This window comes from Anopheles stephensi, chromosome 3, assembly GCF_013141755.1.
Source record: "Anopheles stephensi strain Indian chromosome 3, UCI_ANSTEP_V1.0, whole genome shotgun sequence".
Taxonomy (NCBI): domain Eukaryota; kingdom Metazoa; phylum Arthropoda; class Insecta; order Diptera; family Culicidae; genus Anopheles; species Anopheles stephensi.
Window position 1 is genome coordinate 63062470 of NC_050203.1, and position 246988 is coordinate 63309457.

The following is a 246988-nucleotide window of genomic DNA, read 5'->3' on the forward strand; positions in this document are numbered from 1 at the left end:
GGACAATCTCACCATCATTAGGAATATTTCGTGCAAAAGGAAAATAACTTAATGCATAAGGTACTTGTTACACAGGGTGGTTCTTAAAGAAAAATTACACACTGACGACCTCTTAGGTGATTTGCCTGCCATTTCTGGCTTACAAAAAATTACAAAATGTACATACATGTTGAATCCAGTTGTGTTGTTATTAACTACATTACACACACATAATAACTACATCTTCGCTAGTCGTGCCGATCACATGCACAATCAGTGAGCCAAAGTCGCAACAGATTCAATGGCGGTTACATTGTGGACGTCAGATATTTTTTATGGCATGACTGGAAACATTTTTTTTTATTCCATGTTTTTCCCCCTTTCGTGCGTAATGTTTAGCACCACAAGAAGCGCAACTGACCAAGAGGGCTTTTAAAATCAATCAAACGCGCCACAATAGCCAAAAATTTATGGCACTTTTCAACACTCAAAACAAAACTGATTTTATTGAGCCAGATTGTTTGATTGCTGCTAGCCGAATGTGATAATCTCGGTTGCGATGAATGTGCAACAATGGTTTGCCATGGTACTAGTATTCATTACCTCTAATCATTACATACCATCCCAACCATCGGACCATCCGGGTTGGTTTGGTTGGGCACTGTAGTAGAAAACAACTGGGCGATTAGATAAGGGATATGGGTAGAAAATTTTGAACGTTATCAAGCGATGCACGGGGTTGATTTTTGTAGCAAAAATTACCCTTTCTTTCTGATTGAGATTTATGAAAATAGCGAGTAATTTTTCTTTTCTTTCTAATTTTGAATTTAAGTTTGAACTTAACTTAGTATATCTTAAATTCTCATAAGAGGCACTTTCTCAATGCTTTGTTCTGAATAAAGAGTCCCACTTCACTACAGCTGGATTATTTCCTTCTAATTCAATCAACAAGGCATGGTAGTCTGTTACCCACTGATCGGCACATCATCAAAGGCCATCGATCAATCGCGTCCAAGTGATTCTGGGTGTCAAATGATCGAGTTGGGCAAAATCTTCTCTCACAATCCAGCCGTTTTCTGCACATCCCGATTTTGCAAATGTAGCATCGAACCATTTTGCACAATATCAAATTACAGCCCAATCAATCACTCAACAGTAGGAGCCAATAAAAATGTAGGTCGGCATCGGCGTTGTTTATAGGGCCGTTTTGCTTACGATCGTCAGACCGTTAGGGATCACATGTGTCACACATATGGAGCATTAAAAAGCATAACACAGCCGAAACCATCAGCTCTGGAAATTTAAATCGAATAACATAAACAAAAAAACGGAATCTTGATTATGCTGTTCCTGTCAAGTTGATATTTTACTATATCAAAAAGGGTGTAAACTCGAGCTAAGAAATTGTTCCCATTTGATGAGTATTCATATGAACGTGAAACTCTTCTATCACCACGTTTAACGAACAAATTGAATATCCAATCCCTAAAAAATCTTTTCACTCGAATTTATAGCAATATCAATCGTAAAAGAAACAATAGCTACATAATTTCAATCCATAACAGTACAGCTTCATCCTGACAAAACCTCTCCCAAATGTAGGCTTTAGGAAATTAGGATCGTTTCCACAAATAATATCATCTCTGCATCTACGAACGAGTAATAATTGAACATGAATTTATTCTATTTTAAAGAGATATTTTTAAGCCAATTAATAGCTCTCGCACATCATTTTCTCCCATCAACTCGCGCCACCATCATCAATCTTTATTAATTGTTCGAGAATTAAGGGCAACACAGCCAACAGGGTCATGAATAAAATCTTTCGCCAAAGACACGCCAAAGATATGGTGCAATCTACCCGCAACTATAACAGCAAGTGATTCGAGCAGCGCAGGAACCATGAACGATTGCGGTTTTAAAAGAAATTAGCTTTGCTCAACTCGATTAAATCGATCACGCAACCGCGCGGACGTGACCTTAGCTTATGTGGGTGTAAAACAGACTGGAAATGGCAACCGCCCTCCATCATTTTCCCGTTTTTGTTGTTGAAAATGGTCAGTGCACTCTGTGCATTGTTGATTCATTTGTTGCGGCAGCCCATACCCGCACAATGCAATCTGACAGAGCTGTAGAATTGTGTTTGTTACACAGCGAGCAGTCCCTAGTATGGGTTAAGTTAGTTATTCTGTTGTTTTTGCCTCGCTCTACTTACGATCTAACCTCGCTAGACATGTTATACGCTGAAGTAGGCGTAAGTAAAGCCGGCAATATTAATCGTGGATCCATTAGCACGGTGTCAAAGATCACTAGCTTCAATCTAACTCACAATTGTCTGGAGCTAAGATTACAACAGTTTTTCTCCCTTCGCTGGTTCGAAGGACAATCGTCGGTTTTTGAAATGTGACTCCGACAGTCACCCACCCGATTGCTGGTTATGGCAGTGATGGGGCAGCGTCTGTTGATGATATCAGCGCGATCTTCACCACAATTCTGCTCGTGATGGACAGCATTTGATCACTGATCCAGCACCGAGAGTGACAATTTTGCAAGTTGGCAACCAGCAACTGGAATGTGTGACTCAGCGTGCCGGAACTTGCGTGTATCTGGTAGCGTATGACCGATGCGGAATTGAAACTTTCGAAATAAATCTCAATTGGTTATGTCACTTTGCATCCTCATAGTAAAACACATAGGTTCTCATGCTTTCGATCAAGGGGCTTTGCTATTTACACTTGGCATGATCGGTTGTGGATCAGTTTCACAGCAAACAGTTTCCCGCGTTGATGTGATGCACCCAGAATTGAAACAATTAAAACAACCAATTAATCAATTTAGCAAATGAATCAAAATTAGTCGTCTGTGAATCAGTGAAGCACCGTGGAGCACCGAACTAATGGTGTGTGGTGAGATTGTTTCGAAACGGGTCGCATGGGGCAGAGATATCCTCAATGCAACCAGAAACATCACAATCCATGACACCGACGCGGTGGCTGGGCAGGCCGTTAGCCATTTGACGCCATGAGCACTAATCGAGAGCGTTATAAATTTTGCAGGGCAATGTTACACATCCATGATCGCGTTGATGTTGTGGATGAGAGTGCACATGGCGAGGCCGAGTGTTGGTGAATGCATCCGCACAAACTTTCTCACGCCTCGAATTGGCGTGTTGACAATGAGACAGATGACTGGTTGGCTATGTGAGAGACCTCTGGATGACCCGTAGGCAAAGGATCGAATCAATTGTATCATTTTAAACACTGTCATGATCATGACAGATGAGCAAATCCATACCAGAGATGAGTTATTTGGATCCATTCTTATCATATCTGACAAAGAAAATAGGAGCCACACGCTTGATTTACGATTCTGTCAAGTATAAGTAAATTAGAAATTGATAAAAAATAATTATTTGTTGAAGTTTACCAAGTAAAATTTATTGATCTTCAAACCTGACATCATGGCACTGTTTAAAAGTATTCATGTCTATGTGTAACATTCACCTAAAAAACCGCTTAGAGTTTTATCAACACAACCTACACAGACACTCATCAGCTTTCGTTTAATTTTGGCGCCATTCTAATTAAGCGTTTGGACACAACTCCATCTCCATCTTCATCATGTCTCCCAATTTCTTGAGAAGCTGTGACGTCGTTTGAAACCCGAGCATGAACACACAGCTCGCAGCGAGCTTGGATTGCTCAAAAGATTGAATTAATCTCGCTACCCTACCAATTAACGGTCCAACCATAAGTTGTCCCGCGCTTCGGCTGTGGTTTGGGGATTTTTTTTATCAACTCTCCAAGTGGCTATCGCTGGGCAGATGCACAGCATGAAGCAGCGAGTGGAACCACGAAAATTACGGTCAAAGTTGAGGATCAAAATGTTCCAAGAAAATTGATGCCATTTAGCAGAATCCAGGCAGAGTGAGCGTTGATTACGCCGTAGGTTTCTTGTGGCGGTGGAAAGATGCTGAAGGTTAATTCCTCGCGCGAGAGTGATTCAATTCGGATTTCGGAGTCTTGCCTTGAAGAAAGTACCCGATGGATCACATCGTCCATCTCAACTCGACTGACTAACGCTTGGGTGACAAACTCTTGAGAAGAATGATACTGTGATGTTCGGGAGAGGAAGTCAAGGTAGCGCTTGAGGGTTCAGCATTTACATTTCAAAGAACATCTATCTTTTAACAAGAATCGTCCTACCCTCTATGTTGCTGTACCATTGTGGTTAAAGTCTGCTTCGATCCCTGTCTGAAGTAAGGTTCGGATCTGCGTAAGGGAAGCTGCAGGCAAATATCTGTAGTGCAGTTATTTCAAAATGTTTTTGCAATCCTTCTCGTTCGCACGAGTTTATTTTGACAGTCGAAAAAAGTCGAGAAGGGTTGACTGGGGTTAAGAGTTTTCTCTTTCATGCTTTAAATGGTCGACTCATTGAATAAGTAAAAAAAGAAAATTTTAATCGAAGCAATAACTTTGAGCTTATGATTGATTTTACTTTCTATGAATCAAAATCGTGGTGTCTACTTGTGGTGCCTTTTGAATGTTAAATGTTTTTCAGTCAGTTTCACGCAATATTGATATTTTTTTACTTAATGCTTTAACTAACTCCCTCTGGTGGATGCAAACTATTCCAACATAAACGAGGTCACGCTATGTCATATGTCATAGTGTTTCGTGACAAGCACATTTGAAACCCCTTTTCACGCCCCGCCAAAGGGTAGCTCAATGTCCGGTTAATTATTCATAGATTTAATCATAGATAGGAATCTTTACGTTGGCGATGCGTCCAGGGGGACACTGGCAAGGATTTGTATCTTTCGTAGCATATGTAGCCGGCAATTAAAGTGACCGAACCGAGCATTTCATCCCCAGGTGAGCTCCCCGTGCATTGAGCGTCCCGTTTAAATGACAGCTCTTTGTCGGTTGTTGGCCGATACGAACATGTGCATTATTCACTCCATCGTATTAATTAAATACTAATTCTCTTGCTATTAGCGTGATACTACTGTGACATGAATCAACGCAAAAATCCATTAGATAATCAGGTATGGATGTGCACGTTAACCACAGATGATTTGGGTTACGAGCTGAAGGGCATATAGCCAAGGTCACTAACGACATTTTTTGTTATTTTTGTTGGTTGATTTATCAAAGCATCTGCGTGATAATGACATTTGAGGCTCGTTTTCATATACATAATATTCACGTAGTATTTTCAACTTAAAATAATATTTCACACATTTCAATAATTTAAACATTAGCAGAGTAGCTAAGAAGTAACCAATAAATTTATTATAACCACGAAAATAATACCGATAGAATATATTGATTTACCCGAAGATCCATTCTACTCCAATACAAATGACACACCATGGAGCGGCATTCAACAATCGCGTGCTAATGCCCGCTTTGGTCTAAAATTGATGGCCCTTTGCCCAGCAAATAAGAATTTCTATTAATTGTATCCCTGTGATGACAAGCTCCAAAACACTAGGTATCAGGACACCAGTTCTTAAAAGGCACTGAAAGATATTATATGTCCTGGGGGACATAAAGAGTACGCATGCCCTAGGTGAACGGTTTGTTAAGTGGCACGAGCTCTGGCGGTGATGCTTACCAAAATTAATGTCCTTCTTCCTGATGTCAAACCCAATCTTCTGGCAAAGAAACTACGATTTGATGACACGTATTGCACCAAACATCGACTGCAATTTATTGAGTTGCCTCAACGTTCTTATAAATTCGCAATGTTAATCGAGAGAGGATTAACGATTTGTAATCCAACTCCTGCGGGACACCATCTTTTTATATTGATCCACACGAGCTCGTCCAGCATGTCGGAATGATTTTTTCCGACGAAGCCACCAAACCGACCACAACGAACGAGTTTTGAGGTTTTATAGCGTGGTAACGCTCACTTACAATCCCATTCCCATACCATACAAGCAACACCGGTGGATTGATATTGGATCACAATCCCTAAGGTATCATTTGTATTCCGAAGGACCGCTCCAGTACCAACGCACGCTGGGAGACCTCTCAAAGCTTCAGCATCCCGCAATGGTCGAATGGAGACGATCCACTGGGGACGGATTGAAATGTCATGCGCTTGGTTGGGGTAACGGAAGAGTGACCCAGGGTGAGGATAAAAACTGTCGAAATAACTAAATGTCGCTATTTGATATTGTTTTACCGCTCGTTTAGGTTTCAAACCGTTCAACATCATTAAAGCCCAGGAAATGTAAGTGTGGTTTGAGGTGTTAAGGTGAGTCTGACCAAGGATAAAACAAAGATACAGCTTATAAGAATCAGCAATATGTAAGACTTTTAAACATGGTTTGCAAAGAAAATCGATTTATTTGTTTTATCCCAACCAATCTGATAAATGTAGCATTGGCTTCCCGATGCAAGGATATGTGTGGTCTCTTAAACTTCAATCCTCACTGAGAAGGCAAAGAATAAGCATCTTTAGACTAATGATGAGATGGTTAACCTCCAAGTAGGGTTTGTCATCCTTACTTTCGTATTACCAACTGTTACTGCTACCATGACACCACCGTTGCACTCATGCAATTATTACGATGCATTTTTAAATGTTGTACGTATCTATTCCGCCTATGAAGAAAGACGAGTTTTAATCAACTGCTTCATCAGTAAACATAACCGCCACGTTTATTGATGGCATGTTATGCATTTGCGAGTGCATGCAACTGTACGCGTGGCCACCAAAGAAGCGAATAAAAATGGATAGAATGATCAATTTTAATTATTCATCAATATGAGCTTGGCAAATAGCCACGCTGCGCTTCCGGCAAACTCCACTCAGTCCCATTCGCATGGGAACTGTTTGTTATTGCAACCTTTAGCAAACATAGAAACGGCCCAGGTTCGATGCAGAGAATGTTTTAATTTGTGGTCGTAATGAAACACACTCGTCCGGTTTCCTGACCCGATTTCCCCGCGATAATTTGCGGCTGCTAGGAGCGATTGTGGTGCTCATGGCTCTATATAGTCAATAAAGCTACACCCAAACGGTAACGATGTTCAATATAGTGTGGGTTTCGGAGGTGATGGGTATTGTTTTTGGATTATAAATAAAGTACTTTTGAATGTTGCGAGGCTCTAAATATGGAACGGAGAACAGTGGTTTGTTTAAGTGCAGTTGTAGATATTTCTCAAGGGAACGAAAGATCAACTATGGACAACAAGCATTATTGAAAAAACAAACATTTATAAGCAATATTAGTCGCTTTTTATGAACTATAACATCTATGTAGATGTTTAGTAGAGAACGAGTGCCAGTAGACCGCTTGTCAACTTTCCTGGCCTATAGGTACATACTAAACACATTCTTTAAGGGCTAGAAAGCAGACCTCCAAATATCAAAAGCGATTTTGGTAGTCTGTTTTCAATATTGTAAATTCTTAAATATTAACAGCTTTCATTCTTGTCGGTAGTATTTTGTTAACACGTGATTTGAATGAGGACAATTTGCAATTCTGGTATGCTCGTGGGTTCGGAAACGGTTTGTGTGTTTTTTCTCCTATGGCGCGTTATATTGTTCTTCCTGGAATGCAGCTCGTGCTGCTCGGAATTTAAAAAAAAATCCCTTCCAATCTTTTGCCAACCCCTGGTATACCTAGCATTGCGTGCAGTCTGTGGATAAATGATTTATAGCTGGCAGAAAGGAGAGCAAAAAACAATATTCCTAAACAGGTCACAGGAGAAAGAGTTCGTTGAACGCTGCATGGTGTTAGCAAAAGTGTTAGCTTCACTTTTCGATTAAACGCATGATTGTGAAAATCATTGATTTATGACCATTTTTTCATAGATGGAACCTACCCTTCCATCACCACCTAAAACAATTGTAAAAACAGATCCCTTACGAACGCAGTGTTTCTTGTATATAACTTGTACATGTTGTCAAGGGCCTGTGATAAATAGCTGAGAAGAGCTACTTCTAATAATATTCGACAATACGACGTCATAGGCAAGTAAGGAGAAAAACAGAAATAAAACAATTACCCATCCAAGCTGGAAGCTATTCATAAGCGTCCGTTCCTTTAATTCTATTGATTTAGTGCCACTTAGGACAAGAAATTAGTCAGCTTACCTTAATTAAGCGGCAAATACGCGATCAAGCACATAAGTGACTGTTGCGTGCTTGGAACTTATCCATTCCAGTTCTAGCCAACTTATGCCATAGATGATGTGACGTACGTATCGTCATGTTCCTTCATTCGCACAATGTTTTACTACTTCCACAGATACATATTCTCTAAGTAGCATTTTTTCCCTATTCAAGGATTAATATCTTTTATTTTATACACCTTTTCATTTCTGAACATACTACGATGAAAGGAATAATGAAAAAAATAGAAGAACTAAAACGGGGGTTTAAATTTCATACATCTAGGTAATATTCTAGTAGAAGATCGTAAAATATTCGTCGAACATCTGAAAATCCTTCGAAGTGTCGTTCATATCATCATAACATCGGTGGCTTTCAGGACTGAACAGAACAATACGAATACGAGACTGAAAGAATTTCCATCTGCAAAGCATTCCAATGTATTTCACACAAGCTATAAAGGCTCTTGTTGCTTTTGTAATGGACGTAAGTATATGCCATTATTATTGCCCATTTCAACGTCAGCTCAATCCATCATCTGGTGCAAATAGGATCCTGAGTGATGTAAACCACCATTTACATAGTTGATTGTGTATAATATTTTGAGTAATGGTCATTCATATCAGAAAACATAATCAAAAACAGAGTTTTTGAAAGGAAGAAAGAGTTTTTTAAATAGTATCTAAATAGTATCGAGGTATCTTCGATGCCTCGACCTCTAACGTTTAGAAGATAATTCTTGGACCATTTACATTATTTGTCTTATAAAAGCATACAGCTAAATTTGAACTAAGACGTCAGAACTGCTATGGAGCAAGGACATTGAAAAATGAGTTTGCCAATATATTCAATAACTCGACATTTAGCATTCATCAACGAGGTAGGAAAAAAATTTATGAGGTTCTGGGTGTTCAAATCCGTGAAAATGTATAAATATTATTATCGCCTTTAAAGGTTGGGTATCTTCCCGATTCGATCAGATAATGAACAAAATACGATAAGTTGTTCCATAATAAACCTTAGACGCTATCCCTGCCGACTATAGCTTCCAGAATGCATAGTTGTTTTTAATATTTCCCTTGTTAGCATAATACACGATTCCTTTATTTTTCTCCTAACCATCCTCGTCTAAATGTTCCCTAGAGCTGTTGTAAAAGGCCACATAGTCTTGTTCAACTAATTTAGAGCCTTCTCCACACCTCTAAAGTTGTGTGTGTGTTATTTATAATGCAAATGCCATACCTACCATACAGCAAGCCACACAGCATGGATCATTGGACTCGTCGGTCGGGTGGTCCTCTGTTGACTTAACTCGGTCACGGGTCATCGGAAACCCATTGGCTAGTAGAAAATTCACAAATTATCCATCCCACGACTGAACTATGAAACCTGACGCGTGTGTTTCATTACGACCACAAATTAAAACATTCTTCGCGTTCGACCCGCACGGCCGGGCAGTTGGAGTGGATCGAATAGCATGCACCGGAAATAGACTGAATGGGTCCGGAAGCGAAGCGTCGCTATTTGCCAAGCTCATATTGATGAATAATTAAAATTGATCATTCAATCCATTTTTCATACACTTCCCCGGTGGCCTCGTGAAGAGCCGCATGTACCAACAATGAATACGGAACATGTCATCAATAAAAGCGGCGGCTATATTTGCTGATGGGATGGTTGGTTGATTGAAATTAGTCTTTCCGAGTAAATGGCGAAAGGACGAAGGAACCACAGGACTGTTTGATAGTGCATTGATATAATTGGACGAATGCAAATGTTTACCACCGCGTTAAAAATGGCATTGGTGTATCACTAAAGTTGAGAATGTTACGAGAATGTTTACCACAACATCGTACACATTTTTCATTACAAATGAATTTGTTTCGTTGTTTGTGTTCAATCTCGGTACTTCCAATTATCATGGAGCTTGATATACCAAAAGCAACATAGTCAAATCTAAGCACTCGATGTTGATCAATTGAAATAGCTCTATCCGACTTTTTAGTTAAGGATTTTAAATACTTTCGATAAAAAAGGAATGATTTTTTCATAAATAAAAATATCAACTTATATCGACTCTATCCGCATTCAGTACAAAGCTCTTTTCAGCTGTTGGGTAATCTATTCACCTATTCATCAGATTCGTATGAAGCTGGCAGAGTTCGATTTTGTTTCGAACTTTTTCGTTGATTCTTTTAAGCTGTATCTTAGTTTCATTTTGCTCCATGTTCAGACTCACCTTAACACCTCAAACCACACTTACATTTCCTGGGCTTTAATGACGGTGAACGGTTTGAAACCTAAACGAGCGGTAAAACAATATCAAATAGCGACATTTAGTTATTTCGACAGTTTTTATCCTCACCCTGGGTCACTCTTCCGTTACCCCAACCAAGCGCATGACATTTCAATCCGTCCCCAGTGGATCGTCTCCATTCGACCATTGCGGGATGCTGAAGGTTTGTGGGGTCTCTCAGCGTGCGTTGGTACTGGAGCGGTCCTTCGGAATACAAATGATACCTTAGGGATTGTGATCCAATATCAATCCACCGGTGTTGCTTGTATGGTATGGGAATGGGATTGTAAGTGAGCGTTACCACGCTATAAAACCTCAAAACTCGTTGGTTGTGGTCGGTTTGGTGGCTTCGTCGGAAAAATCATTCCGACATGCTGGACGAGCTCGTGTGGATCAATATATAAAGATGGTGTCCCGCAGGAGTTGGATTACAAATCGTTAATCCTCTCTCGATTAACATTGCGAATTTATAAGAACGTTGAGGCAACTCAATAAATTGCAGTCGATGTTTGGTGCAATACGTGTCATCAAATCGTAGTTTCTTTGACAGAAGATTGGGTTTGACATCAGGAAGAAGGACATTAATTTTGGTAAGCATCACTTCCAGAGCTCGTGCCACTTACCTATCTTCCAGATATCACTTATAGCATGCATGTTTTTCGTTGGTCTCCTTAGACGTATAATAGCTGTCACCACATTTTACGAACTGTGCTGGCATGTGGATATTTCAAGGCATCAATGTTTCTTTTCGTTCCAGCCCAGACCAGTGAAGGAATTTATGGCTTTTATCTCAGTTTTTGTTCATCTAAAACAAACAGGACATCGTGATTCGATCTTCACACGCAGGTTTAATGGTGTTATCACATCGTTGATAATCGTTATTCAATTTGTCTAATATCGATACGAAGATAAGAAAAAAGGTCGGATAGAGTGGTTAGACTGGTTTGTTTCAGATCATGTTATCCATCATATACTTTTTACCCGTCAAGACTAATAAATCCAGACCGAATTCCTTCCACTCAAAAACATTCTTTAGCGCCCACCAAGCGATTCCAGCATCGTAGTGAAGAATTATAACAAACTCTCTCCCATTCAAGTGCTGTGGTAAATGATACCATTTTGTTTGGAACATTTCATCGGTGTGTTTGATCCTCGATTGTAGCCATTATTTTAGAGGTTGAACTAATCGGGAGTGCGAGACACCTCAGAGTTAGCGGTTAACCGTTCAATGGACTGATTCAATTGAAGATTGATTCAACCTTCTGAGTAATCCTGGCTCAGGAAGAGCGTTTCATTTTGTTATACTATGCAAAAGACTGTATGGACACTTCCCAGATATTTGGAAGCCGATGAAAATGTGTATGAAGTTAGTTCAAAACGCTTAATTAGAATGATACCGATGCAGAACGATTCAAAGCTGATGATCGTAAATCTGGAAGTAATTTCAATAAGTTTCAATAAACCAGTTTTCGATAACTCATCTTCATGTTGTAATTAACTCAAAAGCTTAAATTCTTCCGATGTAATACCGCTGAGAAATTTGCTTTATCAGCCCTTCATATATTTCCAATGCCTGAAATATTTATTCCTTTCCATCTGATCGACTAAAACCATCATGAAACAGAAGATCATTTCGCTACGCCAGTATCGCACCAAATTCAAATAATCCTTTTCTGGAGTTATTGTTAACCCGTTGGCAATGATGACGGCATCTAAAGTAACACAACCGATTTGATCCGTTGCTCTCACCGCGACCCTGTCATTGGCGTTCAGCTGCCTACGTTATTGTCAACACGCCAATTCGAGGCGTGAGAAAGTTTGTGCGGATGCATTCACCAACACTCAGCCTCGCCATGTGCACTCTCCATCCACAATATCAACGCGATCATGGATGTGTAACATTGCCCTGCAAAATTTATAACGCTCTCGATTAGTGCTCATGGCGTCAAATGGCTTACGGCCTGCCCAGCCACCGCGTCGGTGTCATGGATTGTGATGTTTCTGGTTGCATTGAGGATATCTCTGCCCCATGCGACCCGTTTCGAAACAATCTCACCACACACCATTAGTTCGGTGCTCCACGGTGCTTCACTGATTCACAGACGACTAATTTTGATTCATTTGCTAAATTGATTAATTGGTTGTTTTAATTGTTTCAATTCTGGGTGCATCACATCAACGCGGGAAACTGTTTGCTGTGAAACTGATCCACAAACGATCGTGCCAAGTGGAAATAGTAAAGCCCCTTGATCGAAAGCATGAGAACCTATGTGTAGAATTTTTGTTTTACAATTGTGAGGAAACAACGTAGCACAACTAATTGAGATTTATTCCGATAGTTTCCGTTCCTATTCCAGGCGAACACGAGATACAGACGAGCCAAAGCACGGATCCACTCATTCCAATTGCTGATCCAACTTGTGAAACTGTCACCCACGATGGTGGAGGCGGCGATCCATCCGCCAACACCATTATGCCGATGATATCATCAACCAACACTTCCTCATCACTGTCATAACCGCCAATCGGATGGCTGTGGGAGTCACATTTCAAAAACCGACGATTGTCCTTCAAACCGTTTCTGACCGGCAGGGAGAAAAACTGTTTGTAATCTTAGTTGCTGACAATTGTGAGATAGATTGAAGCTAGTGATCTTTGACACCGTGCTAATGAGTCCACGATTTATACGCCCGCTTTTAATTGAGCTTCCGTCTGACGATACTTCTGGTCAATGGTGTGGATTTCGTATGATTTAGACGTTGAAAGACAGTATATTGCTATGTTACAATCTTTAATAATGTCACATCTTTAAATAAAAATAATTTAACAATTGAATTATTAACATCGTTTAGGTCTTTCAAAAACTATTCCAAAGAATCTTTGTCTGAACAAACAGCTAATTTCAGGCGGTCAAACAACACAGTAAGGTTCCCACATATGAACAAAACCAGTGACAATGTTTTCCCAATACAATGTTTTCCTAGTTTAACAGCATTAGTTAATTATTTGTATATTTCATCCAGCAATTCGATTCGTTGTTAATGTTTCAATCATTTGTGAAGAAAAAAGCTAACAGCCCATATTGTATCAAAATCGCTTTTAAAAATCCTCATAATTAGACCATCCCCTTTGTGGCATTGACCTAAGCCTGCCATGTTTTCCGCAGCATTAATACGACCACCTAATACCATGCATCCAATGATCATTCTCGCCCGCATCGATTCCCGTGACGTAGCAATAAATTCGAATTAAAAGAAACTTTTCTGTGAATGTTATTTTATGACACCCTGATTAAACACTCCGAAGCAACACCGCAGGAGAGTGCATAAAACCACTTGGAACACTGCTCGCCAGAGACAGACCGAACTCTGGAATAAAGATAGCGAGTTGCATTGCAGGGAGAAAATCAAGACGTAGCCACGATGCACCGCTTGGTGATGTCAGTGGAAGTCAGTTCATCGCATCAGATGACTTCTAAATGATGACATGAATAAGACAAAAAGCGCATTGCAAGAATACATGATGGATGTGTGTTTGAGCAGTTTGATGTTAATTACAAATCTAAATTGAACTCATCAACATTGAATAAAATAAGTTTTTAACTAAGAGTGTGCAACTTTTATAAATAAAAACGTAACACTAATCAGCCTGCAACAGGCGTGCAGGCGTGAGACTTTTCATTATGATTACCCGTCATTATCCCGCTGATACTGCTCGTGGCTGCCAGGCCACCCCAGAATGTACATAAAAACGTCATAAAAAAGTGGCGGGAAGCACGTGGCGCGAACGCCGCTCACTAGTTTAACAGCACCAGGTCCGATTCGTTCCATAGTTAAAAAGGTGACAGTACCAGCAATAGTGGCAGTGTTCCGGTCATTGGTCACAACGTTTGTTTGCCGTTTCCCATCGGTATCTACTTATCAATCGATCAACGAGAATTGGGAGGGGGTCAAGACTTCCATTTTATCCCACTGTGCGTTCAATACGCCTTATTGAATAAACAAAACCATCATCGTCAATGCAAACAACACGCTAGCGCTGTTGGTCGACCGGTTTTATGACAATATTTGGTCACATCTCATTAAGGAGTTATGTCTTTTTAAATGAATACTCAATAAATCGTAAACAAGACATCGTATGTGACATCGATTCCAGGCGAAGAAAAGCGTCAACCTATCTGGATTTGGTAGCCGACATCAATTGGCCTTGATTCGTGTCGGCTTCTGATGCGGGATCAGTGAATAGATACCGGAGGGTGTCATACGATGTTCCACATCGCAAAGAAGCTTAGACAGCAGGAAAAGTTGTTTTGGGCCGTGGTATACATTTGTGTGGTCTGTAATTAGCATGATTTTTAATACTAATACCCGATGAAAGGGGAACGAAAACCGGAATCAGACAGACTCATTGATATTGAAATAAGGCCGTATTCAGTCAACCCGTTCCTTACCCTGCTCGATAAGATCTGGAAGGTTTGGTATTGCTGACATGAACAGAACGGAGGGCGTATCGCCAACTGGTGGACGAAAAGGGGATGAAACCGATAAGATAAAGGATTAAATCGCATTCTACGTAAAGGTTGACTAGCACTAAATTACACCGTACAAATATGTCACTACCGTGCACAGTAAAGCTGATAATGGCCGCAAATTACTCGATACAGATTCGCTAAAACTAGCGACAGCATACTTTACTCGTACATGCTGATTTGAGATTCGGTTGTGTTTCCAGAAAATTTGAGAGATAATATTGACTTCTTCTTCTTCCTTGGCATTACAACCTCGAGAGGTCTCGGCCTGCCATTTCTGGCTTTCTGTGACTTGATTTTACCCGTAGCAAGATAGTTAGCCCTGCGTACGGGAAGGCGGTCTGGATGGGATTTAACCCCGGTCCTACCGTGTGAAGACCGGCGCCGTTATCGCCTCGGCCACCGGACCGCCCCCGTGATAATATTGACTATCTTTTATAAATATTTGTATCCGTTTATAATGTGACTGTGAATATCATATGTGATTTTTTCTTCATATGGATTTTTTTGATTCATATGGATGACACATGTGGTCGCGAATCGGACAGCAAGTTACCAGGAAAAGAAGGATAAACAACGTGCGTTACAACATAAAACATACATTTTTTATTGTATTCAAGAGTTGAGTGATTGATTGGTTTTGAAATTTAATATAGCGCAAACAGTGTAATATTTGCAAAATCGGGCATGGCGGAAACCGGGTAGATTATGCGAAGATTTTCGCACAACTGAAATGTATTGAAACACTTGGAGAACATTTGATCGATTGCCTTTGATGATGCGCCGATGAATGTGTGGAAGTGTGCTGATTGGATTAAGATTAAATTATTACATTACTGAGATATTAGATTTTTTCTAATGGTTTTCGCTACTAGCTGCGTTCTTTCCAGTTTATGGCTGCAATATTTGTTTATGTATATTTATTGTGATTATCAAATATTGTCACCAGTTGCATTAGTTGATTTGAATTTATTTGATTGTGTTAATTTCCCGATGGTAATATTTTTACAATCACCCTGTGTAGAAATACTCCAAGAAGGTCATATTCTGTGGATTATTTGAAAAATCATTGCATTTATAAACGATAACACCCATATTTTCATTAAACTCTCGCAGTTTTCCACCAACCGTCTCCCGTCATCACTTGTAATTAGTGTATCGAGCGACGGCTCAGCTTGTTCCTTGACACTTGTAAGAATGTTGTTACGACCGTAAAGCTCACCATTTAGCTCACCCAAGTGAGACGAAATGTGAGGAGTGTCTGGAGAAATTAAATATGGGTTTCTCACTTTAAAAAGCTGGTAATTTTCTACTCCTCATCTTCTAGCCGTAAGTTGGAGGCAAACTTTCACCAGCTTCTCACCATACAGCAAGGAAAGCTGGAGAGTGTGTACAATATCCGAGCTATGTTTCGTTGGAAGGCGTGGCTACAACATTGAATCTGTTTATCTTGTTGACGCTTAGAGTCCGTTTATCAGTGTTCGATTTTCTCAGTGCGCGTTTACAGCGGTTCTAGGATTACTGAAGGATGTTTTCGACACTGTAACCCGAACATTGCTGGCTTGTGACATTGGCGGCAACTAGGGATTGATAGGTAAGGATTAGTAAGAGAGTGAACATGGGCTAGAGACGATAAAGTGATTCGAATGTAACCATGATCAATCACGAAACGTGTTCGGAAGGCTTCAGAGCGTGGATCGAATTATACATCAAGAGAAAGAGAGAGAGAGAGAGCCCGTTACCAGTCAGTTAATAAGCAGAGGGTGTTATAAGAAAATTGAAAGGAAAGCCATCGACAACAGCACTTGTTCCTCACAGTGTTCATTAAACTAGTAACATTCATCGAATCTCTACCAAACACAAGTGAGTGCGAATGCATGGCAAAAGAAACAATAGAAGCGAACTAAACTTATGTGACGAAATCGGGTGTGATATGAATATGAGCACAGGTTTGAAGCATATTGGAAGCATTCGTCTTGGAACGTATTGTCTTGAGCTGGTTGCAAATATTGTAAGGCTCGTTTGATCCCGCTTGTATAAAAAAATAGTTAGTGAGCAAAACGTAACTATCACATTTTTTAAACAAACAATTAAGTAAACAAACCGCCAATAAGCCATCAATGCATAGCCAAACGGTATTGGGTATTGCTTTGCTGATAGGGAGTAACGTCTCTGCTGAGAGCCGACGGCAAGTTGTAAACGTTGTAAAGCAGCGTAAACAAGAAAGTTAGAAATAGAGTGTCGAACTATAAACATAAAAAAAGGAAAAATTATTGAAATAATTTTTTTTAATACTTTACATTTATGATTTTATGTAGTTAAAGTAAAAATTTAAAAGATTTATTTACTTATTTATTTACGCTATTTAGGCGTTTTAATGCTGATCGTTTTAATCGTCTCTTCGTCTCTTCTTTCTTTGTCCCGAACCCTTCCTTCAGTTTGATAAGCTTACAGTTTTCGTTACGATCGGTAACTAGTACATGTAAATTTTATATTTGAAGTTTATATTATTTTAATATTATTAAAAATATAAAAGTTCATATTAAAAACCAATGTTGAAATGTCTTTGCTGGTAAAAATGCATCTCGAATGTATAGATTCTTGAATTAAACAAAAATATCACCATAATATTTATTAAAATTGCTTAGTTTAATAAAAGTTTGAAATAGAAAACGGCGATGAGTGTTACGGCTGGCTACATACGAAAGCTTTTCAGTTTTCGACATTCATTCTTTCTGCTTCACTGTAGCAACAAACATTGTTTACTAAGTCATTAGACACATCCCCGTTTTGTAGCCTCTTTGTGCTCGGATTTATACCACATGGTCATACTGCAGAGAGCATGGAGGAATAAATTAAAAGCTTCTATTGAGACACCTCAACAATCCAGAGCTGATGGATGTCCGATGCTAGTCCATGTAAATGAGACGACCATCATAGCATGTCTGTCAGCACGAGTATCCAACAAAGGAAGGAGGTTCGAAACACAACACTTTAACGCCCTGGATGTCTTTGTCCAGACTATCTCAAAGCAGTTAGATACACTAGCACTTACCACTATGGCATGGGCTTGTTCGAAACATAGGCATAACTGATGCCCAAAATGGATCACCGTTTGGTTGAGATAAGATTAGATGACCAGAGCCTCCGACCGAAATGTGTCGGTTTCGTCCTTGACCAGCACTTCATTGCCTCAAATTTTCTCACTAACTTCACTGTGCACTACGATTGTTTATTATCTAGGGAATGAGGCATGGGAATGTTTGGACAGCTTAAGAAGTGAATCATTTGTCCTTCGGTTGGAAAATTGAGTGATGTCTCACCTCATTTCACCTAAGCTAGCGGACGGAGTTTAGATACTGTTGCTTCTCGAGCAATGAATATGCAACAGATGGGTATTTTGGAACAAGTGTTAATTGCAATTTGAATGCAGTGGCATTTCAATACACCTTCAGAGGATTTTCATTATTCATGGACCTATTGTGCAATGTAGGATTCATGGATCCCAACGCAATGTAACAACAATGCAACCGGTGTGATTTTATTGGATTTAATAATCACTAACTGATCTATGTTCATGATAAACAGTGTTTAAAAAGTACATAAGTTTATAAACAAACGAGACCAAACTCACTTGACCAGGTTTTAGTCATTTTTAACATTAAATTGAACATAAAAATCATTTGGTTGAAAGCAGGTTATGCTTCCAAAGAGCAACATACTTTTTGGCTGTATCGACGCATGAATTAACTCGCAAACCATATGTTCTTATACGGCTAAAATTAGCCTTGGACTTGCTCGATGTGGTATGCTCCCAGTTCAGGCGCCAGTGAATGGTTTTTGTCACCGCTTTCTTCTGTGCTCCACAGTCAGTAGTCTTTTTATGGGTAGGAAATGATATGTCACCATTTGCATTAAAGTCACACACAGTATTTTTACACCGGATGCAGATTTTGCTCGTTGGTGATATGTAGGATGATATGTGATAGGATGGGCATGTGTTTTTAGAACGAATTGCGCGCCTATGTTAGCAAATCTCATTGGCTGTACATGAGTTCTGTGTTGCCTGTTTACTACTTATTTTAAAGTTTTAGGCAGTCTAGCAGTATGCATTTCTGGCTTTCTGTGACTTGGTTGACCGACCCTAACCAACATTTACAACCAAGATTTAGACACATTAGCAGTATTATAGAAGTATATAGTATTACTTCCATCATGTCCTCAGCTGGTCGGACAACAATGAATCACAAAACAAGAGCAATTCAATTGATTTGCCTTTGTTGGATAGGCGATGGGATGTTGTGGATAAAAGTCAAGAGTCGGTTAGGAGTGCTACTTCCTTTCGTCCAGACGGTCTGATCATAAAGACTTCACACAAGGGGCTTGTCGAATGCGAACTGCTGATTGATCCTGGAATCTTTTGCACCGTGGAAATCCTAATGCAGTGCAGACGAACATCACTTGTTGTAGCTGGCAAAAGGATGGAAGCATGCGGCGTTAAGCATGCGCTTTCATAAAGCTGTCGCCATGATTGTCAATTTGGTTCCTGTTGCACGCTATCCAACGACTCAGGGCCACAGTTCGTTTGTAGTGAGAAAATGCAGAACGCTGCTTGTAGTTTGACAAAGTGCTGCAAAGGCAAGGGCCTAGTAATGGAAGCGTTCCAAGAGTAGAGTTTTAGAAATTGTGCTATAATCAGAAAAGACCTCTCTTCTCTGTATGGAAATCATATGTTATAAACATACACCAAATGGAAGATATTGTTAAAATACAGCACAAAAATCATGTCCTCAGGCCTAAGCGAGCATATCTCGATCATGAATGATTAAATTGTGCTTCTGAACCTCCCTATCATCACCCAATCCAAGCACAATAAATCAATGTAGGCTTTAAATAGCTTTTTATTTGCACTCAACTTTCCAAACGCACTCTAGAATGAGCAAGGAGCGCTTGTACAATCTGGCCAAGGGATGCGGTTATCGTTTTATCAATATTTAAAGAATTTATAGCATCATTAAATAGGCTGACAACTGCTCAACCAGACGAATTCAATCGTCAGCAGTCTCGTTTGTAGGAAACTGATTATTTTAGTTCATAACATAACGCATAAGCATTCGATAAAAGAGTTGCTACCAATAAGACTTTTCTACAATAGATGTGTAAAACTTCAACTAATTCATACCATGAAAGGGGTAAATTTTAAAAACACCTATCGCTGTGTATTATCGTAAGCTAATCCAGATAAAAAAGGCGAATCAATCGAGCAAATTTCTACTGACAAGATAGTGCAACCATTCGAAAATGCGTTCGATACAACTGACACTTCGGAGAATGAAAAACGAAGAGCATGATGAGGCCATTTCGGTTTTGCCTTCCCAACCCAGTTTCGTGCTGCGTTGACTTCTGAAGGCGTAAAACTGATTTGTCATCAACCAGCGTAAAAGTCAACCACCCTACCGATCTTAATTAAATTCCTGTCGTTATCGTTTTCCTCGTTGCGAGTGAAATACTGTCGTTGGATCACAACTTCAAGCATCACTCCTGCCTGCTGGTATTTTCACCTAAACAGATATAATTCGTTGGGAATGCTTCGGTGTTAATCTGTGAGCAAAATCAGACAACATTCTCGGCACGCAATCTTTCGCTGATTCGAAGCCGGGAATGGGTTACGGTGACTAGTCCTGCGTCATGTGAACAGATGACCTGAAACCATAAGGTATCCGGGTATTTCACGCTACGCGCCCTATTCTAATGTTCGTTACCCCAGGGAATGCAACACGGCACGGGTGTCCAACGCGGCGATTAGAGTTCGCTCAACCGAATAACCGTGTGGTGTGCGTGTGCCATCACCCTGCATTTAGGTACACTACCCACCAGATAGGTGGCATGCAATGGATCACGGTAGGAAAATAAATATTATCCAAATATATTCCGCCCCGTTGTTGAACGAATGTTACGGTCCGCAGGGTGCAACAATAAGGGGTTGAAACGAGTCCAGCTCCTTTTGCTCTAATATGGGTATCAAATGAACATCATCACCGGAATTCTGACGGTCCTTGAAAAGGATGCACATTTACGATTGAAGTTGAAGCCATGCTGTGTTTAAAGTGTGATACGGTACGGCTTATGCAGGGAAATCATGGTGCGTATGCAAAAAAGTTCTATGAGCTTTTACTCCTATGCCAACTCTCAATATAATTACTATAATACTTTTTGAATGCAAAGGTTTGGCTTTTTTTTGAATTTTTGAATACAGTCATTTTGGCAAGTTTGTGTAGACGTGCCTCCCAGTTTAAAATAGCTATTTGTTACTGCCTTATATCATAACTTTTATAACTCAATAATACATGCTATACTCATAGTCTCTCAACATGATTATTATAAAAGACAAGTTATTACAAAAGTTGAGTTGCAAGCAAATCGATCTTTATTATAATATAAAGAGTTCACTGGTGAACCGTATAATCTGCTGTAAATAAAACATCTGTTTTCGTAAATACTGTGTCACCCCTTGCCAATGTTTCGGCAAATCTTTTCAATTCTTCACACTGGCAATAACCGTGATCAATGTAAAGTGTACTGTCGAACACAACCAATGACAAAGCTATTCGTAGTTTGGATGAGGGTTTTGGAGATTTTTTAATTCGTTCCAGACCCATATAACATTGCGCTACAGATGTTGCGAATATTGCCTGGGTACTCAGTACACAAAGCACTAAGAACATTTACAATTGTTCTGATAAAAACATTTATAGCTAATATTTTGAAAAGAAAGTCAATACACCACTCATTTGATAGTTGGCCACTTCAAATAAAACCTGTGATAGTTAAGACATTCAGGCATCAATAAGTTTACAATACTCGCATACATGTTAGGGGATGTTTTTGAATAACGTAAAAATAAATCTCTCTCAATCATCAGTCATAGTCATAGTCATTTAATTCTCGTGTTGGAGAAAAAAACAAATAAAATGAAAGGAAAAGCTTGTGACAAATAATTAAAAGATCAAAATAGCTATGCTATTGACTCGTTACACAGACCATCCTTATTACACTAAGCAGAACACAAAGCTTATCAGGTAGGATCGTCTGGGGATCCATGTCTAGGGAAGAAAGAAAAATTAAGTCATCATTGCCTGAAACCGAAAATGCGTACGGATTTTAAAGCCAGTCAACCAGTCTTGAAGATGCGCCGGTTGAGATGGCATGTTTGAAATATATCTTTAGGATGTAATGATAAATTACAAGCTTTTCTAATTTATTTCCGGAGCAATGCAAGGTCAGCTGCGCTAAAAAAAAACTTTTAAAAATTTACAAGGTATTCAACGTTACAAATGTTATGCTGTTTAACATGTAGCTAGTAGTAAGAAGCGTAAAAGCTCAATTGTCCGACCGGATTTTCTGTGAAACGCAATCAAAGAAATGTTCTGCATTGTGCTTTTAAACGTATCATCCAAGCGTTTATGTATCATCGGCTTGGAATCATTGCAGAAAAGCACTTTTTCGGTTTCCCATTTTGCTATGTACATTACCAGCGGAAAATGCGATAAATAGCGAGAATAAAACGTAAACACAGATACTAACTCATATGACGAGATTCATTCCGGAAATCACATCACAAAGGAAAAGCCAAACAAAACTAAGGAATAAAAAATCCCAGTTGAACAAAATTCAATCGCCATCGCGATTGTTCCTCGAATTGATGATTGCTGTCGTTGCGTCTGTGGCCTGTGTTATCAAAGTTGCTGATGGCGATGAATATGACACGGAGCCGTCACTCACATTCTGCGATACTTTCACAGTCCAACTTTTTTTCGATATTCGTTATCATAATCGTTCTCATCATTGATATCCTTTGAAGGGAGTATAGAGAGAGTTTCATTTGCAGCGTCTTTTCACCATATCCCATCACGCTATCAGAAACACACGTGCTCGGATGTGCACATAAAATGTGATCTGATTCTTGACCGAGAGTTCAGTTCCAGTTCAGTTCAGGACCCAAGGATTCCGATAACCCCATTCCTACCAACCTTTGAGCCTAGTTCAAATACAATGTCCCGTTCGCATTACTAAATTGGACGTAGGACACGCATTTGTACGTTGGGAGTTAAAATGAAACGCTCTCTTTTCACTACGTAGCCTTGAGTATTGATTTAGTAACCACATGGTTCTGGCAGTCTGGAAATGAAATGATCTACGTTGTGATTGTTAAGCTCATTCACTTCGGCGTGTTGCTTATTTGGAGGGATCGAAGCTTTATTTCCAGACGCTATAGAAAGTCCTCAATATTCAATATTCAATTTGAATTCTAAATAAATGCTCTGTCATATAAAATTAAAATACACGATTTGAGAGAAAAAATCTCTTTTAGTTATTATACAAGTTGGATCCCTCTTAGTCTTCCTTTATATTCAAGTGAGTGCGAATGAGTCAGTCCAGCGTGCGAAGAGCTTGTTATTTGAAAATTTGATATAACGTCTAAAATGTTCTCGTTTTCTTCATTTCGATTTCGAATACATAAGGTGCAATTGATTTAAGATCAGATAAATATTTTAAAAGGCCTTCATCTTTCCATCTTGTAAACCTGATTTCATCCTTGCCAACTCAGCGACTTAGATTATTATTTACAAGATTGCAGATGATTTACAAGCTGCATTTTTCGTCAATAAATAAATTTCATTCATACAAATTCGTGTATTATATTTTATTGTTTATGATTTTCAATTATCTGCTTTTGAATGAATCCGAAATTTGTGAAACGTGAAAGGTAATTAAGATCATTGATTTATTGCTTGATTTACACCAACTCCTCAATATGCTTCAAACTTCCAAACGGAGGAGTTTAATCCACATGACAATGTTCTGGTGGTTCCATTAAACTTAACTTATACTCTTCCCATCCACTAACTCTGCGATAAAGTCAGATTCAGCCTAAAGAACAGTACACATCAAGCAAGACTTTTCTGCTTATTTATCTTGCTAATTTATAGAAAACCTGGACAATTTACAGCACAATAATAAAGTTATGGTTAGTTCCCTATTGCAATAATTGGCCTTAATGGCTATGCTTTTTAAATTCCCTTCCTTTCTTTCCTTATGCAACGCATTGTAACTGGATCAGTGGAAAAATTATAATCATCGTCTCGTAAGGCAGTGATGAACTTGCTTGCAAGTGTGTAAAACATCTTTTTTCAAGTTTCATTTAGCACAAGATTTTTTCTGTTTGTACTTAAAAATCAACGAAAAAGTTGTTATGCATTTTGTCCTAATGGATAACTTTATTCGTTAATTTTCAACAATCAGTTTGCTTAAAATGATCATGCTTTAACTGCTGCCTGTGATAGTTAAGGTATTCGAGTATTTATTCTTCAGAACAGTAGCTCATCTATTCTTCTCCATCCCTCCAATGCAATCTCTAATGTCTGCTGGCTTCATTGATGAAATATGCTCGTAGTTCAGCTCGAAATTCGTACGGTTCATTCAAATGTAAAGAATGTGTTACAACTCATTACTAATTCGCCCTGAGTACTGTATCATAGACAAATTAGATTCACTGTCATGAGATAAAAACCTGCTCCATGTCACCCAAGCGAAAAGATTTTCACTGCAAGGCAGTAACCGTTCTGTGTCAGTTTCTCTTGTCACTGACACCAGCTGTTCAGTGGAACATTGTACTGCATTGCCGAGCAAGATCTTAAATTGAATTTAGCTCACTCTAGCTGAGTTCTGCAAAAACGTTCCATTAGATAAAGTTATTATGCAAATAACTTCAAGAACAGCAACAACTCTCGATGCAAATCGGTATGTGTTTTGAATTTATTTAGGGCTATCGAATGGCAACACGATTCTTCACCAGATGCGTAAAACCATAACGAATCACTGGAATGACCTGGTACGTGATGCAGAAAATGGTTGTCACAAGTGTCGTAATGGTGTGAAATACGATGTGAAAAAGTATTGATGTCACTATAAATTTCATTCGAGATACTTCACGTAACCTGCGCCCCATAAATGTATCAGTTCTATCAAGTTTGTCCTAACCCATAAAAAGAATGGAATCGTAGTGCGGTGACAAAATACTTAAGAAAAGACCTAAGAAATAAAGTAAAAACCTTTAACATGTTATAAGTTGAACGATGCTCTCTATTATGCAAATAAAGTTGCTTTGAAATGCATTCAGGATATTTGATTAAGCCCAATCTCTCTCACGCCGAGACGTTTTCAGAAGAAGGAAAGAGTCGTGTTGTACAGTGAACTAAAATTCTTCATTCTGCTGCTACGCTGCTCCGAATGATCCTAACTTTTTCACGTCACACGTCAGCACGCGACACGTGCTCAAGGATTGTTAGGCAACGAATATGTCCTAATCACGCAACCGTTAGCACAGTGGTCGATCGAATGACTACCGTTTAATGAAAATTAATTGATCAATTTCGTGTCCTAATTGAGGCTAAACAAATGTAGCTCACCGTCAGGAATAATACCGGAGAACAGTTAACGATTTATAGTTGTTCTGCCTTACCATCCCTTTGACGTCACATTGCTAAGTCCTGTTGGACTGGGCTATTCCTTGGACGGCGTTAGACATTATTTACGAAAAGGTTACCAGCTTCCTGTATATAACTATCTTATCATGCTTTCTTCAGTTCAAACATTCGAAACTATGCTAGGTTTCATGTACTTCCATCATTTCATCATCAACACGTTTACCATATTATTGTGTCAAAAGTACGCAAAGGAATTATAATCAAAACCACTAGAGTTCCACAATCGAATAGTATTGAATTTCAGTTTTATATTAGATGTTAGTTCTTAATCAATTACATTTAATAAAACACATCAGTCTTAACTTGATTTCGAACAGCATAATTACCAGACAGACCAGGTTCTGCCTAAGCTTGTGGAGTATTGAATAGATGTGGCGTGAGAAATTCCAGAGTTTCATCACCATAGACCACATGACATACTTTGAACTAGTTGACATTTCCCTGACACTTGCCAGACGTATTATACTGTTTGGGGAATTTCGTGACACGATCGTGTTAAAAAGCACACATTATTTCAGTTCATAAAAACCGATTTGGAGTTCGAAAATAAAACTAACGAAGTGAATCTTTTTTTTTGATTTCGTCTCCAAAAGGTATGCTGCTCAAAGGAAAATGATGCAAATCACACTACACAGCTCAAGCTGCTGAACAAAAAATCAAAAATCAATCAATTTCATCTTTGTCTCTTTGTAGTGCTTTGTACCCATTACGAGAACGACAACGAAAACAAGGCTATGTTGACAAGGGCGTAAAGTGTGTTGAGGTGAACAAAGGACAAAGGTTTTGCGGCTGCAGATCGGATAAGTTATTTATCTACCGAGTTCCTTCGCTATGGTTCAAGTGAGCTTGAGATAAGTAATCTGTAAAACTTTCGTTTTTTGTGGCTTCAGGCAATTTTTACCGAATGTTGACTTTCACACAAAGCAGGCCCGTGAGAACGAGCAAGGTTTGAAAAACTTATTTAAATAACAGCTCCAACGTTATTTTCGTACGCCCTTGCACCCTCCGCTTCGCTTCCTTTTCTTAGCAATCCTTTGTAACCTTTCGTCGTAAAACAGATTGGAACGGGTTGAAACAATCCTTCGATTACAAACATGAGAAGAACACGATTTCTACCAAAAAGGTTTGAATCCTTTGAAATGGAAATGTTGTGCCTTCAAGCGTTATTTTGACTTTGCTCGATTACTCGCTCTCCGTCACCGCAACATAGTCGTTGTCGTATCAAACCACCCGAAGATCAGTCATCGGCGAGGCGTCCCGTTCGCTATGCATAGTAGAGCGATCCGTCCTATAGTTTACTCAGGACAAGACTAAGAAATCCAAACTGAATCACTCTCACACCCTGATGGAAACAACCTTTAACAACCGTTCACTGCCCGTAGACGCCCAAGGCATTATGAAGAATTGTGTAATCCCGTCTCTTATGCTTTGAAGCATCGCTGAATACTGCTAAATGGTATAAATTTTCTTAGAACAATTTATCCGGACTTGGACTTCATCTTGTTGTTGGGAGCTACTCAGTCCTACTTAGGCCATTACTTCTTGGAGCGTTGACAATATCAATCCTGAACACTCCAAGTAGAATGAATCGAGATTAATTCAATTTTTTGAGCAATCTATGCTCTTGATGAGTGGGCCAATCAAACACTGATGGAAAAACAGGAGCATTTAGATAACTTTCGATAAATTCAGCAAAAGTGATGATGAACACAACTGAGCTCAATTTTGATCGATTGCTGATCGACTTATGACGGTTCTGATCAAATCGATAGATTTTCATAATTTCAACCAAAAGGCGTACAAATGATGTGTCATAAAATCATAGAATTGAAGATACGAGAATAAATGATAAGAAAATAAAATAAAAAAATGCTTAAAAGAGAAAGTATAGTAGCTACCCAATACCTCTGTTATGAAGTTGTAGAGCTTAAAAAGAAGGAGAAAGAAACCTAATGGTGTAATAAATTTATAAGGAATATACGGTACAAAAATGTACCAACGGCATTCTCGTTAATATAACTAAAAAAATTTTTATTTGACATAATAAAAAATAACTGAAAAGCAATTTATTTTACTAACTTGCAGTTAGGATAGATGGAAAGCTGCTTCGGGCACGATGGTTGTGTAACAAATATTCTCTCTTCTCGCAGTGTAGCTGTCAACGTGGGCATAATTCATACGAAACGATTCACACGAGCACGGCATAACCTATTCCACCACCCCAACAGTCGCCAGTCGCTTCAGTCCACAAACTCCAAACACCCGAACGGTGAAACAATGTCGGTGATATGTATTAAACAATCTGAATTGAAAAGGGAAAATCGAAAACGACGGCATGGGAAAGCCGAAAACAGGCTTAATCCATAAATTTTTCAGCTGTAATCCATTGGATGGATATTTTTGTTTGTTTGTTTTGTTTTCCAATCTCACGCTGGATTGCATCCATTCGTCTGCCAACACTTTGAAGTATATTTTATTGCTTTTCTCGTTTCAACGTTAGCTAAAGTCAAAAAAAAAATATTGAAAAAATAATTTTGCATTCGGCATGCTGGGGAGCAATTCTAGCTACCATTGTTGTACAATGTGTGTTGAAAAAAGTTCAGAGACATACTGATATTCGACTTTATACTCTGTGCGACATTTACTACATTTGAGCTTCATTGCAATTTGAGATGTACTATAATAATTTAAAAAAGTAGTTGAAGAATTCGCGGAGCTTCGTATCGATGTCTGTTGCAATAGTTTCCAAGCGTCGTATTCAGATTCCAAATTCAAAGAGAAGTTATTATGTTAAATTCTACATACTATAAACAATGAAATAAAAAGTACTTCATTTTTTAATTACTTGTTTTATTAAGCCATTAAAATAATGTTGTTATCTTCAACATTTTCAGAAAATCAGTCTTTAAGTTTCTTTCCGTCATACGAAGTTCAGAGCATTTATCCCGTTTTCAACAGAATCCATCTTCCAGAGGCATAGCAATGATGATTTTCGTTCAAGAATGATTGTGAACCTGCTCTGTTAATTACCAGTTTGTGTAAAGTGCAATACAAGAAGTAATCAATAAACGGAAATAGAAAACATTATTCTTGAAATTTGCTATCGATTACAACGCGTTATTTATTTGCTAAGCTTATCGCTTCATACATATCAACAAACAGAAAAAAAAACTCATTTACCGATGTACAAGTTTGAAACCCGTAACAACTTTAGGCATTATGCACACAGGAAACAAGTTCAACCTACACCTAGAAAACGTAATTTATCGCATGTTCACCAATCCGTAAAGCGTTACTAAAGCCAGTGGTTATGAAACGCAAAGGCAGATAAGTGCAACAGTATGTTTAAAGCATAGCATGGGCAATCAGAAAAGAATTTTCAGGTCAACGACTTCGCTGAAATATGTGCGCCGAATAAAAAAATGTTTTGTAGTGCATTAGCACGATAGTGACGATTAATTTGCTCATATTAGTTTAATCATTCAAATGAAATGTTTCATACTTAGTGTTCGTCTCATGTTATATTAACAGACTGGAAAGAGGTAATCAGAGATGAGCAACAGTATACCACAGTCACCAAAATGATAATTGAACTTACATTTCATCTGCATTCTGATGACGGTTTTCAGGATTATAATTATGCATAAACTTGTCGCGTTATGTTGACGCAGGTAATTTGCATTACTAATAAAAACATAAATTAATAAGTTATGTTTTTGCTATGCACTCCATAGCTTCAGTCGACACTATCATTACAACTCAGCCATCGTCCATGTCACTCAGCTTTTAATCTGTTTCGCCTTTAATTGCTGTCGGTAAACACGATTGGGTTTCCCATCGTGAAACAAAAGCACACTCACTGTTGCAAAATCCATCAGCAATACATTATTTAAACGTTGCTATCCACGCAATGAAAACCCATCATAATTAATAGCTCATTAGCAGTGTACGTTCCCATAAATCACGGCTAGAGCGGCGGCTGATGGAAATTTGTAAACAAACTGTCAGCGATTACGACAGCCATTACAAGTCACAAGACGTTTAAAGTTAACAAGCGTTAAGAGCCGGGAATGTGAGGAAATGTTTTCCTGGAACAGCACCATTGATGCGTGTGGAAAATCTGTGAACGAAGAGATTTTCCACAATATGTTACAGAGACCAACAAAAAAAACATGTGTATTGCCTCATTACGGGGCTCGTGAACAAGCCCGCGCTAGACATTTTATGAATGAGAGTTGAGGAAGAATTTTCGCTTTACCATTTATGAATGGAACGATCGCGGATGAAGACATCAGCAAACTTGACATAATTATAGACAGCGTGAATAGGCAACGGCAAACAGACTGCGGAATGCAGGAACCCCCAGCAAAGAGATTTGGATTAATAACAGGCCACATTAACACTGCGACGCTGCTGCCGGGTCGGTTGACTAATTTCAGAAGTGTTGTGGCAGAAACGCAGCTACCGTTTTGCTTAACCATCTTTCACACATGTGATCGTCTTCCCAATAGATTGGGGCATGTGACAACATTTGGTCTTGTTTTTTTTTGTCTCCGAGTCCCAACGCGTCTCATTATGTGCGAGTTTTTTCTTCCAATCTGACCGAATTTGAATGGCTTAGCGGAGTGAGCTTAAACATACGCGCCTGGACAGAGAACGGCGTCAACATGTGCGACAGGCTGTGTAATTGAGTGCGCAACCGAACAGTCTTGTCTGGTGATGGCGAATTTGGAATGAAAAGCAAGATAAGATATGATTATTTATAGCAATTCGTTTGATTATGTTTCCTCACTGGGATTCCTATTTAGAACCCGCCGTTCGAGAGGCGAAGGTATAAATCTTAGCCGAAACATATTTAAACCGAAGCAAAAGAACAAATGTATCACATCATTCATGTGGATAATTTTTCGAATGAATGCGTCGACAATGCGATTCGAATAGTTTCTGTTTTCCTCAACACAAACACTGCAATTTTGAGGGGCCAAAAAGGATTATGCTTTTGGGATGGGAATTTGGTACGGATGGAATGAATCAGTTTATTTTTTGCTGCAGCATTACCAAGCCTGCACACCACACATGTGGTTTTGAGTGGTTTACGTTTAGCCCGTTAGCCAAAACCATGCTCCAATTCACAGGCGTCGGTTAATGTTTTTTGCCTGCCCTATGCCTCTTCTGCTCGCATCAGTGAGTGTGAAGTGATTCTCCTTTATTTGTGACTAGGAAACGATATGTCACCAGAAACATTAAACTCACAAGAAGCAAACAAAAACAAGCACGCAACATGTTTTGCATACCGGATGCAGATTTCACCCTTTTCTTATGTGCTATGCTATTTGTGTTGATTTCGCTATGTTATGCCATTCGGTATTAGACGGCTGGGTGTGGTATTTCTTCCTACAAAAAGTTGATCAGCGATCATAATCATAGTCAAAACACGCTTCATTCTCAACTGGTGATCAGAAATTTTATAATAAAAGAAAGCGACAATTTTACTTAAATTATCTATGATTTCAGACTTTTCCTACATGTTTACAGAACAAATAAAATTTAAGTACGTTCTTAGCCATAAACAACCGACTCTCAGCAGCGGTTAACAAAAGTAGGGATGGAAAAAATGCCGCATAATCACGCGTGAATGGAGGCTTGAAAATGTTATATTTACGCCCAGTATTTAACCATCCTCAGTTCCGTGACCTAACCTCCATTTTTTTTTTTGAAAATTTCTCCGAGTGCAGTCTATTGCTGGCCGAAGTTTGTACACCATCAACCATGGACGATTTTGTTCTAATTTGTGCTCTGATCTCAGCTTCCACCAGGACCTCTCCACTGCTTTCGGTTGTGCAGCATACAGACATTAAAGTAAAAGCAGATAGTGGATAATTAAGGTTAAGTGAATTAGGGGCTGGCCCCAGTACAGCACTGATGGAATTTCGAGTATACACTCCAGCGGCAACAAATCTGCATCGGCGAAAGATAGTGTAAAAGCAAAATAGCTATAAAATGCGAGATAATTTGCTCGTGAATCTTCTACGAACATTGAACCGATTTCGTTACCGTTGAGTGGTAAGATTTTCCCCCTAGACACTTCCCCTAACTGGTTACAAAAAAAGCCAACTCCAATATGGTGTGTGCGAAGGGAATATAAATGAAGCTTTTTTCCTCCGCTTTTTCTTTGCCCTGTTTTTGGTTTGCATGTTAAGCTAGATTTTTGTCTGGCGTAATATTCATAGCCTTTCAAGAACATCGTAAGCATCGTTTCGCTAACAGTTTAATTAACTGCTACAAATTCCACACCTTGGTCTTGAGTTGATCAATTTGCTAGTTATGCTATTACTTTACTGTCAAAAAATGTTTGTTTTATTGAGTGGTACAAGTCATGGGTTGGTCTTATACAGTGGTGGATCAACCTAGGAGCAAAAGATGCGGTCGCGCGGGGCCTCATCGGTTAGGGGGGCCACGTCGGCCAGGGAAATCCTGTTGTATCCCACTAATATCACAATTAGAGGAGCCTCAACCGCTATTTCACTCGGGGCCTCCAAATATCTTGATCCACCGCTGGTCTTATAGGCGCTAGACCTAGTCGGTTCATGCCAGTATAGGTTATAAATCCAACTAGGAGACCAGTTCTATCATGACTGAAGTAATCAGCGCAAATAGAATTATCCACAATTAAGAGTACGTGCGTGATGATCTAGCGTAGACTGCAGAAACACATCCACACACATCTGTATCTTGTCTCGTTAATGGTCACAGGAGCCGCCTTGTGGGTTTGTGTTAATCTTCTGGACCATTTTATCTCAACGTTCTTGCTCTCTTTTTCGCTCATGTCTTTATTTATTATACTTAACATTTATTGTTTTGAATTGTTTCTGTAAGAAATTAAAATGAAATAATGGGATTATCAAATTTACCTGTAGCTAAATAATCACCATTTCTTTTGGACTAACGGTCTGAATCACGATCCTGCTCTCGAATTAATTCGTATTTTATTAAGAAAAAATTTGTGAAGCTTCTTCGCCAATTTTTAAACCAATTTTTAGTTGCATCTTTATTTTTTGCATCACTTTAAAGTAAAAGTTACGGCTCATGTTTACGTGACCCATTTACAGTTTTTTTTTCTCTTCTGTACGGCGACTTCTCCAAGCATAACAGGTTCTTTTCTACGCTACCAGTTTCCTATATGGGTGGCCCTTTTGAACGAAAGTGTGCAACGCATAGTCTTTCCTCATTTGTTTTTCAAAAATATACTCGAAGCAGTTTTTTTGTTCTGACCAAAAGTAGAATATAGAAAAACATGTCGCGTCTAGTGTCGCGACACCATTGAGAACCCGTTTGAGGTGCATTTCAGTTTGAAAGGATATCTGTTTTGTTAGTTAAACTGGTTTTCCATCCATCGTGTGTGGGCTTCGAGGTGTGTGGGAATTTCGTTGGTGAGCTCAAAGCAGCGGGAAAACTTTCCCGTCAACATTTTTTTTTACGACGAATGGAACATTTTAGGGGAAACAATCGCATGACCTAGAAAGCTGCTTGATGCAGAAACAGGGCAGACGTGTGGCTTTTTGTAAAGATAGATACGTACAACAAGATAGCAAATGTATTGCTAGCAAAATTTTTACAATTTAGAAAAGATTTGTCAAAACAATTTCAAAACAAAATTTCAGACAGATAGGGAGCTAAATGGTTTAGACCAATCAGACATAATTCACATTACACACAAATCCAACCGTAAGCTTCGAATCGCATTTTTTATTCCTCGGCGCGTCATGCAAATAGCATATGGTGATTTTTTTACCTCTATCATTCACAATGCAAACAGAAATAAACAGTCGCAGTTCAACGATTTACCGTGCTCATTTTGTACCACGACCTAAGAACATATTCCAGACGATCGATCCAGCAAGACACGCCAAACAAATCAAGACATTTTGAAGTAAATTGTTCTGCGTGGCTTGTTCCGCTACGCTACGTTGACGATGGATTGTACACGGTACGGTAAATCCATGCTAATTGAACTTAATTCGATGTCATTCAGCTTCATCAATATTACAGATTGAATTGATTCGTTTTGGTGGCGCTCTTCTTCTGGGAAGGTCTGACATGGTGGCTTAGCGACAGGAATGATAGGAAAAGAATTCGTTGACCCGTCTGTTTCATGATCGTTGGAGAAATTCTGAAGAAGGTTAAAGGTTGTCTTATACTGAATTGTTTATCTAAATTATTTTTACTGCTGGTCAATTGATATCAATTGTTATTCGATTAAGAGCGAAAAGGTCCTAATAGGTACACAGTTTTAAAACACCTTTGGCCTAAACTTTAATATACTATGACAATAATCATTATAACAGTTGACGTGCTATCCGGATTTTAAATATTACAACCACATCTCAAAAGGCAATAGCAATGTGCCGCAATCTTCTATCATCAAATCTTGTACCATTCAAATAAGAAATAAAACAGCATTGGAAGTGCTTTGGATTCCCTATTTTATCAATTTCATTGCTCAATTCATACTCAAATAAGACATAATAATTAGAAGTATTTTCCAAAAATCGCTCGGTGCCGCTTGAGATTCCAACCATTACCTAAAGAGCTACGCAGTGCTGATTCCTGGAAAAATGGGAAACTGTAAATAATCAAAATAAACCTCCCCCTAGATGATTGTCATTATTTATTTATTGTTATTGTTGCATTCAAACTGCTCAGCTCCTCGCGCCGACTGGATCCGCTACGCCTATTCCTATCACACGTGGCTTTGGTTTAGGTCTCTCTCCCTCACATCCAACAGCAGTTGGGAAACATTGCAGATCCTTTCCCAGCATCCGGACTCGTTTGTTGTGTGGTTTTTCCCGAAAACGGGAACAAAATAGGAAATTATAGCACATCATCAACTCGATAGATTTAGCAAGAGGGTGGCGCGCCCTCGTTTTATTTTCCCCCTTGCATTTGATTCGCAGCCCGTGGGGAAGGCATGCCCTGGCTCTGCACGTATCACACCCTTGAGAGACAAATTTCTGTCCAGGCTAGTGTTATGATGGTTAGGATACTGCCGAACGCGAGATGACTTGCCTGATATTCTACCCAGGGAAACGATTGTAGTCAATCGATGTGATGATAAAAGGTTAGCGTGAAAAATATGCGTGAACAAGCGAGTGCGAGAGAGAGAGAGAGAGAGAGAGAGAGAGAGAAAATCAGAATCACGTACAGCCTTCCTCGAACCTATGCCCAAACACCCTAAACGAAAGTCCGACTATGGTTCCTTCCGCACAATGCACCTCCGGTGGCTGTTTGCTTTGTGGGGTTAATGCCAGTGGATTATCATGCTCATTTGTTTCTCGTTTCACCCCGTAGCGTGACGGTGCGGACAAGCCTCCTGATTCGCCTGATCCCTTTATTTTTTACTGCGGCTGCTGCCAGTTTTCTTCTTCTACACACTTGTCGTTTGACTGTTGAAGAGAAAACCCCTATCCGGCCACAGGTTTGGGTTATTCGCGGAGCGCAGCGAAAATGAACAATCACAGACTCATGGGGTGTTCGACATAGGGCAGACGCCCGTTCCGTCAACAACAGACAAATGTGAGAAGGAGAACGTTTGTTACGGTGCAGGAAGTGTGAAGAATCATACGTAAAGAATCATTATTTATTTAGCCCCTGCACCTGTTAATCGTCTCATTGTTTGTAGATTGTTTCACTGTTGCCCATAAAAGGTTTGTGTTTTTTTCTCATTCGACCTTGAATAAAATCATATCAAGATGAAATTAAACAAGATGGTGAACAACTTACTCGTTTCATGACAGCTTTCCGCAGAAGTAAATCGATCATTATACAGACTCAAGGCGCTTAAGCGCACCGGATAAGCTGGTGTAGAAAAACATCTGTTTTCGTAAATAGCGCATCACCCCTAGTCAGTGCTGTGTTGCCGACACTTTCCATTTTTCACACAGGCAACAACCGTGTCCAAAGTGAAGGACGACTGTACGAACAATCCAGATTGACAAAGCTGTTGGTTTTGGGTGAGATTTTGGTTAGGGATTGCGACAATTCTGCGATTCGTTCCACGACACTCCTGCGTCATACATTATTTAAAGGCTTGTGTAATCGAACCCACATGGGCTTTAGGTTTGATATTTTGTGTTGGTTGTAGTGAGAACAATGGTCAACAATCAATGGTGTAAATTTTATAAGGTGGAATACTCATTCAGAATGTGTTTTAATATGTAATACACTATGCATCTTCAGTAGTACAGTCGTTTAAAGTAATTAAAATCAAAACAATATTTTCCACTCCGAGGTCTAAGCATGGGCAAAGAAAAAACTTTTTTTTCCGGCAGGTGGAATACTTCATTGGTCCTTGCAGACACGTGCCAGCAAAAAAAAAAAGACATCGACCACTAACCACAATGGCCAAAGCCCTGACCAAATCATAACAAGTAAATTATCCACCAACTAGGTAGGTCACGTGCCGTATGTTTCAAGGGTCATACGAAGAGGGAAAACATCCTGCGCATTGACAACAAGTGCAACGCACTATGTTTGCAGCCCGACACGCAAGCCGGTAACGACGACATATGTTGTATCCAAGCTGAAAGCTGGAATATTTTACGATGTATCATAATACGTAGAGTTTGTTTATGTTTTGGCTAGTTCTTCGCAGCTAAAATTTGTGGTTTGCAAATAATTGATAAGGCCAAATGTGCACTTACAGGCCGGTGCAAGGTAGCGTGTATGATATGGTTTAGCAAAGAATCAACTAACCACCTAGACACGTGGTCTCAGTGTGATGACGGCTTGGTAGATTGTGTTGGGTGCTCTGCGAATTGTTTGTTTTATCACAGATGTCCGTTATTTTGGTTTTATTCCGGTCGGCGCGGTCAGTCCGACTGACATTTGCAGGCAAGGGTATCGTAATAATTTTTGGGGATTTTTTTAAAGACTGTCTCCCTATGAAAAAAATCACTTCTATTCCTGAACTAAAGCAAAAGATATAGAACAATGAATCTAAATAGCCTCAGCAAACGCTCATCTATGAGACAGCATAGTAAAAAAATACCTTGAACTCTAAGGAAATAATGACATAGGTTCGTTACGTGCCATTTTGTAAACGTTATCCTACAGGTCAGTACTGCTGTTCACATTTTTATTAACATATATATATATTTCAAACTGACATATCTGACAGGTATCAATATTTGTGTGCAATAATTTGCTTTTGAGATTACTTTTTAAATATTTAAACAATGTAGCTTTCAAAACGCTCACCTTCTGGACGGTCGTTAGCGCGCCAGGACACAGTAGTCCTCACTCATGTCATCAAACATACGCCCTAGCCCAAAACACGAGCCTTTGGAGAAGCAGGTTTTCTCTTGACATGCACGCAATATGTCACCAAGCGAAGTCAAGCAGCCGCCTGGTCAATAAGGGAAACGTTCAATTTTTGGATTTAAAAATCATTGATTGTACAACTATTCCTCGCATTAGATGCCTGTCGATCATTGAAATAACTATAGGTATTATTAAATGCAGCTTTATTTTCCCTTTCTCATCAGAAGGCTCGTTAACTACTTTCCATTTGCTACTATATCTAAGATAATATGATTGTTACCAGCAAATAAAAAACCACACAGAAATTTAGTAGAAAAAAATGGATGCCTATAATGCGATCTAACAAAGGATGTAACACAATGGAATCAAATATTAAACTTAGGTCTTCTGTATTTAAAATTGCAAACCAAAATAGCTTAAATTTGATCAGGAATACACTTCGCTAAAGTCTTCCGAAACCCTTTTTTGCAACGCAATAGAACCGAACTCATGACGACTTCCAAAAAGTAAAATGTCACATTATTTCAACACCGCATTTCAGAAGCCATATTCCGTGCGCTTTAAACCAACTCTGCCGAACAGATTTGAAGGCGTGAATTTCATCAGCTCCGAACTGCATTCGTTCAAACCCACTACCATCTTATTTAACTCGGAGACAGAAACTCATCAGTTATTTAGATGGGGTTTCTCCGACTTTTCTTGACGACTTTACCTCATCCTTACGTGCTGTGGTTTGCTGATTTCCTCAGCGTGGATTCGTTACACATACTCATATCGAACGTTGAATGTAAGCCGGGAAAAGGGTTGCCTTCTTTGACTTTGTGACTGTGAGCGTTTAAAGTTCCCATTCTCCATCTTCGAGAAGGGTTGAACATTGTGCTGGTGGAGATTCAAATCAGTACCGAGGCGGAACAAAATGTCGACAATTAAAATAGAATTCGTTCCTGCCCACCGACGTCAACGTTTGATTTATGTTTATTAATTGCAGTAACTTTTCTTCCTTACAGAGTAGGGATCATAGGGAAACCAGGATAAGACATTTATCTCATCTCGTTTGTTGAGAAAAGACTGACACACAGGGAGGAGGTATACATTTATTAACGAGTCTTGATTAATTGCAGTTTGCGGATTTATATTAAAATTCCTATTCATTTAGAAGAGAGAGATTTATTTTATGGAAGGAAATCAGACTTATGATCCGGTAAGGCTTGCGCATCTGAGGTAAAAAATGTTAAAGAGAGAGTAAGTAAAACTTTTCCGATGCAAAACTAAAGGAAATCTCAATATATAATTAAAGCCGTTACCAGGATCGATAATTTAATTTTCCCCTATCGTATCCCTGTGGGACTCATCGGGCTAGGGATGCATCATTAGGGGAGGAACCCTCATGAGCCGTTTTGGAAAAGGGTCGTAAAGCTGCCTGGACCTATCATTGTTTCCTACCATCAACAGTGCTAAAATCAATAAACGCCCTCAAGACCGACCTTTGCGCTTTGGTTGAATTGTTTTCACTTGTCTATGAAGCAACTGACAATTTGGTCATGTCGTCCAAATAGTGTCATGAAGGACTTCTTGTGAGATATCTCAAGATAAGGCGTGCTTTTTCTATTTAATATTGAACTCCATAAGATATTTTTAATTTTCTTATCATAATTTTCCATGAGATTCTACACTTATCAGCCTACTATATTTGTAACCTATTTCATGAATATCCTTCACCAGCAATAACGCTTGCTGCACTTGAATTATGTAAATAAATGAACATCCATTCACCACCGTGGCAAGTGAGCAATCACAGCACATGGTGACGATGGGCACATCCGTCCTCCTAGCGACCTTCCTGCTGCCACTTGACACCTGCTGACTATTACCAAACTACCAGAGGCGCTTCCAGCTGGAAACCCAAGCCCACCGCAATGAAACCTAATTGATATCCTGCTGAGCGCCAAGTGACGATAATCATTTAGCGCTTCTTTTCGCCGTCCCCTCGGACGGTTGAGTTGCGCAACTAGCAGGCGCGTCGCATCATCCGCCAAATGCCTCAAAAGATGTTGGAAAGGGAGTATTATTGCAAAGGGGAATAAGTGATTCTTCCCTCTATGGAAACCCCTAATCGTGCAAACGCGCTGCCATCATGCCCTTTCCGATTCAGTTGGCAGCGATCTTTTGCCAACTTTTAGGCTTGAATTTTATACTGTCTTTTGAAGGTACAGAGTGTGTTGTTTTGGGACAAATGTTTCAAAAAAGTACGTAGCGTTCAGTAAACAAATATTATCATTTGAAGCACACAGGCCTAGTGCAATGTGTAATAACTGCTCTCTTTTTCGTTGCGCTTTTAAGAGAGATGCAATAATTTGAAATAAAAGACATTTAAACAATAGTTTTATTCACATGGCAGCAAGACACTTTTTCCAGCCAAAAATGTAACACACATGTTCAAAAAGAACCACTATCTAAGTACTGTCTAGTTTTATTAAATAAAAGCATGTCGAAAATTGTTATAGATACGATACTTATAGATACTTCAAAAAGCGAAGAAGAGCACAGTTTACAACATTGTAGCGTAAAAGAACTTAGCCTTCATTTCAAACTGATTGAAGGCTTAATGACATGTCGAGACGAAACAAACGTCACCCAGTCAAGTTTAAAAAAACAACTTTCGCTAATAAAACTTTGCTCATAAACATTCCTGTGACCATAAGAAAAGAACAGGGCGTTAACACTGTTTGCAGAGCAAAAACGAACCGAATCAAAAGAGTGACGCGTGTCGAGCGAGGAAATCGGACCCACGAAACATGATACTCCTGAGTAAGTTTGGGTGGCGGGAAAATCATGCCCACTTAATCGCCGCTCTTTTAGGGGATGGTCACTCAAAACGTCGACCGGCCGAGGGGCTACGGCTGTCTGGTTGGTAAATATTTAACATTTGCATTACATCGACTATAGCTGGTTTACTGTTTCTGTCTGGTCGAGCCTCCTTAACTTCATCATTGCTTTACACGGGAAACATAAATGCAATCCATTAATTTTATATGCTCAATGCAACCTTGATATTACTTTCAGGCCTCATATTATGCGTCGCGGAAGGAGAAAAAGACTTTTTACAGCTCCCCATTTCCCAACTGATCACTCTTACATCACAATGCCTCCAACATCACTCATCCTGGCAAAGGGCGTGGGGTGTAAAATTTATTATCTTCCATAATTAGTACAGGCTCCGAGCTTAAGATTCAGATTAGGAAATAAAATCCCTTTCTCGCTGAATAGTCTATGTATTCCAGAGATATTCATTTTGATTTCACAGCTTTCACCGTAGGCTCGGAGGTCGTAAAATATTAGCGGCAATCAATTAACAATTATCTAATTAAACAAGCTTAAGCGTCGAGAAAAAAGCGAGCGCGAAGTAGATGGGGAATGTAAATCATTTCTCGATTAATGGCATGTTAAACATGTTTTACATTTTATCGTGCTAAAATGACTAATCGACAGTGATGTGTTTAGCGAATCTTGAAATCAATTTCTCGGACAGAAAGGCCTTGTTATTTTAACATTATATAAAACAAAATAAAATATTTCTTATGAAAGTAATGAAACAAAATTATAGAATATAAAAGGCAGGTTTCTGTTAAAATGATAATACAACTATCAGATGGTTTTACCTTGTTTTTTTTTTGTTCGGCAAGGTGGGATCTAAAATCAAACCGAGTACCTCAGCCGTCTAAAGAAGCAACCAAGAAGTATATTGTTTTCGCTTAAAGCAAGAGGGCTGCTGCTGAGCGTTTGGTCAACAGTCCTTTCTGTTCAGCTCACTTTTCAACGAGCATCGCAACAAGAAGCATCCTGTTGTTATGGTTCGAAATTGTTTGTTTTGTACTTCGCCTAACGTAGAGCACCACACCCTAGAAACAATGATAAAATTTGGTTCGGAATAAATTATATTGAACTATAGTCAAATTGGGAATTTTTTTAAGTTTACGCATATCTCTTCACGCTTGTAAGTGAGCTTGCGCTTTACGATATCCAATATGATGTATACTCCAGAATGAAGAAATAAAATTGATATGCTATTTGCCCCCTGAATCTAAAACGTATTACCATCAGAGAAGAAAAGAGTTTAAGGAAAATCTCTTCTAAGCTTTCCCTGCACGTTGGAAATCTGCTTTTTGCACACCTTGAAGAATCCATACGTGTACGTGTCTATGTTTCACATTCAAGGGTGGTGTGATACGAAATGACTCAAGGGACTTAGAAAAGGAGTTTCTATTTCACGAATAAATCTAGCACATTCACGAGCTGAATATTTTATCATCAACCAAACCCTGCCTCCTCCAATCCAGGGCTGTGTAATCAACCATTCCAAGTTACTTCAAGGTTTTACCATGGTTTCATGCTTTTGCCAGGATTTGATAAATATCATCAACACCAGCGCCACTGTATGCCACAGTATTTCGGCACACTGTCATCCATCTACGCATCCCCATCGTCTGTGCTCCGCCAAAACCTGTGTGAAATGCTTTTTCTTCGACACAGAAAACGTATTGGATGTTAAGTAACCGAGGAAAAGATTTGTCTCAACAACTTACTCCAGTGCTTCGGATGTACATGGAAACATGGGAAGCCTTAGACAGCTTGAGGATAAGATGGACGACTTCAGATATTAAGATCCAGGTCTTGATTCTTAATCTGCTGACAGATTGCTCTTGCAAGCGAATACGAAAAGCGCAACGCAGAGTCGAGTAATTGAAAGATCAGAACATCTATGCTTTGGACTCATTGAAATATGACATACTATAGCGAGAACCAGGTTATCTTTATATTCAGTTCATAAATTATTTTAGAGTAAACGTAATGCATTAATTTGAAATATTTCTCCATAACAAATAAAAACAGAATGCTGTATATATTGTGGGAAATGTAATTGTTATGTTTGTTTGCGTTACGTTTCCTTCCATTGATCCTACTCCATCTAAACCCCCTGCAACACCTTTAAACATTCACTTTAACACATCGTAACAACGCCAATCAACAACCAACGTGCAAATGTAGCTAAACTTGTTTGACCACTCCACGACGATTTTAATTCATTAGCCACCCTATTGGGGACACAACAAACTTGCAGCATAAGCCTTTCGATGTAATGTTTACACTAAGTTGTTGCGACTCCCATCCCCAGTCGGAGGATGAACTCATAAATTTCTCATTATACTAATGTAATCTGGTCCCTTCCAGCTACCAGCAGTGGTAGTAGCACCAGTCTGCGTTGTTGGCAGAATGTGAACGTAAGATGGCTCCGTCGCTTTTATGACTTTTTAAAACGGATTTTCTCCTTCTCAGCAAAAAAGCGGAAACGGTGTAGAGTGCGCGGTTTTATCTTAGGACGGTACACAAAGCGCAATGTTAGGCAGACACCTTTGCGACCTCGATATTGTTCATTTATGCTTGTGACAGTTTTTATATATTCTACGGTTGGGATGATAAAGGCAGAGTCAACGACTCGAGACAACAAAACCAGTTGATGTAAATTGGTCGATCTTATACGCTACCCATACTTTACGTCTGCCTTGATATGAGTTGGTCGTTAGTTTGCTAGGTTCTGGTTGGTTTTTAACTTTTTCTATAGAACTATAAGCCTTTTTCTAGTAAAAACAAAAACGCCATTAAAAAATTTAAAATGTAATAAAATAATAAAATAATAATAAATAAAAATTAAAATGTAATTTTTATTAAATTTTTACGCAGGAAAAAAGCGAAGTTTCAATTTTCAATATTTTTCAACACACCACGTTGTCAGACAATGTCCAACTCCAACGGTTTTGTGTCTCGTGGATGAAAGGTTTCATGAACCATTTTATGAAAGACGGAAGCTTAAGGCCTCTAGCAATCGAGAAGACTCCCGTCCGCACACATTTACCCGTTCGATATTTACGTGGTCAATGGAAAAGCTCATAAAACCCAAGATTCGATTCCGAAATGATTCGAGATTCGACAGGGGGTTCGTTATCCATTATCCAGTTACCGGGAACCACTTTCATCCAACCCGCTTCCATTATCATAGCTTCACCGTAACGAAGAGGTTTCGGCAGGCAGTTCGTAAACCTCTCTGGCCTATCCAACAAAACAGGCATCTCACTTGCCAGTTGGATCACCAAAGAGGCTAGGTTGCCGAGCGTGTGTCTCACAGAAGCTACCGCTTCCACTCCAATTTTGTGTTACGGATAAAAAAGGGATAAATGCTTTGTGCGGAAGCGAACCTGATTGTCGGATCCACAGCTGCCACAATCTGCCTAATATGTCCAGCCTACTCAACGGAGCACCACGAAGGGCGGAGAAAGCTCGAAACAAATCTTTGTAATGCAATATCGGTGCCGGAATCTTTTGCCGTGTGCGCTTCCTGACGTTCCCTGATTGCCACATGGTACGCTCATCGAGCAGTAGCAAGAAGAGTTTATTTCAAACTATAGCCAGCTTGTCACGGACGGTTGCCTTCATAAAATGAGAAAGTTATTAATTTTATAACATCCAGAAACATTTTTGTGGGGAAGAGTGTGTGTTAATATTTTTTGATATAAATTTACAATTTTTATACGATTGAAGGGACAAAATGTACACGAGCAATTCCACAATAGAAAAAGAACACCATTCGTTTAATTTGCTGTGATTGGATATTTTATTGATGCAGTGTCTGCGCCTGTGCGTGAAATTAATAATCGGAAATTGACATCCATTTTCTATAATCTTCCCTTGATCAGAATATTAGGTACTTCATAGTGAAAATAAGAAGACCCCAAATCGTACCAAAAATCCTATATAATGAATATAGGAAATAACCTTGAAGTGAACTCCTTTACAAAGAAACCATTTTAAATACACACCGCTAAACCTGGGCACTTACTTTTTCCAATCCCAGCCATCATGCTTCAAATTAAATCCTAAGGTCAAAATCACCGGTTTCGCGGTACTCCCCGGCGCAATCTGGCCATTTCTATTTGTCTACCATTATTATAGGATTTCTTTTACCTGTGATTCCAATTCGCCGTGGTACAAAATATAGCAAAACGTACAACGCAGCTGCCTATTTATTGTGCTCTACCGAGGATGATTTCATTTCACAGCAGTTTGTTGTGAAAGTGTTGAATTAAAGCGTGACACGAGTCAAAACGAAACAAAACTCCTATATACCAATGGCGTCGATGGAGAGCGTGCCGAGTTCCTCGATGGAGACGCACGAAGCCATCCTCTTGCGTGGCTGTGCTTTTCCCCCATTGCGAATGAGTATTATGTACACCAAAAAAGGAAGAAACAAAAGCCACATGGCGTGAATGAAAAGTAAACAACATCCTGTCTGCCTTGCTTTACCGTTTCCGAAAGGATTTCCGGAGGCCACACAAACATAGATACAAACTCATATGAAGAGATTCATTCGGAAGGCTACAACCCTCCCGGTAAAAAGACTATGTAGCAAAAAAAAAACCAAAACCTAGCAAAAAAGAAAATCCTCAGCGAACTCAACGGAATAGAATCGTTACAGAGATTGTGGCTCGCGCTGATGATTGCTATCGCTGTGTCTGTGGCCCGAGTTATCAGTGAAAACGATGATGATGATAATATGGAGTGTTCACTCACACACTGATAGGCTCGCATACTCCCAACGGTTCACCCAAGGTTCGTTATCATCATCATCATCATCATCGATGATATCGTTGGCTGCGCGTGCTCCACCCTGTCGCTCTCTCTTTCATCGCACTCATCTCACAAACACACGTGCTCGGATGTGCACATAAAATGTGCTCTGATTCTCGACCGAGAGTTCAGCACCGGTTCAGCAGTGGTTCGCCATTTGTGACGCGATTTTTCCCACCCCCTGTACGCTCGCTAGGACCCACAATGGTTTCCGATATCCGCCGCCGCCCCGCCAGCACTGTCTCGTTCATACGTATACGCACGAGACAGGACGGCAGGACACGCGTTTGTGCGATGGGAGTTTCAATGATACATTCCCTTGGCGCTTGGTAGGCGCTGAATGATGCTCCCCGATGGCGCGCCATTGGTTTGGATGAGATTGCTGCCGCTCGAGAGATTGCGTTGCGACACGGTCTGGTTGTTTTGCTTGTTCACCTCTGCTTGCTGGTGGCTCAGTTAGATCGTCACTTTTTGCCTGTGAAAGTTTCCGCACGAGCTTTACCAAATTAAGAAATCCTTATTCTGTTCCCCCGCACGAGTTAGATTTAATTTGTTCCTTTGATAAAATGGATTCCACTAAAACATAATGGAAGACATAAAGTTGGAGTTGCTATGCTGAATCTCGCTCGGGGGTTATATACCAAGCTCGGGATTCCTTTTCCAGCTCCAATATCCTCGGTCACCGTCATTAAAGTCAGCCATGTGAAAGAGATTGAAAGCCCGTGATTGCGACAAACGAGACTGATGATAATGGTTCGGATTCTACATAAAGCTAGTCGTCTCGAGCCAAGCTTTTCCCTTAGTGTCGTCGCCACATACTCATTTTCTTCATTTCCCTTACTGAGTTTCTCTTTCTTCGTCCGGAGCAACATCCCAGCATCCCAGATGGTTGTATGTGTGCGAATCCGTGTTATCCGTGACCGCCCACTCACACGCCCAATCAGTGGGAGGGTTGTGATTGAGCTTTTCCTTCCTTCCGTCACTGCAGGACTTGGCGTTCGCCCCTTTTTCTCATCCATGTCTCCACGAGCGAGTTGCCTGTGTGTGTGTGTACAGTAAAATATACAGGTTTTTTTACCACTGATTTTATATTTATTGCCGAACGTGTATTCTCGTGGAGTATGGCGATGAAAATGACCTGGAGCTGATTCATGAGCTTTGCAAACCACAGACTCGCCGTTAGTTAACGAAGGGATCGTTCATCTGATTAGTTTTTTTCTTGCTTAGGAGTCAGTGGTTCATGTTGTGTTTTCTGGACGCAGTAATCCTGCCAATGAGTGGAGATTTTTCGTGTGGTTGTGAATGTGATGAATGTGCTTCACCACACTTGGCCAAGGTCCTGGTCGCCTTATGACCTTTTATGCCATTTACACTAGCTTGCGTCGAGTGGAAAAATCGATGAACCCTTGCCCAACACCAACACTGGGCAAATGATGGCGCGAAAGAAACACGTAAATGAAATTCCATGCCGCCGAGGACGAGTGTAGAAGGTCAAGGGCGTTAGACCAGGCGGCACTAAAACGTGAGACAAAATCAGAACCATTTTGGCCGAGCTCAATCACAGGAGCACATAAGCATTGCCGCCGCTCTGATTTGGGTCGTCTCAGATGGTTTAGGATGATAATGGATTTCCAAGATGGATCGCGGGCGTTTTCCGGCAGGTAGCAGGATAGACATCGGCCAGGGTAGTGTGTTTTATGATCGCAGCTGCGTTACGGTATCGTATAAGGATTTTGTTTTTCCCTTTTCGTTTCGTGCAGATGTGTTGGGAATGGTGAAGTGTTTCGTTGAGGTTAATTATCGATTGGCGGTTTTGGTTGGTTGATGAGTCTGTTTTAGAGGATCCCATTTGGTTCAATTTCTACGTAATATTTCAACAAAAAGGATTTATTTGCATTACAGATTTATTTTTAGAATTTCATTATGAAAATTGTGATTTGAATGAATTTTAGAATAGAATATAAAATTAAAAGACATGTCTTGTGATCTTAATCCTGTCCCTCAGCTCAGAGAAACACAAAACACCCCACAGCCGTTTGATTCAATTTTAGTGCTTCTGGATTACGGACGCACACGACATAGGAATGTGAAATGGAAGGGATTAACCCAAAAATTCATCAATTATTAGTGACTGTTCAGTATTTCATTTCAAATCACATAAATCATGATGACATTAATTGCTATCGATAGCTGGAGATTAGAAGGAAAATCTGCCTCTATCAACCAATCGTAGGGTAACTCAAACATATTCAGCTAAGTCCCCCCTTTAAAGGCTGTAGGATTGTGACCGAACCTTCTTGACCAGAGCTCGATTGGTATGGTAGGTATGCGCAGCAAATGTTACGAAATAGAACTTTGACTAAGCAGATGAAAATACTAAATTAATTCTTAATGTTATAAACTATTCTTTAGCCTTCAACTTTAACTATAGATTGGCCGTGCGCAAATAAATAACGTTTTAGTTAGCCTTATTCCAATTCTCTTGTATGCTTAAATATTCTCTTGAAAACCCGAGTAATGTGGTCAAGATATCAAATATCCTGCCTGAGGCAGACGTTCCTTTTTTCCATCACTGTCGTTTGATGTTGTAATTTGACGACTAATCCGGCAGATTACGACAAAAATCCGAGAGCGATTTAGGCTGCGGAAATCCCCCACCACCCTCTCCCTCTCTCTCTCACTCTCTTTCTCTCTCGCTCAGACTCCTCATCACCAACCAATGTGTTGATGATAATTGAATCAAAACTGAGAGTAGACGAGGTAGATTTTGATTGACACACCCTATGTTATTTTAAGAATCATCTACCACCATCACCCGATACACGCGCAAAGTAAAAGATAAACACCACACCGAGCATTGGTAAACAACAGAGCGAAGTATTAACCAGCAACCTTTCCAACACCGAACAGGTGGACGGCGCAAAAGTGTTGAGCACTTGGTGGAACAACAACATGCGAAACAACAACGCCTCGCCACCACATTTCCAACCGCGCCAAAGCATTTGCCGTCGAGTGATAACGGCGGTAAAACGTTAAATCGTTCAAAATAATCTCATTTTCACACTAGCATGTGGCCACATACAAACACACCGCGACGCGTTGTTGGTGCACATATGTACATCCTGCGATGGTTCGTGTGGGGGTTTAATGTTACAAATGGTTCGTGGTTTTGTTACAAATTAACCAGACAGGATTTCCAAGCCGAGGCCGAGAGCATTAGGCAAAGGTTTGAGCCACGATAAGGAAATGCAGGGAATGGTTGTACGATAAATTGGTTTAGAAACGCGAAACCCAGACCGAACTAGACCGACCAGAATCAGAACACAGCGCAGACGTTACTCAGCAAAAGGCTTATGGACATGTGGTTACGACCATGATGGGAAAGATTGCTGTACTATGAATCACAAACTTGTGGTTCTGTTGCTAGACAATAAAGCAGCTTCATTGTTGTATTGCTCGCAACGAATATTTCATTCTCATCAATTTTATTTTGTAAATTTTATTTTTTTAAGATAGGTCTTTTAAAGGTGGTACAGTGCGTTACAGAACAATAAGGCCACTAGTTTTTTGACAATAATTAGAAAAGTTGGAGGCATAGGTAAAATGATGTTCTGAAAAGTCGTAGAGAATAGAGCGCAACACCTGCAAACTTTAGGAAAAATCTGAATAAAATAATTTTGCTATTCTCTGACATTTTTTATTGTGTAAAAAAAAATTGAATATTTTTATCCTTGGTTTGCGATACTCAAGACACACTTAAAGCATTTTATTTCCCAAAAAGAGCCATTTCTCTCTACACTTTATACAGCTCCTGCACTTGTTATGGGTACTGGTACCAGGGAAGTATATTTTGAAAGATTGTTGTAGTTTCATATATTTTTTTAAAAGGGATAAACAATCGCATTAAGAAATTTAATATTTATATATATTTCTAGTTAGACGGCTTGGCGCCGTATTGACAACACCGCGTGTGTTGATGAATAAGAAAATTAATAATCAATACGAAAATTTTCATAAAAACTCCAAAAATTGCAAAAAAAATATTTCAAAATAAAATATTATTAAAAATTGTTTTTACATTATTAGGGAACTTTTCATGTTTCCTTGCAATTTTTATCGAATTTTACAATAAGGATTTGCATAAAAAATGATGGATTTTAGTTAGTGGCCTTATAGTTATGTTTTAACTAAAAGTAAAACGTAAAAATATGCAACAAATATGAAAAAAAGTATTTTTTTATTCTCTACAACTTTTCTCAATATTATTTTTACCTATGTCTCAATCTTTTCTAGTAATTCTCAAAAAACCAGTGGCCTTATTGTTCTGTTACTCACTGTAAGGAAAAGGAATATAAAATCACCGATCATTAAACTTATCTGAAACATCAGTATCTTTGCCGATATCAGGAGCTTAAAGCAACCTTCATAGAATGCTTGAGGGTTGCAGTGAACGTCGAAGCTGCAAAACATTTCCGTATCTCAATTTATCCTCGTGTAACAAGGACCTAAATGACGAACCGCTTCAACACATGCACTGAAGCTCAAGTTAGGTCGGTCCGGTGGTGAGTCGACAACGGCGCCGGTCTTCATACGGCAGGACTCGGGCTCAAATCCCATCCGGACCGTTCCCCCGTAAGGAGGACTGACTATCCAACTACGTGGTATCATTAAGTCTAGTAAGCCAGAAATGGCAGGCATGACCCAAGAGGTCGCTAAGCCAAAGAAGACTAAAGCTCAACAATATGCATTACAACTTTTCTTCATTAAACCGCTGAACTGTTTATGGTTTATTGTTTATGAATCCGAAATTTATGGCTCTTGGTAGGCATTTATGTTTAATTTACTCACACGCCGTACTGCACTGCAGCAGGTCGATAAGCCTAGTCGGCGGCTGCACCTTAAATCCGTTTGCTTGTGCAAAATTATACACCCATTATACTGTGCAGCCTTTCCGTTCCTTTACCACACTTGCATTTCGAACATTTCTCCACCTATAAACAATACTACTGGACCAACTTGTACGCCCTACGCTTCCATAAATTTGTGGTATTTATTGCAACGAAGCTTAAACGGACCAGCCTTTGTTGGTTATTCGCTGACCTTATGTCTTGGGGGGTTGCAAGGGTTCTTTACACGTTCCAGCAGCGTGGTCGATTGTGGTTCAAAGTTGAGGTCATCCTTGAATGTCCAGTAAATGGCTCTTACCCACTCCCAGAATGGGTCGTACACGGGCGATTTGCGATAGTGATAGCAGCAAATGGCCTTGTTTGGTACCTTGTGCACGGCAGAGTATGTAAAGTAATTAAATGATGACCATTATAATGTGACCAAAGCCATTCGAAAACTTCTGTCCATTGAGTTTCTGCGGTTAAGGGTGCTGCGTCCAGGGGGTTGTCTTTTACTTGCAGCTCGATGCAGAAATGTTAGGGAGCTGTGGTTGTGCAGATTCGAGGAATTGGTAATCACACGTCAAACGGAACGGACCACCCGTTGCAGAAGGTATGCAGAACGTGTGGACATAATACCTCATGGACGGAGTGTAACGATGGTCAATCTTTCGCCCTTTGATACACCGGCGTCGGATATTGGGAAGAATTTCACACGGGAATGTAGTGTCGTATAAATGTCATGAGATATTAATGATCAATTATTGATTTGCCTGGGAAGATGTATTTCACTTAATGGGATTTTGTGATCGGGCGTGATACCTTTCACAATTTTCACTCAATTACGGTTGATTTTTGGTATGAATATTGTTGGTGAAGCATCAATACTAGGGCCGGAGTAGGGCCGGAAAATTCTGATTCCTTTAGTCTACTTTATTTGTCATGGTAAAGGGCTTTAAATTATCGTATTTTGTGCTTAATTCAGCTAATATCAGGATTTAACAATTGAGTTAAAGTTTTGGGTGAAGTTAAGTTTTGCTCTAAGCCCTATCACTATAATCATTCATTAAATGTGTTTTAAAAGCAAAGAATTGCAAGGTTTATGCTGCCAAAATTTTCTACACCTGAATTGATTATCCTCTCAACAGCAGGAAGCTGTATCCAAATTTACGTACATTTCGTTAGAACGTAAAATGATACTTCCAACAGACCTGCCTGTATGATCCTGCCCACATCTATCCTTCGATGCGATGACTCCATCATCATCATCAACCCATCATATCTTTCCAGCAAGTCAGTTATGGTGGAAGTGATCGTTTTCCAGGAATTCCTGTGTTCCATTCCTGTGGATGCGCTGGGAACTCCTGGCAGGAATGGATACCCAACCGAATGGAATGGATTGCTGCGGTGTGATGGATAAGTTAAAAGTGTTATTATTTTAATGGATCCGACGATGATTTCATTACATTAAACAAGGCACCACCATGGAGACGAGTGTTTGATGTATTGGGTGTCACTGGATGAATAATGCAGCGCAAAGCGTATCCCCCAGGTTCGAGTGTTTGGAGAGTTTGTTTTTCAACGCAAATTGGCTCTGATTCGTTCAAAAATATAACATTATTTTGTTTAAATTTTAATCTAATTTATAGCACGTAGTATTTCGCTTCCATTACGCTCTGTAACCATTATTTGGGAGGCTCCTGTTTATCTTATCAGTTTATTACATTTTTAATAGGCAGATTCAATCTACAGTTTATTCTTGGTGGCAAATGCTTTAAATTAATATCTATTAACTGTGGACTGGCTCAAAAAATTGTCGAAATTCAAGATATTTACTTACCCAAAACTATTCCTGAACTGGTCGTTGAGGATCTCTTCAAATACCTACTAACTCAATTAAATTTTTAAACCAACTTTTTGCACCATGATATTAATAAAAGGAAATTCATTCAGCTTAAATGCGAGAAATGCCATGTAAGGCATGGAATGTTGGTCCTGTCTATCAACTTCGGCCCGGGTATGACTTACGTATGAAAGTATTTAGTAATGAAGCGCGGTACTAATGAATTCACTCGACCCTACAACAGTGAGCAGCGTGAAAAAGCGTTGCCCCGTTGTGCTGGATTATAATTTATTCGTGGCAATAATGAAAACCCCTAAAGCAAAACAACTGAAACTGAACAGATCTACTGGAAAAAGGTTGCCAGTTGGGCAGGGGTAACTAGTCGGTGAAAAGTGCTACAAGTTTGTAAACAAGTGCCGACGAAAATTCCGTCACCTTCACTCGGTACATCCAGCACGAACAGCATAATAACTGCTTCTCGTTTAATGCTGCAGATATTCCTCGGTTACGGATATCCAAGAGATCAACCCATCAGACCGGTGTAATAAATTATCGTTTAAATCACTTTGAAATTTATCTTATAATGCTCTCCGTAAAATTCCTGCCCCCTCAAGAAAACCCCCGCTGCCGAGCTAAACACTAAATCCTTGTTGGTTGAAAACAATACCCAATGCGGAAGAATGCTGTGTTCATGTACCAGATCTACGTTGGAAAGAGTGCTAATATTTGAAAGCATAGTTATCCTTTGTACCCCAAACAGCAAGTCTCTCTGCCCGAAGAAGAAGTGGTGGCGTGATGTAGTAAGAGGGTCCTTCTAAGTCCAGGTTTCTAGACTTGGTGGGACATTGCAAGAGGAGTGCTATGATAGTAAAAGATTGAGAAAAAGCTACAATTGCTCACCAAACCAAAATGTAGGCACGAGACACATCGCAACCCAACCGAAACAGTAAATTCATCTTTATGGTAATGATAAATTACATCTGACCACAATTAATTTAATATTCACGCATTGCTAAAATAACCTTTCTTGAGCTGCATTGGAGGGTGACCGGAAAGACGGTCTGCTTCCGCTTTCTCATTGGCATAGATCTTTGCAAGTTAAGAACCCGGAACGAGGAAACCCGAGTAAACTTACCGTAAATTAAGCGAAAACCAAAGAATGGATGAGACATACCTAGTAATGCTTCAACTTAAAAAATACACAATCTTCCATCGCTGGAAATGCCCAAGAATTTTTGTTCAAAAATTGATGATACCTCAGCTAAACTTGTCTCAATGTACAATAATAAACATTACCCTGCCAACGCAAAGGCTTAACCGTTTTGCAATGCAGTATTCCAAAGCCCGCGGTACACGATTATTATTGTACGCGAATCGAGTTTCCTGTTTTTGGATGGGAAAACGAGGTCTCATCCACAACGAGCACGTCTTCATAATTTGCATCCCGGTGGTTTCGCTTGTGTACACCATTTTGCCGCATCGAAGTGTGCCCTCGTGCCGCCGAAAGGATTATTGTCGGTTTCAAAAATTTCCTCCCATTGCAGCTCTCTCATCGACCTAACGGAGTACTCTTCGGGATGATGAAAGATCTGTTTTTGCACCATCGCGGAACAACCCAGCCAACTTGAACAACTGCTGAAATGAAGCTACAAACTTCTCGCGGTACACTCTATCTTACTCCAATTATAGAGCGCTTGCCAACGCAAGAACCACGGTGTACTACATCAAACGGCAGGTAATGGTAATGTAAATTTTTGGGAAGAAAATAAAGTCATCTTCGTGTACAATAATAAGCTTACTGCTACGATTCGCCCCAGAATGGCAATACTTTTCCAATTTAGCTCTTCCCACCTCCGGTGAGCGTTGCTGTGACCGTGTCTTAAGCAAAGTTTGAAACCACGGTCCCAGTGGAGCGGTGGTTTGCAAGTTGGAGTGTTGTGGAGTTTTTGAAGGCGGAAGCGCTTCGCTTTGCCAAGAAGCAAAAGTTTTCTCCGCATAAAAAGCCACAAGTGCATTGAGAGTTCTTGGGTGGGGCATGAGAAGTTGTATTGGCCCTTGGCTGGAAATGTCCTACGAACCGCGAAAGGAGACCGCTCGCAGTAGAGGAAGAAGAATAGCTGAACAGTGACTTTGTTTTCTCGGGTTGTTTCAACGTACTTGTTGGGTCAAATTCAAATTAAAATAATTTAGAATTATCTATGGCTATGGATGAAAAAATTTCAAGAGCATCAAGAGAAGATCAATAACGATAGCTTATGATATTTATTAATTAATTTCTATATCTGGCTTCTAATATTCTTAACACTTCCTTCTTGGGGAACTACTTGTTATATTGAATCTTTTGAAGTCCCTAGAATGTTCTGGGCTATGAAAGCTTATGGGAAAAGATTTAATACCTTCTGAAAGGATCTCTTAAGCTATCCTACCACCAATTAGTAGATTAGGTCCTTATAATCATTCTTACAAAGTCAAAATATTACCATCCGTTTCACTTACGCTAGCATTTAAAATCCCGTGAGAAAAATGCGAGTCCTTTCACATTATGTCCGCCATAAATATGTAACCACATAGAAACTGCGCCGCACGTCACGCGTTGGCCATACGTTTCCCGTTGATGGACAGTTGGCATATCAAGCGTTCAAGACGTACGCCATTCCAATATGCTTTCATATTCATATTCAAAAAACCTCCCTGCGGTATTATGACAAATTCCTGCAGTATGGGCGGATGTGGGCAAGTGAAAAATAAGGACCGTTGCTTCGGTCGTTCGTAACCGACAGTATCAATCTTCATCCCATCGTATGTGTGTTCAATCAAGCATCAAAACCAATCAAATTTACCTTAGCTCCTCGGCTCCTCGATCACAACATCATTACTTTATTTTCAATCTTGGAAAGATATCCTTTCGATATACCACACATATGGGCTGTGGGTTGTGCTAGACCTGGTTTCGAATTATGATCGTCGCAATCCTTTACCGGTCAGCTTCGTCATCAACCGTTTGACACGATTTCAATTTATGGGAATGGCGCCCCTCGTAAAAGCGCTCATCCTTGATGGATTCATAATTCATCGTCCTCGGAATCGAAGACGATTGGTTCGGCAGGTTTCCAGCACAAAGAAGATCAACCATAATACGTCCGTTCGAACTTTTTTCTCTGTACGACCGCCTCAAAGATCCTTCGTAGCGTGCCAAGTTGCCAAGACAAGATACAAACACATCGAACCCACAGTTGTCACGCTACGATAAAGAAAACTGTCCCCTGCCAATCATTGGAGAGTATTCCCCGCAGTGTGGCCACCGGATGGTAAGCAAAACTGAGAACCACCCTTTTCTTTTTGGGTCGGTTGTCTTTCGCATGCCAGCGCAACTTTGTAGCTGGTGAGGATTTTTTTTTAGCCGATAGCTGCTGCCAAGATGAAAACGCTTATCGGTTCTCGTTAAGCTAAAGGACACGAGAGATCCATAAACATATTGCTGCCATCCGTGGAAATCAAACAATCAACCAGTGTAGTGGCATCTCGCATAGGAGGTGATCGGGTCAGCCTGTCGGGTGGTTTCGTTGGTACAGTGCGCGGTGAACCCAATGGAGTTATGAATATTAAATGGAAATCCCCTTATTTCCTCTGTACTGTTACAGTTCAGCTTCGACAAGCGGCTGAAAAAAATAGTTTGTAGAATAAAATGACAGCAAAATATCTCATGCGTGCAGACACGTAAGGTTTTTTTTTTTCAATTTAAAATAAAAAAACGTTGACATGAGCACAATTTTACAGAACAAAGAACAAAACCGCCGGACCTCCGGTTTTTAGTAAAAAATAAATAAAAACAATGTTTGATTCTGCTACAAACACTATGATTGGAAGCGGCAAAGCTTTTTGGCAAATTGAACAAAGCATGAATGGAAAATCGTGCCTCGGAAAAACGATCCATCAACTCCCATGTGCGTTTACATGCGTGCTCGTTTTTCGCCGTCCAAAGTTTAATTCTCAGTCCGGGCGAACATAAAATAAAAAAACGAAAACAAATACAATCGATCCGATTGGTTTCGGGATTGGTGTGTTGTTCAGTTGGGGATACTATTTCGGAAACTGAATTTTGCGATTGCGACAGGAACCAACGTTCGAATGCCCACCACCTCGATTTTACAGCAGTTACGGTGGTACGATTAAAAGAACCAAAGGGAAAAAAGACGAAGAGTTTCACAAGCGATGAAAAACAATCGCCCCACGTATTGAAATAAATAGCTTGATGGCTACTGCAATGGCCGCGCTCTCTTTTCCAAACGTTTTGCGTCGTATCCCAAAAGGGACCCACTAACGATCAAACCCGAGCCGAGGACATTTTTGCGCTCTGCAAGTAGGAAGAAGGCAGCAAAATTGCCAGTGTTGTAAAATAAATGCCAGAAAACGGTGAAAATCGTTTATGAAATTGAATGTTTGGGAGCAATTTGGGACGGTTTCGGCTGCATATGAAAACCCGCTGCCTTGTGCAGCGTGTATCTGATTCACGCTTGGTCAATGTTGTGGTTTCACGACAATCAGTACAGGATGTGTCTGGCAATCCAGCCACAATTGTGTTAGGGGGTAGATAAGTTGGTAAATTTACTGAATATCCAGTAGCTTAAATAATTGGAAAGGAATTTGAATGCAACGATGAGTTGTACAAAAAACTCATTATTCTTTCTTTTTATTTTAACAGCCAAATTAAGGGTTTAAAAGGACCATATTGGGGACTTGAAGTGCGATTTATGAAAGTTTTAAAATTTATAGCAAAATTCTATATAATGATTCTCAAAAGACGGTTGAAAACTGCATTGTTCAATTCTTATTGTGAGCTGTACCATTGACAAATTAAAACCATATCAAGGGAATCGCTTTATCGAGACACATGTATCTCACCAGCCATCTCACGGATAAGGGACAGCCCTTAAAGCTGCAATTTGCAAGCATTAAAATAAAATTATCATCGCTCCAGTTTAATGTTAATAGCACCGTATTAAATCAAATTATTATGCAAATCTTATTATTTTTCGCTATACTTTCGATATATTGATCCACGAAGCAATTTTAATCATTTCAAAGTGTTCTCCTTTCCTATATTAAATGTGTTCTATTAATTTCTAAATTGAGTCTGAGATCCCTGGCTTTTCAACAAGATTAGTTACACAAACTCGTGTGAGTGTGGATGTTGAGAAACCAAACTGGATGGCAGTCTATCTTATAATCTTGTCTATAATGCTTACAAAACTTGATAGCGTCGCCAATTTGGATTACAGAATTTTCCTAAAAAAGAACGGCCCGGAGGAGAATCGTTACACGGCCCAGTCGTGTGAAAGACTGGCGCCTCCATCACTCTGCTACCCTCAAATGCTCCGGTTTGTAAAGATTTAATTTTTTCTGTTTTTTGTGTTACTTGGAAAATTCTAATTCGTTTTTTCTTCTTTTTACCCTGTTTTATGTTCACGACAGTTTTCATTTACAAAACACGTGTTTACAAAAATTATTGGTTAAATTTTTAATAATTTTTAAGTCCCACCTTGTGTTTAATTTCAGAACATTCCATCGAGGGTGTACCGAATATTCAAAGACGTTTTATTCACGTTAATACACGTTCATTGCATTAAACCCAAACAGAATATGGAAAATAATATTTAAAAAGAAGGGAAACGCGTAAAACTTCACCACTGTGCATGTTCGAATCTTTTCCAACCAATACCCCGTGTTTACCATGCGCACTTCAATTCTGCTCGTCACGTTGTTCGAACCGCGTTTGACAGCGGCTGTCAATTTCGCCGCATTGCTTTTGCTCGCTTTTTTTTCTCTTGTAACAACCCCTTGTGATTCAGACGAGGAAGCGTGTTTTCTGGCAAATTCCGGCTGTAATTTTACTGTTCGTACAATGGTGTCTCTCAATCCCGTTCGCATTCTGAAGCATGAAGCCGAAGAGGAAAAGGGTGAAATCGCCCGTCTGTCGTCGTTTGTCGGCGCCATCGCCATCGGTGACCTGGTAAAAAGCACCCTCGGACCGAAGGGTATGGACAAGATACTGGTCGCCCACGGTCGCAATTCGGGACAGATTGAGGTAACGAACGATGGTGCAACCATTCTGCGGGCGGTCGGTGTGGACAATCCGGCAGCCAAAATTCTCGTCGACATGTCACGCGTGCAGGACGACGAGGTCGGCGACGGTACCACATCCGTCACGGTGTTCGCTGCCGAGCTGATTCGCGAGGCGGAGAAACTGGTGGAACAGAAGCTCCACCCACAGACGATTGTTGCCGGATGGCGTCAGGCGACGGAAGTGGCCCGTACCGCGCTGCAGGGTGCCGCCGCCGATAATTCAGCCAACCAGGACCGCTTCCGGGAGGACTTGCTGAACATTGCCCGTACAACGCTGAGCTCGAAGATTTTGTCCCAACACAAGGAACATTTCGCAAAGCTGGCGGTCGATGCGGTTCTGCGTCTGAAGGGCTCGGGTTCACTGACCGCGATCCAGCGCATCAAGAAGCTGGGCGGTTGTTTGGAGGAATCATTCCTGGACGAAGGATTCCTGCTGGACAAAAAGCCCGGTGTCCATCAACCGAAGACGGTGAAGAATGCCAACATCCTGATCGCCAACACACCGATGGACACGGACAAAATCAAGGTGTTCGGTTCGTCGATCAAGGTCGATTCGATGTCTAAGATTGCCGAGCTGGAGGTAGCCGAGAAGGAAAAGATGAAGGAGAAGGTGGACAAGATTCTGTCGCACAACATCAACGTGTTCATCAACCGTCAGCTGATCTACAACTACCCGGAGCAGCTGTTTGCCGATGCGGGCGTGATGGCGATCGAGCATGCCGACTTCGACGGTATCGAGCGTTTGGCGCTGGTTACCGGTGGCGAAATTGTGTCCACCTTCGATAATCCCGACCTGGTGAAGCTGGGCAAATGCGATCTGATCGAGCAGGTGATGATTGGCGAAGACACACTGCTGCGCTTCTCGGGAGTTCCGCTGGGAGAGGCTTGCACGGTGGTGATCCGCGGTGCAACACAGCAAATCATTGACGAAGCCGAACGTTCACTGCACGATGCGCTGTGCGTGCTGGCGGCTACGGTGAAGGAATCGCGTGTCGTGTACGGAGGCGGTTGTTCCGAGACGCTGATGGCCACGGCCGTCTTCAAACTGGCGGCCGAAACGGCGGGCAAGGAAGCGATGGCTATCGAATCGTTTGGCCGTGCACTGATGCAGCTCCCGATCATCATTGCCGACAATGCGGGGTACGATTCGGCCCAGCTCGTGTCGGAACTGCGGGCCGCTCATTCACAGGGTAAGCACACGATGGGACTGGACATGAACAACGGTAAGGTGGGCTGCATGAAGGAGCTGGGCATCACAGAATCGTTTGCGGTAAAGCGACAGGTGCTCATGTCCGCAGCCGAGGCGGCCGAGATGATACTGCGTGTGGATAACATCTTGAAGAGCGCTCCACGCCGTCGTGTGCCGGATCGTGGCTATTGCTAAGTCCGCAACATCCCGTGTTCGGAATCTTCGTGCATTTTTTGTTTGTCTCTTCATTACACAAACATACATCTTTCACACTGTGTGGACACTGTTCTATCGGCTCCTTGCTCCATTTCGTAGTAAGGATGGTGTTTCATTATTTGCATCGCTTTACTAACGCTCTCATCTGTTTCGCACACGTTTCGCGTATCGTATTAACCGCAGTTCGAAATTATGCGAACTCACTTCAACCATTGCCTTCATCTCGAGAAAAAAGAGGCGTTTATAACACTTACACCTTGGTTGCTGCCCTTTAAGGGAGCATCTGCGTAAAGGAGTTTTGTATCCCCAGCGCAAGGAAAACGAATAAATTCACTTAATTACTAGCGATTTTATGTACTTTTTTTTGGAATGTCATGAAGTACGAAAGAAACCTACCTTTACCTTTAGTGATAATGTAACAGAAGAACGAAGCGAGCGGAGAGTTGTTTGCTCTAATTTCTTACTTTATTGTCCTGGTCAAGTGAAGATCGTGTCACTAGTGGATGCATGTTATTGGTCTTCCTATTTGAAAACATTACAAAATCAGCCTTAAATGAATTGTAGCTTTAAAGCTTAAAACCCTCTCCTATTTTCAATCATTGTCATATGTGTTATAAAACCTGTAGGCACCTGACTCGCTAAGAACCGGTAACTTTAATTAATATCAAAAAACCCCTTGCGTGCTAACAGCTAGTCAAGATAAGGCAAAATAATGCTATCAATGATATCGTTCGACCGATGCCACTGATAGTGATGTACGTTTTCACGCACAATGATGTGCAATCGACCGCTTTCCTCCAGCGTTTTCAGCCCTATTAAATCTTCGGTATAAATCTCACTCTCGTGCAGCGGTACCACATCGTACGAGGTGTTGTAGAAGCTAAAGTGACTAGATTCCCACGGCGTAATGACACCATCGTCAGGACCACCGATCAGTACCAGATGCTCCAAACGAATCAGTGTATCACGAAATTGGGTAGAGTTAACGGATAGAATGCGATTATTCACGTACGGCAGAAAGATGCTAAACTCTTCGAACAGATCCTGATGATGCGGGTCGTTCCAGTAGTTGCCGACCGAGGTATGCTGTCCGACGTAGGTGTAGAATAGTTGGTACGCCGTTTTAGCAACCAGCGAGGGAAATATTAAATGCAAAAAATCATCTGAAATGAGTTAGAACGGTTAGCTTTCGGTATAGAAGAAAAATCTTTACCACGACTTACCTCCAAACTGGCCTGCTTGTGGTGAGCTAAGCGAGATGAACGCTTTAACACAATGATCCGGGTATGTTTGAAGCACCGCACGACCGAGTAAACCACCCTGAGAGTATCCGATCATATTTATTCCCTCTTCCGGGTGTAGATCACAAACCGTTTTCAGATTAGTCTGAGCCTCTAGCACCTGATGCCAAGCATTTTCCAAGCTAGACCATCCTCCGAACCGCTGAAAGTTGTACACCACCGTACCTGGATGGACCTGTGGGGGCAATAATTTCATTAACTTCGTTATAAAATCCGACAACGATAGCGTTCGTGAGTTATGCCTACCTCCTGAATCCTGTTGACCAAGTGCGTCATACTATCGGCACCGGTAAGGATGCCATGGTAGATAAAAACTGGACGATATGCTGTGGCGAGACTGATTTTGAGAATCAATACTGCTACACTCAGTCTTGCGAACATTTTTCGAGATGGAAGCGCTGCAATAGGATGACACAGCAGCTGTACCCTGATTGCTGAGGCAGAGGTACAATGTTTTGCTCTTTTTGATCAATTATCTACAAAAAAAAGGTTCAATTGAATAATTGAACAACAATCGTTGCCCATCATACTTACAGAACGAACTTTGGACGATTCACAAGTGTTTTTCTCTTTTTGTGCTGCATTTAGTGCTTTGAATTCACCACCTATGATTTATTTCCATCAGTTGTTAGCTAATTTACAACAATTTGATCGAATTATTCCAAATTGTAATGCACTGAATTGCTTGAATGTCGAACCATTTATGCTTCGCACAGAGAGTTTGCCTTTGTTTTGATTCGTGTTGTGTATGTGTGAGTTGTATATGACGCATCTGTATATTACTATCAGTTCAAGAGTTCAGATGCACCTATAGCAACGGACAACTTCAAACGAAATATTTCATGAAAGATTTCGCTCGAAATATCTTGAAATATTAACGGTCAGTACAGGACGAACCCTTCAAGTACCAGTGCTAGCGGTTGAATACATTTTTCTATTATGTTGTAATAAATGTAATTATAATTGTTCAATTATGTGATACAATAACATATGTTAATAAAACACGTGCTTGTGCAGATATGTTATTTTATTTCAGTTATTTTCCAAAAGTTACAAAATATTCCTTCCCTTACGAACGCTCGGTTGATACAATCCAACATCATCTCGTGCGTACGGCATGCTTCGCTTTCCTCCGATTAACAATTATTGTAGCAGCAGGTTTAGGATTTATCCGACCACCCTTTACACTGTCGTAATAAAACAAAGGTTCTGGTTATAACTGCGCATGGATAATGTTTCGAATCGAACGGTGTGCACTCGCTCGACGTACACGCTGCGCCAATGAGTAAATTATGAAGCATTGTAGTCACTTGTCACTCCACCCATTGCTCTGATGAGGGGCTTTATCGATGTTGTTACATATTTTGCATTGAAATTCGGTGCATTTCCCACCACTCCCATCCACGTCTAGTTTACCTAGGCGTCCCATCGTTTGCCTAGTTTTAGCGTCGTTTTCGTCTGTTGTTCTATTTACATTACCTATAATGGTCTTATTATCTCTATACCATCTACAATAGCCTGAAACTACTTGAAGGTAGTGTTCTTCATTAACCATTTTTGGGTTTCTCTGTGTGGTTATTCTATAAAAAAGACACACTATTTTATAAGTTTGTAATTTAATGTTTCTTTGTTTGTTTGGTTGTTACGCTTCATGAAGAGTACATTATTTTTAATTCCTTTTTCTTCTTTTTTTATGTAAATCTCTTATAATCACGCTACGGTTGTTACATTTTAGTATAAGATTTATTACTGGTTTGATTTATATTCTTTTTGTTTTGTAATGTTAGTAGTTCCCATAATAAACCGGATTGTACGATAAGTAGTGTTCCTTTGAATCAACAGAAATAATCACTCGTTTAAGAAGAATAACCACTTCAGGAATGAAATCTTTAGAATTTATAAACCATTATTTGTCTTGTTACAATTATTTGGTAAAATTGAAACAAAAACATTGAATGAAACATTGAATAACTATCGAAATTGCTCAAATAAAAACTATTTAATCACCTAAAACTTTTGTAAAATTTTATTTTATTATGTTCTTGTCTGTTTGATTTTTTTTATTTTTAAATTCAAATATTTAGAAACCCCAATGAGCTACAGAGTGTTGTAACGTTTAGATCAAGCGAGTAAACGTTCGCCCTTCGTTTAGTATTACATTTAAAAAGCTCGATGAGTAATGATTAGTTTGAATGTTTTGGTAGTAACGGTGTCCCGGATGCTCTCTCTCTATATATGTTTGAGTTGTATTTTGATCCTGTTAGTTACCGTTTCGATTGGCAAAATGTAGCGACAAGGTTCGACGTTCCGTTGACCATACGGCACCATCTTTTCCTTTTAATTGTTATGTTTTTTTCCCTTAAAAAGAATCGATCTCTTGAAAGTGCTATGGCTTATTTATCTTATTTTTCATGACCGTTGATGTTTTTACTCATTGTATGCTTTTTGTGTGTGTTGTTTTTTGTTCGATTTCGTCTTAAAGCTTTTGATGATTATTTTTTCTTCGAGTTACCAGTTTTACACGTAGCTTATGCTGTGAAACGCACAACAAGCCGCTGTAAGGGTTGATATTATCGGTTCACTTGAGTGAGTACAGAAAATTTGTTGTAGTAGAAAATTGAGGAGAAAAAGAGAAAAACGTGTCTTAAAGGAAGCAGAAGAGTTCAATAAACTAATTAGATGAATTTATTTAAAAAGCCAAAGTAACATAAAAAACACAAGATAAAAATAAGTTTGATAATATAGGATGCATGACGACTTTGACAAAGTGATTGAAAAGAATTCTACATAGGTTCTAAGAAAGGCCTACTTAAGAAAATGAAATATAATATGAAATATAACTATCATCAATATGAATAACGAAGACAAAAATAGGACAGGAAGTTGGCTAACATTAGGCAATAAAACTGCAAAAGACGGAAAGTAGGTAGAAAAGCTCCTGGAAAGCAACAGAAGACTAAAATTCATCACCTTCGATCAATCGAAGGAATCAATCTGCGGTACGTAGTTTGGGGCTACTTATTTTGTATTTAAATATATTCCGATTCCATAGACCTATGCTAAAGTTGGATGATAGCTTGAAGATGAAACACGTTAGTTTTATTTGTAACTATCCGACTTCACTTACGAAAGGTTTCCATCTCCCCTTTTCTCGTTCCCATTCCATGTATTTTATTTTAAATATTTTTTCTTTGTTTACTCATTTGTTTATTGTTTTCGTTTCGTACTTTATCCAGATTATGAGCCCACCATCTTTAGTTATTTATTTTTTTACTTTGTTTCATTACTCATAGGATGATACGTTCACTGTTTTGTGTTGTTATTATTCTGTTGATTAAATTTTCTTCTTTTTTACCATTTCATATACAATTGCCCCCCCCCCCCCTCCCCCATACACTTACCGAACTGATCCCTTTTGCCAAGGGTACTTACTACTAGTAATGGTTTTGAAAATTGTAATCGTTATAAATCGTCTTTGTTCCTCATCTAAACGTTACTGCATACTTCTGATTAGCCGCTCGTACTTTTGCCCTTGCTTCACAATTTTCCTACTTTCGCTTCGCTTTCCTACAGAAAAAGGCACAGATCAATTTTCTTTCCACTCCCATATCCCATGCAGTGCTTTCTAGTGTCGTCTAATTCTATTGGGCATCGTTCTCGCGCTTTTTTTGCGATTTATTTTTGAAACTTTTTTGGTTGCACAGCTATTAAGGGGTAGCAAAACAGAAAAAACGCAAATAAAAAAACTAAGCTAAGAATCATGGTTGCAATAAGAAAAAATTGCAACAGACAGGCAGACCAACCAAGGCAAATCTTATGAAACCATCGAAAAATCGCTGCCTCGAATGACGTTACGGCGATTCGTCCGATAAAGCTTGTCACTATTTTTAGTCATAAACCTCGCGGTCGCGACTGTCGGAAACGCCAGTTTCAATTGGGTTCAAGAGGGGAAGCAGCTGTGTTTCCCTCCCAAACGACCAAATATTAATCAATCTTTCAACGATTTCTGCTTCTGCTTAAAATTTTCAGACGGAAATGGCACCTCGAACGATACGTGCACAGTAAGTAATGGGAGACCCAGATACACATTCACACACACACCCACAGAACCTAAACCATTTTCCAAGGTCCTGACGTTCCTGATGATAATCGCTTTTCAATTTCCTGTGCGCCGTCCTGTAGCGTTGGGGGGCTGCTAGGAGCAACCCACAGCAACGGCCAAGGCGAAGTGGATAGAAGAAACAAAAAAATGCAAACAAACAAACCTTCGTCGTGGTGATTCCCGTAAAAAAAAAAAACCCCGAAATGGAGAAGCCTGAAGGTGTCACCGCATGAATTTTGCGCAAACACAGCAAAAATCCTATTGCCATCGGAAACGGATTTCCTGCCCGACTGCTGTGCCGACTGCGTCGCAGCCAGGATGGACGCACAGGAAGGCAAGATGGACCGGTCCCTTGTCCAAGCGCCGACGAACTCGGCTGGTGTTATGAAGTTGAAGAGATTATGTTTGAGTGGATTAGAAAATGGTGGTGCCAAAAAAAGTGTGCCACAGGGTGGTCACGCAGTTGCGCAGTTGTATGAACGGATTTTTGTCGATTATCTTATTGTAAATATAAGCAATTATGTTGTTGTACAAGTGTTGTGTGAAACGAGGAACAGTAATGAACCTGATATTCAAAATCCTGAAAACCAATCAACAGGGACCTGGATCAGGGAAGTCTGCATTGCAATACCGGAAAAGATCAAGATCGTCCACGATCGGTACAGACGCAACAAATATTGAGATAATATGGAAGTAAGTCTGACGGAAAGTTCGTTAACGCTCGTGGCGAAAAATTGGCATCAAACTAATATATGTGAATATCCAATGCAACTTCATCATCAAACTATGATATCAGCTCATAGCATTGTACGGACATGACCTTCCAAGATCCAAATCTTGAAGAAACATTCAAACCAATTTAGTTTGATAGAAGTTAAGCTAAAGCTATCACGTCACGCTAGCCAATAGTAGCTTTTTTCGGATGAGAAATATTTGAGTCTAGAGCAGCGATGGTTAGATACAGAACACGCAAAAAAAATTGGCTGTGTAGAGATGAATAAAGAAAAATTGTTCCTATATCCCAAATTGTTGTCTCAAACGAAAGCTTTTAAGAAAATGTTTGCCTTAAACTTACAACAGCTCTATGGAGATGATCATTATAAGCAAGTCGGTGAAGCCAACGGACACTGAGATCATCTATACACCGTGGGGGATCTCCATCTCCATTGGTAGATTAGGCTTCTGGGATGAAAAGGTCTGTTTGATTACGAGGACTTCTTTAATGAGATCTCTAGATGTGACTATGTTCTCTTAGACAAAGAAGGACTATTGAGCACGACAAGAGTCATCCGGCAGGAAAAGCCCTTGATGGCCGTTAAATACGTCCACAATCAAAACTGCCTCGTATACAGTTCAGGGACAGTTGAAGACATAGTTCAAGGACAAAGGGATGGATTCCCTTACGAAGACAGATTGGCTGGTGCTAGCTTTCCTGATGGATTTGGAACGTTTTCAATGTTGAAAATTTTTCTTTTGCACAGGCTACATGTTCTCAAAAGAAACTGGCGAACATCAAGGAAGGTACACAGTGTGTCGCGTGTGTCACCCTGTGCTAGGACACACACCTCATCCCGAAAATGGCGTTCAGATCGTGGCTTACACGGTCAAATCAATGAATCTCATTTTGGTAGCCGACATAGTCCCGGGAAGTCACATCTTGCGGGATTATCCCATTGACCTCGCAATCGGCTGACGTGGCAAACGCGGGAAGGGAGGGAAAATCAAAAAGGCACACCACTAAACTGGATTATCCTGGTAAGAAGGATGTAACGGGCGCGGAAAAGGTATGGTTTATTTTGTGGGAAAACCGAAAGGCACGCACAGGAAACGGAAGCAACAATGAACCGAAAACTGGCGAACACGCACACACACACACACCCTGAAACATAAAAGGAAATGCCAGATAATTGAATAATTGAGAAAGGAATTTTCGGATGTTGGGAAGGAGCGTGGAGCTTGGGGTGTAGTGATGCTATCCAGAAAGGAATGCCACACTAAGCTAAGAGGGGGGAAATGGGGGTGATGCGAAACCCACCGAAAAGAAAACATGCGGGAAAGTACGATGATCCCAACACTCGGTCGGGCCCGACGGTCGTTTTCGATCGATTGATTGTTGCGTTTTGTGTCTGTTGTCTATTAGCAAACCAACGTAAAAGCAAAGCAAGAAGGAACGAAAGAATCGAAACACAGGCAAAAAACAAGGGAAAGGAACTACGGAAAATGGCAACACAAATTATACCAATCCAATCACCGCCATCATCGCAACTTTACCATCAATTTTGGGATGACGCTTTTCCTTCTTTTTTTCAAAAAAAAGCTTTCGAAACACGCCATCCGTCGGTGCAAGATCGCACTGGAAAGGCGGAATCTTCAACGCAGGATAAACATTTCGATGTAAGGGCTGCCCATCGGAAAACGGGCGGCAGCAGGCAGCGTTGTTCTGGATTGTTAATTGAAAATTCCACAAGCCCAATTCTTTATCCATTTTGGCTATTTCCCGCTCGTACTACACCAAATCCTTTGATTACCACCAATCACAGAGACCCAACCGAGCGGCCAACGGTGTGTTTGTGTGTGTGTGTGCGTATGCGGTGGTTAAGTTTTATGGGTTCATGATTTTTTTTCATCGGGGGGAAAGATTGCTATGTTTTTTTAGGCTTCAAAAGGCCCGTTCTACAGATGTACCGAGTGACCGAGCATTAATTGGGGCGGAGGATTGATATTGAACGCTGGGGCTGTTTGTCTTTTACATTACACTCGCTCCACGCAGTCATCATTTTTCACTGTGGTGTAGTATGGCCGGTGTGTGTGTGTCGGGTGGTCATATGTGTTTGGTTTTTTTTTCTCTCACATTTTTATTCATTCGATATCGATAAGCAACAAAATTACAAAATTTTTAAACACGAATTGCAGTTTTAAATTAAAAGTACATTACGAAAAAAATGATATTAAAACTAGACACGGTGGCACGGAAAATAAAATAAGTAAAGTATAATGATAAATTGAAAAGCGGGTGTTTAGGGTAGGAAAAGTAAAACATTAAAAATAATTATGAAACAAAACGAAAGAGTAAATAAGAATAATCGTACAGGAACTTAGCTTTAAATTATACAACGTACAACGCATTACTTGTCTGCTTGAGGGAACTCACACGTGTAGTGGTGGTGTAAAATGAAGGGAGCAAATTATAATATATTTTTCGCATATTTTAAACGATGTTTTGCGATAAAATGATTTGCAAATGAAGTAAACAAAACTTTGCTTTATAAATAAACTAAATGGGTATTTGCTCCGTATCTGGTATCTTCTACTGGTTTGAACTTGTCTTGAATGCCTTTTGCGTGGTGATGAATGCCACTTGTCCTTTAAATAAAATGTAACCGATATCCTACTAACATAACGTAAAACTGTCTCTAATGTTTTTTTCCCCCGATTGGAGTCGCCCTTAGTATGGACGCCACTCGGCTTCGATTCACAACACAAAGAAGAAGAAGAAAAAACACAAAACATCGAACAAGAAGAGGTATTGAACAGCTAAACATTAACACATTAATGCAAAACGAAGAACGTGTCGCTAAACTATCGCTAAGAAAATTGCTTAAATTTCTTTAGAAGAAAAATTACACAAAACAAAAAAACACTAACAGTAATACACGAGAAGGAAATATAAATTGGTATGATTAGAAAATGTGTCTTTTGTCGTTTACATGATTCACCTCGTCCGCCTTCTACTCCTTTTTGCCCATTATCGTCTTAACCCGGTCGAAAATCGAACGGCAGAAGAGCGAAAAACTCATCCACGAACGAAACAGTTAACTCGGTTAAATGTATTCTGCAGTAGCTGGTTTGGGTCTCCTTTCCTTCATCATTTTTTTTCTTGATGATCAAAAAATGCACATCAAATTTGTTTAAAAAATTCTTTCCGTTAACTTATACAATTCTCTCTCGCGCTTTTTCACTCCCAACACCATCGTACGGCTGTGTGTGCGTGCACGAGCAAATATCATTACCGTCGATCGTTTCCGGTTTGAAATCATGATTTTCAAATAAGTTTAGGATTTCGTAAGTTAATTCAGCACAGACGCGGATGATTCGCACAGCCCGTCAGAAACTTTTGGCACACCGCTCCTCGTAGACAATCAAACGGCCGTGAGGCAAGCGTAAAAATGAACTGCGGGTAGGAATTTTCATTTCCTTTGCATGCATTTGCGAAACGAAGACTTCCGATCGAGACTTGCGTTCCTGCTGCCGACCGACCCCAGCGATGATGGATAGTTTTCCTACTTCCTGCTGCGCTTTTTGCTGCGCGTGGAAAAATATGCTCAAAGCCAAAAACAAGGGGGGGAGTTTGCGAGTTCGTTCTTTTGGATTCAGCCATTTCTCTTTTCGATGCTCTGTTAGATTGCTTCCTGTTTGTTCCTGGAGGTTCTACAGCTGGGGTAGGTTTTTGTGAATTAATCGCACTCTGCCCCGATTCATACTCACACAGCGCTTAACACACCGTTTTTTATGTCTTTTTATGAGTCTCAGCTTGATTGCTCAGTAGAAGAACATTATCTTGAAACCTGCTGCTACTACACTTTCTTATGTATTTATGCTACATTTGATTTTAAACTTTCGACTTTTTCTTGCTGTTGCTCTCGCCAAGTTTATTTTTCTTTATTCTTCTAGCTACAAAATCACATTCCGAGTGTGTTTCGTGCCTCGCCCCCCGAAACGATTCAAAAGCATCGTGTGTCTGTTTCGCCGAAGTAACAAACCTGCTCATCAAACAAGACACAAAGAAAGCGATAAAAGGAACAAAAATTGCCTCCCCATTTCATATGTGAGCCGTTCTGTCTGTTCTTAAGCTTTCTCCGGCAAGCTGCAGAAGATTTTCGTGTGTATCTCTTCTTCCCATTTTCCTCTATGCTGTTGGCCGCAGAGACACCGGTTCGCAAGGTGGAAAAGTTAATTTTCCACAAAGCATCTTTTTACGGGAAACTTTTGCTAACTCTCGAATTACCAGGGACAACTTCCTGATCGTACAGGTGGGGCTTACCTTCCTTCGTGGAAAAGTATTTTTCATACCCATTCCCCCCCAAACCACCTTCTCCTCAAATTGATTTGAGTCGAATTCGTTCCAATCAGGAGCACCCCAAAATTGTCCCCTATGCAGCAAAAGCTACCCAAAAAAACCCCAACACAGCAGTAGGTGTGCGCTTGTGTTTAGTGTTTTATTTACGTTTTGAGTTTTTGGAAAATTCCGGTGGTTCCGTTCCGACCACCAATTACTTACGGTGGGTCCGGAAACAAAAAAACAAAGCATAGTGCACTCCTTACGGCACACAGGCAGCGGCCTGTTGTTGGGCATGCTGGATCAATCGAAACCCGAAACGGTTTGGCCAAATGCGGAAACGCCAAAATCAAGCATACCTGGGAGTTTGTGGTCGTTGATTGAATGACGATGAAGACTTTTGCTGCCGGGGTTGCTGCGTGCGGTATAGTTGCAGTTGTTTTCCCCTCCGTTCTACCATTTTCATCAAATGAAAGCAATCAAATTATAGTAACATCAACTACCGTTCCTAACAAAAACACTAGTGTAAAGTTGTTATTTTTTTTGTATTGAGCGCCGACGACATTGGCGCTGAGCACGGTTTCCGTTCGGCGAACTTCTGAACGCTCCGTTTTAAATAACGTGCAACTCAAGGACTCCGGGACTGCCATTCTGCTGTTGTAAAGTTGGTTTCTGATTTAGTGAAAATGTTATAAGCTAATGAACTATAGACTGGACCAAAACTAGATAAACACAAATATAGATTTTAAATTTATCCATTTGTATTGTAAATAAGAAGCACTTTGGGTTTCATACTGGTAAAAATTGTGTGTGAGAAAAGAAGTTATTAATTGATTTTCTTTACAGTAGTTTTGCAATATTTGTTTCCTTATTTTCAGAATACTTAGGATACTTAAATCATGAACAAGCGAAATGTTGATACAGTTTCTCCGTTGAGTGTCGCTAGATAGAAATTTGCCGAACGAAATCCTAGTGTGTTCAGCGCCATTTATTTGCAGAATTACTCCGGAGTTAGTTTACGATATTAAAGTTTCGTCCGTGTGTATGTGTGTGTAGTATACTTTGCTTACGATAGCGAGAAGGCGAAAAACACACAACATAAAATTAATTTTACTGACTAAAAGATACGCTACGGATAGCGAATGTGTTAATAGCAATTTATATTGCCGTTCGTCTTTTGTTTTATATGCCAAGTTTTACTTTACTGTATGTTTTTCGGTTCCTAGAACTAAAATGCCCACCTGTGTGGTCTCTCCTGGTTTTGGTAGTACCTTTGCCCGCGTACAACACCAAAACATTTCGTATTTTTTCGTCTTCGTTCGCTTACTAAATATGGACCTATAATAGCGCATTGCGCCGTATCGTTCTTTGCCGAAACGTAACAAATCGCAAACGACTGCAACATAAACTATTTGGTATCGAAGGGGGAGTAATATGCATGGTATTATCTTGTTTGTATGTATGTTTGCGAGTTTACACATTAACTGCTCGCACTTGATGTCATCTGTATTGTCTAGTTGGCAAACTGCTAGTTAGTTGCATTGAATTACTCGCACGAATTCTATTACACGGCAAATTATGAGAGCGATTCAGATACCGTTAAACGAAAATTGCATAATAGAATAAAATTTCATAGATATTATAAATGCATATAAAAATTTCGAATAAAAAAAGATTAAAAATTACAAGACATCGTTAAACGAAACAAATAAAACGGCATTGCAAAATAACCGCTAAAAAACGAAACACGTGTGACATCTGCTCAATTCGTTGCGATGTGAATAGAAGAAACAGTTTGCGTATTCGAACAACAGTATAGAGTTTTCATAAAAATTGCACAAGTAATAGTAGTAAAACACTCATGCAACGTCGCCTTAGCTTAGCAATGCGACACTTTCTAACATTCTGCGCCACATTCTCGCGGGACGATCGGCTCGTGTTCCGCTTACGGTACAGGAATAGATCGGTCTCTATGCGTGTCTTCGTTTGCTACAATATTTTAATAAAATATAACGTTAACTGCAGTGTTATAATCCACAGCGGCGGAAGAATCGTTACAAACTATGCTTTCTGTGCGTTGTAGTTCAACCATGCTTCTTATGCTTTGTCATTATCGAGCCATTTCACCCTGCAAGCTTACATTTGCTCGCACGTAAATGATTCACATTGTAAAAAAGTTATAGCACATCGTTCCTAAACCAAATTGTAACCCAACTTCAATTGTGCATCGCATAAATGTAATATTCCCTTTAGAGAATTATAACATTGAAGACAAACAGGCCACCCTGCAGTTCAGGACTGTGGTTGCCTGATCTTGCATGCTTGCATTTAAATTTTGAATTGTATTTTTGCAAAAATTCTACTTTTATGTAAAGCAATTGAAAATGGGTTACAATGAGGGTTGAGGTATGATATGCTAACAAGTGTTAAATTACATACCGCGCCATTGGGTAGATAGTATTTCATTACAGATGCCTTTAACGCCTTTAACCAAACGTCGTGTGTATCACCGTACGCGACAGTCTCGAACGTTGCAGCTTCATTGAACGTTTGGTAGTATCGTATGTAAATATGGATCCACACATGCCGTCCCTCTAGTTTTGATTTATGGTTTTTTTGGTAAGACATAACCTGTCTGCGCGTGTATTTGTGCTTGTTTCTTTTTTTGTTGCTCTCACTTGCAATTGGTTCCATTCTTATTATAAACAAAAATATCCCTACTATTTGAAGCTTACGTTAAGTCTTCCACACGCTACGCTACAGGGTGCATTTTGATCCATTCGGTTTTATGTCTTTTGTGTGTGTGTGTGTTTGTGTGTGATTTATGGTTATAAGTCGAATGACTTACTTTACGTAGAACACAATGTTAAATCACATGTGTGTTTTGGTCACAGGTTTCTCTTGAACCTCTAGCCGTGCTTCTCTCGTACGTCGCATTGTATGAGCTGCTTTGCAATGGAGAAACTAAAGCTATTGGTGTCTGAATCTGGGTTTTTTTTGTTCTGTTTTTACTCAAATTCATTATCCTGCCAGTCGACTCTGGCCCATTCGGGCAGTTCCGTTTCGTACTCCCATCCAGGACCCTGAAAAAAAGGAATCAGAGAGGATGGGAAATAAATTTAATGATCGTTATTAAACGTGCAATAGTATTGATACTTTTTGAACGATGCTTTTTGAGATATATTTCTAACGTTTTTACAAATATGTTTGAATCGGTCCTACAGTTTATAAAGGCATTGTTTATTTTTTTTGTACTGCGAATTTTCCTTCTTTACTTGGCACTACACAACCTCGAAAGGTTTTGGCCTGCCATTACTGGCTTTCTGTAACTTGATTATATCCGTAGAAAAGTAATCAGCCCTGCATACGTGGCGCGGTCTGGATGGAATTTGAACCCCGGTCCTGTCGTGAGAATACCGGCGCCGATATCGTCTAATATAAAATCAGAGATTCTATCTGACAAAACTTCAGAATATCTTGTCAGCATCAGCAAGAACCAACAAATTATTTTGCTAAATGGCAAAGACATTGATTGCCATAAGTTACACGATAAGTCAAATCGTCTAATAAAACGATGATTATTCATCACTTTCACTCTTTCTCAAATTAGCATGGCGCGCAATCAAACAGTCCACACATTTGCACTAATTACCGAGAAGTTTGCTACAAAAATATTACTTTCCACCATCGCTAACGATTGCAATTGTCTCGTTGCGGTACAATCCATCATGGACACACACACACGTCAGGCTGTATTTGTATTTGACTGGCCACAGAACCAGGATTAGCGGAACCATCTGTTTTTGTTTTCAACTTAGTCATCAACATGCTCCAACCGAAACAGCTTGGCCCTGGCCGGTCCGCTGGCCACAACAAAAAACAAAGCTGTTCTAGAGTATGGCGATTAAACGGCAAGAGCTAGAGTAGCCTGACGGCAAAAAAGAGCGCATGGGATAATGCTTATGATGGAATACCGCTGAATCCTTTTTCGGATTTTCCGCCGTGTGACCGCGCATAAACAAAAGTATGGAAATGATAATTTCCTGTGCTATTGCGGCAGCTTATACAACTCGGCACAAATCGTTTACCACCACCTACCGGGGGTTGACATTACGTGGCGCAAAATGAGTGGAAACTAAAAGACATTGAAGTGTGCCGGGGGTGTGAAACGAAAAAGTTCAAAAAATACAAATGAAATACACATTGCTACGGTCCGGGAAACCACAAAGTTGGTCATCAACTGGGCATTGGTACCGAATGTGAAATATGCGTTCAACCTGCCGGTTGGGGCAGGGGATTCGCCGAGCATCGTGAGCAGGGCTGAGTGGGCAGTGTGTCATGATGAATACACGGTAGCCACCGAGTGATGATAAGCGAACACAATTCCGAATGTCGAGCCGGCGTGTTATCCTTTTCATATTCACGACAGACGCGCACGTCATCTGCGTGACACGCGAATGTGTCGCCGTGGTGTCCGAGCTTTGGTGTGCTTAATTTCTCACTCCTTTTTTATGAATTTGTTCACCTTCTCACACACGTTCAAGGAGCGTAAATGAAGAATTTAAATCATCATTGTGCACGGTTGTTGATTTAATAAATTTATTTTGCTTCTTCACCATACCCGTCAACCGTGCATGCACCCCGGATGATAATGCGGAAATGGAGGCGCATGGTTGTGCAGCTGGCGAACAATGTGGATGGTTGCTAAGGACTCGATTTTTTTTTTACCACACACCGTTGAATAGAAACAAAGCACTGTGGAACCGTGTTCATACTTAATCTATCAATCCATTAACTTTTTTCCCCCACCCAGTGTACATAAGAAATGAATTATTTATTAAAACGAGAGGATAAAGAAATGGTCTCCCGCTAACGGAGAATCTTGCGCGAACGCAAGCGTGAATTGAACCAGAAAATCAACAACTTCATGAAGCCTTCAATTATATTATGTTCACAATCAGCCGCCAATGGTATAAATCGCAATATCGTAGGCCAGTGGGTGGCACCCCTTGCACCGGTGTGTCATATGGACGCTAGTATCATTATCATTAATGTCATTAAAATCTACAATTCACAACTTACCTTGTACTTCCAAGCGTGCAAATACATGACCAAATCCTGTGGCTTCGGATCGCGGTACCGCACTTTGCATTCGTAGCAGTGTTTGTCGGTTGTCATTTTATCCGGATTAAAGGCTAAGTCGGGCGATTCGTGTCCTGTTTGGGTGGCGACGGTGACCTGGTGTGTTTGTTGGGGAGGTAAAGAAAACAAACGAGTAAACCGATGAAAAGAATGTAATAAGAAAAAAAGGAAAGCTCCATCCGACGGGAAATGGAATGGTTACAGAGAGAGAAAAAAAGGCACACGCTTTGCTCAGCTGGAGCATATGGGTAAAGGAAGGATAACACAACAGGAAAAGTTGAAAATCTTATTCATATAAACACACACACTCACACTAAACCAAACACATATATACACACAAACACACACGCTCACGGGCAGTACAACATTCCTTGCTCTCCGGGGGGGTCAACTTGTTTGATTTGAACCCGCGGTCATACATATGTGTGAACAAAGGGACACACTCTCTACTACACAAGCCACACACTTGTTGTTAATGCGATGCTGTAGCTGACCGTAATCTACGATAAGATTAGGGGATTTGGCAATGGCGAACAAGCTTTCAAAATAACCGAACCGGTGGTATCTCGGCGTATTAGTGAAGCACGACACTCGAACGACTCCTACTAGGTGGGAGGGGTGTAGAACACAGGACGAAGATACTTTCCGCAAAGGCAGAAGGACGCAATCAATAATTGGATTGGGTGATTATAGGGTTCAACAACTATCATGAAAGATTAGATACCGGGCAGTGGAAGCAATTTTGGTTAATGCATTTTTAAACTTAATAATTCGCCACTGCTGCTTCTCTCCGGGATCCAGACGCGGGATAGTTGGTTTAACCCAAGATGCTCACCGTTAGCGAACGCAATAAGATGGGAATAGTAGTAGTAGCATCGCACTAAATGAAACGACCAGAACCATTGCTGTACATGGTGGTAGGTCTGGCAGGGTGTGGAACATGGGCAATGGCGTTGTCCGGGGTTACAGGTTAAGCAATCTAAGGGTACGTAGGGAGGAAGCCGAAACACATTGGTGCAGCCTAGCCTGAAACTCACATTTGCACCATTAGCATCAACGACCACAGCAGTACCAGCAGCAGCAGCAGCAGCAGCGGCAACGTCAGCAGTAGTACCAGCAACAGCAGTGGTAACGGTGGCAACACTGGTCGCTACTGGTGTTGCCAATTTGTTGCACTCTTCAAATGCAACCGTTTCTGCCTCATCAACCTGACCGGTGGGTGCGATTGCCGCAGTTGGGGACGGACTTGTGGCACGTTTAGTGCATTCCCAAGCTGATTTCGGTTTCCGCTGTGAACACATACACAAATTTCATTATGAAAAGCTAGCGTCTAACCAGGGGCGGTTTCTTTTGGCCGTTGTGTTGAGTATTAAGAAGTGCACCCTGCACGAATTACACGGATGGGGAATTGCTAACCAAGGAATGATGAGATTTGTTTCAAACAAATAATTCGTATTTTTGAGGTCTCAAGATTTGCTGGCACATGTTATGTGTGGTTCGTCGCGAGCAACTTTCAAATAGCTAATGGTGCAATACAGTGTAGATCATCCTTTCATTTGGGTTGCGTTCTTCAAACGAACAACCCAGGAAAATGTGGTCGATGCACACATTGTAAACGCCAGACAAACATTGCACAAGAAATACATGACAAACAAACCGAGGAACGAAATGTACGCCATTGTCGTTGCTGCACGACCAGCCAATGAATCGGTGAAAATTAGTATAAATAACCACTAAGTCCTGGTTATACCTTTGTACCCTTTAACCTTTCGTCTTTCTGTGCTCGTGCTGGCGACTCGAACGACTGAGTGCGCCGAGTAATAATGGTCACATTCAGTTTGTTTCACTTTTACCCACACACACACACACGCCTATAGCACGTGTGTTAAAACCAAAACCACTCGAAAAACCCGAAAATCGAGATTTCTATGACCCTCGCTCCTAGAGAGTGTAGAACACAACACCCAACCAGTGCAACACTGCTGTCGGTATGCACTTTTCCAGGATTTAAATTGAATATTCCGAACCTGGACACCCGTGCAAGGGTCCCCAAATGGCTCATAAATCCTTCAACGAAGGGCAGAGAACCGAACGGCGTGCACAGGAGCAGTACCAAACACGGTTTAATTTGGAGCGTATGCCCAGCACAAAACTATACACCGTTGCTTTACTCTGCAAACACATGGTTGTTGGTAGAGGGGGGTTTATCAAACGGGATGTAGGCCGGATTGTCAGTATCTATTTATAATGAGATACTAATCAGGTTATGTGTAGTAGTGAAATAATATCGCAGCAAATTGCCGAAAATGCAATAAACCCTCTTTAATATTAGATTTTGGGGTTGTAAATGGGTGGTTCTTCCTTTTTCGGTTGCATCGTTTGTGTAGTTCGGCCAGATGGTCAGCAAACCATTTCGTTCCGCTTACCGGGGTTCAACCGACACACCAACAACCAAAACGGGAAATGGCGCCAATGTTACGGGGCGGCCAATGTTTCAAAAGCATCCAAATTCTACAATTTGGAAACACATTCCATTCAGTCCGGCGAGACATTACACAAACGATGCCTAAATCCGGTTGCACGCTGGTGAAAAGTACAAATGGAGTAACATCCCGTCCGGGTCGGCCATTGCTAATGAATGTGGGGCAATCGAATTAGTAATGCCACCAGGAATATCATTATACAAACAAATTATCTTTGCCGTTATCAATGTACGGAGGGGGCGGGACATAAATGGGTAGCACAAACAAATGGGGACATTGTTGGGCAGCAGCACACGGTACGATACTAATTCAAATTTCCTTTTAGCACACACCTTAAGCGAGATTAATGGAAATGGGGATTAATTATGTGCTGGCGAGATTTTATGATGCTCAGTAAATTTAACGAAGGTTGCATAATGCAGCCGGAAGAACTTTCTCTTCACCGAGTCGATATGCCACGAGGACGAGTGGTTGTTGAAATGTTTCTCCCGAACTCAGAAACTGTGCACAATTCGCCGAGAGAATTTCTGCTTCTCACTGCACATCAATGCAAGAAAGATTAATACGATGATTATCGGAGGGTTTATCATAAATGAGGATGGACAGTTCGGTGTCTCATAAGCCTCATTAGGTTATTGACTGAAGGATAATAGGGTATTTAGGTTAAACTGTTTAGCTTTGATTTGAAAATGTCGAATACGTGCCTGCATTCGATCTAGATCACCAACTGATTTTGCGTTCAAGCTACTTGGGAAGCTTCTTAAGTATCTAGCTGATGGTTCTTCACCGATTTTGCTCCCGACAACAAGTTGTTACCGTTGTGTTGAGAATCTGAGGTTATTACGCATGCAGGATTCTTGCAAAACTATCGCCAACCAGCACGAGAGATCCTAATTTACGTCTAATTAACATCAATGATTTCACTTTTCTGCTACAGTCCTATTTGCCCAAGCTGAATAAACATCATTATAATTCGTGCGTTTGACGCCTGTGGGAGAGATAAGAAATACACACACACACACAGCGTGTTCCGAATGCGTTTGTCTGTTGTTCGGTTCCGGCAGAGCGTGTTATGGGTTTCTGCTGATTGCAGCTTTCTTAAAGTCACACAACGGAAGTTACGCGTGATGGTAGAGTGAGCAAACTCGTTTGAGTAGCTTGAAGGGAAATATCTGAGCGCTTCAGGCGATACACATGGACTTACCCGGTGAACGTCAGTGAACAAATCAAAATCACTACGTCTCTTATCATTGCCCCATGTTATCACAGGCAGTGTCACTTCATAGGCAGCATTTGTAGCATCTTCTGCCCCTTTTGTGAAATAATTTGATATACTTATGTGTCTGGACCTGATTTAAATATTTAAACAACTTTGCGTCATTGTGGAGCCATAACAGCTTAAAAAAATCAATATTTGGCGTGAGAGAATCACGAATCGGAGGTGGTTTTACGCAAATGCTGATGCGATACCGTTGGCGAAAACAGTCACAAAGGTTAAGAATAAATTTCGTCGTATAGTTTCCGCGAACTCATCATGGGGTTTGTGTTCTCGGAAGTTGTTACCACCAAGCACGTAATTTGAATTTAACTCCATGGAAATTCTTCATCCTTCGAAATCATCAAAAGGAAGGGAAAATGCTTATCTAACATGCTGTGCGTAGTTCCGAGTGTGGCGTTGGTTTTCGCGAAAAGGATTCGCTGTGTCAAACAGCCATTTCCAGCGTATTATTTTATGTTTGCTCGTTTATTCCGATAAGATATTACTCCGCAATCATAAATGGTGATGGCATTTCCAGATCATTATCATTGAAATAGTTCTCCGTGCTGGTCCACAAGGTATGGTAAGCGCATCGTGTTGCGGGCAGAGTTTTCAACAGGTTGGACATGACAAGGGCTGGCATCTTATCGGGCCGTTGCGCGACTGTCAGTGCCAGTGACTAGCACCGGCATAAAGAGCCAAACCATTACGAATTCTGTTCTGAGTATCATAGGCGAATCGTACCGAGCACCGGGCAGAAGTGAAGTGTGATACTGCTGGTATTTAATTTAATTTCCTTCGTTCTATCACCGGCGACTGAATGAAATGCCAGAAGATGCAGGCGTACATTGGCGAAAGAGAAGAATAGGCAAAAAGATTCATTTATAACTGGTCTGGTCTTCTAGGTTCTGGTCAGTGACAAGCCTTTCTACCGGAGAAGAATGCTAGTAAAAACCTTCATAATACTATAAATAAAGCAAATGGTAAAGGTCACAGTCACACATATGTTTAAAAAATAGTCTCGCAAAATGCATTCGAGTCACCTTTAGCTGTTCAACTAACACGCTGATCAGCTTAACATAGTCTCTAACTTTAAAACCAATCCCAAACAATAGCTGCTGGTGCCCAACATTTGAACCACAAAAGCTTAGCTTCCAGTCCAAGAACTCTCGCTTGCTCTACTTAATCTGTGGCATATTTTTTCTTTCGTTCCCTCTCTGTATCGCTCTTCAGCCCCAAAGTGAACTGCGTTTGCATGGAAAACGAATGATTATCTTCGTATCGCGATAACACGAAGTTTTTCCATTCCTGGCCCGAGCTGATATCACGATTAGATTTTGCCAACATGCGACAAGAAGCGGCGGGCAAAGTTTTTAATGAACCTCGAAAATCGAATTACTCTTATTATTTAAAATTAAATGAGCAAATCTGACAAGTGCGTCACCGTGCATCGTTCGCTCGGCATCGCGTTAAGGGTTTGTGTTTGTGTTTAGAATTTTGCGTGATTATCACCTCGTGCTGCTTTGGGCACCAAATATTTGTGTATTCGAGAACACTGTGGGAAAATGTTCAATCGTTTCGTAGCATAACCGAATGTTTATGCAAGCAAAGTTTTGATTGAGACACCTCCGTGGTCGATGAATTCGATGTATAAATATTTGTGACGTTGTCTAAACTGCGATTGATAGGCAGAAATTATGCTTTCATAACATACGATAATGTGTATCTTTGGAAGTTAATGAAAACGTTCAAGCGACCTTCCTCCCTAGAAGTTGAATACATTTGCTTGAACGATTCTAGTCTGTTGTGTGATGCATGAAGAATAATTTAAAGTTAACACGTGCATATTTGAATTACCTTCTGGGACTGCATCCGACTGCATAAAATGGTGTTAGTTCCCACTGCGCTGACGGCACTGTTGCTGTTGCTAATACCGGCGCTACTAACCGCGCTCAGCGTGTTAGGGACTAGCATCGAAGCGCACATATTCTCATGAGGGCTTTCGCTGCCAAGCGATACGGGCCGTGGACTTTCCGAACAGGGCGATGCCTCACGGGAAACACTCTCCGAGTCATCGTCCGATAGAATTTGTCCTGTAGGCAGAAATAGTACACGTTGATGCAATCAGTGGATGATGTTCGCAGTGATCCATTATCGTACGGAGCGCAACAATGGTTGATGGTGGGAAGTAAATAAAAAGAAAAAAAGATACACCCTCAATTACCTTTCACATCGTCCAGATCGTTTTTCATCGGTTTAAACATTGACAGTTCGGAGTCACCGTCGATGCCAAGCCAATTTTCTGCATTGTGAATATTGATCAGATCCTTCACCAGCTGCTCGTCACTTTTGCCACCGATATCGCCCCCACGGCCCTTGGCTGGACCGAACACATCGTGGTTGTACAGAGGATCGTTCACTACCGGATATCCTAATGGTGGTCAGCAGGCGAAATGGGAAGGAAAACGGGACGGATGAGATAAAGTCTTACGGGCGGTGGGGGTTAGGCGTCTGAAGAGGCTGCTTGCCCCGGATGAAATTGATTCATGCCGCGCAAACAAGCAGCATGGAAGGGGATGGGAAGCACCTACCAAGATATTGCAGATGCACCCTAATCTGGTGCATCCGACCGGTGAGGGGTTTGCACAGGACGACACTGCTACTGCCGTTGAAACCGAGCTTCTGGAATGTGGTCGTACATTCCTTACCCTTGGGAGAAACCTTGCACACACCGATCTTGTAGCTGACTACCTCGATGGGCTCCTTGCACTCGATGATGCCGCTAGAAAAAGGGGAAGCAAAAATAGTGGAAATGTGATAGGGGGATAGCACGAAAGTCAAACTAAAACTGAATCAATTCCATCCGTCCATCCGGTCGGACGTCCGGCTTTCTCCGCTCTAGCCACGCTACAACCTTACAACACTCAGACAAAAACGCAGCAGGAATTGAGGGTTCCCTAATCTTGTCCGTCTGGCCGACTTCCTGCAGTCTCTCCCTCGCCACTACTGCGAGCCACATTGATCAGCTGATGTCATAGTCACGCAGAAAAGTCCACAGCGGGTAGTCGATACGTTCTTCTTCTCAGCCATCGCCATTGGTTTCAATCAAACGCAAACCGTCCTGCCGCACAACGTATCGCGCACTCTTGGACGATGTGATGTGGCAAGACTAAAATGACACAGTTTTCCACCGCCCGGAAGATTCGCAAGAAGTCCTGAGACTTCTGCCCCCCCTCCCCAGGGTTACTACCCTGCACATGTCACGCGCTGTCTTCATACGGACGATGGATGTGCGCGTTCGTGTAGCGCTGAACGTCGTCGCCAGCTTCCATTAGCGTTTGTCTCGCTCGATGAAGCATAGTGTGCTGCCTTCGAAAGACTTTCTGCGGTGGAGTTGGAAGCTTTCAGCAACGTAAGCATTCCGTCCCTGTTAGTGCTTCCACTATCAGTTAACTCACATAATTGGAATCCTTATGAGTTGAAAAAAAAACTCCGACAGGATCGAGGTCGAGGCTAGACTGCGTACATTACATGACCACCTATGGGGAACCTACTACGGTGATGTAGGGCGTGCGTTTGAATCGTATTTGCGTTAAGCGATGCGTCCACAACTTTTAGCAAATTCAATTTAATTAACTTGACCACATTACGGCCCTCTAATGCATGCCATTTGGTGCCCACAGGAAAAAAGCAGTACTTTAATTTCATTTAAATTAAGTTATTAAGTGTGGCAATACATCTCAAATTTGGTTCGATTTGTAATCGTTGCAGCTACTTTAAGGATTCAATTACAGGAAACACAAATCTGATGCTATCAAATTAATTTAAACAACAAGGTTAATTAACGAGCGTAATGAAAGCCTATACTATTCATTACACAGCGTAATCATGTGAGCAATTAAAGCTCGGGCAATTTTTCCCAAACAAAACAATCTCGACCATATTTTCCAGCGAAACCAAACAATGCTTGGTAATATGGTTGATAGTGAATGAAGTAAAAAATTGAAATGTAATCGCAGTCATTCTCTACGTTAAAAATAAACAAACAAAATGCGAAAAAAGAATTCAATTTCGTTTTAATTGAAAATCGGATTTCTTTCCGGCTTAGCTTACAACTGCCAGGTTCGGTTCGGAATGGTTATCAATCGGATTTTAAATCACGGCACCGACATACTGCATCAACCGAGCTAATTCACTTCGCATGTAATCACACACACACGACGGTAGAACTGTTCACACCCACTCCCAGTATCGGGAGCTGAATCGTTCATCCGATTAGCACAAGACGATTGATTGAACGGACGTGGACGATATGCATGAGATTGCAATCAATTTGCATCTTTGCGCAGCGGCCTGATGCGGCTCTGATCGTATATTCTTCACCGATGGAGAAGCTGATCGCAATACTTACTCAGGAAATTCGCCTTCCACCCGGCAGATATACTCCTTCTGCACCTGCCGGTTCCGGATCTGGTGTTCCATTTGGCGGGCCTTCTTGGGACTGCGCCCAAACAACAGCAATCCGGATGTGAGCCGATCCAGCCGATGGATGGTGCGGAGATTTTTCAAATTATACTCCTTCGCCAGGATGAACACGACCGTATTGTGACGGTAACGTCCACAGGGATGTACCTTGGGTGCGATGCGAGGCAAGCGGTAAAGTTTAGTAATCAGTCGCATTCGGTCGCATTTTGGAGATGGTTTGTACTGCCAATTATTGGCATTATACGAGTGAATGAAGGTTGGATAATGAACAGTTTAAAATAACAAGGAAAGGGGGAAAACTATCAAACAAATGCATTAAATGCGATGAAAAGTATTATGCGTTTCTATGTTTTTTTTTTGTTAAACTTCAATGTATTTGAATGCCGGAATGTTGTAAAGATAAAGAAAGTAAATTAATTATAAGTTTATCGTTATAAAAGCAACGCAGAAACACACTAAGGGTAAAAAATGAATTTAAAAACGACATTAGTAAGATTAGTTTCAGAATGCAAATCGAAGGAAGAAAAACGTACTCATGTGTTTGATTTGATTTCGGTTGGTATGTTAGGTGGCTTTTTCAGAGTATAGATTTAAAAAAGCGATACATAACTCTATTTCCTTAACAAATAACTAGACTATCGCAGCAATGCTTTATGTTATTTATGTAGAAAAATGCATAGTGTTGCATATGTTACAAGCCTTAACGATTTCCTCTGGTTTAAAAAAGGCAATGGCATCACAGTAGCTCCACACTGCACAAGTGCTGCATTTTGACTCATTACACTTAGCAATTAGGTCAAATCTATCCGTCATCTAATGAGGTATGCACGCAACCGAACGTCCGGGCAAAGCGTACTAAAGGTTGGGATTGGTTTTATTTGCAAGAATTATGAGACACAGAACCAGCACGAAACAGCAATAAAAAAAATGTTAATGCAAACGTTCAGTGCCCAGTGCACCTGACAAAATACTAATGGCGTGAAAATTCCTTGGAGTAATCGGTAGTGTTCGGTAGAATCCTGTGGCACAAACAGGTACTGGCTTCAGGGGGAACGATATCACGAGCATCGTTATCCGTTTTGACCAGCCAGACGTCCGCAAGCCGCGAGCATGCCGGTAGGGTTTCACACGTAGGTGCGGTGTTGTTGATGTGGCGTACGATTGCACTGTTCGTGTAACAAACTATTTCGCTTTCGAAGTCGAAGCCCTCTTTTGCATCTGCTGTGTTGACTCTGTAGCTTCATTACCGTTGGGCTTCGGTAGAGTGTGGAGATACATTCCTGCTGTTCATACGGCATGAAGCTAAATTATGATAGAGCAACAACATGCAACCACATATTTACTGCTTCATTTTACTCAACTCGAAACAGACAGGACAGTTAGCTGATGACGTACAGTACTGCTCCTTTTACGGCCAGACAGTGTGAGATTCCTTCGTTGAATCACTAAACATCTGCAACGTAATTGGGCTTGTTGGGGAGAATAGTAATGAATGTTGCTTTCGAACGTAGCAGCAAAATAATATTGAGAAATATCAGATCACCTAACCTTGTAACCTTATTGTACATATTTACGTTTGTAAGTGTTGCATTTTTAATCGTTAAAGTCAATTTGAAGTCAGTTTCACCCTTCCCCCTAATTGGCTTTTCAACTGTTCGGTCGATATTGGATTGCCATGGGCTGAATAGAAATTAAGCTCATCATTTCCTTTATTCAATTACGAGCCAAAGTGGTTGCCTCAACTGAAAATGCAGAAAAATGAATATTTCCCTGTAACTATCACAACACATTTTATCGTCTCTGCTGGATCTCACTAATCGTTATAAATACTTTGCACATGTGTTCGTTCACAAGGCGGGCATTACAGGGTACACAAAGTATGTAATCATCATTCGGGACGGTGGTAATCCTATTAGCACCCTTTTTCTCGGTCCTTAAGTCAAAACCAACAAATCAAGCTGAAATTTGCCTGACACCCGCTATACGCCGTTCGGTGGCCTCCCATAAATCGACTGAAATTTATTGCTGTCCCAAGGATACACACCTAGTAAAAGTATCCAGCAAAACATCCCGACCGCACGGCGGTTTGATACGCGAAATACTATCTACCAGCGGTGTGCTGGATGCTTTAGAGGCTACAAAGTGATCCTGGGCGAAACAGGGAGATACCTTTCGCATTTAAATTTTCTCCCATTATTGCCGGCGCACCTCGTGCGTACACGTGCGTGCGGCCACGTACGGGATGGAAGCTCAAACAACGATACCAAACACTCTGCCTCTGTGTCGTTATTTGTGCCAGAAGCTCATGGGATTGAATTTATTTAAACGCAAAAGTCCCGGTAATGAATCCCAAAGTCTGGCTTATCGGTATCAAAACAAAAGGGATAATCTTCTTAATATGAAAAGAAACACTGATGCAGGTTTAAGGATGTTTTTTATGGTCCCGCTGAGTATTAGACAAACCCCCGTAGTGGCATGGGGATGGACTACCGGTAGAGAAAAGCAGGATACTAAGCGGCCAACGATAAAAAAGGGGCTACGATTTTTGCTACGTGCTGCTGATAAATATCTTCATGTTAATTACTGGCACAGAAAACTTGTCCCCAAACTGATAAGGGATAACCGGCTAAGGCATGGAGTGCTTAGGATGAAATTAAGTTAATTTGTGTGATTTATTGCTAATGGTAAGTAGATTATTGACCCAGGTCGAATCCTTGAACAGCGTGGTTTTGTTGCAGTTATTTCACATTACACAACTTAAACGTCGCTTAATCCTTATTTGAAATTTAGAAATCGAAAGTATTATGAGCGTTTGTTTTTTTTTATTAAGGATTCACTTGACTTCATAAATAGATGCAGACCTTACATCACCCGGAAGGTGGCTCTTATAGGTGAAATTGACAACGGGTTTATGAAGAGTGACATAGCACAATTGATTCAACTTAGGTGTGCCAAAATGGTGAACTTCCTTTGATTGCCAACGATAGCAACTGTCATTCAAACAAGGTAGAGAATAAACTTGTACAACTATTTTAGGAAAAAGGTACATTTTTGTTCAAATGCATTTTCTACGAAAGTGGGAATGAATTGGACAGTAATAAATTGATTTGTAATACTGTGAATTGAGCAGTAATAAATGACACGTGCCAATTTCGAGCAGCTGACTCCTATAAACGAGGGGCATTCCAACTCATTTATTGATAATTTTAATAAAATAGTTTTTCGTGGTCTGCTTTATTCTGCAGAAACTGAACTGCCTCCAATTGCTGTGTGCGCATTACAAATTTGCCAGCTCAAGCTCACCCATTTCCTAAGGAACTTGTTCCGTAAAAATGATCGCTCTCAATAAAATGCGAACAAAATCATTAGAAATCTGAAACCGGATACAGCCTCTTCCAGTGAGCGGAAACTTTTACGTAGCTTTTGCTCGAATCCGCTTGACTGTCACGGCTGGATTCGACTCGATTGCTACAGACGAAGCGTTGTGATGTGCCTAACTTTGTGTGTCATGTTTTTTTTCTCCTTTGCTAGCGTTCCCATCATCACCACGCAAAACGACCGACAGTGTAAGGCATCGATCCGATTTGCGAGGGTTCTTCAATTTGAAAAGATGCTTCCGTTACTCGCTCCTTGATAGCCCTGCATGCTATCCGCAGTGAATCGTTATAGAGCTACTAAAGGACTAACTTTTTTCCATCCTCTCGCCGACCAGCCGCTCAAATCTCATCGGGCCGGCTGCCGATTGGGTAGAGTGCGACTCGAACGGATGGCCTCTAAATTTTACTTCGTTACCACACGACCCACGGTACCGACACGAAGGCGGAAGAGTGAAATCGAAAACGAATAAAGATGAAAATTTATCTAAGAAATGGGCTCTGACAAAGCCCCCCGAATGGTCGCCAAGGGAATGATTGGGCGAAAGGCAATTCTTCGACGTCGAAGCTACCGTTGGTTTTGTACTGGGAAAACAATTTTCCTTTCACAACTGCTCAAACTAAAAGTGTTACGAAGTGGATGATGATAGTGTACGGCAAGAAAATAGCCGTAAACTTGATAACGTTCAACGATGTTGCCGCGATGTTGCGTCTACGGGACACATTTGGTGTGGTTGCATGAGAACATTCTTCTGACACACACATTACAATCTTTATTTCATCGTTTATTAATGCTTGGGGAAACTGTTAGGTATACTTCTGTGATGTCTTTGTTAGATGGCTTTTTAAGGCTTTGAGGAGCATACTTAGCAATATTATCATTAATCGCTGACTTAAGATAAATTGTTAGTTTCAAAAGGCTCGGGGTGAAATTTCTTACCGATAATAGCATATGAAATGAAATGCCAGTCTTGAAGAGAACATCATCAGTTACATGCTCTTTATTAGTTGGACAAAGTTTATCAAGCGTGCAAACCATATATAAATAGTAATAATTCTTGTAGACCATAAGTAATCATATGGTCAGTCTCAGAACGGTTTTTTACAGGAATGTACTACGACCAATTCCATTGGTTTTGTTGTTTCGTTTGCTCTGGTAATGCTCGCCTCGGGTTGAAGAGCCAGGATGGGTAAGAATGTTGTTGACGTTCCCCGTTGCTTGAGGTTTTCAGTAAGGTACGGATCCAGCATCGCAGTGTGGTTTCGTAACACATTCCAACAGTTGCTGACCGCCGACCGACTGCTGTACTTGTTGCAAATCGGCGCAAAAGTGCGACTTCAACCAAAACAACACAGTGAATAAAGGGGACCCGAAGTCAAACACAGGGCAGGCATTGGGGGAATGGGTGTGAGGGTGGAGGTCGATAAACACTCGCCAATCTTGCATGGGGCAGTGGTTTCTGTCAAACTACTTTACTCACCGGCAGCGAACAAGGTTTGTCCAGCACTACGAGATCATTATCGACATAGATTATTTTTATTGAATGATCTAGCACGGGTGTCTCGTGTCTGTTGCGGCCGGGTACGAGTGAACAATAGCCAACATAAGAAAAGACACACAGAACGGGCGTCAAGGTGCCGATGTGGAGAGAGAGAGAGAGAGAGAGCGAGACACAAAGAGAGCATTTTCCGGATTGTTTCCGAACAACCGTGGTGTGGTGGGATTTTAGCGCACAGCAACCAGCATCCGGTGTTTGGGGTTGCGCAGGGTCGGCAGGTTCACATGTGTGGCACGAATTCATTGCAACGAATGATGACGGCGGTGGGGGGATCAATACCATGAGTCACAGAATCCGATCGGCGTCCAGGTGCAGCCACCGTTACACACGCACACATACACACATCCGGGCAGAGTAATAGATCAGTGTTATTAAAAATGGATTTTTTTATCTTTGGTTTCATCAGCCACGTTCATTGCTGTCATTTGTGTTGTTACAGGGATTAATTATTATATGATATAGTTGGTGAGAGCTGGATTTAAATCGGAGTAGGGAGATTTTTTTTGCATGAAGTCCGCAGACTGACAAAACCGCAACATTCTGATGATTGTTTATAGTGCAATAAAAAGAAAAAGAAATAAATGTATGATCCAGAGCAATATTATTCGTTTGCTAACTTGTACGTTCGTCCATTTCTCATGAAGCTTCTTTTAGCGTATGCTCAATAAAATCCAAACAAGCAATCCAAATGAAGGGATTTTTAGAAATAATTTAGCAACATTCGTTCACTCCAGGGAATTTGTTTTCAAAAGTCTTTTTAAAATAAAAGGCTTAAGCATTTTTTAAGTAATAAATCAAAGTGCCCCGATAATAAGCACGATGTGAATGTTGGTGATGTTGTGTTTGGATGTTTATGTGTTTTGTGTGTAGATTTGTTTAGAAAGATGTATCATTGCCACAGTCACAATGAAACGTGCATGAAAGCGAACGATTTCAAACTGAGTTTTGGTGTGAAGTATGAATTTCACTGCAACAGCATTCGTATCCTTCAACTGCTGTGCGTTTAAGCTAGTCGTTCCATGCTGCGTAACAAGCATGTTGACAACGACCATGCGCCTCCATCATCGATGATATATTGTCAATGTCAAGCGGTTTTGAGCAGCGTAAAAAAATCAGTTAGTTTTAATAACAAACATCAACGTTCACACACTCACACAACCACAAATATCACGCACAAAAAAAACACAAAAGCATCGAAGAAAAAACTCTTTTTTATATATTTTCAATTTATTGCTTAGGCGGCGCATTGCAGGCATCACAGGGTTAATGATGCTGGTGTGTACGAAAGACGATCCTATTAAATTGTTCAGACACATATTACTTCTGCACAGCAATATGTGCGACAATCTTATCACACAAAACGGTACAAAACAAAGACACAAATGTCAGGGCATGAGTCATCATTCAGCGGAAATCTTCATCTTCAAAACGAGTAAACAAACTTCAGACAAATAAATATAAATCTTCGCTTTTCCTGTGGCACGAGGGGCTGATAGTGAAACCACTTTGAACGAAGCGGTAATGCAGGGTTATTAAGCTTCTTTTTTATGGGAAAACAGTAAGTGATGGACTGGAAATCGCAGATTGAAGCCATGGTGAATAACAAAAAGTGTAAAGCACATAAAGCTTAAGCGGAGGACACAAAAAATGTGCTCGCAAGTAGAGGGGACCTGTTACGGTATGATGCCGTACAATTTTGTGTCATTTTCCATAACCCTCTCATATCCTTATCTTGTGACGCATACAACAAAACATACTTTGCAGTGATTTTTATATTGATTTTGCTTGATGTATAGTATGTCGAGTACATGGGTGTGTGTCGGCGAGAGGGGTTTTGTTTGATTCATGCACACACGCACAAGTATATTGTGGACCAGCGAAAAAAAAGCATCACGGATGTGATTTGCAATATTTTATTAGATTAAAGCCAAATAGAAATGCTGTCGTAGATGCGACACATACATGAATGGGGAGATTATAATTTTATCTTCCATTTCACTCGCTATTCCGTTCGACGTTTAACCTTTCCGGTGTTTGATAACGCTATCGAGTGGAGTTGTTTGGTAGCTGTTATGCAAAAAAGTTGTTTTTGCTGTCCAGGTTTGTAAGCGATTTGAACAAGTTTTTACAACTTATGCAAAGATTCTGCGAAAACCTGGATCGCAGTTCAATTTAACCTAACAACTTTAATAGAAACAGGCAGTCCACAGTAGAGGATATAATGTTATAGTTTTAAAATGAACTAGAATGTAACAATAAGAAAAAAATCCGTTTCCAGGATAAATTGTTCGCCCAATCACGTACTAAAGGGCGATTATTCCCCAGTGAAATCAATCGAACATCGAGATAACTCACAAATACACAATAGGAATCGTTAGCAGTGACGGCTAATCGCCTACCGGCGGAGTTTCCGAAATTGAACTGACAGTAACCGCTTCATTATTTTCATTTTCCCAAAATACTGCAAATCCCAAATCAACCACTTCGAGTTGCTCTTGCAATGGTGGGATATAATCTAAGAAACAGTGAAACAGCTCAAAATCAATCTTCAATCCGCTCTTGGTGGACAACATTCTAGCCATTTTTGTCATTTTTGTGCTGTATTATGTATGATATCCAGTTTTTTTAAACGAAAAAGAGATAAATTTTCTACACCTTCTGATGCAATCGGTAGTTTTTAAGATAATATCCATAGCTTGGAATATTGTAAGTTTTTTAACCTAAAAGCTTTAACCTTCAATTTTTATTTTTTTACAAAGGAGTTGAGTGTTAAAAAATGAATATTCTATTAAAAAATAAATAATGCCAAATTATTGTTCATTGGCAATGTCACACAATATTTGTTTTGAATTTTTGATGATCAGTGCTCAAAGCTCAGTGCTGCTTTTAGAGGAGCAAATTAATTGAGAACACAACAATGGTGGAACTTTAGCAACGAATTGTCAAATTTCATTTGAATGTACCATTTTTCAACAGACACAATACAAGTGTTTTTCTGTTCAAATGCAGCATACTGTTTGGTTCAATTTTTTGTAAGACTGTTTCCATTTTAAGTGCCCGTTTTAAGCATTTTAGCGTCTTTGTTGAATTGTTAAATTTTGTTCTTAAATTTTAAATTTAGTTTTCAGCCACAGATAGTCTCAAAACACATCATTGTATACAAAATCATCCTTTAAATATTCAATAATGACGCACAACAAAATGGTATTAAAAAGCATGCAAATTTGTATTCTCTCTGTTCATCACTGTCTTTCAAAAACACATTTAATTGGCAAAACATATTAGTAAACTGTAGTTAGTTATGCAATACAAAGCCGGATTTACATTACATTCTAGCGATAACCTTTAATCAAATCAAACATAAGCATGAGCATGTTTTTGTGTAACCGATTCAGCGTATCATCGCGTTTAAAGCATTTTAGTAAGCGTAACAAGCACTACAAAATTAAGGTAAAGAAGAACTATCTGAATGAAGTAAAGAAAATGGCGGTCATTTAAGCCACTTACTGGTATAGATGCTGGTTTGTTCACAACCACAATATCGTCGTCCATGTGCACTATTGTGATTGGCTGACTAGTTACTGGAACTTCATGTCTGGAAAATACAACACTCATATGTAGATGATTTTGGTAAGGGTTTGTTCGGGTGTTTTTTTTTTGTTTGAAGTACTGTCAACAATTTAAATGAGAAAATCAACTGATCAAGCGATACACAAAATAACACAAAGAGGAAAACATGTTTTGCAAACAAAATCATATAATCAAACGTTAATCATCAACTGCCGGATATATGGTTGATGCCGATGATGGTTGTATTTGATTACGTTAAATTGTGTATAATGTAGTTCCCAACGAAGCATGACGGAAGAAAAAGCACCAACTTTTTTTTAAATATACACAAACAATTACATTCCAATGCGAAAAGCATGTAGTTCAAAATAGCACATTAAACGAGTAAAAGAAAAAAAAAATAGTTGGAATATTTCAACATTTTGATTTAATGGCACGAAATGTAGGAAAAACTTAATCGTCTGACTTAAAAACAAGACAAAACGATGATAGAGATAGCCACCATGGAATGTGATCAAAACTTTTGCTTCATATCGTTTAGTTTGTCCGTTATGATTACCATAAAATTTAATGGTTCTTATTACAGCAGTAGCACGAAGCAAGTGACGGTATAACTGTTATGCATAAATTCACCTTATCTAACGCTCAGTATCAAAGTAAGAGGTATGTTTTTCGAAGCAAACACTCATTAGTCTCATTTTTTTTATTTGATAAAAACAATCATACACCGCACGAAGTTGGTGCAATTTCTTCTGTCAGGCAAATGGGGCAGAATGATTAGAAACGAAGAAATCGAAGGAATGGCAAAAGCACAGGACAATGGATAAGCATAAATGTAGAGAGTATGTAGTGACAGTAAGGTATGTACGTTTGTAGCATGTTTCGGGAGTTCTACTGTCAATTGTAAGATTAAATTAAAAAAAGTTAGATTTTGTTCGGCAATAAATATTTACAGTTGAGTGCAATTTGATAACTTGGAGCGTATGTGAGTACGTATTGAATTTTCGCCAAATGGAAAATCACATTGAGTTACGATTGTAATTTTGTATCGAACACCGTACCACACATATTCTCGCAACATTATTGAAAACTCAATAATGTAAAGTTATTTTGCAACCTAGAAGGGTTCGAAAATCGATGTTCACTCCATCAATCTTTCAGGCACCTAATAACAAAAGAACGAACGGACATCTATGAACGAAAATATTTGCTCAATCATGAGCGGTTTCAGATGATTCGATTAGAATAAAATTTGTTACATAAATGAACTGTACATCGTTGTTGGATTTTACATAGCAAAATAACGTGGTAACATTTAAAAAAAAACACAATGACAGAAGCATGATATTTCTTATTTAGACAAAGTTTTGTACAAAATCGATACAAGGTTGATCGAAAATTTCGTTACACAAGTTTTGGAGTCTGGATGGAGAGATGTATGCTTGGAGGAGGGGGTGAATTCTAAGTTTTTTTTCAGTTTCAATTTAACATAAAAAACATGAAAACATAAAATTTAAAATTTAAAACATAAATCTGTACTTGTAACGAAAGATTCCATGTACGGGTTTGTCTATGGTTTAATAATCGATTGATTGAATTACCTGTGTACGATGTTCGCTAGGAGATCGTTATGTTTTAACCTATAGTCAGTTGGCACTTTTTCGTAGTTCACGGTCAGAGTACCTGCCTTAATGCACCGTTCGTACTCCTCCGCCGGGTGCGCTCGAAATTCTCGGGCAAACACGTCGAGAATTTTTTCCCCGACCCAGCGGCCTTTAGTAAACGTTGTGAAAGTAAAATAGTATGGATAAACTTTTCGCAGGCCTGTTGAAGAAATTAAAATAGCCGTGTTAGTTCACTGCCAAACCGCAAACAGGTGTATTTAATTGCTTTTAGCAATATTACTTTTGAGCACTCGTAAATTTTTTAATTTCATATAGACGTATGTTTTTGACTTATCGCGATTAATCGATATTTCCACTCACCATTTTCAATATAGTAAGATGTTTCATGGTACCGTTCATCGGTGAACCCGGGCCGTTTTGCCTTCAGCGCTTTTGTTTCCAGCTTAGCCTGCAAAAAGGAGAAAAAAACAATCAAAATCGATCTCCCATTTGTGTAATACATTACATATTTATCTGCAACAAACATATATGACACCGGTCAAAAGACTTATGCATTATGTCGATCAAAAGACAAATCGAATCTTTTAGTAAACCTTTCCCAGTAAATGTTTGCAAAATAAGGTGTGTTCGAGGATGTTAAGGATCAGAGAAATTGTATTCTCTAAGACATCTTATCCCATTCTCAGAATAAGTGTATCGAGGAAGTAACGTCGAAATGAATTTTGATAAAGGATGACTATAATTATAGGCCAACTTTTCCGGCAGCGAAACGCTTTTATCGATACCTGCGTTTGACAGGCCTTCCTGATAGTGGTCAACGGCAATTTACGGTTTAGGATGGGACAGAGTAGCTCCTATATATAGACAATTTCGTCCCCTGTCAGTGATTTTAAATGAATTGTTCGTGATCAAACGATGTCAACTGCAGGGACAAGAGTATAACCTCGATAAAGTGTGTAAGTTGGACGAATGCTATTAATTTGAATAATTTTGTTTCAGTATCAGAATTGTCAAAAAACAAAAGTATAAGCACTTCGATAATGCCAAACACTGATTCTTGTAGCTACTGTATTCCATATGTATATTATGTCGTTTTATCATCAAAACATATTCAAACTCCACTGCTTGCACGGTACACTCGTTTATAACTCCTAGAGCTAACAAAAAAAAAACACAATGGGTAATAACTTTGTTTATCATAGACCTGCACAGGACTCGAAACAAAGTGGATGAAAAAATGTATTACAAACCTACATGCACTGAAACGCACGCCCAAACAACAGTGCACCACAAGAATATTGTGAAACATGTCACGCTTCTTTTTCTGCACGGCATACAACTCGCAGCAGGAAAGTTTTCTAGTTCTTATGCATGTCGGCAAGACGCATCGCTTTGTAGTTGTGAAGAAAGCGGAATAGTTTGTTATGCAAAAATTATACTTGCTTTGAACGAGTTTCTTGCAGAGGAAGTTTATCCATAGCCGCCGGATGTAAACCGCAGGCACTACTAGAGACTACAATTATAAACTCTTGCCCATGCTTTCACAGTTTTTGTGCAAGCATATTCATTTCCCGGGATCCATCTGCTCGCCTGGAATACGAACCATACTTACATACGTTCATTATATTTGCACTTGCACTCCATATGGTACGCGGCGATGATGCCAACGGTGCGGCATGTTTTGTGTAACGCTTTAGCTGGAAAATGTCCATCCAATTCGGTGTTGAAGTGCCGTTTTGCCGAAAATGAGCACATATTCTACGCCGTGGCATCACACACCCAGTCAACGCATTTCATTACACATTGTTTTGGTGGAAAATGTTACACTTGTTTTTAGAATTGATTCACTTTTTCTTTTATTTGTTGTTCACTTTGGTTCTAATTCCAATACAAAGGCAACTTTCTATAAATTCAGGGAAAATATGTAAAAGAAAAGTTATAGCCTTCGTATAATCGTAAATTTGTGACACAAGTTGTAATGAAATTGGGCAAAATAGCTAGGTAACGGAAGGAATATCTGCACTAGTAGCAATGCATATTAAATGAAAAACTTTATCGTTCAGCATGAAACCAGTTCTAGGACTGGTGCACTGACGACATATAGTAAGTAACACTGCAATATTTGTTGCAGTAGTAGCAGCGTCAGATTGATGAAAGCAGTCTTTTTTTCTATAACTTCTTTCACGATGAACTGACAATCATTGCAACAATATTCCTTCCATGATCGTCTTTGTGAAGTATAATGATATTATAGTAGACTTTGTAAAGCCCTTGAAAATAAATTATTACACATTATAAATTGTTCATAAATTCATGCCGTCATAATAAAAGTATAAATAAATAAATAAAAAAATAATAATTAAGGAAGAACTATCAATGCCAACACTCCAATTAAAATAGGCCCTATTAAGCCTCCTCTGTCCATGAAAACGGTTTAGAAAGACTTTGAGGGCTGGATCGTCCAGTCTCATTCTCATGACATGATCATGATCTCATGACCGGCGCGAGGCGAGTGGAATTCAAATCAAAGGCATATGTGAGTATGGGTAATCTAAATGTTCTTTGATGGGCCCTTCGACACGGGAATATTGAGTGGATAAGTTAAATCAGCCTGTCTTGTGATCAGTCTAATGGGATCTTGTAAGGCTTACCTGCCTTAATCTGGAAGATCTCTGTAGTCATTTGAACATTATTTAAGTAAATTGTACCTTTGTTAACTAAATTAACTAAACTAAATTACCTAACTAAATTAAATGGAAATAGCGTTTAAAAATGTTTTAACCACGACTCTAGGTATCTTTACGCATTGTTGGAATCAAAACTAAAATAAAAGAATTAGTTGAACCAGATTTTCCGTATTGTCTAAAACGCTTGATATATATTTTACCGCTCTAGCTGTTTTCTATTGTAAAGGAAGAAATCAATATTACCACACCAACACAGTTTGCCTATCGTGTACACACCAGAGCAAGATCCTCCGGTTAGGCAATCTTTCCTGCTTTTCACTTTACACTCCACTCGGAAGGGGCAGTACTTTAATAAACCATTTGCACTGTTTTTCGCTCGCTTTTACGTTTTGCAATCTTCCGTCCGCCGCCGATGCGAAACCATATTTTCCCAAGCCAGACAACATTCATTGTTGTCATAAACAATAACCTTCCCCAGATCGGTTGGGCCTTTTATTAGGCCATCGCGCATCGGCGACGGCGAGGATATGGCCGGTTCGCCAGTCTCACCAGCCAGCACACCAGCGATAAGGCCAAGGTTTGCTTTTTTTGTTTTATTTTGCTTTTGCCTGACTGTTGCTCGATGCCCAGCCTATTGCTTTTTTCCGTCCCATCTTTAGTATTTACGTCGATGACCAAACCCCTATCCGTTACGCGGGAAATTTGCATTCGGTTCGGTTCGTTCTGGTTCTTTACCATCGTGGGGTGATTTTCCGCGACTGGTCCGCAAACGCACTCACACGCAGCGATAGCGGCGCGCTGTCATACTTTTTCATTACGGCTTGTTTAATAACGCACACTGGTTCGCTGTAGTATAAATTAGCGTTTTCAATTTCATCCTTCGTGCCGCACTGGCGATATTTACTTAATCACGCGCATCCTGCCAACGCTGGGGTTTCGCATTCAACCGCAGCTCACCGCTTGGAATCGTGCGCGTTGAGCCGGGCTATAATTTAAAATATGCTACTACCAGAATTTAACAGTCGCGGATATGTCTTGGGCGAGTTCGTGCTTGGTTTCTTTTGGTCGGAGCGTGTAAGAAAATTTATCACATGGGGAGCGTAGTTAATAAACGCCGCTGCTGATGAGTAGTGGAAAAAAGTTATTTACTTTTGAAGTCCTCAACATCATTATGTAGTGACGATAGCGATGATACCATGGCAAATAAATTAGTTAAATAGACTAATCAATTCAGCTTCAAATGAATTCCATTTCTTCGGTATTATACTCTTACATTACACATTATTATTCGATATGAATTCATGAGGTAGTAGATCTGTCAATTATGGCTTTTTTGGCTTGATTTCCCCAAAGAGAGCAGTCAGCACTGCGTATAGATACTAAACTATCCAAAGAAGATTTAATACTGTAAGTTGGCCTTAGATTTTCCTGACGATAGTTTAGAATACCGATCAGTACCATCACGTTTCACTCTATACCGAACGTAAGCATGACAACGTTGTTGAACAATTAGCTCTAAACGCGTTTCTCATACACATCAACTAACTTCAACTCAAATAAAATGAAAAAAACAAAACAAGACTGAAAAAAATCAATCACCAAGCACTGTTTTTACCAGCATCCCGTGAATGGTGGTACCCTTCCTGTCTGGCGTCGAAAAACCAAGTACAACCATTATCTTGATTGCTGTTGCTGAACACATCCATCGCGTGATGATGGTGTTTAATTAAAACGTGATCCAATATCCGATACGTGACAAAACACGCTTGATCGTTAATCGATTTACAGCACGCACGAACCCCGCACGGGTTTACCTGCTGACGGGTAAATCAATCGGTCGGCAGACACGGCAGACGTCAGCCGAGGATGTGAAGCGAACCCTACCACGGAACGGTCTTTTCTTTTGATCGGTTCCCAAAACAAGTTCAACCCAGAGGGAATAATCCAGCACAGAGCAGGTGTCGGTTAAATGGTAACGATAACAGCAAACGAATGAAGGACGCACTTGCTCGTGATCCACAAAAAAACTACTTTAGAATGTATTATGCGTGGAAGACGCGGCTAAGAAAAAACGCATCACCGACACCAACCGAGGGCGGTTCCCTTTATGGCCGTTGGATTGACGGTAACGCTTTAAAAAAGTACAGTAGTGAAATATTGCAAAAAACATACAAACACTCACACACACAACACGATCACATCTAAGCCGCAGCATCCTACGGTTTTGTACGTACCTTTTTCAAATCCTTGACCGGTTCGCTTTCGTCCGCTTTTCGCTTCTCGGTTGAGACCAGTTTCGTTTTTTCCTTTTCCGTCATGATAATCTGCGTAATGGGAAATGATGAGAGCGACGGGAGAACCGGAAGCGGCGGGTGATGATGATACGGACGCGAATTAGATGGCCGGGATTGGGATTGGAGGCAAAAAAGAAAAAAACAAGAAAGAAAATACAAAATTAATCAAAACGAAACTTGGGACACATTTTTTGTCTTGCGTCGCGTATTCGCTCATATTCTCCCTACAACGGACCGTTGTGACCGTTGGCTTCACGATGTACCGATGCGTACATAGGAGGAAGCATTGCGGCAGTGTACGAATGGCTGTGACACCAGAGCTAGTGCTATAAGTGTACGGTGATTTTATTTTCAATTTAAAACATTTATATGTAAAAGAATGGGCTGTTTTCACAAGTTTATCAACTGTGCTTACAAAATTGTTGTGCACACTTGCATAAAGGGACGAGAAAATTGAATGACAGAGGATTCAAAGAGAAAAGTAAGAATCGCTGTTTTTGAATCCTGATTTGTCAGTCGCTTAGTATAATAAATGTAAATTAAAATAATGTTACACAACGTTTACACTATTCCTTCATTCCATAAAACTTCACAAACATTCGAAACAAGGTGCCACCGAAAAGTGCTACTTAAGACCTAACTACACCGTACTGTTTTTCTTAACGGCAATTACCTTGCAAACATATTTGCGCTATAATGCGAACATTTTCTTTTCCACAGGTACATCCGTTATCCGACAACGAGCACCCAAACAAACTCTCAGCAAACTAGTTCAAAGTTTTTCTACTGTACTCTCGGAGGTTATAGCCACTGAACGTAGTCACTGAATGCATCCTCAAAAAGCTTGATTTAGTCAACATAAAAAATGAAAACAAGCGTTCACTTCCATCCCGTGTGAAAGGCTTTCAATTATTCTACCATTTTCCGGTTCTTTCCGGCAACTATTTGCCGACGAAAGACTTTCAACGTTTTTTTTCCCCTCCCACTATCATCACACACACAAACAAAACGAACCGAACAAAATGAATGCGAGAATCAGCTGGGAAAAGAAACCGAAACGTAAGTCAAACAGCATCTCGATTGCAACACCCATCCCGTTCTGCAATACGAGAGCGTTGGCGAAGAAAAGTTATTTTATACTGTTTGCTAGAGAAATAAGACGTTAGATCCTTCCCAAAATCCGCAACCGTAAGACCGAGGTGACTGTACCAAGCATCTGGTTGAGCAAGGGAAGTTTGTTGACCGAAGGTATTAGCCACCATAAGGTTCGGGTTAGCTGGCCAAGATTTTTGACCAAAATGTGATTTGCCAATGGCGTTCAGCTGGGCGTGAAAGAGAGGGAGAAAATACAATCTACCCACACTGTACTCTTTCTCACAAAATTGCAAGTAGAGTTTTTGCAGAATAACTGGAAGATTGAGTTAAGCACACAACGAAGTAGCTGGTTTATTCAGTGCAAAACAAAAAGCAAATCAGTTTGTTGATACGGATTATGGAATTATGGGCAGACTGAATTTTTTTTACAATTGTTCAATGATTTAATGCTATTACCAACGGTGGGATCAAATGTAAAATGAGTAGGTAGCCATCAGAAGCCTCACCGTCCGTGGGTCATCGTACAAAAAACTTGTCCAAGCGACCTCGTCTAAGAAACATCGTCCAAGGAATCTTGTTCAAGGAACCTTAACCACGGGACTTTGCCCAAAAGACCTCGTCCATGAGACCTCGTCTAAGAGACTTCGTCTTAGAGAGCTCGTCCAAGAGAGCTCGTCCAAGAGAGCTCGTCCAAGAGAGCTCGTCCAAGAGACCGTTTTTAAGGGTCCTAGACTAGACATCACCTAAAGTACATTGTTCAAGAAGCTTATAAGTTGAGGAGATCTTGTTCAAGTTCGAACGTTTTAAATGTAGCTAAAAGCTTCGATATTTGATTTTGGAAATTTTGTTCTTATACTATTTAATTCCTCATTATAACATATTACAAATCTCACCTAAATATCAAGAAAATTTTGCTACAGCATAAATTTGGCGAAAATTTTCACGTATTTCATCTCCATACCTAGAACTAAGTGTATTGACCCATTTCAGTAAGCAGCGAGCATCACTATCAAATCAAACAATCAAGCAAATGTAGAGCAGCCTACACCTAGCCAGAAATCAAACTGCATCCCAAGGTTTAAGGTCACAAACACCAAATCCGAAATTGCATATATGTCGTCATGTGCGAAAATATGCGGTTGCTAATGCCGGTTGCCAGTTTGATCCAGCATTGTTACCGTGACGCTTCCGCTGCAGCCATCAGTGAGCTACCGCGAGGTAATGCAAATTATCCCTTACCTAGCTTGCTGGCTGGCTGGCTTGCGACTTCAGACTGACCACATTCTTCACCGGCTGAATTCCATTTGACGATCGGTATCGATTTGAACAACGGCCTCATCTTGGATGCCGGTGGACGGCCACAAAATGCAATTACGATGCACAAATAGCATCATAATTTACGCTCACGATTATCAGTCGCCGACTGTTTCTGGAACCGTGTGCGCTGCGATCAGGATTGTCCTGTACGGCTGCTGGAGCAGGGTTTGAACGCAGATTTAAGCAGCTTTTGATTGGTATTTGCGGTTTTTGGTAATCACTGAAGCTTTTGAGACGCATCAGCACGTAGAGAAATGTGAATACGATATTTCGCGAACATGAGCCCATACTTGTGATCCCATGCAAAGTTGTGCAATTGTAGTTTATTTACGATTTTAATGTAAACTGTTTATTGTACAGTATATATGCGGCTCAATATCTACTTCCCAGATTAAGAGTTGTAATATACTAAAGCTGTTTATTCTACAATTCATGATATAACATAATTTAATTTTTTTGGCTACATGTTGTTGTTCCTGTGCCATCTACTAATGAGTGATGTTGCATTGTATTGTACATTTAACAATCAGTTTTCAGTAATATTTTCCTGGAACCGATATTGTACTATCACCTTCGACCTGAAACACGTGTCGTTATTAACAGGTACAAACAGCGCTGGTTTTATTGAAATTGTTCTTTCAGCCACCGCTTTACTCCGGCCCATGTAAACAACTTCCAAGTAACAAGAGCAAACAAGCGAAGGTAATTGGACGACTGCAGTATTTAACGCTCCACACTACAGTCTGCAAAACAACACAAAAAACTAAAACATTCAGAAATAGACCAAATGCGCAGGTTATGATTTGTTTTGCGTGCCCTCTTCATTCGGTTCGGTTTATGCCAATGCAGTAGCAATCAAAAAACGGCCTCCTGTTTTGGCGATGGCCAAGGAAACTAATTTATGACGAGGCAAATTTTATTGCTTCGTTGTCGCCACCACTCAACACCGGTGGTGGCGTCGTTACCCGTCCAACTTTGGAACCTCCGAAGGGCCTTCTGACGGAAAAAGCAGACGGCAACTTAATGGTGAAAAAGCGATAAAAATATTGATTTTTATTGTTTCAACGGCTCTGAAGCACTTGATTGACGTCGAAATTAGTACCTAAACTTCAGGTCTCAATACCTAAGACAACGGCAACGGGCGAAGCGGGAAGCGCATGTTTGCCGAAATGGTTAAATACGTTTGACCCGCAAAACAAACAACTTAGCAACGGCTAAGGCTACGGGCTAAGGCGCGTTTGCGCTGGATAATAACAGCAATCGTAGTTGTTTGACGCAATTGTTGGAGTAAGTTTGTTCATCTTTTTTGCTGTCCACTGCAAAGTCAAACAACAAACTAATGTATGCAAGTGAGTGTAATTGAAAAAAACGAAAACTTCCGTGTACATCAAATATTGCTAATTTTAAACTTTGACACCTTTGACTTTAAATTCTCGGCAGCAACTTCAATTGCTAGTACCGTATTTCCTGTGCCATCTTTAAAGATCTCGAATAAGCAACTTTACGTCTGGCGGACCCCTTAATCCAGAAGGATTGTTTGAAGCAGTGAGGTTTTATTTTATTTCAACAAAACAGAGCAAACTTTTTTCAAATTCTATGCCAATGTTCCTGTGACCTTCTTCCTCTTTTATACTGATTTAGGATGAGCAAAAGTTTCAGTAACGGCGAAATCCGAGCTATTTAAGAAAACGAAAGCCTATCTCTTCTGGCGGTGCACGATGTGATGGGACCAGAGCTCGGCAGGGGTGCAGCGCGACGTAAGATTTATGGAGCTATATTTTATGAAATTATAATTATGTAGACAGAGTATAAACTTCCCACCAGTCCTTAGCTCTTAGTTGGTCCGGCTTTCCCCAGAGCAAAAGCTCGAGGCGGTGAGAGCGTCTTCAGGGACAATCAGTTCCTGGTAAAAAAAAAATGGTGGTATAAAGACGCCCTACGGTGAAGTAACACCTCGTAAGGCCAACGACTTCTTCATTCGTAAAACTTGGCGCGGCGTGCCGTGACACTAATTTGGGCCGAGCAACTTTTTCATATGAATTTAAAGTTGTAATTAAATAACCGTCTATTGCACTTTGGTCAAACTCAATTTCCATTTCATGCATGATGTAACGGATGCACTGGAAGGCACACTCAGCTAATCAGCATCAGGGATGAATGAACAAGTTAGCATACAATTTGGGTTTAAATTTGAATCTTTCAAACGTATTACTATCCAGAAATACGTATTGTATATTATTCCTATAAGTCTTGCTTTGAAATAATTATGGTGTTTGGTGTAATGGGGAATACATGGTGTTATTGATTGTTGTTTCCTGCTTTCTTACTCTCAACACACTATTCTATACACTAGTACTGATTGAAATAAAAATTGGCAACAGTTTGGAATGCAAGCTATAATTAAACCCACAGGAAAAACTCTGTTTGCTTAACTATTGAAAGTACTAAGATTGTTTTGCATCATTTAAGAACTTAGATTGCTTCGTGAATTCCTACGAAACAGCATAAAAAAGCCTTTGTCGTTGTAATTTCTCTACATGGTTGGCTTCCAACCAACTCCAATGATTGTGTTCTTTGGGTTCCAGCATTGAAGTAGATTGCAACGAACTTACTCCTCCTGAGTAGGTGGCATACGAACAACGGCTTGAAATATGACTAAGGAGTTGTGGAAGACGAAGGTAAGTTATTTCATGAAACGCCTTGCCGCATATTGCTTTCTATTGGGGATTCATGACATAAAAATAGTTTGTTTATTCGCAAACTAGGATGGGATATCCGCCTGGGCCGACAAGCATTCTCGGTCGGTGGCTCTTGTTGGCCACGGAAGCCTAACATGCGCCCCAATGCAAACAGTTAAATCACATGGGTGTCGCTAGGCACACATACACACAACAACTCTCAACCGACACTGACATCTTTCGCTCTAGAGCTGGCTAGAAAACGTGCCTCATGCGCACTGGTGAGCAAATAGAGCAGTGCACCGTACAATCGGGACACCAGATTTGCTCGCCAGTATGAGGTGTGCCAGAGGTTAAGAAACAGCAAAATTCAATTTAAAATAAATTTAATTTCATTGTAAACTTCCACAGCCCAAAAGGTGTAGCATCATGACCTACAAGTTTGCATGCTGATGTGTGTACTCTCTTGAGATGATAAGAGGGAGAGAGGCGTCAGGAACGATTTGAATACCGGTGGTTTGAATAATGCTAAAGAAAGCCAAACATTTTGTTACACTTTCCAGCCGTTGCCTGAAACCGGGGTAAAGTCATGCCAGTGCAAACAGCATGACCGCACACAGACCGGATACAATTGCACGGCAGTGGTGGATGAAAACGGGACACAGCCAGGCATTTGTTTGTGGTGAAGATTGTTGAGAGTTTTTTTGGAGGCCAATATTCGTGCCAACTTAACGTACATATGCTACAAGTTGTAGTAGTGACCAGTGCCGGAGGCATGTTAGCACATGAAATGCTTGTATGTTATTTATTTGACGTCGCAAATGCGGTGTTTTAATTTAGTTATGAGTTTCGATGAAATACTTTAAATGTTTTAAAAGGATTAGAGATTTTGAGAGATCGAGTACAGGCTAGTTTAAAATAAAAATATAAGGATCAATCTTCAAGATAATTGATGATTTTCTCATTTCATAGTAGTTAGCAAATATTGCATCCTATACATCACGGATGAATTTTCCATCAAGTACAGCGAACAACACCCAGCAAACTATTTACGATAGTGAAAAAGACGGGTGCTGTAACGTGTAAACCACTTCAGATGCATCAATAAAAATATGTCTGTGTTTATACAACAACATTACCTCAAAACAAGGTTCAAAAAATGAATTTCAAGTAAGATTCTTCGGTCTTATGGAACAGAAAACCACACATACTGCGGTGCTGCTGTAGCATATCAATGTATGACGTTACATTTACTACATTGCAACTATGCGAAACCGTACCATCATTCATAATCTTTGCGAGTCTCTGTCAATGATAGTGACTTCATGCGGCATAACGGGCACGCGAAAGACTCCAATAAGTAAAACGCCTGTCGCTCACCTGCAACCGAAGGCAACCGTGCATGTCGAATACTTAAAGGATGTCATGTTCCTCACCAGCCTCGCTAACACCCGCCCCACTCTGATGTCCCCCTGTTACAAACGGCGAGCAATTCTTCTCTATCAAGAAGCATCGACAGCGAAGCTTATATACACCTACACATACTCTGCTTCGCACCGGCAGCAACATTTCAATGATGGCTTTTGAGGTAAACCTCTTCCACGGAACAACACGGGCACGATGGTGCACATCGATCTAGCATTTGCGCATCAACACCCACCAAAACGATTCCTCCAAACTTTAATGCTACCACCGCCCGCTACACACTGCTAGCCGTGGAAAATCATAGGACGTTCAGTTACTTTCGTCTACTTGCCGGAACGTCGGAAGCAGGAGCAGGAGCACACGGCAGCAGCAAAATGAAATATGCAAAGCCGTTTTCATTCTGCCTTAACACGTAAAATATTAGAAACCGTTGGACGGTTCAGTTAAGTAGACGGGCAACGGTGCCAACCCTTTTACCACTTCAGAAAACGTGCTCCAGTTTGGATTTGGATGAACAAGGTCGCATGAATCGGTGGGGAAAAAAATGAACCTACACACCGAGATATCATAGGTGGATCTATATCATCCGGGAAAGGTTCATATTTTAGCACGAAGATGGAATATGGTAAGACAATTTGAACAGCTCCTGCTCAGGCATCGCTTGGACCGGAGAGCGTTCGGTTGATAGAAAAATGTACTGTAGCAAAATGACAAAAGATCCGATAACATTTGAAAACTTGGGGGTGCTGTATTTTTTCCCGGAAAGGATGACAAATGGGAACCGTTACCGCTGCGCATCGAATTGAAATGAGGTCTTTTTTATGGAATAGTTAGCTTTAATAATTTAGTTGAACAGGAGTTATAAACTTCTTATTCAAGATTTTATACCTCTGTTTGTGAAGTTACTACCTATGATTTTAATGCATAAAATTAAGACTTCTTCGTCAGGTAATCGTCGATACGATATGGTGTTTGGCCTTTGTCGAATATTTGTTAACTACCTATACCTGTGAACGTATAAACTTCTTGCTTCCCCATCGATGTATGTCCTTTAAAAGCGATTGTAAGCATTTTCTCACCTGAAAATAAAAAAAAGAAAAACATTTATTAGTTTTCTTGTTTTTTAACCACTTGTTATTTAGGTCATGTTATCGTGTTATCGAATTTATCCCATGACAAATGGGGAAGGATTTCCATCAAACAAAGTTAAAACTTTCGTGCAGTTTGCTCCCGACTTTACGAAGTATCTTAAAGCTGTTCCGTCCAACAATAGATCACGGTTCACTGCTCGTGTTTATTTAATTTTCGTAATGAGCCTTTGGCAGCGAGGAATTCATGAACATGGTCCACCACCGTAGTTTTTTTTTCTTTCAAATCCATGGGTGTAATTAATTTTCAAACTTCAACAAATCGCGCCGGGAAAAATCGAAAATAAAACAAACGGCCATCGGCCAGAAGAGCAAGGGTGCGAATGGAAGAACGAAACCCAAATGAACCTATAAAAAAATACGAGCAGCCACACACAGCAATCAGACATTTCGGATGAAACGAAAAGAATGTTTAAACAATACGGAAAACGAGACACAAAAGCTGACAGAACCATTAGACAACAGTGGAAAATGGCGCGCGCGCACACAAACACACGCGCGGGTGCGCTCGCTTACAGCATCCAACAGGAAACCATTCACGCAATCGGCCGTGTCCGTTTCGACAACCGCAAACCGGTCGTGTAGGTTGCGTGGGTTCGTTTATTTTTAGCCGTTTCTAAACGGGGCCGGCTGCCGGGGTCTAGTCTTTCACATACGCCCCGGGGTCTGCTAATGCAGTCCCTGAGTCAAAAAAAAAACAAAGACAAAAAAAACAGAACAAAAAATACTAAACGACCCGGAGGCTAGCTTGCAAGGGCAGAGATGAAAGTAAAAGAACAACAATAACAACAAAACCGCAGATAAAATTTAGAGAAAAACGAACCAAACTTCGTCCGAATTTTGAATGGAGCAGCATGGTGGTTTACTACATGGCGTTACGCTAACCAATGTAGACAACGGGCCAAAAAGAATGAGAACAACACCAATTTTACTTTGAAAACAGTTCTGGTATAGCACAGCTCGTAATCGTTCGTAGGATCGGCATAGGAACAGTATGAATTTCGGGAACTATAAAAAGGTATTGCAATCAGCTGCACGGCTAAACATAATTCTTCAGTTAAACAGAACATGACGCCAAGATATGGCCAATGGTTTCGAAACTAGACACATTGCAATACCAAAGTTCTATGAAGTTTTTTCTTCAGAATGTTGTAGTCTCGGTGAGGTCATTCTGAGCAATTTTAAATAATATAACATGTATATTTTAATTTTCTCTTAAACTCTTAAAATAAACCAAATACTACATCAGAAACATGTTTAAGTTCAAAGCAAAATATTGAATGATCGTTTAACTGAACATAAATAAATAAAACAAACTAATTGTTGCACCGGTTTGAATCCTAACACGCTTCATTTTTACTTGTTTTGTAAAATACAAAGATTTATTAACCACCAACTACGAGATTACAATGTTTCGATACACACACAAATACATAAAACCAGTTTCGTTTCAAAATCTCTCCCATTTCGCTATCTAAATCACAGCAAACATTTTTGTGGGCTATGACGTATGGCAAACGTGCTCCTTCCCGATGATCACACGCATAAAAGGTGCGAAACGGATCGAAGCCCATAACCACACGAATATCCTTCGAAAAATATTACATTTATCTGCACACCCAGGGAAACAAGAGACAGGGTCTTCTTTTCCCGTTATGGATTTTTTCCTCCATCATCCAGATGGAAAATCGAAAGAAAAATGTTCACTCGGCTGAATAGATGTCTGAACCATCTATCGTGTGGGGCCTATCGGAGAACAGATATCAAGATAAATTGTATTAAATATATTTTTCTGATTTATGAGCCGAGTGTGTATGTGCAGCGGCACACGATACGAACGAACCTACTATGAACAACTATAGCATTAAGACCAGGTAGACAGTTATTTTCAGCAGCTACCAGCATTTTTTAGTTTACTATTGCCAAAATACGAAGAATGCCGAGCAGTCGGAGGTTCATGCACAGACCATATGATTTTCAACCTTTGAGGCATCAATTTCAGAGATAAAAAATGATAAGGCTTCTTTCCACACCTTCGGTTTATTGGATAATTTTGAGGAGAGGACAGTTGGCGTGTAAATCCGATGGAAAAAATCGGACAAGCTGCAAGCATTTCTGCTTTAAAATTTAAATCAATATTTCAGAGAGGTAGAGGCATCAGCTAACTCACTTGTCTGGTTCACGGCTATTGAAACTGACCTTTACAACAGAATGAAAGATTCGATCATAAAAATGTATCTTTAATTTGGCTCATTTATCTTCGATTGCATAATGATTAAACTTAATTAAAACACTACATTTTTAAATTATTCTGTTTTTGTAAGTTAGAGTAATTTTTTTTACAAAAAATGAGAACTAGCCATTATTAGGGTGGATTTACAGTTCCATCGTTAACACTTTATTTATCTTCTTCGAACACAATTTCAAAGCAAACGTACACACATAACACTTCAAAGAGTGATCGTTATAATATCTAAATTCTACGAACAACTTTGAGCACTTTCCAAACCTTCACCGTACGAGCTAAACGATAACTTGACTGCAACAACTTGCGATTTTTTAGCTGGTAGACAGCAGAGTGAACACAGCTAAGCCGGTCTGAGATGGGTCTACAGTGTCTTTTCTCGGCAGTGCAACATGTTGCCCAATTTTGTGGGCATAATCGTTAACTTTTAAAATCTCGTTTCATTTACCCGAATGCCTTTTTTCGGTAGCGCGAAAGAACATCAATTTCTCCACCCTGTCGATTAAGCACTCAATCGAGGGAGGGCAACCCGTCAAGATCGTAACATTTTATTGAACGATCTCAGAATGATTTGAAACCTATCCGTTCACTGTACGTTCGGGGAACGACGTGCTGCAGAGCTGCCGCTGTGGTTGGTCATACGAATCCATGCTGAAATGGACTGAATCAGAGCAAATATAAAGCTCGTTTGGAAAAGTTCTCCCCCAGCGCAGATGATAGTAATGGGGCAATTGGATAACGATGATGACGTTTGGTGCAGAAGCGAGTCAAAAATTGCACGCTAGAGTCAAAAAAACATAATTCAATATTGTGATGTTTAGTTCAAACTACTAGCATCACATACTTAAGGATTCGTTGGCGATGATTGGGATTATTTGTATAAGTTTGTTAACTACTAGAACTGCTATTGTGCGAGGTACTATAATAAAACATTGAATAGATTTAAGTATATCGCCTTATGGAATTTTTAACAGAGGACATAACTTTAATGGAGTACAAAAAGAGATGTGATGAACTGCAATACTGTGCTCGATTGAACAAACAATAAGGACTCGTGAGTAAAACTGGTGCAAATATTGATTCAATCGATAAAAATATTAATAACATCGATGTTGGTAGTCGTTTGTAACGTTTGCTTAAATTAATGTCCACCCCAATCAGCACCCGGTCCATATCGTTCAATGGTTGAAATGCTTCCCAAAAAACCAGCCGACAAACAAGAAGCTATTGTAATGGCTTTCAATTTATCGGTCCCATAAAATTCATTTTTACGATTTAATTGCGTACAAAATGAAAATTCTTTAGAAGCACGCCAACGGATCAAGGGAAAATCGTTCATACTTAATGTGCAGACATCTATAACACGCTTATTGAAACATCGAAAAAATCTCTTGAAGCAAGTTTTAGACAGTAAGAAAAATAATCAATTTTCCTTCTGTTTAGCTTTGACTTAAGTTTACGTTAGTAGTGAGTTTGTTATAGAGCTAAATTTCTTTCAAGTAATTTTGTTTTCCCATCCCGACAAAGGCGTATGTTCACTGAGAAGCTCTTGTATGCTTTCCAGGATCGATGTTGATTGCGCACCAGAGTCGTAAAAGAAGAAAGGCAGTAATTCCATAACCCAGCGCAATCGTTTTGAATTTTTATGTGCGTTTGCATCCGCCCGCCATAATGATGTGACTCATCGTAGACATTGTTGATATGTCGGCGCTATGGGCACGTATTTTGACAGCCAATTGAAAGCGTTCCGTTCCCGACAAGGAGACGTTGCAGGATACGTTACGTTATTAAGATGGGTTTCAACGCTTAGCAAAGGGAAAGAAAAACGCATTAAAAATTGCTTTGTGTATGGTGCCGACAAGAGCGGTGATTAGAAAGTTCACTTTACCATCTTAGATAATCAGACAAGCGAAAGCACGCCCGGCGATCCTTTATCGTCGTGTTTACCCCAGCGACAGGATAGAATTTTAAAAGGAAGTTCATTGTTCAGCACCCAAGCACCGTCAGCGCCACGATACAAGACTTGTTTACTTGTCGGCACCACATTCGCCTCACGATTCTCACGATATACCATTCGGCTAAGCTGAAGAAAATATCAAAGTTTCGAAATCGAGCGAATGTGTTACGCGTACTGCGATACATCAACAACTACAACCGGAAATCGTGGCAATATATTTACATCCTTTCGGTGGAAATCAGGTTCCGCTGGTAAGATTCTTTCCGAAAATCGTTTTAGCTTCAAGCCCGTTGTACCGTTATCGATTTTGCACTCATGCTCCAAAGCTTTGGAAAATACGCTATTCTTATTATCATTACCAGCTAACGACACATCGAGGGTGCGATACGATTCTGGTGTGCTGGCGGCTTTTTCTTTTTCGTTGATGCGCTCCATACTCCCCGCGGAGACATTCGCTCAAGGAATTATGTGTTGAGTGTGTGTGTATTCTATTTCATTTTGCAATTTTTATTTCTTCCTTACAGCGCACGAGTTCTTACAATAAATTTGCATGTGTCCCATTTGCACAATAAGCAGCCATCAAAATTTGTGTTGCGCGCAGCCTTTTTTTTTTGGCGACACTAGAGCATTATCGAACCTCGGAAAGTCGGTGGAAAAGGATTATGAAATCCTGGTGGGACGGAACATTAACGATGAGATGCATTGTCATTCTGTCGCCGCTAACGAAGAGAAATATATCCTGCTATTCTTTTTTCGATTTTTTCGGTTTTTGTTTTACGGGTTTTTTTCGTTTCCTTAACTGTGCAATGAAAAATAACGATCGCTTAAATCAAAAAAGAGTATCCTTCAATCGCCCAGTCACGAAATGTATGCCACGAGAAATAGCATCCAAATGCCTTGCCCGAACGATAAGCAGTGGAAGAGAGCAATACAAATACGTTTCTCCTGTTGTATCGTTACAAGTTTGGCAGAGGTTCAAAGAGGGAACAGCAACAATTAGACTGCATTTACGGCGTCTCAAAATTCGACTGATTTCAACCCGGTTCCTTTTAAAGTCACATACATTTGGTATCTCCAAATGTACAAAACCAGGCCGGCATTGCCCCCCCCCTCCCCCCTGAACCTACGTCTGAAGGTCAATTATCTGTGATGAATCGGTGGACCTAACGTTATCAAGCGCGGGAAAGGTGAATAACGCAAACATCACCCCCATTAAAGAGGTTGCAATCTCTGGCTTGGCACCGAACCCCGAAAGCACGTGTAAGCACGTAATGAAAGAATGTAGAATAAGTAAGTGAGGCAGAGAGAATAAAAATGTAGATGGTTAGTTCACGCAAAACTTTCCTGAATACGACAGCCGCCAACGGGGGTTCACTACACTGGAGCGCTGAACGGATGCAAGTGTCATGGCCGTTTTTCATGGAACGCTTTTCCTCTAAGGAGAAAGCGAAAATGTCTTAAATGCAATAAAACTCTCTTGTTGAATAAAGTACTAAAAAAGGTTACAACGGAGAAGGAAAAAAAAAGAACCCGCCAACCAAACATCCAGGTAAGTGGGATTTATCCCGACCAGGGTTGAGTTGATCCTTACGCTACGACAGGTTTTTGAAAGTGGCAGGTTTTCTAGGGATGGAAAAAAAACCTCCCGGTTAACGGAGCCACTATTGCTCGTCGAGAGAGAAAGGAATTTAATGATGCAACTGAAGTGCGTTTCTTGCCGATAAGACAGCTGTGATTTTGAATGTTTTTTTTTCTTTCTTCGTTTATTCGCTTTTCGTTCTTCTGCGCGAACTGCGTGTCGGAAGAGGGGAGCGATAAATTCACCAAAGAATTCGCCAAAGAAGAGAAGTGCGATCTCGGCTGCTGTGTCCCAGCAAACAACTTACCTCCGTGTAGTCCGTTTTTAACCGGTCCGTATCATCCGAATGCCCTTGGCCGGAAAAAAGGTAACCTCTCGCGTCTCAAGCATAGCTGTCGTGCAAACAAGAAGAACCCCCCCGAGAGAACGAGTTCTTACGGGATCAGGCAACAGCAAGAAAAAAAGCTTCAGCCTGTAAAAGACGGTTATGGTAGCGTCTCGTTTGGCGGGCGTACCGAAGGAGTCGAGATTTGCTTGGCGGAGGCAGAGACAATGCTCATTAGAACCGACCATAACGCAAACGAAGAGGAACCATATCCACTAACGGTGCTGGATTGCCACAAAAAAGGAATACGCTTTCCGTTGTGTTTGAAGTGTAACATTTGCGTCAGGTTGGTGGAAAGAATAGAAAGGAAATCATTGTGAGGAAATCATCCCTAGAGGTAACTCGATCGGTCCGACACAAGTACGTAAAGCTTATTTCATAATTTCTATTTCTGAAGCCATTTTTTTGTTGTTGTATCAGTAACCAAGACCTAGTGCGTACATGACTTATGGAGTTCGGTGGAACTAGAGTACTTTTTTTTCTAGTTGAAATGCACATAATACATAGTAACGATATGGAATACTAAAGAAGAGCAATTGGAATTGAAGATACATCAGTGCAAAACGTTATGGTAAATGAAAGACTTAAAATAGATTGCGATCAGACCTGTATCTTGGTCCTGTTGGTCAACTTTTTTCCCGATCAACTGTCCCAATATGGCAGCATTGTTCTTTCGCTTGCAATGATTGTGTAGAGTCTCTACTCTATTTCAGCGCAATCAGCAGAACGTAATTCCTGTGCCACCACTCGGCATTCGGGAGGGCATGGAAAAAGAACGGATTCTGCAAATAGTTGCAGATTGCGTATATTAAACTGTGACCATTCGACGCACCTTTAACGTGTGTGCCGGCGACGAATATGTTGCTTGAAAAATTCTTACATCAACTATTTCGCAATAAACGTCGGAGGCAAGCATCGGCGGGCAAATTAATCCGACTAGCGAGACAGATATAAAACCCAAGCCGTAATGGCCAAACAGGTTGTCTGGGAGCACATCTGCCCGATCCAACGCGTTGGATCTGTTGGTGCAGAGCAAGCACGCAAGTGAAGTGATGACCGCGTGTACCGCTGCGTGCGGCCATCATAATAAGACAGCTTCGTTTAATACACAGAAGGACACAATAATTGTGTTCGACTCTTGTTATTACAAACGATCAGTCGTCAGCTTTATTACTCGTCTGCGGATCGGCAGGATTTGAAAGTTGTCCGCATTGCGTTACCGGGTCCCCGTGGTCGGTGGTTCTAGCAAGAATGCGCTTCTACACGCCAGGGGTATGAAGCAAACCGTGATCTTTAAAAAACCATCAAGACAGAATGTGGAAACTCGGATCACCGGATCACGATCGAAGCCGGCTCGACTAAATTTGATCAGATTGGTAATCGAATTAACGGCAAAAAGGTGAACATAACTTTAAACGGGCACAATTATCGTGAACTTATTCAGAAAATGGCTGGTGAAGCTACGCTGGGATAGGAAGCGTAATAAAATATAGTTTAATAATGTTTGACATTTTAAAAGAACCAACAACACTTATTTTCTACAAAGTGTCACAAAGTTTATATAGAGTAACAAAAAAATGCTTTATGGTATGTAACAAAAAATTAAACCATTATTCCTAGATGTGTTAAAAAGTTTAAAGAAGCAGCTTTTTATTAAAGATAAAATTTAAAAAATAATAAGGTTTTCATTGTTTAAACATTCGGCATTCTGCATACAAACGTACTTTTTTTGTGCGGAACGTACACAATGCACAACAAAAGTGTTGCCAAGTACAGGGAGAAATTTATTCCTCTACAACTCAAGTTCACCACCCCTATACACCATCCTCGATCAATTGTTTGATTCTGAGCAATCATATTTAATTGCAATTGCAACAAACATAACAATGAAATAAAAACAGTTCATTAGTGTGCCTTATTTACTCCGAAAACGTTGGAAAAGGACCTACCGGACCTCATTGATGAGATGATCGTCACAAACAAGGGCGCTCGTGATAATTTTGGACAGTGGGTAGCAATCGTTGGATAAATGGTGTTAATGAGTTGAAAATCAATGAACTTCTTCACAGGTAACGCTCAAAAGCGTTTTGCGGTTGAAATTCCCAAATCAAAATCACAATTTCCTAATAATACCTCACAGCTCTAACCTGGAAAAGTTTCGCCTACAGCAGTTCTACTCAAAATGATTTGAGATTACAGGAGACCATGAACGAAGCGTTTACATGTACGGACTAAAAGAACGGTACAAAAGGTATAAAATAAAAAATAGTGTGACCGAAAACCAAAGTGTGGAACTATTTCGTACCGTTTGTCACGGGTACGGATTTGCTTGCAACTTTATCCCGATTGCCTAGCCTGGAGCGAAATTCTAGATTTTTTTCTTCCCAACACCACTCCAGTAAACGAACAGACTAACATAAATCATAGTTTTATGAGACCTTTCTCGCACTCCAACACTGGGAACCGGTTCCCACACGTTTTGCTGCCAGGTTGTGCGTATAGCATTAGGAAAAAATAAAGAGACAGTTCTCCCAAACGAAGATTGCCGTTCTGAGGCGTTACAGAAAAAGGTCAACCAATCGAACAAATCGCTAACGTTCGAGTAGGTCGGCTTTCAAGTAGCTCATTCTAGAGGATGAGGTACCCAGTGATTCCAAAAGGTCATAAATTACTGCCACACAGAACCGATTTGATCTCCCTGCGTTTCTCCAGCCCTTTATCACCTTCTGCCCATCCCCAACAAAAGGACGCACTTTTGTCGGACACAAAAGTACGTTAAGTCCTCACGAAAGAAGCTAAAGCCACGGCAGTTATCCATATCGCCCGCTCGTACACACCACGAACAAGCGGCTCTCTACCTAAACGTCATATGAGACAATCGCTCGGATCACACACTTCATGCGACTCTGCCAATGGACTGTGGAAATACGTCCAAACGCTTATCAGCCGAGGCCTTCGCTATTGTACAATGCTTCTTGCCCTGGTTGGCGCAGTTTTGGCACCGATGAAGATAAGTTTGTTCTAGCTGGTCAACCGAATCCAATAACAGAAGGCAAGCGAGCAAACTCCCAAACACGACCCACCTCTTTTGCAGGATTGTGGTGGACAAACGTTTAAGCACCAACCGGTTTGCTGAGGTTCGTTGCCGTTCTTGGGAAATGTGCGTTTGCCTATCTTCAAATTGGGCCTATCTGTGTTTAAAGCATGCTGAAGCCCGTTGAACACCATCGCTGAAAATTTGGTTTCAGTCCGCTAAGAGCTTTGACCGGTTGCCCGTTGTTTTTATTTTGCTGTGGGGTTGATGCGAAAAAAGAAGAACAATATAATAACACATGTTGTGGCAGAATCTTTTGCATAATTTACAGGAATATGTACGAAGGAAGAGCCGACGATGCTGAGAACTAGTTTCATCCGACACCGAAATGGAACGAAAGCCCTTGTTGACTTCACTTTCCCTACGTTTGACCGTTATGCATTTGCAAACTTGTGTGGTCAGCACTCAAACTGCCCAAAGTTACGTAGGCGTGCAAAATAACTGTTTCCTCAGGCCAAGCTGAACTGTACGCGCGGTTGGATCATCGCTTTTTCGTAACTGCCATGTTTGCGATGGCAAACGAGCCTTTTTGCTAACCAACCACATACCAAGTATGTGGTTAATCGGAAAACGGAAGTGCTCCGGGCTAACCCACAGGAAGATTTTTCATTACGAGCATTTCCGAATTGTTCCGCTGCGGAAGTATCCGCACTTGGGTAGCGCAAATGAAGATGAGAAAAAGTTTGGCCTATCCCTTATCATGTATGCTCATTAGGAGGCTACAGCAACCGTACAGCGTTTTCTGCGGGTTTCGGGCTAACAGATTATCTTTGGCTATGTTTCCTAACCAACAAATTTAACTCAAAATTAGGCAACATTTGCCAAAAGGACCACGAAGCCATTTATTTTATTCAGTAGTCATTCACAATTCATTCGCTCGATCGGTCGCCCTCTCGCTCCTGTTAAGGAACTGGAGTTGAGATACGGAAATAGCTCGTTGATGATGCCATATTCAGCGAACGAGTTGTGTACATCCATGAATACCGTACAAATAAAGAATCCCACAGCTTGAACCGTGAGCACATCAAGCCACCGGAGTCTGTGTTCACCGTGCAGGGTAGAGCAATAAATCCGACTCATCCTCAACTAGGCTCATTATAAATGAGCGGTTCTTGAGTTTTTGAGATTGTCGACTGTATATTGTAGTCCCTACAACGAAACACATGAAAAGGTTCCATATCCGCATCATTCTTAGCTGCGCTTGCCAACCGAGGTAGATAGCGATCTTTATTGGTTGCTGGATAGGGCAATGGTCAATCGTGATGTCGCTAGCTTATAGTTCGTTGTTGAAGGCAAAGCAGATAAAACAGGTAAAGATTGCGGTTGATAGATGGAGTTATTTGATATAAAACGAAAGTGTCAGTTGGTGAATGTCGTATGATTCTACATCAAGCGTATAAATTTATCACTTAAACAACATTGAACATACCAACTGAAATATGGAATACGTTTGTATGTATGATTTAATTTTTTCTCATAACTATAATTTCAACTTCAGTTTAACAACCATACTATCAGCTCGCATAATGTTTTTTCAAAGATCGGAGGGATGATATTCGACATGCTATAGCCTTTTTTATGCTATAGCTCATCCACAAACACTTCTATATGCTATAGTTCATCCACAAAACTATCACAGAACTCCAGTCCGCTTCCGACAAAGACTCTGTACGGTCAGCGTAGCATACCTTCGAAACGTAATGTATCCATCGCATCGCTCAACTATTAATGAAATTGACAAACAGCTAAAATTGCGTCATGCCATGTGTCCTGCATAAAGCAGATGCACGCACGCCATGATTGTGCCGTTGGGTGTTGGGCTTCTAGTTTACTTCGGTAACTCAATCGCTAATAACTGTGACCTTGTGTGGACGTCGCTTCAGCCAACGGTCAATCTTACACATCAATAAATGATTCTGACTGACTGACTGGTACGATAAACTCTTCGCGCAGCATATCACAACAACAGCATGAACCGTATGTAAGTGTGTAGAATATCCAGAACATCGTGTCAAGATAATTATTCACGAGTTATATTCCCCGACGAGTTCTGGAACGGAGCGACGGATTACATTATCATGCCTTGGTTGGTAACCTTGGGCGCATTGCAAGAAAACTGTCCGGAGTAATTATTTTAAACATTTAAACCTTCCAGCATAAAATGTCAAGCATGCACTGCCTGTAAGAGAGAACTCTTTTTCTTGCACGCTTGAGGTTAAAAATAATATTTATTTGTGTCTCATGATGGTAATGTATTCCGTAATTTCGTGGTTTGCAAACTGTTCAAAATGACAGTTGGCTGATGAACACGCAATCGTGTTGCGTGACAAACCATTTGCTCCATACGGAATGACCTTCCGATGCCATCACTGGATGGATACATTTCCTCAAGCAGCACTGAGTGCTAAAAATATGTGTTTGTTAATAATAAAGATATATGTCTCAGGGAAAAGAAAGACAACACATGGAACTGTACAGAAACGCACATTAAAACGGCCATTAATAGATGTCAAACAGAGAAAAGACTTTTGTTCAAAGCGTTAAGTCATTGAGTAAAAAATGGAGATTGAAAAGCAGGAGCAAGGAAAAATATGTTTATACCGTGCTCCACATCTGCACAACGCTGCCGCAAAACAATAGAGAACGCTACTCTATTAAAGAAATGTCTGTCCCGTTCAACACACATCCACTGTATCTAGTGTTTGAACAGGCAGAGCCAGAGTATGCCGTGGCCTTCTTTCGAAGCAAACATCATCGTCGCCACCTTGAGATGCTTCACCAGTTCAAGGGCTGCATCACAAGCGCTCCTGAGTATCACCTGCAAAACCGTTAAAGTAAAAGTAATGTGTGCGCTGAGTGAAAAAAAAGGCACTTCTTGATTGATGAATCCACAGGTGGTTCCCGACTGATTTTCTTCAGTGGAATCAGTTACCCTGCAGATTATTCTTAGGGTGATTGATTGGAAATTATTATTCATTGCAAAACGATGGCGGTGAGTTCCGTTAGTATCCTAATTACATTTTATGAGAAAGAAAAAAAAGAGATTATAAGGACCTACTTTAAAAATATGCATTAACGAATGGTCGCAAATATTATTTAAACATTAGCAACATTTCACCCAGTTTTCTGAACATTTTTTTTTAAATATAATAGATTACATTATTTAGCTTATTTCTCTAGTTATTTTACTTTACAATACACCGATATTGTTATTATCACTACAGCAGTCTAACAATTCGAGTACAAGTTTATTGAACTTTAACCAATCAGCTTGTTTCGCTCACGCAATATGTTACTTGAAACAAAATCGGAAATTATACGCGAACCATCAATTGGAAAATTAAAGGCAATCCCCACCCCATCAACAGCCACACTCCACTCAAAGCGATGCAGAAGCCCGTGTGCGTACGTGTGTGTGTGAAGCAAAGGTGTTGGAGTGTAGCGCCAACATCCGTCCAATATTTCAATCTTTACTGGGTTTTCCCTTTTTTTATTGTTCTGACTGAGAATCATTTCTTCACTCTGCCCGGAAGCAGCAGCTGAAATCGGCCAGATTGCTACACCCAGCTGGTGAAGTCATTTTAACTAATCTTTCCCGAGCTGCAGTTGTGCTGCTAATAGAAATGAAAGCAAGCATTGTTTCGAATCGGAAAGAACTAGAACGGAAGCATTTGGAAATATCTCACCGAAAGGTGAGGTGTAATAGTAATGAAAAAGCCAGTGGGAGCAAGTGCTTTCCCCATCTCTGCACATTCTGACCTGAGCCAACAGTGGCTTCTTTGGTTGCTTCCAAGGGAAACAAGAGAAGTAAGATAAATGAAATTATCAACATGATTATGCAATAGCGTTCGGAGGCTGCCCGTACAGCAGATGTTATTTATTCGACTTTAATTGTTGTAATTAATTTTTGCGCTCCCTCGTTATTATCTACTGATTCGCAGTTCGAGCTGTAGATGGAAGTCTAAGTGCGATGAATGTTTGCTACAATATTATTGCATTGAACTCTCCAAGCGAATTACAGAAAGTTAGCTATGTTTATTTACTTTTAGTTTGCTCGAAATAGTAGGCCTATAGGTTAGAGGTTATATACGTTCAATTTAAAATTGTATATAAAAAGTAGATAGCCGAATTCATGATTCACCTTTTGTACAATTAATAAAAACTTGTTTAAAAAAAAGGGTTTTTTGCGTTTTTATTTGTAGTAATTAATGAAAAGAGTGGAATCGATAACGAGATGTGCAAGTAATACAGTCAATGAAATGAGAAACCGGATAGTAACCTTCAATGTACGGAAACAATCAGTGCACAGACAAAAACATTTGCCGGTTGATTAATGAGCCAATTATTGTGAGCTTTAGGTAATATTATTTGTTTGCGTGAGTGTAATTGAGAAGAAAAAAAGTTTGAAAATAAAGAAATCACAAGAAGATAAACGAAGAGGACAAGTCAGTCAAAAACACAAGGCAAACAGAATTGCTAGCGCAATTTATAATAAAAGTTAAAGATACTGTCGGATTAATAATGATGAGTATTTAAATCAGTTATGTGACGTACAAAACCAAATTTAAACGTGGGATTTTATGTTAAGAGCATTTTTTTAGTTTCAAATATTTCTAGTAGCCCTAGGAATATTCGTGTATAATGATAAAATGGGGTGGTCCAGTGGCCGAAGCGATATCGGTCCCGGTCTTCACACGACAGGACCGAAATAACAATCAATTGAATTGAATGAAAGTTTATCCGTGGGAAATCGTGCTTATCGTAAGCAATCAAATTCTGTGCTAAAAGTGTGTACTAAATCCTACTTACAAACATTCAAACACAATGCATACCATTTCGTGCATAAATATTTCCGAAACACATTAGTTCAGGTAAGTAAAAATCGATTCCAATAGCAACAAAAAACCTACATGAATAAGGACTACCATTTACAATAGGATTAGGCTAAGTACTGCTTAACCAAAGTGTCTATGGCTACTTCTGTCCGAACTGCTCGAGTAATGATATTTGCTTTCCCATTATACTATTGTGAAGGTTCGATTGTGGACCGTGTATCGCCTTCGGCATACACCTCAACGGTAGCCATAAACTAAACCCAGCGGGAGAATACCGCCATTGCAGGAAGGAGGAGCCAATGAAATCATATTTCCTTATTACCCTGCGCTTCACCTCAATACCTGGATATCACAATAGCCCAGAAGCCCACATCGGTAGGCATTATTTACGAAAAGCTGTCGAAACGAGATTCTATGTGTGAAATGGACGGTCACCGAATCGAAAGTGGAGCAGTGGACAATGACAGGAAGATACGAAACACATTCATAATGTGCAAATCTTTATTGATTTTGGACGCAGGACATGGGCATGGAACGATGGCTAAAAGGCGAATAAGAGTTGTTTTAGTGATATAAATGGAGTTTACCTAGCTTTCATGTTAGGAGATTGTGGTTTGGTATAAATTTGAATTCTGGACACAAAATACACAAAGTTACCCACTCTTACAGCAATCTTTCAAAACACAAACATTACAACGAAACAGGCCCTTTTACCAATTTACATTTCTCACGCAGACACATCTCACAAACAAGGTCAGAAAGTTCTCCAGTACAATTTACTTAAGTCACGCTTGACGAACGGCGCGTTACATGGTTAGCCAATATGTCCCATTCCAGCGACGCTGACAACGAGGGTGACGAGAGCGTAGTCGAAATAAATTGCTTCCACCGAAGATCAGAAGTCAATTGCCTGGTAGAATTAAACGATCTTTCTTGCTTCACCGAGTCACGTCGGTGCCATTAAACAAATTTCAACCATCGGAACCACTGGTGACTAGGGATGATACAACATTTGACCTTCGATAAATCATGTGTGTTACTGATGTGTGTGTCTCGCATTGATTGGTTTGAAATAAAGCTAATCGTATTAACAGTGAAAGAACCATTTTTGAACTGTGATGAGCTTCTTTTTTTGAAGTCTTATAATTAGTTTTATAAAGTTCTAACAGTCCTGATAGGTAAATGTCGGTAGCGACATTAAAAAACTTCAAACAAAAAAAAACATGTGCAAACAACATTGCTAACCTTGAACGCAATCGACCACAATTATCATGATGAGCGGCATCATCATTAAAGCAAGCGATAGGATTAATTTTAAAGCAGTTCGAGCTGAACATTTTAAGCTGTACCACGCAACCCGCAGCTCAATGGCTGTGGCAGAGGGTAAACTGCCTTGGGCATCGATTTACTTATGCAATATTATCAGCTTAAATCAATAAATAACTCTTGAAAGCAAACAATAATATGCTCCCCGTTTCCGGAGGCGATAAATTATCGTATCTGTTCGATTGCTTTTGCAAATGGTATCCCCCATCTGCGTTGAATGCTTGGCATGCAAATGGTGCTATGACAAAAATTATTACGCACTGATGCACCGGCGACTCAAACGATAGCTTTTAAACATCAATTAAATTAATGTAAAATTATTTCAAATGATAGACCAATCCTACGGAAGTTCTTAGTAATCCTAAAATTTAGTTAAGCATAAATATTACAGATTCTTATAGAGATTCCTTACAGGCAACACCATGTATGAGCTGTGATGTTCAACACGCTAAATATGTGCATAACTAAACGACTTTCGTCATTATAACAAAGCATGGCCATTTTTTCATTTTTTAGTTATAATTGAACCATGTAGAACAACAAAGCTGCCAGAAAGGGAACGATCAGTGCAAGAGCATTAGGGAGAAAAATAGCACAACCAAACAGGTCAAGAGATTACATCCCAAGTGTTCAAACAGATGCGGGGCGAGCAGCCGTAGTACAGCGGGGTTAAGTGCAATGTCATCAGTTATGCTAATGGTCGGTCCTTCGTTAGGTTTTACGGGCTACTGATCTTTAGGTTTTATTTTCTCCTCTCTTTCTTAAGACATTATTGACGCTCGGGTTTCTTCTGCTTGGCCATTTTGTTGCTTTTATAATGAGAATGAGGACATGGTTTAGTTGCAAATAAAACCAAAATTGTCGTGCTATTAAATTTAAATGGTTACAAAAAACAGCAACGAGAGAAGAGTTATGAAAAGTACTGTTCTCCATGTTCATCCGTCTCTTTTGCATTGAAAGCCCGCTTTCATCTGTTCCGCGTTATCCAACTACATATGGAAACCTATAATACACACTAACTGACCTCAAAAATAGCAGTTCCTGTCATACTAAACATTTGTTGTTATGTAAAAAGACTATCTGGCGGTAATAATGGCCACTGAAAAAACATTCAACTTCAAACACTTCAAACAGTTAAATGTTTTCAGGTCAACGAAACATTCAAACATACGTCCTGCTTTCGCATCAAAACATTAAATGACGTACATTTTCCATGGAGCAAGGTAACTTACCAGCACCAACAAGCAATACCGCGTGACTATCTAACGAACTCGACCCATGTTGATGATGGTCCAGTGGGCAGGTCTCGATGATGATGGTCCACACCGATGTGTTCCGAACGCGACGCCGACGTAATGAAATTTTGTTTATTATCTAATAAATAACTTCTCGCCAACTGTTCAGCTCTGTCCACTGTCACTAAATGAGCGTATGAAGAAGGGAAGCATTTTGCAGACGGTCAGACAGATACCGTCCGACAGCTAGACGGTCAGCCGTCCTCCCAACCACAGCACCGGGCGTGGTCAAGCCGAGGTTTCTTGTGCCACACAGTCCACGACACTTATGACGTGTATGTTAGCGCCACCACAGTAAGCCACCTTCTCGCGCATCGAATCCAGCTGGACTGTGAGGATTCTTCTTCCCTTACCAGCTGGGCGGAAGTGGAAGCGTGGCGAATTTTCTCACTTCCTGACATACGCGTTGAAGCGCACCAATATGCCCACACACGTGCACATAGCCGAACTACCGCCGCACACGCTTGCTTGCTTACGCTCACGGTTGGTTAGGTTTTTCATTCATCCGCTATATTTTACGGACTCGATGATGGGAACCTACACGTTCCAAAACTGTCACCAACCTCTGCAACCGGGACGTCGTGATTGAGTGAACGTCTCACGCTTGACCTTTTTGGACGTTGCAGCAGTGCGCATGCTAGGGCCGGATCCAAGATAACCGAAAAACTGAAGGACGTTTAAAGAAACATCTGATATAACGTACACACACATACAGAAAGGTCATCTACATCGAAGTACACGAAGTAGGAAAATTATCGTGTCGTGCTAAACCGATAACCATTTGGTTCCACACTGGTTCGTGCATCATTTGGTTCACTTTCGTATAATGGGCCGCAAATAATGAGCTGATCGTGAGCAATTGGGTTAAAAGATAACATCTTTATGAATAATACGATGACGCGCTTGCATTGCTAGTAAAGTACTTGCTCTAGAATAAACTAAAACTATTTGAAAACAAATGACACGCACGGTTAGAGTAATTACTAATTGCTTTACTTTACACTTCTAAGGATACTGGTTGGTTTCGCAATTGATTGCAATATCTGCTCCATTCTTTCCTCGAAGAAATCATGTGTCCTCATATGTTACAACAATCAGTATATTATTTAGCTGTCTCGATGTTAAAATATATCTTACTGCGAGCAGAAGAACAGCGTATCACGGATGACACGACCGTAGTTGTTGAAACGCTCAACGCCACGCTCAACGCAGGTCACGATCTCGGGCAACAGATTGTCGTCCAGATCGAAAATGGCCTGCAGAGTGCGTTCCAGGTTGGACTGGGTGATTCTGGAGAAATAATCGTACTTGTCTTGAATCTGAGCTCCGACAATAGCCGAGATCTGCTCAGTGTAGTCAATCGCGTTCCAGTCGATGAACCCACGGACAACAATGTTCTGCAGCTCCGTCGAAGCAACCTGGGCGGCTTCTAGAGCAGCATGAACGTCGGCAGTACGCGAGGTGATCTCCACGTTGGCACGACTGGCACAACGCGACAGAGCCTGTCCGACCCAATCGATTTCAATTGCCCAGTTGGCGGTGGCCACATCAACGCAGCTAGCAGGAGCCGACGATTCTCCGACGAACGCTTCCGTATCTTCACGGATCCGTTCGACCTCCTCGAGAGCTTCGTTCATGCGGGCAATCAACCGACGGTTCAGCTCGACCAGCTGGTCACTCATCGAGAAGCGGACATTGTCGAACGTTCCCTCCATCAACTGGTGGATAGCTTCTGCCTGATATTGGATCTCCAACAGGTACTCCACGAACTCCTCTTGGCTTTGAGCCAGAGTCTACACGAAACGAAACAACCAAATACCATATAATCACATCAGTGTATAGAAGATTTCAATCCTTTAACAGACACTCACTTGACCAGCCAGGGCCAGCAGCAGACAAACGATCAAACTCTTCATGATTACTGATTTGCAAGTTTTGTCCTTCAGCGACAAGTTCCACCTCGGAGAGCGACTGCTTTCAAACTAATCCAAAACCGCGTCGTCCAATGTGGTTTAAAGGCTGTTACCGCTGACCGGATATCGTTTGAAACTGACCGATACGATCGCCCACCGTCTTATCGCCGGCACCAGCAATTGTGGAGCATTTTTATGAATTTTGTTGACCCTCCAATTTGAGCCCTTAATTTAATCTCTTCATCAACTGCCGCTTTTTCTCCTTCTTCCTGCACATACGCACACATGTGGCATGTGGTTCTTGCATCGAACCTGTGCACACTAAGCACCTTTATCGCCATCTTCTTTTCGGAACAGCCTCATTGCTTCGGATCCTTCCGATTTGCCTTAATCGAACACTCGCCGTTGATTAGGAAATGCTTACCTTTGTATTGGTAGGTGGCCCGCTTGTCTAATCATTCCCACGTTATTGGCAGATAGCACCAGAAGCACACATCAACGCGCGCGAATGGCATAGATAAATAAAGTAATATAGGGTGGAATTAAGATAATTGTGTCTTATCGGCAGAAACACTAATGACGAGACAATTTTCGTTTACTCGTGCTTGCATGCGCAAGCGAGAAGTTTCAATCACTGTTCTCTTCTTTCTACGTCGTCAATGAGAGATATTTCAGCGCCAAGGAATCTTACATTTTTTCCTTGAAAATCACAAGATTAATATTGCGTCAATGAGATGAGATAACCTTCCGGGATGAAAAAAAAAGACTTATGTAATGAACATCGTTAATCCCGGAATCAGCCGATACTTCCCTAAATCTTCTCCATGAGCAAGGTATTCGAATTGGGAAGAATCGTGCCAAAGGGAGAACCTACCCATTCGAGAAAATTGAACTCACGATTCGATCAGAGTTCAGGGCTGTTTGAAGGTAGACCAATTGAGGGCAGCGCAATTTAAGGGAATTAAAGCCACGAAGAAGATAGCAATGGGTTCTGCATACGCATATCTGTATAATGCGGAGGCATTTCACATAACGTAGTTGACCGAATCATCACGTTATCTTCACACCAAAAATATCACGTATCAAAAACAGTTTAAAATTCGATAATGAAACATTTTCCTTAATAATCATATATCGATCAATCGCTATGGGGGGTAAGGATTGTAGAAATAATTGTGAAAAAAAATGTGCCAAGAAACACAAGCAAAGCCACGTCAGCTGCATACCAAATAAATGTTTTTGGCTGATAAACTGTTGCGAACAATTTTATTACTTCCTCAATACTGACGCAACTGATAAGTGATTGAGTTACAAATCGTTGGATTATGTTACACAACCTCTTCAGGGATTTTCATACTGTTTGAAAGATAAAGATTTGAAAACATGTGTCTCATGCAGGTTGACTACGTGATATTGGTAAAACACACTTAAATAACAAACTCAAATGTAATTATTATCATTAAGCCTTTGTTTTTGCGGGTTTATATTACACAAAAACATGCACCAGTGAAGAATGAAATGCTACTTATTGCGAGCAGAAGGACAGCGTATCGCGGATAACTTGTCCGTAGTTGCTGAAACGCTCAACACCGCGCTGAACGCAGGTCACAATCTCGGGCAACAGATTGTCATCCAAATCAGCAATCGTTTGCAGAACGCGGTTCAGGTTAGGGTGGGTGATTCGGTGGAAATAGTCTTCCCTGTCCTCAATCTGAGCTCCGACAATGTCCGACAGCTCTTCGGTGTAGTCAATCGCGTTCCAGTCGATGAACCCACGGACAACAATGTTCTGCAGCTCCGTCGAAGCAACTTGAGCAGCTTCCAGGGCAGCATGAACGTCGGCAGTACGCGCGGTGATCTCAAGGTTGGCACGACTGGCACAGTTCGACAGCGCCTGTCCGACCCACTCGATCTCATTGCCCCAGTTGGCGACGACCACATCAACGCAGGTACCGGGTGCTGACGAGTCGCCAACGAATGCTTCCGTATCCTCACGGACATCTTCAATCTCTTCGAGAGCTTCGTTCATGCGGGCAATCAACTGACGGTTCAGCTCGACCAGCTGGTCGCTCATTTGGGAGCGAATATCATCAAACGTATTTTCCATCATCTGATGCACTTCCTCCGCACGGCTCTGTATGTCCATCAGGTACTCCAAAAAGTCGTTTTCGCTTTGAGCAAGAGACTGAATATCGATTTCGGGGGTCAGTTATCCGCTACCAGTCTTCCGTGCCACACGGGTTCCTTACCTGTCCGGCCAGGGCCAGCAGCAAACAAACGAACAAGCTCTTCATTTTGTACAATTGTTTAAGGAATCCAGCAGTCGTATGCCAGTCGCACGCACTCTCCACGAAACTAATGCTGCGGTTAGCCCGCGTTAATCAATTTATCGATTCGTTGGATTGGCTGCCAAAAAGATTTGTTATCAAATGATTAAGTTTTTGCTTTGCCATTCAAAACTTTTTCTGTTTTATTGCACCATCGTCATGCGCGAGAGGTCAAGATTATAAAGCCTACCAAACATTTTACAAAGATAAGACCCATCCGTTCAAAAATGTTTACGTTAAAAACACTTGCGTGTGTGCGCAACAACATTACGTACGTTCGCCCACCGTATTTATCATATTTCATTATTGGCTGCAATTCGGAACTTGCTACCGCGGATAAGCAACGGCCTCGTGAGGCAAGATTAGTTAAAACCTTGCGTTCGTATCGGTACGCCACAGCACACACTGGCAGGTGGTCAGGAAATGTAAAGCGTACCACCTATCTTATCGCTTCCTCCCGGTACGACCTACAGAGGGCAGGCCTAATTTATCAACCGATGGAGCAACGTTTAAACACAGGTAATTGATTAATTGATTGATTTTCAACAGATCATCGCCGGCCAAGTGAGCTACGCAATGATGCATCAAAATTCAAGTACGCACGCATACGCTTGTCGTGCGAAACCAACCAAACACTCGGGAGCGGCTTCGTGGGGAAATGTGAAAGTAATGCTCGCAGTGCGCTGTGAGTCAAGTTTAGTTTAACTTTCGCAAACCAGTTCCAGCGGAACGTTGCTACATGCGTAAGCGCGTTACATCATTGCAGCTACGCATAACCTTGACACTGAGAAGGTGATCTTCGCATGGTACGAACGTAAACTGTCTGCAAAAGTGCATTTACACATCTCCACTCCCACAGCACCGTGAGCACACCATCAATGTGACACACGTGGTATACGTGTTAATCGGTGTTTTGCAGTTAACACGATTGTATTCCACGTTATTAGTGGACACAAAGGCCGTATCTGCACGTTCGCATACCACACGGCCAGGTAGTTTAGCACATCGGTTGGTTACCATTTTCCTGGGTGGCCATAAGCTCACCATGCTTGACATGCATTTATTCACGGCTACTGCATACGATTTGCATTCATTAGGGACCCATCGACTATGCTGACAAAAATGTCGCTGTCAAAGGAAGCACGGTCGCCGCCGCGGCGAAACCTTCCCCCCAGGGAATCCGGACTTCTAATACGTGGTCGGCCGATCGGTTTGCAAGCGAATCAGTAACGAACTCTAATGCATCGCGCCGGATCCTGGCAAAACCAACCGCAAAGATGAAAGATGAAGATCGAGATACTCTTTATGGGGGTAATTAAAATTTAATAGGTTAGTGACACATTTTTATTCGCTAATTATAGACAATCTGCAACGTACCGCTCCGTACGGCAATGTCGTCTAAATGCAATTTAATAACGCTGTTCAATTGCATGTAATTGAATATGATTTGTATGAATCTTAAGGTGCCTTAACATTGCTATGCACATTAAGTTGTACCAAAAAACACTGGTTGAAAATATTGACGTTTAAGTCTTATAAAACAGAGGGAATTGTTAGCCTTTTTTCTAAAGCAGCCTTGTGGTTTGATATGTTTCATACACTAAGCAGTAGGTTGACACATAACGATAACTGCTTTTTTAATTCACAGAAGAACGACGTATCACAATAATATCATTTGCTTAATTATGCCACATGGACATTTTCCTACTCCTTTTACGCTTGATCGTACTCCTCCTCGATTCATCGTTCGGAGACCTAGAACACATTCCAATACTCTTCCACGCCGAAATTCGATTTTTGTTTTATGCTAATTTTGGTTCAGGGCGCGAAAAATGAATGCGATGATAGTTATGTTTGTTTCGTTTTTCAACAGATGGATGCTGAGCGTGAAGCGAGCGCGAATAGATTGACGAGTGTTGTGAATGGATTAAGAATATAAACGGAACGTAATTAATAAAGATACACACTTTTTTCGCTCTCTCCCCCTTTTCTCTAATGTTCCTAGCCCTTTCAGTTACTACAGGGAGACCGACCAGAAAACGATGGTGATTCTAACGATGTGCTGTGGGACAGTTTTATGAGTTCCAAGTGACAGGAATAACGATTATGATCGTCGTAGCAATCAACAACCGGATTGAACGTCGACAAGCGAGTGAACAAAAGCTGTTGCCTATGTTGGGTCGATCGATGAAGTCATTACGGGGCCGTTCATCATGTCTTTTAGCACATGTGCAAGGGAGCAAACAAATTGTGCATGGAGATAGCGCAATGATGACAAATCAACGAGTAGCTATTATATTACCATTATGAATAACTTTTGTTTCATTTTAAAAATTGAAATGATAAATTGGTAATATTTACAAACTTTTATGATGAACTTGCTACTAAATCAAATTTATGCATAAGAAACTCTGGAGAAAATGTAGCCCTAACTTTAACTCTACGTAACTACGATGATTGCATTCCTTCCCTGATTCCACACCGCTAGTTGGTTCCGAAATCAACAACTCAAAGGATAGACCGCCGGAAAAGGGATTAGCTTCCAGCTTGTTCCTATTCCGACGACGGGCAATGAATGTGCCATTTCTCATGGCACAAACTTTCCGTTTGTGCCTAAGCAACCGCCGGTTCGCCGATCCTATTGTTGATGAAAGGATCATCGCCCCGAGGGGTTTTGGGGAAAACTCGTACTTTTACTACGCGATCGCAGAAGGGAACGTGGCTCGCAGGTTACAATATACACTTCGCCAACAGTCGAGCACGGGGGTTGGTATTCGAAACAGCGGAATGTGCTGTATGGCCTGCACGTTGCCAAATAACTCGTGATACCTTAAGTATGCGATGTTCGTGATGAGAAACGCCACATAAGCGGAGGTAGTGAAATTTTTCACATAACACCGCCGAAAAGTGTGGTACTTCTACCGCGTTGGCTGTGATGTGCAGTGTGAGAGTTGGCCGACCCAGGGCCGCAACCGTTCGCTCAACTTTGAAACTAACCTGGAACAAATCATGGACACAACTTTAGCTTCGGGTTATTTGGTCGAAGAAATTTTACGTCCCACCACCCCGGTTAAATTTTGCTACCGTTCAAATATTAATGCAGAGTACAAGCCAAGCGATGGGACGGCATTCTGGTAGCGGTTGATGTTGCTAACACGGCAACACGGACATCAAATCTCATTTGGATCGTTTCCTAGTAATTTGGACCAGCTATCTCAAATGTATATTGAGAAAATGGCAGGCCACAAATTGCAGGCCAAGACTTCTTGAGGTTGTATTGAAATTTTCTATCAAATCTTTTAATTCATGAACACATATTCAATATTCAACATTACTTACAGCAAAGTGGAATATTTAGTACAATGACAGTTGTTTGACTCTTCGTAGGTAATGTAAAATTTACCTAGAAAATAGAAGAAGAATTTGAAATTAATATTTTGCATTATTTATATTCTTCAATTAACATAAGAATACCAGGATGTACAGGTGGAGAGGTTCTTTTTGAAGTTTTTATCATCAGAACTCCATTGTTATGAGTAATAAATACAAAACGTTTATAAGTTGTAAAATGGTAGATTTTTGGTAAGATAATTCATTTAACTTAACCTTCAATCTAAAGATCGAAACACTTAATCACCTGCACTTCAATCTTAAAATATGTGTTTAAACCAATACAATCTACTCTACGTGCCCATTAAAGCTGCAGACAACAGTTGCATCAATGTATCATATTTCGCAGAGAAAATCAGCTGCAATTTAAGATTTTTGATTATATTTTGCTCGGTCCACTAACATCTCACATTTCACGCCCTGGTTCAGTATAATCGCTCTCTGAATGATTCTATTGTTTCTAGTTTGAAGCTCATTCATGTGCTTAAAATTGAAAGGTCACCATGGATTCAATTGAACGCCACAATCATCCACTGAGTGCTATTAAGGTCATGCTAGCTGCTCATGCACTTGTTCGGGCACATTTACGAGCCCGGTTGCATCTCGAACGTATCGGTTGTCCAGCAAGGATATAACACTGTATGGTGGTTATTTGCATGTGTGCGTTTAGTTGTTTGTTTGTATAAATTATCAATTTATGCGCATTAAAGGTCAAAACGGTGGGCACCATTCTACACGCGCCTCAGTAGACCCCGATAGTTGAAGGCAAATAATACGAAACCGGACATACATATAAAACAGCGAAGCGTTTGTGGCAAATAAGAAGAATGGGGTAGGCTTTGGGAAATATTCAAAGCAGACGATCCCTGCCCATTCTAACACGGTCGGGAAACAACCCCCGCCGAACGCGATACGTCCTTAATCCTGTTTTGTTCGCCGGCATGGATGGTTGGGATGCGGTCAAAATGAATATTTAATAGCATTTCCAATAGTCCGGATAAGTGTTAGCCGGTTGAGCGGCTACCCAGTGAACTAGCTTTCCCTTCGTTCGACGGGGCGCGCTTACGCGAACCAATCATAATCCATTAGAAAAACATTCTCGTTTTACTGTTTTCTTTGCAGACTGCAGCAGCAAAGTGGTCTGTTTACAAAAGAGTTGATTTTCAAACCAAACTAATAAAGTTCTTACCAGTAGAAACTGTCGGCTAACGATACGGGCAGGACGAATAAAAAGAGATTCTGAGAATATCAAAATGAGGGATCAAATTGAGAAATATTCCAACTCTCTTCTTACTCCATGTTTTATTCGAACCGATCTCTCATTGTCCTATTGAAAATCTCATTCATTAAATAACTAAATCATAGTTTCTTACACATTCCATTCTCGCAAAAACTCAAAGAAGAACTACGCATTAAGTAAGCCTTTTTTCCATGGAAAACCAAACCATATAATAAAGTCGGTATATGAACTCGTAAACAAACACACCATCCCAAAAAGTGTTTATTTGCACAGGAACGCTGTCAGAGATTAATCTACCCGGAAAAAGAGTGTTTGATATGTTTTCAAAAACTTTTTCAGTTTATCCACTAGAACAAATGTGCAAATTTATTACACGTACAGCCCAACAATAAGGCAATATTCTGGTATGAGTAAATAAAGCACAACCACACAAACGATTTCTTCAAAACACCAATTGTTTTATATGAACCGTGAATAGAGTGTGGGTCGACAGCAGCAACCAAGAACAGAGAACAAGTGAAAGTAAAAATAATTTATTGTTTCGTAGCCATAAATATCTGCTTCAAGCAAACACTGAAATCTAGCTTTACTATACACGGCAGGGCGTAGCAAACTTCCCATCCTGCGCAGGAGTGTTTTTTTTCTCCACCCGTCAGCGATATTGGCGAAGCAGTGAAGTGTTTCGCGTTCTAGATCTTACAAAACCATCTGCACAGCACGGAAGGAACGAAACGCCAAATTCATGTCGATAGCAACGCTATCAGCATGCGAGTTCCAGCACATCGCCCGCACACATTCACGGCCAGCGAACGCACCGAAAGGAAAGTTCACGGAAGTTTAATTTCCCTTCCTGACAACCTTCCGTACCCTCCGTACGTCCGTTTTCCCCATACATACCTATCGTCCTTGCGTAGAAAGCACCCGGGAGGAAAGATTAATGTAGTGCAGCACCGTCACCACTCCCTTCGTGGCGCTATTTATTGTACATTCGAAATTACCGATGTGTGCTAATTAGCTGACGAAGAGCGCCTCCGATCACACCACCATTGAAAATGGATGACTGAAAATCTAAAATCCATAATACCATTATGCCCTTCCTCACCTTCTTGTCGCACGTGCTTTTGTTTCTTGGTAGTTTGATGACCCACTATACTATCATATGAAAGCACCAACCACAAAATAATTAGTGCGACAAAGCTAAAACGATGGTGGGCTTCATCAAGGTATTTCGTGTCCTCGATTGCTTAGTAAATGCCAGGGACATATAGAGTGATATTCTGTAGGACTCCAACTTCATGACATTTCGCCCAACATTTCTGACGTATTCGATACTTATTCAGCCGTAGATTGAAAGCGTAAGAAAGAAGGATCTGGATGCAATGACCTTCCAAAACTGCAATGCACAAATTAAGGCCAAGAACTACAAACAGCGATCTTGTTAACAAACCTACGAAGTTGTTCCAAACTTCAAAAGATGTTAAGATACGCACATGAGTTCAGGCTGTAAAGCATTCATACTGAGACTCGTCAGGATCGGTCAGTCCTGAGAGCATGTCATGAGAATAACAACCAGACGCTCTACCCTTTAAAGACCTTCAAGGTCTTCCAGAAAGAAATAGGCATTGTAGACAATAAGATTAGATTGGCAGACAACACCATTAGACTTGATTTGAAGCATGGATTCAATTACTACAATTAAAATATATTAAAATAAATTAGCTAACAGCCTTTAATACCAAATCGATGACAATCAATTACCGAATGCAAACGGACAACTTTAAACACACCAGTTTCATGTCAAATTATACAAAACTCATCTCCTGTCCAATGCCAGGCAACAGCACTGCAATGAATTTGCTATTTGTTTCAAATGAGCTAACAGCATAAATCCAAATCACGTCATTTGCGTGCGAACGCGCTGACGATAATTAAAAGTAAATCAAGCAATTATACTGCTACAGGCAAACGCCTTTGAAAGTTCGCCACCGAAACACCACCGAAACCGAAACTGCGGGATTATTAATCAATTATCGTCTGACGATCGGTTACGTTGTCGGTGTGCAAATTTTCACAACCCAATCAACCTCGAGGAGTGAAATGCTCTGATCTTCCACAGACTGCCGAAAGTATAAACGAACGCATCCAGTGGTAGTAGTACAGGCAGATTTTTCACGATTCACGGAACGCACCCAAACCCAAATCTACCGCACGTAGCGGAACGCGTCGTGAAACGAAGCGTCAAACATTGGTGCCTCGCCGGTTGCCTTTGGCTCCGGTGAGCGTTAAATGAGTATAAACAATCCACTGGGGGATAATTTAAATCCGTTTCGTTACCTCCGAGACCGGTGCGGCTTACGACGACGGCTTGCTGTGGGGGGTAGCTCGATTTAATAAACGTTTGCTGCGTGTCGTTTTGCGTTCAAGATTTACATTTTGCGTAAAACATGTAGAACGAACCGTGGCTTAGCTTGCGGCGTAAAACATACACAGACTTCTGATAGAATAATTATGCCAGCTTGAAAGATTTGACTCGGAAGGTCGTGAATGAAGGAATGGCAAATAAAAATTTAAAACCAAAAAATCTGATTCATTGAAAAGTATGCAGCAAACGCTGGCAAAAAAAAATAATTAAAAAAAATAAATAAATAAATAAATAAATAAATCACTGGAATTGATATAAAGTGCACAGCAAACAAAAATATTAAATAAACAAAACAAACTACTTGAAAATTCAAATATAAAATATCAAAGTTGCGACAATACAAACAGGTGACGTATCTCTAAAAGAACATGTGCGGACGTTACGAAAGATAACATTCCGTTCTACTCAGACGCATTGCTAAAGTGCTTAACACAAGCACTCATACACACACCCTCTGCAATTTAAACTAAACAAGCCGGAGCTGTTTTGATATTTCTCTATTAGCAAACGAGCGGTAGCTGTCAAAGCAATGCTTTATTAATGCTTAAAGCTATGATTTATTTTGAACTTCCCGCACCCGAAGCACCATAATCGATTTATTTGACATGGAGAGAAAATATTTGAACGAACGAAGAAAGAAAAAAACACACACATACACACACACACACACACACACACACCAGACACGATAACTAACCCGTGGCCTAATATGTCTCCCTTGGGAAAACCGCAACCAACCGAGATTAACAACTCTATTATTCAAAACCGAAGACCTTTAGCTTGCCTGCGACGATGCTTGCTCGGAGGCAACGGAGAAAGAATCTGCTAATAGTGCAGCGTGAAAATTGTCTACCGACCGTTTGTGACACTTCGCACGGCGTGGAGATCGCTCGGGGAAGTGGGGCCGGTCGTACAGCAAAAGTGTCACGGATGAAGGAAAATCTATCCATCAATTAAAGTTTAACCTTATTGAGCGCCGCCTGGCACGATTTGTCGCTTCTTTTGGGTGATCTCTAGAGGCGGTCCTGAGAGTAAGATGCTGTGGTAGTAAATTGTCGTTAGGCAAGCATCTCTTTCGTCGATCTCTTCGCTGAAGAGGTAGAATGCATAATTACTGGCATTGCTTTCACTTAAAATTATGTGACGTATAGTATGATAAAATTTAACAGAATCTATTCAAAAAAGTTATAAAAAATATTTTCAATAAGTTTCCCTTTAATGCATTGTTTGCTCAACCTTAAAAAAGGCACTTTTTACATCCCAGCCTATGTGCGTGATCAGCTGCATGAAAAACAAACGGGCACATTATATTTACAAACGAGTTTTACGCGTCATCATTCTGACCGGTTCCAATTTTACACCCAAACGAGCACTGCTTTGAAGGCGGATCTCGTTGCATTAATAATTATAGGGTTTGGGTCTGGGAGTCGGCTTTCCGGACCACACATGGCTGATGCACATCGATCGTTGTCATACGATGTCATGCGTCTGGTGGCACAAATAGCAGGCCCATACGCTAAAGTCATTGGTGGAAATGAAAATTATCGCTTGGAATACTGTACGTTTCGTAACGAGGGGAGGGTTCGGATTTCGTTACTTTTCACGTTGAATGTGTTCTGCACGAATTCATCTCTTTCGGTACTATCTATATTTGGTGTACTGAACGCCTTACATCCTATCGGTGCGTTCATCAGTGTTCACTCCGCCTAGCGTTCATGTATGGTGTAAAGCGTGTTGCCTATCTCAAGGCGCAACAAGCGTTCATATTTTTCTCCTTTATTGTGTGGAATAATCACAATTAATTTTTAAATATTTTAAATACATATTCAAATTAAATTAATCAAACAAATAAATATACTTTAAGCTACTTGAATCTTGTTAATTTGCTAGCTCATTGAAACTGATTCATTTTCTGTCTCGTTAACGCTAACAACATTTCAATTCCGCTACGAACGGTTATGTTTTCTCAACAATATTGTCCGGAACGGAGACGAAGCATTGTAATTGTTTATTTCGCTTGGTTGAATTTTAAACATGCTAAAGGCAAATTAATGCCGAGTATTGATATTTCGCTAGCAAACTGGCATTTGCTCGAAGAGAAAACACATAATTATTCTTGCGCTGCAAAATACCATCCCATTTATTGCTTCCGGCATACGCCCCCTCGGCAAAGTAAACCATTATTTATCAATTGAAAATTCAATCACTCGAATACAAGAACCGCTGCTAACATTTATAATGCGAGCGCTATTCTGTTCTAGGAACGAAATTAATGATAGCAATCCTTTGTCGAAAATTACTCAATTTACAGTAAATTTTACACCCCATTTGTGCTGTAACCCCTACGTCTTAACAAAATGTACCACATCGTCACGGGCCTCGCACAACTCAATCACGATGGCAAAACAATAAATCACACAAGGAAAAAGTATTTGCACCTTTAACTCTGCGTTGCTGTTTTCTGATCTAATTTTCCGTTTTAGCTTCTCCCAACCCCAGACACCGCAGCCGCTGCCGGGATCGTGTAATCACAAAACTGACACCAGCAGCAGCACGAAAAATACATTTCTATTATGCGTCTCAAATAACTCCCGTGCTCTCCCGTGCACCACTGAATCGAACTGAAAAGTCTCATTTCATTTCGGTGGAAAATGTGAATGCCAGCCCACTTTCGGATTGATTTATTTTTAAACCACTCAATATTCCTGGGACAGCGAGATCAACATACCCCGGGAACCGGGAGTGTCATCGCTGACAAACGAATCACGGCGCGGCGGTGGCGAGTGTGGTGACGGGATGTACATGCATGAAACGACAAAACTCGAGTAGTGATAAAAAAGCAAACCAAACTTCAACGGGCCGTCGTTACATTGTGCATGGGCATTTCGAGCTTCAAACTGTGCGCGGAAACGTACGGTTAAAGGCGAGATGCGAGGGTCCAGCTTCGGGGGGTGATTTCACCCACCATGATCGAATTGCAATTTACAGCATATTCCGCACGGACAATTAATCATTTTCAAGTGTCATCAAGATGGTTCTGGTTTCTATTTTCTTTGTCGTGCGTGCGTTTTTTTCCGTTCGTTTTTCGCGTATTATTTTACCTAACAGTCCACTTGTCGGATAACGTTTTCTCGTTTTCACGCGTAGACAATACGTTAATGTCATCCACAAGCACAACAATAACACCACGAGCGCGAGGCGAAAATCATCGAAACAACGAACCATTAGTCAGATTGAGCTTGTTTTTCCTTTCGGGTTCCCGTGAAATCAAACGTACTTGTACTTCTCTTTTGCTGTTTGCTTAGCATGGGACCGTGTCATGTACCGCTTACTTTTCTTTTAAGTTTCAGTGGCATTTTTTTAACGATATTGTTTCGCTCGTCGTTATTCTCCCATTCCGACGCCGAGCGTAAAATGATTTATTTTTCATAACACATTTCGTGTCACACGTACTGACGGTGACAACAAACCTAGAGGAGCGAAATGATCAATTAAATGTACAATTTCAGAATTATTGTTTTTTGGTTTGTAGTGGAGTACAGAGGTACGGCCCACATAGTTTTCACCGTGCTCCTAGCCATATGCATCAAACAACTTTATCGTTCTGCTACTTCCGAGTGAACGATCAATTGAATAAAGCGTTGAACCGTGAAGCAGAACGTTCAAAGATGCCGTCGTTCCGGATTTTTTCATGTTGGACACTTTCACACAGTTCATAGCATCGTGGTGTCATGCAGAATTATTTCTCTCGGCCTTAACCCGGCAAGTAAAGGGTGGTTATGAAAACTACTATATCCATTTAGGATCGATTTCGCCGTATTAAAGTTTTTCAATTGGTGTGTCATTTGAACTAACCAAGGACAAGATAATCGAGGAGAGTAACTCGATTCGAGTTAAAAAATTTAAAATGAAAATTGGTTTACCATTATTATATTGCTAACTTTCCTGTCAACACATAAGACTCAAATGAACATAACAATAAAAAGTATACAAACAGAATTATTGTACACAGCATCAGAATAAAGTCTCATAAGGACGTGACCCCTATTCGCAGAAGTATGTAGATACACGTAAATGATATAAAGAAAGCCTTGTAGAATGCGTCTTTTCGAGGTTGTTTATGCAACTGGATGTGTGTAATCTATTAAAGGAACAGTCAAATATGACAGATTTCTGATTTGAATACATTATCTCGTGCATCCAATCGAACGATATTAAAATTAGCATTAGGAACTCGTCACTTAATACTACGAAACGGCATTTAACGCTTTTCCGTACCATGGAATAAATTTATAAAAAGAAATGCTCCTGTGGCACATCATAAAGCGGCACATCCAGGGCACATATTGTTTTGCTTCTGGGAAAAGGGTCAGCAAAGGTTGTGTTGCATTGGATGTAAAAATTTTATCACTCTCGCAGGAAATGTGCAAAGCCGAAGCAATATCCTCAGATAATGCTGACGAACGCTTCGCAAAGGTAGACGTGTTTCATGTATTAGACGGAAAGTGAAATGAAGCTCTCTCTCTCTCTCTCTCCCTCCCTGTGTCACGCACCACTTGTGCTGTATCGGTCCTGTCCGTGCGGGAGTTCCAAATAAAGCAGCACCACAAAAGTGGACCGGTGTCATAAACGGTACCCAGGATCCTTCATGAAAGCCGCACCGAACCTGGGACGCACATACAGCACACCAACGCCGTGATGCTTTCGCTTTCTACTACACTTTCGGCGTGAATATGCTGGGCAATAAATTTGGTCGACCGAGCACAGGTGCTGAAGTGGACAAAACCAAGAAACAGACGAAACTTAAAAGAAAACTAAACCAAAAAAAAAACGACATCCTGCTAGGAACCGATCCGGCAGACCAGCTTGTATTGCAAATATTTATGAGTAAAAGCGTTTTCCGGATGTCCGTTGGCAGTAAGTCATGAAAATTCATTCGAAACGATTCACTATTCAGACACTAGAGCACAAACGTTCTTAAGTTTTCTGTGATTCCCAGGTGAAAAATATTGCTTCAAAAATAATACTAAGGAGTTTTACAGTTTTCATGAACTTCATTCGTTCATTCCCCACCACTCCCAACCCCAAAGACAAGAGATACTCAACATACTCTTTTGCTTGCTTCAAAACATTATTCCAGATGTGACAAATCACTAAACCTTGTTGAATGCCAAACAGTCAGCTATCTACGGTACGCTGGTTCCCGTTTGGTAGGCTTTTTCAATGAAATCCCCTATCCGAAAGCAGTATTAGTTAAATTTGAATTTTAAATGTAACAAACACTTTCTCTCTTCAACTTTTGGACAGCATTCTTCTTCTTTCAAGCGACATTCGCGGTATCGTCAAACATCCATTTTGTTCTGGCCTGAAGCAAGAACAAAGAACAGTCCACAGTGCGCGGAGGAAAAATACAGTAATTGTCAATTTACAGCGTTGCCTAATCGCTTTCCTGCCGATTTGTTCCCCACGCCCTGCTTGTTATCTCAATCATATCCAAGCGCATGGTACCTGCAGCCGTATCCTATTGGTGTCGTGTTTTTTTACTTTTATTTGGTTCCATCCGTGTATTGGATTTTTGCTTGTTTTCCAGCCAATTTTATCGCCGCCAAAACGCAAGATGCCCGATCTGATAATCCGGCCGAGGATGTACGGAGGGCACCGAACGATGTATCGAATGATGCCTGTAACGAACCATCCTATCGCGCGAGTTGGTTTGAAATTCGACGCTCGTTTGCTTGCAACCGGTATGAATAGGCGGACGTGAAATTAATGGTGGGAAGCCACATTTACGAAGGTCGAATTTAATCTCCATGAAATGATAATTTCGTTAACGAACAACAAACGTTTCAGTGTAACAAGCCAATTTTCTGCATGATTAGCTATCGAAATTTACTTTCACAGGTGACTGAAAATTTTACAATCAGTACCACTCGATAAGATATTCTGCCCGCAAGATTATGAATAGAATGGGATCAACAGACATATGGACAGCCAGTCGGAAATCGAACAGAGACCACCTAACCTTTTGATGACCTTTCGTATCGATTGGTACGCTTTGTGTGGTTATGTTTTTTTTTCTTAAAGGTTTCTGTTTCCGGGGTTTGGACCGGGGTTAAAGGCAATTTAGAGCAAAAACATCGAACCTAACCAACATGTCTATCATTTTGTAATCCCTTCTTTTTCCCTATAAAAATTTTGATATTCCTAGTTGAATGTGCTGCTTCGGCATATATGGCTGACTTCCAACAAAATGTCTTCACTCCTCCTAAACACCACTCTTCAAAGTCCAAATGAACGATGCTGCAGGGAAGATTAAAACGATTCCATCTTTCATTGCAACCACGAAAAATACATTAAACTTCTACTCATTTACAGTCGCACCGCTTTATCAGTTCTTTCGAAGTTTGAACAGGTCAACCAAGCCAACGATACACATAAAGTGTGGACCTCGCGAAACATGATTAACTCGTCACCCGTCGGTCAGTCACAATCGAATAACTGTCACCCGTCCCGTCTTCGGTGCTCGGGGCGAATGCTGGCAAAAACCGCAGACGGCATTATTACGAATTTCTTGAATAAATCGTTCTTATGATGGCCAACGGAGTGCCAAAATGGCCGTCCATTTTAACATTATCCCTGGGTAGCAGACAACGATGGGAAAGTCTGCATCTTGTCGACAGCTCCATAATTCCACGACTTGGACTACTCTTTCCATCCCGATACGTATGATTGAACGTAATGTGTGCTCTGCGAGTCCACGCTAGTAGTCCACCACGGCAACTAGGACTGTTTGATGGCGAGAAAATTTATCACCAACGAACATTAGTGGGCCCCTCAAAAGGACATTCCAGCCCGTTCCACAGTGAGTGCAGCAGCTATTTGAAACGGATTAGCCATCGTGAGTAGAAAATTACCGCCGTCCAACGAAAGTTACGCCAAATGCGAGGATATTTTATACCATTTTGCGAGAAACTTTGCCACAGGAAGGGATGACAGTGTGTGTGGATGAAATTTGGTACATGAAGCATTGGGTCCATGGGCACACGGAATCACATTAGAAATCGCATGAAATATGCATCTCCGTTTCCACTGGTGGCGTACTAATTTAATCATTAAAATTATATTACCCACTCATACAGCCACTGGTCGGCAGGGCTTTCTATCGCATAACGCTCGCAGACAGCAAAATTTTCTGGGAACGAAATTCCGTTTATCCTTGTGATGCGTTTATGATACTTTCATAACTATTCCGTACTACACGTTACTTTACCAGAACGTTTAAAAGCCTTTTAGAACTAATTTATAGTACAATTGTTAACGGTGTCAACCTTGGTTAAGGTTATTAATACAATGTGAACAATGGTTCGAAAAAATCCTCAACAAAATACCCCAAGCAAACGTGACTTACATTACAGTCTGAAACCAATGGTATCGCTAGAAAATACGAATGACGCAAGCCGGCGAGTAGGGTTTTGTTATGTGAGTCTCATAAAAATATGGAATTGCACTTACACATCGTGCCGGTGCTAAGTGCATCGCAACGCCAATATTTGTTTTATCGACCAAACAAACCAAGCGTCAAGTGTTGCCCTAACACACCATTCCGTGTTAGAATCGGTCACCCTCAGGGCAAGATTTTAGCAAACAGTGCGAAAAATGAACACACAGGTAGCTAGCATGATATGGACGATTTCAAACAGCGTCAGGAAAATGGAAAACTAATGTAAACTATTTCTTCAAATATTTGAAAACCTCTTAACACCTTACGATCTGCACATTAGTAAATATTTTACAGCTTGATAAAGAATAACCTACCAGAAGAAAATGTGTTTTAATTATTTGTAATAATTTCTAAATAATGTTGTTAAGAAAAGAATACATTTGTATTAAGACGTCAAACGAATTTTGAATTTTCAAAGCAAGCCCTTTAGACAATAAAACAACCATTCCAACATCCATTCATTCAGCATAAAGAATAAACAATATCCCCAATTTTGTTCTGTAACGTCTGCCGAGGTGTCCAATAATTTATTACCATTCGTAAAAGCTACCACTGATGGTGTTTGATTGATTTTCATAGGCTCATAAATAAACGCAATGTGCGTTTGCGTGTACTATAGGTGTATAGAGCAATGATTTTCGACCATGAAATGTTCCAAAGTTTATTCTGTTCGCAAACAAAAACAAAAAAACACAGCAAAGCTTCTCTCGCACATACGCGAGAACAAATAACGCGATGCGGAAAAAAAACCCCCGGGAGGGTAAGGAAGCACACTTAGCCAGTTGATATAAACGTCCACCAGGAGCACACTCCAATCCGTGGTGCTGCTGTACAGCATTCGATGGTTCGTTGTAAAATGTCATAAAACCCCAAGCATCTACGCGGACTTTTTTCTTTCTTTGCTCTTTATCTTTACAAAGAAACAGTAGCGAGAGGAAAGAAAGACCCACAGAACGATGTTCAATTACGGCCACCGAGCGGGACCGGTACTAAATTTCCGTTTCCGATGGTGTATGCCACCCTTTGCATTTGGGTTTCGGTTCAGTGGCTGCATCGGAAATGGGACACATTTTTCTCGCTGAGCGCACATAAATTTTTCCATCGAGTAAATAATGGTATTTTCAAACAAAACCGAAGGACACAATACTGAACCTACAAAGGGAAGGAAAATGTACGACACTTGGATTGGTCTTTTTCTCCTTTCTACCCTTTTCTTACGGCTAAAAAACTCCCAATATTTTAGCCCCAAAACCGGGAGATGATGCATTAGAGTACTTTAAACTGAAAAAAGCAATGATGTGTCCTATAGGAGGCGTACGCTTACGAGCACGTGCAACACGTGTTACGGATCCAAAGGGTTTGGGGAAATGCGGAACAAAAGGATCAATACTAAATTTCTTGTAAGTTGGTAATTCCATGAACGGTGCAACCAACTGAAAGAGATTTCGCTTTTTTGTATGAGTTTTCCTTATTTTTCTGAGTTTAAAAAAACGTTAAACGAAAGAAAAACAGCGAGCAGCCATGAATGAATGACCTTTTAACAGTAACTGATGAACCATTTTTCTCATTGTACCCACCAACACTTCCAGAATCGTGCGAACGTGAATCAATTAGAGAACAACCTTTACATTTTAAGATGCCTCCAGCTGAACTGCACCACGGTACCCGGCCCAGAACCGTCCGTGCTTTGTCCTCCTCTTCATTAGCTTAATTAATTTCTCTTTTCCTTCTCTCCCTTTTCCACCAGCTGACCTACGGTTGCAACGCCCCAAAAGGGCAGTGGCGGCCAGTCAGCATGTATCCAACAGCCGATTGATTTCCGAAAAAGAAACAAAAACGAGTCAATGAAATTGAAAACAAGTAGCGAACGAAAAAATAAAAAGCAAAATGCCTGACAGCCTCACAGCGGCAAAAGTAAAAAATAAAAAGCTGAGAGCATAATAATAATTCCTTTAATTACGGTAAATGATCCCTTTTTTACGGCTTCGTGATTCCGACCTGGCAGCCAAACGCTTCCGTTATGCTCCCGTCGCCGACATTCAGACGGCGGGGATTTTGCTTTAATTGTTCTGTCACGCCGCTTATGTGTGTCTCCAAAATGAAGCTTAATAGCACCGAGAGCGTACGTTCTAAAGCAACCGCGCCATTCAAGGCCATCGTCGTTATCGGTTTCATCTGCTTCAATAATCCTTGCAACCCAAATTCAAACAACCCACAGGATGATCATGGATTGCAGGCTTAAAAATGCTAACGTGTGTTATATTCTTTTGCTCAGACGTAGTACGGTAAGTTTCATTTTAGCAATTACTTCACACAGCCTGTAAAGCTTTTCGTTCTTGGTCGAATAAGTTATGCACGTTGTTTAAATCATTTAGCGTACCCAGCTTGTTTAGGGGAAAATTGACACTGCGGTTCATAAACTTGCGTCTGTGGTAGATTGTGAATGACAAACACTGATTGTCAAATGCGATCAATTTATTTAAAACCGCATAATCAACCCTGCAACTTTTTTTCTGTTGTCGTCAGTTTGCTAGATGGCGAAACCTGATTGACAGATTAACCACATACAACACCGCGTAGGTTTGGTTGAACGTACGATGGGAGTAATTGAAATGTTGTAGCTGTTATGATGCCTGAATATCTTTTCAAAGCACTTCTGCACGTGTTTGTAATGGAAAACAAAGTATACTGAGCAGGCCTCAAAGTGTCATGCCGATAAATAAAATAATGAATTTATTCCCTCAAAAAGTTTTCCATCGCAAAAGTCAAAAATGTATTCAAATGTAGCGCTCTTGCCAGCAAGTTGTGTCAAGAATAAATTAATTCTAAATACAATTATTCTGCAAGCGAGAAGATCACAATTAATCCACCCAATGTACTCCGTCACTCGCGTAAACCAGTTTGTAGCGAAATGATTTTTGCTTTTTGTTTTACGCTCCGACTCCTCAACTTCAACTGCCGACTATCACTCCGGCACGTGTACGCTGACTATCACGTAACGGTAGGAGCACCGGCGGCGTCAACTGCAGCAACAACAGCCGGGCCAATAATAAATGGCAACACCGACACCAACGACAGCCGGCTTTGCGTCACGTCGCCGAGCAAGAGCCACAAGATTCGCGAGATGTTTCGTGCGAAAGAGAAATCTACGCGTTTGCGACGGATAGGACGGAACGCGCGCGAAGAGTCTTCCAGTCATGGGCTGCAGGTAGCGTTGCATCGTCGAATTGCATCGCCTCGTTACACTTGAGTACTTCATCGCAACGCTCAACGCAGCGGCATTTGCTAACAATGGCCTCGTCCAGAGCCCGGAGAGATGATGTTTACGCTGCTTTGCGCGTAATTCGACACGCATATTCCGTATCCCACGGCAACCCGTCCCACAAAGGTGAGATACGATTTCAATCTAGACCAGACTAGATCATTACTTCCTTTCTGATGCGCTAACGCGTGTACAGCGTTACATCTCGTGTTGTCATACCAGAGTTCACGAAGCTCGTCTCAATTTTCTATGACAAACCGTGCAGCTTGCCAGCCTGTAATTAGTCATTCGAAAACAATAGACGTTTCTTCACCGATCGCTAAATTCAATCACGAAAAAACGACGTACGAAACGAGCCACGTTGCTGTTTTATGCTGGTCTGGTCACCCTTGCACAATAGCCGTTCAGATTCCCAGTGTACACCAGATGCCAAAATAGATCTTGCGGCTGCGTAACAATAATCATCATTGTGCCTCGCGCGTGCTGCACGCATATGCCACCAGCTTAAGCTATAGGCAAAATTAAAGATTTTTACTAAAGCCATGGAGATGAGGTAGCTGTGCCGGGTTTCCTGTAACATTCAGCAAAGCAGTAATAATAACCTTTCAGGCACGACACACCACTAAGAGCTTGTTCTTCCAATCCTTACAAACCGTGTTGACCGGGTGAAGGACGCTGGCCAAAAATTATCTACACGACGTCTCTGGATATAGCTGCCATGAGTAGTTAATTGTGGGGACTGTCCGACCAATTGACTTGGCTTTTCTGGACATGTTTCTGTTGTAGCCCCGCGTCAGCAACGAACACACGCGAACAATGCGTCGACGGTGACCGTGAAAAGGAAAGGAAATGTTCAGACTTCGTTGCTACTGTTTAATTTTTGAAGGGCATTACTTAATATCCGGCGACTGGAAGTTGTATCGCCACACGCATGGGCGGCTTAGCGATCAGCCTCAAATGTGACTGGCTTTATGATGCAATGGCTTAGAGGGCAGATCCGTCCCAGCGGCTTAGACGCCTCGGTGTTTCTAAATCGTGCCACCGTCAAGCTGTGTTAAAAATCAGCAGATAACTAATGTAAATGAAAGAGCAGCAATATAATAACTTAACCTTGACTTACTAACTAGTTCGTGGCATGTAAGATGCGATGCAATATACAATTCAAGGCTAATCCAATGTTCAAGGAAAATTACCAATAATATTTTTATAGCTTAAAACACATAACCCATCAAGACTTCGAAGCAATCCTGCATTATGGAATGACTTAGACTTCATCAAAATAGATACGCACTATCTTGATCGAAGTACATCTCAACAAATATCCGTACATACCGACTACATCTATGCCATTCGAAGAGAATATTTGATGTACTTAATAGCATTTGTTAATACCAGCAACGTACCTGGAAGAAAATAAAGTTATAAAATACTTATTAGTACATATGGTTAAACAAATAAAAATTAAAAAAAAATAAACATTTAGCAAAATTGACGCATCCGCTCCATTTCACAGTAAAATGTGAAGATAATTACTAACGCTAAGCTCCCACGAGCCGACGCTTAAACCGACGATGATTAGTAAAAAACGATTTTCTAACTGATCATCATCAGGAACATTAGCATTACAGTCCATTCTCGGGACTTCATCACCTGTAACATACAGTACCAATGCAGCACGCGTATCTGCTGTGACCGATTTGCTGCATCCCGGCAGCAACGTGACGCACTAACTGGTGCACCATCCGATAACGGGGTAATAAATTCATTTTCTGAATAATTAACTTTTGAATATTCATTACCGCTGCCACACCCGCTTTGCCGCTCTTCGTTTGACTACAGCTTCGGTTGCCACTGTTGATTAATTGCCGGTGGCCGTGGGTGTGGAAAACGATAGCAATGTGAGGCATCGACAATTGGAGCGTTACAAAGGCAACATATTACAGATAGGTTTCTCAAGCTAGTGCAGACGGTGAAAAAAAAACTTGACGAAAAGACGATTTAATTTACTGTATTTTACTGTCAGAGAGGAGAACTAATGATTTGCGACATGAGTATGTTGTGATTCAATCGATACAGTTTCCGAAAATTCTCTTTAAATTAAATGCAAAAGACCTGTCTACTAATGACACTTGCTTTAACAATTTAAACGTTTGCTCAACGTGGAACCTTTGAGCCATACGTTTACGGTCGCACTGGATTAGATTTCAATAAGTGGCAATTTGTCTGAGTAGTACTTCACATAAAAATATCTCACACGAATGAAAATCTATCAATCGTCACACCCGGAAGAAAATGACCGAAAGCTCGTAAAATAAAAATAAAACGATCAAACATCGATATCCGATGGCACAACGCAAACTGTTTTTCTCCAGTTTGAGCGCAAAAGCCGGAAAAGACAACTAGCAACTGCTCGAAGTCCTCTTCAAGGAAAGCACCTCACGGAACTCTTCAACATCGTTCCTCTCCCTTGGTCCAGTTCTCTGATTTTCAGACACTGATACTGATATCCTTAATATTCCATGTCCCTTTCGCTTTTGGTGTATGTTTAAAGGAAAAGACAGTACAACAGCACGACGACGTGCCAAATGTCCTGCGAACGTATGGGATTGCTCCCTGCCGGCGTCCTCGCCAGCCAACAATCACCCACCACCACCACCAGGGCAGCAACAATCTGGCACACCGAAAAGTGCTTTTCAACCGGAAAAGAACCCTCCCGAAGATGTACACAGGGCACGCACGTAAAGCTTGAAAGGATCCGTGTGTGCATGAAAGGATATACTATTTTTTTACTACCTTTACATTACGACACAAAACGGGATAAACACGCTCGGCCTGAGGGAGTGCGGTGTGGTTGCTGAAGATATCGATTTCTTTTATTAGTACCAGGTCACGTCCGGTCTGGGTAGCGGTAGCGGTAGCGCACCCACCGAAGCGCCAAAAGCGTACAACGGAAGCACTGAAGTTTTCTTACCACATTGTGCCGACCATGGGCCTCTCCAAACGCAAGTCATGGCAGCGATATAGCAGCGTGAGCGTACCGGGAGAGTGGACCTTAGATACTGCCCATAAAATGGGTGTCATCGTTTGCCCAAAATACAAATACACACCCGTAGCAAAGGAGCGACATGACCTCGATGTCCGACACTGGCCTGAAGAAGAAAAAAACGGGAGACACCGCCTAGGAATGTCACCGTGTGGCAAGAGAGCAAGGACATTAGCAAAAATCGATTTCAGGTTAAGATAACGATGAGTTTGCTTCACCGAAGGATGCTAGCCAGCACCGTTAAGGCCCAAATCATCTCCCACCCTTTGGAAGGGCACGTCCATAGTGGGCGTGTGGTAATGGCCCAAGTACGAAATTACATCGTGAAACTGAATTTACACGAGGATTAGTGAGCAGATTTGGCAGAAAGTTTATTCAATTATCTCTTCGGCTTGTGAAGCTACAGGCTAATAACAATAGTTCCATCTGCAGCTATTGCCCGAGTCCTTATTGCTCTAATTGAACTTCGGTATCGATGTAGTGAGGGTGTTTTTGTTTCTGCATTGGATCAGCGGCATGATTGGAAGCAACAAGTGCTGGTTTCGTACTAGCATCGAGCTGTGGCATGAAGTTTCTATCTACCCAAACGAACGGGTTTCGTTCTGGATTTCATGTTTACAATAGCATGAAATTCAATATTGTTTTAAGAGCACTAGAATCATACGAGATTTAAACCCACATCAAGTTGCGGGGGTTAAGACATAAATATTACAGCATTTTTTATAGTTTTGGTAATTTAGTTTTGTACCTTAGAGCTCGAAATCTTTGTTCAAATCATTTACACCAACGTTCCATAAGTTCACGTACAATTTGCGGGATTCATGTTGTATACTTGCATGGAAACAAAAATAAAATGCATTATGCAAAAGCCACCAGCGATATGTCACATCTGGTGCGAGACACATGGCACACCAAGTCCTCGATGGACTAACGCCGTTTCTTAAATGGCTTTATCCCATGTGCCCTCGAAAAACCCTTCACCATCACCACCACCACCTATCATCGGTATTGGCCGCGACTAGTTGTCTCACTTGAGAAATGACGCCAGCCGAGCAGCATCATAGATTTGCCACCCGGTTTTCACCCGGTGCCAACGGCGAAAGACCGCGACCAAACACTGCCACGAATACAGTTAGCTTGAGCTATTACCTACACTCAATCCGGCGGTTACCGATGTTGCACCGCGGCGCCAGACCCCAAACCCCTTCCATCGGGCAGACCAGACGTGGTTCGGCTCATCCTTCACCAAAGCCAAAGCCAGCAAGGCAAACGCTATTTGCTGACATTAAAGTGCTACGCTCGGCTCCGCCAGCCAGCGATCACCGATGATCTCTAGTGTACGTTTGTCTTTCGAGTGTCTTGTTCTACCCGAGCCGCACAACATTACTGCGACGACTGCCGGGGAGCTGAAGAACAAAAATAGATTCCCCAACAGTTCAGATGGCATCGACAACCAAAACAGACACCACCACCACCGCTTATTCCACGGTATACGTGCGTCGGCTTTGCCAGATTTGTAATATGGAGGACGGGATTCAGAACGGAGGTGGGACGTTCCCTGATGGTTGTGCCGGTGGCGAGCGAGACACAAAAGTGCACGCGATTTGGATTAGAGATTTTGAAAGCAAACCAAAAAAAAAACGAGCAAGCAAGAATAGAAAACTAAAACCTTTTGCCCTCAAGACACAAGCACATGGCATGGGAAACGCTGCCAAAACGGCGGATTGTCTAGTACGCCGGCTAGCTCGTGGCCGGACCAGCTGGTATTCATATACAGCAGCGTCAGTAGTCTGCCAGACGGATGGCCCTAGTAAGCACAGCTATAATTGTAAAAATAGCAGGAATACTAGGTCGAAGTAATTAAACATCGAGGGAAAGAGAGATTTTCTGAACTTCAATGAACATTTACCGGACATTATAACATGGTTTATGATAGTTTCACTTTTTTTTGTAATTAATTAGCATAATTTTTTTTCTAATTTAAGACAAAACATTTAATAAAACCTATTTTCTACAGTGACGTTTATCAACGTCAGACAGATAGAACTAACTTACCAGCCCAAAAACAACCCTACAAGTTGTAAAATGAAGTGAACAGATTCTACGATTTGTGCTCGGCTCACAAATCGCACGAAAACCTCACTGGAGGCTGAAAGCCTGAGTTTAACGACACATTGCTTCCTCTCCGTTGTGGTGCGCATATCAAGCACCCATCGCACCCCAAGCCAAATTTGAAACGATACCAGCAGAGTCCATCTATGCCGCGCAAAGACCATCACGCACATCAAGCTAGTGTAAATTGGCAATAGCAGCCAGCCGGCCAAAAAACCCTATGAACTTTAACAGCTTCCCTACGGGGTTGAGATCGTTCCACAGCGGAAGACACTACCGCGTACGTCCGGCTATCCCAAACCGCCGGCGACCATTCAGAGAAGATAATTGGCTTTGTCAGCGCACAGCCATTGGACGGGTCGTCCAATAGTAGCTGTTTCGTAAAAACGTCAGAAAGAGACAAATAAAACTCATTTATCTAGTCACTCCGTTCAACCCTTCCCCGTTTGCCGCACGAAGTTAGGGTGAAGTAACCATGAGGCGAAGTTTAAGAATAAAAAGTCACACACATTAACCCCATAGGAAACGCATGACATTTTGACCCACAAAGGCGAATACGAACGACGATATGCTAGATTAAGGGAACACTAGCTGCCCCCAGAGCTCCCCCAGAGCTCTCCGAAATAACATCGAGTTGGACACACCACGTGAACGGCTGAAGCACATCGATAGCGAAACGCTTCAACTGTTTGCATGGCGATTGGGATGATTTTAAAGCCAAAAGTGGGACGAAGATGTTGTACGCTTTTCGGCAACGACAGGCTGCGAATGTTTATGAAAAGTGGAAGCGCTTTTGGAAGTGTACCAAATCGTAGAACAAAGCACATTTGCCTGTGAGCCGTTAGACGGGTGTGTGTGTGTGCAACGGTTAGGACATAATTTATACGATGCAATCAGCAATCGGGTACGATCATCGATGCCATCCAGCGGTCCCGTCATATTGCTCTAAAGATTATATTATTTTGGAACACTTCCAGCACATTGTTGAGACGGGAGGCGCATGTGAAGAGTACTCTCTGATAAACATTTCGAATCATTACAAGCCGTGGTGTGGAAAATCGTTACAATTATGTGAATAATTTTCTAATTAATGCTAACCGCAAGCACATTTGATTATTTCTTCTCTTCTTCTGCTTTTGGAACTCAAGACATTAATTAAAATGGCTTTCAAATATTCGTCTCATATAAGACCTTTTCAAAAACACCAATGTCCTTAAAGAAGTAGGTGATCATATGAGCAAACCTAATTTTTTAAGACGGTTACTTATTTTTAACGACTTTTTCAACCACATCAAACGCATCCTTTCTTTATGCCTTCCTTATTTCCGGCCAAACGAACGAACCTTATCGGCGAAACCACTACAAAGCATTCGCCACAGTCTCACACTACACACGGCCTTCTATAGCCACGACACGCACAGCAACACGAAGGAATCCATTGGAGGTCCATAAAATCGAAACCTTCCATGTTCTGATCGTAGGCCGCTCACGCGAAACTATTATTTAGCTCCATGTTGGCATGGTGTTGGGATTAGTGTGAATAGTTGTTTATTTGCTTTATTTATTTTTTTACTTTTGCTAACGACTGGCTGTACAAAGAGACACAGCCGTTGCCTATTTGAGCCAGTTGGCTAAAGTGACGAGCTCTCTAGCTTGACAAGGCTCTGGACACGGGCTTTGCATGCTAAGGAGCGGAAAGAGTGCTGATGTGATGTTAGCCAGTTTACTCCACGGTACAGGGTGCTACCGACTGACTACAGTACAACCGCCAGAGACTGCCAGGGACAAATGGACATCGAAATAGCACCACCACCATCAATCGATTTTCTTTCCAGGACCAGGTCCAGGTGGCCGCCAGCCAATGCAGTCAATTTCTCGGCGTAGCAGCAGTAGCACGGCAGTCGGTTTCACAACACTGCGGTGCTGGTATGTAATGAATATGAAACAGTTTATCCATTTTTGCCACGATTCCGATCTAAATCCACCCTGGGCCCCTGCCGATGGCACAGTAAGCCCGCCGAGCTCTTTAGGTAGCGATTTTTCGCGCACAGTAGTCGAATCCAATCCAACTTAATACAATTCCTTACTGAAGGCACAATTAGACCTCGGCACGAATCATTCTTGACGACGCTAGACCGCACTCGCCGAGCTGTTCTGCAATTTATTCGCGTCCTACAGTGTACCGACCAATGGCGCATTGATCCAACGATTATGCCATACGCGAACGCGATACACTGAGGCATTCTTAGCGGAATCTTATAATTATTTTCAGCGCATCGTGCCTCACCAACGTGAAAATGATGCTCGAATAGTGGTTCTTGGTCGTGCGTTGCTTGGAAGAAAAAAAAAAAGACACAGTATCCGATACAATTCTATAGCAGACCGTTCTGTGCTTAACAGATCGTTAAGATCGTTGCACAAAACACGATACCTTTTTATTTACCCGTTTTCCCTTGTAACTCCTTTTAAGCACATTGGGCGAAGACGTAACTAGTTTAACGAAAGTTTTATTCCAACAGCGAAGCGTCGAATCACTTTGGTCACTTCCATGTAAGGGTACCAACAACGGCAGTGCAGATTGCTGGCGGTGCAAAAGAATGAAAACTTTTTGTCCAGTGTAACATTGCATCCCTCGCCGGGCACGGTTGCGGCGATGGTCCACAACTTTGAAGCATGAACATCATTATCATTACTTTGGAGCGAGTTTGTTCGATTTCTGCGCACGCCTAATATCGCATCATCGTTAGCTGCTTCGTCACGTACGTGACTTTATGGCAGTGAATAAAGATGGCAATCAACGCTTTCCTAGTCGCCCACTCAGAACACGACACGTATGGTTCTCCCTGAAGGATATCTGACACGAAGGTTCAAGCAGAGAAAAAAATGAAAGAAACCCCGAAAGGATGACCAACCATCAGCAAAATGCTTCACATCACATATGGACACATAGTATGCTTATTTGCGGACGGTATTGGAAAGAAATATTTTTTCGTAAACACATAATCTCTAATGCTACCAGCAAAACAAACATGATAACAATTCATCATTTAGTAGAAATAAAAGCAACACATTCTTCAGCAGAAATGTGTGCCGACAATGCTCTTAATCACCTTACAAGAGTTATCAAGAAAAAAAAAGCAATGCAAATTAAGAATAACAAAAGGCCACATTTCAAATTAACGAATAGTATAGGCGCACGTCAAGCATGCAATGGTTCTCAACTAATCTTTTATTGCCTTTGGGATAACCAATGTGCCTCGATTTCATACAGCTTGTCTTAATCCTAGATCAATAATTATGGACATAATCAGACACCACTGGCCCAACAATTCCGACAATACGGTTGGCTCATCTGGTTTAATAACAAATCAGTCAATTACTCAAAACCCCCAAAAACTGCCATTCATTTCCTGTAGATTTGCCTAAAATCAATCTAAATTTCGCGGTTCGAAGACGCAAGACCGAAAGAAAGGCGAAAGTCTACAAAAACCCTTCAATTAGTGCGATCCAACCATTCGCGTTTGGAAGGAAGGATGCCTTATTAGTTTTGACTGATTGGACGAGACGGGTTGAGAAAACTGGAAATTTGGCCTCGGAAAGCCGATTCGGCAAAAGGGCAGCAGGAAGAGCGTAAAGAATGGAGCCGAAACGTACGATGCGACCATTGAAATAGAAAGAAGTACGGCGGTTTCGAGACATCATCGATTTTTATCTCGTTTCACTCGATATTTTAGCAGCTTCCGGACGACCCAGTCAAAAATCAGGATTGATGAACGCAAGCAAGGGGCATACCCTCTTGGTGAAGGGAAATATCCGTTTCAACCAAACGATCTCTTGCTACGCTTTTGCAAGAATTTGTGTCCCCCCCCCCCCCCCCCACCCAAAATTCTCGCCGCCCAGCAGCAAGACATCTTGAGGCGCCAAAGCAAACTTTCATCCATCAACAGCGGGCACGAGAGGAAGGCTTGTCCTATCCCTTTTTCGCTTATTCTAACAGTTACAGAAGTAGTCGAGACAGACGTACACATTTTGGTAACATTTGTCGAAGTGATTTATCACACTAGCAAGATCGGGGCAACCGGAAACCGGGGCTAAGAATATCGCCGGACCAGCAGCAGCATCTCGAGCGTGTGTTAAAACCAAATCAACAGAAGCGAAAAGTTTATAAATGCGTTCAAAATCCGTGCTATTGTAAACGAGCCCTTTGGCGTACGCTAAATCCTTCTAAAACGGATGCACGAAGCATAACTTATCGGACGAGAGCAATTTTTCTACTTGAGCTCGACTTACGTCCAAACAAAAATTAAAATTATTGATTTTTGTTCAAACACACAAATTTATCTCATCAATACAAAGGTGGATTAGGGTTGAATAAAAAGTTATTACAACAATTCAGATAGCTATGATATATAAAAACACCATAGCAATGTTTTTCTAATTTCGAGTATGTGAAGTTGGAGCACCTTCAGACTATAACCAACGATGGTAAAGTAAGTTTACATGCTTAAGATTGTTTCAATGCCGCATTAAATTATCGTCATTATCGTACTAGTGAGAAAATCATTATAGTTCAAGCGAAGCGAAAGAAGGCAATTAAAGCCACTATTGCCACAAAAACTATTCCAATTAGGCTAATTTATGCTTCACACCATAAATGAAACATTAAGGACAAACATACAATAGCAAAAAGATTGTTTTGACCAACAATATCGAGATCTTCAAATTTGTAACTCTTCATATTATTTATGTTTCGGAAATTTTTCACTAAGTGCTGCAATTGAGCATCATTAAGGTGAGAATCCGACTGACTTGTGGACACGAGAAAAGCTCGACTAGTTGCTTACTTTTTATTTTTAAAATTAACAGTGACTCTAACCTTCTCCTGAATGATTTATAAAACCAGAGTGACCTTCATAATATGGTATAGACAATTTTACATAGTTGTGTATGTATTCTGTGTTGTGTTTTAGCAAGAACACATAATTATACAATCGTAAACATTTTAATCGAGATACCGGCGGATCCCTCATTGCTTGCATTTTCTATGCCTGGCATCATAAACTGTAAGTAAATATCGCCTCCACAAAATGCCACCCACCAGCATACGGAATAAGAAGTCAATTAAAACTTCACTAAAGTAATTAATCCGCTCGTCATCCCGTCACTGTACGTTCCCGCTAAACGGCTCACCGGAACAAACGGGTCCGCTGCACTCCAGCCACTCCATCCCGACCGGTGGGCGGCCCGAACCGTGCAGGAAAGCAAACGCGGACGAAAGTCACCCCCTATAAATAGAACCCGGTCACGGTGAAAACGCGGGACACTGAAGTGCATCATAAAAAAATAATAACGCCAGCTAAAAAGCTTCCGATCTTCTCGGCACTGTGACAAAGCTTTCACTTTTCTTTCCGCCCAGGCGTCGGTCAGCTGCAAGCCGCAGGATATGACGCCACTATCATGACAGCAACGGCTGATATGATACGGGTGTCGGTGTGGTGGTAGGGCGCTAGGCATGTCGGCTTTGCGTTGTTCGTTGACGGAATTATTATTTTATTTTGCTGAGCCCTCCCTTCCAACCGTTTGGTGTGAGAGTAGATGAGTCTCGGTCCACACGTATTGCGCGTTTTAATCCCCAAAGGTCAGGACTTTATCATTGCCCGATAGGGAAATGGTAACGGTCTCATCTAGCGTGGTGAAGGAAAACCGGAACGGTTGGTGTTTAAAAATCCGCTCAGTTCACTTCCGCAAATCATGCCCTCTTGAGCTAAACAGGACACACGGGAACGATGTTTAAACGGCAAGTTCCGAGCTTCCAGGCGCCCTTATGTACATTGGCCACACGCTGCAGTGTATCTAAGGTTTGCTACTAAAAAGGGGATACACTACCTTGGGGATGGACTAGAAGATGGTTGAACGATGACATTCGGTGCCATGATTAAGCCACACGGTTGGATATATGTCACGAAACCCTTTGCACACTATTCCTTGCAGCAGCAGCAGCAGCAAGACTTATCTCCAAGGAAAAGTACACTAAATGGTCGAGACAAAGGTGCACAAATGTTAGCTATTTTTAGGCGCACGGCAATACGCTTCAAACAATTCACACGCCCTGCCTCCACAACGACCGTGATTAATTCTACAATTTATCTTTAAAATAATAAAGTTAACGCCACGGGCAAACTGTCCCTTCTTCGCAAAGGGATTTGAGTGAAGGAAGCAATGCTTGGGCAAACACACGAACCGGTCTCCGGCTACTAGGGACTAGCAGACCGGGGCCACAGACGAGGCCACAAATGGGCCGTAAACGAGGCAAGACCACTCCCGGTTGCCGGTCTGCGTTCAAGTGGACTGAATGCTACCGACTCTCAGACACTGTCCCAACCGTAATGGTCTACGGTGACCGAGCAAGAACACTAACCGTTCGCTAACTGTTTTAATTTATGGCACATTGGGAGGACACAGGCTGTGAAGAAGCAATTTTCTTAGCGGGTATAGACAGCGTTCATGATCTAATTATTATGATGCTGCGCTCTAAAATATGGTTCTGCTATCGAGTACATTCTATACAAAAAAAAAAATTGATGAACTAGTCAGAATTGCGTCAGAGGGTGGGAGAACACAAATGAGTTCATCATTTAAAACACCATCACAAAACAACACGTCGCAATTTGTTTTCTATTCGATAGCTCAGTACCGTGATACGCAATATAGTCAATAAAATAAAGTATACAGACCCAGTTTTCGTATATTCAATTTTATGACAATCGAGAATACATAAAATACCTTTTTTTATATAATCTTTATGCATTTAACAGACACCGATAAGTGTAATTTCTTTGGCCCACCCGTAACGTTTGCCCGAGACCACACTGAAGTAGCCTGAAAAACCACTAAAATCAAAGTGCCACAACATTTGCCCAGCCTCTTCAAACATCCGTCTGGAGGATCTTCCATCGTAATGCAAATGTAACCGCATGCATTTTGTCACCAATCTAGAAACTCCAGACCCACCCACCTTTCCCGCGGCTCGATTACGTCCAGCACCATTCGGTGTCGCGCTTGTCGTCGCGTTGATCTGGCATTGTTTCTTAAACGCTGCTTAAGATTAAACGCAAGATTTGAGAGTCGTAAAAGTTGACTTTTATTGTGCGGTGTGAAACACGCACTATCAGGACGAAAGGCTCGGAAACGGTCTGCTAGGCTCGGATCACGCACAAGTCGTAAGAAGCACCTTGCCAAATTGCTTGGAAAAGCCTCGGGCACCTTTTTGTCTCGAGCGGGGCGTGCTGGCGGTTTATTTGATTTTTTTAGCATCTCTCATACGCGTGCCGGTGGCCCAGCTCAGCACCGTGGCTCTCGTGAAGTGCTAAAAACGTGGCAGGAAATGGGAGGCGATTCTCTTGAGCGAGAAGAGAATGCTGCCACTCTGGCTTCCGAAATGGGCTGGGACGGTTTCGACCTCCCTCGATCGGTACCGACCATTCGCCGTGGCTCGCCCGGCGAACGGAGCACTCGGTCGCAATGATTCGATGTGACGCCTGGTGTCGTTGGCTATTATAATTATACGCGGTAGCCTACGAGCTATACGTGCTCAAGTCACACACAATAGGGATCCCCCCGGAGCAGTGCCAATAGGCAAACCGCATCACCACCCGACGGTTTCGTGATGCGGCAGAGTGCTATTTTTGGCCTAGCTCATATATTTACCAAAAAAAAAAACCCCCACAGCAGCAGCAGCACGGAAATCATTGCCTTCGCCGGGAATGAACGACCCGGCAACGTTCGGCAGGAAGAATTGGAATCTCGTTCTGCAACTCGGCGCCTTGGGACTTCCATAGACTTGATGAGGTAGGACAGTGCGTAAGAAAGAACCACACTAGTTTAATTAGAATTGCTTCTTGTAACACGAAACGCACTCCAAATCAACCGGGGAGTAGGGAAAAATCTAAAGACGCGAACGATTGTACTGACGTCCGCCATTCTGTCGGCTAATTTTGGCCGACGCATACATAGTACGATTGCTCCGAAAAGCTTTGCGTCACGCAAGGAGAACATTTATATCGATTACCGTATGTTGGCATATCGTTTAATGTAAAACCGCGTATAGATGATTTATTGACTGCCTTCTAATGAACGTTGATAAGTTCTTGAAGTTTTCTGATGGAATATCAGCTAGGTTCACAATTAGATTAGATTACAACTATAACGTTGCTCAGTCGTGGATCAATTATCACAATTATTTCTGACATATGTTTAGTTAAGACTTTTATATGTTTCCCTAAAGCTCAGGAAAACTTTGTTAAGCGTTGATGTCGTGGAGATACTAATCCACTATCTATCATAATATTCAATAATATTTAGAATATTAAATATCAGGAACTATGTAACTCTCTCCAACGTCATAAGAAATAGAATAAAAACCCTTTAAGTAGAATGAACAGTATTAAAAACTAGAATGAATCAACAAACTTCTATCGCACATCAATACTGCACAAATTTCACATTGGATTCTTCGCAAACAAAAATGTACAAATATTAGCGGTAAAAACTTCCTTAACATGCAAAAAGTCCCTCTGCTTGCATGTTTTCCATCGCAACCATCTCCTTCTGCCGCAATTCTACACTCAGACGAATGCATTCATTTCTTATCGTGCAATCATGGGAAGAAAAATATTCAATTTGAATTTCATTCCGCTTTCTTGCCAACCGTAGCCTGGGAAACCCTAGCTATGATTGTGCCGAGTAAGAGATGGGAACGAGTTGACAAACACTGTTTCATTTCCAATCAAAACTTCTGCAGCCTAACGATGCAGAAGCATTTTCCGTATCGAACCGAGCCACCGCTCAACCGGACGGCAGTATCCTGCAGTTCTCTCGGCAAGAGATTACATGCAAACATGCGTCACAAACAGGTCCACCGTACGGCACACGCCACACATATGAATCCACACATCCCCACACACTACGTACCTTTCTCATCGGCATGATGAGTGTGTTCGACGGGACGCTGACCGGGGTCGTCTTCTGGCGCACTGGAACGACACCGACGCTGTTCAGATTGATGGCGGTTAGCTGCGACTGGGTTTGGCTCGCTGTGAGCTGCGGCTGCTGAGGCTGCTGGGCGGTCGCTATCGGCTGCTGGCCCAGATTCAGATGCGGATGTGTGACGAAGCTCCGCAGCGTCAGCGGTGTGAACATGGCCGCTGCAGCCGCCGGATGCAGCGGCTGATGCTGATGCGGATGTTGATGCTGATGTTGGTGCTGGTGCTGGTGCTGGTGCTGATGCTGATGCTGATGCATTGCGGCGGCTACGGCGGCCGTGTTATGCAGTGCAGCGGCCGGATGATGCAGCGGATGCTGATATGCGGCCTGCTGGGTGGCGGCAGCCTGCTGTACCTGTGGGCTTTGCACCTGCTGTACGGTTGGTGGCTGCACGGCGGCGGCCGCTATCTGTGGTTGATGGAAACCGGCCGTCGCCGGATTGAACGGCACGGCCAGCATCTTCTGCAACCCCATTCCTGGGACGCCCCACGGAATGTACCACGAACCTGGATGATGCTGCATCTTCACTGCACGCTTACAGGTGCGTTGGCCAGCGATGGGGTAGTCAAGGTAACCAAAGCAACCCACCACTACTGACACGAACACAAAAGCTCAGAAAACAATCGAAAACAATGCTGGGTTCTGCCTCACAGATTAGGCGACACTTTAAACACCTTGCAAGACAACCTGCTCCTCGGAAACTGCTCCGTACGGCGAAAGGAGATGGCTTTTCTTTCGTGAACACTCTTACGCCCGCATTCTTCACTCAAATCAAAGCTAACGCCTGCCGGTACTGCACGTTTCACACCGCGACGGATATTCAACAATATCTCCCACTGCCACACCCGTCACCCACTGCTCACTCACGACTGGCCACTCGCATATATTTCAACCGCAAGCCGAAAACGAAAGAACCTATCACACAGCCGCCAGTCGCATATTTCGATGCAGCTTCCTCCTCCTGTCGGTACTGGGACAACGATTGCACACAGCAGCTACACAGAGCCGTAGTCTGTAGGATTCGTCTATACTCTCCACGGTTTCGCTGCCCGTGCTCCGTTTCTTTACACGCGTCCGCAACTCAGCAGCTGGAATTTTGAATATATTAATTCCAACGAACAACACGGCGCGCGGTTGCTTTTCCACTCGTGCGCTTCTATTGAAAAGCACCAAAGCAACACACGCGTATGCTGGTGATGGAACAAAAGGTACCAAACCGTACTGATATAGTACTAGTTTTCCACCAAGAAAACCCACTTGACAAACTTTGCGAGCAAATAATTTTGAATCAGCTGCAGCCACTCCCACCATCGTTGGTGGATTGTGTTGAGCCGAAATATTTACCACCTAGAGCGCTAGGTGACACGCACAAAGGGAACTTCATCCGTTGCTTTGTGCCTCGGGGCTGAAGCTGTTGGTGACGTTGGCATTGGCCCCCACCACTCACCCGCCGTTAAATCGTAGACGCGCTCGAAAGCTTCCTCTTCTAGCAGATAACTGATACTGATCGACACCTAGACTGTGTGCGTGTCTAAACGACGCGAAATTTCAAACAGACAACAACGCACGGACATGCGATGACGGGAAAATAAGAACGTACAGGGACATCAAAAAAACATTTGTCCACCACGTGTACCAACCACGTAAACCCCGGTACAGCAAAAGCAACCGTTTGATTTCACCGTCCTGCCGGGCACAATCGAATCATATCCTTTTTTGGAATATCCGTGCTACGACGCTCTGTGCGCAGGATGACCGTTGTCGGCGAAACGTTGTTGCATTTTCAACGTGACTTGGAGCGTTGCGACAAGTTAGCAGTTAATTATCAACCACTCTCAACCGCCGCTTCGTTTGCCGTAGAATACATGTACTATCCACCGGCTCGTTGTAGAGGAAACAACGTTACGAACGCAAAACTCAATTAGTATTCTACCAACGATGAGGTTCCTAAGAACAAATAACGACTTTTCGTACTTTTGCGTGTTTTTTTTGTTGGTAAATTTTCAACCCAAAGTGGGTGGATTCAATTTTAGATTACATTAAATATGTATGCACTAGCCAGTGAAGTTAGGGCGTGCCGTGAAACGCTGTTGTTTTGAAGAGCTGCAGTGATCATCGGTGCTTCGATCAGCGATCTCATAGTGGGTCCTTTTTTGCCGTACCCTTTTCACTGCCTATTTCAACGTTTGTGTCTCGCAACTTCAAGCTCTGAAAGTGGTGAAGTAAAATGTATGCTTTAAAATTATGATCATAAGGTTCGGTGCCACGCAACCTTCAGCTGGAACCGGCGAGTTTTGTTGTTTTTGGTTTCGGCGTGCTACCGGGTGCAGCTAATTAGTGAACATTAATGTGAAGAATCTTCGTTTTTCGTTTACTGTGGAAGGCTAGCATTTTTTCTTTACCACGTTTCTACTTCATCAACATAACCGACATACTGAAACCTAGATATTCCGTGCGCTTTTTATAAGGGTCAACGGTGGGGTCACTACATTGCCTTTAGGGCACACCAAAACATTGCGTATGTACTCAAGTTAAGGGAACTGCTAAAATGTGTCATCTGCTGTCAGACGTACGAATTTCGTAACCATCTAGGATTTCGATTCGGGCAACCGGCACCAGAATTCCGCCACGCTGCACATCTCCAGCGCACCCAACTTGACATTTTTGACTGATTCTCTTCTTTTTACGGCCTTGCCATAATTTCCAAGGTGGTACTTTTCAATCTCCTTCTTCGGAAGCGATGGCGTAAATGATGGGCGTTGTGCAGCTTTCGTACGTACACTCCCGAGGTGCACAATGAGGCCAACAAGTCACAAAAGAGTTTACGATAATGATGATGGGCTCGCGCGAAAACGGAAGGGGGAAGATGATGATGATGACGACAGCATATGTGCATGCATAAACAGAAACCGAGGGCAAGCGAAACCACCGTTACGCGGCCATTAAGGATAAGTCGCGTGGGGCTGGAAGCGGTGACTGATTGCGGTTGAAATGTTTCCTGCTGCATTAACAGCCGGCTAAACCGGGTTGTTTTCTTTGCCGAAAATCTTATCACGCAACAAGCCGAATGTATCGAAGCAAGGGTGTTTCAGACATATTAAAAAATCATTTCACTGGCTTTGGTGATGCTCGATACATTTTGTACGAACGAGTTGACGCGTAAGATCTATCAATCAATTTTGTTCAATTAGTAAGAATTTTAATAAGCTCAAAACAGAACAAGGCACCTCAGTTTTATGATTGCTAAGGTTGATTTATCTTCTATCCTCATCAGTAGTTACACACTCCCAAGCAAGCGTAAGTTTGTGTAGTCGAAACAAGAATACTGTCCCGTTGTTATTAATCGGTATCCATTAATAAACTACCAATCATCAACGCAAAATAGGAATCTCATGACAAAAATTAATAACGAAAGACACACTGGTTTGATGAGTGATTGCTTCCATGGATCATGTTGGTGCTAATTAGGGGGTCAAAAAAAGATGCCCCTCTGTATTTCGTCCTAATGCTTACGATTGGTGCACGATCCCAAAAATAGATAACATCCATTGTGAACGTAACCTGAGAACGATTCTACACCAAAAAAAAAAAAAACTCTGATGAGATAATCGTTCACGGTAGTGTACGAAAGGATGACGGTACAGGTGACACTGCTGGAGACAAATGTCCGACCCGTGAAGGAACACGGCGGACATAAATCAATGAAATTAAAACTGATGCCACTGATAATCGATGGATTTCGATTAATTTTCGTTGCTTTTATCTGTCCGCTAGCGTCACTATCACCCGGCGAGGAATTTTCTGGACAAAAATAAATGCGTTGACATGCCTCTTTTATTACTTTCCTGGATGATGAATTGTTGAAAACGCGAGTAGTTTATATCTCGGAATACAAATATTCGAATATATTCGATATTAAATCGTGCCCTGTTGCTTACATAACGGCAAAAGTGTTACATGTGCGTAGTGCGGAATAACACATTTCATGCAAATAGTAATATGCACTTGGCGCGTTTAACCGCCACATCAACCCCCCTCCCCCTCCCGCCCCAACCACTTCTCCGTTCTGTTCATTGCAAGATCAAAGATTCAAGCAATCGATTTCAAGGGAACTCATACCTGAACTGTGTCACATGCCAGATTCTAACTCGTTGAATAAATATGAAGCTTGTGGGTAGACGGTTGCACATTCGCTCCGGATTCGTGCTCAAAAGCAGTACACGTTGGTGTTAATGAAAAAGATTTATACACACCAGATGCTAGACCAAATAGAATAACGTCGCTTTTGCACAACGAACGCAAGTACGAAACTGTGTCCGACCAATATGTCGGCTCGCAAGTTGCTCTGTCTCACGTTCCCATCGACCGATTGAACAGAAAAGGGGGAGCAAGTTCTCGCCAACCGGACCAGCCTGCCAAGCAGCATCCGATGAAGCCTTCATAACTTCGTGTACGTACAAGACAGAAATCGCAAAAACAACATTCCACAGGTAAACAACGTTGTGTACGCGGACAAATCGAGTAATTGAACGTGAAGATTTGCTACCAGTAAGCCAGTCAGTCAGCCAGCCAGCCAGCCAGCAACGGCACTCCATGTGCATGTGACCTTGACTGACGGAGTTCGTCCAGAGCCACTTCAAAACGTCGGACCTCGCCGGAACCGCCTGGCACTAGATCAGTGAACTGCTCGTGCGTTTGCGAGACAGTGCGGCACACGTTGGTCCATTCATGCATGTACCGACGGATTCGCTTTTTGACTTCGGCAGAGTTTGTTGGTTCACGTAACACAGGGCTTGTCTAAACATTGTCCGATGCCGCGCACGAAACCAGCGGAACCGGCTGTTCCCGCCGACCGACGGCACGGGATTGAAGGATTTATAATATTTACCTTAAACATACGAACAATTCCTAACAGTGACCAGATCCGAAACATGCTTACCCTTCCCGAAACGAGCGCCTGAGCCGGCGGACCAGAAACAGCGATCACAGGCGGCACACACAGCGGAATCAAGGTAGGACTACAAAACAAAACATAAATCTGAATTTGGTCCGTGTGACCGTGACGGAGGCAAAAAAATGCACCATTTCACACACACCTGGTGACGGGGCCAAGGCTGTACTCCAGCACGGAATTCGATTCGCATCGCCACGACTTTTCGGCCGATAGCAATCAAAAACTTTCGCCCAACTGGGTACGATGTGTCCATCGTTCCCGAGAGGATGAATTTAACCTTTCGCAAATGGAAACCAGGGTGCTAGAGGCTCCCCTCCCCAGACCCTGACCAACGTTAGCAGCCGCTGTTCTATGCCACAGTTTTCCTTCCATGACAGGGTGAGATGATTTATGGATAATTTTCAGCCGAAAAGTCCCACCTGACCAGCGCCGCACGCCAACTTGCCAAAGCTTGTAATCCCCAGTTGTCGATTTGTTTCCTTATTTTGGGGAACGGCAGAAGCAAAAAAGCTCGCCCGAGCCGCTTCAGCACAGAACAAATCTAATTTCATGCGTCAACGAACTAAAGATGCAGCAGAACCAAAGGAAGAATTTGCGCCATTTCAACACTAATTCCTCTCGCTCTGCTCCGGGAGCAATCAGTGTCCGTGGGTAACTGATCGTAAACTCGTAACAGCGCCGTGTCAATAGGCATTGACACGAATGTCCAACATTTCGAGCACGCCCGAAACTTTCCTGTTCGCCTCCAGACAGTAGTCGCCCAAGAGACCGCTGATTACTGGCTATTAAAGAACCATTAGCCGAACGTGGAACGTGCAGCATCATTGCCACCGATCGGTTACGGAATTGATTTTTGCATTACCGCTTTGATGGCCAACGGGGGCGGATTTCGAACATTTTCTTGTCTGTGTCCTTCCGAAAAAAAAATCCATTTAAAAGGAAGTTTGCACAGGATCAAGCGCGCAAGGTACGGTGTGCTCGACAACGTCCCAGGGTTTAAGCGTCCGCTTTCATCGGCTATATCCATACGAATGTTCCTCACCATCAAAAGCATCGTAGGTTGAAACTACACAGAGAAGAAAATCTTGGCAGTGAGTTAGTGCTGCCTGCTCGCCCGTACCGAGTGACCAAGCAGCAACACATTGTTACCGTTTGTTAGGTGCGCGTATATTAGATTTCAATCGAAACATCCCGAATCGGGCGTACAAGCGATAACGTCGCATTCTCGATGCTCTTAAGTACTTCGAACAGCGCACAGGGCAAAGACCGGTAATTGTGTGATACGGCATAAGCATAAATGTTCATTAGGTGCATCCTTGCGATATGCGGCACTAGTAGGATACACCACAGCCATCAGCAAACTCCGTCCGCGAGTTTATTCTGTTGATTTTTCGTGCTTTTCACACACTTCGAGCAGCTTATCGTAGCGTACTGATGCTAGTGTGTCAGTTTTTTTTCGTTTTGGATCATACTCCCGATAATTTCACATTTTAGCAGCTTTCTTTAACAAGAGTTCAATGATAAAGTCACCGTAGCTTTAATAACTTCAGCAAAACATACACTCAAGAGCAGACAAAAATAGTGTAATTTATCTGGTCTGAAATGAGAGTTTGTAGAAACCATTTTCAACAACTCTACGCAACGCTACCCCACGAAATATTGGTGCTAAAAAACGTATAAACACATATATTACAAAAGAGTACCACAAAAAAGGCATCAGACACAAAAAAGTACCTCTCTTGCAGCCTGATAGCGAACCTCGCTAAGTGGCAGTTTTCTGAGGGACTTTAGGTAAGTATACGCTGAATTCCACCAGCATTCTCTCGGTTCGGCAACGGTTAGTTTGTGGTTCACTGTACGGTGTGTGAGCGTTTGGTGCCCGAAAAAGTCAACACTTTCGTTGACCCAAAGACAACCCGACCACCGGACAAGGTATAAGGTGTTGATAAACGACCCTTCTCTTCTTGTCCCAAGGCAAACAACTAACATAACGATTAGCGCTAGAACGCAAAAACGTTCCAAACGCTTTCTCTCGGTCTGAGCTGTAGTTTCGCTGCTTTTCCTTTCTGCAGCCCCAGCGATGGATTGTACCGTAGAGCGTACCAATACACGCTCTGGCTGTTGCTTCAGGCATGGAGTAGGTTTCGTGTGCCACACTGTGTACACCCAACAACTACTCGGACGAGTGGATGTTCATTTTTCAAGCACACGTCAAGTGGGTCGGCTCCATCGCTTTCTACTGCTTGAACTCGCGCGCGTACGGGAACGCAACAAAAAAGCCCTGCCAGCATCTCATCATCACGCCCGACCGTCAGGGCAGATTGTTCTAGACTCAGAGAGCTGCGTTCGGATACGACGTCGGTAATAAATAGCGCGCCGGCAAACGATGGCGAGGGACACGGGGAGGCATACACCATAAGCGCTACAGGGATGAATAACGCCGTGGACTGATTGATTATTTATTTGGATATTGCCAACGTTTAAGCTAATTTGACTGGGTACATAAAGATGATCACCCAACACTGATGGGTCGACCATCGTGCGCGCGTGCACCACGTAACGGAAGTAGCAGATCGGAGAAGAAAAAGATCTTGGGTCCCCCCCCGACGGGCCCACTTGACCATCAAAAACGCTGAGAATGCCACTATTTTACATCCAAGCTGCTGCGAGGCAAGAACGATTATTCTTGCCTCGTGTTCCGTCCTCTTTCCGCGCTGCATTCACCGTGCAATGGTTCATTCTCAAGAAGTTGGTCGTCCTTTATTCTAAAGACGGGTGGCTTCCAGAGACGGGTGATTGATTTGATTAATTGCCCAGAGTGGTAAAGGACTCGGCGAAGGTTTGCGCTCTGTGTGCCTTCCGAGTGAGTCCATTAAACATAAAAAAATGCAGACTATTTACATGTCACGGTATGTGTATGGAATGCTGAGAGGAAATTGATGATACTCTCGCAAATCAATCGTACGAGGGATCACGGAGATTGACAGCGAATCATTTTGATTTGGTTGATTGAAAATTTTTGACGCTTGAAGACGAGATTTGCATAAGCGTTGCGATTCGGGCACGGAATTCATGCACATATTTAAGCACACATTAATTCTTAGATTTTGTTCCTAAGAAGGCGAAGACTGAGGTAATCTAGCTATTCACATGACGAAATGCTATAACTCTCATGTTGTTATGTAACTGCTCTTTGAGTGTGATAAGTCAAACCATGTATGGCTATAAATTCACTTCTACTCATCTATTTATGAAGTAACAAATCGAACTATTACTCAGCAATTTGCTAAACAAACATTTCGGGGAGACCGTTGGTATCGCCATGCTTGAGTCACGTGAACTACTTCAAGCTTTTATCGCACATGGTTCAGTTATACGATCGGCAAAGTTTATCCAGTCATTCAAAGATGTCCCCACTCAACCGGTTGTTGCCGGCCAACGCCGTGTACTGCTTGTAAGCACAAGAAAGATGGTGGTGGTAAATGTGCTGCCCGTGGATGACGTCCAAAAAGTGCTGACTGGCATTGCCGGCAGCTAATTGAGTTAAGAGTTCTTTCGATCTATCTGGAAGGTTCGTTCCACGTCTCGTCTCTGTAGATATGGCCAACCTGTTACACGGAATAATGTTGTAGTAAATAAAAAAGGGGGGCGAGCACATGTACATAGTCATGGTAAAGTTTTCTCAACACTACTTCGAGAGCATTCAATCTGCTAAAGATCTCTTGATACTGACAGGAATGTCAAAATCGTACAGCAGTTGACTGTCAAAATCGTACAGCATTGTAGTTGATATTCCCGGCAAGTGGATACAGTTAAAGCTTGTTACGGTTATCACCTATTATTATGATTTCGCTTTTTTATCATTTGCCCTTTATAAGTATAGGCGAATAAAAAGCAAAAACGAAGCACATCACCGCCCCAACAATCACTTCTTATTTGTTAAGCTTAACACCACACACCACGCTGATAAAACAAGATGCTTCGGCCACACCATGTCGAAGTGACGCCGCTGGCCACTGCAGTCATGATGCCGTTACCGCAGAGATAAACGAGAAAAGTTTCTCAAACCACCAATAAAACACTATAAATTATAAATCTTGAAGAATTATTCCCATAACCACCAGTGCCACCAGTGAACCTTGAGGACCCGACGCAACACGGCGCACCAGCATCATGCCCATCATGCCCGTCTACCATATTGCTCGCGCTACGTAAAAAGTGCGTAAACTCCACCATCTTTGCTCTTCCCATCCGTCGCCCAACCCAACCGTTCCGCAGCAAGAAGATTTCAACTACACTCCCGCAATAATCGAGGGATCGTTGTCTGCACCGACGACTTCTGCCTAATGTCCCCCCGGGTGTTGTCCCGACACAACAGCGCAGACAGTTTGCGGGGAGGGGGGAATCACAGTGTAAAAGAATACAAACACAAACAAACGATCGCAGCAGTCGAGAGAAAAATGACTCCTAACCTCGACCAGACACATTACGAATTGTACATCCGGCCGGAGATGAGATCCGGTTTTCGGAAAGCGCGTCACAAACGCGGAAACGGAAGGAAAGGAGGAAATGAAAATGGAGAAAAATCAGAATAACTCTCCAGGATGGCAGTAAAACTTCCACTTAGATTATTTGTCCCATTCGTGCCGTTTGGTGCCGTTGCCCCCGTGTTGATGATGATGATGATGATTCTTTATTAATTCCTTCTACCGGACTGTTCCTTACCGCCCGTTGGTCGATGAGCTGATCTGGGAGGTGGTTTTTCTTATTTTTATTTTCCATTTTCCTTGCCAAACTTTCCCACCACTTACGCACACCGCGCTTGAACGCCCACCTCAGGACAATTTCTAACGCGGCCTTTTTATTTTTTGTTTCACTGCAAAAAATAAATCCGCAACACGACACGACAAAGTTGTTCCCGCTGCTTATCTTGTGACATTTCCTTCTGATCTGACACAATTGGCACAACCTTCTGGATATCTTTTTTTTTCTTTATTTCTTACACTCCAACATCTTCGGTCTTGGAAAGCAATGCGTATAGGGAAAGAGAAAACCAGGCCATCCAACCAAAAATTGCCTAAATGCGCCCTAACAGATCCACGGTCTCCTGACAGTGGCGGTAGAATCCTTGATTTATGGTGCGAAGTTTTCCATTGCGTCAGACTGCGTACGCACATCCGGTCTAGGTGGTGTTGGCGGCGGTTTTTGTCTGACCGTATGGATATTTAAATGAGATATTTATTTATTGGCTCTCTCACCTCTTCGCTACCCGTGGACCAAGTAGACCAGGATTGGCTGAATGTGTCGGGAGCGGTCTGACCAACGAAACACCCAATATATTCCCGGACGCAACGATGAGTAATTGAACCACAACCGAAATGACCGAAACGCACCATCATCACCACAAACCGCATATCACGCATGTGGTACCAGCTTTTCCACCCTTTACTCACTATTGCAATACTTCACCGATTCTAGAATATCTGCCAACAGCCATTATTGAACTGTTCGCAAGAAAGTATACACGCGCGCATTAAACACAGCACCGCCTGAGGCGTGCACTCCAAAAATTGTACGCCTTTTGCTCTGAAGGAAATAATTAAAAGATTAAAGTTTGCACTGAGGAAAAGCGTCGTTCTATTTCGCCTTACGATCGCCCGGGGAGCTATTTCTCTCAATTTTCCGTCCCATTTTCACAACTGCGTCCCGGTTCGTCTCGCCTGCTTTACTTGCAAAAACCCAGCTCTCTCCCCACACGCGTTTACACCGCAGCCGACCGCCCGAGAACCGAATACAGATTGGATTGGCTTTTGCGGACACGGTCTAGCGCCGCGATTGAAGTACGAGCGCGGTTGGCGTGTTTAAGATTGCCTTGTGCCGCAAATGGCCAGAACGTGTACCGCTGCTAATTGATTGATGCTGCAGATTGTATTCATGGTACTCAATTAGATTTCGCAGTCAAAGGATTAGGGGAGGGTTTGGAGAGTGTGGCGTTAGGTGATGGCTTAACGTGACCTAATTGTACAGGAAACAGATGTTAATTGTTGATATAAATACAAACACCAAAAAACGCCTGGTGTAAGGCAAGGTAGAGTTTGATTTATTGAGATTCAACAAAGTCACGCAAGGAGTTTCGTATCTTGAAACGATAAGGAACGATGTTTAGAATCAAAATAGTTATAAACGCTCTTGTCACAACGTTCGAATTAATTTTAGCAAGCAATTTCCTTTGGAACACCAATAAAAACTGATATCAGACTTTTGGCCCAAGTTTTAAATTTAATGCAGGGGTTTTGTTAATGCCATTCAAAAGACTAACTTTTTTGCATTATTTACAAAGAAATTTATATTCACGCCTAATAAGAAAAGGGAGCTTATATAAAAACAGGAATCGGCATATGCATGATTCATGAGAGCTGATCCTGCTTTCCATCCAATTTGGCACTGCCGTTTTGATTTGCCATTCGCATAAAACTAACACATCCCAGCTGGAAGTTTCCATCAACCGATTGCAAACTTTCCCGCAACCGTGTCCTGCATAGTGATGGTAGTAGTGGCAGGGAATAAAATCATCAGGCAGAAAAAAGGGGGAGCGCCATCCAAAGGGGATATAGGAAAACAATGTCATCGACGTAAGATTTGACAACCTTAAAAGAACGAATCGAAATCTATGGCATCGATACAAAATATTGCTCCAACGAACGGCATGGAGAACCAGTAAAAAGAAATCTGGCCATCAATTCCAACCCAATACGACGTGTTTCTCCGAAAAAAGCTGTCAAACCGGAGACTGGTGCTTGACATGCTCGTGCGCCACAGCGGAAAATCCGCGACCAAATCCCTTTTTCCGATATTTGGCTGATGAGCTGGGCGCCCGGTGACGGCTGGTGCATGTTAACAAATTCGCCAATCGACATTTCCGGAGAAAAAAAAACAGAAGCACCCCGTGAGAGGTGACACTCGGCAAGAACCCCGTTGACAACGCGTCATCGCGCACGTCGTACCAAGGTGACGTATGCTCACTGACAACAACCTTAATCGGGTGGACTTCGGAACGGGTGTGAGCCAGCGAATGGCAGGCGCTGTGCTACCGAATGTCCCAACATTCTTGATCCTTCCCTGGCTTCACTCGCTCGAATCAGGGCACTTTTTTATCGCCCACTTTTCTTTCTTTTTCCTGAAGAAACCTTGTTTTTTCGCGACCCAATTTTCGATTTTTCTACTATCCCCTCATTTGCACACGAAGTTTGTCAGTTGGTTCTGGTATTTCGTGTGGTGCAGTAGCAATATGCTGTGCCGTAAAAGTTCACGTACAACGAGAAAAAGCGGCACCCACATTACCTATCAGCTTCAAACAACAACCAAAAAAAGCTGGGTCCAATGGTGTGCTATAATTTTTCCTATCAATCAATCTCCGGACATAAAGGGTTAGACGGCAAACTGGAAACGAGAACGTGTCGGAAAATTGTGGAAACTTTTGCCACACATACATGCACAAGACACTACATAAAAAACAGCTGGATTGGATTTTTTTTTACTGCGCGCACAGTTCTTCTGGGTGTCTGTAACAAGAAAATGTGGCCCACACTGTTTTTGTACTGGGCGCCTCCATTAAGTTGATGTTAACGGCTTGGTTATAGCGTACACCATCAGAATTGTATGTTGATACAACAACAACTTCGAGGATGTAAAATTTGTTTTAAAATAACAACATTTTTTTAGACTAAGCTTTAAAACGCTTGAGGTGTTCTTCGTATATTATCAAACGGGAAAAAAAATTCCTCCCACAACCAGCTTAGCCAAGATTCCTACCAACCAACGAGTCTTGCTTCCGTTACAAATATTACTCTAATATTAGTGGCAAACATCAACCAAGCTGTATCCATTTATGTTGGCTTTAACGAACAACTACTACTAGTCGATACAGCACCGTCTGTTACACACAGACACACATTCATTGCAAAACAGAAACAAGAACGCATCAATTCCTTCTGGCCGTCCAGCGCACAGGCAAACGGGGTCGACCGCACCACTAAGCACTAAGGCAAATATCTATATTTATTTGTACTAACTTCAAAATCGCCGTCAATCGCCGCTGCCACCACCGTCGTTGTCACATGACGGTTGGCAATAAGACCACTTGAACCGTTTTCAGAACCAACAGAACTGTCGACAATGTACACCCGGGGTTCATCTTTATTGCTTTCGGCTTGTGTCTTTCCGATACCGGCACGCAATATTCCGCAAGTGAACTCGTGTGTCTGTGTCCGCTTATTTCACATCGAGTGACTTCACACAAAAACATGGGCCATGTACTTGTGGCCTCTGCCGTCACTACCGCCGTTTGTCTACTGTCGCCGACGTGGATTCCCAAAAACCGCCAATGGCTGTTTGAGATTGTGGGTTCAAACGAATGTATGTGACCGTTCTGTGTACTATTCACCTTCCACCGCAAACGTTTCCCTTCGTTCCAACTATATATCCTCCGAGATGAAGAGTGACAAAGGTGAGATGGTCTTCGATCAGCTTGAAGGAATGTTTTGACAGCATCTCTCCATCTCCGGCCGAACCAAAAAAAAAAAACGGGATCACCCGGGTCTCATAAGGACAAACTTGAATCGGTTCTGACAGTTTCAATTCGACGAGCAACACAAAAATTTAATCCTAAATGAATGTTTCTCATCGATTCGGCTTTTCAACGAGCGGGCGAGAGAAAGGATGGAACGGGCCATCGACTTTATTGCCAGCGTGAAATGAAGCGTGTGGTAAGGATGAATTTACGTAGGTCAGTGAGCAAACACTTTGCTTTGGTGCCTCTCGACTAAACAATCCTTTCGGGTCGGTTGAAGAAAGGAAGCCATTTTGTAATGTCGAAATAAGTGAAAACAAATAAAACTCGTCCGCGCCCGGTTTGGATCAATCGTACCCTTATAGGTCTGGTATGTGGGTGTGCGACCGTGTGCTGGGCAACCTTTTGTTAATGCTGACTCATAATCGATTATAGGAAAGGTTCAGGTACCCTCGGCATGTAAGCCACGTATGGGTCGAACGAGGATTGAATAGCTAAGCTTCAAATGCAATAGTTCAATGAAGGGAACACATTAACGAAACATTGGCACATAAAACTAAATCGCACAGTTTTAACGCTGCTTTCTACGTAAAACGGAAATTTTGTTATCCGACATGATATACCCATAAAGCATTTATCGCTAAAACACAAATTCATGATATCTTCTAAAGGCCCAAAATGTATACTATTACATTAAACGGTATAAAAACTAGTATGCAAAACATGCAAACCTCACGCGAAACCGTACAATAACAGGCTATTGGAAAATTGTAATTCAATTGTTATTACTGCAGATACCTGCACCTATAGACGGCGGCTCGCTACACGAATCAGAATCATTCTTAATTACGTGCAATCTTGCGCGTAACGCGAAAAACTCGGCCCCAACGTTTTTTTCCCCCTGTACGAAAGTTATCATCAAATGTACATCAATCGCCATTTTCTGCACGAACCAGTTCCGTAACGGTGATTTGGGAAAGGAGCACAATTGCACACAAAAAAAGCATCACGCTCCAAAGTTCGCTTACAGCGATTGTCCGCAAGGGATGCTTTACTGTTGCGTGTTACCGCCACCTATATACGCTGAAATTTCAGGATGCAATTTAATTTTAAACCCGTACACCATTAAACCTGAAGCGTTTGGGAGGTATTCGGCCTCGCACGGGTTAGGTGGCCAGTGAAACCACCAATTGAAACCGAGCAATTCAATTTATGATTGCTGCTGCGATGGGCTTTCGCTTGGCGGAAGCGAAATCCAGGCGTCATCGTTCACTCGTATGATGCCGTCCGGCTACAACTGTATTTCACACGTCCCATTTTCGTGTCGAAAGAAAGAAAAAACCGTCATCCATTCAAGCAGCCATAAAAGCAATTAAGCGTCAGACGCCAGCGTCTGAATGGTTTGAAACTCCCATTCTAATTACTGTACTCGGTTGCTGGTGCTGCATGCTGCTTTCCCGGAGCGTTGCTTACATGGTCGAAGATTTACCATCCCCCAATTGTTATTTTACACAAATGCTGAGGGATCCATAAATAAATGTCAAAGCCATGGATTTCGACTTCTGAAACAACAGTTTTTCCTACTCCATTTTTAAGTTGCATCCAATGCAGGATTTTAACTATAATTGAATTTCTTGCCCCGGATTACAAGTTTTGAAGCGTGAGACATGAAGCACTCCTTGTTTACCTCGTGAGAAGTTAATGTGATTTTATGTAAAATGTTTCATTTTCAATGCCTCAAAAAACATTGCTACACCCACAATACATATTTTTCGAATGAATTGAATGAATGAATGAATTTTACGAATAAAAGCTAAAACGACCCGGAATAAGCCTGTCACGAGGACAATTCCAATCTGAAGCGTATTTCTTGTACGCAGGACTTATTCTCCACACCAACAAGATCTGTTGTGTTTGAAGTGACAAAGAAGACCTAAACGAATACGAATCACTAACGTTTTCAAGCACTACTTAATTGACCTAACATGAACTATTCCGATGAAGTGTAAAATGACGCGCTGTTCACACAATTCTCTCCGCCGAAATCCTTTTCAGCACGACCAACGTTGTAACCCTGTTGCATCGAAAAAGCTGCAATTTTGTGTTATCCGTGTGCAACAGACAATAACGTGTTCTTTCCTTGTCATTGTTCCTTTACCACGGTTTTCACATCCACTACTCTCTCGCTTAATCCCATCATCTTAATCCCAACACTATTTGAAACTTCAGGAAACTAAACTTTCCTTTGCTCATTCACTTTGCTGTCAAACGATAAAGTTACAGCCAATAAACTCTCCACGCTGTTTCGTGCTTGTGCACCGATGCAAAAGCATCGATAGCTAGGTAAAACTTTGCTAGCTGCGCAGGGATAATGGGTCTTAAACTGAAGGGCAGGACAAGAGAACTCTGAATGGAAGATAATTTTCTTACACAGTTGTGGGGCGATGTTAATAGAATGTTTTCTTTAAATATATCTCATCCCATTGCTTCCCTGGTTAGTATTTTTTCAAGGACTCGCTGATCAACCAATGCTACACACTGTAACGATGTATCGCTAGAATCGATCTTAGATTGAAATTATCTCATACTCTACAAGACGCCTGATCAACAAACTGCTGCCTAATGTTATCGAACTTGCAGCATTACTATATCTTGATGCTGCGCCCAGCTGAGCCTAAAGCTAACGAACCGTAAGCAACCAGGTAGTCCACACACCGCACAACAAAACCACAAATTGGGCGCTTGGTAAAACACCTTCGAAAAGCCATCTATATGCTAATCCTGCCATTGGCATATTTGGTAAATTATTCATACAAAGCGAATGTTCGCTGGACCTCCCCCTTACCGATGCTTATATGCTTTCGCCCATTACCGGGGAGGACCAAAGAATGAAAATGGCGACCCGGATTCCGCAACAACAACAGCTCGCGTATTCTCACCATCTTCAAAATCCCGGTTTTGAATGCATCGATACAAACACACATACACTCGGACCAAAAAAAAACAAGGACCTCACTTGAATTTTAGCCCTCTCATATTCATATTCCTTCGAAGCGATGAAAACCATTGTGCGAAAGTGGCTGCTTCTTTTTTGTTTGTTGAGCGCCAACTACACGGCCTCCTCGAAGGCTCTGAATCAAATAAATTTAAATGAAAATAGCTAAATGGTGAATACGGCTACGAGGGTCGCTTCACAGCTTGAAGAAGTTGGAGAAGCTTTCCATAAACTATATCGCCACATTCGTCCGTACCAGGATGGTGGGAGTTTCACGTGGTACCGCCTTTCTCCGATGGTGTAAACAGTTTATGAATATTTTAATGGAAAATTTGTTCAAATTTTGCCATTCCGCCGTAAAAAGGGCCACAAGATTTAAAAATGGTTGACAACAGCACACATCTACTTTTGGGTGAAATGTTGCATACAACGCTACAAATTACAAGGACACCAAATTTGTAACAGGAATTGAAATTAATAGCGTCTAATACACCTGCTTCTTAGGAAGGTTAAATTTGAATGGAAATTGAAATAAAATATTTCCACTTCTTTTTCTATTCATCTTAAAAACTAATGCAAAAGTGAACCAGCCAAAACAAATAAATAAATGATCAAACGTTCTGCTCAAAACACTTAACAAATTGACACACGCCAGCCCCTTTTTTGACGTTTGCATGACATTTCACATACAAACAAAAAAAAAAACATCCAAACAAACAGAGACTCGCAACATAATTCCTCGCTAAGTATTATGCTTCCGACAAACTAATCGATTAAACGCGACTATCATCATAGAACTTTTATTTACGGTTCACCTATTTTGCCGTGATTTTGCGAAAACCCGCTGGTGCTCCCGCTGTTTCTCATTTCACCGTTTGCTAGAACACTTCATGGATTTTGAACAGGCGGCGGCAGTGGCAGTGGCGGTGGCGTTGGGAGGCTTGTTGCCAAAATGGAGACTAATATTTTAAGCCAAATTTAGGCCGAAGGTCCTCGACGCTGTCGGCAAGTTGACAGCACCTCCCCACCAATGACAATGACGCTGTCATGTTATTTTCTTAGCCTGGCGCTACCTGCCCCAAGGCAACCTTTTCTACCGTTTGAATAGCTTTTCCTCAATCTATTTATTATTATTAGAGTTTTTTTTGTTCATCCTGCTTTTGCACCATCGCCCTACAACGATCCCTTTTGAGTTTTGGGTGGGACAGTTTTTCCCGAACCTTTTTTTCTATGAGGCTCTCTCGTAGGTCCAAGGTACCGTACACGAAAGAATAAATTTGCAGGTAAAGTCGAGAAGCAAGTGAATAATACCTTCCGGCTGCCCATTCTGATTGATGGTGCTACTTGATCGGCACGGTTGGCTGCACAAGGAAATGTCAGCACTGATGTTTTAGTTTTTTTTTTTTTTGTTGTTGTCGGAGTGTAGAGTAAAGCGCAAACTGGTTTTTACTTTAACTTTTGTTTGTATTTGGTATAGAAGACTATTAATATTTCGTTCATTGACATTTAAGTTTTCTGCCTCTACTTCAAGCATAGGCTTTAACGAGCCTTCCTTTGAGAGCTCCTGTCAGCAGCTTTGATTAGCTTTTTTGAATATTAGATAATAATTTTAAGAAAACTGGTTAAATGTTATTAAATTTCGCATTTAAAAAAAACCCTAAAACTAAGTTCAATAATGGAATGTCTAAATCTTAATACAAAATTGAAAACAAAAACTGCAAAACAAAAATTACCAAATGTAAATATGGCTTCATCATATGAAACATAAAGTCTAATAAAAATATCCACCATTTTGTGCACTTCACCAGGTAACACATCCAAAGAAAACATAAAGCTAAAGGTGAAAATTTTCCGTTCAATGTATCGCCAGCGGTAAACAGTAATGGTTGCCGCACCATGCGGCTCCATTACAAATGAAAAACGGTTGCGTGCGATATTTTTCCATTGATTTTATTAGCTTCCTTTTATGGCTGCACCAGAGCTGTACTCTGTTTCTCATAAAACTGCATACCCGCATTGCCGTTCGATCAATGAGTAGTGTGCGCAGTACATAGTGGTGTACGTTATCGTGTTTTTTTGTGTGACGTTTCATTGCAAGTTCATATTGAGTCCATATTACTTAAAAGAGTGTTCTTCAGTATTCATGATGCTATAAAATACAGTGCTATACTGTCAGTATTTTCCATTTTTTATGTGTTAAATTTATTTTATTTTATTTTCGTAAGTTTTCCTACAGAATTAGAAGAAGAAGCTTGCAGGCTTGTAATTGTATTACAAATTGAGAAAATATGGCGTCCAGAAAACAAAGCAATACAAACAAAGAAGTAAGTACCCACAAGTGGCAACACGCTTTTCTCCTTTCTACTCGATGAAAATTTACAACAAAAACATGGCTACAGCCGAATCAAACTAAAAGGATGCTCTCGAACATAACCGCAATACCGCTGGGAGATGGCAAAAAGGGACGAAAGGGACGTGTCCCACCGAGATACCGAATTTGCTGCGCGCTGAGTATTCTGGTCAAGCGCTGGAAACATGAACAGAATTTAAATCATTTCTGCATCATCCACTATTCCAGTTTCGTCCGGCAAATCAGACGAAACATATTCGCTCTGTCAAAAGCGGTTCGTTTCATCAAAACTATGCCACTGAAACGATGGTACTTGGAAAAGCCAAGTTAACGGAGAGTGTATAAAGTGGCTTTAATAAATGAAGTATTTCGATTTTCGAAAAGCAAATTCAAAGAAGAACATGATCCTCATTATTATGCTAACGATTAATTGTAATTTTAAAATTCACACTAATTTAACGTTGAAATACTCCCCCTGCCAACCAAATTTATACATCTTTCCATTTCCCAGACAACGCGCTTTAATACGAATAAGCGAAAAAGAACAATGAACCTTACCGTCCGGAGAATAGCAAAAAACAAAAACTCCCACAAATTTATTTAGCCTGAGATTGGTGATGCTTGAAAAAATACAACCCACGCACACACACACATACCATCATATGGAAAGCGAAAATCTTATGCCGATCCATGTTGTCCCTTTCGACGACAAAAGAGAAAAGGGACACAACCAGATGTAATTGAAATTAAATTATCCTAATCTGAGAAACGTCTACCATCATGCCAACTAGTTTCTGACTCGTGACTTCCATGATGGAGGTCCCTAGATAACGGACGCTGCGGTATTGAATACCAGCATCTACTCGAGCGCGCCACAGCTTCAACAGATCTTTTTTTTTCGGTAGTACGAACGAACCGGTCACATTCAGTTTCCATAGGTCCTAGCCTATCGTCGTTCGAACGTTTGAGATTTTGGAATCTCTTTTCCCAAAAATTCGATGTCAACTGAGGCAGGCCGAGCAGAGACACATAAGGAAGGCATCCTTTAAATTGCCGCTACTAACCAGCAAACACGGAATCGGAATCGGAATTTCGACAGACCATTTTAAAGCGACATTTTGCACAGCTCACAGTCTCGTTGCCTCACTGTGATAAGCGATTTTGAATCAAGTGGGAAGAAAATCTGGCAACGAATTTCAAACCGGTACAAACACACGTGATGCGCCAGCATACATTCTCTGTTCCGTACCCGGTGCGATACTACTATCAATCTGTGTGTCATGTTTTGCTATCAATCAGTGACTAACCGGCACTTTTTAGGGTGATTTTCTGTCATAGAAACACACAGTTGCGCCAAAAGGACTATTCAAGGGAATGGAATTTAATCTTCCTTGCGCCCTAAGTGTCATGGAAAGAAAATCCCAAACGCAACGAATGAAATGTTCTGCGCTTTCCCAGAACCAATGGCTCGCCCGGAAAACCGAGCGAGCGAGAGAAACTTCGTAATCACCTTAATAAAAGAAATTGATTTCCTATTACTATTATGAACCTAATGGCATCCAACGGGGAAGTTACTTGTTATCGCCGGCTTCTGCATGCTCTATGCTCAGAAAATAACAAGCTTTCAATAACGAATACTGCTAGATTCTCTAAGAGACGCAAAAGGAGATGCTGTGTTCGTTTTATTAATCACTAAAATCAAGTAAAACTAAACAATCTTTGCAATGAATTTTAAAAATTTCATACCATATACATAATACGAACAAAAAACCTTAATTATATTTTCAAAACTTTTCTAACGATAACAAGTAGCGCCACAGGCGATTGTAACAGAAAACAATTTTTTTCTAAACGCTTCACTGAGATACTTGCGCCAGTACACTGCCATCGAGGCGGAAACTTTCAAGCATCCTGTGTAAATCGACACGAATCCAGAAATCACGTAAATATTGATAGTAAATCCACCTCGCTTCGATAGCTTCACCCATTAACCCACGTTCGATCCTTTCCCCGCTTTAACCCATAAACCCTGCCTTCTTCTCTACCGCCTCAGGAAGGAGCATCCGGACCACACCTCCATCTTGATGGCATCATAAACTGGATGCACTATAAAATCCAATATTCATTCATGGTCTGATTCTCTGCCCCAGCTTCGGAATGATATTATTGCTCACTGCTCACATACACGCGCTCGGTCCGTACCGTCGTTTGCAAAGGTGCGGACTCGCGAAACTCATAAGAATCGTTGAATGAAAATTTATCCCCACCAAGATCTAAGAAATAGCCAAACTTTGTACGTGCCAATATCCTCCACCGTACCCTGGTAACGGAAGGTCGTGTACCGAAACAATCGCACCAACCGACGAAAAAGAGCAGCAGACCTTTTTTTGCCAAAGAACTGATAAAACTTTTCCAAAAGCTGACTCAAGAACGATCGACCATACCGACCGGAGAAGAAAAAAGTTCTCCTTCCACCGCAGGGCATGGAAGTAAAGGTAGAGCATGTTCAGCTTACCGAAGCCGAACTGAAAGCTCTTTCCTACCAGTTAGCTAAGGATTTGCCACATCAACCAGCTGCGTCTGGTTGGGAAACAAAAAGTGTGAAAATAAAACTGAGAGCCCCCACCAGACATCTGTGGACGCGAGGACCTGTGCGAAGTAAGGACGCTGATATCCGTGCGTGAGTTTGTATCAGTTCCTCCATAACCGTCAAGAGCGATAGCAAAACCAACAAGGCGACAATATTTTAGACTATTGCTTTGATCGTGAGTTGGGGTAGGGCGCGTAGTGATGTTGGTGTACTAGTCTTCGAAACGCTAAAGTATGGCGTGTATTAAATCCGCTTTGCACCACATCTCCCGGGTACATGTCCCCTTTTTTGCTTTCAACCATTGAGACCATCTTCTAGGGCACGTGTGAGTGTGCGAAACAAACAAACAAAAAAAGAACATCTTCAGCTTACAATTGTAAGCAAGTATTTTGCCTGTGTTTGCCTACTGCCAACGGCACTGGTAAACCATGTACGACATTTTTAAGCCATACTTTTCACAAAACCAAAGATTGCCAGTCGAGCGAGCTGCCACAACGGCAAGAGTATTTGTGGTTTCACAGGTCACATTTGTTTCACTTTCGAGGTTTCGCGGATGCTTCTTTGCCCATCAGCAACACGAGTACAAAAAAAAGGCAACACTGAAACGGTTGTTCCGCATATTCTTGAGGGGGCGGGCGTTTATTTTGACTATACCGTGGAAAGTAGCAGCGGCTGGTCTGTCTGCAGACGCAGAATCCGCACGCCGAACGGAAGAATGGATGGCATGCGAGCTATTGTTAAGAGTTCTCACCGACGACGAGTACCTTTTATCCGAAGAAACATCAAATGTGAGGAAGAAAGTATAAAATTTGTGCAAATGTTTCACGCCCACAAAGCACGCGTAAGCAGGCAAGCTCACCGAGCGAAAGAACTCGGCTCACCACAGAATGCTGTAAAAGTTCAAGCGAAGCGTAAAAGAAAAATAAAACACCGAATCCAAATCACCATCAATATACCAATCTACTTGAAATTCATTTTAGTGCCCGTTACTTGAAGGGGCGAACTCGCCCAAGACGAGTTAAAGTCGACGGTGTTGGATGTCCTTGTGGACTGATGGTTCCCCTATTAACTTTTACTTATGCATATCCTTGGATAAGGTTAAGTATACTTAAGGGAATGAACATAACTTCTTGGCAGATAGTTTTTTTCTTTCATAGATAATCTATATTTTTGAGGTTAAGTTTTTACTAATTCCCTACTTTCAACACCACCAATAATTAAGAAAAATTAAGCAAATGTTGACCAAATTTGATGCGCAACATTTTCTTCCCAACAACCTTTATTTCAATTGACAACTACACCATCCATTACACTTGATCCAATCAGTTCAAGGCTTTCGGCAAATGGATTTTATGTTAGAGATGACGTAAAAGTAACCATTTACCAACGTGGCGCGTTGCTGGTATACCCTGAGGCACAACCACTGCGAATGCCACATCGTCTATCGGTGCGAACGTGACCAACATCGATACTGCAGATTATGCCTTCAAATCAGTTTCTGCGAAGAGAAACACACACACACACACACACAACTTCACCGCTGCTAGCTTTGCTACACAGTTTTGCTATGTTGATAATGCAATGAAAAAGTGATTCAACCGTACCGGGACCGAGACAGCTTTAACTGTTTAAGGTCAATGGTGGTCCATGAATCTATCGTTCTATTAATTCTATATCTTAAAGTTTCGTCTTGTACAGATAAACGAAATGTAAACACAGGAAACAGCTATGAAATTGAACTTATTGTTCAATGCCTAAACCTAAACACATAATTATGTCAGCCATTATTGTCTAAAGTCAATGAGTATATGTGAGTGAAAGAAAAAATAAATAAACCAAAGCCACCGTTCCACATTCGCTCCCAGTTCCAGCGCAGTCTAAAGTGGTCCTAAGAACTCCATTAATTACTCCAGCTGTTCCGTTTTACTTACTCGATTCCAACCCGATCTCCCCCCACTATAATGGCCGCCAACCAGCCTACATCACCCCCGGAGAGTGTGCGTTGGATCGCCATTAAAGATTTTTCCTGCAACGCCCCTTGATACGCCACCACCACAATTCAGCACCTAGTAGCACACCGGTCGGCCGGCCGCTGTTGCCCCAAAAAAAAAACCCCAACTGACCAGAAGGGTCAGAAATTAATCTGCAAAGCATGAATACAAAGTACCTGCTCCACCGCACAGAGAGACAGTGAAAAGATTTATGGGACCGCGCGAACAAAAAAAAATGGGGAAAAATAAGCGAGCCAAGCTTTTCCACAGCAGCACGGGCACTTGTGTCGTGTCCTCCAGTTTAACTACGCATTACATTTTCACTGGACGACCACCGGACGGTTGTATCGTGGACCGTTAATGTGGAAGTGTGATTGTTTTGCGGGAGCTGAAGTGAATTGAATCAGAAAAGACGACGCCCCGAATGAATAAAAGGACGATCATTCGTAAAAGAAAGCGGGCCGCCACACCGGAAGGATCCCCGTTTACGGTTGAATAAAAATAACGATTTTTTATACGTCGCAGCTCAGGGCAGCTGTACCTCGGGAAGCAACACTACTGTGACCTAAAATGGCTGACTTCCCCGTTTGTAAGGCGCGTTTCGATTGAACGGTGCGATTAAAGTCAACAAAAGGAATCGTGTGGCGAATCTGCGAGAAAATATTGTACCGCACTACTTCACGCATTAGTAAAATCATGGTGGCCCAGACATCGAAGATGTGACTAAACGTCACTTACCATCAAGTAGACCACCAGTCTCATTCAGTTTTGTTCCAAGAATTCCAAGAAATAATAACTCTAAGGACTTTGTTAGTCATACCAACGAAAGAAAACAGGAAGAATAAAAAAACGGATCACATCGTCCTATTCTCCTGCCAGAACAACAATGTTCCTCACAACCACAAGCACAGTGTTCGACCCAAAAGTGGAAGAATGCGTCACATGCTCATTGAATATTGAATAGGACAACGGCGACAAAAAAAAAACTGTACATAAATCTTGAATATGCTTGTGGATCTCATCATAATCTCTTGTTTCGTTGTCATTAATCATTGAGTTACTAGCGTTGCTTGTAGAGAAACTGATCCCTGAACTGGAAAACCTCTGATAACCGCCACCACGCAAGACTACATTTGGATGAAATGTATGCTTGATGAAAAGTGGACTTCATAAAAGAATAATCTTTCTAAGGAAATATTTTCCCTAACACGCATTTGCTCAACACTAACTTATGTTGTTTGAATTATTGTTAAATCTTAGCTAAAACACTAGTAAAACTCTAAATGGGTCTTTTAAGTATTTATTTTACAATTTATTTTTCTTAATCAAATAGTTTCAAATCTGTCAAGACCAGCCACCAGGCACCTTTTTTAAAGGACTCTGCATTGTGCGACTTAAGGCCATCAGAGGTTTTCCAACAAAAAAAGATCATTCATTTCCCTTTCAACTTACATCTAAAGCGATCCAACCGGCTATAGACTGACAGAACCGTCTTTAAAAAACCCAAATGCAATAACCTGATTCTTGGAGCGACATTCCTGGCATAGTGTACCTGGTGTCGGAAAGGACGATGAGTATGATGAGAATATATGTTTGCTCAGTCTGTCTAGCCCTTAGTCGTCACGGCATGTCGTAAATAGACACCGTTCTAAGAATTGCACTATGAAAAAAATTCTACCCAAACTCTATCCCCGAGACTAACATTGCTGGCATACATTGTAAAGTCCTAGACCTAGATCCGCTGACAGTAAAGCGCTGGCTGCACAATATCACAAGCAGGAATTTAATTATGCATTGACCATAAGCTCACCGTGAATGGTAGACGGATGGTGCAAAAGTGATTTTACTTTCGCTTGGAACAACATTTTAGCTTCTTTGCAGATACAATATTACACCATTAAAATGTATCACAGTTGTCGCCCGATTTCAATGTGTAAACGAGGGCGTGCTGCATGAACTAGATTCTCAGAAATTTTATTTATCCTCTTTTGATGACAACTACTATGATTTCTATACAGGGTTCTTTTCTCAAATAATAGTTACAACATACTAAAGGGAGTTTTTCCGTTTTTCTTAAGAAAATATTTGCAACTTTAATGTTCTACGCCCAATAACGTATGCTATCGGTCTCATCTGTTATCCCCGATCTGTTGCACAAGGACGAAAAAAGATCCCAGAAATAGAGTAAAATTAATGACCAATATTTTTTGCGATAAGCTACCCGACTTCCATCTTCTCTCGCACCCAAGCTTCAGCTAGTTGTTGAATGGTATAATTTTCGCGTAGTCATGTCCCCTCTTGGGTATGTATCCTTACGACTAACGATGCTGTTGCGCACTTTGCGCCCACTTTACCCATACTACGTGCTGTATATCTGACCGGAAATAAAGTACACCAGTGGAGGGAGCGACAAAAAAAAACACTCAAACTCAACTTTCAGATAAACAGGGCAAGACGGAAATACGACAGCGAGCACACACACACAGTCCGGGGCAATCCGTTGTGTTGCCCGTCCGTTCTACACCGCCAGCAATCGTTTTAACTTAATCGCTCCCCGGAATCAGTTCAAATTGCCTGTCGGAACAAACCCACGACCAGATAGAACGTTACGGATGATGCAATGTGGGCCCATGTCCTGTCTGTTTTGCATAAAACAAAAAATGATACCATCAGCTGGAAATTGGTCTACTCGCCTGCAGCAAAGATTGTTGAACATTGGATTTAGGAAGAGGATTTGCCGAAAGGAAGCTTTCCAGATACTTTCAACACATGCAAATGCGGAAAGCTCGTCCCAATGTATCTCTAACACTCCAGCCTCTTCTTACTTTGGTTTAGCCCTGTGCTTACAGCAGGATGCAAAATTGAACACAAAATGTGAGAAAGCGGCACCGGTTTTCCTCTAACAACAACAGGGTACATCTATTTGGCAGCAACAAAATGGTACGGAATCGTTTCGACCGGTGAAACAAACACATTTTAAGTGCCATCATATCACGTGACGCATCGGTTAGTATCACTCCGACCCATCCTTAAACTTACCCCTCACCACAACACAGCCATCCGGCTTAATTTTCATGCTCTCGTTCAATGGCAATGCGGGGGCAGCTTTATGGTAGCCCTTAATGCTCAAGCTGTTGAAAAGACGAGTACTTTGACAAGTTTCACACAGCGATTGAAACCATTTTGCGTTTGCATAAACCATTAAAGTGTTAGTTAAAATTGCAAATTAAGTGAGGGAACCAGCTCAGGAGCTAGGCGCTACTGTACGTTCCATGGCCAGCTATTTGAGGAAAAGTTTGACGCTGACAAACGATTGGCCAAAGATGAACAACCTGTAGCCTCGAATTGGTAAATTAAATTCAGCACAGCAGGAAGCAACGGAAGCCATCTCCATCCATGTCCATTTGCTAGTTTGTCGTATTGGTAATCAAGCTCACAGCAGCACTCCAGAAAATAGACGCCATTTTAAACATGGCCGCAAACCTCGCTGCGTTTTCACCGGTCAATTATCATAGTCTTTATTTATGGTGCTAAAATATGATAAAACTTATCACAACTCACACAAAATTTACATCCCACCTTAAGCCAAAGCGTCTTAGCACCAGACGCCAGCAGTGGACCATTAACCAGCATCTAATACTTTCTTCAAACAAACCTTAAAGTCACATAAATCTGAACGATGGTTTAGGGAGAACTCTGATTTTACATTTACCTTTTTACGCACTCGGACAGTAATTGAGATTGTAAAAGCAGTGCACAAAACCCCGAAAGCCCTCTAAGGCAACCACCCATAGCAACCACCTTCCCGCCGTACGCGCACATCCTGCACATCACGGAATAATGATCTATAAAAGGCACTCGAAGAGAAGCTTAAAACTTTGAGCATCCAAAATCGCTTCTTCAGTAATTAACGAAGCCCTCCCACGTCCTGTGGGTGAAAATTTGGGAAACCAGTAATTTCTTTTCGCTTCTCGTTCGTCCGTCACACGGCGACCGACCTTTTCATCATCATCTTCGGACGCAACTCACGCACCACACCGAGGCCGGGAGGTGTTTTGGCGAACTTGTGAAAGATTAATAATTAAAATTGAATTATAGGTAATGTACATTTTCCTTTCATCGGAAACACGAAATAACAGACCGGAGGAAGCAACGAATGCGCCCAACAGGTTCACTACCCGACTTGACACTTACCAAACCCATGGTCGAATCGAACGAAATGGAAGATGCTTCCACACGCGTAATGAACGCGCACCGCCTGATGTTGGTGTTGATAAAGCGACGCAAATGGGTGTCATGGGCCGGTAGGCTTGCTCCCGGCGGGTGTCGTGCTTTTTTGATAAAATAAAATTAAAAACAGCGTCGCGCTAAAGCAGAAAAGTTCGGGACAAGTTACATGGTTCCCTGTGTTTCAACACCGGCGCAGATAGGCGCATGCAAATGAGTAAAAAGGTACGCTGCGCAGTGCTTCGGAGAAATTGGATTCCAATTCGGCTGCCCGATTTTTTTTTACGAGCAGGCAAGTTTTAGCGAGACTAACATAAAACCTAACCGACAGCAGCAGCACAACCAGCCGGGAAAACAAAGTTTTCCCCCTTTTTCCCACCTTCACACATACCCCCATCGAGGCGACTCTTTTTTGTTTGGTGCGGGTGATTTCCACATCTAAGGCCTGTGCGTGCTGGCACCGGTCGCGTTCGAGGTGGCAAAACATTAATTAATTTTCAACAACGCTAAAATCCGAACTTCCCAAATTATGACCAACAGGATCGATGCGACTTAGTATCGGTGGAAGCTTTTGTGCCTCCTCTCTTTTTGGAGCGTACGCACGTCCGAGGAGGCCCAACAACATCACTGACCAAACCACGCTGTTTTCCCGGTGAACAGTGTCGGAAGAGTGTGCTTTGCGATGGCAGCGGTGAGGTGTGATACGATTGAAATCAAACAGTCTAAGTTTAATTAACTCTGATTCTGGGCTGGTCGGTTGTGGAACGGCACCAACACACCCGGTGTGCACGGCCAGTACCTGGCGAATGGTGGTGGTCTATGTTTTATATGTGCTTACGCTTGTACTACCCAGAACAACATAACAGCGGCACGTGTTGATAGTAGAACTCATAACAACACTCATTCTGTACTAGCCGCACGCACTGATGCGTACGATTGAAAGATCAATAATTAATTATGACGACTGAAAAACGGACAAAAAACTACTACGGAGCTACGAAGGGTGTGATTGTTTTGCCGCGAGCACAACGACACGTGTTATGTGCGCCACCAAACACACCCGTCATCTACTATTTATTGATGGCAATTTCGAATCGCTTAACTCTTTTCTATGGCACCGAATCGAACCGGAATGCGATGAGCGTTCCGAGTGTTCTTTGCAAGGCGGAAACAGACACACACACACATTCATACAGCCATTTGTTTCAATTTTATGAATCGGATATATGTATTCATACAGAAACCCCTTCCTTTCGTTCGAGTAAAGGAACAATTTGTAAACGAAAAAAAGGAGAAGTCAACAATTTAAGGACCCACCGAGCCTCCGCGAACAGCCACACGAATTGCTTATAACCGCAATTACTCGTTGGACACAAGCAATTGCCAGCACTGTAACGAGTAAAGTTGTAATGTCACAGAAACATAGGAAGCAACACCAACATTTTTACACACACCCAACAACAACAACAAAATCTGTACCAATCCCTATACACAGCCAACTGGGGGGGGATTTTGCGCCAAAAACAAAATCATAAGTCGCTCGCTACCAGATGCAACAACCACAGACCACCATTCGACATATCATGATCGCCCGACTTGGCGCACAGAAGCTACTTCAGCTAATGGCGGTAATTGACTTCAGAACAATTTCTCCGTAAAACGACACCGAAAGCTCGTTCTCACTCTTTGGCATCGTGCCACAAAAATGGCTACAAGTTGTTCGCAAGTCGTGGCTCGGCGGTGCACATTCTGTGCCTGCTAAAAGGGAGCAGATGATTTGTTCTGTATCTTTCCTGTATCTTCGCTCTGAGACCACCACAGGGACACGGAACCGGGCAAGGCTGAGTTTGGTGTGCAATCGAGAAAACATGACATTATATCGGGATTCATCATTTGCAATGGCACAACACAGAGTAACCCGCAGCACGGCGCAATGTTCGTCTGGCTTCCGGATTCGAGGTTTATATTCATCACCTAATGAGTGCTGTTCGCTTGCTTGCACCGTGTACTTGTTTGTTTTTAATTAATGTGCACCCCTAAAACCGCTTCACTTTAGGGTCAGTTCATTCACTGTTTTTGCGCCATTGTTCGGCGAAGAAAGGGCAAGGTACATACACCTTGAATCTCTAATAAGTACTTTGAGTATGGCTTGACCTAATTTATTATCCCGTGTTGTGTGCAACGCTGTCTGGAAGCCTCTGGACCGGTAACAGAAGCATTTTGTTAGCTGAGCAGAGAGAGAGTTTTGTGCAAGGGTTTACTTAAACGAATTAAAGGTTTCGCCAATTAAAACTGCATCAATTTTGATGATGAAGCAAGGAATAAAACATTAGAAAAAGTTCAATAAGTATTAAAAAATATCAAAATTTTCGATTCTCTTGTCACAGTCATGTGGATAAAACACACTAGTAGCAACTTCCAGCAGCAGAAAGGCCAAGATCAAGCATGTGATACAATCGCATTAAACAAACCTACTGACAGATGAAAAAGTAACCCAAAACAACAATCATTCATCCCTGCTTTACAATAGATCTCTCGTGCTAACACAGATTGCTTCAATAGCTAATCAAGCCCAGGATTGGCCCAGGAGTTTGCAAATCAAACAGAAACCAAAAGCTTTATCCACACAGACACGATACGGGAAGGGATTTGTTTATATTTTTATAATTCACGACCTTGTCTGCCGCTTCAGACGAATGATGAAATATTTCCGTTTTGATCATTCTTGCGAGACGACCCGAAAACCGAGATTGGCGACTGCTAAGAGCAGCGAGTTAATTGCAGTGTGGCGCTCGTCGGAAACACAAGCTAGAGGGCGAAAACAACGTCCAAAACGAAATCAAAACAGAAAATAAACACCGTTGAACCAGCGCCGTGACGTTTGTTTGCTAACGCGCTAGTGACTTGACGGAATGGTAACCTTCAAGGTCTTCGGAAAGACGTCTAAGTTGGATGAATTAAAGAGTGTCTTCATTTTGGAGGGAGGTCGATCCAAACAAAAAACAAAAACCTTCAACAGCATTTATTTGTTTGGTATGGTTAGATAAAATGAACTCCAAGATATCATTAAGTCTCTCGTGCTAAGGTGCATAACTGCGCCCCTGTTGCTGTGGTGATACTATGTTGCCTGTGCTCCAGTGATTCTACAAGAGTTCAATGTCATAGATTGTCAAAAGCTTCTTAAAAGCTGATACAGTCCACAGACACACATTTTGACTCATCTTCTTGGAAAGAAATCACACACTTCTCCCTGAGGGAACAGTTCCCGGGACCCAAATGAGAAGCATCAGTGGTCTCATATCATTTCCCGAAATATCTATATATCACTGACTGTAAATCCCGACAAGTGAACGACACAAGATTACGCACTGATGCGAAACCTTCCGCTTGGAGCTTAGGTTTCCTAGAAATATCCTACAGAAATCATTCCCGGTGCTTGAAAAAGAAATTGGACAGGATACTTCTCGATCTAACCACAATACGCCTTCGAGTGCCCATAACTTACACTACTGCTGTCAGAAGCTACATCCAAAGACCAAATCGGTAAGATTTGGGAGGCTAAAGCAAATGATGCAAAGAATACGAACCACTGTCACATTTCCCACAAATTTCTCCCACAAAATCTCCGCTACGTTCTCTTAACCACAGGACACAGGCGCTTGAAGCACACACAAACACACTGTACCGTCCTAATCGTCCTAACGTGCCGTGTCACGGGGACGTAGACTAGGTGGCATCGGGCATAAAGCAGACGATGTCGAAAAACGGCGACGGAGTCCATCAACAAAGATGGCAAACGCTTCAAGATAAACGATGCAATAAAAAAGGATGGTCAGGAATTAAGGTGATGTTAGATTCGTGTTTGTTTCGTTCTTTTGCCGAGGCATTTTTGCTTAAGACAATTCGCGCCGACGAATTTGTCCGGTGATCTGTTTTCTTCATGAAGCAAGCTCTTCCCTTACCGTTGGGCTTTTAGTGGGAACGGCGCAAAAACAACAACAAAAACGAAACATCTTCAGAGCTTCTTTCACCCATGTTCCAGCCCATCCTCCCTGCTTCATGGCGACAACGAGGTGCGCCAGATTTAGGAAGAGACTTAAGATGAAGCTGTTCGGAAGGTTTTATGGACATTTTCTGACGAATTTTTACATGCCCAAACCAGTCACCGGCAGGCGTGCTTTAACTGTACCACTTGCACGATTCCGCCGTTCGAACTGACCCGTATCATAAAACCACCATCATAACCTGTGGTGGTAGCACATGAAACGGAACAAAAAGAAAACATAGTAGCATAAGCAGGATAGGCAACGAGGCGAAGGTAGCCATTTTAAAGCATATTTTTTATATCTTGCGGGTATCATCGGGGTCGAGGTCACACTGTTGGAATGTCTGCTGGGTTTACTTTATACACATCAACGGAATGATGGCTTGTAAATGGCTGGAAATAGAAGCAATCACTCAATCTTGTCCATAGCCATTGAGACTTGAATGCACTGTTACATCTTAAGATGTCAAAATATTAATTAACATTCCAAATAGTTCCTAGAGGACAACACACAATCATCGTTTCTAATCGTACGCGTTGGTGCAACTTTGGAAAAGAGTCATAATACTTCATATCATACCATTCACTACATTGAGTCCATGAATCAACTCTCGATGTTACGCAGCGAAAGTGAGCGTGATAAACGACAGCAAACGCCAAAACACTTTTCGCAATAATATCAAAGTAATCGGAGGAAAGGGAAGGCACACCAAATAGTCAAACGTCACGTTTCTGGTCGGCAGACATTCATCTCCGGAACTGCTCCGGAACCGCCAGGGGATTTCGCGGTTATCCATCGGGATAGCGTCGGATATCATTAGGCGTTGCGGAACGCACTGCCAGAAGGAAAAAGTGAACGGATTTTCGCCATCTCCATAGCAGCAGCCGCGGCTGGCCATGCTTGCCTGTCACCTTCGTGTGACTCTCAATCTCGTGCCCGCGACCGTGCGCGCTTTTTGATGACTGAGAACCACCACCAAAAAAAGCCTACAACGGGCGTTACATAAGCGAGTTTTGTCCAGTGGCTCATTTTGAACGCTTTAGCGGACGACACGCTTTCACCATTCTGTGCACCACTAGTCGATCAAAACAGTGTACCGATGGCACGAACCGGGAGCCATTTGCGGAAACACACGTCTGGACACGTGGTCAGTCAGCTCACCATTGTCATTAATCAGCCGAGGATTAGACGCTCTGATGTATACAGAAGCTCGTTTCATCCCCGGGACCAGAAAGCTCGAGCGGATTAGGATCAACCCCACATGGAGTGTACGATGCCGCGTACTGATGTAGCGACGATCCGAACGATTTCATAAGCGGAAAAGGTAACATTGTACTGAGCTGGATAATAAAATCTGAAAGTTTGCTCTCTGTAGCTGCTAATCTTAGTCATCATCTCCGGGATCTTAATCTTAAGAGTGAGATGCCATGTGGGCCCGCCGTGAGTAAACACAGTCTACTTAATACTTTACCTCAACAAGGGGTTCAATATTCGATCAGAAGATGATGATGAGCCGAAAACACGAAACCTTATAGCCGAGTGGTAAACAAACGCTTCATCAAAAAGCGGAAAACCAATACTAACCGGTAGATCAGTAAAGACTCGAGGAAGTGGCTTGTTTTTTCCGCTAGGGATTATGGAATCCTGGTAACTGGAGCACGTTTCATGCAAATGTAACCATACAAAACCTACAGTAAAGTAAACTTTAGTCTGTACACAAATTCGTCGCATTTCCTGTTCAACACAAACAAAAAAAGCCGTGTAAATCAAACTGAGCTGATGGTGGTTTAGGTCCATTTTTAGGCTATTAAACGCTGCACACTCAGCATTGTTCCAAGCCATGCAGTTTTGGCATTGATTTCAAACGCTCTCTTTCTGCAACTGCAACAGCTACACGCCCGTCAAAAGTTTAATTCACCATCCGTCGCTTCGAATGCAGCTCGATTCCAAAGTGAATTGGAATTCACCAACCATCCGCAACGATGTTTTGCCATCGAACGGCCAAATGCACGGGTCCGGCGGTGCAGGGAAACAAAAGGAGGGAAACACGAGGATCAAAGTTCAACAAACTTCTGCGGCTAACCATACCGACTGTGAGTGTGCGTGAACTCATCGGTAATGCATTCATTGCACGTTGCTTCAAATTCTATTGCACTCGACCTACCAGTCTATTATCACCCACCGAACGGAACGGCACTGGGAAACGAAAGCGAATCTTGAATACTGCTTCGGGTGCTCGGGAAAAATTAAACATCAAGCGATCGGAAAATCGATTGGAAAGTTTTATTCTGCCCACAGCGGGCACGTCGTCACGTGCAGTAGTCTGGACAGGATTATCTATAAAAAACCGTTGACTGACTTGCTACTTGAGCTATTTGTCCAAGTCCAGATGCAAATTTCAAATGATTAAACGAGTGGTGAAATAATTCTAAGCAAGAAGGTTCTTAACAAAATCCTCTGCAAAACAGTTCGTAAAGTGTCCATTTCAGTGTTCTTATCACCAACTGCACGATAGAAAGCCTTAGACTTCTTCAAGATCCCTTATGTTACAGTCATTAAGGTACAGGTAATAAAACATAGGCTCGAAACATAAAATTAAACACCCAATGTATCAATTTTGCTACAAGCTTTATTTGGTTTAACAGTTTCTCCCCAAAAACAAAACCCCCCGCCCGAACAAGCATAACTTTAACACTTTTGCGTAATTTCTATACCGAACCCCACGAGAGATCTCGGGTGCTCTCGGTGGGTTGAGGTAATTGTATCATCATTTCGATTCATAATTGCTCACAGCCATGCATCATATCATGGCTGCTGGCGACGACAACATCCAGCACAATTACGAGAACGCAACACTTCACAATTGGCACGACGGCGCGAATGGGAAAGAAGTGAAAAATATGCTCCGCACTCTGGACGAAGCGAAACCCAGCGTGTTACGGTGTGCCGGGGCGCGAACGACAATGGGCTGAAAATATGTTGTAAAATTTGTACCCAGTCGGTACGGTCTGCCGGTGATCGTTGCCTCCATCTTGCAGTCTCACGTCATCCCACTACAGGGCTCGGCAAACGGTAGCTGGATTGCTGGATACTTACTATACTCATAAATTTAATGAGGCATAAATCTTCCTACAGTAGCCCCAAATGCTGACGCCACCATGTTTTGGCTACTCTGTGTGTACTCCGGTCGGGTCGCAAGAATGTCTGGTCCCGCGAATGCCGTGCATCGGTTTGCGGCGGACCGAGGCGATTGTCCATTTAATCGAAACGTATATTCATCATTCGCACGTAATGAAGAATACCATTGAAACATGAACGCATTTTTCTTCCGACCAAACGATCACTAAATGATATTGGGCATGGTACGTAATTTTGATAAATTGTTTCCTTCGTCTGCGTGTTTAGGTTAATTGCACAGAGAGATCCCCCGTGGGTTTCATAAAAATCAACCTTATTTAGGTCGATCTTAAATCAAAAGTTTGTTTAGATACTCAAACTCAACCGGGTATTAAAGCTGCAACATAAAAGCTATCAGAGTTCGACCGAAAAAGACAAAAAAACCAGACCCCCAACTTAAACCCAACTTTCCTTTACGCAAGGAACACACAGTTCAGCACAATGTTTCTTATGTTTGTTAACCGTCTGTAGCGATTGGGGTCCGGAGAAAGAAAGAAAAAAAGATCGTTCCAACACCGCCACCAGCCCACGGTTAAAACGATCCGGTTGCGAAGGGAGTTATGAAATTTCCAGTTTACCTCCCGGCATACGACATGTTCGATGGCGACGCTGACGGCGAGGTTCACGGTGCGCTTTCCCTTTCAAATTATTTCCAAATCAATTCCAGCCAATTCGATTGGGAGCCCTTTTCGGGCGCAAGGTCTCCACAGGCGCGAGTTCAACGCGAGCCCGTTGACGTGGGGGACACATTCGAAACCGGTAAAGCATTTCGGTTTCGATTTTTCGGATGCCCCGCCGTACGGTTTCTAATACCCGTTTTTTATTGCTCCCTTTATCCCTTCAGGCCCAGAGCATCATCATTAACAGGCAGCAGCATCCGAACGCGCTGCGCTTTTTACCTTCGTCGTGCACGATTCTCCAAGCTTTCGCGGGTGACCGTAGCGATGTTTGCTTTCTGCCGCTCGGGCTAGACCAGCTGATTGGCTTTTTTAATGTTGTTACCATTTTTTTCTTGCTTCGTCCTAAAGCGAACATATCGCCGTGCTCCGCTTTCAGTGGGCCGCCGTTATGTGTATAAGGGATCTCGGGGTATATTGCACCCATCGCCACTGTTATAATGCTGCTCGTCTTGGGCTTCAAAACGCTTTCGCTTTCGATCGCCAGCGATCGCGTTCTCTTTCGACCGTGTACGGTGAAGCTTGTTTTGCCTATAAATTATACCACAAAACCTACCGGCCCGGAACGCCTATGTGCCAATGTGCTAGCAGATACGCTATGGTGAAGAATGTTCCCTGCATTACAACGATATCTTCTTCGCGAGATGTGCCAGTACGGGCGCTGTGACTTTTCACCGCGTAACCAACAAAACCTTTGGTGATGAAATCAGGCACCCAGGCAGAAATGGTTTATGAGAACTGATGATGAGAGAACTCCAGGCAAACGTCTTCGGCATGACATCACACGCATCAGGCCCAAAACACGCAAACGGTACATCAATTAATAGCGCTTTTTAAGTTTCCCCAGAGTTCAATGCAACAAACATCAAGATATCAAAAAGATGCTATTATACAACGTGAGCAAAAATATTGATTTGACATAGCATCAACATGCTATGAGCCGCGAAAAAACACAACATACTACTCCTCCTCACGGGTACTATCATACCTTTGCCACACGCTACAGACAAACCAATCACATCCCGGCACTCACGCGCTTCCTCCATCTGTCAAAATCTGACCAGCGGGAGGTCAACACGCCACAGGTTCCATGACATCATCATAAAAAGTCATCAATTTTTGCAGTCATTAGTCCTCGGGCTTGGCCGCGCACGCTAATGCTAGTCTTCGTGCGGAAGGCTTGTTAGGGCTGTGTTGGGAACTTCGCACGCCTGTTTAACGGACTTTGCAGCTTTGCAAGGCGCGCTAACATCATCGATCCACTCTTCACAGCGCGTACCCCGATGATCGAATCACTTCAAGCGGTAGAAGAAAAACATCTTCCTTCCCCCATACTCATCTTAGCCTTTTGCGATTTGCCTGTTGCGACGGTGATGCTGACGCCAAAAATATCGTTAGCCGAACCAATCGGTTTCACCACCCAAACGCATAAAGGGTCAAACGAGCATTAAGTTTCTTCTCGGGATTACATTCCACCTGGTGAGCTTCTCTTTGGTGTAAGCATTCTCGCATACATTCGATACGATCATTAATATCTTTTAGGACGGGTCTCAACGCATTAACTTCGGATGAAGCGTTAAGATTACGAAATAAATGGCATATGATGTGGACGGATAACAAAAAAAAGCGTGGAAGGTGTGTATAGGAAATCGATAATTGGAAACACACTAAATGTTGCCACCATGCATGGAATCGATGGCAAAAAAAAAAAAATCTATTTAAATATCTTAAAAAACAACGTCTGGAGTTTGGAGCAATGCAATCACTGCAATGCACCCATTCCATCCATTCGGGTTAACTACACACTGTTAACAATGCGTTGCCCTGCATTCAGAAAAAACTGCTGTGTAAGCACAGCTTTTTGCACAATACCATCCATCACTCAAGGTGTAAGAAAATCACTCAAATGCCATTGCCTCCATCCACACTAGCTATTGATCCCTTGCCTTACACGTTACGGCATATTATTGCAGCACTCACTCTGCAGCGCTACGTATTACGGTGATCGCTTTCCCGTCCGTTTTTTTGGGGAGGTTCCGGCTAACAATCTTTCCGGTAGATTCGTTGATCGGAAAACAAATGCTGCTACTCTCGAAGCGCACAGTGAATGCGTTCCTTGCATAATCAAACTTAGAGTCTTAGTGTGAATTAAGTCGCCGGTAGTAAAATCGTGCGTAAAAAGGTGGAATCATTTGAATGAGAAAATAAGCCCCGCCAATGGTTGGCTGGCCGAAAATATCAAACCAAAAGTAGTTAATGCACCCCAACAAAAAAACGTAAAAGGACCGATCATAACGCTAAAGACGAACAACCTGCACTACACAAAAGTGAACAGTATCAATCAAGTTTTTTTGTCGTGTCAAACACAAAACACCGCCACAGAGCACAGAGCGGTGCACAGAGCAAAGAGTGCCACACATAAACCTGTACCCCGGGTTGTGCCGGGCTGTTTGTTCAAATGTTTAACACTAATTCTGCGCACTGCAACCGCCACATCTAAACGGACATTCTCCCCTACCATCAACCCAAATTGCTAGCCATATAAACACAGCAACAGCAACAAAAACCGACTACACATCAAACCAACCACAGTGGTGGTGTACACCGAGATCGAAAAAGCAAAAGACTAATGCACGGGCCACGGTGCACCAAACCGCCGATCGAAATACCATCGAATGCATTTGGACCGCCTCCATCATCATCATCCCGAAGATACGAAAAGGGGTAAGAGGAAGGAGATGAAGGGCAAGCTGGGTACACTTACTAGCGCTGTGTCCAGCAGTGTGGAGCGTGGGTGTACTCGCTGCTTTGCAAACCATATTCCGTAAAACCGTTCCTGTCCGTAGGCCTTAGTAAGTATAGTGCACTTAGCGCAGCGTCTAAAACTTTCGAGAGTTTGCGTTTCGCGCCCGATAGGCTAATCGACACCTCTCCCAAGCTTGTCCGTTACGCTTTGTTACCCCACCCCATGCAGTAGTAGTTTGGAGCTTTTGCGGTAAAACAGTGTGCAAAAGATGGGCCCGTTCGCATCATCTCCGCGCGCGTTCATCGTCCATTGATCAAACATCAACACTAGAAAACTTTCGCTAATTGCACGCGTCTTTTTTTTTTCGTTGGTCCGGGTTTGGTAATTTATTTCCCTTCACGCGGGCTATTCACCGTTACCGGGCAGATTGATTGCCTATACGCCACAAACCATCATCACACTTACTTCGTTTGAATTTTTCACGTTACTTTATTAACTAAGCAAGTTGGGCAATCGTTAGTGCGGCTGGCCGATACGTATTCGAACTGAGGCACAATTAATGATGCTGATAAGAATAATTACTGACGATTAATTTTGCATAATGCTTTGATCTCCCCAATAGCTGGACCGCTCGAAGGAAATGAATAAAAAATATTGAAACCTTGCATTTAGTTGATGTAACTTGTTGATGATTGTGTAACTAAGCAAAGATTTAATTAGTTGACCGTGTTTGTGGATAACTTCTGCATGGATTAAATATACAAAAACTAGACTGATATGATAAATTTCCATTCAATGTCTTAGTGTCCTTCCTTGGCACTACAACCTCAAGAGGTCTCGGCCTGTCACATTTCTGGCTTTCTATGACATGATTTTACCCGTAGCAAAGAAGTCAGCCCTGCGTACGGGGAGGTGGTCTGGATGGGATTTGAAGCCCGGTCCGGTCGTGTGAAGACCGGCACCTTTATCGCCTCGGCCACCGGACCGCCAACAGTCCATCGTATTTTGTATCATAGATTAACATCAGCTATGGCCACAACAATCGAGGAACTTCAATTGAATATTGGTCCGAAGTATTATGTTATCTTCTTCCTTGGCACTGCAACCTTCAAAGGTCTCGGCCTGCCATTTCAGCTAACCCCAGTGTTTTGTAACAGTAAAAGGCAGAAGAAATGGCCCAGAAAAGCCGAGGCTTTAACACTTCGCATCGTTCTTACACTCTGAGATAGTGTTCGGAGCTCCTAAACTCTGAGATAGTGTAAATATTCAATGTGTTTGACAATTTTGACAGGATATTACATTAATAATCGTCCATGTGACAATCCCTTAAAAATTACGGTAAACTACGATTGTGAAAAATTTATTTCCGACGCTGGGTTACGTTCGACTTTACGAATTGTCTAGCGGATCTAATAGAATATTTTGATGGCCAACAGAGATAAGTAACTGATAATCGCAGTCCAGGATGAAGTTCAAAAGTGCGAACATTTATATTAATGAGAGCTCAGGTCCCTGAGCAAACCGCCGAAAGGCTGTTCATGGCCCATGATTGGCAGTAAAAGATCGAATACTATTTGGACGTTAGATTCGCCCAAAATTAAATCAATTGAGTTGTTTTGATGCATTAATTGCTAAGATAGGAAATATGTCTTAAAAGCGCACCAAAAATAACTTTAATTGACATAAAACCTTAGGATTAATCAGTTAGGGATAAAACCAGCATTAGTCTTTCAATATACTACCCAGTACCAAGATCAAACAAATGCTCACGACCTCGAGCCCGAGGGGATGATTATTTTATTGCAAAAGAAATAATCTCCCAAAAGCTAAAAACCCATCCGAAGGTAAAAAAAACCTCACTCCTGTCCCGGTAACCATCTCACCGCAAGACCGTAAGTAGTACACGTGATTTAAAGCACATTCAAGGCCGTTCCAAACACACCAACCAGAATGCCCCAACTGCCGTGAACGGCTACATCAGAACTGCAGGACTAAACCGTTCTTTAATTTCTCCTTTCGGCCGTACCGTACCGCCGGTTAAGCATCTTGCAAGCGCTAAATACATTCTGGCAGTATCGCGTCAGCCAAGTCAGTCAGCACTGGGCGTACGGTCGCCAGCCGGGCGTCAATTTAATTCCGGCACGTTGTACCATTACCATCAACACACACACACACACCCGCGATAGGAAAGCCCAACACACGATTACGCAAAGTGCCTGATAAGCCGTTGGCAAAAGGTATTTTCCTCAATCCTGGTTCTTTTGCACTGGTTTTTTTTTTCTCACCCCCACACCGTGCGGGGTTTATTTTCCCTTGATGTAGGCTTCCCTTTTTTCCCCCCAGCCCGGGTTATGCTCCCTGCGGAGAGTTCTTCCGATTTAGTGGCGGCACGCCTTCGGAACAAGGGAAAAATCGTACAATTTCCTTCACCGGTTCGCCGCGATGGTGGTGCACGCGATCTATTATATAATTTTTCCACTTTTTCCGATGCTTTTTCCTTTGGTTTTGCTGTTTTACCACGATCGCTTCCATACCACGCTTCCATTCTTCACGGTCAGGAGAGTTTCGGGTAGAGAAGGTGTTCTTTTTTCAATTTTGTGCTCCCGCCCCGTACAGTGGACAATAACACATCTTTTCCTTCACACCGTGCACACAGACCGCATGTTTGGTTCAATCATTCAAACGAAAGCGAAATAACAAAACCCACCGCGCGATCTGTAAAGAACGGGCGGCTTAGGTGTTGGCTGAGAAAATCTGTTACATGAATACGCTCCAATGTGCTGCCCGAACCTTGTATCTCAGCAGTGCGGCTTGGGCTTGGTGAAAAAAAAAACATTCTTTACATTTCAACCACTCAACACAGAACCGACTCTAGCCATTGCGTCACATTTCGTCAGCATCATGCGATCAGCTGAGGAGCGTACGAGACGGAGAAAATTTCTCCACCAGTGAAATGTCAATCCAACTAAACTTCCACAGCCGGACGGGAGCAGTTTTGCTTGGCCAACCCATCATCCACTCAGAGAGCTTGCCCTTTTGCTTTTTCAAACAGCATCATTACAGACCCGCTGGCAAAGATTGAAATCGAACATTTCTCTTCCACAGAGACACAAACGGATTGACGAATTAGGTGCCCCACCGGGGAAAATTTAAAGAGTGAGATGAATGAAAGAAGCAAAAACCCCCACACTCGCACCAAGACGCGCCAAACCGATTGGGAAGCATAAAGTGAACCCAAGCGCACGTCGGGAAAAAACTCAAATGGCAAATCTCGACACCAGGGGGGAGGCGTTCGGGCGAAGAAAATGCTTGCGACTTTACATAAACACCTCACGGCACTGCACCATTCGAGCCGGCTCGGCGAGCGGAAAAACGATGGAAATCGGGCCACAAAACTAGCGCTTGCGGCGCGCGACAGCACTCTGCCGGCTGCGGGCCCACTGTCCCATTCATCAACCCGGAAAAACGCACGTGGTGCGTCTGTGTACGGTACCGCTTTTTTTTTGGTGAGCAGGTTTCGTTTATTTGCGTATTTGTTGTGTTTGCTAAACGAAATGTTTCACATTCTACTGCTTAACGCCTGCTATGCTGCTTCTTTTCTATCCGTCAATGTAAAATCCAAAGGCAAAGTACAACAACAAAAAACCGTCGCTAGAATAGTTTGCCCGTGAGCTCAAAAATAGAACTATGAACGTCGGAATCGGAACAACGGCGACGTTGATTTATCCGGGAAATGATCCGGGAGGTAACAACAAACAGAGCGAAATCAGCCCTCCCCCAAAAAACACCTCCTTCGAAACCACCAACAAGAAATCGTAACAGTTGTTAATCGAACGCCAACGGAATCGGGAATGTTGTATAATTTCCGCACGAGCAGACGAACAATATGATCGAGTGAAAAAATAAATAACCGGAGACCGGAGATTTAGACATGAACCAACTTTTGGGTTTTGGTAATTCCGTAATTCGGACTGCACGAAGTAATTGAACGAGGGTAAGCGCAAGGAGCACCCCTATTGGTAAAGAAAATAGCTAGCCTTTCCGGGAAAGGGAACGAAGATTTTCCATTTACGATGTGCACCTTTGAAACCGAAAACAACATTAAATGTAATAAATCATGTAATTACTTTGCTTTTCCGCAACGATGACGGTGTTGTGGCTCGTTGTCAACTGTCAGCGGTTCAACAAATTTTACATACTGCTGCATTTGCTCGCAAAAGTGGGTCAATGTCGATTTTACCGAAGAGGAAAATCTGTTGCTTTGGCTTTCCACTTGATAAGCACTGTTTCGGCTTAGGAAAAAAACACACACACACACTTTCCACCACAAAATACATAAAAGGACTTGCCTTTATCCAGTACACTTTCTCTAACGACTTTGCTAGTCGAGATTTGATTGCACACAACAATTCACTGCTTGTTATACTCTATCGCTCACGATCACCACGTGTATTACAACTGTAAAACAATGAAAAACAAATTAATTCAAAACTACCAACCAGCAACACAGCTCACTAACAAATCGGTACAAAACAAAGATCACAAATCCCGTAGCTTCTCTGTCATTCTTCAAATCATCGTTCCATCTTAACCACTTTCACTGACTGACCGGATAAAGAACAGCAACACACCAAGCAGAAGAGTAGCCGAACGAAAATGCACAACTAACAACAGCCTTTTTTGATGGTGTTTCTTCCTTTCTTCTATTGCACTTTTAATTTCTCAATCTTGATTTTGTTTTACATTCACAGCACAGCAACAAAAAAAGAACCAATTTAAGCGAGCACGTTTGTTTCCCCCTTTTCAGTTAACTTTTCAGACTCGGTCAAATGCTGTGATGATTTCGTTTTGCCTTTTTTTGGAGGAGTTTTTTTTCGTTTTAAGATTTTCTACTCCATTTTTCCTATTGCGTAAACAAAGGCACACACACACATACACATATACACACCGACATCTAACATCCACAATAAAATTGTGTAACTTTATTTCGTTCGCTATTACTTTACTTAGCTTGATTTCTTTCTTGCTTTCGGGAGTGTTTACACGTTAAGGCTCTGCACACCGTACAGGGTACGAGTACACGTGACGTAAAATACTGTTTGGAACGATCATGTTACAACTGCCTTTCGTTTAGAGTGACTTTATTGCTCGAAACTAAAGTCTTGTAAATTTAAACAATCTGAAATGTTGACTAACTATTTAAGTTTCGGTTTAATTTTCACAACACACTTTTGATAGTATTGTATTATAAAGTAACATAGAGGAGAGACAAATCTCATCCACGTCAAGGACCCGAGTTCTATAAAGACCAAACATAATCACATGGTTCAAACCGATAAATATTTTCAACTGTCGGAATGCTGTGCGTATCGAGGATATGTTTTCTTAAAAATCTTTTCAGTTAAACAACGCACGAATTTTTTTTCTCCACAAAATTAACATACACCGTTCAACAAATGGCAAAAGCGGCTGGCGCCTTTAACGTCAACGTGTCTAACAACAACCACAACGACAACACTGATGATGATGACGAGTGCGAGGACGACAAAGACGACGGGACGATACAAATACAAAACGACAACGGATAGCAACCATTACCAACCAACGTGCCGCGAATAACTGACTGATTTTTCCGATCGGCGCCAGAGTAATATAACCTAAACAAAGTGCAAACCGAGCCCGACGCACAGCGAGAAGCGCGCCACCGGTACCGCTGTCGGGTTTTTGGCGCTCGCCACGAACTATGGGCCCCTTTCGGGAACGCTTGTGGAGCATGTTTCGCAGAAAACACACGACCACTCACGGAGAGCATCGGATGGCCGAACGCTCCGGAGAGCAACGCGATGATGCTGAGCCCGATCATGATCGGTGGTGGCGGTCACCCATGCTCTGAGAGTACGTACCACCGTGGAGCTTTAGGAGCTATGGTACCAGCGATGAGAAAAAAGCGTGCGAACCAAGTAGCATTCATGCTCAACAGCATGCTCGTCAGGCCAGATGGACAGAACACCATACACACCATGTGCGTGAATTTGTTCATGGGACGAGGGGTTGCGCTATGCGAACGCCTTCACAGGCCAAAAATTCATTGCTAGAAGCATAGCGGAGGCTCGTTCATTTTACCTACCACGAGAACACCGCCACACAACAAGCAAAGACACAAAGCAAAGCTCAGCTACGGATGTAAAGTTTTTGCTCCCATCGCTGACGGAAGAAATCGTCGACAAAAGCGGTAATTTACGCCGTTATGATCGACACAGCCATATCGTGGAGATCGTATCCATTCATTGCCCCACCTACAAGGTTACTGCAACGCTGCAATCATGTTGGTCGCCCACTTAAGGAACTTAAACGATGCAAATGTGTTTTGGTGTGGAGGATTTTTCTGGTGTGTGGTTCGTTTCAAATTAAATACCGCACTTAAATGAAACAGCAACAATTTCTGAAACGAAGTTTTTTTGTTTTGGTCGACTCTATGCATGGCCAGCATGCAAAATGAGCGTTGCCAGATAATTGGGAGGTAATTTTAAAACTCGCTCAACATCGTTAACGTTAGGTCTGATTGATATTTTGGGTTTTGAAAGCGGATAATTGAAAGCGGTATGAAAGCGGTTGCAAAGTCCCGGAAATCTCGAATTGATTCAAAATTCGCTTCAAAACATGCAGTTTCAGACATGGGAGAATTTTGTATGTATTGACTCATCTTACAGAAAGCCACAATACGAAACATTCAAATTTAATTATTGCTAGCTCTCTCCCCCTCTCTCTCTCTCTCTCTCTCTCTCTCTCTCTCTATCTCTCTATCTCTCTATCTCTCTCTTCTGGTCTAACGACCTCTTAGGTTTTGCCGTCCATTTGTTGGCATATCAGACTTCAGACTATCATTCATATCAGAATGATACTCGCAGTTGGATAGTCACGCTTCACTACGGGGGCACGGTACGAATGGGATTTAAACCCCGGTCGTTGCCGCCCTGATATTGATAGCTCAAAACAACTATAAAGTCTCTTTGAGTATATGATAGCTTGAGTCAGAAAACTGCAACTTTTAGACAGACAGATGTCAAATAATTGCGGCCCGGTGGCAGAGGTCCGGTGGGATGTCATAGACCTCGGATGGCTTAAAAAGGAAAACCAAAGGAAGATGTGTCAAATAATCAAGCGACACATCTACCATTAATTTGCAGCTGATATAATATCTTCGGAAATATCTTGATGAAGATTACACAAGACCAGATCGCCAATCCTTTCCTAAAAAACTTGGCCCTGAACTGCATTCTTCGCTTCATTTGTACCCGTCTAAGCCGCGAGCCAAACGAGTTGATGACGAGGACCTTCCTGGTGAGGCATTATCCTGCATCTTTATCACGTTCCCATACTCTCATGGTGGGAGCAGGTATTATTTTCAAGATTAAACTATTTTTTAAGCGAAGGCAAAGTTATGTTAAAAGTTTAACCTTTAAGAGCGAGATTTGTTAACTAATCCTATTAAACAACCATAACAAAGTATTTATTTTGATGACACCTTGCCCAATTTTTGCTCAAGTTTGGATAGCCAAACCTACCAACATTACTGCCGGTAAATGTCAAAAGTTATCCAAAAAAAGAACTTAAGTCTTAAGTCATGAGATCTCTCAATAAAAGAGTTTAATCAGTCAACTGGTCCAAACCTAACACACCATTCCCAACACCATTATCTCTCAATTAGCACAACAAATACGATCTCTAGTTTGGATGTGTGCCGTCGTACGCTGCGAACTGATCGGATCGTTTATTTACCTTCTCAAACACCGATGATACAATCAGATAGTCAATTCCAGCCCGGTAAACAAACACTATAAATCGACTACTAGCAATGAACCAAAAATATTAAACGATCGTTTGGCTAACTGTGAGATTTACCACATGTAAAATAACACCTTTTCGCCCTCCCGCAATCCCGGTCGTCCGGTGGCGTACCCCATGATCTACTCACGGTCACGGAAGCCAAAACACCGGCAGGGGCTCTAAACCATGCTCCAGGCGAGATCAGACTATCCGTCCCCTCCATCTCGAAGCATATGAGTTGCACACGAAACGTTTTTCTGAGCGTGAGTGTCCAAGGTACTCGTGCTCCCCTGAGGTCGCTCACGCTCTATGGCATCGTGCTCAACAAAACGTTCGGCACGACGCGATTGTGTTGCCGGGAGAACAGAACGAGGGATCTATTTTTATCAACCATTATGATTTTTCCACTTTTCATCCCGATGCAGAGCTATCGTCGATTCCGCAAAACCACATGTGCGTACCCGTTTGTTGTCCTAGTAAATCTGCTGCCATCCAATCTCATACGTCAAATGTGCAATCTCTTTTTCTCCTCCTTTTTATCTAGCCGAGCGTCGTCGTTCTCCGGTTTTATGTATGATATGTGCTCTCTCTCTCTCTTTCTTGCTTCACGTTGTAGTGCATGTTTTCAATGCTTCCACAGCTCTTATCTGTCGCCATTTTCCAACCCCGTGGTCGGCCTCTCTTCCACCCGCAGATCCTGACCGTATCAAGTGTGTTTGGGTGTCGGCACGGTTGCCAACCGTAACCAACGACTCACGGCGTCGCCTAACCACATGACTCACCTTGCAGTGTCCTTCGGTACGTACCAACAAGGATACCGTTGCTCTTCCGTCGCACAAAAAAAGGCAGCCAGGTCTAATGTTGCTGATAGTTTTTCATCGCCTTCTTCCGTAGTGCCTGTATCCCGCAACCATCATCGCTATTTGCACCGTACCGCACCGTACCCTGCGCAACCCTTCGCAATGGATGTATTGTAAATCTAGACAATTCACACAATTGTGAGCGTGGCGAAGAAGGAGGATATGGTAATTCTAGCAGCATATGCTGTTTGGCTAGCCCATTGTCCGCGCAGCCCACCGATTTGGGTACCTCCGGGCCAGTGACACCGGAAGGAATGGTTTACCGTGCCGCTGTAACCGAAGGAATGGCGCTCGCTGCAGTCCAAGAAGCAGCAGCGCATTCAAACCCATTAGAACGCTCGGCAAGGCAATAGAAGGCAGCGACAACAACCTCTGAACCCCACAAAAAAAATCCCTCAAGTAAAAGGAACACATTTCCGCACACAGAAACCGTGCGATCGATTCCATGGTTGTGTTCAGTCGGTCCGCTAAACGGAGCTTGCTGTTCGTTGCTCCCGCTTTGGGGGAGCTCGGGTAGGTGGCAACACTGCCCGGGTCTGCCCTAACGGACTTTTACGGAAGTGCGGCACAGAACTGTCGTGTTAAAGGATTTCGGAAGGACACGGAAGGACTCCAAACTGCGGCAATAAATGAGCATGCAATCGCACGAACATCAAATAGGAGTAAGCGTTTGCATGCATGACTGTACAAAGGTAATCATACTGTTTTTTTCTAGATAAGTTAAATAAGGCTGAAAAACGGTAGCCCATGTACATTATGTTTACAGTTGGGCATTTCCTATAGTTAATTTCCCAAAAATATATGTTTTAAGCTCAAATTAAAGATAAATTTAGGTCGAAGTTACTCAAATATTTAAGATTAAAGCTTATATAAACAAAATATAAATATATGAAATCAAACTGAAACAGATCAGGATGCACGAAACAAAGCAGCTTAGTTTCACAAACTAGATCTTATATAACCGTCCGAAACCTAAATGCAATGTTTGACCACAAGCATTATGCAAGAAAATGGATCACATTCACCCTAAGGCTCAATCGGAAAAGTTTCAATCGGGAAAAGAGAAAGAATCCAACCACTCTGATGTTTAGTTCCGAAGCAACACAAAACGCTCACACAGATAAGGCAGTACACCCTTTTGCAAGATTTCGTAGCCTCACACATGGTCTCTTCCGGCCTATCTTCGTAATCTTCCGAAAGTTCGGCAAAGTAAAAGTAAAAGGATGTCAACCGATGTGGAAAAGGTAACCAGTAAACAAAACGCAAGAACACATTTCATCCCATACTCAACCGAGGACCTAAACAAGCAAGACTAAACCGTGTAAAAGTGACCTTAATCCCTTTTAACTTGCTTCTAACAGCTGAACATTGCGTAAGACAGCGCATATACGAAGGAATGTGAAGGCATTTTACAGCGAATTTTAGTATAATATAAGTAATTTTGTTACAAAATGAGTAAAGTAAAACTCATCTAAAACGCTCAATCCATTATTTTGTAAAACTATCAACAACACAAAAAGTACGTATAAAGCTCAAACGATGTCCACACTAGTGCCCACCTGTCCATGAAAAGTCTGCATCCAATTAAATAACCCATTGTAATGAAACATCAGCAGCACAACCACAATTCCATAAATGCCCTTAACACTCAAACAACCTTTCGGTAAAGCTATTGACCGAAGCACACTGTTAACCAGCTTGTGTCAATCCCGATAAATAAACGTCATTTTAATGTCGATGGAGGCGCATGGTTACTGTCGCATCTATAAAAGAAAAGGTCGTCCACATCTCAGAGCCTGGTATTTTTAGCACAATCGTCTTATATTTTACAGACAACAGCTCAATTTATTCCTTCGATTTATTGCACAATGAAACACGAATGATGTAGTGTATTCTCGTCGTGCAAAAGCACGGTCCAGCTACCCATCGTAAAATGATTGCTGGTAGAGAGCCCTTAACCACTCGTAAGGAAAAGTGCCCTCTACAACGAAGAATGCTCTAAATCTCTAAATTCGATAATTTTTTTATCTACAGTTCCTCAAACTAAAAAAAGAGGTATAGTTACGTTAAATTTATTGTTCAAAAATATCTGTTGAATAATGGTGAAAAATCAATCATATCTGATCACTATAAACCATAGCAGTAACATATTCCACTGACATATTTCATTCATCATTCATTCCTCTCCGTCAGCAGTACTACATCAAACGTGCTAAAACCAATAACAGTATATTCTCGGCCACTCGTACAAAACCCCTAATTGGTGTAATTTAAACTGTCAAACACTGAAAATCAAAGCGAATAAACTATCAATCAGCTATTTACATGCGGTTCGTTCAACGAAAGCACGTTTCTCTGCCTACAATTTATCGTTGTAACAGGAACATGCCACCAACAGCTGGCTGATACGTGTAAGTTTTGATGTCCGATGATCAGTAAACTCAACACACAATTTATGTCGCTGCTGCTACCAGACCAGAAAAGGGAACGTAGGCAGAGGAAGGAGCATGGTAAGCATGGCAAGCACCTTTATCTGCCATAACAGAGACATTCGATACTGGCAAGTATTTTTCCTTCCGGGTTAAAAGTCAATCAGCCCATTTTCCGTACCACGATAAGCTGAGCACAGGAAGTCGGAAGGCTATGTGCTTCTTGCCGTCCGCAAAAGAAGTGTTCTGCACACATTCTGAACCGAGTTAGTAGCGCCTGCATGAACAGGCGGCAGCTAAACAATTTTTACGATACCGCACCGAACTCCCGGGCTCGATGTGAGCGTGTTGGTAATGTGTAGGAAGGAAGTAATACTAACCCTCTTCACATCCCCAAAACCCCACCGTTCCCGGCAGCGCAAAGGTCGACGTCATCTTACAGCCTCCGCCATATTGACCGTTCGACTGTAAGCAAGTACAAAGCGGGGAGGAGGGCTGCTGGCTGACACACGCTGAGCATATTCCGAACCGTTCAATTTCATCTCGCCAAGAAGTTCTCTAATGTCAGAAGCAAACGACGAAACGAGACCGACCGGCCAACGACGTAACACAACACGCCGGACAACGAAGCCACCACTACGTTTTGACCCTGACAAACGAAGCCCAACATCTCAGAATAAAAAGCGAATCAAAGGATAACAAAGAGCGTCTGTGCTAAAGAGGGATGAACTCGAAGCAACGGTGGTGCATGGCGAAAACTACCGACCACCAACCAGTAGCATGTTTATGCTGCTGCTGCTGCTGCTGCTGCTGCTCCCTGTCACTCTTTGCTCAATTGCCCACGTCATTCCGAACACGGCTTTAAAGATGTGGGGCAAAATTTCCTACCCATCTTACAATGATTGCCACCCGAAAGGCGTCGGGCTTTATCGGAGAGTCCCGGTTACTTTACTCCACTCACGTTCAAAGCATTAGATCCGGCCACCCTTTGCCGTGGATGGCTTCCCGGTGGCCTCAATAACATGTCAAGCTCACTCGTAACACTCCGGGTGTGTACCTCCGATGCGAAAGGTAATCATAAGTGCACGAACAAGTAAAAGCTCTTTTTCATCTCATTTTTCTCCCATTGATTTCGCCCATCAATTTAATGTGTCGGTAAGAGGCGTTCGTATGCGTTTTCGCTCACACTTACTTAGCACCGGACTGCTAACCTTAAGGGGCGACAACAGATGGGAAAGTAGTTATCATTGCGTCGAGTCGAACTGCAGCTACTTGGCCAGAGTTCAGCAGAGAAGATTTTCGGGGTTAGAGCACGGTCCATATAAATTGTCCAATTGTTGCTCGCCTACTACGACCACTACTGCTGACCCAACTACTACTGGGCAGTAGCGTCCAATAAGACCGAACTTGCTGGCTGGACGATGATAGCCAGTACCCACACATCGAGATCTTTTATTTTACTGCTAGCGAAAACATCTTTGCCCCCCCAAACTATTGCTCCTCTCTCATATATGCGTTCGTCCGATAGTGCCCATATACACGGCTCGGAAGCTAAGACACACAGTTTCGTTCGAATTCATTCGACCAACGCTTTTGCAATGTGAAGATGCTTTGACAAAACTTTGCACTATCCGTGTTGCGAACGTGCTGCACACGTCGGGTGAATTTGTCTTGCAGGAGCACCTCCTAGACAAACGCAGACGAAAGAAGCGTTTATGTGTGTGATGAGAAATCTACAGGAATGAATAAGCTTAAAATGCTATAACTCAGCTCCATGTGGCAACTGTATCAGAACGATGCTTTGCAGTGTTTCGTACTGCTCGAAGCGGCTCTAATTGAAGATTCTAATAGCATTAGCCAACCCTATGTGGAATGGTTAGAGGGGGGTGTTCATGGGAAAGATAGTGAAGACAAGATGAACTACATTTATGACGTGTGTCTGTCTGTTCTGCGAAGAGCAATTCCGAGCAATCCTGTCGGATTAACACCAGCTCTTCTTTTGAGCTCTTGCCTAATGCATGAGCTCACCCGTTCAGCAACTGGTTAGTATGGTGTGGAAGTATACACGTCAGTCCATTTTACAAACGGTTGTGAAGAATTATTACGCTAACTAAGCTACTGCTACCTTGTAAAGAAAGACTCTCCTTTCTTATGCTTCTTCCAATGACGTGTCCCGGAAGAATTACCTTAAATCTGTTTAATTTCAAAGCTTATAAAAATCTAGCACAAAAGCTCTTTCAGTTCATTCAAAAATTAACCGTTGCGGTTCATGAATTGGCACAATAATAGTTCATCGCTTCATCACCCGTAAACTTGTGTGTTCCCTGTAAACCACAACTGCAGCAAACTCCGTACTGCTGCATTACACAAAGCTGTACGTACAAATCGCACAAAACAAAACCTGCACCTCACCCGTAAACCATTGACCACTGCAGTTATGAGTTTATTAAATGTAGTCTTGCCATTCACATGCCGAAACGGCAAACAGCATCGCGTTTTCAAAAAAGGCGCCATATCATTGCGTTCCGTACACCTATCCTCTCGGTTTGTTTGCTTGCATGTATGCTGGTACACGATTTGAGGATAAAAAAAATTGGGGAAAAAACGGTTTCATTTACGGTTTTGCGGTTGGCTGCCTTTCAGCAAATCTTTCTTTCATCAGTTAATTTTTTCAACTTTACATCAGTGCACAACCAAACCACGTGCAGCACTAGCTCTTTTAACATGCGCTCCATTTTCACTGGAAGCTGCAAATAGTGCATGGGAATCGTTACCGTCCGAACGGAAAATGGTTTCATTTTTTCGGAAGACAACGGAGCAACAACAACAAAAAATGGGTACCCTTGTTTTTGCCTACAGAGGTAATGTGAGAATCTACCGTTGTCGTATGACACTATAACATAAGCTTTACAAGCAACCAAATATTGGTGAGCTGAAAGGGGTAAAAAAATGTGTATCTCTAGTAATATATCTCTCCCAAATTGCAGGATGTGTTTGTGTAAGCAGCGTGTGTGTGTTGCCCTTGTGTGCTACGTTGTGATAGAACAAACTTGTGGTAAACCTTTGGTGTTTGGGTCCTATCTGTATGGGTCCGATTTTTTTTGGTCGGCTAGCCAATAACAACACACATCCCTATGAAGTATGGGAAAACCTCAAAAGCAGCATAGCAAAGGGAGCGAAAAAAATGAAAACAACATTCTAGAGCAGCGTACTATGAAATTTAAATTTTTAATGAATTTTTATGAAGGCATTTTATCATCGTTGCCACATGCTTTGCAAAGCTTAGAAAGGAACGCACATCCTTTGCTTGGTGTTGTGTTTTTTTGCATAACACAAAAAAGGGCATCAATCGTTTTCATTTCAATCTTCACGGCATGAGGTTTTCATGACAAGAATGCAGATAATTAGCATTGTTACATCGAATAGGGAAACATTTATTAGAAATTAAAACAATTTTAAGACAACCCAAATTATGCTCAAATGTAGACTTGATGTAATTAATCTCACATTTACACAAAGAACACCCCGAAAGAAAGACCTCCATAAAATTATGTTCACTGTGTGAAAAATAAAATTTATATATTTATAGAAACGATTGAAAGAACTCCCCTTACTAAAACGTTCTTACACTAAAGGTTAGATTAGGACCTTGAGAACTCACAGAGCTTCACAAAAAAAGCTTCTTTTATGCACGGCCCAGGCAAAGAACAAACGGTTTTCGGTACTTATTCACATGAGCAGTTTTAATTAAGCCATCAGCAGAGCGAGAGGGAAACGAATAGACATTTTTATGGTCCCCCAAAGTCCTTCTGGAAAACTCAAGCACGAACTAATTCTTATCCCCCACAGGGTCGAGCAAACGCCGTGGAGCGCTGTGAAAGCGATGAAATGTACCACCCTGTGCGACTTTTTTTACTCGTTCGTTTTAGTCCAGGCAAAATATTTTTCACCCCCTTTTTTTCTCCTCTGGACGGTTCTCAAATGTTTGCATACGTGTATGCAATATGTCTGCGACTGGAGGGGGGACGAGTGCAAAGAAAAAAAAACGAACGAAAACAGCATGGATAGGCCCACTTGCCTATGATAGCCTATTCGTATCTTTTATCGTTCTTTCGCTGCAGTCCCATGTTTCATCCTTAGCCCCATTGCCTTAGTGGTTAAGCCGATGTCATCCAACGGTGAACGAGAACAAACGCAAATCTCGCCAGACGATAGTGTTCATAAACACCGAGCCCACCAGAATCCAGACTGGATTTCCATGGGGGAGTCACAAAACGGTAGACCAAAAAAAAAATACGGCCACCAGCAACCAGAAAGGAACGGAGTCAAGGCGAACAGAGTTGGCTTAATTACAGGAATGTTTATTAAAATATTTAATATTCGAGGGACTTAAGTACGAAACGATGACAGCCCGAGGAAAAAGGACCACAAACGGAAGCGAAGAGTTGGTCATGAATAAGGTTACCGACGAAAAATATCTGCCCAACGATAGACAACGATGGACGACACATCCTAGGCACGATTGGGTCAACGTACACACCGAAACACGTCTGAGGATGCGTTCTACTCACGTCAGGAGTATTGAAAACTTTGGGCAAGCTTATTGAAAGCTTTCGGCAGACCGTACCACAAATATGCCTACAGCTAGAACTCGGAAATGTTTCCTAGCCAGAAACTTCACGTAATGTCCAGTGAAAAAAAGACAAATTTAAACACAACTCTATAGGAAACATTAGTCGGAGCTTTAAAAATTCTTAAAGCCTTTTCTCTGAACACAAAGGGGCAGATTCTAAGACATTCAAGGACATCAAGAGAAAAGAATGTACACTTAGCAAAACAAATTACAACCACCACAGACGAGAAAAGGTAGAGTGCCTCTATTACAACACATTGAAGGTTTTGCTGGAATTTAGTGCAATCTACTTGGGCAACAACCTCACGGACAAATCATTAGAAGAAGAAAAAATAGAAAATGTTGCCACAACAAATGTACCAACCGATGTGTTCGATATCAACAAAATGAAACGTAGGGCACTGTTATGAAGGTGTTGTACAAATATATAGAGACCGTGCTTACTGGGTATAGCAATTGGAGCAATGTTGAATCCGCAGCCGGCAAGACGGTTGAGAATGTCTCAACCCACATACTGAGATCTTGTTCAATTTAACCGTGCGATTAGATGGCGTGAAAAAAATCCCATACACATCCCGTACGAGAACTGTAGTCTGTGGTTAACGGCGGCAGACTGATTGAGCTGTAATTTTCACTTACCGCACACAAGCACTTCCTCTGGTAGAATCCTTCCAATATCTTCTGTGACAGCATAACTTCCAATAATACATTCAAGTCTGTCTCGGATGTTGAGCACTCACCTGAAAAGAGAAATTGTTTTAATGCAGTAAGATTCATACATTTCTTGCATACAAAAATTAAAATTTGACATTCAATCTTGACACTGCGCCATATTATCTATACATGCATCTGAGTCATTCCAATAATCCAGCACCTTGACTGGAATCCATTGTACATTCACCTAAAAGTCTATCTCCTCGATTCCGAAATCACATTCCAGAGCTTGCTAGGGGTGATAGGCTTATGCAGATGTAGGAAATGCTTATTAGTCAAATCAAACGTACAGGAATTTGCCACCGTCATTTTGAACATTAATTTTTGCACAGACGCGTACGCTTCACCGTCGTTCATGGGTTTAAATCAGTGACTATCGGGAACAGTCAATTAAGGCACTGAGATTTCTCAACCCAGTAAAGCCGTAAAGGAAAAAAACACGGAACCTAGCAAAATGAAGCTGAATTTAATTGAAAAAACGTACCCAACTTCGTATGCAATTTCTGCCACCATGATGAACACTTCAACACTAGCACTGACAATAACTTTCGCACCGAATATAATTCGTACCCAATTGAATTTCTAACACCATGATGAACACTTAAATACTGACACTGACAATAACTAACGGAACTTTATTCAATTATAACACAATCTATTCGCGACTAGCGATATGCTTCGACTGAATTTTTACAGAAGAATACTCTGCTTTTAAATACCGAATTGGAGACGGTCGAACCAATGACTACTATGTTTTAATTTTTAGTCGTAGCCTACTGCGGTATGATCGAATTTTAATTTTTTTTATTCATTTTTTTACCAAATAACTCACGGGTTGCTTTAACGTTGATCAAACCAGAAAAATAATTGGTTGATTTATAGGCCTTTCGCTGTCGAAAATTTTGCTGTTACAATTTCCAATCTTCTCCTTTTTGACAGAAAATTCCATGCTTGGTGTGTGATCGCATCAATGATATAATTCTACTGGCATCCCCCAAAATGGTCGGGATGTTAGACAATTCATCCAATTTACAATACATTCATCCTGCCAATGAAGTCACTTAATTGTATTCAATTAAAGAAAATACGACACTAGAATTAAACACTCCACAAAGTTATCTCTCGTACCAAACATTACCATACCTTCTTACCTGTTTGCGTCATAACTTTTACCACTCTACCAATCTACACTTCGAGGTAATCGCACTTTTCTTTTTTTGGAAATTAACTGATGCACGATAAGATAGTGCATACTATGTTCCACTCCGTTGTAGAAACCTCACCTAAGCGAGGCACAGTGTCAAAGTTACCGAAGCTACTAAACTCACACCAGCCGGACCAATCAAACCTTGAGGCAACACATCCCAAACGTTGCCGTAGATAAATAAGCCTAACAATCTAATTTGACTAGACATCAGATTGGCCCGATCAACCTCCTGGACAGAATACCTTAGGTCGTCCTGTAATGTAGCAGCCACAAGCACAAAAAGCAAAAGCTGCCTCCTAACGATAGAAACAACCATCGCAGGTCGGTACTGTGCCGGAATCGGAAATAGAACGCTGTCCTTCGTGTGCTGCCGCCCGCAAACGGCACGATAAACATCTTTATTGGTGAATTCATATTCCTGCCGTGCGTATATTTGCCTACTGGCATTTGTGTAATCAGTAGAAAATCGTTACCGTTCTGATGATCCTGGCAAAAGGAAGTCATCGAAAAGCACGGCTGGTTCGGCCACATTACCAAAGCCCGAGCCCGCTATGACTGACGTATTCATCGGCGAAAGTTTTTCTCTTCGTAGTTGCACATTGTTTGTTACAGCCGATGCTCCGTTCGCTGACAACTGACAGTAACGGGTTAAGTTTAGATTAATATTTCTGGAGCATGATTAGTTGGAGTTGAGGAATAGTTTCGGTTGGGGAAATAAAACCTACATTTGCCGGAAACGAGAACACAACACATCAATTCACAATTTATTAACGTATCTAGAAGTTTAAGGCAAACCTATGAGAGGCAGAGAAATGTAACTAATATTAAAATAAAGGAATCGCTTTGTTCATACTTTCGGCGTTGGTGTTCCAACATTCAGAATGCTTCCGGGTAAAAGTTTTATTTGATTTTTATTCCTTAAGGAATATTAACACTTTGGAAGTGAAATACCAAAGTTCTGGTCCTTCCAAACATTTTCCAAAACTTCCAATTCACTGGGACGATTAGAGAAGAGATAACATAGATAAGGCATGTGCAGAATAAAACCGAAAATCCCAAGTACCCATCCATTCCTCTATCAATTAACTGACTCATTTAAATTTTTCCCTCACTCGCTATCCCGCAAACTGAAACTGGGGAGTTCACCTGACAAAAGGAGCAACCACCCAAAATTATACATACACTTTTTTGATGGTGATTAATGCCCTTTTCGTGCGACGTGTGACGCAGACAAGCAAACAGAAAAGGCGACCCCCCAACGGTTGACAAATTATTCCCGCAATGTGTGAACTTGGAATTGGTGGTAGATTCGGAAACCCGTTGAAAGAATACGGTTTCGTATGTGTGTGTGTGTTGATGATTTTGTATAAGTATACTTGGCAACCACATCGCACAGTTACGATGTGTCCACCCAGGGGTGTCCAGCGTTATGAACGCTTGATTAGACACAGCCGATGAAAAACAGAAGCGAAGAAGCTTAAAATTACAAGGTGCAAAGGTGGGAAACGGTTTTGCACTTTTCCCGGGTGGCTGCCCGACAGAGATAAATTTAAACAATTTAGTTGCTGTTGGCAATTTTCCAACCGCAAAATTGTTGCTCAATAGTGCAGACCTTTCTCAAATGGCGCTTTTTTTGACCGACGTACCAGTTTCACGCACATGTTCGCGTAGACGCGTCCTGCAAAAAAAAGTCATTACATTAAGTCACACCTTAGCAATCAATCAATCGCACCAATCACGGCAGTATAATCGTTCATTTTAATCGTAACACAATTTTTACACAAACTGTTCATTAGCAGCAAGCGGCGGGGCGAAGTGTATCGGTGCAAAAACCGTTTTGGGGCACCGGCAAATAAACCGAACCAATAGCACCACTATGCAGCAAGCTTAAATAATCCGATTAGATTAACACAAATGCCCTTCCGTCGATAGCAATACGGACGCCAAGCCGAATACCATCATCGACAAACGCATCGGCACCAGCCCTGCTCACAAACTATCACTAAATAAGGGCAGCCTGCAGTCAATGCGACGCGCACCTTCGTCAATCAGGACGACGGCCACATCACCGGGCTGTGCCGTGCAACAACCGAATGCAGTGCGCAGCAGCCCGCCGTGTGCATGTTCCATCACGTCCATGTCCAAGACCACGGCTCTGGTTTGCAAGATCCCGTTGACAGATCACAACGAATCAGCGATGGCAAACGGTCAAACATACAGCGCGATGGCTTCCGAACGGCATGTACAAACTGAAGCGTAAAGTAAATGTTAGTACGCACTAACAAGATTAGGGTGCCCCATAACGCACGACCATGCGCCACACATGCCGTTTGCCACCATGGCGACGCATCAAACGAGTTGTTGTCGGGTGTATACGGTAACCCGTTTTCATCACGTTTTTCTTTTCATGTCGCTTTGCACTTCAATTGCGTTTTGCTGCTGCTGCTGCCGCTTGCCTCATGGCTGGTACGCATGGTTCCCAGAGCATTCGAATGTTTTATCGAGCCAGTCGATGATGTGGCCGTGATAGCTATCCCATAACGGATCAGCACACAGCGCACACTGACCTTGTGCTTTGCTGTTCCGAGCCGAGCCGACTGTTTAACCAGGACAGCTTTGCGTACCATGCTGAGGGACGAGCGTTTTTATGCAATCTAAATATCTAAATAAATAAGTGCACGTGTTTTTAAGGCGTTAATTTATTGGAAAAAATAGGCAAAAGCTAAGAAAGAAATGTTTGATTTTAATAAAAACAAATCAAACTGTTCGCTGGCGTTGGTATGTACTCCGAAAACATAAATTGTGTAGATAATTCTTAAAAATAGACAACTGAGCTAATCTATAACCGATATAACTGTAATGAGCTAATGATAAAGAACATTATAGAACGTAAATTTAATATAACTTAAATATAAGTGATAGCAATACGACCTAAATGAGAAACGAATAATCTGTAAGATGAAAGTCGTAGCGACACCAATTTTTCAGACGGCAGGTAAGACTATCCAAAACCTTTCTAGACTGTTATCCCGTACTTGGAACCAAATATACCAGCTAGCGGTCAAACCAAGTAATAAAAGTTAAATATGGCAGTCCAGAATCTCACGAGATTGCAGAGCTATAGAAGACGAAGGAAATGCTCACCACAAGGGTCTATGATGACGTATAAGCCAATATTAGTCCAACGGGATAATCAGCTCAAGAACCAGAATACCATACAAAATGTTCGCCAAACGCATCAATAACTTGCAATATCGTTCGACAAATAAATATGCCAGAGTTTAACGAGTAATTTTAATGCTACTCTAATAGCTCGGGGCTACTCGACCCAATGCTACTCGACTTGGGGCGGTCCGGTGGCCGAGGCGACAGCGGCGCCGGTCTTCACACGGCAGGGCCGGGGTTCAAATCCCATCCAGACCGCCTCCCCGTACGAAAGGCTGACTACTTTTCTACGGGTAAAATTAAGTCACAGAAAGCCAGAAATGGAAGGCCGAGACCTCTCGAGGTTGTAGTGCCACAGAAGAAGAAGAATAGCTCGACAATAGATCATCCACAAAACACCACACAAAAATTAAAGTCTGGAACCAACCAACAAAATAGTGACGTCCATAATAGTGACGTTGCAGTGCCGCTGGTTCGCACAGCGAGCGTCGTAATCCACTTGAACACTCCAGAAGCGCAAAGCGAACCGAGTGAATTTTCGCTGGGCGGATTCCAAACGAGCCAGAGCAGCAGATGGCTGGCCACCATACAGTGGAGGCATACTCCAGCACCGATAGAACCAAGGAGCAGTAGAGCGTCTTGATGGAGACCAGGTCCGCGAAGTCACGAGCAAGTTGTTTAAGCAAACCCATCAGCTAGTTGCCCTTGGTGACGACGTGTTCGAGCTGTTCGTGTAAGCTCGACTTCTCATCGAGGAGCACTCCTAAATCTCTGACACAGCTTTTGCGGACAAAAGTAAAACCGTTTAATGTATGAATCTAGAATACTGAATCATGAGCTTATCTTGTAAATAAATAAATCCTGAATTTGATTTGAAATTCCCACAAATCTATTTTTTTTAATGCTAGGTTGACTTGTCTATTTGAAGGGTGAGGTAAAAAAACTGATTGAGAGTGATCATAGACTCTTCTACCAGAAATCCATTGTCCACAAGTTACAACGGCGTTGAACAAAGGGTGTGTATGCTGCAAAAGAATGCAGGTTCAATGGCCGTCTCACACAATACGCTATAAACTATTTAATAATTCATCCTATAAATAACAGGCTTTGCTTAAGAGGGTGCCACACACACACACACACTCACATTACGCAGAAGTTCGACTCCCAACAGACTCGGCATGGTTCGTTCGCATCAATCATGCACTCGTTAACGCTTCATACATAATTACGCTACGCATAACGCACAAGTGGACAACAATTCTGCACATTCTGTCCAGCACCGATGAAACAGAATCACTAATGCCAATGGCTCAGCACCCGCACCGGTCCCGGAGATTCACGTGTAACAACCATTTTTCAAACACCTCTTCACCTCGTCTCCCTGGTACGCACATATCTTTAACCCTCTCCCAACCAGCAACCGTATTTGTTGTCCATTTCTAAGGCCTGCAAGCCTGGTCCCAGGTAAACACTATGTACTGAACCGTGCACGAATGTGATTTTAATTGTTATGCTACCCACCCACCCGATGCACCGATGCAGCTTCGTTTGTGATCTTTCCACCTCGACGCATCCGGTTGCAGCATGCCGGACGGATTGGTAGGTGTGATTTCCCGCCGAATGCAAAATGTCCCATTCTTCTTCCCAGCTGCACTCACCACACTAATGTTGATAACGCGAGTACACATCCGTGAAACGCATCCCGATTGCCGATGATATCTAACCGGCACAATGGAATGGATGCAGCACCTACGCTAATGGGCAGTGAACGCATCACTAGATGAGGGCAGCAAGGTGACAATTATGCAATTACGCATCGATAAACAAACAGTCGACTTTTTGTTTACGCATTTGATATTGGATGTTCGGGTAGTTAATGGACGTGTAATGGGACATTTGCGAACATGGTATGTTTATAGCCTAAAGCACAAGCAGCACGCGGCATTTAGCCGAACACAACCAAAACACACCACGCAGACGTATTTTGAATGCTTATCTTTACCTTCTTGATTAGCACTTCCTGTGTGAACTGTCCTTTCCTGAACTGTCGAAGCAGTAAACAGCACGCCTGTTTCGCAAATGCTCCCGTGATTGATTTACAGTACGTTAGGGCAAGTGCAACCGAAACGGCATAAAGACGACACACACACACACACACACACACACACGATTCACCTAATTGCACCGCATTGAGTGCATCGTTAGCCACCGCTAACATGTAATGTACCTTACGATGCACATTTCACTGCACAAAAGCAAGATTAATTAGATCATTTGCAAAATCGGCCGCTAATTTCTGCTGTTTCAACGGAGTACAGCGCGACTCCCGCAGAAATTAAAGCAACGCCAGTACGTGAGGACCAGTTACAAGATGAATCATTATGTTTATCTCTTTTCTAAGATTGTTTGTTTTTACAGTTGGCTGGGTAAAAGAAAATGAATGAACATACAATTATAATTGAGTGATACATCCTAGCTAGCCTGGGATAGGAATCTTCACGAAACATTAAACCGATTAAATCGAGCTTAATCGATCGAATGATGCAGCGCAAAATACTTCTTCATGGTATCAAAATGCATCACTTACACAGTCTTTTCGATTGAGTCACTATTTTTCTATACAACTTAAGCCACGATTGTGGAATAGCACAAGACCATTAAGGCTATTAGTCCTCGTACACATGAGTGGATATGGTACGGAACAAGTTTATCATCAACATGAACTATACCCAAGATAAATAATTCTTTTTCAGGATTGATTGATGTCATTGGTTTCAGTACTCATCTTACTATGCTAATGATTATGGTGCGTTATTCGCTTTGAATAGGCAAGGCAAGACCGGATATTGAATCCTATCTAGATCCATACTGCTGTTAAGCATGGAAGCTGTATAAATCTCAGTGAGCCTTTATAGTTGGTCTTTGAGCCAAGACGAAGAAAAAGAGGAGCCCCAAGTACAGCAGGATAAAGTACCAAGGATCATAAATAAAAAGTTTATGCTAAAATATATCATTTAGCATACAACATATTTCTAGTATCCTCATACAGTGACGTGATACATTTCGTTCCAAGAAATTCTACTACGAAAACAAAATTGATTATCATACCACGTTACACTTGCATTCACCGTCCAGCAGTGTGCAGCCTTCACGTTGTGACGTTTTGCCGAGCGTTCCATTACCGGTTCACGAGCTCAAAACTCAATCATTTGCACCCAACATGCAAATCCATCATTCAACTAGCAGACAGCACCGACTGCTTGCATGTTGCTGCTGTCTTTTTATTTGTTCCCTTCATCGCACCACATTCAATATTCGTTATTCTAATGCCTCGAGTCATCGTGCAGTCCGAAAACGATGAGCCAATAGTGCACCCACCACGCTGCTCCTGCTGCTGCTGCCTGGTCAAACATGCCATCTCGAATGCATAGACGCATGCAAAAGAGCAATTTTCTGCTACACTACACTCTCTCTCTCTCTCTCTCTCTCTCTCTCTCTCTCTCTGTCTCTCCATCGTTTGGGGATAATGTAAAGGGTATGGGCGCAGTTCTTTAAACGAAAGCTAGCCAGCTTATGTTTCGTTGCATATTTATGAATATTTTAAAATATTTTTAATATTGATTTTGTTAAATATTTTATTTTAATAGTCTTCTAGATTAACAATACAATACCAGACGTTTCAAATTTTTTAAATCACTGAGTTCCACACGTTTACTCCAATTATTCAGAATAATCATCAAGTCCGTAATGCCGCTATCGTACTTATTCCGTCATTGATAATAGAATAAAAGTTCTTAATAGGCTCTAAACAGTCAGTTCTATACCCAACCATTGCCAAGTGTTTTCAATACCTCGTGCTAAATATTATAGGACTGTTAATGATGCTCCTCAAGTGGCTCCAATCAAGGATACATTTGTCATGACATCAGCCGATCAATGCCGCACCGAGGAGTAAACCTTACGCCAACCGTCAAAGCAAACTCCCAGTGCGCACAGAAGTCGCGTGTAGGCACGCAAATAGGCGCTCCTGTCAGATGGGTGGAAGGTTCAGGCTTCTCGATGCTACTTGTGAATGTGAAAAAGGACACGGAATAAAAGGAATTGCTTGTTAAAAGTTCTATTATCGATTTAATTTCTCGCAAACATGTCAATCAAGTGAAATTGATTACCCAGAGATTGCAGCATGCAACCAATTTTGTTCCTTTGCGTGGTCATTGTTTCTAATCGATTGCCGTCTGCGGAATAGAAATAGGGCAAGTAATACTAACATAGAATGATGCTGACATAATAACAATCAACCCAATACAAATGAAATCTACTCGTGGATAGACGAGACAAGTGAAGAAGGCTTGTTTCTTCGTTTAAAAAATAGAGTTGATAACAAATTTAAATAATCCTTTCGCTTCTGCACCCAAAATCTCTTCGTTATCATTATCTCAGCTCGCAGCGAGCTATTTCTTCATCCATCATGACGGTCCCGTGCAACCAACGATGTATTTAACGATCCGTGTGTACTACTAACCCATGGTGCAGATTTCGACATCCTTCGTCGTTTTACACTGCCAAAACCCAAATACAGCTACGTTCTGTTGCTCGCAGCAGTAATGCGCCACTCCCCGACGGCGTTGATGCGCTCCAACAATCGGAGGGAAATTGATATCCAGTTTCATTTTCACTCCCAACCAAACAAAACTTACCACAGCCCGTCCCCCGTAACACAGCCGCCGTACAACACTAAGGAGCGAACGAGCTGTACAGAACAACCCACAATGCCGGCTAAGCTGCCTTAAAACTGCCACCAAGTCCTTCGCTAAACAACCGTTGATGATGGTAGGTTTGGCACGGGCGCAGGCACGAAGGTTTTAGCAGAAATAAAATAATGTTTTCAAAATGTTTTCGTTCCATTCCCGGGGCACACTAAAACACATTACTCAAGTCGAAACCCCATACCGTTGCACTCATGCACCCATGCTCGGCGGTGTTGGCCCCGGGTCGCACCTTCATGTGCCTTGTTCCACAATCAAGCACCGACAGAAGCGTCTAATGCGGCCGTGTTGCGCCTCCTCATGCCACACCGCTTAGCGGCAGCCTCAATCATGTGGGCCTGCTAGCTGGACTTTGCAACAAAAACCAAAAAGAATTCAATTTCCCCAGAGTTTGCATGATGATCCCTGTGGCCGGGAAACGCCGGAGCTTTCGGTTCTTCTTCCAACGGGCGTATCCCGTTCCCGGTCCCGTGGCCGTGATGGACGACAGACGTGCTGGGGGCCACCGAGCAACGGTTCACCAGCAGCAAACTCAAGCAGCGTATGACCTCGTGTGGTTTGCACCACACCAAAATGCCATCGAACCATCTCGCTATAAAACGAAACGCGATGACGAAAGGCAAAAAACCCCCCACGAATAGCACGGCGAAACGCGAATAAACTCTCCACTGACGGGAACTGAGAAAAAAAAACCATTTCCGATGGTTAGCAGAGACTATGATTTTCAGACCGGATTTGCACAGTTTTAGCGGTACGATTTTGTCGAAGGAAATAGAAAATTGGCTTACCATCTTGCCAGTTGGACCACCGTCATGCCGTCGGAGCCCATCTTCTGGCAGATCCTCGTAACCGAAGACGAAGGCTGTGGCGATACCAGTCTTCTCTGCACCTTTCCGCTTACGGGTTTGCTCTCTGCCACACTGTTCCTAATCGGAGACACGAAAATCCGCCAGCACTTCACGGAGTACATGTTCGAATCAGAACGAATCAAATCAGCAGTGGTTTTCGTGATTCTATTCGTTTAAAGATTGTCTGTTACTGTCTTCCTTTCTTCCCTTCTGGACATGTTTCTGCTCCGCTCGGTGCCCGACCGCAGCCCGATAACGGAGCAAATTTGTTATGCATAGAAAAGTTTTCAATTCTGATAGTGGAAATGAGATCCAGTAATGTGCTATCAAGTGATGTGACAAGACAGCAGAACGCTGATAATATCAATGACATGAGCTAAATTTCTTCATCCAAACGATCGTTTCACTGAATATAAAAAGTCGCAAACGCTTAGGGAACTATATTTTCCAACCGTTACCTCGAACTACTTGCTGCTTTCGCCAGAACTCCGCTCAAAAAGCATGATTTCACCGGTTGATGCTGCTCAACAAAAACCGGTACACATACCCAAATATGCTGAGATGGTAGCATTCATACTTAGAACTATTAAGCTTTCTAATATATCGCCGTTTTCCACAAAAAAAAATCTTTGATTCATCAAGGAAAAATTTTGTAAACCAATCAGCTCATCTGTCACTTGCCGTAAAGCAATTGTGGGATAGAAAATCTGAACCACCGCTCTGAGGATTTCGCAACTTTAACAACCCCCAGTCTGTTGCACTCATTAAACCATTAATTATCACGTATGGCAAGCTGCTTGCCCGGTAAAAGTGCTACTGACATTTCACCCTGATGTGGAAGCGTTACCTGTCTCGTTAAGAAATTTTGTAAATATCAGCACAAACTGTAACAACGCATCCAGCATCTTCCGAATCAATGCCACAGTGTACGGTTTAACCTGCTCAAAAGCTGCCATCTACCATTCCGGGAATGCACGAACGATGCGAATTAATTATACCGACATTATTTGCAAGTTCAGTAATCGTGTACACGTACTGCCAACTCCGCACAGCATCCAATCCACACACATACAAACGTTTCCAATTACTTCAATCTACTCCGCCACCTCTCCAGCTCTACGGCGCTCGAGGTGGTTTTCTTGAAGAAGAAGTAACAAAAAAACAACAGCAACCAAACACTTAAGTGCATGAAATTTATGGTCCCGAAAGTACGTTGAACTCAGCCTTTTTAACGAGTTTTACCCGAAGGCATAAAACACACACCTTTCAACTCGGTCCAACTAACCGGTCAGCCCCATATGTGATCGAAAAACGGTCATGCATGCCTGTGTTGGCGCGTATGAACATAAGCACGCATTTCGGTGCTATTTATACGCCACATATGTTCATCACTCACGCGGCCAGCGATTGCAGGCCTCAGAGGCACCCCGAGGACGACGGATCAATGACATTAGTGACAACGTGAAATTAGATCTTTGCTGCACTTTTGTCGCATTCCCGAAGCGTCCCAGCAGCCCCGAGGGCTTGTGGTGCTAGCTGGCAGGCCATAAAATAGCCTGCCGTTGAACTATTAATCCATCGAGGTTTATAACACTGCCGCTTGGGTAAGAGCGGGAACAAAACAAAAAATACAAACGATCTTTGTCTGTGCAGTTTAGGGCACGATCATCCCGAATGCGGGAGGGATTAATGCTTCGGAATGGGGGTTTTCTCAACTCGCTCGTTGGGCAATCTATTGAAGTTTAGCTTTGTACAATCGACCAGTGGCGCATACTGTTCTATTTGAGGGTTTACGATTGTTTATCTATAAATAACGGCGTATCAGAGCACCATTTTCACGAGAAGCACATTAAAACGTTTGGCAAAGACGTGTTTGACAGGCGCTAACTTGTAGGACAACAGCTAAACAGGACATATGAGTAAATTTGGTGTATGATCGTAAAACGTCCACATGAAATCATGAGTATATTTTCTATCGTTCTTGAGATCCATATTTCGGAAGAAATTAGCAATGTTCAAGCCATTTCTAGATTCTGTTCAAGATGAAGTAGAGCAGCTTCAGAAATCTTTAGCTCACTTTCACTTCACGACTGAAGTATTTCACTCCTATCATTGATGAAGAACCATCATTTGTACTTGAAAAAGAACCTACTTCTACTTCCAACGAAACAGATTCCAGTTCTACCTGTAAATGTCCTTCTTCATCGAAAATACTTTAACAAAGTCTTATTTTCTATCGTGTTGTCATAGTAAAGTAAGCTTTTAAAGGACGAACTATTTCTTTCACAAAACTTCAAAGGTTCTTTCCCATTTGCATACGCAATCTTCACACCTATCCGTACGGGTTGTTCTATTCTGAATCGGGACCTTTCCCTAACACACGCCACCACAAAGACCTTTCACATACGATCCCCTACGTTTACTTCTTGATCTAATTGATACGCATCTCTTCCGATTTGTAAGGAAAATACTACTGCTGCTGCTGGTGCTGCTGAAACACAATCAGCTTAATGGATGAAAGATTATACGATTCTGCGTACCCTTGCCTTTCCAGCAGGACATAATTATACACACAGCGGCGGCCGACCTTTAACCCTTTTCGCATTACATACAGCCTGCCCAACAGCAAGATCGCAATCGCCGCTACCAAGGTAAGAAAACCCTTTTTAACAGAAACTTCATCAGACAACGTTCGGCATACTTCCACTCGCAACCGAGCACCGCATTACGCTAGTCCCGCTAGCGGGGAACAAAATAGACCAAAATCCACCGCTACTACTTGCTGCATATCCGTACGCAACGATATACTATACAGCCCGAAACGATAGCTTCCAGCGGCATTACCCTTCCACCAGTGCTTAACAAGCTCATGTTACTTCATTATCACTACGTTCCTTCGTCGGGAAAATTCTGCCCAGAAAAGGATCAAAAAGAAGGTCGCATGCCCTTTCGATCTAAGGTTGTGCCATCGAGAGACCGAGCGGGTTAAGAAGATTCTGCGTCTTCGGAAGATACCGTCGCCCGGTGGATATAAAACCAATTTCAATTAACCTTGGCTCATTATACTCCAATCGGCAGATCCTTCCAGGTCTGGATAAGCACAGCGCAGAATAAACGTGCTATCGAGGTGGGAAAGAAGTTCAACAGCTAGTGCTTCGTTTGCAACACGCTTAGATGGCGTATCATCGACCCACTGGGGTCGATCTCGAACAACGTGTGCAATTAAACCACCAATAAACACTTGCTCACTCACAGCAAGCGACACACACACACACTTTTCACTATGACATTGTTGCACTCGTCTCGGCATTTATGATTTTCGCAGCACTAAAGCTTTAACGAATAAAAGGGGGGGAAAGCCAGCCAAAAGCAACGACTGCACGACACTAAAATTAGAATGACAATCAGACGACTTCCAAATTCACACCATCTATCTACTGCCGGCGGTATGGTGTGCGTCTGGCGTAGTTCGAACGGTCGTATTTGCCGCACTAAACTTCGGTACTTGTAAGCCTGGCAGCCGGTACCAGCCCCGGTCATAACGTGATGTGGTGCGTCTCTTGACGGCCATAATCGCCACCCAAATGGACGTCCACGGCAAGACAACGCGTTTAACGAGCGTTTGCGACATCGGTTATGCACTTTTTGTCATCCTTAAGGGACAATTGCAAAAGGTAAGGGCCGGCCGAATAGTGAGAACCCCCCCGGGGGCGGCAGATGCTACCGGTTCCATCACATACGCTCCGTTGACGCTACCAACTAGTCAGTCGCTCCACCGTCCAATTCGAGCAGTACAGCTAAAATTAGATTGAACACTACCAGTTCAGTTTCCATAGTTTGCACGCATTGATGTACGACGAGGTTTGGCGGCGGTTCCAACGCGACTCGCCCAACGATTAATATGATCCACCGGTTGCTAAGCTGTGCCGGGTATGGTGCGTTGCTGCCTGTCACTACTATTTGCCGCTTACTTCCTTATCGGCGCAGAACGGGCAGAAGAAGTCGAACCAGACGGCTGTCTGGTGTGGGGGTCTGCAGCTAGTCGCGACGCTGCTACGAAGACAGACAGCATCACAACAGGTGGAAGATGCACGGCTCGAGAGGGAAGATTTATTTACACTTCAAATTTGAGCTCATCCCGCTGAACATCCCCCGACGGGCTGAAACGGTTGATTATTATTGCATTATTTGTGGCGTTTGGAAGCATTCCTAAAATAATACAATTACTCGAGCAGCTTTGGCTCGGAACCGATGTACAACACTACACTGTAATGCATCGCGTCATGTGTGCGTCTTTCATTAATAATTGTGTACGTTCAAGATCGTTCGTGCGCTCGGCTTGAATAAATAACGATTGGCGAAGATATTATCTTCATGTCCCAGTTTATTTGCAAAACTGCTTTGGCAACACTACTTGACAGACCTTTAAACTACTGTGACTTTTGATACTTTCTAGACAGCAACTAATGGAAGATTTCTAATAAAACCTGACATACTAACCCTTCTGAACAAAGTATCAACCAACACCGTCGCTCTCGTTTTATTAAGCTATACTACGACTGAAAAGGCATTCTCGAGTAAATTTGCTCATCACTTCACCTATGCACCACCGGCTGTGATGTGATTTATACCAATTGAAAGGCAAAAGCCCGTTCCGCATCGCTCGAGATAATCAGAAAACTAAATCCCCTTTAGCTTGTCCGCGACATTACATGCACTTGCGTTCTGTAGAACAAACCCGCCGCTTACATCTCGCATATTATCACTCCAAATTGTCATACTCGATGGAAAATGCCATTCAGACGTCGCGTGATACGACCAACTGCGGCTCTACACACAGCTGAGGTACCCAGACCGGTGTACCGTATCTCCGAGCAGACGCGCGCTTGATCCCGGGGCCGGGAAAACATAACTTGGGACGGTGCTTACAGTAAAGGGCGGCTTACTTAAGTCTAATGAGGCACCGGTGCCGTAATACTGGCGTGTAGTTATACTAAGTACCTTTACAGGCAGCTCCTCGTGCTACCACTGCTGGCGGGAGAAGAAAATCACTGCAGGATAAAAACTATTCACCTTTTTCACTGGAAACCGCGACATTCAGTCGCACCAGCTGCTGCCTTGACCAGCTTTCTCGCCCGTCAGAATGGTGCGCACACGCCCGGTAGGCGCCTTACAATTTCTTAAGGAAGTGTAACCTAATTAAAATTAATTGAAAAGTAATTTAAATTTGCTTTTACTGTGTGTAGCAACGCGAGCCTGGGCGCGGGTTACCTTATGATGCTTCTGCCTGTTAAATCCACTAATGCCGGAATGTGAACACTTGCGTGGAACGAATGCAAATTTAAACGAAGCTTGCACAAATATTGATTTTTGAGCCGCAGATGCTGGCTGACTTCGGCCACTCCAATATGTTGACGAGAAACAGAGGGAGAAATCGTAGGAACGCCCATTCGTGGTTGATATCAATGATGAAATCCAGATAACATGCCATCTAATCAAATCACAGTCGTAAAATTTCACCCGATGTTTAAGTTGAACAAAACTTTCTTGTCTTCAAATATAAGATTTTTATAGTAAATATAAGAGTCCTAAAACTAGTAGTTAATGTTCAACAGTTCAACTCTAACAGGCTCCACAGCAACACAAGCTCAGATCATCAGATCGTTTGCAGCAAGGCAGCAAGATGTACCCTTCTTTCCGTCCGATCGATAACTGTACGGTCAGCTCTTTCCCTGGACCAACTATTATTCTCTGTATGATTTTAAGGACCAGCCGTGCCCGTGTGTGCGCGCACCAGTGAGTCCTTTGGAAACAGGACGTCAAACTCCGGCTGCGAATGCTAACCGTTTATTTAAACACAACATCATTGCATCACCGAGAGCAGGCGAAAAAACTACCCGTACGGTAAGCCTATTTTCCACAGCACCATGCCAGAGGATCCTAGAATCGAACAGTATGTATAGTGCGGAGGAACTAACTCCGTGCACGACAGTGTAATCCGCGGTTGAACGCTTGTTAGCCATTTCGCTAAAGGGTTACCCATCGCTATATCCCGACCCATTGAGGGGAAACGACCATCGTCAGCATGTGATAATACCGTCGTCTGTGTTTCATGCTGTCGGTGGCCAAATAGTCAACGTCAGCTATTTAACTTTTGGGCAGCCCAAAAACCACTTCTTTCGGTCAGCTAGGGAGTGTGGAAAAAAAAGAAGGAAAGTTCTACACTCGAACATGTGTACACCGTACCTCGCCACATCGGTCTTAGGAGGCACTAAGCTGACCGTGGTGCAGAAATATTGCGCTCTATTACCACTCAATGAAAGTGAGCAACTATGGGAGGGATGGGTTTTGTTCACTAATTCTACCAAATGCTGCTAATACAAATACTCCACTGAAGGTCATAAATTTGAACAGGCCTTTAAGAATCACACTTTCAGGTTGTTGCTCTTAAAGTTCGCAGAAAACACTTACAGTCAAACGCCTCTCAAAATTATACTAAAAGTGAATGATTCTTAGTTAAAATTCAACTGTCCCGTTCATTGGCAACAAAACCCATAACATCCCAGCCGCCAGGACCCATTCAAAATGATTGCCCATCCATTGGCCCGTTCATTGTGGCGAAACCATTTTTATCTCATTTCCACGTTTGTTCTACCACTAACGACTACATCCTGGCTGGTGTAGTCCGCACCGAATTTCCCGCCGCATCTCAAAAGTCGAGCTGTGTGTTGTGTAAAGGGTTTTGCTTTGATGCAACCAACCTCCATTTACATAATTTCATTGCTTCGGTCTGGTGCGCGCGGCTCGATTGGGGCCAGCAGGAAACGGAAAGGTTGGTTGGCATGGCTTCCAGGCGTTGACGGCTATCTGGCATACTAATCGAAAGCCGTTAGTAGCATTCCGTGACAAAAATGCTAACCGAGCATCATACGCAATATAAAAACATTAAATGATGTTTGATGGCGGGAAGATTTCATCCCGTCTGGGGGGATCGTTTTGTGGTTAGGGGGAGCGAGATGCTCCTTGGGGGCAGCTAATTATTACTTGCAATGGCAAATGGAGACAAATAGCAAAGTTAATTAGGCTCAAGTGGCGGGGCACGGGAAAGTTTGCTACTAGACTTATATACCTTTTCTTGGAGGACATAAGTGCACGGGAACTTTAAAGCCGCTGTGCTGATTTGAAAATGTTGACTGCCCGTTACACATACACTTTGGTCTACACCAGTGTTTGCGTTGATTAAACTATAGTCAATACCGACCCCGTCGATCGTGAAGGAAAAATTGCACAGAAAATATCTTCAGGCAAAGCGATTGAAAGTGAGTTTGCACGGTCATCCTCCTCCTTCAGCAAGGATAGCGAGGATTGGTTTGCCATTGGAATTCTAACCAAACCAAAGGCTTATCCAAATTGCTTTCCGCAACGCTATTTGCGCACCCGACAGGGAAGACCCTTTTTTCCCGGCCCTCGCTAGCAACCAAACAAGGAACAACGGTTGGCTTCACGGCTAGGAGGACTCATCGTGCACTTGTGCTAGCTAGCTTGTTGGTGTGCTTTATTTATAGCCTTCTGGTGCACCGTCAACACGTTTAGCTACGGCTGGTATGCAGCTGTAGAGCCCTACTGTCCACTGCGAATCTTACCAGCGGGCAGGGTGCACTTGCGGGAGTACAAAAATCTATTTCCACCCCAAACGGACACCGAGGGCCACACTCTCCAAGGACAACGGTTTTGACATTCAATACAGGCTCCACCGTACTTGGCGCGCGAACGTTTTTCGTCTTCCCAGCCTGTTTGGAAACGCCATGCCAATCGCCACACACACACGGCGACTATACGAAGCCAACTCAAACCGTCGGGAATGAATTCATGACCAGGGACCAGTGTCATCTAAGTCTTTTGTATCTCTCTAAACATCCTGCCAGCGTCCCGTCCTGTGTCGGTTGTTCGATCCAAGCTTGAGAGTCGGTGCAACGGTGTTGGGCAAGAATGTGAGGTTCAGTTTCATCGCGGAACGGGCATGGCTGCACCAAGTGTTATAGCAAGAAATGGTGATCTTTGTCCCAACAGACACAGTGAATTGGGAGTGACGGGATGTGAGTAATAATAAAGATTTTAATATTTAATATTATTTAACATAGAAAGAGAGTCGTGTCACAAAATGCATCTCTTCGAGACTAATTTGTACAGTATAAAAATCTTTATTTTCTTTTCATTTATTAACTGCTAGGTTATGTTCTGTTAGGGCGATTAATTAAATCATAAAAAAGTTAGAGCATCAAAATGATATTGAATCGCTATCCTCCAACCTTAAGCTCCACACTGTAGAAACCCTTCTACCGTAATGGAAAACACACACACAGCGAAACGCAAAAAAAGGCAACACGCTCCAGCTTCCGGTTTCAACTGGAAGCAAATTTACCGCTTCCATCGATCACACTTCGAATGAATAGCGCAACACGATGCGACAGGTTCCGATGGCGAAAACTTACCTATCGAAACATCTTCCCTCCGACATCGCTGCTCAATGTCGGTAGATTTTATGACTCCGACACAATCAAACCGTACGCGGCCTCCCGGAGAGTCCAGCGGCCGAGTCTTCTTGTTGACTAAATTTTCAAACGCATCCGAAACCGAACACCCCAATGGCGAAACCTCCTTAACTTGAAACAAGCGTTCTTCTATCGGCGTCTGGTGCACTTTGTAGCGTGTCTCTGGTTTACGATTGAACCATTGGCAATCGATCTTTAGAGACAGCATTCCACTGATATCGAACACTGGCGGCGGTGGCCATTTAAACCGAAACTGATCGCAAAATTATTGCCAAAGCATTGGGCCCCCTTTTTGCCGGTCCGCATGCAGGGGCAGGACGACCATCAAGAGCTTCTATTTTCGAGACAGCCAGTCGTCCTCAAGCGCTGTTGATCTCCCGAGACACACCCGGACGGTAGCGGAGTGGTTCATTTTTCAAGGCCCATTGGGATTGTTTTGATTGCCTTTTCCGTTCTCGGTTACATTTATGTGTTTCGTTCGTCCATCAACAACACCCCAAAAGATTGGATTTTTAATGCAGCAAACTCGAACTTCACCGCTGTTGCCTCACAACCCAACCAAACAGATCCAGATCTTGTTTTTGGTGCAATAAAAGTTTTAAGGATATCATTAAATGTGCCTTAAATTTGGAACCATTAATAGTTTACAGTTTTGAGATTCCGGCGTGCATTAGTGAATGAAGGTTTTAATGTTTTCCCGATTGCTTCCATTTATTAAACTATTCTAGAGCAAACAGAATTCAATAAGCAACTGTTTGTTGCGCAACCAATTTCCAGCGCAACATTGTAAGGAATCTTCTGCACCAATGCTATCCCTAACCTAAATTCATGTGCACTCTAATAATCCGTCATTTGTCGCTATTTACGCAGCACCATTCTATCCTGTAAGTGTTTGAAGGAAGTAACATAACGACTTCAGGCGCAGCCATAAATCATTTAGAAACGCACTACACAAACCACCGCCCATCAACACCTCCCACGGTCGTTTAACATATCCATAATGCTTGTGCAGCGTGCTCACCCCCTCCATTTCCCGAAAGCCAGCTCAATATTCCTGTAAAAGTCCATTAACCATCCTTAATGTCCAACTGGACCCCGAGCACAGTCACGTTCCACCTGAAACAATATGCATTCGTTAGCGTACTTTTATGCGCCTAGACTGTCGGAGCACGGTCGGACGGTAGCTGACGAAATGCCTATTTAAACATTATGGCACCGAGACGCATTCAGCACGAAATGGATTCCGTTTAATTAGTCTCTATTTCTTAATTACACGTGCGGTTGACCCTTACCGTCCTAGTGCTAAGCTTGATTCTTTCTCTCCCATCCAAACGTATATCGGTGCCCTTTTATGCCCTGTCCCGTTCCCGTTCTTTGGGGCGAACTTTATTAAAAGTTACATGAAACAGCTCCCAAATTACGCCCCGGTTGCTTCCACCACGCCACGGAACGGAACATTTTTGCACCGGCCAGCAAACATTTTGCAGCCAAACCAAACGTCACGGCAAACCTGCCGAACCGGTGATGGCTCCATCTCTTCTATTGGGATCGGATTTAAACGATCAATTAAATAAATTTTCCACTCGTGCGAAACGAACCGCCCGAGATGGGGTGGGATACGAGGTGTGCTCCCGAATACGGGACGAATTCATCTCAAGAAACGTTGTTACGTGATTCGTACCACAGGGCACTAGGGCAAAACCGACCGGCGAGCGCCGGTTTACCGCCGGTCCCATCGGTCACAGCCGATGCGAAATGCTTTCACTGAACCGTTCCTAATCAAATGCGGTTACCCGGGATTTGCCTCACGCATCCGCACCGGACCTTCCTGGTAAGAAAATGAAACTTTCTTATTAAAACAATCTCCGACACAGCTTCGGCTACCGTGTTCGTTCGTAGCCCTGCCATAGCAAACCTGCCTTCGTTCGTTGTTTCGAAGACACAGCCAGCACTTACATACTCGATCTGGCGATTGTCTGAGAAGCATTAATCCACTTGAGAACCCAACCCATCCTCCACAGTCTCGGAACCACCCCCCCCCCCCCCCCCCCGCTTTTGTCGTGTTACCTATGTTGTTTGCTGTTTAAGTATTGCGACAGGATGTGCATGCTATGACTGTTCTTTCAGTTTAATGGCGGTTACAGAACCGAGAAGGCAATCTCTTCCAGTATTTTAATTAAGAGCACTCTATTGCACAATTTTTTGTCTGCAAATTTACAATGCATGATGTAGTAAAGTAAAATAGAAAAAAGTTTTTATAATAAAATAGAGCACTCAAATGCATACGTGTTTTAACATTTTCATTTCTTTGTGATTCAAACAGTATGTCATAGTATAAAAGTATAATTCGTATAATAAAATTCGTCGATTCTAGCCAACCTAAAACAGATCGAAAAAATGTTAAGGTAAAATGACCTGCGGTCGGGTGTTGCATAATGTCGCCTATTCTAAAATATAAATCACCGCACCCTATCATCTCCTTAAACATAGAAAATAGAGGCTCCTCTAATTGCCAATCCTTTTCTTAAGAACGATAGAAACAAGCGTTTTTTGTGGTACCCTTCAGAAAATGTACATCTGAATATGAATTTAGAACGATATAGGCTGTCAACATCGTACGAAACGAGTGATAATCCAGCACACGCCTTTTATCCCGAGCCCGACCCGGACAACGTTATCTGATGAAATATGGGTTCGAAGCTGTAAATTAATTGTAAACAATCTCGTCAGCAGATGTTGCCACACCAGCCGTCGTCAGATCGCCAGACAGACCAGCCAGCCAGTCCAGGGTCATTCGGAGCGGTCTAACTTTGTCGAAGTACAATGGTGCCTGCTCAGCACTGACAACAGACAACAGACTTGCTGAAAGACAGAATACACGACAGCTTGCGTCAACATGATAGAACTTTGTCATGGCTCGTTGGGTGGCGAAAAGGATAATTGCATCGTCTGGTGCTTCGACCATGCCCTTCAGCCATTGGGTTTGGGTTGGGGATGATAAAAAATATATCGTCATATGAGTTGAAGGATGATAATTTCTGACCTATTATTTGGAATCTGTATTATCATAGGTCCTGTGACTGGAGTGTTGACAGCATTACGGAGGATTAATTACAAACTGTTCTCAATAATTTTCTAATCGTTGCACAATGCGGAAATATCAAGAGAAACAGGCATACACTTTTGGGTATCTAATGCGGCCTTATATGGCTATTTCTACAATTTGAGATATTTAAGGAATGCTTAACCCATGGTCTAATTTCGTTGGTAGCAAGATGTTGCAAACGAAATGTATGTATTTTAAGATTTAAAATAATTGTTGATAATTATACTGCCACAACCGCAAAGCAAAAAATATCGAATGTAGTGATTTTAGTGATGTTACGACCAGTCGCCAGATAATTGAATAGCATTTATAACGTAGATCTTCAGCAACACGGCCAGGCCGTTCCACCAGAATATTATAACGTGGATCTTCAATAATCATTAACTTCAGCCCACACATATTAAAACAACAAATCAGCGCAGAAAACCATGCCGCTTCACTTACCTCAGAAACGATTACCTCCTCGAACCAAACGACCTCCTTGCCGGCATCTTCTTCCGTTGGCGGTGGTGTGTAGCACCGTTGTAAGACAACAATGTTTTCCTCGTCCACCGTACTGTAATGCCCATGCTGAGTTTGGGCATGGCGTAAACGTGGCTCGGAACTCGCCGGCAGCTGTGCCACACCGTCACATTCCATCTTTGCTTCCGCTTCGTTCGCCGGTACACTCATTGTCACTATTATGACTGTTCTTGACGATTGATAGAAGCTTTTGATCACACTATACGGTATGCAAAACACTTGTAGTTAATAAAACCCTGTATATTCGTTGTAAACCGTCCGAAAATCAAGAAAGTTTTTGTTAAAAACCAGCAAATGGAGCACTCCGCGATAAACCACACCACAATGTTTGTAAACAACACAACGATGTGAGGCCGCGTGATTTTGACAGTTCGCTCGCGCTCTCTCGCTCTCACGATTTTGCTTGCAACGAGAGCTGAGGAGTTCGTTTGACATTCTCCGCTATATTGCTACACTCGTTCGAATTTTTCTCGTACGATATTAATCTCAACCGGCCGGTGCATGCTCTCGTAAGCAAACGGTGTGATTTAGTACAACAGTTACGACGCTGTTCTTATGTTAAGACAGATAAAGCTGGTATTGTTCACTGCTTAAAAAACATGCCATATGTTTGGGTAATGATTAACTTTGATTTAACAGGGTTACTGTAGATAAAGCGAGTCTTGAGACTGTAGAGCGAAAAGCAAAAGTTTAACGAAAAGCTGTTTTTCTAATGTCAGCAATGTTCCACCAAAAAACACGTTCTAATAGGGTTTATCTGTTCCTACGATCCTACGATTTATGTTAAACTAGTGAAAAAAAACTGTTAAAAGAACAATCAGCAACAAAACAACTACGTAAGTGAAACGTTGATAAAAAGATTGCGTATGAGGTTATGATAATACTATTTAAATACTTTACTTTTTCTGCACAATATTCTTCTTTACTTTCCTTCAATACTACAAGTTCCTGTAGAAAGCAAATGAAAGATTGTGGATAAAATCAGTGATATCGAAGGATACATATGGCAGCAGGTATCGGTTGATTCCGGCCCTAATTAAGTAGCCACATAATCCACCACCAAAAAGCGCTATAGTACAGGTCCGTTCAATCAACAAATCAGAAACTTTTTTCCCTGAGAAACAAGAAACAAAAACAGCACATTTCGTTACAAGAAGCTGCATCAATGTGCACCGCACCGAATATAGTACCCACGTGCGCTAAAGCATTGCCTCACGCTTGCGTCCAAATTCGTACATTACATGTAAATAAAGTTCGCCGAAGTTATATTGTACAGCTTGGCCGATTTATCGCACCATATACCGCAATAAATACTTGAACTAAAACCGCCAAAACTCCATCAAGCCAGTGTGCTCCATTGTACCAGCTGGAATTTCGCTCGCGCCACCATGAGGAAATGTGCATCAGCTTTGTACGGCTTTCCCGTTTGGCTTTTTATTTGTAGCTGTTTTATGTGAAATTTACGATACAAAAAACAACAACGACAACAACAACAACAACAATACCAGCAACACTCCTTCGATAAATGAGTATCCGTACTCGGATGCCTGCCAGTAGAGAAAAAAAATCACTATACCATATTTTCCGCAACCAACCATGTGAAGAGAATTATGGAGCTCATGTTTTGGGTGAATAATAACTTCAAGGATAAGATGAAACTAGAGACCAGTAAGGGTAGAACTGAAAATCGGAAATTCATTGCTCAGTAAACGTACTTCTATAGTTTTTTTTCTGACTATCAAAAAGTTTATTGAAAGGATAAAAAAGTATTGATGGTTTAAAAGCGATTTTCTCGTTTGAATTTTATGCATTTTCCTACGATGACACTTTCAACAGGATGGCCACGGTACCGTCGATTACTTCACGCCCGGTCTTCCTTCTAGCAACAAAGCTTCAACAATCACCAGAAGCACAATATTTAAACAAGCTTGTGGACACAAATTGGCAACGTTCGATATCATTAATTTAGAGCACACCAGCACCATCCGACCCCGTCCTCAACGTCCGCCCGTTTATTACGGTGAGCCTTATACCGCACGGTTCCTTACAATATCCATTTTATTCCCTTCCCAAAGGTATCGGTTGCAGAATTTGAGAAACCGCACTCGCAAGCAGTTTGACCAATGATGAGCATCCGCTAGGTCAGCGGGTGTCTTCGTTGATCCAGCTGTACATTTGTTGTTATCACACGCGCCACACTGGACACTGGCTGCTTACGGCTGGTACACGGCTCGTCCTTTGTTTGCTGTCGTCTCGTGGGCATCCAAAATCGGATGCAACCATTCCGTAGAACCCATCGCTATCAGCAATTCAAGAACCGTTCCCAAAAGCTCACCAACTATGCAACACAGCCATCACGCTTACTGCTGTATGCAGATTAAGATGACGCTCGTCCGGATACAGCGCACAGTGCCGGCGGCTCACTCGTTACTAAGATGCTGCGGCACATTTTCGACCGAGCGTCGAACTGGACGGCCAAAACTACGGCAACAAACCGGAAACGGAAACTCTCGCCACAATTTCCCACTACAACTTGGTATGCATTGGATGCTTCCTGCAACTAAGTCGTAACTGCACCATCGAGACACACGAGGTTTTCCGGTGGACGGTGACCGGGCTGTGCTGCTGCTTAATGAATATGTGAGCACTGTTGACAATATGGTATGTGCGTCGGAGCAGATAACATTAATTGATATGTGATTCAAATTAAATTATTTGTACAACCAATATCACTGTTAGTCGTTGTGGCGAAGTAATTGGTTGTACACAACGGATAATTTATTTAAATGACACCGATTTTGCCCGTGCGCACTAACGGTTGCTTCCAGCCGCTTTTTGAGTATGGTCCTCTTCAATTCGAAGATTCTCCAGATTAACTTTTTTAATATATTTTAATCAATTTTTTTAAAATAATTGATAACTTAATATGATTTCATGAAATAAAATTCTTTGTCCATCAATTAAAATAGTAATTTTATAAAAATCCTGTTCACACTCGCACCCTTCAGACAGCATTAAAAATGGACCGCGTTTATCTACGCAACATACGCATCGCAAAGGCGCTCTTTCAAGCCGACTATCGTTTACGCACGTACATCCATAAATCACGTAATACGCAATCCAAACTGACCGTCGTCTTCTGATAATCACTACGAAATCAGTTTCTTCAGTACTTCCCCAGCGCAAACGGCGCTACATCGTACGCAAGGACCACATATGTTCTGCGGACGAGATCCTGCGGACATTCGAACGTGTGAATGAGACAGAGACCACAATTTTCGCGCCGAACAGAGCAGTTCTGGTACAAAGAAGCTACACAACTTGCTAACTACTTACGGCCATATGCAGCTATTTGCCAGAAAGATTCGTGTGCCGACGTATAGTGCCGTAAAGCTCACCAGGTGCATAACTCGGTGAGCAGATGGCTGTACGGATACATGTACGCTTCATGCGCCGTTCCCGTGGCACGAACGGCTCCCCTTTTTCCGGAAGGTACATTTTATTGGATGTCATTGTTACTAATTTTCAAGAAGCTATCACAACCCTGCGGAAACAGAGACGCTGCAATGGTGAGCGTTCTGCAACGGTTCTTATTATTCGGTCCGGCCGAACCTGGCTCATCGTTCGAGGCACACGGCGTTCCGTCTTCTGGGGCTATTTGCATGCTTAGACGACCACTACGGCACTCGGCAACTCGGTGTTGGATAGGACCGATAGGGCTTTTCACTTCCTCCCTGCATGTGTGCTACGAAGGCTTCGGCCGGTTTAGTGCAACCAACCGGGGCAGTTTGAGAATAGCCGAGTAGAATTCTGATTTATTGCACCGGGTGAGATAAATTAGCTTCGAGCAGATTAATGCACTTCTTGTTTGCAGATTTTCACACGCATAAGGTACATAGGTGGTAGTGGACAGGTCGTTCGGACTGTGTGCCGACTCGGGAGAATGGCCCCCCTTTAACGCAAAGAAACCGCCTGAAACTGACTGGGTACCGACTGGTAGGACCTGCCAACTGACGCAACCGAAAAGCATTGCCCCCCTCCAAACCCAAAGCAAAAAAACACCAGGAAAATACTGTTAGTGGAGTGTGATTCAAAGCGATTGCACTATTGTTACGTGTTTCTAATTATACCTGCTTCTAGATGCAGCCGGATTTTATCAGCTCTTAGCAGCTCTTATCCTAGCGAACCCCGCGCGCGTATCGATCCAGGTGCTGAGCGCCTTCTTCCGGGTGACGACGTGCAACTTACGCCCCGCAAAACTCTTAAGCTCAGCCTTCTTGACGCGGTTTTTCCCGACCATCACACATACCTGACTGAGCAGGATCGATTGCTCGTGTTCCCAGCGTACCGCAATTCTGCCCGCTGGCATTCGGTAGACTCGACTCGACATTTGCTATTCCGTGCACGCACCCGCATGGTGTGCAAGGATTTTTGCGCTCCACGCTTAGTTGCCCTCATCTCATCAATGCCAGCGCCAAATTTCGCCCCTAACCGGTAGCCGGGTGAATTTTCCCGCGTACAGGTGAGTTCGTGAAATGGCTTAAGCTCGGTGAAAGTTCTCCTGCACTGCATGGTCAGCGAGACGCCGGCACGGGACAGGATAAAAACGGATAGGAATTGCAAGCCCGTGGACGACTGCTCCGTCAAACGAAAGCTGTATAATATTTGGGTTAATGGTTCTCGGTTGGAATAAATTTACACCCGTGCAGTGGATTTTGCGTAGCCAATGTAGATCTGCCAGTAGCTGACAGCGAATGTCGAGCAACTCCAATGAAAATTGTTCTGCTGCTCCGCACAACCGTAAGATGTCACTTGCCACGGCCAAACAAGACAAAAATGTGCCCGGTAACGAAAACCAAGTGATTTGAAGCACGCAGTCAGAATGCAAAACTCTATACAGCCCAACCCGTAAGCAGCCACTTTATCTTGCCACACTCTGCCACAATTGTATGTGCCTTTGCACATTACATTCACTTTACACGCTTACCGGAGACGCCACGTGTACACGCACCAATAAAGCGGAAACACTTTCTAACTTGTGACAGTGCCATGGAATGGAGATTTAAAATTTTGCCTGAGTTATGGTCGGCGGCTGTACCGTTGAATGCGTTTGTAATTCAAGAGGCGCTTCGTTTTAATGGAGCAATAAAAAGTGGTTGTTTTGAGCAAAATAATTCATTAAAATGATTACCCATCATATGCATGATTTTCCGTGCGTCTCCTTGCGGCACTCGGAAGCTTTCCGAGAGGAACATGAGGAGTACTAAAGCAGGCATTAATATGTTTAAAATAAAATCAAGGGCATGGGTTTCCTTCCTCTGTCGTCAGTATCGGTTAATCTGAATAAGCCACTAAGAAGCGCAATTAATTTACGTTTTCTTATAGATACATCATTTTTACATACATCTCCATGATTGGTTGGAAAACCATTTAGTTGCAAGAGCTTAAGTTAGAAGATCCTTTATTTCCGAATCGTCTCTAATGCTTAATAACTACATAATCTCTTGGGAGCCCGATAGACTAGTTGGAAGCGGTTCATTAAATGTTCGTTCGATTAAATTTTAAATCAATGAGACCAGAAATTGCTTAGTTTTAGTAGGGGAATGGTTTTACTTTTTTTTTAATATTTGTGAGAAATTTTGCACTACAAATAATTAAACTTTCAAATTGCTTTCTTAATTAGATATTATGTTATTAGACACTTGCTTGATGACGTTTTATGTATCCTGAATAGGTGAATCCTGGTCCACTTATTATTAACAAATTTTGCGTATTCAATATTTTCCAGTAGTACATCGCACCCATGTCTCCACTACCTCCAGAAACGCAAGCTTGAAAGTTTTCCTTATAATTTGCACCCAAAGCAACTTCACTGTTCAATTAGGTGTCACTTTTGACACCAGTCAATTCAACCAGTCCAACTTGTCGCATAGTCGCAAAAGATAAATTTAATGTCCAAATGAAAATGTTTTCAAAGTTAGACTCCCGTGCTCATAAATTAACTCCCCCATCAGGGTTCGAATGCTGATGCTTTTATGTGCCAGCAAAAGCCTTTTGGAAATTAGGACAAGAAACAAGAGTTCCTTGAGCCGCACGTCCTGCTAATCGAGCGAATGCGATGAGCAGCCAGCGTGCTTTATGACTGGCAGAAAAACTTCAAACTCGATGGACTGATAGATGAGGTGATCGCTATAATATGTTGATTAAAATGACACCCCGCACCACTCGCTCCTAGGTGGTGGAAGGTGACATCGGCGAAAATGACAGGATTATAAAAGATAAAACAAAGGGCAGCGCCGCAAAGGGCAAACTTTTGCTAGATGCGAGAGAGACAAAAAACAAACCGGAGAGGGAGCACATAAAATTGTCCAAATGACCGTCTCTTTGCTCAAGGGATCGGACACGACACCGGACGCCATTGTTTACACTCGGAAAAACTTTTCCAAGGATCCCTGACGAATGGTTTGTAGCTGGCGTGATGAGGACAGTGCAGGAACGGCGGCCGCGCAGCGTGACGGGTGGCTGTTGGTTGTTATTTTGAGTGCTTTTACTTCTTCTTCCCATTTTTTTCGGTTTAGGTTTCGTTTTTTTGTGAGTCCATCAGGCTTTATCCTTTTTCTATGTCGTTGGCTTTGAGCAGTATCCATCGAAAGGATATTAAATCCAACGTAATTTACATCGTGTGACAGCAGACCTAGCAGCCTTTTTGTTCCTTCGCAATTAATAATTATTGAGAAACAGGTCGTTGTTCGACACTGTCAAGCGTTAGTATGACTCCAAAAACTCAGTACAAAAATGTACTCCTCTGCTTGTCTCTCTCATATCGCTACCACAAATGGCAATATAAAATTTTCACATAGCAAAAACCCCATTTTTAGTACCGCTCGCCCAAGTCAGCGCCCATATCATCCTTCACGCACGTTACCAACTGTCGCATCCTTTTGGCGATTTGAAACTTTTACTTCAGTGATTCTAATCTCGGAAATGAACGGAAGCCACACGACAGATTAGCAACCAATTTATAACCTTAATGATGATGATGCCTTTCTAGACATTTGACATTTGATCGCACTCCCGCGTCCCCTTGCAGCAGCACCAGCTCGAGCTCATATAAGTTCGCCGTAGATTGGCCTGAGCCTGGTGCAAAAGGACACAGCTCCGGTATGCGGCCGAGTGTCAGTGTGCCGGAATCATTTCGGTGGCTTTCGGGTCAACCGCTTTGGGGCTTGATAAAAGATTAATAAATACCGTAGAATCGGATGAAGTAGGAAGTTTGTCCAACGTTCTCGTCCCGGAACAAACCTTCGAACAACCGAACGGAAGTCCGTCCGTCGTCTGATGGGCGGGAGGGTCCGTGGAAATAGATAAGCCCGTTGATGTGCGGGAGGGGGGGGGGCGATGTTTACGGAAGACGCGGAAGGGGGAAAAAGGTTTCCTTGCGCAAACAACTGCTGATGAGAAAATGTTCTTGTGAACTTTGTTTTATTTATTTGTTTGGTTGATTATTTATTTCTCGCTCTTGCTTTCTCTCTCTCTCTCTCTCTTTAGTCTTGCTTGTGGATTGGTTGAGGTGTATGTTTTAATGTTGTTTTGTTGTGGTGCCCTTTTTTTGAAGGAGCTAAATTGTTTTTCGGAAATAAATAATGGATACACGCTGTGGGGACGAAAGGAAGGGACGTCAAACTTTTTGTCCTCCCTACGAATTAGCTACGCTCCGTTAATTGTTGACACCAGCGCGTGGCACGTAGAACACTTTGGCACGGAATGATGAAGGGTTTCCGCAAAAATGAGCAACAAATTTAAAATGTACCAACAAAAAAAAAAAGCTTACCAACAAGATGATTAAGGGTCCACTAGTGGGTTTGAAGTGTCAAGGTAGCCTAACAGATTTCGGGAATTTGGAAACACTTTGCAGATGAAGAAATGCCACAAAAACTTGAGTATGTAAAAATCAGTCACCTGGGTTTGGATGCTTGACCGGCGGCCTTTGTGAAATTAATGAGTGAAATTATGAGTTTTGTTTAAGGTTCACCAGAAATAAAAGAGTCAAACAAAAATATGTCTTCGGTATTCCTGAAATTCTGTTCTCATTATAAGCTGTTAAGTGCCATTTATGGAATTGCTGGAAAGATGCCGAGTAATCGCTCAATCCTTCTTCAACCGTACCTCCCCCTTTAATCAGTTTGGATCATCCGACTTTCCTTCAAACCTGCCCTTTACCAACACCTTCACAACATCCTTTTAGGAGTTGACAAAACGAGACATCGTTATAAAATAATCGCAATGTGTATGCACTATCCAGTCCATCTGTCGAACCGTATGGGATGTCGCACGCTACACATGTTCAGTTTTAAGATAAAATAATTTTTGTTGGGAAAAAGACATACTAAACCAATCATATACCAACTTAGTTCAATTATTGTACACACACAATCAAAGGGAAGTCATAAGGAATTCATGCTGAAGAATTCTAGAAAATCAGCAACGAAAGTCTAGTTAAACCGGGAGCAACGCGATTGTAAAACATAGTGAAGGTGCTGTACTTGAAAATTACGGACATAGTTTCATTTAGTCTCCAACAAAAACTGCGCATGATTTGATAGCAAGCTGATCATCTTGGCTATAAGCGCTGTCAGGTCGAAAATTTATGTTGGACGAGATATCCCATTAGGAGTGGTTCGGTGTTTGAAGCGACAAAGGCGCCGATCTTCACACGGCAGAACCGAGGCTCAAATCTGGACCGTCGTACCCGTAGTGAAGACTGACTATAAAAACTACGAGATATCAATAAGTTTAGTAAGCCCAAACTGACAGGTAATGGCCTGTCAGTTCGGGCTTACTAATAAAAGAACATTTATAGTACATACGCCTCTGAGACATGGACTCTGTCCAAAACTGACGAAGCCCTCTTGGCCGCGTTCGAGAGAAAGATGCTCAGAAGGATTTTTGGCCCCGTGTGTGTTTGGAAGGACAATGGAGCAGCCGCTACAGTGACGAGCGCTACGAGCTGTAGGATGGTCCTATTATCGTGCAGCGAATTAGACTCGCCAGGCTCTGGTGGGCTGGTCACGTCATGAGAATAACACCGGACGACCCAGCCCGTAAAGTCCGTTTAGACCGTCCACACGGACGGAGGAGGCGTGGTAGGCCCAAATTGAGATGGAGTGATGACGTTGATGCGTCCACCAGAACGACTGGGATAACGGATTGGTAGACGACGGCGCTAAACCGTGAGCGGTATCGAGGATTATTGAAGCAGGCCAAGACTGCAAAGCGCTTGTAGCGCCTGATAAGTAAGAACCTTAAATTGTTTTGTCTCTCGTTAACATTATTTCGATCTCGACAAACCCTAATATTCCTTTAAAGTTTTTCATAACCCCCAAAACGCTTTGCATTATTTATTTCCATCGTTAGAAACAGCTTAACATCCATCCAGTTTTGCTATAATACAAACTGACTATAAAATATATCATTTGTCATCGTGAGCTGCCTGCATAGCATCCAAAGCTGACAGGAATAAGCATAAGGAAATGTGCCTTTCATACGAACTGACACCTCGCACCGACGCATATGCGTTGCCCCCGACGTGAGCCCGATGATACACTTACAGCTTAAAATATTTCTTTTCTTAGTGTACGCAATAGTGTTGCTGCCACTCAAAAAGCGAACGGCAACGGCATTTAGGTCAACAGCACATCAGGCCCCGTCCCCCGGCAGCAACACCCAAGCTCTATTATGTTGATTTCTGGGAAGAGCTGCAGTATATTTGCCAAAAGATTGATACCTCCACCACCGTGTTTGTGCGTGTGTTTGTGTGTCAGAAATGATCCATGGAACGATCCCGCCAACCAAGCTGTACTAAGGCAAAGCGGACCTATTACGATTGTAATTCAACAAACAGTATAGCCAGTTCGCAGTATGTGTTCGAAATATACGTTACAGCAGGCGAAGAAAAAAACGACTCTCACCACTGCATCGACCTTTCCAACCATGACTCCCGGCCAATCGGTCTTTGCTTCCGAAGAAATGGGCAGTGGTTGTGCTGTTGTTGTTACCGTAACACCGGATCCGACCGTGTCCCTACCGTCAACGTCATCATCCTTGGTTGAAGAATTTGAACTATCCAAAATGTCAATTCAGCTGTCTCTAGTGTATTGCAAACTTCGTCCCGGTGGGGTGCGAGGAACTTCACCACTTGTGTGTGTGTTTTTTTTTTTTTGCCCCTGCAATATTCATTTCCAACGTGACAGGATGCCTGTTGTTTGCAATCAGTCTTGCCTTCATTCAGTTCCGTAGCTGGGCATGCAGTACGGAGCATATTTTTTTTTCGATCGCCCTGCTGCGAAGTGCTCCAGGCTTGGACGAGAATCGAATTTCACGCTACTCCATAACTAAAAGGCTCCGTATTTATTCTTCGGCTGGCATTTAAGGCACCGAAATGACCCAGTTCGTAACATTGCTACCAGCACGCTCGGTCTTTACCACCTGAAACTCTTAAGTAAGCAGGTGTGTGGATTGATAAGTTTTGGGGAAGGAATCAAGCCAATTAGTACAGGAGTACAGTTTAAACATATAGCTTGTATTTTGTACCTCACATTGTAGGTAACAATTTTGAGACTTAGTTCCTAAGCTTTATAAAGACATCAACGATACATTTACTGAAACACTCCGCAATTTGATACATTTATGACACCATCGACCATGAAATTGCAGTGTCAGCACCATAACTTCCCAAACCCTTATCAGCTGGCGTCGATGTGTGGGCGAACCACAGCCAGGAGTCGTGGCTCAAGTCGGTTGATGCAGAGGTGCCATATGATTGCGTGTGCCGACCATCAGCACGTCAGGACGATGCGGGCGTTTGCATTTGGGCGCGCATTAGCACATGAGTCTGTGTGTGTATGTGTTTTGTATTTTTGCCTCTCTAACATGCTTTTGCAATATAAATCAAACATGCTCATAAATGGTGAACCCGCTGTTTACTACGCCGGATGTCGGCCACCGCCAGGCGGTACCGTACGGGTCTGCTGTCCCCTCCCTCTATTTACCCTGGCTACTGACTTCCAATTCAATTCCAATCTAGATACGCCAGCCCATATGTATGTACAGCAGGACGTTCTGCATTCCGTGAAAAGTTCGATACCTTCTGCTCCCGCTGGTTCTAACACGTACCTAGTCCCCAGTGTTAAGGTGCAAAAAGCAGGAGGAGGGCGTGTGAAAGGACGGGCGATGATTACGCTGATGACATTGAGGCGTGCTGGCGGTGTGAGGGAAAAATAATGGAAAAATACGTATAATCCAGTGCGGCAAACGGCAGTCGTTAGCGCGATGTGCGAAAGTGAAAAATCATGAGTACTGATGTTTATTCGATATTACATTTCATTCCCTGAGCGTCAAAATAGTGTTCCCGTTCCGGCTAATAGCGTACGCCTATTTTCACCATGCCTTTTTTCAGCGCCATTGTGTTTTGTTAGAAACAAAGCACCAGTCTTGAAACGAGCTCGAAGCTCACATTGTCGTTACTTTTTGAATATATTATTTTAATACACTGTGGCAACCAAATCGCAAAACCTCTTAAAAGAGCAGCGATGAGTCCAAGCGTTCTCCCTGCACAAATGAAAGATCCTTGAGTACCAGGTTACAGACAACAATCAAGATAGTTCTATAGTTTTCCAATTTCTCAACACAACGTCCCGAGCCAATCGGGGTAAAGCCTTGTCACTCTCACCAC

General features: G+C 42.0%; 5 protein-coding genes across 10 annotated transcripts; 1 reads left to right on the forward strand and 4 right to left on the reverse strand.

The window, feature by feature from the left end:
* The first annotated feature begins 56994 nt into the window (after positions 1 to 56994).
* LOC118512661 (T-complex protein 1 subunit beta) lies at positions 56995 to 59087 on the forward strand. The gene has a single exon (XM_036057410.1). It carries the CDS (start codon positions 57114 to 57116, stop codon positions 58716 to 58718), a length of 1605 nt encoding a protein of 534 aa, XP_035913303.1. The 5' UTR covers positions 56995 to 57113; the 3' UTR covers positions 58719 to 59087.
* A 95-nt stretch (positions 59088 to 59182) lies between these two features.
* LOC118512662 (lysosomal thioesterase PPT2 homolog) lies at positions 59183 to 60769 on the reverse strand. The gene is made up of 4 exons (XM_036057411.1): positions 60575 to 60769; positions 60287 to 60516; positions 59963 to 60215; positions 59183 to 59902 (listed from the first exon to the last, which is right to left on the reverse strand). The coding sequence occupies exons 2-4, from the start codon at positions 60419 to 60421 to the stop codon at positions 59430 to 59432; spliced, it is 861 nt and encodes a 286-aa protein (XP_035913304.1). The 5' UTR covers positions 60422 to 60516; positions 60575 to 60769; the 3' UTR covers positions 59183 to 59429.
* A 280-nt stretch (positions 60770 to 61049) lies between these two features.
* Positions 61050 to 235622, reverse strand: LOC118509871 (RNA pseudouridylate synthase domain-containing protein 2-like). Of its 6 annotated transcripts, XM_036051096.1 has the most exons (15): positions 202073 to 202240; positions 200756 to 201086; positions 160469 to 160514; positions 158235 to 159394; positions 97616 to 97705; positions 93055 to 93142; positions 92671 to 92893; positions 87422 to 87509; positions 82493 to 82713; positions 80673 to 80863; positions 80306 to 80512; positions 79939 to 80174; positions 75378 to 75629; positions 74281 to 74436; positions 61050 to 72281 (listed from the first exon to the last, which is right to left on the reverse strand). In XM_036051096.1, the coding sequence occupies exons 4-15, from the start codon at positions 158826 to 158828 to the stop codon at positions 72207 to 72209; spliced, it is 2421 nt and encodes an 806-aa protein (XP_035906989.1). In that variant the 5' UTR covers positions 158829 to 159394; positions 160469 to 160514; positions 200756 to 201086; positions 202073 to 202240; the 3' UTR covers positions 61050 to 72206. The 6 variants fall into 6 exon arrangements, 5 of the variants coding, with proteins under 5 accessions (XP_035906989.1, XP_035906988.1, XP_035906991.1 ...); XR_004905946.1 differs by lacking the exons at positions 87422 to 87509; positions 160469 to 160514; positions 200756 to 201086; positions 202073 to 202240 and adding an exon at positions 91007 to 91094 and having other exon boundaries at positions 61050 to 71326; positions 71638 to 72281; XM_036051095.1 differs by lacking the exons at positions 87422 to 87509; positions 160469 to 160514; positions 200756 to 201086 and adding an exon at positions 91007 to 91094 and having other exon boundaries at positions 202075 to 202238.
* Positions 123026 to 124124, reverse strand: LOC118509872. Its single transcript, XM_036051100.1, has 2 exons — positions 123926 to 124124; positions 123026 to 123847 (listed from the first exon to the last, which is right to left on the reverse strand). Exons 1-2 carry the CDS (start codon positions 123968 to 123970, stop codon positions 123188 to 123190), a joined length of 705 nt encoding a protein of 234 aa, XP_035906993.1. The 5' UTR covers positions 123971 to 124124; the 3' UTR covers positions 123026 to 123187.
* Positions 125415 to 126367, reverse strand: LOC118509873. The gene is made up of 2 exons (XM_036051101.1): positions 126217 to 126367; positions 125415 to 126152 (listed from the first exon to the last, which is right to left on the reverse strand). Exons 1-2 carry the CDS (start codon positions 126259 to 126261, stop codon positions 125493 to 125495), a joined length of 705 nt encoding a protein of 234 aa, XP_035906994.1. The 5' UTR covers positions 126262 to 126367; the 3' UTR covers positions 125415 to 125492.
* Positions 235623 to 246988: the final 11366 nt, after the last annotated feature.

Bases quoted from the DNA above. Each gene is read 5' to 3' on its own strand.
- LOC118512661 (XM_036057410.1), top strand. From the start codon at position 57,114: ATGGTGTCTCTCAATCCCGTTCGCATTCTGAAGCATGAAGCCGAAGAG.
- LOC118512662 (XM_036057411.1), bottom strand. From the start codon at position 60,421: ATGTTCGCAAGACTGAGTGTAGCAGTATTGATTCTCAAAATCAGTCTC. The intron at 60,216-60,286 runs GTAGGCATAACT...TTGCCCCCACAG, and splicing joins TGGTCAACAGGATTCAGGAG to GTCCATCCAGGTACGGTGGT. The intron at 59,903-59,962 runs GTAAGTCGTGGT...AACTCATTTCAG, and splicing joins ACAAGCAGGCCAGTTTGGAG to ATGATTTTTTGCATTTAATA.
- LOC118509872 (XM_036051100.1), bottom strand. From the start codon at position 123,970: ATGAAGAGTTTGATCGTTTGTCTGCTGCTGGCCCTGGCTGGTCAA. The intron at 123,848-123,925 runs GTGAGTGTCTGT...CGTTTCGTGTAG, and splicing joins TGCTGGCCCTGGCTGGTCAA to ACTCTGGCTCAAAGCCAAGA.
- LOC118509873 (XM_036051101.1), bottom strand. From the start codon at position 126,261: ATGAAGAGCTTGTTCGTTTGTTTGCTGCTGGCCCTGGCCGGACAG. The intron at 126,153-126,216 runs GTAAGGAACCCG...ATCGATATTCAG, and splicing joins TGCTGGCCCTGGCCGGACAG to TCTCTTGCTCAAAGCGAAAA.
- LOC118509871 (XM_036051096.1), bottom strand. From the start codon at position 158,828: ATGCAGCATCATCCAGGTTCGTGGTACATTCCGTGGGGCGTCCCAGGA. The intron at 87,510-92,670 runs GTAATTCAATCA...CGGCCGCAACAG, and splicing joins CTAGCGAACATCGTACACAG to ACACGAGACACCCGTGCTAG. The intron at 82,714-87,421 runs GTGAGTAAAGTA...ATCGCACCCAAG, and splicing joins ACAAACCTTGTTCGCTGCCG to GTACATCCCTGTGGACGTTA.